Source organism: Agelaius tricolor, unplaced genomic scaffold (genome assembly GCF_023055355.1).
Source record: "Agelaius tricolor isolate 1412-34295 unplaced genomic scaffold, bAgeTri1.0.p SCAF_1, whole genome shotgun sequence".
Lineage (NCBI taxonomy): Eukaryota > Metazoa > Chordata > Aves > Passeriformes > Icteridae > Agelaius > Agelaius tricolor.
The window spans coordinates 21,415,696-21,669,864 of record NW_027269261.1 but is presented as its reverse complement, the minus strand read 5'-3'; the positions used below and the strand labels follow the sequence as shown (position 1 = coordinate 21,669,864).

Below are 254,169 nucleotides of genomic sequence, written 5' to 3'. Positions count from 1 at the left end.
GGCTACATCGTAATTTGGGGGAAGAACCAGGGGTGTCTGTCTCTTAAACAATGAAACCTTTTATTTTGTCCTCATATACATATTTCAGAATGACTTTTGGTTTCAAAGGCATTGCTGCAAGTTCACAAACCATATGTTTACACCTTTAAGCAAAATCTAAGGGCAGAGAATTTAATCAGGTTTTAGACCTTTATTGATGACACCTGAAAACCTGGCTGTTTCTTTCTGAGAGTGCACTTTCAACTGGCTCTGAAATTCAGGCCCCACACTGGGAGCTTAGTTTTTAACAAAATCACCTGTCTGGAATGGCCTTCTTAAAGATAAAAGGATGCAGGTAACAGAGAGCATTAGGCAGTGTTCTGAGAAAACAAAGGCTGGAAAGATTATGAGCACTGTTTTTTTTTCTTTTTTTTTTTTTCTTTTTTTTTTTTCTATCAGATTCTTTGCCACCTTAGACATAAAATAAAAATGCTATTAAATAAATGGGAGCAGAGTAAACTTAATTACTTTTCCTCTGTGCTCATATTTCTAATTGTCATGGGTCCCTAAGTTAATAAAATCATCAAAAGGTCAGGTTTTTTTTTTGTCTTTTGAAAACATCCTTCTGTAGTCACAACAGGATATGGGCAAAGGAAGTTACTGCTCTCAAATCCAAGGTAACACATCAAAATATTTGGGGTTTTAATGCTATTTATTTAGTTGTATTCCTTAAGTATTTTTAGTAATGTTTTGGAAAATAGTGGAACTTAATCATAGCTTCATATATACTCACTAAAGATTTAATACAAATTAGCCTAGCTACATCTCATATATTACTATGAATAATTTTGATTCTTTATTTTGAAATATAAATTATCTCTGGCTTAATCTTTACCTCTTTTGACTTTCTTTTTAATGTCAAACATCTTTGAAAAGCATGAAAGACAGAAGGATATTATATTGAAAAGAGGTCTTATCCATGTCCAACTTTAGAACAAAGAAATTCTTTATCTTCTTGTGTCCAATCCTACCACTTCAGCTCAACAATGACTCTACAATTATTTGAAGTAGAAAAACATCAGTGGGAAATGGCTCTGAGTGAGGACAGATAAAATGAAGAAGTATGTATCAAAAATTGTAACTCTTTGGCAAAAGTACATTAAATTTAATACGTGCATGCTACATGTAACCCATGATTCAGGCACTAAACAGATGTTGTGATGGAACAAAGTCACAGTAATGGCAGACCTTTAATTAACCAGTCCCTTACAGGAGCATTTTCAGCAGTTGACTCATAGTAGAATGTTACTGCTGTTGTTTGAACTCTGGTGACTTCCTGAAGTCTCAATCAGATCACTGTCCCAGGCTCTGTACAAACAGTCAGGCACTCATTAACAGACCCAAGAAGTTTATAACTGAAGTTTGCAAACAAGATAAATAGCAGTTAAGGGGAAGAAAAAGTATTGTCTTTGTTGTGGAGGCTGAAAAAGCTGGCTTTGTTCATTGGAACGAGATGAAAAGATTTAATGGCAAAGAAATGCAACTTGATTTTCTGAGTATCAGACCTGTGAATAAACCTCAGGACATCTACTTTTAACTTTGTTGAAATATGCAGAATTTTCATTCTAATGAGAAGAAGCTGCATAAATTTTGTAGCTGCAGCCATGTTTGACTTAGGGAGCCCTACAATCTCCAAGGAATGGTGTGTTTCCCAATAGAAAATCATGAAAAAAGGAAATTGTTTTGGCAAGAAGTATTTTGAAAACTGATCAGATGATAGTTCAGGTTTTGAAGATCCATTGGGATGATCAACACCACACACGGAGGCAGAGCGAAGACAAGGTGATGCCACTGGCAACATCCTCCAGTTAACTGCAAGACCAGGCCTCAGATGATGAACACCCTTTTCCAGAGCAAAATGTCTGATAGTGTAACAAGGGAACTGTCTGGTAGAGTTTCTGAATGTGGCAGGTTCAGTCTCTTGACAACAGTTATTTGTCAATGTTCCTTGGGGCTGTGGGCTTTACACACAGACTTTGTAAAACCATGCCTTAGCACTATCTTCAAAATAGCTCAGCACCTATTCAGATGCTATTATTTCTGCTTTTTCTTAGAATGAAAAGAAGTAGGGTGCAGCATTTGAAAAGATGGTGTTAATTTTTGTGAAGTTTTTAATTTGAGCCATAGCAGACTGAGAGAGAGCAAAGATCCTCCCTCAGCTCTGCTTAAAATCAGGTACAGCAACTGAAAATGTTGTGTTTTGGGATCGTTTCAGAATGGAGGAATTATATAATCCATCATGACCACCTCTGTTAAATCTGTGTAAGACACAGTAGGGAATCTATACCACACACTCAATACTTACTTACCCTACTATAAATTAAGCCCTGATCTTTGCAGTCATTGGGTGAAGGAACAAGACCCAGATATAGCAGGGGCTCATTTCTATTTAATGATTTGTTTTGTTGTCAACACAGTCTCTTCAATTTCTTTGTGTTTTCTGCATTTCTGTTGCACCTTAATCTGTCTCCCTACAGAAACACTGCAGCAGTAACTTTCATTTGTGCCAAACTGCTTTAATTTTACTGGATTATAATAAATCAGCGTAATTGGTTAGCATTATACTTTGCTATTTTACATCCATGCACAGCTCTTTCAAGAGGAAACACAGACTCAAAATTACATATGAGAAAAACTCAGGTCTTTTTTATAGCAGACAGATAGATGCTGGAATACTTTACCGATTGGTTTGTATTCTATAGCAATCATACCTATTGAATATAAACCACAGCACACCTAAAAAAGTGACAGTAAAAGTGCTGAATGGAAGTTACAAGAAAAGGAGATGCTTTTTTCCCCCCACATTTTCAATAATTACAATGCACAGATAAGAAATGACCTTGCTATTGGTATTCACAGAAAACATAAGACTAACTCTTTCTGAACATATTAAATAATCTACAATGAAATAAATTCAAACATACAGCTAAGCATTTGCTGTTGTGAGAGAATCATTCTCCAAAACCAAGGGATTTGATTCTGAAGCTTTGTACTTTCCTCCATTAAGCTGCTGAGCAGCATCAGCTCCCGGATTTGAGGGCTCTGTGTGTTGAAAAATTTGGCTCTCAGTACAAAAGTTCGTGACAAGTGCAGTTTTTAAGAAGGTTCCAAACATCAGTCTAGTCTCCTGTGCTATTATTCTCTATTGACAAAATATCTTTCACATAGTCATATTTTAAGATTCATCTCCACATACTACAGTGGGCTAGAAATTTGGGCATATATGAGGCCATTCCCATTGATGAGAATGTGCAAAGTTTAGAATAGTTCTGAAACAGAAACAGATTTGATCATACGTATTAAGCAATGGCAATTATGCTTGAAATCAGGGTTTTCTATTGATAGAGAAAGTTAGGGTAACAAGGAGTGGACCTTTATCCACAGGGATATACTCTCACCTGAGCCTATATCTCACAGCATCCAGATGAAAGAACTTGACAGCAAGGAGCCTATTCATTAATATATAAACTGCAGTTGATGAAGCACAAATTACATGATTGCCCGATGAGCTACAGAGCTACAATGTCTAAGATATTCATTTGGTATTCAGACCTGACTAACAGACATGCATTATTTTTCATCTTCCTAAAACCCACATGAATTTCCCAGTGGACTGGAATTACTCTGGGTCTATGTCTCAATACCTGCAGAAGCCTAGATCCCTTGTCAGGCACAGCTATGGAAGCAGCATTTACAAACTTTATCCAGAACATTAAAACAAACCCATCCTGACTATTGTTTGTGGAGGATTTAAAGCTGATCCAAAGATTACCAGAAAAACAGGATTTTTTGTGGCATTGTTTGTTGGTTTGTCAAAACAGAAATATTTTGCAGAGAAAGAACAGGGTTTCCCTAAATTCATAACTATGGTCTGCAAGGAATCCTGCCAGCTGCAGGAGAGCAGAGGCTCCCAGGACTCAGTCACACCACATGGTCTCCCCTCTGTTGGGTCCACAGCCAGTCCAACACTTGCTGTTTCCAGGCCCACCAGCTCTGTGGAAGTAGCTGGACTATCCTCTCTTATGAACCCCAAAACTACATTTGGCCTTCCTGCTGAGCAGCATGAAACCTGAGACCTTTGAGAGCTCAGCTTATGCCCAATCTCTGAGTCTTGAAGCCCCTAGAGACCCTCCCCTGGGCTTCTCGGGACTCACTCTGGTACAAATTGCTAAAAAATGTGAAAATTTGAAAGCTCTGGAACCTGGGAATTGAGACAGACCCTCCAGATTCAACCAATTAAAAAAGAAAAAAGAATGTAAAGGCACAAGCAGAGGGGTTCTAATATTTATTCTAATAATGCCCCATTTATTTTTCTTAGTTTTGGAACTTCCTGTGGAACAGTCCTGTCACTCAACTGCCTCTACTAATGCTTATCATACTTGTATGGGATGAACAGAGTGATATTTGTATTTTGTGGTATTTATTTATCTGATATCATAAACCACATGATTAACTGTTAAGAGCTGGAGGCACATTAAGCAACTGTCACAGTTACATAAGTGATACCCTAGTAAGCCCCTGTGAAGATATGGATGAACTCAAACCCAGGCCACCCTCCCACTGATCATGAGATCCAATTTTAGCAGTGTGCCTGTCAGCTGCAAGGCCCCTCAACAGAGCAAAGACACTCCTTTTCAAATGCCTTTGCTGTCACTGGGTGGTATGCACCCAGCTATAGAGAAAACATGGAGAAGCAATGAGAGACAGATGAAAGCAAGAAAGATCAAGGCAGTCCTTCATCAAATTTCTTTGATGTATGAGGGAGGTGCTACAGTTTGGGTGTCTATACAGCAGAAAAATAAGAACAGGAGACAAATAATAAGAAAACCATAAAAGCATGTGGAAAAAATTATTACTCTGCTCTTTCTTTTCTATCTCTTGTCATTAGCAAAACAGAACATGGTGATGTATATTAGGAGGATGTCTTTCTTTTTCTACTGCTCAGACATTGTCACCCCTGCATATCATTTCTGCATACAGATCAATTATTTCTTCTCATCCAGGACAGATACATAATTTCCTAGTAATGCTTTCAAGATTCTGAAATAAATAGAAAGAGCACTTTAATTGTATCAGTCCTTTTATCTCAATTAAACATCTGTGGGCTGTTCAAGTACTGATTAGCCTCTACTCTCACCCTGCAGGATAAAGAATGACTCCTATTGGGCTTCTCATGGGCCAGAGCTCATCTGCAAATTGTTATAATTTACACAGCATCCAAATGAAAGAACTTGACAGCAAGGAGCCTATTCATTAATATATAAACTGTAGCTGATGAAGCACAAATTACATGATTGCCCAAGAAAGTAACTGAGCTACCTCTCAAGTACACAGCCATGCTGTGGAAGCTCATGGATTTCAGTGCAACACAGTCAAGTGCTTATTTTAATAGAGGCAGGAACACTTTTTTTGGTTTCTAAAATAAGCACAATATAAGTGAAACACTTCATATTTATCAACAAGAAAAATGGCCCCTTCCTGGGCAGGTAAAATCAAGATATAAATAAATTTATGCTGTCTCTGCTGAGAGATATGAACTTGCAGCTGGCACTTTGCTTCAGTTATTTTAGACTCCTTTGAAAATTCAAGCCCTGAAATCACATCTACCCCCATCTCCCCATTTTTCCAAAAATCTGTTTTTCGTCTTAGCAGAGAGAACATTGACTTGAGAACATTGACTGCAATATAGTCTATCCCTTCTACCGATGCCCAAGACTCACCTTGGACATGGTCTAGACCTTGGAGAATCTCTTTCTCTACTGCCTGGGAGGTTTGTGGCAGCATACAGGCAAGGATGTGCAGCCTACTCCATCAGCATGCTCTGCTCTCCCCCAGAGCAAGCAAATGCTTTCTCTCTATTCCCTGTGAAGAAGGTCGAGTGCTGTGGCAATGGAAATTTCCTTGAGCTTCAAATTGCTATGAAGGGTTTTGCTGTCGTGACTGTGCAGCAATGTACTATCTGTCAGATTTTAGGAATATGTTTATAATTAGTGCCTAACTTCAAGAATCAAAGACCATGATGTGTGCCTTTTCGCCTTCCAATCTGTTTTGTCTAGTTAAACCAGAGGTTTAAAGTTTCCCAGTGCAATAGCTGTCCCTCACTCTGTGCAGACATGTGCCTCACAAAATGATCTTGATCTGCCACATGTAAGCCCTAGCCCAGCTCAGCCAGCAAGTCATGAGAAACAACTTAAGTACAAATAAGCACTGAAACATGAGATGGGTGCAGTTGGAAAACCCTGAGGTTTATGTGTACACCACACTGGTCAGCCAAAGATTGAAGGCCATTTTTCTCCAAAAGGCTGAGAAAGGAAAAAGAGAAAGTATTGTGTTCTTGTCGTGTTCTTAGCCTTTCCCAGACATCTACTTATGGCCAGTACTGGAGACATATCTGACCAAATGAACTTCTAGTCAGATGCAGGGCCACACTCTTGAAGTCTTTTGTCACTTTACAGCCTTCCCATATATGATATTATTTACAGTGTAAGTTATAAATGAGAAAAAGCTATTCAGACTTAGTTTCTTCTGTCATTATAACTTGGCTGATAACTCATCTTGATTGTTTTAACCAATATAAAGCCACAGGCTGCATCAGGGCCATTGAACTACAAGCAGAAGAAACCCCAACTCTAGTAGTCTTGTATGCTTTATTTACTGTTTGATCTCTTCCTGCCTATAAAAGCTGAAACTGGAAATAATGCCTAGTAGGAAAAAAACCTACCACAGAACAGAGCAAATTCACTGTTAATTAACAGGCTTTCACACAACTTATTCCATTAATTTTATCCTAGTGTTTACATGACAAGGTATGGCAGGACATGTGGGAACTACATTAATTTAGAATTAAGAATGTACCTTAAAAATGAAATTAAATCAAGAGATTGAAAGGGAGCACAGAAAGAAATACTTAACTAGAGCAGCTGGTAATTGCTGTCTTTTCTCCCTTGAGTTTTAGATTTTTTTCCATTACTTGACTGGATTTTCTCTGCTCATGCACATGCTTTGACTTTTTCTACATGACATGACATTGGAATGTTACTGCCTGACAAAGCAAGAAATTTTGAAGCCAACTTCTGTTCTATACAGTGACAAATTACTGAATTTTCCCTCTTTTTTTCAGGCATAAAGCATTGTAAGACAAAACCAGCGTTCAGAACAGTTGCTGAAACTACAATATTGCATGAATGAAATACATGAATAAGTCTATCATTTATTTTGTTAGGATTTCAACAAGAAAAATAATTTCATCCCTTTAAATCGTCATGCTGTTTAGTATTATAGTATTATTTCTATTTTCCATTTTTCAACCTCCAGAACTGTAAACCATCCCTGATGTGCCATGTGGTGGGTCAAAGGTGACCATCTTGAACATAAGATCTTCACAAGGAACTGCACTTCCCATTTGAAACCTGCTGGCTCACAGCAGTGAGCTACAAGTTTCTGCAGTTCACAGAGGTAGTACGGCCTCTTCCTGCAGCAGCTGCACCAGATACAAATAACAGACTGATGGCTGAAGAGGGGAAAGAAAAAACTGGGAACTCCTTATTTTCTTTATGTCACATCAGAGGCCTGCTGTGCACTTGGCAGGGTGGCCAGGAAGCTCAGTCCTGCACCTTTGGTGCTGGTGAGGCATAAGCAGTGTCAGGTGTCACAAAGCAAAATCACTATCAGCCACAAGTGTGGCCACAGCAGTGACTCGGGAGGGTGAAGCACTGGCAATTCCAGCAAACTGGAAATTTCTTCAGAATATGCAAAAAGCTCCTGGTGGCCAAAAGCCAATAAAACAGCTCTGCTCCATCGAGTCATAAAGCCTCTAGCACAAGGATAGCAGGAACAGTGATGCTTCTGTTCCTAAATGCCAAGGAAAAAACCCCAAATCAGGCTGCATGAAGCACGATTCAGGGGATAACTGCAGAGCCAGTACAAGGCACTGAGGGTACGAGCACTGCCCGTTCAAGAAGCTGAGCTTTCTGTGACATATGTCAATAAAATAATGTTCCTTTGTATCAGAACTGCAGTCCATCTAGTTCAGCATCCTACCACCAGGATACTGCCTTTGAAGTACCTGAAAAAACCCCTTCAGCAAGTGAATACATAACTCAATCTGTTCTTGTCCTCATACCACATTGTCTAACACCAAAAGTTACCTTCTGAATACAAGAAGAGATTAATTATTCTTCCCAGTAAGTCTATTAGAATTTGTTATGGAGTAGTTGATACATCAGTTTGTGTCATCTTTAAACACAATTAAAAGGATGAGAAACAAGATCTCAGTATTTATCAATACATTTTTTGTACTAGCAAACACTTCAGCAGCTGCCTTGAAAGAGTTTCAATTCCTCTGAAGTGGCAAGTAGTACTAACTCAGCATTTTAAAATTTTCCAAATACTCCTGTGAACTGTACATTGTGACACTTCAACTAATGAGGCCTAATTAACAACTCAAAGTTTTAAATTAAATAACTAAAGACAGCCACTGGTGTCTAAATGTGCTGAGATAAAATTAAACCTGTGATTTACAGACAAATTATCTAAAGATGCACTGTCACAAAGTTAATGTGGAATTGGAGGACAGGGGAAAATATGTTATCAGCTATTAATGATAAACTCAGCAAAGGCTGAGACCAGCAAAATTTTGGGAGAATTATAGGTGGTAAAGTTATCATCATATGTTTGTGAGATCTTGACTTAATCAGCTCTTGCAGGATGAAACTTTCAGTAGGAATTCACTTCCCATGCAGAATGGGGCCAAACAGTTGTAAATAACTAAAAGAGTTAAGACTTTTTCATTATCCTAATGGATCAGGCTGCCAGCATCAGCCAGATCTTGAAGTCTCTATTTGCCTAGTTATACCTGTATATTCCTAGGTGTCTCTTAAAAAAGATCTTTGGACTCTGCATTTTTGGGCAACTACAGCTCTTCATGTATGAATAAGCATGTCTCTACCACTTCATAACCATTTCATTTGTTTAGATTGGGACTTCTTTATATTGTTGCAATTTCTTGATATTTTCATACTATGCTAGTCCAGAAGAATCAGGACATCTTTTTTGCATATTTTTATTTCTTTATAATTCATTTAGAGAAAACAGTAGGGAGAAAAAACACCTCATAAAACCTGTTTCCCATTTTTATCCTTTACAACTGGCTCAATAAAGAACTTTAAAAATATATAATGATTGTAATGGACACGTGCATTTTACTTGTGATTTTTAATCACAGTTGTAAATTTGGTTCTTATACCAGCCCCCACTAAAGTCCACAATGATGTTGACATTGGCCTCAATAAAGTCACAATTTGATCCTCTAGAAGCACACTAGTGTTTCCAAGCAGAAGGTATGAAGAAATATGGGCAGGTATGTGCATGTTTGTGAAAGCAACAGAGAGGCCAAACCTCTATCTTGTATTCCAAAACTGTGTACTCAAGTAGTTTCTTCAAATAACATGAGGGCTTGGCTGTAGGGGCTTTGTTGACTGCTAAAGACTTAAGAAAATGAACTCTTCAAAATGTGCAGCTGTACTGGACCTTTGCAACTAAATTTATTTTCTGAAAAAAGGCACTTTCTGCTATCAGCTAATTAAAAAAAAAACCCCAAAACCAACTGAAGTATCTGATTACAATGAATCCCTACGAAGAAGGTCTGAGTATCTTCACATGCATGAACATTTGCAAGGTGGTACTAACTACTACAGCAAAACACTGGCAGGCTTCATCATGGAGATCAGCTCTTCTTGTCAGTAAATGACCTACAGTGGTGTGGGAAATTTTTCCTTTGTGCTCTCTTATCTTCTCAAATGGTGCAAGGCACAGGTTAGATCAGAAAGCAAGAGAGCATTCAGTAGGAGGGAACAACATTGATTAAAACTACAGCACTGTGAAGCTAACAGGCTTTACTGCCACGGGATTTTTATTTCTTTTTATTATTATTTTCACTGTGCAAGCAAGAGCATTCCTGTTACAAGGCGAAATTAGTTAACAGAGCAAGATCATACAGCGTAGTAGGGGAGCCCTGCTGTTCCTTGCAGAAAGAACGTCAGAAGTGAAAGGAGGAGGTATTAAATGCAATTCCCTGCTGCTCGCTCTCTCAAGGCACCGGCAGCTCTCCACTGGAGGCCTGCTGGCTGCAATCAAAGCTTGCCCTGAGAGACCTTCACCACAAAGCCAGAAGCACCAGCAACACACCAGACTAGAAAGCTCTTACAAAATTGTAGCACAGTCCTGGAAGCCTTACGTGAAGGAAAATCCTCAATTCTGCTTTTTCTGAGCGAGGCTCTATGGGATTTCACAGAGCACTGGAGGTGGGAAGGGACCTCTGGAGGTTTTTTGGTGCATCCCCTGCTCAGGCAGGGCCACCCAGAGCAGGAGGCCCAGAGCCGTGCCCGGGTGGCTTCCAGTGTCTCCTAGGGGCAAGGACAGCTCACCGGGCCGCCTGTGCCCGTGCTCTGTCAGCCTCACGGCGGGCAGGCATTCCCGGCGCTCGTTCGGGGAGTGCCCGCTGTGTCCCCGTGGTGCCCATGGTGTCACTGGGCTCCCCTTGGAAGGGCTCTGCTCCTGGCCCGCGCCCCTCGCTGCCCTCCCGCAGGCCAAGAGGGGCAGAGAAGGAGGGAAGGAAGGAGGGAAGGAGAGAGGAGTCCGCCGAGGTGCCGCTGCCCCGGCCCTGCACTGCAGCATCCGCGGATCCGCCCGGGGAGGAGCGATCGCTGTCCCGCTGCCATCCACGCCCTCCCATCCATCCATCCATCCATCCATCCATCCATCCATCCATCCATCCATCCATCCATCCATCCATCCATCCATCCATCCATCCATCCTCCCTGGCCTCCCTTCCCCTCGGGGCCCTTTCCGAGGCCGCTCCCCTTCCGCAGCAGCAGCAGCAGCAGCAGTAGTGGCGGCAGCGTTGGCGGGGGCACTCCGGAGCCGCTCCAGGCGCTGCTATTTATAGCTCAGCCGCGCTATTTTTAGAGGCGAGCGCGGTTCTGGCTCGGCAGCCGGGGCTGGCGAAGCGTGTGCGGCTGGGGCGGCGCGGCCCCGCAGCGCTCGCACACGGGCGGGCGGCCGGAGGGACACACGGAAGGGGCCGCCTGGCACAGGAAACATTTCGGGCTCCAGCGCGGGGTTCGGCCTCTGGGAGGCCCAGAGGGCACCTGCACCAAAATTCGGAGGTGTGAGCAAAGCCAAAGGGCCCAGAAGAGCAATGTTGGCGGTCAGCAGGCCCTGGGAGGGCTATGCCTCAGTGCCTTTCTGAACCAGGCATCTCTTTGAAGGTGGCACAAAACAACTAGGCCTGAAAGCAGGAATGCTGCCCACACATCTGATGTTCAGAGTGATGTTAATGATGTAAAGAGCTGTTGGTTGAGACAAACACTTGAAGCATAAGTATCAGTCATAAAAGTGCTTAGTTATCAATATTCTGTGCTTTTTCATGGTTCATCAAACATCTGTAGAGCAGACACTATGCCTTGAGCCTTCAAAAAAAACTACACAGCTGAATTCAGCACCATGAGAGAAGGCAGGATTTGGGAATGGTGCAAGAAGTCTATTCTCTCAGCCTGTTTGAAGGTAGACCATCAATACCTTCAGATTGGATTTTGTAGGTAGGGCTGGTTGATTCTACAGGTCCTGAAGTCATGGAGCTAATTAGTCATTACAGTGATGAAGTTCCTCAGCCTGGATGAACCCATCCACGAGCCATATGGAGCACTGCAGGAATTCTATGTCTGGAGTGACACTCAAGATAGAAATGTTCAGTCTGATAAAGGAGAGTGTCTTGAGGCCATGTGTCAAGTTAGGCTTGGAGTGGAGGAGTTAATCTCTTCACCTGAGACTCTGCTGAGTATTGCTTTTCTGTGTTTGCTGCAGAAGATGCATCTGCACAGTGAAAGGAAAGATGAACACAGATTCAGTCTGTTTAAAAAAAAAAATAAGATCAAATATAGGTTTGCAGACTGAGCTTCATTTTTCCAAAATAAAACTCATGATCCAGTGATTCCAAGCCCTTCACATTCAAAGGAAAAACAATATAAATGCTGATGGACGTGTATGAGATTTAATTTATGGTATTAGTAAGAATTCAAATTATTACTGTCGTTGTTAGTAATGAAATTATTTCATTAACAAGTTTAAAAATAAGTAGATGAATCTGTTTTGTAATATTTTTAACAGATCTCAATCTGGATGTAGATGGATGATCCTTGTTGAAATGCAGGGATATCTGCTGAAATATTTAATATTTGTTACAAGGGCACATTCCATGGCATTGCCATGTCATGTGTTACCTTGGCTGTAACATTATATTGCCTAAATCACTTTGAAAGCACTGTTCAATGCATTGTGCAAGAGACCTGGTGACTGCTTCCCAGCAATGATGAGAATGAGTTATGAGCCTCTCTGCTTCTTCCTAAAATAACAGGGAATGAATTTCATGTGGGCAAACACTTGACTCATTCTTCTTGGAACTGATAGCTTACCACACAGGACTTGGAGGCTGCTCAGTGAACCAGTCCACGGTTCACAGGAAGAAGAAGCCTCCAGAGGAGCTCAGACACTCAAAGAATAGCATTCTTGGCCAAAAATAACTCTGAGCACTGAAAACAAATTGAAAAAAAAGTGTGGGTCTACTTGTAAATCTGTTGCAGCAACATGTACCTCCAGTCATATTCGACAGATGAATGGTACATCCATCTTTGTCTCTTCGCTCTTCTGTTTCCAACCAAAGCTTCTTCCCAACCTGACCAGCACTACATAGGATACACATAGGCTTGTGACCATGAGTCACAGGATCTATGTCAGCTGCTGCTGGTGAGGACCCTGGTGCAAGATGTGAAGGTAAGAACGGCTGCCTTGGGGCAATTGCAATGATACGGAGATATCTGCTCAGGGGCTGAGAAAAGCAGGAGGGCTGAGGACAGGCTGGAACTGTAGTAATGGCAGTGTGAGAGAGGGACAGTCCCACATGGGATGCTGTGCAAGCAGGATGGATAGGCATCATTCTTGGAGTGTCCTGAATGAATGTGCAAAGGATGGAGTGCACCACATTGTGTTGGGGGTTTCAGCAATGTTTCGTATGGATATGTGTGAACGTGGGTGTTGGGGTGAGATGTACCCAGAATAGCAGAATCAATACATCTCTCCTATCTGTTCACACCTGCTGGTGAACTGGAGGTCACCTTTCCTCCTGTATCCTCCACAGATGCTGTCTGGCTTGCTCTCGGGTCTTTAGCAGACTGTGAGGAATGGCATGGCCAAGTTTTTGAGTCTATGTGTTTTGTCTTGACTGACAGACTTCTGCAGACACTTTGGCACTGAGTAGAAAATGGCTCACTGACAGCAGAAGGAATATGTCCTTCTTGGAGATGTGAATTCTTCCTTGGATGGAGGAGCTGCTGTGTACTGCCAGCCAGCATTCTTGCTGAATGTTAAGTTTCCAAATTAAAGAAATGATTTAACTGTACACAAGGCAATATGTGCTATGAAATGCTGCAGTGCCATTAATCTTTAGGGACTATTGTGTAGATAGGGCACCAAGCCCAAACCTACCTACATACCTTTTTTCCCTGCATTTGTGTTCACTTCTCTGTGAACACTTCTCTGTGAACACTTCTCTGTTCAATCCCTGTGTAACCACTCCTTCATGACAGTAATAAAACATTCATTCCTTACTCACGAGTTTAAATAGGGGGATAAAGAGAGTTATCAGCCTGACAAGAGCGGGGAAAAGGGTCTGGAAATGTTTGGTGATAGTAAGAAGGAGAAGAATTGGTAATTTACAAAGTGTGGTCATTCCTCATTCCCTTGCTTCTGAAAATATATAATTCCACTGGTGTCAGGGAAAGTGTAACCTTTGCTATCCCTGGGAAAATTTCAGGTATGCCTGTTCCAAGAAGTGTACTTGACATCCTTGTTTCTATGCTGACAAATCAGCCTTCATTCCAGAAATGGCACGCGTCTCCAAGGACAGAATAACTTTTCTCTTCCAGAGTACTCCTGGCCTGAGGCTGATCTCTGTAAGCTGTCTACAACTGAGGTTTATCTGCACTGGGAAATTATATTCATGTTGGAACAGGAATGCAGGAAATTAATGTGGTAACAAACACTGTGCTAAACACAACCATCTATATTTGGACACTCCTTTGTGCTAAATCCTGCCTACCTATACAGGAAGCTATAAAAGGATCTTGAAGTGGACAAAATTATTAGAATCACAGCTTTTAAACAATACATGGAATATACCAATTTGAAAGACATGTTTAAACACAACTTACTGGTGTAAAGAGAGCATAAAAAAGTAATCTAAAGGACACTTATCATCGTCTAAATTGGTCATAGCAGCTTCATGCTGGAGCTGCGTTTGTGCTTGATAACAGAGATAAGTAAAATAAAAACTGTGAATTATAAAATAAAATAATAAAAGCTGTGAATATCTTTATAGACTCAATGAGGATCATGTTTTTATTTTAGTATGCTAGAAAAAATATGATTGACATGGTTATGTTCTCCTGAAGACACACGTGTCAAAAAAACCTAGGAAGCATCCAACACCATTTGCTCATTCTTGCAGAGGGTTAAGAGGTACCATTTAAAAATGGCAGGCCCAGATTGACATGAAAATCCCATTTGTTAAATGTCTTTTAGGACCAAACTGCCTCTGTTCTATTCAGTTGCTGGTTTTGTTCAGACCTGTGCATCACTAGGAGTGCTCCCTGTTAAAATATGTTAGTTTTGAACAAAGATAGGTTTCGCTTGCCATACGTAAGTACATGTAATGGGTTTGAACAAATTATAATAAGACTGGAAACATTAGACAGTAACTACTTAATCCTGCAATGATTTTGTTAATCTTGTCTTTGTTACAAAGGTAGTACAAGTAATTGAAATATTAATCTAGAATGTTTACTAGGGCATTATGTCTAATCTATATTCAGTTCATGTTGCAGTGCTGTGGGTTAAAGACAGAATCACTATTAGAAAAAATATTAAATTCTTGGATCTCTGCACTTTTGACTTAAGGGATTGAGCTGCATTAATTGTACTTGTTTTCTGCCCACAGGGTGTGAAGTGATGATCAAACAGTTGGCAAGCCTTATATGGCTTTGATATTGTTGTATCCTAACAACAATGGATCTGCAAAAGTAGGAATTTCTCCAGAAGTCAGCCTATAGGGTAACTATTTTTGCAGGCCGTGTAGTGCAGGTGTAAAAAAGCTAGTGAGGGTGTGACCTTGGGGAGTTCTATACTTGGTGCGTTCAGATTCAGATCATGGGTTCTTTTTGTTGAGCTTGGATAGAGTTACATGAAATGTTTTTAAAATTAAAGGATATACATAGTACAAGGTGGAAAATGCTGGTGTTATTTTAAGTCTGTTTTCATGCAACATAGAAAGTGACACAGCGTTTTGGATATTGTCCTGAGAAGAAAAGCCAAGAAATTCTGTTTTTAAATCCTGATACTGACACTTACTCATAGCCAGAAAAAATGAGGTAGCTCCTGAGGCACAGTTACCCTACTTTTTCTGGAGGATCACTAATTCCCCTGCAGTTACTGTATTTTCAAAATGTAGAAACAATTCTTATATTATGAAGGTTAAACAGATTGTATATGACAAATTGCATTGAAGACTGAGTATTGAAGAAATTACATACTTTTAAATAGGGCTCAGTATTTAATAACCTATCAGATAGCTGGCTCCTGCTCCCTCTCCCTTGCAACAATTTTGCAATTTGTTTTAATGACAGTAGAATGACCTCCAGAGTTTCTACAGTTTTCATCCACATTGTATTTGAAGACTGCAAAGCATGTTCTAAATTACTCTTTGTGTTGTCTCCAATTCCAGCTCCATGTAGCACTTTTAGTCCTGTGATGATTCAGGAGACAAAACAGCTACTTAACCCACAAGATCCTTTAGCATTTGAGATATTTTATCATGTATCCAAATTCCAATATTTTGTCAGATGCAGATTTTCTCTACTTTCATTGCTCATTACCCACTATTCAAAAAGAAAGCCAGTGGTTCCATCAGCTGAGTACTTCAGTATATAGATGTGATCAAAGTGAAATCATGACAAATAAACACCATAAGAAAAGCATAATTGTACAATTGCAGGCAGAAGAATCAAGGCTGCACCCACTTACTCTATTTGGACTGGAGAGAACTATTGTTTTATAAGAATAATTTCCTGGCTATGGGAAAATAAAATTTCTGGCATATCTCTTAATCTGAAAAGGGGATTTTAGAGCTGCATGTGAAATTTTTGGTTAAGACCCAGCTCTGGGGAAAGAAGAAGTATTGATGAAGTAAGTCATGGTAAAATGATGACAGATAAGTCTGTGAGATAAAAGGTGTGATAAATCTGTGAGGGTCTGCCAAGTGAGATGATTTTTGTTTATGCTGTTCTGGTGATCTGTTCTGTGCCTATATGTGTGTCAATTCTCAGGCAGGTGCTCAGGTGCTGAGCTGACTGTCTCATTAGTCTGGGTGGAAATGGAGGTTATTGGAAGTTGCACCAGTTCCCCTCTGCTTATGGGAATAGGCAATGCTGTATGCCACTGTTCCACATCCTTGACCTGATGGCTTCACTTCAGGAGTGGGGAACAGCAGGGGTGGCCTCAGGTGCTTATAGCCTGGTCCTGAGCCCCTGGCCTTGTGCCATTGGCATTTTGGGGGATTTGTAGCTCTTGCTCATGCTTGTCTACTCCCCAGCTCATTCCAAAGGGCATGGTTGGATTCTGGCTTTACACACTTGCACAAGCTTTTCTCAAACCTCAGCTGTTGGGAGAATGAAGAGAGAACATGGTCCAGGTTTCTTAATGTGCCAGAGCCCCACACAAGAGGTAGGCAGAACATTATGTCACCATAGCCTTGCTGATGGACACAGTCTATGCAGGATATATCTCTCCTCCCAGTGCAGACATCCAGATACATTTTAGTGGGAATTCCTCACCATTGCCAGAGAAACTTATAGGGCTACGGTAGTACTTGAAAGTTCAGGGTTGCTCAAACCTCTGGAACAGAATTTGGTCTGTACTAAGTAAATAGTATTGAATTTAGAATCTGTTGTTGACTTCCAGTTAAATCAACAATTATGAATGAGAAACAATTAAATACATTGCTTGCTAACTGCGCAGAAGATGTATGTGTTCTATTACATCTCATTCTGTTATTTTTGTCCTTTGGTTAATAAATATAATAAACATGCCCAACCTAAATACATTACTGCAGGATGCTAATATACTGAGGATATTGAACATAATAGTTGTCCTGGAGAAATCGTCCAACAGAACAAATAAGAAAATACACAAACAATTTTATATGATTTGATGTGATTATTCTGTCTTAAATTTCTAAGGACAAAAATTATCACCATAATTACTTTCTCAGAAGTCCTAAATAGCAAGATAGAGGAACAAAGGATAACCACCAGAGTCATAGACCAGTAACAGACTTAGACCATCTATAGTGAATTTCACTCTAGTTTATTTTAAAGAGTCGATTGTGCAGAATATGCATACCTAAGGGAGTCTTACCTAAGAGAAGTAAAAATAGTAATGAATAACATATTTGTGCTTTATAAAGGTATATATTCATGAACATAATTTATCTGACCTTGGTCAAGCTTTGTTTATGTCAGAAGACTTCTCATCTTTTATGAAAAATGTATTTTCTGAGAAATAAATTATTTCAGAGCAAGCCAGCTACAGTTTTTCAGTGAAACAAACAAAATTCCCAGATTCAGAACTTTCAAGCACACAAGAATGTTGAACTAACCACTCAGTATTATTTTGTGTTCTTTTGTAAAGGTTTCAACACTGCAATTTAAATCAGCAGGCTACCTGTTCAACATGATTTTCAGAGAGATTCCAGCTGAGCCCTGATCTGTAAAAGTATATATTTTAAAAAGGTTCTCATTTTTGTAGTGCAAGTTCTCAAGGATTCAATGAAAGAGTGAAATCAAGGTGTGTGCGAAGGCCTATTTTTAGTTTTGCATTTTCCATAGCTGGGTTGGTTACAAATAGGATGTGTGAACTCTGGAGTAAGAATTGAAATGCAGAGCACAACCATGTATTTCTTGAAATAGCACATGGTTAAATGGATATTGATACTTTTACTTCTGCATGAACAATGCTCCATGGATATCTTCAATAAATAAATACCCCAGGAAATTGATGCTTTGAGCCTTCAGAGTCTTCACACATCCTTGCAAGACCAATGCAAGAAATCCACTTACTCTTTCTGTCATTTTTCTGTTATCAATCATGTAATTCATATCAAAGAAGTTGAATCAGAGCCTCTTATACATATACATGGAGCAGATAGCTCTGAAAGCAGCTGCCTTGAAATACAAAGTTGTTCTTTGCAGGGAACAGCTCTAGTCTTGTCTGTGTTGAAGATATTCCCACATAAGTAGTATTTCCTGAGTTTTCCAGTGGTTTTCCTTAAACTTGACAAGCTCGGTTGGTTTTGGGGTTTTGGGCTGTCATTGTGTTCCATTTCCAAAATGTGACTGAAAGAGGCCTGTGCTTTAATCTCCATGTGACTACTGGATTTTTATGTTCCAAACACCCACCATCCCAACTGCATATATCTAAAATATGTTCTATAGCTTCCTGCAAATCTCCATAGATGTTCACAAATATTAGTCATTTTGAGGAATGATGCTCTTTTTAATACCAACAACCATTCTGTGCCAAATAACTTTGTCACTCCTTACCTGTGCACTTGTATTGGTAAAAAATTGTTTGTATTATGCAGAATTGCAGAGCAGTGTGGATGAGTCCTTGTATGGCCTCATATCACTTTAAGTTTACTGCTTGAAGGCTGTGCATCAAAGCATTTTGTGCATCATTAGCTTGTTCCTTGCCAGATGACGTGGTACCCACACAAATATTACCATCTGGTAACTTCTGCTTAAAGCAGCTGTTGTCAGAATATTCCAGAATTTTAATCAGTTTCTAGATTTCTAAATGCCCAAGTCAAGATACCTTAGATCTCCCTGCAGGAAGAAGAGGTTCTTGGATGACAGAGCTGCACTATAACTGCTGATCTCCTCCTTGAGCTGTATCCATGCACAAAAGGGCCACGTTCCAGGTGTAAGTCCTTAGATGACAATTGACTTGCTCTAGGATAACTTCCTATGGGAACATCTTCCAGGTCATACTGAAAGAACTAAGGACTACAGAATGCATGAGAACAAGAGTTGTCCGCCAAATTGTGATGGTCTGAAAGTTGCTTTGTGTCTTGAATTTTAAGGTAGGATGCAACAGAAAGTGTGTTGTTTATTTTTTTGTGATGCTTCTTAATGACTGTGCATTGATAAAAACAGCTACTTTTAGGTTTTGGGATATTTGGGTCAGATAAAAATAAAACACTGAAAAAGCCTGGGCTAATAAGGAAAGGAATCTTCTATACAGCTTTGCAAATGGGAAAATCCTAAAGAGCAAATATTCAATGTGTTTTTTTTTTTTTTCACAGGGATTTATGTATAATTTCAGAAGGACACAGTAATGGAAAGATATTGATCAAAAAACTAGCAAAAATAGGTCTTGGATTGCTAACATATAACAGTTGTGAAAACTTATCCTCCATTTCCTTGAGTCACCATAAAGTTTACATTTTAAGACAAAGGAATTACTTGTAGACATTTCTGTGTAATATAGTAGCAAGGATTAGTATTGATTTAGCTATAGACAGTGGATGTAACTATTTCTTATCAACACAAAGGTGGGTTTTCGTCCAGTGAATTTTCAGTGGACTTTTGTCATTAAATCATCATGTAATTAGTATGAACCATAGTTGTAACTGTAGAAAACAATTATGTGTTGCTGAAAATTATGATTTCTTCTCAGAATTTTTGCAGGAAAGAAAACTGGGAGAATTATCACTATAACAGAGGGTAAAATGAAGTCCTCTGTAGAAGAATTTCATTGTGATGGGATTGCTATGAAATACCAGAATGTAGGTAAAAAGTCAGTGGGTACTTTATTTGAAAGTTTAGCATAAAAGAGTTCAAATATAAATTCTCCCTCATCTGATTTTACTAGTTACCAAGACCAACAAACAAACAAAACCCTGCTCCCCCCCCTCCCCATAATTCTGTAATATTTTATTTCCCTGGACCTTAAAAATCTGTGTACTGTTGTTTTTCACATCCCCTTCTTATACTGGTCAAAATTTGTGTTCATGTTTGCCATGCAGCCCTTAAAAAAAACCACCAGCTGCAAAGACTGGGCTACTCTTCTAGAAAGTGCAGATACTAATGTTATTCCCGGGGAATGCTGTTTGGAAGTGTTTTCCAGTCTAGACACTGGTGTATACAGATACTACAAATAGAGAGAAGTGTTTTACTGTGGTTCTTATGTTCTGCAGATTCTCAAAGCTCTCCTTTCCTGCTGAATTCTTATTAAATTTTTTCCACATTTGTGGCAGCTGAAGTAGTGTGGGATTGATGTCTGTCTGCCCCTGGAGTCTAGGAAAAGGTGGAGTACTTGCCTCAGCAATGCCACAGAGTTGCAGATAGGTGATTGGTGCCTTCTGCCATTGGCACTGCACGTTTTCTGCTATTTGTGGTGAACTCCCTGCTCAGTTCTGGCAGAGTGGCTGGATACCCTTTCACCTGACACTGTCACTTCTCAGGTGATTTAGGGACTGTATATCCCAGTTTTTCACAGTTATTGTCACTGGTTTGCTTCATGTCAGAGCACAAGTCAAGAGCAAGCCACATTTTTCTGTGTTAAATGGCTGCACAGAAATAGAACGGGAGATTAATTTGGATGAATATGCTGAAACCGAGTATATATGAGGACATATACTTCCTGCATTCCACTCACTCATGTTTAATGCATATTCTTTATTTTGTATGCATATCAGTCCAGGCAAGAGAGTGGGTTTCTGCAAAGCACTTTGTTTTTCCTTTTCCCTGGCTTCTCAGAAGGCAGAGACACGCTCGAGGCACCCACACTCTTTCATGCATATCTACTGCTGTTCATCAATCAGAGAGCCACAGTCAGATCATCAAGGCACTATGCAACCTTTGTCATGTGCGGTTGCTGGTGGCTTTTTTCCCCTTCCAGCATATAATTGTTCAGTCCCTACTTTATTATAGATTTAATAAGATGTTTTTCTCAACCATTCAAGTGTTGTAGTTAAAGTACAATTATAGCAATTATATTAAGGAAAGTTTTGAGCTGAAAAAATGTACAAAGACTTATTTTGAAATGAGGTAATATTAGCAACAAAAAATGACATGAAGCTTGGAATTTGACCAAGATAGAGCAGATTAAAGAAGACTAGCTTTTGTACTGTGATATTTTTTGAAGATCATAGATGTGTTGAAAGAACTGGGAGTATCACAACAATGCTGATTTGGAAAAAAAAAGGAATTAAATTGTTTTGTTCTCACACTTGACTAGATCAAGAGCAATTCCATTCAAGCAAATATAATTCTGCCAATAGAAAACCAAATGAAATAGGAGGAGAACTGACTTAGAGAATCCTTTGAAAGCATTATGCACATATCAATTCCGACATTTTCTAATTACTCTCTTGAAAAAATCAAGAAATCAAAACAAAAATGACTCGTCTTTGTTTCCTTTTGTGGCCTAAACAACACAGGAAAGTGTAGATGACAAATGTAATTTCAGTATGAATTACATATATGCATGCACTCTACTGGTACAGAAATCATGGCACTTTGTAGGGCATTCTGTTGCCTCCTACTCCTCCAGTTTGACAGATTAAACTTCAGAATAAATAGTCATCAGGAAAAAGAGAGCCTGCAAAGCCATAGCATTTCATCAGTACTTGGCTTCTCTTAACAAAACTCTCCATAGGCAGAACACAAACAGCAAGCTGTACATCTTGAGAACCATCTGATATGATTGAATTTCTGCTTGGTGCACCAGCAGTGGTCTGCCTTGTGCATTCAGATCAGACCATGACAGTAGTCTGATTTTATCAAGCCTCCTTGTGAAACACTCATATTTTTCTATGAGTTTTAGAGGATGTAGGGACATATGACTTCCTGAATAATTTTTGACTATTGACTGATCGGGTCAGATATTCTGCTTTCTACAATGGCCATGACCTAATACTTTACACTTGCAAATAGCCACTACTCAGATGTTGCCAGTTTAAAGACAGAAAGAAACTTCTGTCTGCTCCTGTCACAGCTTCAAGAATTTAAACTAATTATCCATTATTCCTTAATCAATAGCTAACATTCTTTTAAAGCCAGCTCCGTGTACTGCCTGATCTTATATACTTCTGTTATCACAACAAAATAATGTTATAGAAGAGTCCCTTCTTGTAAAGCAAAGAGGCATCTATTGTCTTTGAACTCCAAGTTAGAAAAATGTAAGTCCTCTTCTCCCCCTCTCTTATATAAGCATGATAATAAGATCTTAACTGCATGAATCTCAAAAATGAGAGAAGGAGAAACTGCAGCTTGCTCTGCAACACTACTGATGGAACTATTTCTGGTACGAAATTTTGTTCAGTTGTAAATCTGTGTTGGCTTGAGCCCTCAGCCACCAGCTATGGATTTAATCAATGTTTGGAGCTGGATGAATAATTCAGTATGATCTATTCTCTTTCAGCTTGTGAAATCCATCTTCAGGTTTCATCTCTCATGTATTTTTCCAGCTACTACCTGCATCCTTTGAAAGCTGTTCTTGTCTCCCTTTAGGATAATGGTTCAAATAACATGAGTCTCTCAAGTACTGCAAGGAGTTCTGCTTAAACAGCAACAAATAAAAAATGTTGTGCAAGATCAAACCTGCAAAATTCAGCCCTGATGTTTTAGTCTCTGAGTTAAATGGGAACATAGGTGATCTAACATGGGTGAAGTGAATGGCACAGTTCCCATGGACTTGTAAAAGAGACTAGTTTCAGATTAGGTCCCAGTTCCTGCACGCGAGAATGTGAAATTCAGAGCTGTGAACACAGTTTTGAAAGGTGTTTTCCATGTTCAGCTCTATGGAATATCTCTTGTTGGTTTAAAGAAAGATAATACAAAGATAACTGCATTTGTTGAATTGTAAAAATTTGTACAAATGCTTATTCAAATGCCTTTATATAAGTTTTATGCCAAAAAAATTCAGCTTGGCATGATTGAAATATGACATTCTTACATTAAAGAGGTCAGATTAAGTTTTCTATTTTGAATAACCTGGTGTAAAATAGTAACAGATGATTTATTCCCCCTTCCAAAAGCATGGCCTGACTTTGTAGATGCAATATAAACTTGGTGGAAAATGCTGAGATTTAGGAGTGGGGATAGTAATTTGCAAGTTTAGAATGTCTTTCCTGGAGAAGCTGTTCTATAGCAATCCTATGCCTGGACTAAATGACCATCCTGCATCTGGTTATATTTGTATTTTGGGCTTCTGGTTTTGCTAGACCTCCACAGCATTATCTGTTTGAGTTGATGTACTTCATGTCTTTCGTTACCCATTAGTAGAAGCCAAGGTGCAGTACTCAATTCAACTTATTTCTAACAGCTAAGTAATGTTTCCTTCTTTTTTTTTCCTGTTTCTATGTACATTCCACCCAGAACCCACTCTTTTCAGTAAACACTTTAGCTACTGACATCAAGAAAACAAAATCATACATTTTTGAAACAATCAAGGTGTGACAGTTAATGGTGTTATGTTGAAATAGGCATAATGTGGTGATATCATGGGCAGCAGTTTGATGTTCTTAATTATTCATTTTCATGCTTTTAGGTGCTTGGATTTTTAATGTAATGTAATTGGTATCATTTTATCACACTGTTACATTTAGTGCCTTCAGCTGGATTTAGGGATATGTGTGGTGATTTGTTTTTTTCTTCTGGTAACTGGCAACATTCAGATGAAATGCAGAAACAACATGTAAAATGACAGGTTGGTGAGAAGAAAGGTCACAGAGATATAATTCCCACATCACAGGGAAGATATAGGCTAAACAAGGTTGTCAAACAGTTTTTTTCTTGCCACTTGTGTTGTGACAGAGCTGCTGCAAAGATTTCCAGCAATGTGGGAAGGAAAATTTATTTCTGTTGCAAAAGTTAATGGTTGAGGCTAAGACTGGAATTGGGTTAACTGCTCCTTGTCATGATTATAAGTGGTGGCAAGGAAATTGAATTTGGTTACTTACATTGCCCTGTTGACTTATTCCTCAGCTTTCCCTGGAACAGTTGAAACCACCTTATCTTATAAAGGATTTGGGAGGAACAAAAGGTGTGAAAGCTTCTGCAGTTTCCCTGTTCCTGTCTTTGACTTGCTTTTCCAAGTTGCTACAGTCCACACAGCAGAGATGGAGTCCTCTCCTGTATTCATCCTAGCCTGTATTTTTTCCCCCATCTAGTATGATTGTTGCTGGCCTTGAAATGTAAATTTATTTGTCACAGGGATGGGAGAACACCTCTGTACCTCTGTAAGACTTTTTCTTGTCTGTGGAACTAATGCTACAGGAGGAAGTAGGAACAGGATCCATTTTTGGTATGACTCTTCCCTCACCTGGTGAACTGGCAAAGAGTAAATTCCCTTCCTCAAGCACACCAGTTAGCAGCATGTCCCTGTATTGCTGTAGGAGGAAATGCATGCTTTCAGCTATCTATTTATAGAACCCAAATATCTGTAAGTCCATGGAAGAACAATACAGTTTCTTGTTATGAAGTACAGCAACTTTGGAGTCCCCTGTCCTTTGGAATAGTTTGGGTACAGATTTAAACTGATTCACTTTTTAGCTGTGATTCTCTATACTTTCTATAGAAATGGCTGGAAATGTTTCTATTTACTCCTTTTGCCAGCTGGTCAGGAGATTATATTATGTTTCAGATCATGACCTGAAAATATCTAATGCCCTTTGTTTCAGTGCAATGGAGAACACTTTGATTTTCATGGATGCTAGTTTGGATTTAGCAGCTCAGTACTTATTCATCTTTCAGACCATTAAATCTGACATATGTACTCCATGGGAAATAGAAATCATTTTGTTCCTCGTGGTTATGAAATCATTAGAAAGGATGAGGTACATCTGTAATGGATGTCCATTAATATAATTATTGTATTTAATAGGCAACCTGCAGGCTTGGATTTTCTTAGCGCTGTTACTGAGAGAATTACTAATACTGACCTTTTCAAAGGACCATGGAGCTTTTGTCATCCTTCAGATGAAGGCAAAGGGAGATGTTCACAGCACCCCCACCATCTGGAATACACTGCCCAGCAGCACTGAAAGAGGAATATAGCTATTAGACAGGCTCTTGGTTCAACCCATTTATGTGTTGATGTTTCTCGGTAAGATTTTTCACCTCTCTACTATAGCAATGTAGATTTGAGACTTATACCAGAAGTTCTGAGTGGGTGGTGGGGATGTGAACAACTTAGGAAGCCAGTCTTGCTCCAGAGATGCTACTTGGATGGCAGTCAGACTCATCAGAAGGGCTCATTACAATTTCCTAATGTCACATTGCCATCATCCAACACAACAGCTTAATTGAATGCAAACGACATGTGTGAAATGTTTGACTGTCTGGCATCACCTATTTTATGTATAAATATTTAAATATTATCTTATGGGGTATTGTTTTTCTAACATGGAGCTCTGTTTTTCTAAGACAGAGCAGCCATCCATCTGCCTCAAATATACAAAAGGACCCATTTTTTCTATAACTGAAATCTACTCTTGTATAATTGAAATAAAGTTTTAGTCAGTTTCTGAAAAGCGACAGTAAATAACTCCATTTTCATGCTAGGGATATGGATTTATGCTGTCTCTTTCGAGTGATACAGTCTCACAGTCTTCAAATTAATCCTGGCTCCACAGATCTGTTGGGCATAGCAAGTTACTGCAGATCTAGCTGCAGACAGCATCCATCTGATTCTGTTCATCCAGCAGGAACAGAATCCAGCTTTCAAAATCCATCCTTGGCTGGGCTGAAATTGGGAGTTCGGGAGCATGTATGAAGAGATCATCTGCCTCAGGAAAGGCTGTTTCTCTCTTCTTTGGAGGAGGATGATCTTACAAGAAAAAAAGAATGCAGTAAATAGTTGAAAGCTGTGCCAGATTAAAACAGGACAGAATTGGATTGTTGGTTACCCAGATTTCTTTTTTTGTACTCCATTCTCTCCTCCAAATTGGCAGCCTTTTCATGAGCACTCATTCCTTCTCCTAACTGTTGGCTGAGGCCATATCTAAGGCTGCTGCAATATCATTCATGATGAGAGTGCTTTTCTTAGAAACAGAAGTTGTCATACTCCTATCCTTCCCCCTAAAAGCCAAATACATTCTCATGCCACACTGTTCTATCTAAAATGGCTGAAATAGTTCATTTTTCCTTCCCAGACTTTAATGGCCAAAGCATAAATATTAATTTACCAGCAATCTGGTGACTGCCATTAACTTACCTCACGGGTAGATAAATTTTTTCCATGGAGGCATGGGGTGTCTTATTCTTGGGGGGAACTCCAGCTTAGTAAGGTGAGTAGGATGATGTTAATTGTACAGTTTTCCTTATTTTGTTAGACTTCAACCTTTCTGAGTCATCTGTTGTTTCCTTTTTCCCTTGTGGAGTAATGAGTCTGTATTTTCCTTTGTTTTTCACTGAATTTTGAAGTATTAATTGAACCTCCCCTTGGTTGCTTTTTTTTTTCTACCAATCGTTGCTTTTATAACTCATTTTGCTTCTTAGTTTTTTTGATTCTGTTATTGTATTCTAATGCTATTTCCTCATATTCATTCTTGTGCTTTTTTTCCATATCCATCTTTTGACCTGTATCTTTCTTACATGTTTTGCGTGATTTATAACCTTAAATATTAATACATATTTAAATTAGGAAAGAGAAATTTTATTAAGATGATATTAATTTCTTCTGCACCTTTCATGACAAGTGTGTAATTCTGGATCTACTTCTACATAAAAAATAATCACATAAATACTTGCAGACATTTGGATCTTTTAAATTATTGTCACACTGAGTGAAAAGAAATTTCTCTTTAGTTTTGGGTTCATCACCTTTCACTGCAGCTGTGGTTTTGTGTCAGTATAATGTGTAATATGAAAACACAAATATTCCTATTGTTTAATAATACTTTTTTGTGCCAACAGGTGCATATAGATGTCTATGCCTTTAAAAATATGATTTTGCATCTAAAATTCACAATTTTGTTCCAGTGGATCTGTTCCTTATTCCTTAGATGAAAACAAAATCATCATTGCACATACTTTAATTATAACCGAAATAAATGGTGTTGATACTACAGTTTTACCTGGGGTGCTACTGAAGGTGCATAGGTTCAAACACTTATCCTCCAACGGTTTCTGTAGATCAGAATTTTGTAGGCATTGTATGACTTTTCTGTAATTGCAGTGTAATTGAGGGACTGAAGAATTGTGCAGGATCAGTTTTTAACCTTAATTCTTCCAGGTCTGGCACAGTCAAAGTACCTTATTTTGTCCAATGATTTGTATTTCTACAGTAGAATAGAATCAATATTGCCTCAGTAAAATGAGATTGTATACAGAAGCATTATTAGAGAACCTGTATATAGAGGACTGGTTATTTAGGGTCCATATGTCTTTGGCAGAGGACAAATTTTTATTTAGAAAATTAATTTACATTTCTAACTCTAAAGAGTTGTATGTGGGAATTTTCTAAAATGCTCTTTGTCATTGATTTCTAAAGGAATTCAATTCATCTGATAAGATTTAATAAGAAAAATACTTGCTTTGAATATTTTATTCATGACACAATAATATCACTCTTTCACTGGTGCAGTTTATCCCTATAAATGGCTTATTTGGTATGAATATATAAAACAATACACTTTTAGGAAAGTTGTATCTTCACAGGGCTGATGTCTTTATTTAAATAAGGAAAGCACTTGTCATTTCAATGAAGACAGTCACAGATTCAATAAAAGAGTGCACTCCTGGTTTATTTACCCACTCTTATTTAGGGCTTGCTTTCTGAAATGCTAAACTTGCACATTTCAAGGGTTAGCAGGTTTACAGCCTACCTGTGGGACAATTTTCAGGCATTGTGGCTGATGTGAGAAGTAATAGCTAGAAGCTAAGAGGCAGCAAACAACCGCTCACTAAAAGCTGATTACTGTAAGGCAGTATATGAGTCACACAAACAGTGAGTTTGGTTAAAATCAACACCTGCAAGTCCTGAAACTCAGCTGGTTTTGGCCAAGAAGAAAGGACATAACTTCAGGTACCAGAGAGAGAGGAAGGTGTTGATGTTTAGGAAGATGTTGAGGTCGGATTATTGGGTTTTCATCCCCTTGACAAGGACTAAATGTGTTTATGGGATGAAACTTTGAGGGAGCAACTTTCCTGTGTGCTCAGGTGTCTCTGTGCACTGGCTTTGATTCTGGGCTATGTTTGGAATTGGCCCATTTTCTCAGATACTAGGCACTGAGGCCAGTTACTCCAGATGATGAAGTGGATATCTTTAGCTTAGTACTTTTAGTAACTGGATGGTGTAAATTGTCTTGTGGGACATTCAAGTGTTTCCTCTGTCTTTTTTGGTAAGTTTTCCATATCTAGGTGTGAGGAAAGCATCTGAACTTTGCTGAACTTTGTCAGCAGTAAAGTCTTTTACTACCTTCTCCGGAGAAGGGCAATTTGAGCAATTGGTTTTATTTGTTACAATACATCAACAGGTTTCTACATCATGGTAGAAGGCAGAAACTTTGAATGCTTTCTGTCTTCTATTAGCTGATACAGCACAATAAAAATTTCTCTGGAACATCAGAGAAAATGGTTCTGGGGTCAATTCCAAGGTTGGGTGTAGGCACACAGTTTGTGGTCATTGGGAGTGGGACTGCAGCTGAACCTCTTTCCTGATGGGCTACAGCTGTGAGAAGCAGGTGAACAGCATTGAAAGCAATGAGACCTGGAGTGCCCAGATGTGCTGACCAATCACCAAAGGGAACAGAGGGCACACAGGTGTGATGCATGAGCATGAGGGGTGTAAAAGGCTGGGCTAAAGAACAAAGAGAGTGGATGCTTACAGCCTTCTGGTGTGGTATTATTTTGTAGGAAGGTGAAAAATTTTGTAATGTAGGGGTCTGAGGCCCTATATCATGCTGCAAATTGTAGGCTAGATAGAACAGTGCAGTGGGGAAGAAGATAAGGGAGTAGAAGTCTATTTTTAAGCTGATAGGGATTTTGAAGTTGATAATGAATTTTCATTCTCAGAAGGTGAGGCTTTCTGTTCCAGAATGGATGTAGATTGCTTTTGGGATTAGGCTGATTAAGAAGGAAGTTTTGACTGTGTTTGTAATTGTGTTGGGGGTGTTCTTGAGGTTGTTAGATAGAAGTAGAAATAGGATGGAGATGGTTACTAGGGTTAAGAGTATGAATGTGTTTAGGACTAGTGAGAGGTCCATTTCTTTCACTTGGACTCTGTATGGGTTGCTGCTTTATGAAATTGTATGGTAATGCTGTGTGTTATAGCAGCTGCCTTGGCTGTGACATACGCTGTGACAGTTAGGCGTACTCTGCCGCTGTGCTCCAAAGCCTGGATTGCCGCATGTATGCGCTATGTGTGCTTGTGGTCCACCAGTCAAAACTGTGTGTTTTCATGTGCTGAAATTCTGCCAAGAGGAACTTGGAATTCATTCATGGAGTTTTTGATGGAAAAAAAGAGATAGGTAAAGTGATTTTTGAGGGGTTAGCAATGTTCTTGAACTCTACTGAAATGCATAATTTGGACTGTAGGGGGAATATATTCACAGCTGCAAATTGCAATTTCCACTGGAAAAAAAATATAGATAAATGTACAAAATTACAGAACAAATACCAAAAAAAGGCAAAAACCTTTTTATAAAGCAGATAAACTTATGGAACTAATTTTTGTGTGTTTTCTAAACCTAATTTTCTCTGTCTGAGGTGAAAATCTTCTGGACCATCTAAGTGTATTCCACAGATGAGATTAAAGAGATCCTGAAAAGATGTTTTTGGTGACAGGGTTGGAGAGAAAAGAGTAGGGAAAAGAAAGGGAGGAAATAGACTGTAAGGACAAGATTGGAATAGTATAATATATAATAATATGTATAATATATATATATATAATATATATGATATTATATATATTAATAATAATATATAAAAAATAATATATATAACTAATATATAGTAATAGGATATATTACTATATATTACTAGCGGTAATATTTTTTTCTGTTTCTAGAAAATGCAAAGTACCAAAATTGAAGATCATGAAGAGACTTGATATCAGAGTCATGGCTGCATAGTCTTAGACTATGAATGAGATTTGCAATATTTAATCAAAGAAAAGATAATTTCATCTGCCCTAATTCTCAGTGGAAAACACAGCAGAGATCCCATTCCCTTAGGAATTCCAAGGATACTCATCAATTAGTCTCTTATTCATGGACTCTAACTCTTCTACTCTGGATTTACTTGTGAAGACTTTCATTAACTGTCTCATATGAAGTGAATGTAATTCATACTTTCCTAATTATTGTCAGTCCCCAAGTGCAGGTACACAAGATTTACAGGGAGTTGAGGCAGTTGCTCACAGAACTGAGATACACAATTTAGCAGAAATGACACCAGGCAATTTGTGTGCTTCTGTAATAACCAAATGATCAAAAATAGCTTCAGTAAAGAGAATTGATCATCTGAAAGCATTTTCATAAGCCTGCACCCCAGACAAATGAGTTTGCCTGTAGAAAAAAAAAGGCAAGCAATCAAAACAGAATCAGAGCAGAAACACATGTTATTTGGAAAATCTCTAATCATCATTTATGCTTTTAGGCTTGCTTTGACTGCCTTTAGTGGTTCTTGCAGTTCTAAGAATTTTGCATTTGTTTTTTTACCCAAAATTCCTTGGGCCTGGTTTTCTGTGCTATTGATTTTGGTTGGTTCTTAGGTGGTAGCTGATACAGGTTTATTTTCACAGAGAGCCTGAAGGGTGGATCAAAAGATCTGTATCACTTCAAATTAAATAGGAGCAGAGGAGCATTGTCCATCAGAACAGTTGAGTTACTTACAGAGCAACTGGGACCCTATCCTATAAATGCATAAAAGCAGAAAGTATTCTCTACTTTAAAGTTATTACCCTAGTGATTAGTAACAACACACAGGTAAGTCTTGCTGCAAGGCAGATTTTCCTTGAATTTGCATGTCCACCTCCACCATAGCTATCTGGCTCTTGGTAAGAACAAAGTTTCAAAGTCAATAAAAAATACCACTGTGTTCCTGTTTTGTTTGATCTTTGTCAACTACAACTCATACTTCCAACATTTAAATGCAAAAAAGATACAAGAAACAACCAAAGATAAAAAGCAAAACTCTGGTGTCTACAATGTTTGCCTGACTTCAGGGCTTTAAGCAAAATATTAGAGCTCCTAATAGGTGGAAAGTTGTAAAATTTAGGTGTGTGAAATGATTGCAGTATCTATCACAGGGACTCACACATGGTGCTTCTCCCCTATTAAGAAGTTCTATGAAAACCTTAAGGAATGACATCATATGACTGTGCATGAGCACAGTGTTTTAATTCTATTGCTTGTAGTTCTGTTTCTGGAATCTGGGTCCAGATTAGCAACCGGTGGAATTTATGAGAAAAAGTTCATTTTTCATTGAATAGGAGTGGGAATGAGTTCTCTGTGATGCAGCCTTCAGAAACAGGTGCTGTTTTTTTCTAAATGTATTGAGTTCATCTCTTGGGCAAAAAGACTTGGATATTAAAAAGTGGCTTGAAAATGAAGCATGCATATTTGTTTGGCTACATTTTAGAATCCCTGAGGTCAAGCTAGACTTTCTTTTGCTGATGAAGATATTCCTTTGCTTGTGCCTGCATATATTTACAAATGGATTATATGGAATATTTAAGAGAGAGAGGGAAAGGTGATTACAGTCATTCTCTTAATCCCTCATGACATCTTCAAGTATTTAAAATAATGTGTGAGAAGCTTAAGAATAAGGCTATATGAGTGCTGTATTATCATATTACTTAAAATGCTATTATTTGTCTACTTTGTTACGTGACTCTAGTGGCAATTATATTTTCACAAATATTGTGACTAACAGACCAGATTTTCTATGTAAGATTGCTCTGTGATATGATTTTCTGGAATATGGAATAATTGCAACACATTATTTTCTTTTAGGGAATTCAATGAAAATATAAGAAATATGCCTGAAATTAATGACATCTGAACTTGGCAAGTCTGTGGACAACTGAAGGTAAGGGCCTAAATGAATCAGGATCCTTTTTCAAAATGCTTCTCTGACATATTCATAATATTGCAGCACATGGGAGGGGATGGAGAAGACAAATTTAAAAAAAAACAAAAAAACAAATTCTAAAGATTGTTATTCCCTCTTTAAAACCACTAACTCATCATCTGTGTCCTGATCAGTAACTATTGATACAGTTGAGAAAAGATGCTTAACAGCCTATTTCATGACTGCTCCTTAGGAAAATCATAAATAAGAAAAGGAATTGTAGCAATGTCCATCTTCCTTCAATAAACGATGAAACAAATTTTCTACTTGGAGGCACACCTGACATCCTGGGGACCTTTAGCAACAATTAGACTGAATGCTGCATATGGTTCATGTGAATGATGCTTAAGAAAGTAAGAATTATTGGGAATGCTAGTTTTCATTTACAAATTTAAAGAAGGTATGTTCTTTCAAACCTTCTGGAACATTTCAGGTACAATTATTCAATTGTTTGAGACCCAAGTAATTTTGGTTCAGGTCTGTAGGCACTTCCATCATCAGTGACCATCTGTAAAGTACTGTTAAAATTTACAACATTATATAAATGCCATGTGTCCCAATTACTAACTTACCACTTTACCTTTATTTGTACATTTACTGTTTTGGACAGGAAATAGAGAGAGAGAGGAAATAACTGTGCTTCAAAAGAGAATATGTTATGAAGAGATGACTTTTTTAGAAGATTTCTTAAACACAGCAATAAGGAAAATGCTTTATCTTAGAACAAAAGCATGGTGACTCCAGAATATTGCATCACCAAATGAGGAACCCACAAGCAAGACATAACTTTTACTGTAAGTACTGCTACTGAAGACAAATACATTATTTAGTTAGCTTTAACAGTTTTAATCAGTCTCCATTACAGATTTTCTGGACACTTCACCTTCATTTTTTTAATGACCATACATTCTTTTTGGAGTGTTTTTGTTCAACTCTGTGCTCGATTTCAAGATTTCATTCTCTTACCTGAAAGGAAGAATTTCCTTTCAGGAAAGGGAATGAAATCCAGTAATTTCAATGAGAAAATGGGAATCAATTAGGCAAGCTTTGGTCCGTATTCCTTCACTTCAGGTCATCCCAGTTTGGGGATTTTCCAGTTTATCTGTCCTATCAGTATTTTTCTTTTTTTTTTTTTGAAGCTTCAATTCTTCTGTTTAACATCTGTCTTGTTGTTTCCATTCCTTCCCAGATTTTAGGGATTTCTCTTTGAGTGGTTTTGACAAGTTTTGGGCCTTCTCACTTCACCACATTTAATCTCTGTACCCTTAGTTGTAGTCACACCATTTCAATTTTCAGGGTGTTTCAATTTTATTTTTGAATGACCATATCACTTTTCTGAAGTGTTTATTCAACTCTGTCTTCTGATTTCAAGATTTCATTCCCTGAAAAGGAAACAAAATTCTTCCTTCCAGAAAAGGGAATGAAATCTTGTGATTTCAATGAGGATCAATTGCGCAAGCTTTGGTCCATACTTCTGCCTTTTAGGTCATCCCATTGGCTTTTCCTGTTTTTATGCCCTCTAAGCTTTCATTCTCTTTTTTATTTTCAAGTTTCAATTCTTCTGTTTTCTCTTCTTTCTCTTTATTTCCCTTTCTTCCCAGATTTTAGGGATTTCAATGGGAATAACTTTAGCAAGTTTTGGTCTTTCTCACTTCACCACATTTCCTCTCAGTACCATTGGTTGTAGTCACTCCATGTCAAATTTTCAGGATTTTTCAATTTCATTTTTGAATGACCATATCTCTTTTCTGGAGTGTTTGTTCAACCCTGTCTTTTGATTTCAAGATTTCATTCCCTGAAAAGGAAAGGAGAGGAAGAATTTTCCTTCAGGGGAGGGAATGAAATCTTGAAATCTCAATGAGGATCAATTGGGCAAGCTTTGGTCCGTATTCCTACACTTCAGGTCTTCCCATTGGCTTTTTCTGTTTATCTGTCCTATCGTTTTTTGTTGTTTTTTGTTTTTGTTTTTTTTTTTTTTAATGTCAATTCTTTTGTTTCGCATCTGTCTCTGTTTCCCTTTCTTTCCAGAATTTAGAGATTTCAGTTGGATTAATTTTGGCAAGTTTTGGTCCTTCTCACTGCACCACATTTCATCCTTGAACCATTGGTTGTAGTCACTCAGTTTCAAATTTTCTGTATTTTTCAGTTTCCTTTTTGAATGACACTATGTCCTTTTTGGAGCGTTTGTTCAACTCTGTCCTCTGATTTCAATGCGGATGAATTGGTCGAGCTTTGGTACATATTCTTGGCCTTCGTGTCATCCCTTTGGCTTTTCTTATTTTCATGTCATTTCTGTTTGGTTTTTTAAAATATTTCAATTCTTCTGTTGCCCTTCTGTCTCTTTCTTTGCTTTTCTTCCCTGATTTTAAGGATTTCAAATGGAAGAATTTTGCCATGTTTTTGGCTATTTCCCTGCACCCAATTTCATCTCAGTAATTGTTGAGTAGGTGTTGAACCATCTTTACATGGTGAGCTAGAATACAGGACTAGATAATTGACTAAGAATTAAATTTTAGGAAATGCTGGAATAACATACATAGCCATTTTAAATAGGTGTGTCCTATTTTTGTTGATGGGTTTCCTTCAAAATGTCAATTTTGTGGGAAGGTCTTTTTTGTCACAACCCTTGTGTATTTATTTTATGTTTCCTATATCTGCATGGTATTTAGGAAAAGTAGACCAGTTATCCAGTATATTGTTCTTGAGAGTGCTTATTTGGGAAGCTGGAGAGATCTGTAACTTCACCCTGATCACAAATATCACTTTTATACTGTGCATATGTTACATGTAGCAGATTAATTTGAAACTTGGAAATTAAGAAACTGATGAATAGAGTGATCTTTTTCTAGAAAATGACACTTTAAACCATGCTTTCATTTAAACGCCTTAACATTGAATAGTTACTATCGTAGTCAGATGTTGGAAGTCTGTGTTTTTATGTAGGAATAATCAGCAGGTATGTAAGTTTGGACTGCAAAGTTTTCTCAGGCCCTGAGGACATCACAGTTGAAATCTTAGAAAGAAAAAATTATTGCTTCAGTGTTTAGACCACATGAAACAGGAAAACCTGTTTGCACATTTGTCAGATAAGGGACAGTAATTTGTACTGTAGTTTCTGAATTAGAGATGAGTCTTATGAATTACTAGAAGAAGGAGGTGGGTTCAGAGTATTTCCCTTTTCTGAGGATTTTTTTGGCCTTTTTTTTCCTCCCCAGAAATTTAGAAAATGTCTGCTTCTTCCACTGTTATGTATGTAGTTTTTGTTTTTAAGCAGGAATTTTCTCCTGCTTGTCTTCAGTCCTCACATAAGGGTAAAGACCATCTTGAGTAACAAATAATCTTGGATTGGGCATGAAGAGCTTAGTACCTTCACAGTGGAACCTTTAGCGCTGTGCAACAGAACTCTATTCTCTGATGCAGTTCTGTTGATTGCAGAGTTTTGTGTCTTCTTTTGCATCACTGTAAAAATTTTTTGCATCACTGCTGTTCAAAATTTCTGCAAGTGAACTAGAATTTTTCTTTCTTTTGGATGTTTAATCATGCTGAAGTGATGCCTTCCAAAATACTTAACCCTCTTAACTGAAGGGTCACTTTTCCTTGAAATAATAGAACTGTAACCTTAGACTAATTTTACTGCATTAATGTGTGTACCATAGAGATGGATGTTCAGTTTGGAGTTACTGATTAAAAGGTCCCAGCCTGCTGGTGATTTCTCCTTATTATACTTCCTTTCCTCCTCTGTTGTCTCTGAGTTATCAGTGATTATGTACTTTTCTTTAGATTTAGTTTAACCCTGCTTTCTCAAGCAATGTCAGAGGCTTAAGATAACTCGTCAATCATGAACATTAAAGCTGAAGAATGAGCAGTTTTACTTCCTTAGGAAGATAATGCACTCAGTCATTCATTTTAAAATACTGGAAACAGTTGTTTTCTATCAGGTTTTTTTCTATGATCAGTTTTATTTTTCCCATGGTTCTAGAAAGTATGGAAAACAGCTGAGGTAAGGTATACTGAAGTAATAGATTGCTGTAGCATGCAAGTGTAGCTGTTCCACTGCTTGAGGCACCACTATAAAATCATGACAAATGAAGAATACATTTGCAAAGTCTAAAGGAGACCTCAGGCAGGTTGAATGTAATTATGTAGCTAGAATTCAAGTAAGGCCCCAGGACCACCTGCGAAGGAATGTGTTGCTCACTGTTAGTAGGGTGCCAGGCAGGAATTATGTTTATTTACTAGATAGAGTAACCTACAGTGCAGCCATAATTTAGAATGATAGAGTACTAAAGAGAAAAACATACTGTGTGAGTAATAAAGCATAATGGAATAGAGCCATCATGCTGTATTATGCAATCTGCATTTTATAGAATGTGAGAATATAAATTCACCTATTAGGAGAAATTGCACCAACTTAATGTTCAAAACCAAAAAGTATTTTTCAAAAGTAAAGGGAAGAAAGTAGCACCTCTGTCTTCTCTGAAATGGGAGTTTCATATAGGAGCTTGGATTAGTGGAACATAAGCCTTTTCTTTATCTTATCTTTGGCACTAAATCTATTGGAAAATATTGGAATATATCTCAAAAGAAAGTTGCTGCACCATAGGAATGTGGGGGTAAATACCATAAAACCCTTTAAATACAAAAATGAAAGCATAATGCAAAGAAGCCAACAGGATCAGATGGATTTGAAGGTTGTGTGTAATGAACATTTAATATGTACATCCTTAGGGTTATTGATGCTATTTTAGTATTTACATGATAGTTGTTTCCAAAAAAGACATATTCTAAAATGAGAAAGGTGAACCAAGAATAGAAATAAGGAAAAATCATAAACAGTCTAATAGCACAAAATGCAACTCAACATCTTTCTCTGAGGATGTTGGGGAAGCTGAGGTAAAAGTCTTTTATGAGAATGGAAGGAAAAAATATTTCTGGTACTTCTGAATGCCTTAGAAATAGGTATTATGTTGGAAAGTGAAGGAGAAAGAGTAAAAGACTGCCCCAGAACTGGCAGTCATTCTAATTTTTCACCTTGCAAATATTTTTTAGAACAATCTAGGTCATGCTCCAGCCAAATGAATAATGTTTTATTCCTATAGCCTCTGTTTCATTGGCCTTCAGCCCTTCTAGTTTTCTAGATTAGTTTAGGAGCTGCATCAATACATACAGCCATGCATTTGTCAGCCACCTACAGCTGTACTTAGTTTTCAAAGATTATTTAAATTTATGTATGCTTACTATGTGTGTTTGATGTTTCTCCTGGACCTTGGTGAGAATTCCACTTGGTCAAGATCTTGAATTTGGAAGTATACCAAGTGTAGGAACAAGGGAAAGTTGAAAAATGTCTGGAAGAAGATAATGTGTCAGAGTTTGGAAAAGATTGAGCAAAAAACCAGATGGAAATTAATTCCCAATACTTGTCAAGGATAAAGTCAAAAAGATCTGCGCTACTGACAAAGCATGTTTGAGGATTTGAGAGGCATCATGTTGAGATTAAGCAGACTTTTCATACTTTTATTTTAATATGATTGATTGACATAGACAAAATAGATGGTAGTTTAACTTTCTTGTTTGTATAACCACTTCCCATCTAAACTAATCTGCAATTAAAAGAGTGGATTTACTTCCTATACCCCTTTTGGAAGAGAAAGGAACCACTCTCTGCTGGCAGGCAAATTGACATAACATTCAACACAGTATAATGCTGAAGTCTTCAGTATGATGTGGTAAGCCACAAAATAACATGAAGACAAATACCCTTTTAGCTCCCTTCCCCTGTTTTATTTATTACATCCTTCTTTATTTTTCACTGGTGGAGAGGAAAAAGAAGTACATGATTTAAAGTAGTTATGACCACTTTTAAGCAGTTTCAAGTTTTGAGACAATACTTTCTACATGTAAATGCATAGAGTTGTCCATCTATAATTTTCTGACTTAAAGAGAGCCTATCTTTCTAAAGGGAGGTCAGAGTGAGGTGGGAGAGGGATATTTTTATTGCTGCAGTATTTCCTGTAAAGATAAAATGCATGTTCAGGATGCAATGTAGTAAACTCCACAGCACAATTTTGCTTGGTTTTTTTTCTGCTTCCTCTTTCATAGTCTCAAGAGTTTAGGCCAAGAGCTAGAACTTTTCCTAACTGTTGTGTTGGCTCATGTTGGCTAATAAAACCGAAGAGTTTGGGAAGGATCTGTTTCCTGTTGATATAAACAATCCAAAATCTTTGGGCAAAATTGTCCAATGTGATTTTTCAGAATAAGTACTGAGTAAAAATTGCCTGTAACTTTTGAATTTTGGCCTTCAAAAGCATTGCTGCATTATCACTCTCCTAAACCAAAATCAGTGGTAACAGTTGTGGGACACCAGCCTACCTTCAGTGCTCAGCTTCAGATCCAGTGCTTTGGAAGGAGATGGAGTTTGGCTTTATTTGGTCACTGTTTATTGTTTGAAATGGCATGAGCAGGACTGAGTGGACTAAGTGGATGCTCTATTCTCCATAAATGACTGTAACTGAGATAGACCAAGTGCTGCTGTGCAGGTGTGTGAGGATATAGTGTAAAGCAAGGGGTTCTGGTGGTGGGAACAAGGTGTCCCAATGCACCAGCAGTGGCTGTGATGTTCCTTATAAATTCTCCTCAGGCTGAACAAAGACATTGGATCACATGTCTGGGAGCTCTCGTATTTTGTTGTGCAGTTGCCATAACTCCAGCACCCTGCCCATGTGTAGACACCAAAGCTGTTGGTTCACTAGCTCTTAAATTCTACAGTAGACTTCCACAAGCCCTTGGATTTTTTACAGTACATTTTAATGAGCTCTCAAGTCCCACAGCAGCCTTCTCGAGGTCCTGGCTCACAAGCCACAACACCCTGCCACAATCTCCCTACCCCCACAATGAATTTCAGTTTGGAGCATGGGGTAGATCGTGACAGCCATGTGTGGCCCAGGCAAACCAAAGGAGGAGAGAAAAAAAGACAGAAAAGGGAGAAAGAACAAAGAATATCAGCAGTGCTTAGATCTGATGTTGACCCTGCCATGTGAATGGTCCAGAGCTGGGGGTGTGAGGCAGAAGTGAAGGAGAGCAAGGGGGCCTAATCCCCTTTCTTTTGCACACCTTGTATGCAGACCAGATAATGCATGCATTTTATTCACCTGTACAAAGCCAGCCCTTAGAGCCCTCCTCCAGGAAGTGAGTTGAGGGGGTTGGACTGAGCAAGGGTCTCAAGATGAGCAGTCTCAGGGCAGGGCTACACCACCTCTGTGGGACCCCCTCCTCCCATTACATCTTTCCTGCCACAGCAGTCAGAAGGTTTGACCCAAAACACACTTATTTCTGGTTCTTTTCACAAGGTGAGTGGCCCAGACCAGCGGTGACAAGGCTGTGACATTTAGTGCTCAGTCTGTATGGTCTGGGGAAAAAGAGAGAAGAATGGAGTACTTATCTAGGCAAACTAATCTGTGTTGTCAAAAAGAGACAGAGCTTTCTGCAGGGAGCTCTTCAACTCCTGCCTCTGTCAAACTACACCAAACTGACATTTGTACAACTCTCTAACTTTTGACACCTGTATACTTTCTGTGCTTAAAGTAAAGCAATCCCACTTCAGTAAAATAGGAGAAAATTCTGGCAGGAAAAGTCTGGATTTTTTACTTTAATATTTTTCTGGAGTTTTACTTTAATCTTTTTTGCTGAAATGCTGATAATTTACAGAGCATTGTTAACAGTAAGCTTTTTTTCTTTATTAAGGTTTAGTGAAACCAGCATTCCAAAAGGCAAACTGTATTTTAATTCTTGAAATAAATCCATTGCATTGCAGGGACACTGCAATCTAAGTAATCAATGGTTTTTATTTTATTTTTTTAAAAAAGACTCGTGTTCTATGTAACACTGAAAGAGGTTTTAATAATTGCAGTCTAAAATATGTTTTAACACACATCCTGCCAGAATCTGGACTCAGAACAATAAAGACAGGCTGTTCATACACATAAAAGCAAAATTCCTTTGCCAGTCAATAATGTTTCAAGCAGAAACCCATTTTCATGACTACATTTACTTTAGAAAAAATATGAAATTAAAAAGAGCACTCAGGATGTATGAAACAGAAAAAAACATTAAATTGCCAACTAGTGAGCTAGAAACATCAAATTTTGCAGATTTTAAGTTAAAATAAGTTTTAAAAAATCCCCGATATGTTTTTTAAAAGAAAAAGAACATCACTCCTTTGCTCCACAATGTCTAAAATGCTTTAACTAATGTTAAAGTTAAAAGGAAGATGTTTTTACCCCTACCTAGCATACATAATAAATACCAAGGTACATGGAGAACCTTTTTTTCCTTGAATTAAAGCTAAGACTGCAGAGTTCCTTTATTTTCCTGAAAGAATAGTCCTTTTTGTTGCAGACAACTTCATATTTTGTGGCCAGGGGCCACAAAGTTGAATTTCCAGGCAGCTTTCTTGTTTTAAGTATGGAGTCACATCTTCAATTCTGGCTTAGGAAATGGATTTACAAACAAGTGACAATGGCAGAAGTCTGCTTTGAAGTCTGCTTCCAGCAGGCAGGAAACTGTGCTCTGGAAATGTGTTCTCTGTGTAGGGCTGTGCTCTAGAAGTGTATTGTCTGTGTAGGGCTGTGTTCAAATGTGAGGCCACAGGGCTGGTAAATCTCTAGTGCCAGAGAGTGTTAACAGCAAAATGTGTCCATGTAAAGTTGGTTCATATGCTCTGCCTGTTTTCAGTAAAAAATAGGATATTTTAAGTTTTGATTAAAAAAAAAATATTTAATGCATTTATAGACCCACAAACATCACTTTCCAGCTAATGGAAACTCCTTTGAAATGTGTTAAAATTTGTCACAAAGAATCAAAGGTTGGTTTCATTGCTACAGGGAATTTGTTCTTTGAAACAATACCCAAAATAATTCTGATGCCTAGAAATTAGATATATGTTAATAAAATGTTATCAAAACCTGGAGGTTTGGGGTCTAATAAAAGGCTATTATAATCATTTGGAATGTCCTTGATAAAGGGATTTTCTGGGAGATCAGTAGATCCCACACAACTTGTTTAAACATTAACCTGACTCTGTTAGATGAAGAATGCCTATTGCTGGTTACATGTAACAAACCCCCATAATTTCCATTTAATTTTGACCATGGCTATGAAGCAATTTAAAAGCCCCAAATATATCCTAACATCTCTTTGCATCTTGATTAAGTTTTTGTCCTAATCTTGGACTCTTCACAAGTTAAAACAGTCACTTATTTAAAAGCTTGATGGCTAAACTAGGAAAGTATTTTATTTACTTTGGAATCAGAATTCAGATTAAAATATAATGTTTTTTACTGATGGCATGTGGTGAGAAGAGAAGCCCAGAGAAGAACAACATTTTTTCCACAAAATAAATTGGTAGTTTTAGTTGTTGTTGTTGTACTGGGACAATGTATTGGACACAAATAGATCAGCTGCAAAACAATTTAGGGAAGCTCATATGTTAATTTTGTGTGTTTATACTAAAAAAAAATGGTACGTGTAGGTTATTAAAGAGAAATATTATTTAGTCTCATTCTCTCCCTCACAGATTTGGAGTAATATATGCTGTATCATATTATAAACTGTCTGTTAATACCAGGAAAAAAAAATCTTTTTCTTAATCATTTGAATAATGGAGTGTTGCTAGCTAAACTGATCATTTGAAAATTCATTGAGTTGCACAGTAATCATTGAATCTCCAGTTTTATTATCCTTTATGTCACTGAAAAATGCTTGTTGTTGTGTTGTTCTCTTTTCATTTTCATGGTGTTCCAAACCAGAAATGTATCACTGTCTAAAAGGTTGTTGGTAGGTAATAGAGAAAGGCAAGTGAGAGGTCAAATCTCTTGCAAACTGGTAAAATGAATAACTTAAATTTAAATAGAAACCACATTGCGTGACCAGAGGTATAGACTATACGGGTTGTAGTATGATTTATAAAATTAAGAATGTTATCATTAAGGGTTCTTGGAACTATAGCATTCATGAATAAGGCAAAGTTCCCACTGACTTGCCTTTAGATGTGTGCTGGATTCTTGGTTGGTTGAGTTAAGGATGTCTGCTTGGATTTCCTCTGCTCTATCTAATATTTCCTTCATTTGTTCCCACTCTGAACAAAAATACATGCACAAAACAAAAACTCATTGGGAAACATGCCTAATAAAGATTTTGTCTTGCTAATATTGCCATTATTCCCTCAAATAGATCTTTCAATTTTCCCACCTCCCATTTGCTTTATATTTGTTCACAAAACAATCATATTGTGAGCACTCAGGTACACAAGGGAAAGTTGGTGGAATGGTGAAGCAAGTGTTGGCACCACATTTTGTTTCCTCAGGCTTGTAACTCTACCTCTAAAGAACTCTCTGGAGGCTGCTGCACGATCCCTTCAAAATCTTGTTCTGCCCCCATTCCTTGGTTGACAAGGATACATTCAGGGAAGGTAGAACCACCCTTGAAGTGGCAGGAGGGGTGGAGGTACTGTACCAGAGGTTGTGCAGGCTGATCTTTGTCACACAGAAGACAAGAGCTCAGATCGTATCCCCAGCCATAAACACACGGCTTGAGGTTGTGCAGCCTCAATAGCTCTGAGGGTTCAATCTCCCTTTGGGAGAGCTCTCACGGTGTGAGACAATGAGGCAGTGGCAGCTGCTTGTTGTACCTGTGAACCCATCCATGGGGCAGAACAGATCTGCCTTCACTCCAGTGTTCCTCTCATGTGAACAAGGCAGAGCCCTGAACTCGTGGTCACATATTTGTATGAGATTATATTTGGTTATTACATCACCACAGCTGCCCAAACTGCCTGTGGCCAGATCTCCAGAAGAAAGGCAGGCAGATCAGCAGGGTCCATCTGTAACATGCATGTTACTGGCTGAGCCTTGTGTATGTAGTCTGATCTCTCCCAGAATAAGTATTTGCTTCTGACAAAGTCTAGGCAGGCAGAAATGAAACACTGGAGCTGAGTGCAATATCTTGAAAATCACAATTAACTTATATTACAAAATTTTTGTAAAGATGTACTTCCACAGTAACTTTGGCTATTGCAAAGAACAAAATAGAATTTGCAGATTTAGAGAGGTGATTCTGGCCCTCTACTACTCTCAGCTGAGACCCCACCTGCAGTATTACACCCAGCTCTGGGGTCCCCAGCACAGGAAGGACATGGACCTGTTGGAGCAATTCCAGAGGCAGCCACCAAGGTGATAGGAGGGATGGGGCACCTGTCCTGCAAGGAAAGTCTGAGAGAACTTGGTTTTTTCATGCTGGAAAAGGCTTTGGAGTGGCCTGATTACAACCTGCACCTGAAAGGAACCCAAAAGAAAGATGGATAGAGAATTTTTACAGCCGTATGTAGAGACATGGCTTCAAACGGAGAGAATAGGTTTAGATTAGATGATAGGAAGAAATTCTTTACTATGAGGGTGGTGAGGCACTGGAACAGGTTGACCAGAGAAGCTGTGGATGTCCCATCCCAGGAAGTGTTCAAGGCCAGGCTGGGTGGAGCTCTCAGCAGCCTGGTCTAGTGGAAGGTGTCCTGCACATGGCAGGGGGGATGGAACTATGTGGTCTTTAAGGTCCCTTCCAATGCAAACCATTCTATGAATCTATGAAGTGATATCTACTACTACTAAACTTTCCTGAGGCCTTTTGTAGGATGCTCTGGTGCTTCAGATAAGACATTGACTACTTTCAAATGTCACTGTAATAATTTTAAGGAATTTTGAAAACCATCAGTCAAGAAGAGTATAAAACCCCCACAACTGCATATGTAATCTGAAGTGCAAAGGTGTATATACAGAAATAATGTGGTGAAAAATGATAAGCATTCTCACACTTTTGCCACAATTGTGTATCTTCAAACCATCAGCAAACAAGGGTGAGACACTCAGGACATATCACATGCTACTGCTTCCCTTGTTCTTTGTATGTGCTGCTTGTGGTTGAGTCCTTTTTGAGCCTGTGAAGTTGCTACCTGAAGGGAAAGCTGTGGCTTTACAGTGGTTCTGTGAGTTACTGAGAAAGGGCCACACTCAGCCTGTGAAAGAAGGGCCACAAAACCAAAGGAGAAAGTGACAATATATATCCTTTTCAAGGTGGGGCAGAATTATTTTGCCAAAGTGTATGGTACAATAGTAAAATTAATTGTAAAACTCAATTGAGATCAGTGCTGAAGCTTAGTGAAACCAGTATTTCCCTGCAGATGTTTAACAAGACAGTCCTGGGCTCTGCACATGAACTATGATGCCATTTGCCTGTACAGCAAGTGTTCTGGGAATATTGCTTACAACTACTGCAAGAGCATCGGTCCTTTTGCTGAATGAATACAGCCTGATATTAAAAATCCAAAAGAATGTGATATATAACCTCTGCCTTTCTGCCAAAGGTAATAAAAGATTAATTTAAGGAAAAAGGAATTTGTAGCAATTGGTATATTTCTGGTATTCATCAACAATACATAACATCTAAAAAAAATGCATCTGAAAATCCTATTCTTTATATGAATAAGAAGAAAAAACTGTTTTAGCATAAGTAAAATCCTCAGTGAGAAGAAACCATTTGTTGCCCACTTTGCATCTTTGGTCTTTTCTGTGCTTCATTCCATTAATCTTGCCTTTATGCAGCCTGTAAGGAGGCTGGGATACTTGTTCAAAAATCTAATTCAGGTTTCTATTCAACTGAGATGAGTATCCAGCTGAAGGGAACAGCCCCATGAAAAGCTCACCCAGACTGCTATTGTGTGGTAAAAAGAAGGCACACAGATGAGGAATGAAGTCCTGTATAGAAGTCTTCTATAAGTTACAGATGCCACTGCTTCCATAGAAAGCTGAACCCTTGTGCAAGGATGAGAACATCCTCTTCACAAGTCTAAAGGCATGGAGTAGGGTGGCTTAAAAAATTGTATTTAAAACAGGTGGATGTGAAATGTCTCTCAATAGAGATATAGTGACAGGAAAGGAAAATGCTTCTATATATGGGAAATATTCTTATCAACAAGCTTTGCTAAAGTATTTGGGATTCCTAGTAAAAACTCTCCAGAAATCCTGGGTTGAGGTGTGGGTGGAGAACAGCTTCTCCACAAAAACTCAAGTGTATTCAAAGGTATAGGCAGACAGAACTGTGGATGCCTCCAGCTGTATGACTGGAGAGTGTTGTAAAGCAGCCTCTATGACAGATCTCTAGGCAAAAAATCACCAGCTCTTCAGTAGAGAAGAGCTTAACCTTCCTTGCACAGGTTAAGAATGGGGGGAAAGTCTATTGCTTTCTTTGCTTAACTCTCAAATATTCTTTCAAAATACTACATCTAGGTAGGCTTTTATCTGGAAACCTCTGTTTTGGTTTCTCAAAAATGTATTTACTGATCTATTGGGTACTACTCATCTATTGGGCACTGTGTACTTTTAAGCTAACATTAAAATGGGCATCAGAAATCTGTTTCCTAAAATCTGTGGGAAAAACGATGGGATGGGAACTTTGCTTTTACTGAACTTATTCAACCTTTCAGAGAGCCTTAGCCATGCACAGTTTCTCTGCATGGATGTAATTATGCACTGTACTTTAGCTATGGGTGTCTATTTGCATCTCTGCAGAGAGAGCACCTAGGGATTTACAACATGCATGGAAGACCAATGCCCTCATCCAGGCTGGTGGCAGACAGAGTAAGGTATCAGGAATGCACATCTGGCAGAGTGAGAACTAGGCTCTGCTTCTATTCTTTGCTGCCTTGAGTTGGAGATGGTGAGAAGTTTTTTTGAGGTGTATTAAAATATCTTTGATGACAGAAGCCAGTTCTTCAAGGAAAAAAACTTTGCTCACAGAAAAGCACTGGTCTAATTGAAGCTTCCCATGGGATCCTACATTTCAGCTCCACCTTGGAGATAATAGGGCAACAACTTGATACTGCCAGGCTAGCTAAGGTGCTGGATCAAGCAGAGTAAAACTGTCTCCTGACTGCTCAATATTCCAGGTGAGGGCCCTGACCTGCAGTAATCCATCTTCTGACTACCTGATTGCCTGTGCAGTCAGTGCACACACTTCCTTCTTATTTTAGTGCCAGCAGTTGCCTTCCTTTTTTTCTCCTCTTCATCAGCATTGGCCGCTGATGCCCTTTGATGAAAGAAGAAAAGGGTATTATTTATCCAAAGTGAGAAAAATAACTCTTAACAGCCAAGAAAATGGAGATGGAAAAGTCCTGAAAAGAAAATATTTAGATAACCAAGCAACTTGCAGTCAGCCCATACCCACTTTCCTGATTCATTTTCCTTGCTCTGTCCATAAACATCTATTTTGTTCCCTGTGGCTGCCCCAGAAAGGGTTTTCCTTCTATTCCCAATGATTTTTTTTCCATTTTCACATAGGACAAAGCACAACCTCTTCTGTAGTTTACAAGCACATACTATAAACAGAAATATATTGTAGCAGAAAGTAACCTTGCTAACATATGCAAATAGCAGAGAAGAATGTGAGGATTAGATTAGAAAGGGTAAAAATGGTTTAGTAATATGAAGAAGTAGCAAAAGCAGAAAAAGGGTGTTCCCACTGCTTTTTAAATGTGTCTTTAAATTATTTACTTGGCACTTTGACAGCTCACAATTTAAATTATTTCATTCATCTTAATATTTAATCACAGTTTTTAATTATACTAGTAACTTGAGGCTACTTTTTAATTCAGCAATAGCTTCATCTTCTATTAATAAATGGCACATACCCTTGGCCTTGACACTTACTTGCTGTGAGTGTTTCAGCTTTGGTAGAACATGCAGTTCAGGACACTGTTATTGCATCTTAAAGCTCAAATCTTCTTAAATTATCAGTACAGCATTTAACCCTGATGATAATAATTTAGCATAAAAATGTTCAGTCTTCACTGTAGTTCTTAATGCTACTGTTGCTAAAATTGCAGAAGATCAGAGAACAAGTACTTATAAAAAAATCTTACTCTGAAAAATATTCTTCCAGATGATTTTTCTTCTCAGTCTGGAGAAGAGACAGTCTGGTACCTGTGAGCTGTGGGCTGGAAGAATGTTACATGTCTATGTGTGGCTGGCAGGGTTTGGGATGAAGGACTTGGGTTTTTTTGAGCTGCATGCCAGATGAACTCCCATGCTGGGGTTGCAGCTCTCGTGTGGCACTGGGCTGCATTGGTTTGGAGGCTGCTGGGGAACAGGGGCCATCCAGCCCAAACCCACCAGGGAACACTAAAAGATCTGGGGCTTGCTGAGCTATGTCTCCCCCCACAGCTCTCTGACGTCTGTGTGGTTCTGTGATGACTAGGGAATGTGATTTATGGGTTCAAGAAAGTTGACCATCTTTCCCCTGAGCCTCTGAGACGAAACTCCTGTTTTTGCAGGCAGCACGTCAGATAAATATTTTTCCTATAAATTGGCCACCCTCTATTTTACAATGTTAAATTTTTGTTCTAATCCTCCTTATTGAGAGATTGCTCCAAAAGTTGGCTCTTCTCTTGCTTTTTTGTGATTCCCAGCCAAAATTTATTCACAGAATAAATTCCAGTTTTGTTGCCAACATGGTTCCTTAGCTCAAAAAAGACTCTTTGATTGATCTATGCACAGCAATCAAAGCCTTCTTAGTGTTCATTTTGCCAGACTAACAGAGCTGAGCTCTTCCAGTTTCTTTTGACATGATTCATCTAGAAACCTTTACTGTTCCTCTTTGGATTAATTTTTGTGGATCACAAATGATTAGAATTAAGTGCATTTTCCCTCTGACACTTCACCAGGGTTGGCACACAGAACTCTGATAGCACTTGCTGGCCAAACCTCACCTCCTATGTACTGTTGATACTAACAGAAATAATCAGTATGAGCAAAATGGTGGATTTAACAGAACCTCTAATAAATTTGGTTAAATCAGATGACAAGGGCTGAGATTATTATGTGGCATATCTTTGTTTTTATACAGTGACAACACGAGGATCAGGAACCAGGACGCAATGGCCCACATGGGCAGTGCTATTTGTAGGTCATCTGAAAGGATCAGTATCACAAATGTGTGATGTTTGGTAGCTTTTTGCTCAAGGAGCTGGCCACTTTGGGTTCTAGTCACAATGTACTGAGTCTCCCCATCCACTTATTGGAGACTTACTGTGTGTAAAAATATCTTTCCTGTCACCTGTGGCCACAAAGATTATCTTAGACTCAGGCTGAAGCAAGAATTTAAGCTCAGCTAGACCCTGAATAGTCTAAGTCAGAAGTGTAACATTCCCTGTGCAATGTGTTGTTTTGAACCAGAACAGATCAACACCAAGAGGAAGAAGAGAAATATCAGCTTCCATTTCTTCCAAGCTTGAGTGTTAAATATCCTGCTAAATATTTGTTAGTTTACCTGTTAACCACTAGAAAGATTCATCAGGGTTATAAGATCCAACCCAGGCACTTGCAGTAATTACCACTGAGAGCACTCTATGGCATCTGAAGAAGAAGCAGGAAAAATAACATACATTTGGTGTCAGAACAGCAAAAGAACAGCAAAAGAAAATGTGAGGGATGAAGGAATTGGAATAGCAGGTAATGACTATAGCTATTGCCTCTGGGTTCCTTATGAAATTGATCAGACAGTGGTTTTTGCCCTTCAAAAAGAAAAGTTTCTAAAGAGTGAGGTGGGAAAAAGCTAGCTACTCTTCTTTTTCCATTAACCTCAGGGCAGAGGCAGTGGATCTAATTTAATAACCTACAATTAAAGAAAAGCAGTCTAATTACCAGTTTGTGATAAAAAAACATGTCAGGAGAATCAGACTCTTTGAAAGAATGAAACTCTGAGAGGATTAATTGCAAGTGAAATACCCCAAAGAGAAATTTATTTAATATTGCAAAAAAAACCCCCTGAATTTTGCTGTTTATGGGATCCTAATTTTGAGATCAGATTGTAGTAGAGAGATCAAAACTGAGAGAGAAATATGGAATGAGATTCTGACTCACATTTAGAAGCAGCTGTGTTAGTATGCCAGTCTGGAGAACACTTTTCCATGAGAATGCAAGTTTTGGAAAGAAAACAGGTGATGCTACAGAAGATTGGGCTGACAAATCTTAGTAAAAAAAAAAGGGTTGACAAAATAATTAAAAACCTCTTCAACGATTAACTTCTCATATGGAGCAAATTTCCAAGAAGTAATGTGAAAGTTTCAACTTGTCAGAACAAATGGGAACAAAGCAATGCCCAGCCTTTGATTGAGCTACTATTTTGCAAGAAACAAAGCTATCTATGGGAAGCTGTACCTAAAAGGAAAATAAGTAAAAGTATTCTGCACAGCAAAGAAGCTTTTCCCATGGAGATTGCTTAGACTGAGCTCTATATGAGATGACTGAAGTGTGCCCTTTAACATGAGTGGTATTGTTGCTTACAAACTGGATATTGATACTCAGATCAATATGAAACTTTAAATCAATTTGGATACAGAGAAAAAAGCCCAGGTTGTACAGTGACAAAGTCAGTTCAATAACAGCTGTATACAAACTAAATGTAATTTTAAGGCTATGAAAACAGAGTTTTACTTATTATTGAGAAAGATAGAAGCTGAAATATGTGTGGTGCTTCTTCTCCTAGGGAGAATGTATAAGCTAGAAAGCCAGAGGAATCTGGAGATAGAAAGAAAAACAGATTAGAAAACTCTAAAATAAATTACGATATAGGCAGCAAAGGAAAAATTAGGAGGGAAATTTCACATACACACACACAAAAAAGGAAATTAAAATTGTCATTATGGTTGCAAAAGAACACTGAGAAAAAATGTAGAATGGAAATTGTAAATATTTAAAGATGTACATGATGAAAGAAATTTTCTATCCATGATCATGATATCCTTTATATGTTTTGGAGATATTAGAAACGAATGTCTGTTACAAAGGAAAAAAATGGCTCAGTTCTCTCAGAGAACTGAAATGAGAGAACATTTACCACACAAAGAGATAAACCCCAACCTGTCAAAAGAAATTCCTTATATAGTGTTCTCAAGTCACTGTTTTCTAGATCCCCTTGATAAAAATTGACATAACAGTACTTTTTCATCTCAAAAAATTACTGAAACAGAGAGCACTTCATAATGTTTAGCATATATATGCTATTGTAATGAGGCCAGTGCATACATCTTACTACCTAAACTTGGTAGTCTGTACTAGGGAGAAAACTTATGTTAAGGAATAAATTAATAACTCATTTTGAATAATTGGCATTCTAAGTTAATATGTGACTGTGTTTTGGCTTGATTCATACACTGATTTTAAATATGAAGGGTAAATGGTTTCTGTTGTAGTTCTGCTTTATCCAAACTCAAGATGCATACACTTTTTTCAGGCACAGTTTATATTAGTGTTTGCTTTTTGTGCTTTCCAGCAGTGAGTATTTTCTAAGACCTGTGCTCTGCTGAACCCCCTTGGAAACTTCTTCAGTGGGCAGGATACTCCTGTGCCATGGTGTGTACGAGTGCTTCCCATTTCCTGGTGCTCAGAAGCAGGTGCAGGCTGACTGTCACTGCTGTACTGGGGCAAGACCCAGGTGTGCACAATCCTTTGTCCCTGAATCCTGCAGACCCAGCTCCCATGGCAAGGGAAGCCCAGGCCCAGCTGGAAGATGAGCCACAGCACGCTGCAGCTGGGCGTTGGTCTGCAGGATCCGTGCAGCAGGACCCTGGGGCGCGCCAAGGCATGCAGGGCAGCGTAAGCACAGACTCTGACACTCAGAATGTGAGAAACCACTGCTCCAAGTTTCCAGGCTTCCTTTGAAGTTGATGGGAACTTGCCTGAGTAAGGTACACATGAAAATGGAATAGAAGTGTATGGTTTTGGCCTGTTAGGACGTGGGTGTCAATAGAAAATGCTTCATTGCTGAAATCATAAGCAGCTTGCTAAATATTTGGGGCTTAAGAATACTCCACCCAATGGCTTGCTGATTAGAATGTTCACAGGGAGGTAGAAGATGTGAGCGTAGATCTCCTGTCTCCTCAGTGGATGTTTCAGCCACTGACTTGCACTAAGTGGTGTCTTTGTTCTCTCCCTTTTTCCTCCATTTCTTTCCATTTTTTACTCTATCCTTGTTAAGCACTTAAAAAAAGCCCACCAAAATAACACCTGGAATCTGAAGTGTGGACGCTTCCTCCCTTAAATCCCAGAGCCTGACAGGATTTAGTGCATTTCCTTTCCTTGGTATTGCTTGGTGCCTAGCTGCTAGCAGTTCCTGGAAGACCACTGTGAGTTCCTCTCGTGGGTGACTGACTTTCCCCACACAGAGAACACAGGAACTCAGGAACTTTGGTCTGCATCTGGTGCGTTTAACTAAAACTATATGCATCAGTGCAGAGCATGGTGACTCTTAAATTACTGTGTTGACTAAGCCCGAAGCCCAGAAGAGCTGAAGTGAAATCACAAGAGATAATGACCATAAGAGAGAGAGAATGATGGCTGATTTTATTTTAGTGATGTAAATAAAATGTGCTGCATCAATACACAGTAACTGATGAGATGTGAGTCTGGACTGGAAGAAAGACAGGGTCAGTTACCCTTGTCCTCCCTTATTGAAGGCAACTAGACCATGTAATTCCTTTTACAAGCTGGTGACCCTCCAGCCTGACATTATACATTCTCTATAAGTAATAACTAGAGCTTATAGCTCGGGTGTAAGTGCAGTTACATGTAGATAAATATGTAGGTAAAACAGATGTCTTGTATGTGCAAGTGGTATATTGAGCATGCATTGCAGTTAAGACATCAGTAGTTGTTACATGCAGCTTCAGTGTTACTTACTTTGAGAGAAACATGGCTGGCTGGGACTCTTGAAGTCTAAGTTGTGTTTTTCCATATATAGCTTCCTGTTAAATATTCTACACAGCAGCCACTATGCTTAGGTTCTTCCCTAAGTGGTCATTTTGAATGGCAAGCGGCTCAGCACTTATTGACAGGTTGCTTTCTTGTTTAAAAATAGAAGAATGTGTGGATCCTTGTACACAGCAGGTAGCCAAGCAATAACGAAAGTGATTGATGATAAAAAGCTTGCTTTCTACTCTCCTGTCATCAACAACCTATTGGGATCAAGAGAACACTAGGATAGAAATTAATCTTCCTTGAGTTATTCTAAACAGTCAACTGATAGGAGATTTCTTTGATCTCATTCAATTGAAATTGATTAATTCTGTTAATTACTCTGTTTGAACTGAGTTAGCAGGAATTTTCTGCATGTTGCAGCGTCCTTGATGGTTTGCCTTCTTGCATGCCAAACAAGAAAACTTGGTAAAGACTGTGAAAGCAGATGATGTCAACCTAGTGTTTGCTGACTTAGACTGATAATGACTCGCAGTGATAAATATCTGTAGAAATGATCAGATGTTTTGTTTCTGTACTTTGATTTTTTTACTGAAACTGTCATTGTTTAAAATATATAAACAATCCTTGGGGCAGGAACTCATGAATGCTTCTGCCAAGGAAATGCATAATCACTAAGGTAGGAATATTTTCTCTCTTTCTCCCTCTGTCCATTTCGTACCTCATGAATCTTTAATCCTATAGGAAGAACTAGGATTATATTAGAGTTCTTTAACACCTGCTGGACTATGGGATTGTTGTAAACCTAGGATGTTCCCCCAGGTTTTATGCCGTCTCCTTATTCCTGATACCTGCTTGGAAGGTTCAGATAACATTAATAGTGCAGGACTAACCTCCTACCTGGAATATTTTTTTTTCTGGTTAGCAAACTGAATCTTATGAGCTAGAGGAGATATTTGGAGTGCTTGGAAATGTACAAATAGACTGATATACACTGAAGGATTTGCCACATACCGAGGACACGGCTGCTTCAGGTTTGTCAGCCATCCTGACATATGTCTTTGCTCTATCTAGCCTTCAGTCAAAAAGAAAACTAATTTATTGTGCTAAAATGTTATTATTAAAAAAATTATCAGTGAGTATTTCTGGAGAGTGGTATGAGAAATGAAACAATAAAATATTTTGTAGGTACATCTTATTCTAGCTAAGCTTCAAAGTGGTTTGTCTTTCCCATGTAGCTAGTAGGGACTTGAGCCAAAATAATTTCCAAAATACTTGCCACAGCTCTCTGGTGCTGGGATCCAGTTCTCTTGCATCCTGCCTGATACAGGTTAGTCTCTGCTCTATAAAGATGCCTTTGGAGTGCCTTTCTGTGACACTGTAGCTCAGCTGGAAGTCAGCAGCTAATTGACACTGAAGAAACCCTTTATGAAATAGGAAGGCAAAACATCCTGACAAGCTCAGTACTTGCTCTGGGGGTAAACAGGTAATTTACCTGTTTTCAGGAAAATTCTTTCTGCTGATGGCAAGGGAGGTGAAACTTGCAAAGCACCCATGTGAGTGTATTGCTATTTATAAAACTCAAGTGTAAAACCTCTTGTGCACAAAAATATAAGTGAGAACAACAAATATAGCTCAGTAATATTTCCTAGAGATCAGATAAAATCACAGGGCAGTGCCCTGGAGTCCAATAAAGTGCTAGGATCAGTGATCTCTGAGTCTGACTTGCTTGAATTGGGCTTACTTGAACACAGGAATGATAGGCTCTGTCCAGGAAGGTTAAAGATGTGGATTTAAATGCCTTTATGCAGAAGAAATAATTAGAGTTCTTTTTGCTTATCCTGAGAAAGTCTTGCAATCACTGCACTATTATGTAAAATCTGGAGACTTTTTTTCTGTTTATGTTTTCAAAGAAAGCAGTAACCATATCTACTGTTTGCATAAAGTTTGTTCTGCTTGCCTTCCAAACAAGCCAAGTGAAGGGCTATTTTCTGGATCAATTGGGCATAAGAATTGGGCATAATGCTGAGCAGCACGGTGGGAAGTGTGTTTGTGTCCAGAAGCAGAAAGCTTGTTCAAGAACACCAGTGGTGAAAACTGAGCCACACAGAAATCAAAATAAATTGCTTTCTTCAGGGATCGCTATTTTGCTTCTAGACACCTCTGTCCATGTCAGATGTTACATCTTTCACCTGCAAAATGACATAAAACCTCCCAAAGTAGCTGACAAAAAGGTAACTCCAGAGCTGGAGGCAACACTTACATGACATGGAAATACCATAATTAAGGGAGTTTTACCATGCTGAGGGGTCAGGGTTCCCAGTTTGAGTGTGCTGCTGGGAAGATCATTCCTGCCCTGCCTTCAGAAGCTGGAAATACTTTTTTTGTTATGCTGCACAATTCTTTCCATGCAGCAACTGCCTCTGAATTCCCACACAGCTCCTTGTGTGGGGTTCTGCTCTGATGTACAGCAGATATATCTGAAATCCATCACGTCTGGATTGTATGTATTTTTGTGGATTTGCTAGCAGGATGAAGGACCCGCTGCCTGTGACCCTGCAAGTTAGGAATAAGGGATGGGTTTTTTTTCCCACAAATCTACTCTACTAGTTATAATATTGTGATCAGAGCTCACTTTTCAAAATATTCTAGGCAATTTTTATGAGTTAGTAAAATCACCAGATCTTCTCTCTAAAATAAAGAAATTGCCAATAAGTCCCCTAAAATAAAGAAATTGCCAATAAGACCCCGAGAATCTGGTGCAAATATTCAGCCTGAGGCTTCTTTACTCACTGCCTTTGTTGTATGTCTTTCATTGAGATACTCTTACTGGATAAAGCCTTAGGAAAATTTTTTGAGTCATAATCCCCTTAATATCCAAAGCTGTTATGAGAGAGAACATGAAAAGCTAAGAAAGCAATAATTGCAGAAATTGGTTTCTTTATGGATTTTCTATTAACTTTTTCCTGGCAATCATGCTCATTAATTTGGTATACTCCCCTTTTTAACACACAACACACACAAAATCACAGAAAGTTTACATAAATTGTAATAGGGGGTCACTTACGCTGTGTTTGTTGCCAATATAAATAATTTAGAAAAATAATTATTTTTATTGAAGAGTACCTTTTACACTAACTTAATGATTTTTTACAATTTTACTCACCCTTTTTTGTGATGGGGCAATTAATCTTTTTGAGCAAATGATTACAAAAATATTAATCTGCTGAGAATTTTAGAAATAGAACGGCTTTTATGTCCAGGCTGCTAAAATGTAATGGAAATTTCATAATATTAATTTTAGCTGTTTTATGTGAAGGGATCATACAAAATAACTCTCTCACCAGTCACAGCCCTAAGCGCATCTGGTTCTGTTTGGTGCCTGGGGTATTACATCTGGGGTATATTTATATTTGCTGCGCAAAGAGGAAAATACAGGCCAATCTCGCCCTGTATTTTCTACCTATATTTTCCTTGGAGCCGGAGTCCAGCTTTTAATGTTCCCTCTACCAAGAGAAAATAAAACATAAGACTGTACAAGCCCATGGCTCAGTTTCCTTGCATGCTTAACATCAGTGGCAGGACACAACAGAAACACCTATCTTCCGGCAAAAGTATGGGGATTAGAAGCCACTTCAAAGCTGAAGAGGTGAGCATGAGTAGCCTGTTCTCCTGCCAACACAGTCCATAACTGCCAGTCAAAGATTAAACCACTAAGCCCTCAATTTCAAGATCACACTTTAAAGAAAATAGAAGGAAGTGCCTTCAAGGATGGAAGTGCTGAGCAATGCCAATGCATGATGCATCTGAATGGCGGGAATTTATGTTTCTTGCTGCCCAAATACCTTATGAAAACTGGGCTCTGCTCACCCAGCTTTCTGCCTGTATGGTGTTAGTGACATCTTTGTCACAGCAGAAAGAACAAGCACTAGAACAATCTACTGAATTAAAAAAAAAAATGCTACCAAAGGTTATCTTTCTTTAAAAAACCTGTAGCATCCTTTCCAGACATACGTCTATGTAGCTAGAACATAGAGTTTGCCAAAAAATAGTCTCTTGTGCATATTTGAAAAGAATTCATAGATTTCATTACACTTTTATGCTTTTAGGGCTAAAGCCAGATAGAGTAGAGTCTGGTGGTTTTAAAACATAGATACCTAATGTTCTCCTTTTTCATCACCTCATTTGTATTCTTTATTTCTGCTAGCAAGTTCTTTCATTAGCCCTGCATGATACTTATTTAGTATTGCCAGGGCTATTTTCTCTTGTTTTCTCTTTGTCTGTTTTGTTTTGTTTCTTCCAAATTTGATTTGTGGATTACTCGAAAAGAAAAGCACTAATGCTATTTTAGGTGATTTCCAGTGTCCCCTGTCTGTATTTTATTTTATTTTATTTTATTTTCAGATTGCTGTGTCATAGGTCTGTGACACTAATTCCAGAGTTCCCTAAAATGTGGATATAGTACTTTACAAATACAAAAAGTCCTCAGCTCCTCAAGGCATGATTTAAAAGTAAGCTTACAGAAGAGTTTACAGGACTCAAGGAAAATCCCCTTTTGAATCAGCACAAACTTTGGCAATTCTCATCAGGCCTGAGGTGTGCAGTCATACATGTTTTTTTCTTTCAAAATATTCCCTGCTCTTTTCCAGTCTGCAAAGACAATATGGAGATTAGGTTTCCATCTCATCTCATCCAGTAGCACCATGAAAATCAGTTGCACGGTTGGTACTATTGGGTGTGGAGAGACAGATATGAAATCTAGATATTCCCATTGTCAGCCTCCTTATTTGTAGAGACCACAATGGCAAAAATGGAAAACAAATTACAAACCAGCAATTTTGCAGAACATTTTGGTGATTACAGAAAAGCATTTCATAATCATCCCAAAGCACTACTAGCTGTCCATCAAGGACATCAGTAATTCAAAGCAGTCGTAAGATTTTCTGTGCATAAATAATCCATAATAATGGTGACATACGGCAATTCACATCTATCATTGATGAAAATGGCACTGAAAGTTAGTTATAATCATTGCTTCTGAAGCACTCCAAGCATAATAGATTTGTGGAAACAAATCAGAAAAAAACAGTGGCAGAACATGTGATAAATAAATCCCATTAGGTCTGATAATACGACACAGGCAGGGAGGAAACCCACTGGGAGATTTGCAAGTCAGTAAAGAAAAATACACATTCCCAATATTAATTAGAACAGTCAGTGCTTTACAGGTTCTAAAACGACTTCCCTCTTGCCGCAAGTGGATAGATAGATAAGGCTTGCTAGCAATGGAAAGAATTAGAACATAATTAAGACTGACAACTGAGCTGTATAAAAATAGATGAGCACATGTAAACATTTTTTTCTAGTAATTGATGAGGTGAGAAACAATGGCTTTTCTGCTGAATAAATAATTTGTCACACTGTAGGACAGACGCTCCTGGTAGGTGTAATAACTTTCTAGTGAGGTAGAACTCATTAATATTGCGTGGTGCAATCGACGTGCTGGAGGGAAGGGATGCCATCCAGAGGGACCCTGACATGCTTGGGAGGTGTCACTCAACATGAGCTGGCAATGTGCACTCACAGCCCAGAAAGTCAACCAAATCCTGGGCATCCAAGGGAACATGGCCAGCAGGTCAAAGGAGGTGATTCTCCTCTGCTCCCCTCTGATCTGCTCTGCTCTGCTCTGGCGAGTCCTCACCTGCAGTGCTGCATCCGGATCTGGGGACCCCAACATAAGAAGGACCTGGAACTGTTGGAGCAAGTCCAGAGAGGTAATGAAGTTGATAACAGGACTGGAGAACCTGTCCTACAAAGACAGGCTGAAAAATTCGGGGCTGTTCAGCTCAGAGAAGAGAAGGCTGCATGGAGAACTCATAGCAACCTTCCAGTATCTGAAGGGGCCCTACAGGGAAGCAGGAGAGAGACTCTTTGTCAGGAACTGCAGTGATAGGACAAGAGGGAATGGGTATAACTTAGAAAGAGGGGAATTTTAATTTAGATATTAGGAAAAAAATCCTTTACTCTGGGGGTGGTGAGGCACTGGAACAGGTGGCCCAGAGAGGTTGTGGATGCCAAACCCTGGCAGTGTCCAAGGCCAGGTTGGATACAGCTTTGAGCAACCTGGTCTAGTAGGAGGTGTCCCTGCTCATGGCAGGTGGGTTGGGACCAGATGGTCTTTAGGGTTGCTGCCAACCCTTAACATTCTATGATTCTGTGATTCTGCAGTACATTTTCTAGTTGCCCTATGTATGCTTAACTAATTTCAAAATGTGAATTAGATGAGATCACATATTTTTCAATGTGTCTGTTTTAGGGCTTTACCATTTTCAGAGGCAGAGGAGGGCTGAGTACCACTCAGCTGCAAGTGTCTCCTGCCTGTTGCCTTCTCCCCAGTGCTGGGAGGATGTGTTTTCAGCATAGTCACTCAAAGCAGTCTGGCATCCTTGCTGCCTGTGAAGAACATGGTCTGTCTTCTCCTTTGCTCCACAGAGAAGCAGGCTCTGTGCCATTAGTCCCTCATTTAGTTTAAATTCCCATAGCAGGATACAACTCATGGTTTATGGTGGAATACAGTGACATGGCATGGCCTTAATGTCATAATTATCCATAAAGAACTGACAGAGATCTTTTAATGTCTCCAAAGAAGTCAAGAGAAAAGTAATTTGTAAGTTCTGCTGAATAAGTAAAATGAACCTTAAAATTAACTTCCTATGTAAGTCCAGTAATGTTTCTGCAAAGCTTTCTGGTAATAAAACCTAGCGGTAGCAGAGGTTTATCCTTGACTTTAACTGAGTGTACAGTTTGGCCAAATTCTGAAGAGAGGCAGAGGTTTCCTGCTATCATGTGACGAGGAAAAGGGGATGCTGTGTTCAGGAGGTGCCAAAGCCTATAGCAATACACTGTTTGATCAGGCACAGGTTCCCTGTGGTCAATCAAACAGGTGCCCACATGAATACGCTGCTGTTGAAGTCAGCCAGACAAATGCCCTCACTGGAACCCTTGTCATAGCAGTCCCTTGGGAGCATAGAAATTCTCAGCATTGAGAATTAAATAAGATTGAGGAAGGCTGGAACCTCTGGTGCCTCCCATTACACAGCTGCTTAAAGGAGAAGAGCATTTATTGCTCACAGAGGTGGGGGCTTAGCAGAAGCCTCTTGTTCTGGGTACAAAGCAAGTGTTCTTCATGACCTCCCAGGGAGGGGATGGCTCCTGAATTAGGAAGAGGAAAAGAAAGTGTTACTGACAGGTAAGAGTACCTTTTACTTGAGACTTTCAAATTGGTCTTTATAGGGTAATACTTCTCTGGAATAACTATTTCTCTGCAAGTGACCTTGTGTCCTATCAAAGCTATGTTTAGGTCATCTGCAGCTGTTATTTCCATGAATATGGGATTGCTGTGTTTATCATGCAACTTAACTTCCTCTGCATGCTGCATGCCTGTCTCTCTTGGCTGAGCCTACTTTTAACATTTCAAAGAGTTGAGCAGCTTCCAGCACCCACCGTCTGTGAGTATTGTGGTCATCCCAAACTCATGCCAGTACATTTTTAGACAGCATTTGACAGTCCTGTACGTTGTGAGTTTTTCTCATGTTAGCACGAAATACACAAACCTGCTTATACTTAATCTGAGAAAATGTTTTCCCAGTTTGTTCAGATAAATGTCCTTGGCTCAGCAGCAAATCCATTTGCTTACGAGGCTGGAGCTCTGTGTTTTAGCCTCTTTTATTACTTAATTTTGTCTGTGTTGTTTAGTGGGAAATTTTGTCAGCACTGCATTTAAGTGTGTTTGTTTAGCAAAGCTCAGGCCTGATGCGTCAAGCTGGTCGAATGTCAGTTCCAAATTTGAGGGCAAAGTGGTCACACACAATATTCAAACAATGTGTGGTGTACATTGCAAAAAAAAAATATTGGTGGGCACGACTCCATAGAGTAAAGGCTAGTGCTGTAAAAGGCCTCCAGAAAATAGGAGTTGCTGTACATAATGGTCTTTATTGTAGACTACAAAAAGAATTACTGGTTTTCTTGCTGAATTTGAAGATCAATGCTGTATGTGGAATGTTTATATCCCTGCTAGAAATGAGAATGCACAGCTCAAGTCCACGCAAAGTAAGTGGTAAGATGAGGATCCAACTGAGGATTGCATCTGGGATCACAATAGGTGGAAAATATCAGCCAACTGAAAGTAGACATTGGAGATGTTTACTATGTAATTAATGGAAATAACTGCTTCCCCAGAGATAGCTCTTCAGGTCTTAAGGTTAAGGCACCAATGCAGTCATTGCTGGAGCAGATCTCAAAATGGTTTCTTCCCATTGGGTGGAATCGCTAAATTTAAGGCCTGCTCCAAACCCTCCTGAAGCTATTGGAAGGCTTCCCATGGATTTCAATTTGTAGGCAATAAATATGAACCTTTTAAAGCTTTTAATAATAACTCCTTCACTCAAAGAAAAACAAAATCTCATTCCAAATATTTAGATTGCTAAAGAAAGGCATGTAGTATTTTCCACAGTATTTTATGGAGACACAGATCAGCATGGAGGAAAATGTTCACGCCTGTTTTTCCATAGGATGTTCAAAGAAATCCTGTGAAATTAATCTTTTCCATGAGATAGGAACAGCCAGTGTTTACATAGGCTAATGATTAAGAAATCTGTGGGAAAGAAAGGAGAAAATATGATATTTGGGGGGGGGACGGACAGTATTTTATATTAAAAATATTCAGGTGTGAGAATCTTACATCTTTGAGAATTCCTTGAATGAGGAAGTATCAACAATCAGAAGCAGACATTTCTCTTGTGTTTGAGTATTAGGTCTGTGTTGATGAAGCCAACCCTCTGACCAAAATCTGCTTGCAAGGGGTTGTTGGACTGGGCCCAGAGGCTCTCAGTACTTGACAAGTGCTCTGCTGGCTCCCAGGGATGGGCAGCAATGAACTACAGCTCACTCTGAAATAGCAGGGGCAGCTTCCTGCCCTGTGCTGCATCTTCTGGAGACTTGCGGACATGCAGGGTGAGAGTGGTGTGATTGATGTTGCTGAAATTGGAGTCCTGAGGAACTCAATATTACACTCATTTGTATTATGTCACACTGATATGGAGAAGCGTTAAAATAAGTGACTTCTAAAGTGTTTGCTGATGGTGCTGCTGATTTAAGTGGGATTATAGCCCATTAAACACCCGATGTATGACTGTCTTTGGCCATTTTACAGATACAGCCTCTGGCTTTAAATGCTTGAGACTTATACCCATTTGTTATGGTGAGTAATTTTTTAGACTTTTTAGAGAGTGGCTGTGGGAGCAGTTTTTGGTTTCTCTTGGTAAATCCTCTTCTAGGATTTGTCTTCATGCTCTTCACCTCAGTGTGAACAACTGACCCATGGATAGTGTCACAGGTGGCTGGGAAATAGGGGAGTTAGCCCACGGCAAAGATAGCAAGGATAATTTCAGGCTTTTTAGTGGCAGAAAGCACAGTTGAAGCAGCATTTCTGATGTATCTATCAGACAGAAATGGAAGAAGGCGGTGCGCAGGCGGCGCGTGCGATAGGAGAGCAGCTAGCATCCCTGCCTCCCAGATCCCACCTAGTTAACTCCTTGCAGCAGCACACCGGGCTGCCGAGCACCGGGTTAAAATCAGGCCGAGCCGGGAAGGACGGAACCGCCTGGCCCTTCAGCCCCGCGCCGTTCTCCGGCGAGGGCCGAGGTGTCCCCGCTTGTCCCCTCCTCTCCTGCTAATTCGGTGACATTTCGGACAGTTCAAAAGTTCACGGGGAGTCTCGGGCGAGGCAACCGGGTTGTGGGGCCGGAGCGGGGACCGCCGGCAGGTCCAGCCTCGCCGGCGGGGTTGGCCGGTGCCTTCTCCTCCTCCCTCTCTCCGTCCTCTCTCCTCGCTTTTTTCCAGGCGAGACCTTGCTCTCCGCAGGTACCGCTCTGCCTCCCCCCGGCTCCCCTTCCATCTCCCCCGGGCGCCCCAGCAGCGTCTGCCCAGGCGGGCAGCGGGCGCGGAGGGGCGCGCAGCCCCGGCGGGCCGGGAGCGGCGCGGAGCGGCCGCCCCCCCGCCGGCGGGGGGCGCGGAAGGGGGCGCGGAAGGGCGGGGGGGGCGAGCAGCGGTGCGGCTGCTCGCCGCCCCACAAAAGGCACCGCCGGGCTCGGGCTGCTCCGCACGCCCGGCGCACCGGAGCGCGCACGGACACGCACACACACACACACACACACACACGGGCGCTCAGGCACACACGGACACACGGACACACTCGCCCGCACTCACACACGCGGAGCGCCGCGATGTGCGATGCGCGATGCGCGACGTGAGGCACCTCGCACGCCGCGGGGCCGGGGAGAGCCGGCGGGATCCGCGTTGCCAGCCCGCCCGCCCCTGCCGCTCCCTCTCCTCCAGACCCATCCATCAGCCTCTTCCTATCGGTCTGCTCCTGCCTTTCTTTTCTTTTCCTTTTTTTTTTTTGAATTTTTTTTTTTTTTTTTGAATTTGCTCTAACTGTATCTATCCAAGCATAGAAAAAATGCCTGCCCGTGGAGCGAGGAGAGGGCACCGGGTCGGTAAATAAGAAGTGAGTACGAGCACAATGGCGTGCCTCCCCGCTCCCAGCCCTGCGGATGCTGCATGCGCCCCTGCTTCCCCCGCACCGGACACCGGGATGCTCCCCGCGGCGGCCCGGGGCTCCTTTGTACCTTGCCTGGCTCCTTTCCCCTCCCTTCCCGGCCCCGCTCCCGCCGCGCCCCGGCTCCGCCGCCGGCCGCCTCGCCCCCGCGCCGCTCCCCGCGGCGGAGCATCCCAGCTGGCGGCAGCTCCCGGGGGCTACCGGGGCTGCACCCCGCGGGGGCGGCGGCGGCCCCCGGCGCATTGCACCGGCCGCGGGGAGGGGGCGGCGGAGCGGCGGTGCCCGGTGCCCGCTCCTTTGTTCGCCGCCGGCGGCCGCGGCGGGTCGGCGCTGCTCCGGGCGGGCTCGGCGGCCCCGGCCGCGCCGAGAGCGCTCCCCGGCACCGGCCCTGGGGGATCGGGAGGGCTCGGGGGCTGCCGCAGGAGAGAAGGCGGCGGCGGGAAAGGGGCTCCCCCGGCAAGGTGCGGGACGGGGGGGCCGTGCCCGAGCCGCCGGTGCTCGTGGGGCGGGGGCCGGAGCTGTGGGAGGCGTGACCGCGGCGCGCCTGGAGCGCCCGGCGCCCACCCCGCGGGATGCCAGGGGTGCCCCGGGTCCCCGCCCGGCCCAGCCCGGGGCTTCCACTCTGCCCCCGACCCCTTCTCCCGGAGCAGCGGTGTGTGCTGGAGCCCGGCCGGTCCCCAGGCGGTGACTCTGCCAAGTACCACCGCCTTCCCTGCAGGGACGAATCCCATCTCCGCCGTCCTGTGGGAGACTTTCCTCTAGATTTAGATCTGAGTTTTTCCCACCAGCGGCTGGAAGAGCTGTCGTGGCCATTTAAAACGTACTGGTCATTCAAAACAATTTAAATATAGCTCGTGTGGTTACTGCTGTGACCATCTTCCTGCAGGAGACCTTTATCTGGACTTGATGTGGAGGATTTTTTTTTAGTGCCCATGTAGTTACTGGTAGTCACATGAGTTATCCAAGTACTTGATTAACACACTCAGCCACTCTTTTCCTAACCTGATGGGTTTTTTGTAGCTGTAAATACAAGTACCTGCTGTAACAAATGCACGACTCTTCCAGTAAGCACATATGTGTTGTGCCACTGTTTTCTGAAAGGTGTAATCAATAAACAATTAGCCTGTTAAGACCAGTATGATGAGCAATGTCTTATTTTTATGATTGTGTCTGGGGAGTTTAGAAATGATCACACAGCCGTTCTCCGAGAGCATTTGTTGGAGCATAGGACAAAATAGCTGAAAGAGATGAGGTTTTGTATTTTCCTGATACTTCTGTAATGCTCAGGTAGAACATAGCTGGAAGGCTGCTCAGCAGTGCTTGAGAGAACAGCGGGCATAAAAAATCTCTGCAGCAAAATACTACCTTAGAGTAATTTGATGAAATGCAAGGATGTAGGGGAAGTATGCTTTTGGAAATGATTCCATATCATATGGGGACAGACAGAGAAAATGTTCCAAATGTGCTTATACATGTAAGATAGACACTACTACTCAGGGCAACAGATCTGAATAAGATCTGAGTTGTAAGGTGTTATGGGATTAAAAGAAATATTAAACAGCTTAAGAGTTCCATTTAGAAACAACAGAATTTGTGTAATCTCTTGGCAAGAAGTTTAGTTAGTGAAATCTGAGTGGCACTGTAAACATTAATTTTCTTTTTCTATTTTTGCCAGTGGCGGCACCTGACTTGCTGGATCCCAAATCGGCCACTCAGAACTCCAAACCAAGATTATCATTTTCCACCAAGCCTACCGTGCTCGCTTCACGGGAGGAAAACGATTCAGCCATTAATGTTATGAAATGGAAGACAGTCTCAACAATTTTTCTGGTGGTAGTCGTGTATTTAATAATTGGAGCAACAGTATTTAAAGCCCTGGAGCAGCCTCATGAGACCTCCCAGAGAACCACCATTGTGATTCAGAAGCAGACGTTTGTATCTCAGCATTCCTGTGTGAATGCAACAGAGCTTGATGAACTGATTCAGGTAATCCATACCAAACCTCTCATCGCCTTGTCTTAGAGGAACAAATTATACATGGCAGTACTGCAGTGATAAGGGGCAAAACCTTTATAGGCAGAGCTCTGTATTGGCCAAGTGATGTAACAAGTGTTAGACCAGAAGCTGAGCATTTGCATTTTCATGCAAAGCGTCATGGTTGAAAAGCTATTGCTATTTTTAAGTCCAGTGTGCTTGGTAGAGGGCCTTTTCACTGAAGCCTCCCATTATGCTAATTAAATGATTATTCATCAGCAATATATATAATTAATAGTTCACAAAGGAATTGGTATATTGATTGTGCTTTACAAGTTCTGTCAATATTTGAAGTGCGTAATTCTGAGGAAGAAGCTACACCATCCATTGCCTTAAAGGACTCCTAATTTACTGTGATTTTATCAAGCTAGTGTTTCTTCCAGCTGTATGTTTCTTTATATTGATTTTGTTTTAAGTACAGGAAAGCACCGTGGACTTCCTACTTTGATCTTAAATCTCAATTTTCTCTGCTTCTTAAAGGCACATCCACAAATGATGTACATTGGTGTGTTCCTATTAACATGACTTTACCCTTGCAGGTCACCTGCCTCAGAACCATGGGAGATACTTATTTGCAGTAGCACAGAACTAGATCTGGAGCCTTATAAATCCCCTTCCAACTTAACTCCCATGTTCTTATGAATATCCAGTGGCACTGGAGGGAATAGCAGAGGGCTGCCAAATCACATCAGTTCTGGGCATGGGACAATGAAATGGGAGACTCAAGTGAACAGTCAAGAGTTGGCAAGGATTGACTCCTTCCTTAGCAGTGTCCATGGGGCTATCTCAGTCTACAGAGCCCAAGATGGGACAGGGAAAGCAGGAGAGGGTGTTGGGCACCCAGACTATGGCGAGCAGGAACTCTGGAGCATGCCAGATGCATGGGCAGAAAAAAATTCTGGAAGTGTTGTTTGTCAGCAGATATGGCTAGGAGTTTAGAAGCTGGTTTTACCTCTCTAGATCAATCTGCATTGAGCATCAGCATGGACATGTTTTCTTTTTTCAGTTTTAAATATAGAGTTCTGATGTGCTGAGTTATTTTTATGGTACACTACTTCTGAATTTTAAAGGTAAGCTGGGAAAATGTCTTGTATTTTGTGATTTCTCCCCTGCCTTGTTGCTAAAATATATTCCAAAACTGCTACCCTTAAAATGCCTGTCAGACAGTTCCTCTCTCCACGAGTCCAACCAGGCATGCCTGAGGAGATGCTGCTGATAGTGATTTAGATGCTGTGTAATAACTGTGTTCCAGTGGTTTGACCAGCAGAATGTGAGATAATCTTTCAGAGAAATACACAAGCACATTCTGATGAAAAATAACTCTTGTAGCTACTATAAATATCCTCCTATGAAATTTTTAGGTCAGATACTGTACTTGTGAAGATAAAAAAAGAAATTTTGAAGCAATATTATCTTACATCATCTATGAGATGGACCTTAAGGCAAAAACTGTTGAAGTTTGCTCTGGAATACTTAGATATTTTAGCATTTATGATTCTCTGCCCAGAAGCATAGATTGATAATAAAAAAGCACTTCATCAGCATTCAATGCCCATTTGAAGTTCTGTGTAAAATAAATGAGTTTCGGTACAACCATCAGAGAAGATAACCATACAGCATCAGCTTCCATCTCCACTAATGATCTTGCCACAACCAGAAAAACACAGGCGTGTGAAGCATGGGCAAGTGACACAGACTCCCACAGCACATGGATGAGAGAGAATTGTGGAAAGAGTTTGCTCTGCTTGCTGTTGGGGTAAATGGAAAACTTAATTTGCCCTTGATCCCCTCTGCTTCTCTGTAAAGAGCACCATGATGTGTAGGTAGGAATGTGCTGTTCCACTCCTTTCACAGGAGCAGAGCTGGGACACAGGGAGCCTCTTTGGGTGCCTTGCTTTATGCAGAGTAAGTGTTAGTCAATGGCATCAAGTCAGTGACATTAAGGGTTGGGAAATTCTGCTTTCCCAAAGTAAAATGGAAAAGCAATGGTAAAAGAGAGTCTCTAATTCATTTTTCCAGGTCTAGGCTACTATCTTACTCACTGGGGTTATATTTCTTCCCTAGTTGCCACTTTGCCACAAAAACTAAATTAGTGAAATACATTTTTTCTCCCTGGGATTATGTCTGACTGCTATTACAATATAATGCAGTGTTTCTCCAGTTTTTGTTAGATGTCTGTAAGAATAAAAATAAATAGTGCGTGCAAGGAAAAAGTAAATGTTATTTAAGAATTCACTGAAAGCTATAAAACCAAAAATTAATATGTACTAGAGTAGAAGGGAGCTGGAATGATTAGTTTGTGTGAAGAAAATTACAGAGCTTACAGACTGTAATGTCTTCTTTAATCAAGTATTTACCTTGAGTCAAACTATAATGAAATTCATTGCAACTTTTCTTTTTGAACTTTGTGTTCTGGGAATCCAGATACTGTTTTGGTTCTTTCATGCTAGTCAGTGCTGAAGGTGCTTGTCAGACCAGGCTTTTTCAATCTTCACAAACTTCTGCTCTGGAGTTTAATCCCTACTCTGAAGCAGGCTTGACTACCCAAAGACTGCCCACAGGCAGTGCAATATGTGGTAGCTTATTCAGGTGAGCACATCAGAGACACTCGTTCGAGACAACAAATTCAGCTAAAAAAAAAAAAAAAAAGCACAAGTGGAATGACAATGCAGTTTCCAGCACCCAGGAGCTGTGGAGTTTCCAGGACCTTGGAAACAGTGTTGTGTGTTTCTATATATACATACAGGATAGGGATTTTTCCCTTCCTGTTTACCCATCCTTATTTCATCTCACCAATCTCCAGAACCTGTCCTGCTACAACAATATATACTGTTGCCAACTCTTCAGCAGGCACAGGTTTATTCTCTGGGCTTTGAATTCCTGAAACTTTGTATTGTCACACTGATTGTGTGGCTCCTCTGGGTGTACTAGGTGAGAATTATACTTTTACAGACATCATATATTTTATATAGATGTAAAATATGGGGCAACAGAGAGCTGCTATGCAGCCTAGAAAATGTGCAAAGGTATTGGAATAGAGTGCTTTGAGGATGGCAGTGAGGTAAATTCAGCTGCCTCAGAAAAAGGACCTGTGTTTTCCTCATAACTTTTCAACCCCATCCAGCAGCTTTATTCCTGTGCTGAGAAAAAAAAAAAAAAAAAAAAAAAAAAAAAAAAAAAAAAAAGCATGTTCTTTATGACTTCTTCTGTCTCAGACTTCCATGGTCCAGCATTGCAAATCTTTCAGTCTAAAGCACTTCAGTTGTTGCCTCACTGTCACAGAATATACCTGAAATAAACAACAGCAATGCATGACCTTGAGAGGTATATCCAGGTACATAATTTGATATTTTGTGAGCACTTCCATTTAGTACCATATTAAAAATGTGCACAAGTCATGCAGAGCATATCTGTACACCCAAGAGACCAGTTTTTCCAGGCAATTCCAGCTCCTTTTGCTGTAGCCTGAAGCCAGCATTAAGTGGATCACTGGATGCTGTCCCCAATGGTGCTGAGGTGGGCAGTGCACAGCACTCAGTGGTGGTATATCTAAATTTACAACTAGAGAAATACCCCAGGAGGGAGGCCTGTAAAAGTACAAACACTACCTGGGTGAGTAATGAGAATACAACAGAGCACAGAGCAGCAAGCTGTGCATGGTCTGATGTTAAACTCCATTTTTAAAAAGTTTCAGTTGGAAGGTCTTGCAAGGATCTCATTTGGTAACAGAGGAGAAAACATTGATTTGGTTATTTGTGATATCTAATACATTCTAAAACTGCAGAAAGGAATGTGGCCAGGTTCTTTCCTACTTTTTCTTCTTTTGGAGAAGAGTTCTCTACAATTCATCATAAATGGTGGTTTGGTTTCTCTGTCTGTGCCTGCTTTCAACTTGGCCCTGCCATGCAATGCAAAGTGACAGGTGACAGAATAAAAGAGTAAATGTAGTTTAGACTGTGTGGATTTAATGAATGTATGACAAAGTATATAAACCTGATCTTCATTTACACTAAGGATTTTTTATGTCTCGTGTCCAACAATTTTTCTCTCTCCACTGAGCTTTTTGTTGATAGAAGCTGATAGAAACCTAGGAGTAATCCAGCTATACACACAAATAACAATAAGCATTAAAGAATGAAATAATTCTCTAGCTGGAGCTCTTGTATCTAATTATTTCAATCTAATTCTAATTTTCTTTTAGTTTGTTGACTGTTTCCTATAGCAAGCTTGCCACTAAGCATTTAAAATGTTAGAGACATCTCCAAACTCAGATGCACAAAATGTAATGCCAATAACTTTGAAAAAATTCCTGCTATGTTTATTCACCTGTGAATGGTAGCAAATGTAAAGACACCTTAGGTTACACTGCTGATGTTCTGGTGGCACTCATGTCCTCGTGCAGTGCTGGGAAGCCATGAGACCCTTGTGTCTTCCTTCATGGCATCTCCTGGGGTTGTCTCTGGGAACAGGTGAGCCTGACTGAATTTGATATTCAGCAATGTCATAGAATTGTCATTACTGTCATTTCATACACCTTGTTCCCTCTAGAGGATCCCAAAGATCCTATGGAGGAAATAAGGTGCATGAAAAACCAGTCAGTTTGCTTTCTCCTTGCCCAGAACTCAAGTTGTTCCTAGGACGTAGGGATGTGGCCAATATTTTGTGTTGTGGGATGTCTTGGCAACTAGAAGCAACTGTTTGTCCCCATGCCAAAGAAAAAGATTATTAGGAAAAAAAGAAGGAGAAGAACTTTTTATGTAAATACCACCTAATTATATATTGCTCAGTAGTTATTTGTTCACATTGACCTTTTTAAACCAAAACGGAAAAAGAAAATCCTTTTAATATCCAAGCAAGTTGTTGAATGCATTATTTGTGCATACAAAAAATAGAAATAAGAAAAATTTTAGTTTTATTATTTTATATTCTAAAATGTCCCAGCAAGCTGGTGTGAATTATTATAATTATTTTAGTGAGTTAATTCTGAAAATTAATAAAGTGTTTTCAAGTAAAGGTACAATGGAACATAAGTTAATAATAGAACATAGTTAATTTCCTGTTCCTTTAGCAGAAAGATCCTTCAAATATATTTATTCTGAAACCCTAACAAGTGGAAAAAATAGTCATACACTAAAAAGCACAATCTTTTAATGTGTTCCAAGTGCTATGTATGGTAATTCTTGTCTTATAAAACCTTCATTTTGAAATCTGAACAAGTTTGCAGGATTCTGCACCAAGCTGTCTCAGCAGTAATACTTTTGTAGAGTTTTAAATCCAGCCCCTTTCAGAGCATGTGGCTTCTTCTGAAAACTGAATGCCCACAAAAATGTGTTTGCATTTAAAATAAACAAACAAACCAAAAGAATTAGTGAGCCACCAGGATTGGCTGAACAAACGTGGATCCCACAAGTTGATCTCCTTGGGTTCTGTGCAGGCTGGAGTCTAACATGGGGAGCAGCTCTCTGTGCAGGGATCCAGAGTTGTGTGCCATTCCTGTTTTCATCTCACATTTGTGTCAGCTGCATTGCCCCTTTTCTTTCCATTCATCTCTTAGATTATGAATGAGACCAAGACGGGGATTTTTTTTAATCTCCCTTGAGGACAAATGCTTTTTTTTTCCCCTCTTTATCTCTCTCGAGGGAAGCCTGACATAATTATGAATGACATGGGAGCAGTATTTCTTTCTTCAAACTGGCATCACCAGAAAGCCATCATGGCTTCTTCTGGGATTAATTTATTGTAAAAATATTTTACTTTAAAGTATGCATTTGCTGTAGTTCCATTTTTATAGTTGAAGGTACGCAACTACATTAAGTTGCACCTCCATTAGTAACTGATTTTGTCTCTTTCACAGGCTTCTTTACAATTTGCAATGTAGCCATAAGAAAATTATATTTGCCTGAAAATTCAGGTATATATTTAATTTCAATTAGATAAGCTATTTGAGCCCTAATTATGTAGAGAACTGTTAAAATAAAGTGTAAAGGCTTTCTCTCCAAGAGATTATAAGGTATTTGAGTATGCTGTATCATTTTTTAAGATAGGAAAACACAGAGACACAAAGATCTCGTTTTCAGACAAATACTACATTTATTTAGACAAGATTAAAATTTATTAACTAAACCTATTAAGCTTGAAACAAATTTTATAATTCTTTGAATCACAGCATTTGTAGACGTTTTCAGTCCTGTGAGCTGTAGCTTACAGGTACTCTAAGCAGGAACTCTTTGAGATAATTTGAATGTATCAGTTTAAAACCTAAATATTCTTAGTCTCTCCTTTTGCAGTTCCTTCTAGACTCTCCAAAAGAAAGCAGAAACTATCCCCTGTCATGATCCTAGCCTGGAAGCAGCACTTATGCTTTGTAAAAACTTAAAGCCTTGAAAAGACTGATAGAGCAGCATAGAAGAAATTGAGGCTGCATTCTATTTTATTTATTTATCTGAGGATCCAAAATAAGATTGCATCAGTTTTTTTAATGTGCCATCTGCATTTCAGTTATGAAGCTTATCACAAATTGCAAATACCAGTAGCAGAGCTGCCTGTTGGTGTTTTCAAAGCAATGAAAGAAGAAATGAAGGACTTCCAAAGCAGTTAAAACACGGGGCACAGGAGCTGTAGTTTGGGTTGTTGGCCGTGCATGTGTCTGTCCTTGGTAAGATGTCTGCTCATCAGAGCACTTGGGCTTTATGTACTCTGAGTGTCCTGGCAGTCCTAACTTGTACAGTAACATCCTGTGTCTCTTTTTCTCTCCCTGTGTCTGTGTCTCCTTTCTGTTTCACTCTGTCAGAAATAAATGTTCAGATGTAGTTGTCTCCTTCCACAACCCCTCCCTGCCCACTTCTACCTGAATCCCCAGATCACAGAAATATTTATTAAAGATTTCTGTGAAAGACCTTTGGCCACACCGTTACCCAGACCTGTGCTTCACACAGACACCCACCTGCTGTGGTTGGGTGTGGATGGGTTGCAGCACCCCCTGGATTGTGTGCACTCCTTGCTTAGGCTCCTGCTGTTCTCCCTCTTCTGGCTCTGTACTCAGCTCCTGGAAGGAGGGATTGTTTTTTTTGCCAAACTTTCTTTTACCTGGGAGCATTTTCTCCAGGGACAGGACAGCTCCCTAAGCCAAAAGGATTTTTAAGCAGTTTTTATCCTTCACAAGCATTATTTGGGGGGAGAATAACAAATAAATTCTAACTGCCCTTGTCACTTTGTTCAAGCAGATTGGTCTCAAACTTTTATTGCTGCTTCCGGTGTTGCGACCCGTAAAGATTACATTTCCTTCAGATGAACAGTTTTATGGACCTAGAACTTAGCTTAGCCTGATTGCATCTGAATGCCAGCTTTTGTCTTAGAAAGGGTGGCAGATATGACTCATTAGTAAGTCAGTTCTGCAGAACAGCTGTTTGCATAATTCTTCCAGTCTGTAATATCTAGGAGCAAAGAAAAGCCTTCTTCCCTGAACGTGCATGTGTATATACATGTATATATATGTGTATGTACACACAGAGAATTTATACACATAGAAACCCATGGGGTTTGCAATGCATATTTAAAATAGAAATGTTGTTCATTATGTTTCTGCATGTTTTTAGTTTAAGTAGCTGTGAAAGAGGGTGAAAACAATCCTTCAGTTCTTCAGTATGTGGGGTACTAGTCTCCAGTGTAGAACAACTCATATGTTATACAAAATGAAAAGAAAAACAAGGAGTCACAGAATTATAATACAAATATTATTTCAATCTCTTCAACATCAAGGCCCAAACCCATGTGTTTTGAGGCTGAAGAGTTGTTTGTTAAGTGTTAAAAGCATCCTGGTGTGCCTTTGAACTGAGAACTAGGATTTCCATGCCTTGTAAACCAAAGCTGAAATAAAAACACAGGACTTGGGCAGTAGCTGGGCCATATGAGGTGAATCTTTACACTATAAAGAGAGAGTGCCCTTGTCAAAAGGCAGCAGAACTATAGCAGTGGAGGAAGAAATCCAGGCTGAGAAATGGTTTTCAGAAACTTTGAGGCACATCTGACTTTTTTGACACCACTTGTCAAATGACTGCCAGGAAGCACAAGCTAACCCCTGACAAGCTGGGTAACGAAAGAAAGCACACTCTGAATCTTATCAGAAGCATAATTTGAGGTGATTCTATTTTAATCTTAAGTAGGAGAGCTGAGAGTAATGAACTGTTGTGTTACATCATTTCATAGAAGTGAAGTGACTGGAAGATGGTACAAAAACATGTATTCAGAGCCTGGTGTGGAACAAGGAGATGAGCACTGGAGTGACTGGTTTGACACATACTTATTTCTGCCTGATTTCCATGTGAGACAACAGTTGACTACCAGAGGCCAGCCTTCATACTTTATAAACTCTCCCTATTTTCCTGTGTCTCTGCATCCACTTAGTGGATGTGGCTCTCTGGCCAGCAGGCTGCCTTTTCTCAGTCAATGCCATTGACTCCTTGCAGGGTCAGAGCACCAGAAGATGAAATCCCTGACCTAGAATTGTCTTCTTTTCTCAGAAAATTACTGTGCTGTTCAAAAGACTGCTTTATCTCCTGTTTTGACAGAAGAAAAGTCACAGTATTCTATGTCTTAATCTGCAAAGTAAAGTTCAGCATGGCCTCTACAGAGAGATGCCTGCATGACCACAGGAATAACACAAAACTGCACAATGTATTTATTAGAAAGTGTTTCTAAATTATATAGGAAATTAAATACTGACATTCAATTAAAATGTGATTTGTGTTCTCATGCTCCTTTTCCCTGAGTTCTGATTTCACGCAAAAAATGTGTGGTGTGAAAGCAATGCTTATGTGCTTTTGGAGCTCTGCTCATGCCTGGCCTGTCCACTCTGGGCTCAATCATCTCTACCTCTTCTCTCTGATACTGTGCTAAAGCTTGTTCCCAAATGTGGCTGCAAAGCCAACTAACTGGGATGTGTAGGTGTAGTGCAAGTGAGGACTTGATCTCAGACACACTTCATGCCTATCCTAAGATACAGTACAGGGGAAGCCTAAGAATTCACCTAACTCAAAATAGGAATTTTTTAAAATTTTAAAATATGTCAAAATTTTATCTCAACTCTCTTCACTATCAAAAAAAGGCCTGATTTTTTTCACCATTATAAAAATAATTAAAGAAGAAAAGCATATTACTGTAACTTATATACTATAATTTTAAAAATCATTGTGCATAGAGGCCTTGATTGGGTGCCATGTGCTGGGTGACCCACCCTCTGCTCAGTCCTCACTCACCTCATATGAAACAAGTACTAGACAAAAGACTCTGGAAGAAGGTGAGGCAAGTGAAATAGTCTGCATAATTTAAGAATTTAATCTGTCCACATTCCTGTTCTAATGCTGACCAATTCTGTAGTGTTGGAACAAAACTGATTTTTAAAACAATTTATTTTGTATATGGAAAAAATACTAGAAAAATTGCCACTGAGGAGGTCAGTTAACTTTAATAATGGAAAATAATTTTTAGAAGTCAAGAAGTTCCCATGTTAAAATCACACAAAGTGTTTAAAGGCTGCAGCATATCATGACTGTACAGATTATAGAGTTTCCATGATTCTGCTTTTAGATTCAAAATGCACAGAGTTACTGTCACTAGTGTTTCAGTTAGGAGAAACCAAAGGTCTCAAGAAATTAGGGATGGAGGGAGAGGAAGAAAAGGAAGGCAGGAAGGAAGGAAGGAAGGAAGGAAGGAAGGAAGTCAAATTCATGACAAATGAAGTTTGCAGTAGTAGTAAGACATCAGTCAAAAAATAGGCTGAAAGACCATGAGTTAAGGTGGCAGACAGCTCTGACAGTGAATAACAAGCCTGTTATTTGAAGGCTAAGGCTGAGATCCTGTCCCTTAGTGAAGTTAGTGGAGCCCAGGTTTTCATTCAGGGCTAGAGAAGTGTTAATATCCAGTGCCCCGGGTAAGTTTGTGTGGTGGACATGTCACAGAGATGCTGCCCTGAAATTCTTGCCCTGAAATGCACACGTGTTAGGAGTTATGCAATATATTACTTTCTTCTTAAATTTTTCTTGGGAATAGTCTTAGATGATGATCTTCTTATGATTGCTGACCAGACTAAGAAAAGTCATCCTCTGATCCAAAGAACTGAAAATGCAGCCATCCTTCCTGAAGAAGCTGCAGGCAACATTCAAGACTTTATGAGACAGAGTGTTGACCTCAGTACATCAGTAACCTTACCCACCTGTTGCCCCTGTTAGTCAGGAACACTCTCACAGATGACTCTGAAGGAATGAAATGCAGCAGCTTTGTTGGTATCCAGTCTAGCTTCTCCCAAACACGGTCACAGCCCAGAAGAAAGCATAACATCGTGTGTTTGGAAACAACAGCCCAGTGATGATGAAGGCATCATCTGGCCCTTTATGACTAAAACTATGCTGAAAACAATCGACAAATTTACAAATGTGAATCAGTAAATGTACAAAGAAAGTCAAGGAGAAATACTGGCAGTAAAAAAAAACTTATTTAAAAAACTTATATATATTATTTTCTTTTTAAATTATATATGATGTACAACAGGTTTGTTTAGATAGGTGAATATAGTATTTAATAAAAAAGAGTTTTCAGTTTGGAAAGAAAGAGGAAGCTGAGTGGTCTGTAAGATCATTAATTTCTTGAAGGAGACAAATCAGAAATTGCTATTCAAGTGTTCCTCATAACATAAGAACTTAAAAAATTATTTTGAAGTACATACAAACTCTCAAAAGGGAAATATGCTTTAAATGATCCACAAGTAATTTGAAGATCTTACTGCCACAGAACGACTTGGCTTCCAAAAAACAAGTGAGCTCCAAAAGTAATTAGATAAATAAATGGCAAAGCAATTCACCCAAGCCAATCTGAACACCACGATGCAGATGCAGCCTCCTACTCAGAAAGTCCCTAAAAGTGTGCATAGTCAGAACTTAGGAGGCTGTATGAAAAGGAAGCATCTCTGAAAGCAGCCCTGATTATTTTTCTGATTAGCAGTTGGATAAAATCAGAGACATAATAATAGTGGCTAATTGTCTTTTGTAGCCATCTGTTGTGCCTTGGGCAGTTTTGGGTTAAGCTGTATTTTTTTTTTTTCCAGGAAAAATGTAGGTGTGGTAGATGAAGTCAGGAAATGCATAGCTGTAGTGGGCTGTTGAGCAGTTTAGATTGGAACACCTTTCATATAAAAGGCCTTGAGGTACATAGGGCTTCAAAAATGTGCAGTGATGGTAAAAGCCCTGAATTTTACAAACCCATTTTACATCTGGATTTGTATAAAACTTGATCTTGCTGGACTGTCTGAACAATCTGAATTTTACAAATCCATTTTATATCTGGATTTGTATAAAACTTGGTCTTGCTGGACTTTCTGAACAGGTGCGTTGCTCTGGGAGCACCTTCATCCAGTACAAGAAATTGTAATGAAACAAGAACGGTTCCAAAAATTGCATTGATCCAGTGCTATATCATAGAACGTCCCCACTGGAGTGTGGTCCCATGAGCAGGTACCAGGATTTGTGATGGCAGCTCTTAGTGCCCTGAAATGTAACAGCACTTGGTGAGCCCTGTATAGCACAGCATGCTGATTCCCACTTCCTTGTAAATTACAGGAATATCTGTGTTGTGTAAATTATAAAATCAATTCAACTGGTGGTTTTCACATGCCTCTTAGTCTGGTGTGTCCCTTCCTACACGGATGGAAACACCTGTCAGTATCAGTGCTGCTGTATTTGCTCCTGCCAAGCTGGACATCATGTATAATGTAGAAGATTTATCCTTCCAGCAGAAAGGAAAATTAAACTCTCATTCCCCTCACTTTCCCCATCCTTACTCCTTCCTCAGTAGGATTGAAAATTCCACTTCTTTGGTGTCTGTCTCTGTGTTATTTAAAGAAGAAAAGTTTAAAAAAATAAGTTAAAAGTTTGTCTAAAGATACCCCAGCTGGTTTTCTGTTGACAACCCTGGATGGTGGTAATGGTTTAGGTTTGGCAGGAAGATCCTGTGGCTGCAGAGGTGCAGGAGTGGGATCAGAATGGTTCCTTTTGTGCATCTGAGCTTTGAAAGTGGCAAACTGGAAATGTTGGATTTAAGCTGGATTTCATGTTGGATTTAAGTTCCATAATAAAAATAGATGTCCTGGTTAATCCCACATTGTTACTTCATAATCTCTGTCCAGACCAAGTGACTTCTGTGGGGACAGTTGAGTAACAGAAATGTTTTAATTTCCAAATAATCAATGTATTTTGGAACTGAAAAAATTCTTACTACAACACTGTACAACACTGTTCCTCTGCAACAGACTGCCTAAAGGGAAGATGGCTCTGGTCTTTCCTATCACTGAATATATTTATGTACCTAATTATTGTTGTAAATCTTGCCAAGCAGGAACTACTAGTTGGTTGAAATGCTCATTTTCACTTTGTGGTATTGCTTCCTCTGTTTTTCTTTTGTTAGACACCAATTATCACAAGTATCATAATTAGAAATAAATCCTGTTTTAAAGTTTGAGAATTAAATGAAAACTGATACTTTTAAAATATTGATCACAAGTTTAAAAATACTTTTTCTTTAACTCAAATACCAGTATATATCTGCAATTGTGATATAACAAAACAGGAATACATTTTGTAATAAGAATTCACAGTAGTTGATACTGCTGAAAGAAGAAAAGTCCAATTTCTTGAGACTATGAAGATGTCACTGTGGCAAGCTTGTTGATTTTATTTGCTAGGACTGAATTTTTCAAGAACAACATTTCTGAAATATATAGTTGTATAGAGATACATGTTTGATATTTGACTGAATTTTTACTGCTATAGTGAAAGTTTTATAATTGTATGTGTAATTGCTTTAATTATTGAAATGTCTGTTTTATAAGAGTGTTTCATTCTTTGGAATTAATTTGATACAGAACAATGCATGGGCATTTTTTTCTTGGTGTTTTAAAATGACTGTTTTTAAGAAATCCATTTGCTTGCCTAACACAACACAGGAACATTGTGGGAAACTCTCATTATAAATTTTGTCTAATGCATGTTTTTCTTCACCAAATAGTTACAGCAGTAAAAATAATTGTGTTTGTCTTCTAACTAAGATAGAAATATCACAGATTTTGCATTCTCTCCAATGGTCTGGACTTTACAGCTCTTCTGAATTGCCTGGGGTGGTTGTTGAAGAATAAATTGTAGCCTGACGGAGTGAAAAAGCTCAAGTAAAGCAACACAGATCCTTTTCTGATTAGTGCTTGCATCAAATAAATTATTTAATCAATTTATTCTATAATATATATATATATATATATATATGAATACAATTGTTTCACCAATATTGACAAAATCTTTTTAAACTTGCAGCAAGTAGTGGCAGCAATAAATGCAGGAATCATACCTTTAGGAAACACATCTGCTCAGAACAGTCACTGGGACTTGGGAAGTTCCTTCTTCTTTGCTGGCACTGTTATTACCACCATAGGTAGGACACAGCTTTTTATCTTTTTATATTTAATGAGCTGAAACTCTTGATTTCCAGTGTGTGCATGTATCTGTTAATGGTAAATCTTCCAAATCTTCTGTTTTAAGTAGAGAGTTATTTTCTAGCTGCAGGGGCAGAAATAATAGCTGTCTGTAAAGGAGCCCTAGCTGAGTGATTTTTCTGTAGAAAAAAAATGTTGCTGTACATTTCTCTCAAGTAACTGAGAGAGGTTGTGGAAATATTTTCTGGGGAAAATTTGGTCAACTGTACAGTCACAAGTGTTAAATAGGGCATGATTTAAAGCACATGTGCATTAAACCATGACTGAGATGGATGGAATTAAAAGCCTGTGTTCTCCCATTTGATGTTTTTATTTTATCTAAATTCTGAAAGAGTCACTGTCCCTCTGAGCAGGTGTAAAAAAAACAGTGTTTGGTATCTCAGTTTCTTCCCTTTGATTATTGTTCACATGGTATGGAGTTAAAAAAATTAATGTAGCTCATAGCTCACAAAAGGGTATTCACAAAGGTAGATGGAAATTTGGAGATGAAATCATGAGAAAAAAAATCGAGAGTAATATATAAGGAATTGTAGCATCTTCACAATAATTATCACTACATAATATTTATATGCATATTGTGGTGGAAGAGGATGTTCTTTTCAAGTGTTGTCTGGACCTTTTTTCTTTCTTTATTTAGAAGTGCATCAATACCATATTTTTTGTGTGTTTGAGTATAAACATCATGTCTACATTTATTTGTATGAATATTGTGCCTATGTGATATTTTTCCACATCTAGAGTAACTGAAACACAGGTTTAGTGAAACCAGAGAAATTCTTACATCCTTGATTTGCAGCAAATTTACTGATTTTACAGTAGTACCTCCTCATGGTGATAAAAACCATCAAGTACTGAAAAATCTAATTAAAATTAAAGGATGTAACCAAAAAGAATAAGAACTTTGAAAGGACAGGTTTATGATCAGCTTATGTTATCCTCTTTGGGCAGCACTAAACTTTATGTTTAACTTATGTGAACATCCCTGGTCCTATAGAAAATGCAGAATAGTTGTTTCACTTCCTAATAAGGATAAAAGTTAACGTATGAAAGGTGTTCAAGGAATTAAAAGTTCAAAAATTATTTTAAAGCAGTGGAACATTTTGTCTCACCGTCTTTTTTTCTAAGTAAAACTAAGGCTTCTCTAAATCAAAATGTTTTCTGATTTAATTTACTGACCTGATTCTACCAAGCCATGTGTAAGTCCAGCTTGGAAGAGAGCAGAGATCTGCAAAGGCATCCAGGCCTGTGATCCACTGTTCCCAAGAGGAAAGATAACCCAATAGGAAATACATTTGAAAATTAATATTTCAGGTCGTTTCTGCAGACCAGAGTTGTCAGAAGCAGGTCAAACTGGGCAACAGTAAATACTTGTTTCAAGTTTTGTGATAGCAGCCTGAGAAAAAAAAAAATGGGGGTAAAAAGTCTCCCATAAAATATTTTGGCTTTGGAGTGGCTGGGTTTCTTTCATCAGGGACCCTTTCTGGTGGGAAGCTCCCAGCCAGTTGCACTTTTGAGCTTTTCTCAGGATCCAAGGGAAGCAAGATGATATGGAATCTGTAGTGTATTGGTGTTGTCTGAATGCTGTGACCCACCTCACCCCTGGCTCACAGGGCTTGTGGTGTGACAGAAGGTGCTTGGGTGAAAAGCACTTGGACGAGTGAATTACCTGGGAAAAGGGTGGTGAGCAGAACAGCTGGGTGTGCTTTCCCTTAATCTTTGGGTTATTATGTGCCAGCAAGTGATTTTGTGTTCAGAACAGTACCTTTGAGTATATGAGTAACTTTTTGAAAATGAAGGCATTCCTTCCAGCTAGAGGGCATATGGTAATAATGACTTGATTTCTCAAGAGAGTCAAAATGTGGTTTATGAGCATCTCCAGAGAGCTGCCATAGGTTTCAGAGAAACACTACAGATATTTTGTGGACAAAGACAGGTCTTTGTAAATTCATAGAAGTTACATAGAATAACTTTACAGAAATAATTTGTAAAAGACATTTGATAAATATGAATAAAATTTGTAAATATTACATCCTTTATTCTGTATACCTTAAGAAGTACTTGCAGATGAGAAAAATGATTACTAGCATTTAGAGACAATGATGGCTTTCCAGCAGGTTCTGTTGCAGCAGATTTTGCAGCTTTCCACACCACGTATTACTATTAATTTTACCATATCACTTATCCCACACTCTTCCTGGTGATATGTAAGAATGTAAGACATTCAAATGGAACCAGTAGTCTATGAATAGAATTTCTCAAACCTTCCTTTAATGAAAGCAAAGCCTTTTCTTACTGGCAGTAGCACTTGCATCCCACAAATATTTGGTTTCTGAGGAGAGGATAATAAATAAAGCCTTTATCATCTGCCTAAGCAATAAATAACTGCTTTGCAGTTACTGTTCTTGTTGTATCCCTGTAGTGAACACTGACATGAAAAATATTGCCTATCTGTGGCTGCTGGAGCAGACTAGAACCATCTTCTGGATCTGCTGTAGGTTTCTGAAAGGTTCCATTATGTCTCTAGAGTTCCAAAGCCAGCTCACACAAACAGAGCAACACTTCAGAAAACGTGGCTTAGTATTTATGTAGCATTTTTTGAAATCTGTTATAATCCTTCATGCAACTCAATAAATGTTACAGTGCCTAATATAAAATTAGCAAAATCAGGTTGAATAGAATAGGATGCGATACTGCTGCTAGATCTTTTCTAAAAAGTGGATTTAGTTAAGAATCATAATCAAACAGTTTCACAAGGCTTTCTTTAGAACAGGTCCTTGGTTTTAGCTTTGCATTTACTACTGTGATACAGCAGAGAACTTGTTTCGGGAAGGGTTGTAGCTTTGGCTGGCTTAGTTAGGTGTTTTTGCTTGTGAATATGTTTCCAGAGCAAATATACCTCATCTCAACAAAGAGATGTGAAATTGCATGATTATTAGTCTGTGCATATGGAATGGTTTCAGACAGTCTCTTAGAGGGAAAGGGGTAACAGAGGTAAATAGGAATATGAAATTATCTATAAAAAATATTGTTGCATTGTTCCCTGGGATACTGTGCATGCTGCAAAGTACAAAAGAACCTCTTTTTGTCTACCTGAAAATGTCATTACCCAGTCAGTCCAAGACCACATGACCAAAGAAAAGAAAAAGGAGGGCTGGGGAGAAAAGCAAGAAAAATGGTAACTTAATCATAAAGCTGGAGATAGTGCTGAGGAGGAAGGGAAAATAACCTGTATGCTTTTTTTTTTTTTTTGCCTGTCTTTTCGGTCTGAGTTCATTGCTGGTAGTGTGCATGGTTTGTAACCTCTGGTTCATTTCCTTCAATAGGTAGCTGAACTTAGAGATGGGCATCAGACACAACATGTACACACCCCAATTTGCCTCAGATTTATGTTTTGGTGGTGGGGAAAGTTTTATCTTGGTAGCAGGGTAAAAAAGCAGACCTGTCATTTTGAAGCTTGAGACCTGTGTCCAGTACAATGAAAAAACAAAGAAGACATGCCAAGGCCTTGAGCTCAGCAGGTTGTTTTCCCAAATGTCTGGTGTCTCAGCACATAAAAAATGCAGTGTCCTCTGTAATACAAGAAACTGCATGGTGAAACCTCTGCTAGCCTGCTATGGATCTTCATCTAAAAGAGCTGCATTATTTCCATTCTTATTTCAGACAGCCTTATTCCAGTCATGATTTTTTCAAGCACTGCAAGGTAGGCATATGGGAAGAGTGTTCATTCAGGCTCCTGGAAGATGGAGTGCCTTGGATGGCAGTTGAGAGCACGGTGGCAGTGCCAGCAGCCTCGCTGGTAGCTGTGGTTTGCCAGAGTGCATCCTTCCAAACAGAGCTCCTTTAGTGCCTTGCTGGAGCGCATCTTTCAAACAGAGCCTTAGCACTCAAGGATGCATCACAGCCCCATGGATGTCCAAATCCAACAGTTGCCAAAAACTGGGTCCAACAAATCCAAAAAGGAAGAACACATCATTTCTTCTTGTCCTTTTCAAATGTCCTGGCAACTTTCGTCGCCACCAGCCCTTGACTTTGAACCCAACATCTCATGTTCACTGAACAAGAAAACTGAAGAAACTCAACCTCTTGAGAAGTTTACTCATGACTAATGTCTTTAATTTAGGTTCATGAAGTTAGCTATGGAATATGGGGTTTTGGGGTCCAAAAGTGTAACAACACTTTTGTGTGCGAAAGAATGTGAATACAAAAAAAACCCAAAAAAACCAAAACCAAAAAAAAAACCCAAAAAACCCCCACCAAACCAAAAAACAAATAAACCAAAACAAACCACAAAAAGAAATAGAAAAAGAAAATAAATTTGTAAATATTTACATTTTAGGGAACAGATGTGAATAGCAAGCAGCTAAGATACTGAAAAATAGATTTATGTTTTTGACTAGAAATTTCAACCTGATTTGTCATTTTTAAAGCTGCAATTAGTTATGTAGCTTCAAATGCAATTTCACTTTAAGGAACCATTCCTTCTGTCATTTTCCCACTGGCTGGACAAACGATTTGCTTTTGAAGGCAGGGTATTTTAGAAAGTCGTATTACATTGCTTTTTGATTTGAAACAATAATAAAATCCTGCTGCTAAACTGTCCCTTCTGGCACCATTCCACTGCATTTTTGAAATACAAGGTAACAGAATAATGTTCTGACAACTAAAATATACAAAACACTTTTGACGTTACAAAAAGACAAATATTGTTCATAATGAGATGTGTTACCTATTATGTCAGTTAATCAGAAAGCTAAAAATGTGCAAATGACATTGAAAAATTTGTTCTCCTAGTTCAGAAAAGTAAGAAACATCACATGCTTATCTTAGAACATGTTACTTTTTTAATTTGTTTGTGCCACCAAAGAAGAAACAAGGATTTTGAGGATGAGCATAAAAGCTTCATTTTACAAGATTGCAGCTTATCAGAATGTAAATACTTGAATTTCTGTTAATGTAATTGTAAGGGAAGAGAGAAGAAGCAAGCTAAAGAAAGTGAAGTGCAAATGCTGAGGTAATTGAGGAGGGGGTTGGAGAAAAACTCCTGAAATTAAAAAACATAAATACATTTGCCTGAAAAATATTCCTATATGTGACTTTTCTCCATCTTTTCAGCAATTAAATCTGCATTTGTGTCCATTACTTAAATGAACTTAACTCTTGGTGGACATTTGAGTATAGGGCTTCCAAGGCCTGATTCTTTCAGGGCTCCTCTACTAGAAATAATCTTCATCAAGGCAAGAGCAAGGATCTCAGCCTCTACTGATAGCCTGGCTGCACGGGTCAAGGCTTCATAGAGCTTCTTGCAGGAGTTTGTGTGTGGCAAGGCTGAGTATAGCCAGCTGATAAGACCAACTGCAGAGCAGTGCAGAAAAAAAAAGTGGTTAAAATTTATGGTCTGTGAAAATGCGGTGGTAAGAGACATGCTACAGAGGTCACTGGGGAATGAAGTGGAAATGCTCCTTCCCTCTCTTGCTCTGCAGAGGACTCCATTGAAAACTCCTGCTGCTCTCCTGAGAGCCACATTGACTCTCAAAGTGTGTTAAACATGTATATCTCATCTGATAAGATGTCAACAGAAAGAATTTTTAGGTTTAAAAGAATCCCCCTGAGATCTCTTCAGAACTCATTCTTTCCTCCAGGTTAGTGTTGTGCTTACCTTCCCGTCCCTGTGCTGCTGTCCTTAATAGTTGTTGGAACTAAATTAGGGTTTTAGTCTCTCTTTGCTCCATTCTAATTTATTTCCGTTGCTTCTTTTGTTGCACTTTTGAAGAAGTGTCTGAATTTGACCCAGTTATTGGCTGTTGACAAATAGTGCTTCAATTGTGCTCTGGAGAGACCTGTTAGGATTTGGCAACACAATCCTCCAAATATTTCATCTGAACTGAGCATACTCTCTCCCAGGGCAGTAGTGACTAAACAAGATTTCCTCTGTAATTATTTCTCCCAGGAAGAGTGAGTTGAAAGTGTATTACCACTATGCCCTCAATTTTCTCCTGCATTTGCTCAGGCAGTGGGAAAGAGGGCTTATCTGACTTGAATGCCAAAGAAATAATACGTGGACTGTACAAGATACAGGAGCAATAATTAGGATAAGACTGCTGAGAGCTAGGGAACCTGGGACAGTGGTGGAGAAAGGGCGATGTTGAAGAGCTGAAAGGAAATTATATTAGATGAAGAGCTCAGTTAGAGACATTGAGGGCTTGTATATCAGAAAAATTGAATTAAATTGAATGAGCAAATCACAGAAAACAAATTGAGCCTCACTGACCAAAATGACTGGGACTAAGAAAATACTCAAAATCGCCAAGGGTAGCTCTGAAATTGAAAAAGTGCAAGTTTATGGAATGACACACAGCTTTAATTATACAGAGAAGTGATTTCCTCCCCCCCCCCATCGCCACCAGCTCTGTTTTGATACACAGGAATCTGATGTGCAGGCATATGGTAAATTGCAAGCACTTGCATGCTCTGTGGGCCATATTCAGGGTCTGATATTTCTGGTGATATTGTTACTTTAAGTTATCAGCTGCATTAGAACAGGTTAGGGTGATGTAGCCTTTTAGTTGTGAATGTACAAGGGAGGTTTTTTATCTGCTAAGTAATGAATTCAGGACAAGAAATTTGGCAATGGATGGTATGAAGGGGTGCTGTCTTTAGGGAAGGTGGTTGCATCAGTGACATTTCATTTATTTGTTGACCTGATCTTTCTCTTTACAAATTTTTATTCTTTCAGAATTTAGATTCAGAGCTCTGCTAACTACTTTCTTTGCTTGTAACACTGAGTTTCTGACTACATTTATGTTCTGGAATATTTTTTCTGACCACCTGGAATGTTCTTCTACACTGTTGTGACTTCATTAAAATAAGTTTTTCATAAAAAGCCTTTTAAATGCCTTTGATAAGCTTCCTGCTAGGCAGCACTGACAGTTTTGTTTTGGTGTGGTGTCTATTTATTGCTGGATCTTGCCAAGCAAGAAGGCAGACATACCATTTTTGCAGTTTGATGTACTTGCACTTTTTGAGCTTTTATCTTCTTTTTTTTTCCTCAAAACCTGAAAATACTTGTGTTAAAATAAATTTCCAGGTTTGCAGCTTTTTGTCACTCCATAGCCTTTGGTAATTTCCTAAACAGCAGGCTATGCTTAAAGCAGTTCTGCTTAGAACTTCAAGTCATGTTGTGGAGTGAAAATGTCAATTTGTCAGTTGTGACAATCCTCAGTTCACACTGCAAATGAGCAGTGAAGTTTTCACAGCTTGCTCTGTTAATTCCAGTGTGCTAATGAAATTGAATTTTGTTTCCTTTATTCAGATTTCTCTTCACTGGCTGGTTAGAAAAGGGTTTCTGAGCCTCCTGATCATGTCCATTTCCATTCCCAGGTTACAAAAGCTTGTTGCTATCAATGAAGGAAAGGATGCAAGGAAGATTTGCCAAGTAGGGTTACACTGTATGCAGAATGCTAGGATGAATGGCATTATTTCCTGCTCCCTTTTTGTTTATTTTTGTAATTGGATAAGGAGTGGTGCAACCGACCATGAGAACCTCAAATCCTATAAGCAAACAGTGGCACAGGATTTTGGAAAACACTGAAAAAGCCAGAATGCTTTGTGCTTTGACTCTACATCGGGGTCACTGAGTGGGTAAGGTTTAGAGGCCAAAATAAAAGCACCTGTTCACAGTGTGTATCCCCACAGGATGGTCTGTTGGTAAGTTTTGACCATGTTAGGATGTTTATCTTTATGTGCTGCTTCATTCTCAGCTGTTTCCAGTTTGTGTAGTTGAGCTGCTAAGCAGAAGTGGCTTTTAAAGAGGGAAAGGCAGCTGTAATCCATCACAGATTTGTTAGTTTGTTTTTTGGTCTGTTGGTTTTTTTGTTGTTGGGTTTTTTTTTTTGGGTGGGGAGTCATGATAAAAGACTAGCATGGGGGTATGTAAGTTGTCCTGAAAGCAAAGTTCACTATCAGCTGGAATTTCTGCCTACTGATCACCATAGAAAGTAGACACTTTTTAGGTACCTCTAGCATGGTTCTGACTGTTGAGCAATTTTTGCAGATGTGGCTGAATTGCATGTGCATTTTATACCGGGTGAGTACCTGCCTAATATAAATCATACTCTGTTTGCCTATTGTGTTAATCTGAGTGTAGGATGAGGTGGTTTATCTCCCTGGGAATTAAGATCTGAAGAAGGTTGCTTGTGTTGTGTTGAGGCCTTGGTTGATGTACACATCACCTGTACAATTCCCAAGTGCCAGGAATGTCCCTTGGCATTCTGGCTGGTCACAGCAGGGTAGGTACTGGTGCTCATGGGGCATAGCTGGGCCTGGATATTCCAGTGGTGTGCTGAATTGGAGAGCTAAGATGTGCTTAAGGAAGGGCTAGGTAGACCCTTTAACCCATATTCACCCAAATGTTTTCATGCAAACTTGGCTGTACCATTCCCAACAGCTGGTCAGGGTTACCAGCTGATTCTATTTCAATGATTCAGAAAGATAATCTTTTTTCCCCCCCTCCTAAGAATATAGAAAGGAGGTAGTAATGATAGTGTAAAAGACCTTAAAGATTTCTTGAACTGCCACTAGTATAAAATCTGCTGCCTTGTGCCAACAGCATTATGGAGTAAAATATCATTCAAGTATCACTACAGCAAATGGGAATATCCATTAGCATTTCATGAAAGTGTTTCCTTTTTATACAATGAGAGCTCTCTATACTTTATAGATTTCTCATTACTGCCAGCAGCTTGATTCCATTAAAAAAAACCCGTGAAAACCAGAAGGGAAGCTGGGCAGAAATACAGGCAAAGGGAAAATTAACAAAACCCATTAACATTTTTTAAGTGATTTTTGTCTGTGTTGAATTCTCTTGTGCTTTGGAGAATCTCCCCCTCTGGTGTGATCTTTTTGCAAGAGCTGTATGAGTTGGTATGACTGCAAGCAAAGTTGTAGTTTGCATCTCAGTGTGTGTTAAAAATCCATATTTTTCAAGAGTAAAAGTTGATTTCTACAGCAACAAGCATTGTATATGTAGATATATCAGAAGATCAAGAGGATAAAAATTGATACATTTTGATTTATCTGATTTGAACTGCTAGTGCAAATATAATTGTTCAGTATAACATTACAGTCTGATGACTCCAATTTTTCATTTGGCAGAAGCAGATGGTTACAGAAGGCATGTTAATTGCAAATTAAAAGTAAGCTAGGTAGCAAGGAAGACTTGAGGGATGCATAATTTAGGTGATGGTGTAGAAAAGTCCTGTATGTGCTTACATACCTTCTGGTCATGCTGAGTTTTACCAAGGTATAGATGCTTTTCCAGGTGTGAAAAAATGCGGTGTAAGCTAGAGGGAGGATAATTGTCTACTCCATACCAGCTAAAAGCAAATAAATTGTGTGGTAATACAGCTATTAGCCTGTAAAACATATGATGAGTTATTCTCTTGCTCAAGGTGTTCTTATATTGAGTATTACTGGTTAAAATTTTAGTCTGGGCTTGCACAGCAGGATTGGGGAGAACAACATCTTTGTCCTTCTAGATAATGTACTTTGTGAAAATCATCCTCTTCTAGGTGAGACGGTTTCTGAGGTGTTTTTTAAATTTGTTTTTGTTTGGTTGGTTTTTTTAAAATGCAGTTAGAAATGCTTTGTAAGAAATTAGTAGCTTAAGTGTTTCGATTTTTGGTTCTGTGGGGACAAATCTGCAGATTGTTGCTCCTTCATGGCTTCACTGGAGGTGTGATTTCCTCCCTTTCCTGCGCTTCTGTGGGATTCTGATGAGTTTTGCTGAACCAGTAAGCAGAGCAGGGAGAAAGTCAAGTGAATTAAAGACAAAGCACTACTTCATTTGAACATCTTTGCTGTGGTTGCTTCATAGCAACAACACAAACTGTGTAAGTTCAAGTCTCCCTGGACAGAAATTTGTTCATGTTTTCAGTTAGCCTACCTTACCTGCAGGGATCCTTACTCAAAACCAGTTGTCTATCTGAAATCAGTAATTAAATATGCTCAGATACAGTGGGTATGGGAGTATCACTAATATTTAGAGGGATTATAATGAAATTATTTAGCAGGAAAAAGAACTGCGACCTTGAAAACTTAAATGCTTTACAAAATCCAACTATGCTGAGGTAAAATTTAATGCTTTGAATGTAAGCATTGTTTCCATTCCACAGACCTTGGTATTCTTTACAAATTGTGTGTTTTAAGTTCTAGTATCCAGTTTTAAACCTGTATCTGATTAAAGATGATCTGATTGGAAAACACTGGTGATGTTTTGTACCTACTAGAATGTTGTGAGGATTTCTGAGGTTGTAACCAAAAAGAATAACTCAATATGTTGGCTCAGCTCTTCCTTGGTTCTGATAGCCAGGCTCCAACTGTGACTTCTGAATAATTGCTTCCTTGCTGTCATCCCATGTTGCTGTACAGATTTTTCATCTCATTTCCTTCCTCCAGGCTTATAATCTGAATTAAATACCTCTCCAGAATCGATAGACAGCACTTGCTACTTGTGGGCCTAACAAATAAAATCATCTGTCACTGGCATTAGTTGTGGAGTTTATTTTAGTTCAGGAAGGATTTTTCTTTTTGGTAAAGATAGATACTTGAAGGATCACGTTGGTTTTAGTATTTGTTAGCATTTTGTCAACCTGTGAAAACTTCTGCCTGAAGAGGCTGCATAGGAAGGAAATTCTCCTCTTTTCTACTTTTCCAAATTCAGAATATTTTAGTTGTCTTTTTTAACTTCTCAACCACCCTCATTAGCCATAGTTAGGATTATTCATTCACCTGTGAATTTTGCAGAGTTTGATTCTGAAATCATGTTATTGGATCATGTGTCAGTGAGGACTTGATCAGGTTAGCTGAATTCTTTGGAGAGTGTGGCACCAAACTCTTCTAGGGAAATCATGGATGGATGGATGACTTTGGCTCGCAGGTCCTTGAGGCTTTCTTGCTGTGTGATGCGTGGTGCTTGCCATCTGCTGTGCTGGTCTCTGTGCTGTTGTTTTCTGTCTTGCCTATTTTGATAACAAACTCTTGGAAGCAATTATTTTGGGTCATAAAGATAACAACAGAGCCAAGCATCCCAAGTGTCTGTGTTGCTTAGTTTAACTGATGATATGTTAGAGAGGTATCTTGGATTTTACAGTTACAACTGCTAATTTTTATCTCCTAGCTCTGCAAAAAAGTATTTTGGCATCAAAGTTTTCTCAGATCAAGGAGCTGTACTACTTTTAATTTACATAATCTATTTTTGTGATATTTGAATACTATTTTAAAAATTCCACAACAAACTAACTTAAAAAGACTGGAATTTTTTTTCTACTGTAGTGGCAAATCTTTCATTCTTACGCTATAATCTTTTAGTTAAATAAGATAAAGTAATGTCAGGGGCTATTAAAGCTTCTCATTTCAATTTTCAAGTAGGTAACATCCTCTATAGGCAAGAATTCCATTTATTTTAATTGCTTAAAAAGGTCTTTGATTATACATTTTTGGCACCCACTCTAAAGTTCTGTTGGCAGTCTGAATATAGTCTTAGGTTTGGACATAAATATAGAATCATATAATTATAGAGCAGTTAAGGTTGGAAGAAATGTAGTTCAACTGTTAACCAACTAAACCATGTCCTCAAGTGCCACATTTATGTGTTTTTTAAACAGTTCCAGGGACAGTAATTCCCCTGGGTAGCTTGTTCCAGTTCTTGACTGGAATATGCTGAAATCATTCAATGCTGATATCATCAAATGCTCTTAGAAATCTGCCAGCATCATTGCTGGCTTAAACTGTTTCTTCTCTTCAGACTGGCCTGCAGATACCAATTCATGCATTTATTGCACCACAGATTGATAAATTGCCTCTGGTCAGAAAAGCACAGATTACTTGCAAAAAGCCCAGCATTTCAGCTTGTTGAACAGCCATGGCTGCTGCTTGGAGAAATGGGTGCATGAAAATACATCTCCTGGAGTTTGGCATGTGTTAGGCACTAAGAGTCGTGGCAGTGAGCCTTGTGAAGGCCAAGAAACTTTTTTCTCTTTGTCTTGCTCTGGTTTTTCCCTGTTGGAAGAAAAGATGGTAGATATGAAAGAACATGTACTGGGGACTGTCAACTTTGCTCCATGCTTTGAACAGCACAATTGGAAAGTGAAATTCAACAGCCTGAGAAAGAACTTCTCTGACCATATATCTGTCTACTGTTAGTTAAAAACTGGCCAGAAAAAAATGTTCTTACCAGAACAGGAATCCATTATCTGATTCACTGCTCCATTATAGATCATCCAGACTGAGAAATTTTTAATTTTTGTCTCCTTATGGGATTTATTGAGCTTCATCTGAGCCCTGAAGTGATGTTTTCTTAGGCTACATAAAAATGTAATTTAGGTTTGCACTTGCCTAAAATGCCTTATTTTGCTATGAGATGGTTTGTAGATCATCTGTGTGAAGAGCCTTCTATAAATTTGTAATGACTTCTGATGAATATATTTTTCACCTTAGTCAATAGCTTTCAAATCTGTACTTGAGAGCATTTCATGCTCTTGTCTGAACTTTTGACTGCTAATTAGTCATTGTTGTTAAATTGTTCAGAATTTTCACATATACAGACAAATATGAACGGTAGATTTGATTGTTCAGCTAAACCCATAGACCCTTTGTCCACTCTAGGTCAGTGAAGACTTGGAGAGGTTATTATTTGGTACTTTTTGGTCTGTGGTTTTATCTTACAATTTTCAAGCTGTGCTATCGCTATGACTGGGGTAAGGAGCAGTAGCCAGTGTGGTTCTGCAGCAGTAATTAGAGAAGAAATGAGTCAGTGCTATCAGAAGTGCACACATGTTATAACTGAGCAATTGCTGCAAGTAGAATATTAAGATCAAGATAGTTGTCAGATGGGAGGGAAGATACAGAAATGCAAGAATTAAAGATTTTATTTCTAGGTGTCTTGTTAAACACATGGATTTGCAGGTAACTCTGAAGTTGCAGAGTGGTTTTGGTAGGTCTCACAGGAAAAAAATGCTGGCATCCCTGCTGGTTTTGGGTTAGTGTACAGGGTAAGATATCAACTTTTTTCTTCTTTATTTTACTTTTCTTTGAATTATTTTAGGAGGGAGCAATGTTTGCATAGAGTACCCCACTGCTATGGTGAGAAAGCTGAATTGCTTTTATGTCCAAGTGCACACTGTCAGTTTCTCTGGAGCTTGGTGCAGAAGGGTTTTGTTTGTCTAAAAGATCATCAGTATGCTGCAGAAACCAAGGATTGTGCTCTGTATTTTATGTTGTATTCTGCCACCCTTCAGGTTAACCAGCCCTGGCAGTTGCCCCAGTGGTAGTGAGCTTGATGAACCTGCATGATAATTTAATATGGAGAATATTCAATCCTATACAGAGAGATTTACAGATATTAAAACACCTTTGGAGATCAATGGCAACAATGCGAAGGAGAGATAGGCAGGAAAGAAATTGGTAATTTAAAACATTAATTTAAAATTAATTTTTTATATTATCTATAAAATTAAAAGTCTTCTCAGACGAGTCCAGTGAAGGTAGTTCATAAGTGTGGGAATGGTTGCATGCAGAAGTAGATTGCAGTAGGGTAAGATCACTATTACTCTGTGATGTATTAAGAGTTTGGAAGAATGTGTTTTTTAGGGATTTGTTCTTTTATGAGCAAGTCTCACTACATACTGATAAAAACCATAGCAAATTATGATTGAGAAAAATGGTGTAATATGACTTGAATTCACTAACAGGTGATTATTTTGTCAGAAGAGGTATGATTTGTAGAAAAGGACTATCTTTTACTACAGCCACTCAAAACAGCTGGAAGAAAAGTAAGCTTTTTGGGCTTGGCTGAGGAAGGCCTAATTTATACAAAATACTGTTGTTTTTCTAATTGTATCCAATGTTCTACTCAAAGACACTTTTCTCTCCTATCATTTTACCCCACTTATGTTCTTCTACCATCCTGATAATAAGAGGACTCCCTAAGAATTATTTTAACCATCTTGCAGGTATTGAGAGGCTTATGCTTCCACTCTTACAACAAAACATTTTAAAAGATGTATTGTTCTCGCTTAATTTTTAAAATCAGATTTCCATAATGACATGCTACTGCATCATCATAAAAATAGCAAGTACAGAACTGACAGTGGAACTGTAAAGACCCATCTGTGCTACTCATTTTTTTCTCCCACCATGTTTTATATTTAATATTTAGAGCACCTCAACCTTATATATTAATTGTCTAATACTTCTCTGAATGGTTACTCATGGACACTAATTAAAAGCAATCATCCTTTCTGTAATTTGCTGAAAAGAAGAGACCAGATTAAGAATAAATTAATTTGGAGATATGATGGGTAATGAAGCATTCATAATTACTTGTCAGTCAAGAACATATTTTGTAGTACTTTGGTTTCATTTGAGAGATATCCCCTGTCCAGTCTCCATCTGGCTGAACAAGTCCTGTCCTGTGCTCTGCAGCCTTGAGAGAGCAATAGAGGTGGGAATCAAAGAAATGCAGAGACATTCCCCTAGAACTAGAAATTAGATGTCGATGGCAGGATGAGAGCCATATTCAGCTCTCATTAGCATTGAGAAATTTTGTATCTGACTTTTAGAGAAACCAACCCCTCATGAGTTGGTGGGAGTGGGAGGCTTTACACTGCGGTGCTCTGTAAACCCTACGTTTGACAGACATCCGAACGCATGTGCATGGATATGGATATAAAAAGATATCCACCATGGAAAGGCCTGTCAGTCCCAGGCATGGTGTGCTCCCTGCCAGCAGAGGTGCTTGCAGCATGTCTCTGCTGAGGACATGTGCTGTGCTGTGTTTCAGAAGAGTGACAAATATGTCATAGCATCGTCCCTGTCTCTCACAACTCCTGCAGTTGTAAGATGGTTCATTCACTGGAAGCAAAGATTGAACTGCTTCATTCTCCCCCTCCAGTGAGTTCAAGGTTTTCCAAAAGATAATTTTTTGTGATCTACTTAAAGCACCTGTTTAATGATGGGCCAGAGGAAGGAAGTACTGAAAGCTGTTGGAAGACGTGAAAGATTGCCAGATGCCCGCTAGAACAGCGTGTTGCTAAGTAGTCACACAGAGAGATGATGGAAACTTCAACTGCAGCCCTCCCTGAAATGCTCCCACAGAGATCTGCTTATTAACTAACACCAAAAATTCATAACAAGGGAAGCTGAGAAAGCAGCTGGGATGGTGAATGCTTCATTGACAAGGGACCATTGGACACAGAGTAGTGCGAAGTGAGTTCTGTCTCTGGGGGTGCTGTGCCTCTGTCTGGCATACGGCTTCTGGAAAAATTGTAAAGGGGATACACATACAAAAGTGGGATGTTCCTCTGAGTTATCTGGAAGCCCAAATGGGTGTTCATCATCCTTTGTTGGCTTCTTATCCCAGCCTCTTTCCTCCTCTTCCCATCTTTTGACAACATCATTTTTGTGTTGGTTCAGCTACACCCACCTTGTCTCCTTTTCCATCTGCCCCCCCTCTGAACTTACCTGGACAAATGACCACAGAAGTAACAGAACCACCTTACCAGGGAAGGCTGCAGCCTACATCTGAATGAGGAGGGAACGAGGAGGGAACCTGGAGACAGCAGGGCCACCATCTGGGGATGCTTCATTTTATCACTTTTATCACCTACTTTTTGGGCTGGTCCAGTGGTAAGCGCCTCGTAGTAAATCTGTCACATAATACATTGAATTGCCACTATCATTAAATATAGCTAGATATTAAATCACAAAGAAATTTCTAGAGGAATTATAATCTAAACATTCCAGAGAGAAAAGCAAATTTAACATCTGACAGTATTGATACATGCAGCTAGTAAATCTAAACATGAGTCAGATAGAATCATAGCCAACCATGAAAATTTAAAAATAATGCCTGTGTGACATGTGGTGTAGTTAAAATGCTGGGTCCTGAGCCTACAAACATCTGTGTGTATGCCTGGTTTGAGAGGCATGAGGGAGTTCTCTGTGAGTCACAGCCTTGAAGGACTCCTGTGGAAAAGGGATGGTTTTGAGGCTAGAAGACAACATTTGCATGGAAATATACCTGGATTCAGTATTTATGAGTTCAGTGATGCCTAACCCCAGAGTTTTTCACTCTCCTGTTTTGATCTGTGGTAAAGACATATGCTTCTCAAGGCTTTCTGTAGTCATGACATTTTGTTCTTGCTGTGAGGCACTCTGGGAATATTAATACAAATTAATTCAAATAGGCTGGAAAAAATAGTATCATTTTTTTTCCTTCAATCTGGGGAATACCACCAGGGTTGAGAGTAAATGTACATTTACTGAAACTACTTCTTGGTTTCTTGGCTATATATATTCTTAATTTCTTCAAATCAATGCCATTCTAGCTTTCTGTTGTTTATACTTTAGATTTTCATTATTTTATTTTGATGCTGCTAAAGTATTCTCTGACAATATGTCCTTTCACGTAGAAAGATTTCAAGTCCAATGCAATGTCTCTGAGGGATTTTTCAAATCCAACCAAAAGCTTCCTCAGAGCTAATGAGGAATTGGAACAACTTAAATGGAACAGTGAAAGACCTTCAGAAAATGTCCTTGTATGTAAGAATATGAAGACTTCTGGTATCTGGCTACAATATGGCTCAGCTCTGCCATAGGGAGAACAGTAGGATGCAATCTGTGTACAACAAAATTCTTTATTTCCTGATGGCACAAATAATGTATATTTAAAGGTACAAACATATGTTTATACATATGTGTTTGCATTAAGGTATTTTAAATATATGTGTATCTTGGCATCTCTCCAAGAAATATATGGCTTTACCTTTTAATGGTCACTTACTGTAGCCACCTCCAGACAAATAAGTGTATGTTAACAGCTTCTGTTCAAACAGAAATTTCTCTTCAAATTGTTTGCTCTCCTGCAAACAGGAGAGAGGCTGAACAGTTGTGAAAAATCAGAGCTCTCTTATATGCATTTTGTGCCTAAGATCATGTTCTGGATGATGTTTTATGTGTTAGTTTACATGCACCTGATACACCTTGGTAGTTGCTGTATAAAGTCTCTTGAATGTATTTGTCTCTGGGATGTAAAGACAAAAATTATCCCCTCAGCTGGTGTATATATAAGTAGAGACTGATTTGAAATCTCTGGTACCTGAAGTTCCAGTCTGAACTGGGGTGACAGATGATTTCACAGCCAAATGGCTGCACCATTGCTGACCTGTTACTTGCAGTGTTGATGTGCTGACATTTTGGTCTTCTCTTTACCCTGCTATTTCCCTGAGTGGTGGGAGGGTGAAAGCACTTCATGCTCTGCAGTTTTGTCTGTAGCTCTTGGCTGACAGGTGAGCTTGAGTTTCTGATTTGTAGTTTGAGTGATAGCACATTGATCTTGGATGGATGTCATCAGTCCCTTTGAGAACAGTGAAGTGTTATGCAATGTCTCTGAGGGATTTTTCAAGCTTCTTGGGAGGCCTAGCCAGGATCTAGTTTATGCAGGTCTAATCTCTGGTAGAAAAACTAAATATATTCATCTTCTAAAAGATAATGTCTTAGCAACTTTGCTGAGGTGGTCAATGCCTTTGGCTGCTTTGGCTGAGCCCTGGATCCTGGTCTTGGTTTTGGTCAGAGAGGTTTTATTGGAGCTAAATTCTGTGGGGTTCAAGAGTTTGTCAGACTTCTCTTCAGGGGGTGTTACAAAAGAAGTGTGGGAGAAAAGAAAAGAAAATTAACTCGGCAACTGTAGGTGAAAAAAAGTTTACTGACTTTTTTTCCTGCTCTTCATGTTCTGAGGTTTCAAGGCTCTTCAGCTGGGACATCTCATGTCACTTCTATAAAAGATGCAATTCCTCATCCATTTTATAGAAGATAACAAGCAGCACAGGGGTAGCTGGTAGCTGATGCCAAAAACAGTTGTGGGGAGTAACATCTGAGGATAGTGAGCGAGCAGATGTAGCCTTTGTACCAGCTGCGAAATGCAGTGGGGCAGAAGGACATCACTCGTGGCTTCCCTGAGAAAGAGAAATCGAGTTAGCAACATGTCTGTCTTACTTTTTGTCACAAAGAACCTGGAGAAATATTGAATAGCTGATTTTGTTCATCAGGGAGCTCTTACAGGAAGAAGTTGTGTTATAATTTATATTCTTAATTTTATTACATGACAATCCAAAGGCCAGGGTATACATTCAGTTTCAAGGTCTGTATTTTTCATATGCATGACATTAACTTTGCAGGGTGATATTTGTTCTTGAATCAGCTTGAGAGTGGTAGGATTTTAAAATGAGTGATAGTAAAAGGGAAACATGAGCTGCCTAAAGAAGTGTGTAGCTTTTAGTTCCATCCTAAAAAATTGATTTGAAGTTCCTTCTCTCTAAAGCTGTTTGAGAGCAAAGTTTCTCCTAGTCTTGCACCATTGTTACAGGCAAGCCTGCATCTAAGAATATTGATGCCAAGTAAGAAATTAATTTTTTGTTGGCTAAATGCTGCCATATGCAAAGATTAGATACTGAATAGAGGAAACTTTGGGTTTGGGGATATTTTTATGTGGAAACCTGCATTTCCTAATCTAAATTGTGTGGTAATTTGTAGATTCTCAGTTGACCAAAATGATGGTTAACAGTGGGAAGCAGTAGGGAAGACTGGCAGTGCCCTGGATGTTTATTAGGACTCTGTAGTGTGTACCAAGGCTTTATGAGCAGAGGTCTGAGCCATGCAGCTGAGGCACACCATGGAGTTTTCAGCTGAAGAGGGCTCCATGGAAAGCTCAATTCCGGCCTCTGTATTTCTCCACTGCAGACATCACAGCATCACAGTTATGATATATATATTTTTTCCCTCCAGTTGTACTGATATATGAAAATGAGCATCTGGAGGCTATTGTTCAGGATAGAGGAGGTAGCATCAAGTGGCTTAGTCATATCCAGTAGCCTTTTTAAAGATGTGCAGGGAAATAATTTTGGTATATAGAGCCAGTTACTCCCTCTCTAGAATTGCATACACTTATTTTCAGGTCACTGTGTTCTTTGCTTGAATTGGAAGAAGCATTGCCTATTTAGAAAGTAATAAATATACAATTTAAATTTTTCTTTTTTTTTTTTTGTCAATACTTACCAGAAAATATATTTAACCTCAAAGGCAGATTATTTTTTGAGATATTTGAAAATGGTTATATTATTCTGGTAGCTGATTTACATTTTAATTGGCAAGAGTCTTCTCAAGATAAGGAAGATGGTTTGTGTTTCATCATCAACATATTGTGATGTCCAAGTTCTGAGGCATCTCATCAGTACAGGCAACCTGAAATTTCACTTTCAGAACAGTGTCCAGTACATGTTAGTGCTTTTTGGAAGGGTTTTATATACCATTGAAGATTGTGATCTTTAAATTTGATTCCTCTTTTTCACTACAACAGATAGGAGAGTGACTCTTTTTATGAAGACTCATGATTTGGTCTGTTTTCATTATAGTGTGCATGTATTTGTAACCTGTATAAGTGAATACTGAGGGCAAGAGTGCTCAAAGTCTTAGTGTCTTTTTGGAAGGAAATTCTTGTTTGCTTCAATAAATGCAGCAATATGAATTCATAAGAGCTACTGTTACTGTATTTCTGGAACACTTTGATTTAGCTTGAGCTAATTTCTGGAGCAATTTTCTTGACACAAGTAACAAGGAGAGGCACATCTGTTTCACCTAATTAATTTTTGTGTGTGGATGCTACATTAGTATAATTGAAGACATGAAAAGAATATGATACTATTATGTAGAATCTTTTTATGTCCTCTCTGTTTCCTGAGTGTGGTTGTATGCCAGTCCTATGTCTACTTGTTCTCATAATGGATATTTCAATTAGAGGCAGCTTTGGATCATTCAGCTTTACCTGCGTGCCTTCCTCTAGAAGGCATCCTTACCCATTTTATACTACTGAAGGATGAATTTGAGAATAGTATTTCTTTTGATAATAGGTTCCACCTGTAGGTATTTCATTAAGAATCTATTTAGGTTCCAAACTTTTTATCTATATTGATCCTTCTAAATCATAGAAATATGTATAAGTTAAAGTAGAATTGTTTAGAAAAAATATTTCTAGTCCGATTGTTCATAATTTTAATGTATGTAGTGCTCTAGGGTTCAGGTATCAAGGAACCCAAATTACCAGCACTCCCTTCTGGAAGAAATGTTATGGCCATTCATGCATTTATAATTCTTACAGTGTGGGATGTTATCCTCTTTGTTTTCTTTCTTTTTTTATGATCTGAATACAAAAACACTACTTTAGAATGATTTTAGAAACTACAGGTTTTTGGAAAACCTTTAGGTCCCAGGGATTCATCCTTTTGACTGGGGCTAGCATATGTTGGACCACAGATACAGAGGACAGTAGTTTTGCGGTCTTATTTTGGGGAGAAAAATTTGTTAAATTCTTAAATGCTTAAATTATTCTAACTTAAATACCTAGGATGCAGTAGGGGTTTGATTAATGTCTTGGTAGCCAGCTGAGAGGCTCAAGATATTTTGATTTTGGTGTGGCAAAATTTAAAATGTGAGATGATAAACACCATAATGTTTGTACATGATCACTTAAAGAAAGGAGTCAGAAGATTTACACTGTTGAATCCCACTTTGGAAATATGAATAGACATGTAATTTATAGACTCATAGAATGGCCTGGGTTGGAAAGGACCTTAGAGATCATCTGATTCCTTCTGATACCACCACCATGGGCAGGGACATGTTCCACTATCCCAGGTTGCTCATAGCCCCATCCACCCTGGCCTTGAACATTTCCAAGGATGGGTATCCACAGCTCCTCTGGACAACCTGTTCCAGTGCCTCACCACCCTCACAGCAAAAATCATCTTCCTAATATCCAATCTAAACCTGCCCTCTCTTATCTTAAGCCCATCCTCCCTTGTCCCATTCCTGCAAGCCCTTGTAAAAAGTCCCTCTCAGCTTTCTTGTAGCCCCCTTTAGGTTCCAGAAGGTGCTGTAAGGTCTCCTCAGGCCCTCTCTTCTCCAGGCTGAGCACTCCTAGTTCTCTCAGGCTGTTTACATGTTTGAGGTGCTCCAGCCCTCTGATCATGGCCTCCTTAGTCTTGCACCAGCACTTTCACATCCCCCTTTTGGCGACCCCTGAGCTGGATGCAGCACTCTAGGTGAGGTCTCACCAGAGCAGAGTAGAGCTGGAGGATCACTCTGGTGCTGGTCACACTTCTTTTGATGCAGCCCAGGATATGGTTGGCTTTCTGGGCTGCCAGCACATATTGCTTGGTCATTTAGCTTCCATCTGTTGGTGTGTAAGCATAAATAATTCATTTGATGGCTCTTTTCCTGCCAAGAGTCACAGAGCCATACTGAAAAAGCAAAATGGCAACAAACATCCCCCCCTCCCCCATTTTTGTGTTAACAGATTAAGCTGCAAGATATACCTAACTAACTGACAAAATGCTTTCTCAAATATTTCTGGTCCCCCAAAAAAGTCCTGGTTAAAGTGAGCTGAAAATTTTTAGGCTTCAGTTTGATATCTTAATTCATTGCTGGAAAATTAATTCTTATAAACTGAGGATTATGGTATTCTTTTGATGAATAGTCTCTAATAGAATCAGACAATTGCAGCATAAACAAATTAATGTAGGCATTGGGTGGGATATTTTTAAAGCAGTAACTCTTTTCCCAGTTATACCAGTTAGGTGCCATTCTGGCTGCTTGAGGAAAATGAGATCCCATAAGCAAAAACAGCTGGAGTTGCAAAATATTTTGAGTAATATTTTTCCATTTTAATTCTATTTAGGAGTCATATTTAAAATAGGAGACAATTTTGTTCTCAAATTTGGACACTAGATAGTAACTCCAACTTCATTGTTCAAGATGAGTATAAAGCAAGTAATATTGGGGAAGTATATATTGTATTGTTTTCTCTGTTTGCAGTTGTTAAGCAGGTTTCTGCAAAATCAACTGTTGCTATTTGCCAAAAAAATTGAAGAAACTAATTTGCAGCATTTGACTTCTTAGAAACCCTTTAGGATAGATTCTTGCTTACATTGGTTTGATTTTCAGGATCACATATTCCTAAATAATGGGAATCTTTAGAGGGAGAAAATGACATCTAATTTTTTTTTTCTGGCAAATAACTTCTGAGTGAAAATACAAATGCATTTAAAGAAAATGAGTGCAGATTTCTTTCTCTATATAGGTTTTTTTCTCTGAAATATATATTGGGAAATGTTAAATTCTATGCATTTTCTTTTCCAAACTGACCCTATATGGAATTCACAGTAGCTAAAATGTTGATGAAGCTTCTTCCCCTATAATTAAGGATGAGCCTGATCTACTATTTGCTTATTCTGGTAGTAATGGAGTAGTAGTGACCTTCAGTGGGTCTTATTGGCAGATGTTATTTTCTGAAACACATATCAGAGTATGATAATAACAATAAAAAAATTAATATCGATATATACTATCTGCTGAAAATGCTATTAATGCTCTTCTTATTAGAATATATATAAATGTTACTGTTCTTACCTCCCTTTTAAAATCCACCTTAAAAGACTGAAAAAGAGCACAGGGTATGCTTTAATTAATGTGTCTTCTCAGTGCAGGGACGATTCTATTTAAAAGTCATTAAGATTTATTGTCCTTAGCTTGAATAATTGCTGTTCTGTCTGTATTTCCATATGTACTTTCATGTTTTAGGGGAAGAGAAACAATATTATTTTATATTCAGGAAAATGTTTAACTTGTTTTTCAGTTCAAAGAGATATTGTGCTTTTGATGAAAAGGGAGCTGTGGCTTTCAGAACATGTACTGACACTTAAGGAGAGACAGAGAAAAAAGTAAATGGAGGCTTTTGTGATTTCAAATTGGCAGAACTATTTATTCAAAGTAGGAGCTAGATCAAACCTTCATCCATTAAACTTAAAACTTTTATACTGAACGACATCAATATGTACTCCTCAAAGGCCATTCCTTCTCCTTTTCTGCCTTCATTTTACTGTCTGGCAGTGGTGATGCAATCCAGGACTTCATTAGCTTCTGGTGTCTTTCCTGGGTCATCATTTGCTCTCAGGTGTGCTCTCAGACTCTGCACAAAATGCCCTCAAGCAATTTAGATTTAAGTAGGACAGAAGGCTGATAGTCTCCACTGTGATCTAAAGCTGGGGTTGGGGGAGTACCTGGGGGTCTTTTGGGAAGACCAGGGAAGAGGTAGATTGTACCTTGTGCCTCACAGCCATGAGGGTGAGAATCATTAAATATAAGAGCTGGTGATCTGAGGTCAGATGCTCCAGTTGTTTTCCTTTTGATTTTCCCTTTGCTTGATATTTATTTTTATTTTTTTTTACTCTAGGTTGGTGTGATTGGTCTGAGACCATATTCCACACTGGTCTAGAGGAGGGTGAATACATATCCCATAGTCCAAACAAGCCCCAAAGCTGTGTTTGTAGAGGCAGATGGCTCAGTCCACTCTAGCTTAGCTATTTATATTCCAGCTGAGGGCTTTGGAGGCTGGGAAAAGAAGTGGAATGATGCTTGAGAAGTATCTTTACATGTAGGCAACTTTTATATATTTTTGTTTTAGTGTTTCTTTCCTTCATAAACTGGAATATAAGATTTTATAAATATGAGATCTTTAGCTGAAAGCCTTCTTCTCTGTCTCATGAAGCATTCTATCCCCATTTGAACTACTTTCATATGTGCAGGTGAGGTGATTAGAGACTTCTAAAAGATTCCATTTGCTTTGTAAAAGAAAAATCACAGCCTATATACTTAAAAAAAAAGGTATGAAGGTAATAATTGCTCACAATTTTGCTATGTGCTGAGATTCCTGTAAATCTACTGTAAATCATACTGGCTTTTTTCAAAAGCAAGCAGGGAATATAAACAAAATACTTCAGTGTACTAAAAGCAAAAACATTTGGAATTTATTTTGCACTGCCTGACAATAATAATTTAAATGGCTTCACAACATGCACAGAGAAAATTTTACGTTCAATTGCTTCTCTGTTAGGAACTTCTGTTTAGAACCATAAACTTTTATAAGAAACTTCTTTTCTGTAGGTCCCCATCTTTAGACTGCTCTGTTTGCCAAAGAATCAGTGAGAATGTCTAGAGTGGCAGCTCACTAAGGGTCTTGCATGGAGGCATGGAAGAGGCATGGCAAGACCCTTCTCTCAGTGAAAAAGGCAGTGCTAGGTGCTGGTGAGGCACAGAGGGCTCATCCTCCACTGCCTTTTGCAGCACTCTCACTGCGGAGGAAAATCCCACACACCTGCATCGTTTAAAGTCACTGAAAACTGAAAGCTCTGGAAGCAGAAATTAATTCTTGTTCTTTGGAAAATTTCTGCAGTCTTGTAATTGCACTTTCTTGAATTGCTTGGATAATGACATTTTATCAAAAATCTTTTGTTACATGGTGTGGAATTCTGTGAAATTAAAGAGCTGGTGACAGTGTGATTTCTATCATGGCAGTGTTGAAAAATCAGTTGAAAACTTGCTAAAAATTTCCTTTGACAAACTATGTGCTTGTTCCTCTTTGCAGATGTATGTGCTAAAAGAATGAGTATGCTCATGCTCAGCTATTTAACCTCAATAGAGATAAATTTAAATATTTTTAAAGTTAAATATGTTACTTGCTTTGCTGAATCAGGCACGTAACATATAAGTAGTTGGAAGTCAAAGGGGAAATTCAGTGGAAGTTACTTATTCTGTATTAGTCTTAATTCCAAAGATTTTTGGAGGGGAAAAAAGAGAATAACAAGGAATAAGAGGCTACTTCACACCTTCATGCACCTGGTGAACCTCACTGGCAAAATATTAATTTTCTTTTTAAAGAAAATAATAATATGAATAAAAATCTTCAGAGCCTTTTATTTTTGTTAGTATTCCTTCTTTTTTAACCTTAACCTTTTTTGTTTTATAATATGCTGGTAGGACTGCATAAAGTAATGCAGTTATTTACTAGTAGTAATAAAATACTCAGCTATTTGACATTATGCACAAAATAATGTGTGTATATTTTCTCTTGAAGACATATTTTCTTTCTTATTATTTGTCTTATAAATATTAAGCAATATATTTGCACATATATTAAATATGTGCAAATGAGGAATTTTTCCATCCTGGTATAGCTACCTCTATAGGTATTTCTATCATTGCTGCCCATCTGCCCTGGACTGCTGTTTTTGCCAGGATTTCTCTGGATAAATGGGCTGTATATGTGTAGCTTACAAGGAAGGATAGATACAGGAAGAAAAAAACTGATGAGGCTAAATAATTGCATTTTTGAACATTGACCTGAGGAAAGGCCTCTTGAAGTGAAACAGGGTGTGTGAAAAGTTTAAAACCAGAAAGAGGATTGTAGTTTACCTAACAGGTCAGGGTACCTGCAGTCATTTTGACCACTTGTGTCAGCTTGCCATGGTCTGATCCAAGGCTGCTGAGTGCAGGATTATGGGATTTGCAGTTCTTGTTTTAAACCTGTGACTTCACTGACCCCAAGGTGTGTTTACAGTTTGTTGCTCTAAGTCTGGCAAAGTTTAATTTGTGAGTGCTTCTACCACATTTTATTTTTTGTAGGGAAGATAGAAACATGTGCAGGCAGGGTGGTTTTCTGTTCTGCAGGAAAGCATATGGATTGCCTTGTCCCTAGGATGGAGAGGCCAGCAAGAGCCTGTTTTACCCAACACCCACTGAGAATTGATTTATTTGTAAACAAAAATGCAAACTTGTTTCTAGGAAACAAAATGGTTGTAAGAAAGCCATCAAACACTAGAAAAAAGTTATTTCAGATTTCCATTAAAGTTGTAGCATCAGGTTGTTTTTGTCACTACATGTAAAATTCACTATTTTTAGTTTTTTTGTGGATCACCTGGAACAATGTATTTTATCTGCACATCAGTATATTGCTAATGAAGTTTTTTTGCAGAATGAATGTTGCTTTGTCATATTTGATATATGTTTACACTTGATAAGCATATGTGGCTAGGGAAAGTTCCATGCGAGGGTGGAATATAAACTTTTCACTTTAAAGTGCATCATGTTTTTGCTAGCTGTGTTAGCCTGGCATCTTGCTCCCATGAAGCTATCTCACTCAGAAGAAATAAGCAAGTGGGAATTTCTGGTTTTTGGAGCCGATTCAATTTTGTTAGAATAAGAATTAGAGGTAAAAATTAATGCAAACAATAACAACAACAACAAAAAGGAAATAATTGAAAAAGGCACAGAAGTTCTACTACTGATGAGATGTAGATACTGTTTACTGGGCAAAGTGACAGCTGAATGAAATGCAGAATCTGTGCTGGGAGGCAGAGCCATCTGAGTTGATGTTTAAGCTTCTAAGAATATTTTAATAATCATTACCCAGTTCCTTTAGAAATTGCCTTAGCAACTCAGTGTGAGCTATTGAATACTGCCAAATCCATACAGAGACCTTTCTTGGAATACTCCTTCACCTCTCCAGTACAGCATTTTGACTTGAAGGAAACTTACTTTCTATGAATATTTATAGCTTGTTCTTTTACAAGAAGTTTTATTGATTTGATTAGTGCTCCCACAGAACACAGATGAAAAGAAACCTCTGAAAGGAGATCAACCTCTGTCTTGTCAGTTCTTGAATATTGCACACTTTATTAATGTCAGTCTAGGCTTTCCTGTTATTATTCCTAGTTATAAGAGAAGTATTGGTAATGTCTTTTTTTCAGACAGATTAAAAATCAGGTTTTTTATGTATTTTATTTTTAAGACAGAACATCAGAACCTTCTAAATAATCTATTTGCAGTTTTGTGACACAGAATTATGGGCTAGTGCTAAAAATCAGAATCTTGTAGTTTGGGATCCAGAGAATACCAAACACTCAATAAACAGCAGGAATTTGTGACAACATGGTTCCCAAATCCCTGACTAAAACTGTGAGAATTGGCTTCTAGAAGCTGGAGTGGGTGAGTGAAGTGGTTGAGTCACCAACCCTGGAGGCATATAAATGATGTGTAGAAGTGGCACCTAGGGACATGGTTTAATGGTGGGCTTGGTGGTGTTAGGGTAATGGTTGGACTCAATCTTTAAAGTCTTTCCCACCCTAAACAATTCTATGAAGAAATTACACCAAACTTCTGTAAAGCAAAGATTTTTGGTTTCTTAGCAGACCATGGTCTAAAATAGAGAGAACTTCATCTCTGTTATTGCACAGGGCTCTTCCATCAGGAGGATTCATGCAGGAATTTCTTAAATTGAAAAGTTAAATTATTTTCTGTACATGCAATTGATGAATTAACTTGAAGGAGGAGCACTATCTGCATATTCATGATGGGATTCCACAGGCAGCAGCTTGTGAGCAAGGGCTGTAGCACACAGTATGTTCATAAGTGAAAAAATTCATGTGTATATATAGCACAGAAATGTACTTGCAAAGCAAAAGTATTTGTATTCAATTCATTTGAGGTTTAGATTTTCAAGTAATCCTTGTACTTGTTCAGCCTTCAGATTCTCTTGCTCTGTGTTCAGGAATGTATGTGCATGCACATGTGTTGGCCCTGACAGGAGGGGAGCCCAGAGCTTTTGGATATTGGCAGCACCTATCTCTGTGTATCTCTAGCTTGAGCAAGCCTGAGGGTCTTTGGGGGCTTCAGATGACAAACTTCCACTAATTAATGGTCAGTATAATGCATAGAGCTCAGCCACTTGTTTGGTGTGAGTTATCGACCTAAATGATAGAGAGAACTTTGGACTTTCCTTCCTTCTGTGCTTCAGTTACCTACCTGTAAAAAGGAGAATAGGAATTTTCTACCTACTTTGCAATGTTGGGAGGGAAGTCACACGGAGAACTGGAAAAGCCCTTGTACTTGTAGTATCCAAAGCCATAAAACCTCATGGAATATGTGTTTGTAGATATGCAAATATACAGAACAGGCATACACAAGCATGTCAAACTGGAAGTGTAGGAAAGAGTCAAGAGAAGGAAAGGAAAAGGGATCAGTGTAAAAATGGGGATTGTTTTCCACACAATGAGTACAAGTTTTGCTATTTCTGCAGTGTATGGAGGGATTTCCCCATAGTCAGTATGGGTACAAACATTGACTTTCTGTTTAATGATTATGTCTAGAGCATTATTTATGCTAAAAGGAATATCTTATTCATCTGTGATTAAGTGCATATCTCTGCTTTGACACTGTTGGGCAGGGATATATTTAATCCTAATCTCCTGAGCCCAAGTGCTGATCTCAAGGGAAAAATGCATTTTATCTTCTAGAAATTCAATGAGGTACCTTTTATAAAGATTTTACCAGATAGCTCCTTAGGGCCTGGAAAAAGCATCCTTTGATCTCTTAAAATCAATTTGACATTCAGTATCAAAACCCACGTGTGCCCTTTGAGAAGGGCAGTCACTGTAATTGAGTGGGGTGGTCAGGGTGGATGTGAACCACGGAAACGCCACTGACAGTGGCACACAGAGTTTGGTGGCTGAGGCCAAGGCCATGGCAGCTGCTTCCCCTGGCTCCAGCCTCCTGGGAGTCCGCAGCCAGGAGCTCTGCCTTTCCTCTGACTCTATGAAATCTCAGTATCAACTTTCTGTAATCCACTTTTGTGTAATTAGGAGTGTGCCTGTTCACCAAACCATTTATCCTCAGTATTGAGCTCTTCCATCAATGGACTGCATATCCAAACCTACTGCTGAGAGTAGTTTCTCATACCTTAAAATATACAGCATAAACTTGAGATAATTTAATTTCTTTTTGATATCTCACGAATGATGCCTTGTTTAATCTGAGGTTTGTCATAAACATGGAGAAAACATTTGCTCGTACTTGAATTTATCTTTCCTTGTATAGAAAGAAAATGTTTCATAACTTCCCCAGAACTTTCAATTCTACCTGAGGTACTTGAAATAAATGAATCATAGGTGGTAGCACTCTCTTCCAGTCAATTTAGCAAATAAAATCTAGTCTTAGAATTATCAAAAACACCTATAATCTCTCACATGGGAAAATACTTAATTGCAGCTAGGTAGTTTCAGTAGATGCCCTGCTTTGTCTAGGAATTTTATGTAAAAAACATGCTCATTTTGGAGTCTCTATATTTTTAACTCCACTTTGAAAATGTGTATCCATAAGAGTTTTCTGAAGATACTGGTTAACTAGAAAGCAAAGGAATTGCTCTCTCTAATTAAAACACACAAAAAATTTAAATTAGTTTTCAGTCTTCCTTTTTATGAAGGTTTGAATACAAGGATGCTTGCCATCTAAACAAAAGTATCATGTCAATTGTATGAGAATTCATAGCATTTCAAGCTTTTTCATATTTGCAATATAATCTATTGTTTGTCATGGGGGAAGACTCAACTAGAATTTGAAACTTCAAACATTGTTTTGCTCAAAAGCAGTAATATATAGTTATTAAAGTTACTTGTATCTGCTTAACAGCGAATCTGCTTCTCATGGGAAAGTTACAGATGCTTTCATTCTCCCAGAAATATGTCAAAAAGACTATATGAAAGTAATGAATCCTATAAAATATTTCTTTGTTTGGGGTTTTTTGGTGGTTTTTTTGGTTTTTTTAAAATCCTTTTCATTTTGCATACCCCTACTTCCACCTCTATAGCTGACCAAAGGGATACAGATTTCCTTTGAACGTGATTTGAATCTCGGGGACTCCTAGGAGTTTGGAGCTGAAACCCTGGAATATGTTACTTTTTTGAGTGGAGAAATTAGTTACAAACTACTTACAATAGGCTTTTATTCTTAATTCACACAGAATCAAAGAATCAGAATTCACTCAAGGGTTACTGGAAGCTCCTTGTAAAATGCATTTCTTGTCCACAGTTGCTTGTCAGAGACAAGTCCTTTGTTCATTAAAAGCATACTGAGAATTTAGCAGAACATGAAAGGGATTTGGTGAAATTAGGAGGCAAATCATCCTCCTGGTTATGAAAGCGAAGTGGGGAGGGTGCATCGGGGAAGGACAGTCTGAAATGATGCTGACAGTATTTTGGATGAAACAGATTCCATTTAGCAAGTTAAATTTTGTACTCTGTACTGCTCATGGCAGATAGCATTGATTAAAAGCTTTGAGAGAAGATTTCCGATGAATTTAGAAGTTTAAATCAAGAAACTTGTAAATTTCCACAATCAAACCCAAGTATATTGGGTTGAAGTGGGGAATGGACCAGTTCTAGGAATTTCCCCCTCAGAAACAGGGGAAGGTTTGAGCAGCACAGGACTGAAAATGTGAAGAATAAGCAGGGCACTGAGGCTGCCTGTGCAGTTGCAGTGAGCACATCCTGTCCCCATCCCATCCAAGCAAGGAGCTCTGAGGCAGGGAAGAGCCAGCAGACTGTGTTGTCATGTGGCTGATTCCCCAGGGTTTGTCTGTGAGCAAGGCAGCCTTTATGCTGCCTCTTGAGTGGAAAGGGGAACTCTGAAGTGAAAATATACCAGGGAGCTACTGCATTGCTACTGGGGCCAGATGTTCCTGCCCTCCACATGCAGGAGCTCTGTGGTACACAGGGATATGCAGCAGAATTCCTATGGCCATGTTCTCTTCTCCCAGCCAAAATTAAAGTTTCCTTGGTTTTTACCTAGCAACAGAATTCCTCTTTTTTGTCTTTATTATAATTATTTAAAGAAAGAAATAATACTTTTCTGACACCAACCTCTTGGGAATTACATCAACCATATGAAATATAAATACATTTTCTCTCCCGTTGTATAAATAATGGATTAGGTTTTCACTGGAGCAGTTGAGAGTAGGATTTAAGGACAACTTGTGTAACTCTCAAAGTAGGCTGTGGTGTACAGCAGCAGACTGTTATAAAACATGACACAGTAGGAAATGTGATTAATGTGTGATGGAAACCCCTTGGTAGATCAGGTCACTAAAGTATGTACCCTACCCATGGTTTGTGTAATGCTCAGTGAGCATCTGGACAGAAATGAACTGCTACCTGGTGGAGTGCTATTTTATCCAGTAATGTGTGATTGAATCATACAAATATCACAAAATACCTTTTCTGTGTTTATGGAAGAAAAGCACTTGGCAGTTTTTAGGATAAAAACCAAGAATTTGAGTGTAAAAATGAACTACCACCCTTCCTTCAAGGAAGACATAAGTCTGATTTCGGGAGAACACCCAGAGCTGAATGTGAACTTGGTGTCCTCATACCAATTAGCAGCAGATGAGAAGCATGCTGCAGAGCAACAGCCCCTGTAAGAGCTCTGGGATGCTCACAGAGTGCCTGCTTGTGTTATGGGGCCAGCCAAGCAAAACTGCCTGCTTGGCATGTGCTCCACTGGGCTGGTGTTTAGTCACCATTGCAAGACATTGCTTTTGTAGAGAAGTAAATAAAACGTGACTGCCAAATCCCCTAGCATGAGTTTTCTAAATCTGGTGTAGCCAGACCCCTGATTCTGAATTGCATTAAGACCTCCCAGGAATTATAACCTGGAACAATTCAAGCTTCTGTTGATCCATGAACAGGCATGCTTATGAAAACAGAGCAGCTTGGATCTGTTTGTCCCTTTTTATTGGTGATGAGCTAATTTTATTTTAAAACTTTACTCCTTGGTGCACGAAGGGACAGAGTGAACTCAGTGGAGCTGAAATTTCCTGAATTATAATTTTAACCCTGACTCTGGTTTAAGGAAGCATATTGGGTTGGTCTAAAGTTGCTGTGACATTTTCCCAGTTTTCTGATGCAGGCTTTCTTTCATATATTAGTGCAGGGAACATTTACAAGATTGTAGGACTCTGCAACCTGTAATTGGTATTTCCTGTGATTTTGTTCCTTTTCTTTTTTCTTTTTTTTCCTTTTTTTGACAAGGTTTGTGAGCTAAGATTTAGGGAAAATTTAAATATCAACTTTCTTTTCTCTGACTGAATTCTATCAATATTGCATTTGTTGTTTACAGAAGTGCAGTCTGATAACTCATTTCAGAGAGGATTATCTAGGAGTAAAATATATTCCCATTGTCATTTAATTTTATGGTAACGAATTATAAAATGGCCTGGGTTGGAAGGGATCTTAAAATATCATCTAGTTCTTACTTCCCTGCCATGGAAAAGGACATCTTACACTAAACCACATTGCTCAGGGCTCCATCCAACCTGGCCTTGAACACTTCCAGGGATGGGGCACCCACAGCTTCTCTGAGCAACCCATTCCAAGTTAAGTGAGGGACAGTTTTGTCTTGTGTGTTCTGAAAGGAAAAAGTAGTTTTAGCCACAGAGCTTTGGTGTAGCTTACCTACATGAGGGCAGAACCAGAAATTAAGTAAATAGGTTTCATAAAGAAAATCTACATTTTAAACCTTCATGCTCAGAATCTTTAGATACAAATGCTGATAAATAGCTAAGACATTCATTAAATGAACTCTATATTGCTGGAATTTTGTCAGGTTGTGAAAAAAATGTTAAGCTACTTTAAAAATAAAATTTCTTGGATTGTTTCCAGAAAAATAGATTTTCTTTGAGAGATTTGTGTGCATATAATGTTTTTCTTATGAAAAATTTAAGACACTAAGATGAATTTCTCAACTACATGCCAAACCACTTTGCTTTTTATTTGCAAGTTATTTTTCTAACAAGAAGGTAATGTTAAAAGAAGCTTTTGTCTGATTTCTAAAGGTAAGTCTTTTTAATGACAAGTTTTCCCTTTTGCCTCCTTTGAAGGGCATGTTGTTCTGCTAAAAAGTGAAATAATGTCAGAAATTCTGGGGTGTTACTGCTACTGCTCCCTCAAAACATGACTGATCCTTTGGAGGAGAAAAATGTTTGAATTAAAACCCAGGACTTAAGCTCATGAAACTTTTTTGTAGGGTTCTGCCTGTGTGACCTTGTCCAAATCATTAAATACTGATCCTGGGAGATGTACTGAGGGCATTCCACAGGTGCTGCACCCTGTGCTCTTTGTATTTCACTTTCTCTGTTCTGAGTGGACCAGCAGCAATCGAGCCATCACAGGAATTTGGGCTGCTCTTTTATACAAGCCTGTGAAGACAAAATGATTTCCACTTTCAAATGGACAGAGCCATGAGCTGTATCTCTAAGCTTTGTTTGAAGGAACCAAGGCCTTTAATAATGAAGAATCTAGGCAGTCCCATTTATGGTAGAAATCCCTGTTTTGCTCATCCAAGTGGTTTGGGCTTTTTTAAAGCCACTTCACTTTGAAGCTTGGCCCATGTGAAGGAAAATTGTGTTGCTTACAGGTGCTGTGTTGTGTTTACACCTGTGTAATTTACAGGTGCTGCAGCAGACACTGGCAGTCTAAGGCATAGATCAATCAATTGCTATTAACTACATGTAGCAGATGATAAGAGAGTGGCTCAGAGAGGATTGTACAACCTACATTTTCATTTAATTTCTCTGAATGTTTGTTGTGTCATATGGTTAACCTGGTTAGCCTGTTTTTAACTGTTCTGTTCCCACAGTTCTTTTAAAACTTAAAATGTATTATGTGTAACCTATTAAACATCCCAAGTTGTTTGTAATTTAGGCTTTGGAAACATCTCCCCACGCACACAAGGTGGAAAGATATTCTGTATCATCTATGCCTTATTGGGAATTCCTCTGTTTGGTTTTCTGTTGGCTGGTGTTGGAGATCAACTAGGGACAATCTTTGGAAAAGGAATTGCCAAAGTAGAAGATACCTTTGTTGTGAGTATGCTGACTGCCTCATTTTGTTCTTTTGCTGCTTGTTCTGAATCTCACAAGTGAAATGAAAAGCCCTGAAAAACAGGGTATAGTTCATTGTTGCAATCAGATGTACAGGAAAAGGTAGGAAGGACTTGGCACAGTCTGAACTTGCTAATGAACACCTCTGAGAATTGGGTTACTACTATTGTTATGGCTGGGAAGAGGAATAATTCCCAAATAATTTTGGTTTTGCTCTTTTCTTGTTACTCGTAAGCCTGCTGTGATGCTTACCCTTAAAGGTTTTTATCTAGATTGTGATAGGAAATGTATTCACTGGGGTTTTTGAAGCAATGAATGCTTAGTAACCAACTTTTTAGCTGTTTGCATCAGCACTGCAAGTGTTAGGACTGGTCTTCCACACCAAGCCCTACCCTTGCATGCAGGACACCTTTTCTTTATGGAAAAGGTCTGACATGGCTTTGTTTTTGATGCAAACTGGGCCTGTGCTAAGTAGTCTTATGTAACAGGCAAACACAAGCTTGAAAGCTTTTTAAGAAAAGGCATTTTTGGCTTTGAAACATCAGTTCGTGTCCAGACAAGGTACTAGTGAAGAACACAGATTTCCATTGAGATTTGTCTGAAAAAGGCAAGAACATTCCATAGGAACACTTTATAATTTCTGGGTTTTCATAGCTGATTTTTTTTTCTTAAAGGTATATAAGTTCTGAGATCAATTTCTGCCTCTCTTTTGCTTGTAGAGATAATGATTTTCCTTTTTTTTAATTCTGGGTGTATCCCTACAAGAAGAATGCCCCGAGATAAAAAGCAGTATCATCCCCTCTTTTGACAATATCTGAGTGAAAACATTGATCTTGATGTTGCAGTCTGGAACACTCTCTAATTCTGTTTATTAGCTTGCCTAAAGTACTGGGAGATGCTGATGGGTCAGAGCAGGTGTAACAGCTTGTGTTATTTTGCCATAACACAAGCTATTACTCTGTTTTGGGTTACAAAAGCTTGACCTTGATCATGCTGACTGTAAACACAGTTCCCACTGAAACTTAAAAACAAGAAAACATCCATTGTGAACAACACAATTTCATTTTCAGTTGATTTCTGTGCAAGTTTCTTGTATAATCCCTTCTTTTAGGTTGAACTGACATGCATTGGATGGATGAAAAATGTCAAATTCGCTGGGCATGCAAAATGGAATTTTGCAGGGGTCTGTTCTAGCTGTAGTGCAGTTTAGAAAAATGTTAATAGCATACACCACAGTTAAATGATGTGGTTCATTAAATCTGCAGATGGTCTCAAGCTGGGGAGACAACTAAAACTTGGAGGATCAAAATGATCTTAAAATTTTTGAAAAGCAGTCTGACTAGATAGGATTAAATTTAAGCAGGACAAATTCAAAGTAATGTATGAAGGAATAATAACTTATGCAGCTGCATGTCAGGAAACAGCTGTCTAGGTGCAATTTTATGGAAATGTTCTGTGGACTCTAGAAGTTTACATGCTAACATGGGTTAATGTCATACTGCCATGGAAAATAGGCAAAGCATAAGAAAGGCTCATTCCATTCCATTTTGTGCTATTTTTTTGATATCTACTTTTGAGTACAGCACTTAATGAAACATGGGCTAGTTTGCTGGTGCCAAGGGATTGCAAGAAAAATAGGAAGGGAAGGAAAAGGAAATAAATAAATTTGGTTTAAAGAACATGTAACTGAAAGAGAACACCTGTGAAAATTTGGTGGAAAGAGAAAATTAACAATTTCTGTATTTGTCTTGGATAAGACCATAAACAGTATACCTAAACAGAAGGAGTTGACATGTAGGTTAAGAATTAGGAAAATTATCAGATTACAAGAGTATGATCACAGGTTGCCTGGCCAATGGCTTAGGTGGGTTTATCTTGTCCTTGGACAGGTTTGGCTCTCTTACATCCCTTCCAGCTCTGCTTTGTAGGATATGGTTTAGCTGATTATTTGATTGCAGAGAACTTGATTAAAATTCACCTTATTTAGTTGATTATTTGTGGATGTACCAAATGAGAGAAATTGCAGATGCATGCACTACTTTTAACTCACTCAAATATCTAGACAGCCCTCAAAACTTTTACATCATCAGCTGTTGGTATTACTGAATGCTACACATCCTGCTCACCCATAAAGAATCCAGCCCTGCTCTGCATTTACTGCTGGCAAATGTTTCCTAGGATAGTCATGCTTGCTTTGAAACCCTTTTCAGAATAAAATCCTGCTTGAGTTTTCCTGTTTGTTTGAGAATTATAATGCAGTCCTCTAAAGCTATGTAGTGCGCACTGGGGGGTGATGGGTGCTGATGTGCATGGGTGCAGTTTTATTATCAATGGGTTTCCTCTCTTTCCCCTTTCCTTTCCAGAAATGGAATGTGAGTCAGACAAAGATTCGCATCATTTCAACAATAATATTCATTCTGTTTGGCTGCGTGCTGTTTGTTGCCCTTCCTGCAGTTATATTCAAGCACATAGAAGGCTGGAACACGTTAGATGCAATTTACTTTGTGGTCATCACTTTAACTACCATTGGATTTGGTGACTATGTGGCAGGTAAGATTTTTTTCATAACTCTGTCTTATAATGTTTTGCACAGTGATATTTATTCTGCATTTTTTTCTTGGTTTTGGGACAGAAGTATCTCTCTTGTGGTACCCCTCTCCCAGTTTTATCCTTCTTCATTCATGTGATGGGGCCTGTCCTTGTTTTGGTTGATGTGACAGCATAGAGACAGAAGGTGGGACAGTGAAATTCATGGTGCATTTCTCTGCCTACTGTTTTTTTCTGGTCCTATCCTATTAAAAATTAAGTGGAATATCATTCAGGTAAGGGTTTTGTTTTATTTTACTTACAGGTTACAAAGTGCAAGCACTAACAGAGCATTTTAATCTGAATACATTTTTCAGCTGGACTTGTTTGAAATTCCTCACCCTGTGAAGTGATATAAGTTTTGTGTGCATCCCTTACTTTCAAAATATTCCAGAGCTCTCTTTCTGCCATTGAAATGTCTGTATTCTGTAGGATCTGCTACACCCTACTCTGTGACTCTTTGTCAGTACACATTCGCCCATGTGTTTTTTGTAATGTCAGGAGAAGTTTTAGCACAACCCATAGATAACGTGTCCAATTCTTATGGTTCCATTAAGCTGAATTAGTTGTAAATAACTTTGATATACTGAGCTAAAAAAAAGTCTGGGCCAGTTCTCTGTGTTAACTTCTTTTTTGAAAAGATGTCAGTGGTGTTAGTTCACCTCTTAGATTTGTGTAATTGTATGCTGTTTGTGCTGAGAAAGCACATTGATCCAAGTCAGTGATGTGTAGAGGTGAGGATGAGGAACTCGGAGCTTTGTGCTCCAAACCTGCGGCTTGCTTTCCTTGGCCTGATCTGATGCTTCTGTTGATACAGAACCATAATTTCTCTCATGAAATGCCTCTCTCCCACCTCTGAACTCAGTGCAAGGCAGAGGTGGCTCACAAGGCCTTTTGTGCTGGTCTGCTCTCAGTGAGAGACTCTGCTGGAGGGAATTGTTTTTAGTAGACACTCCCAGGCTCTGGGCTCCTCCTGTGTGTTGTGTGAGTCCAAGTGTGCCAAGCCAAGGTTCTCAGGTTGGGTAACTCCTCTTACAGATGCGCCTGAAGTTTTGCCATGATGGCAGAAAAGGGTCTTGTCACTTGCAGAGGTTTTTCAGATTGGTGAGGTCCAACAAGGACCTCTAAAGTGTTGGAACTGCTTGACAATATTTATAAATGATGTGGGAAAAATGGGGGTAAAATTAGTTGCTTTTGAAGATACTAAGCTACTCAGGAAACCTTCATTTTTAGACTGCTTGCAAATTTGCCAAAGATTCTTGTAAATTATAGAACTGAACTGTAAAATAGCAAATCAAATTTCTTTTGACTTTTACATAGTTATTTGTGATGTTTCCAAATGTCTTTGTATATGTCTTGACTTCTGCCTTTCCATTTTCCTTCCTGTATTCTTTTTCTTATTTTCATTTTGTCTTCACAATTTGTGATTCTGGTCAGATAACAACTAGCATGAAATTAAATAAAAAATTTATGCCGTTTCTAAGTCAAGAATCTGGGTGGTTTAGACTTTCATTCCTAAAGGGTATGTGGATGACAGGGAATAAAAATGATAGTGTATAAAGGCCTGGTTATATTTACTGTAAAGCATTATGTGAAATGGCCCACTTGGCTCTAACTAGAACACTGAGTACATTCATCATTACTCCCATTATAAATTTCCATAGACTTTTCTATTTGTAGACCATTTGATATCATAATTTTTTTCCTACATTGTCTGCTTTTTAATTCTACCAGGAAACACTTTCTCTTTCTACAGAATGTCCTTGAATTATATTGTTCTATAGCTGATGGCCTTTTATGGTTCACTTGAAAGATGTTCTTTATTTAATTTCAAATCCTACTGTATTCATTATTTCAAAGCATAGAAATGTTGTCTAGTTTCTTTGAGCAACATGCATCGGACTTGTATTTGAACTGCAATATGTTATTGACTTAAAGGGGCAATGGGATTTGTACTTGCAGAGACAACGCTCAAGAGAGCAGGGTTAAGTGGCTGTCTCCATCACAACTGGGAGGTTAACATTCCTGTGGGACTATATTCTGACAGGGATGAAGTCAATAATATCTTTGGGTGAGCTAAAATACTCTGGTTTTGGCCGGTGACTTGATGGATTTTTCAAAAATTTGGTTTTTTTGCAGTACATAATTGGCCAGTTAAATAAAAATTTTGAAAAAGAGGGTAAGGTATTAATTGATTGAGCTTTGCATTGTGGAAGTTTTCAGTCATTGCTGTGTATATAAGTACAAAATTATTTGAAGGAAACTGACATTGCAATTCTCAATAGAGCTGATAGAATTTGTCCTAAGAGCTAGGCTTCCTTATTAATTTTGAGGAAGTATGCAGAATTTTTTATACCCCAACAAATTAGTACCTTTTCTTCGTGATTTTTTGGTTTGCTTGTTTCTCTTTTATGTAAGTCATAACTACAGAGTGGAGACTAAGGGCCGCTGATATTTTTGTGGTAGGCTTTGCCTGGAGAACTCTCATTGAAGTTTAGGAAAACTGGGTGTCGCAAACAAGGGAGAAACACAAAGAGTTAAGACCTGTAATTCTGTATAAGGCTGTAAAAGAGGTGGTCATGATAGAATATTGTGGTTCTAGAGCGTGCTGGTCTTGGTTCTGGTTTGCCATGGTGAGGCAAAAACCAGCAGACAAAATGATGCTTCAATCTGTTTGATGCCTAGATGCAGCACATTTTGAAAACCTCCTCACAATGACATTAATTTATTAGTTTTTCTGACTTTTTTTCCTTAAACAATACAGTGAAAATTACCTTCTTCCACTTAGCATTATAGTCAAACTTAAAGCATAATGGTGGCAGTGATGGTCTGCTTGACAATTATATCAGAGTGTACTTCTTGCAATAAAAGTCAAATTGATAATTCTTTTAGCGCTCTGGAGTCCCACATGATAATCCATATATGTGTGTCAGTTTTAGCCCATAAAATTCCCTCAAAATGCTCAAATTCCTATATATTTGAAAACTTTCAAATCTTTTTCTCTGGGAACTGCCATCTCAGAGAAAAAAGTCATAATTTTACAAGCCCCACGTAATCCTGTGGTTGTGTTAACATTTGTGTTGGTGTATGGGGAAAAATTTCTGAAATACCCATAATTTTTCACTAACATGAAGCTTTCTGCTTTCTGGTGCCACTGCAAGTAAGAGCTGTAAAAAAGCCCTGAAGAACTTTCTGGAGGTAAAGAACAGAGTGTTACTCAACAGCTGTACCAAGAGGGAACCAAGAGCTGAAGACAGGATTCAGGAATGTAATGGTATCATTGACTGTAGTACAGGCTGTCATATTAGAAATTCTTTTAGTTCTCCAGGATTTTTTTTAGAACTTTCTTTTTTGTCCTGCGGACCATGTACTCTACTCGCAGAAACCAGAATGAGGAAATGTTTCCTTTGTTAGTCAGAGTCTAAGGAGTTATTTGGAGCCTGTGGAAACTTCAGCTGGGGTTTCCATCAGCAAGAAAAGCCTTAAGGAAAACATAATAGACTGATCACTCCTGGTATATGCAAGGAAGGAAAAGATGAAAAGCCCTTGCAATTCATGTTCAAGAAAATATATGAACAATATTCCAAAAAAATGACTGCTTCTCTGTCTTATGAAATTAGTTGATTTTTCAAATTTTTAGAATTGTTTCATTTTTTTGGAGGGAGAGAAATACTTTTTTTAGCTAAAGAAATATTATTGTAGCTTTTTGCAAAAAAAGAAGAAAAACTGTACTACAGCCTGCACTGCCTTATGAATATCAGGACATAGTCAAACATCCCTTTTCTGGTTTTCAAGAGAAAACATTGACTTTAACATGACAGAAGAAAACCCAACCAAAATTATTAATATCTTGTGAAAGAGAAAAAGAAATCTTCTCATGTTGAATGTGTCATGATTTCAGTACAATGAAATATATTTCTGGGTACTAAGGTTTGCACTGAGGCACATGAATATATCTGTATAAATGGCAATATATTGTTCACATGCACAGATAAATTCTTTAACTTGCAGTGCAGTTTGGAAAGTATATTCAAATATTTCTAATGGCATTAATCTAACATGTTTCAAATTTAAATGAGGTGACATGTCCCAAACTTGGCTAAATTAAGTAGAAGGCAAAAATATAAATAACATATCAGTAGTCTGTTTCACAGTGGAGCATAATGATGATATAAGATTGTCCCAACTGGTTTGGTGAAACAGATCACAGAATTCTGAAAATGTTACTTTAAAAATGTATTCCAACTCTTGTTGCTTTTGTGGGAGTGGTTTTTTTCTTTTTTCCTGGCTTATTTTCCATGTTTAAACCCTGATTTTTAACTTACTGCTTTTTCACTGTTTCATTCTGTAATCAACTCTGCTGTATTTCCACTGTGATGCATACACCTGGCTCTGCGCTGTGTTTCTTGGCCTGAGACCCAGTTTGTAGAGAAATGAGATATTTCAGTCTCATTTAATGTCACCGAACTGGGGCACTTGACCCAGTGGTCACAGCAGCCCAGCTGATGTGCGGGCACTGTGTGGTACCATGCACCAGCAGAGAGCTGGTCATGCTGAGCCAGGGGTGGGGGTGTCTGGCAGCTGGAGGAGAGCTCTGTGCCCTCCCAGAGACTCCGAGGCCCTTTTTGGAATTTGGAGGAGCTCTTTGCCCCCTTGGGGCGCCGTGTCTGTAATAGGGGCTCTCTGCTGTGAGCTGTGCTTTAAGGTGAAGATGGAGCACTGACTTCTTGATGTCTGTGCAGGACAGCATGTCAGGAGTGTTTTAGAGCTGTGCTTTGTTTTCTGAAGTAGCTCTCCATTTTCCACTGAGTGGCATCAAGTGGCTTCTCTGGCCCACTTACATTCCATCTCTGACAGTGCAATACTGTCTTGGCCCCAGCCTTCTGCATTTCCACATTGCCACATGAGCTAGTCTGTCCCCACCTTTTTTTTTTTTGCAGTCCTCAGAGGTAATTCCTTTCAAGCTGCGGGGCTGAACCTCCATGTGTCTTTGGAGTGGGACAAATTGCATTTCTGGATTAAACATGTTTGTCAGGTTTGTCACAACAGGGATGGTAGACAGCTACTTGTTATTCTGCAATTAAAACTGGATTATATAATTTTTCTATATACAGAGTAATTTTTTCTGGTGATGAAAAATTATAGACATTTCCTTGTTTGCAGTGCCAACTTTTGAATAACCCAGAAATTTTTTGCTGATATGGAACTAAGATACTCAATATTGACAGCATTTTCTATTCTCTCCTTCTAATTTTGAAGTAAAAATGCAAAGCCAACCAACTTTATAGAAATAATTACATGTTTCTATTTTGAGCCAGTTACTTTAGAGAGAATGGGAAAAATGAGTAGCAACAATGAAGACAATTATTTACTTTCAAAGGGCTTGTTTTACATAAATAAGTAAAAAATTTATACTTATAACCCTGATCTCTTACCTGAGAACCAGAATCTGTTTTAAGGCTTGCCTGGGATATTCAGGAATGTCTTTCTTCACTGAAACAGAGTTCTTCACGTTTGTAAGGAATATGTTTGGGCCATAGAACAACTTATGTTTTCCAAAGTGTTGAAAATCCCATATAAAATTTTTTGGCAGATGTGAGAATGATGGCAGCAGCAATACAGTAGCCTGTGATGTTGATGGATGGGAAAAGTGGTTTTCTCATAATCTTCCAGCAACTTTAGATAAAATCTTTACCAGAAAACACCTTGGCAGTACAGTAAACTGTGGCTGCTCTTGGTAGCAGATTATGGCAGTGAGACTGCTGGATTTCTTCTTCATTGTGGTTTTAACCTATTTTGGGTAGAGGCTAAAGAAAGCTGGGAAAAGCTTTGTCCCTCAGCCCACAAAACTGGGTTTGCCAAATAAGCAACAAGCTTCATCTTCTGCCTTCTCAGCATTTTGCTTCCTAGAGGGCTGCATGAACCAATTTGCTTTGCAAAAGAAACATGATAGTGTATCATGTTGATGCTTTTTATGATGTTGCCCATAAAATCATTAGATTATCTCATATACTTCAGTAAAAGTACATTTAGCTATGCATACTCATACCCAAATGCATTCATATCCATTTAAGTGAATTTGGTAGTTAATGAATTCTTGTAGTTTAAATTCAGTACAGTTGAGTTGTGATCACATTTCTCTATGAAATCTGTTTAATGACATTCCCAGGTAACTTCATTATGGCAGTTTGAGCATCACAAGAGACAGTTATGTCAGGACAACCATCCTCAGGTATGTCTCTCTCTCTCCCTTAAGATTTGATTAAATTGCAAAATCTTCCAAGGAGTCCTTGAAATTCAGAAGCTCAACAGCTAACAAAGGTTCTACCTCCAAAGTCTTATCCTAGTGCATTTCTTTGGATACCTGTTGTCCCTTCAGCTTCAGGAGAGCTGAGCTTCTTTGGGCATGGCTAGACGGAGCCATCTCCTGGCCAGACAGCACAGAAAACTTGGTTGAACAGGAATTTCTCCTAACTCTTGCCCCAGTGATTAACTTTGCTGTAAATAAGATAATTATAAACTGTGAAGGAAGTGCTTCCTGCAGACTGGCAGAGTTAGGTTCCAGTTTCAGTTTATAAAAATAATATGCCAAAAATGAAAAAGCAGCCATAGGGGTGCTTTCTATGATACTTCCTTGTGCATTGTATGAACAGCTGAAGAAGGGGATGAACCACCAAGAGTGGCCCATTACTATAGCAAAGACAGTGGTAATCAACCATTTTTTTTTGAATTACAACGAATTTTGGGTGAATCATCTCTGAAATACTCTTTTACTACTTTTACTAGATTGATTTGAGATGGATGTTGTTAACAAATGATTTGGTGTTTTGTTTGTCTTGTGCTGTGACAAACTCAGCCCCTTTGGTGGCTGAACATCTGTTCTAAACAGAGCTCTGTCTTCTACCTCTGCTTGGGACTACAAAGGCATCGAAGGATATCTACCTTCACAATGTGGATTCATCTCTTGGATAGCTGAGCAAACCATTGCAGCTCGATGCTTTTTTATTTATTTTTTTTTTATGGAAAGGTATAATTGACATGAAAATAAAATTTCTGTCTGGGAGGGGTCCATACAAAGCTAGCCATCAGTAAAATTCTTTGTTATTTGCATGTAATCTCAGTCATAATAAAGTTAATAAAACCATTATTCTCTGAGAGTCAATCTCAGTACCATGACAAGGCGCTGGATATTCTGGGGGCAATTTTCCTTTGATTTGCTTCAGTATAGGCTGCAGATACATAAAACAAAGTACTATGTACCTGCACAGGCTACTTTAATGTGCCTGAGAAGGTTTTACTGCATCGTCTCCTCAATTATGGGCAGATACACACATCAAACTTCTTCCAGCAGCCCAAACTAAAGTCTGGTTTTATTTGTTGTAACACAGCTGAATTACAAGTGTATGGCTTCTGTTTTATTGCACGGGGAGATGTGAAATGTGAGTAATTTGGTGTTGTCAGGAGCCCTGGATGAACATAACTTATTTTTGTGTGGAAATAAGACATCTGTTCCTTATAGCTGTATTATACCTGAAAGCTCTATTACAGACACCTTTGAAATTTATACTTTTTCATACTTTAACACTGAAAAGAAGTGACTGGTGCTAATCCCACTGGCAGTGGGATTCAAAAAACTTGCCTTCAGCAGACTTCTTTTATCCACCCTTTTTTTTGGGGGGGGGCAAGGGGGGGCAGGGGTGGTATGATCAGTTCAACTCAAGTCCCTGCACTCTGGTTTCCTTCTGCAGAATAGAGAAGATAATGTTTGCCTACCCACCAGGGACACTCGTTAATGCAGGTGCTGCTCTTTCTTTACTGAGGCTAAAGGTTTTATATAAGTATTGAGATGTTTTAAAGTTCTTGCCAAAACAGATTTCTCAGGATATGAACACATTCCATTCTTTAGAACAATACTTCAAACTCTGGTACAGCATCATTTTTTGGAGCAGGTGGCAAGTCATTTCATTCAAGCTGTCTTCAGTGACCTCTGTCTTCAATGACAGTGTTTCAGAAGTTGAATCAGTTTGTGTTCATTCAATAGTTATTATGAATTGTTAACATTTTTTGTCTAAAATTTGCAAACTCCACATGTTACTGTTAAGAATGAGCTAATTTATATAATTTGTTCAAATTTTTAAAAATATTTTGCATGGGTAAAAATACAGAAGATGTAAGAAACTTAACTTCTTTTTTCTAGGAAAATTAATTTAAAAACATCTTTGCATCTATAGCTATTAAGTGTGAATTAATTTTTACTGTATTGTTTTTCAGGGGGTTCAGATATTGAATACCTAGATTTTTACAAACCAGTGGTGTGGTTCTGGATCCTTGTTGGGCTGGCTTACTTTGCAGCTGTCCTCAGCATGATTGGAGACTGGCTAAGGGTCATATCAAAAAAGACAAAGGAAGAGGTAAGAATATTTTGAAAAGGGAAGAAATATTCCTTTTTAAAAACTTTGAATAGAAGCCAGGTGAGCTTATAGTTGCTTTTGCTCTTAGGGTGCATAAGTCAAAGCTGTTTGTGCATGAACTGTAATGCTGCAGCTCAAACTGCAGGAAACTAGGTAGCAGTCAATTTAAGCATAGTGTTTTATTTTCATATATCTGCATAGAAAATGAGATTAAATGTATTATTAAATTAAATGTATATGATTAGTTGCACTTGATTTATGTGGAAAAAAATCCTAAACTACTGTTCTAGGTAGTAGAATGTAGGCCTTAATTTTTCAGGTAAAAACAATTCTGTTTTGTTTCTATAAGTGATGCAGGTATGTAAAGACAGTACTTAAGTGTTTATATTCGAGATACCATGCTCTATAGTGGTAAGAAAATAAATTTTTCATATCATGCAAGGTATTGGAATGAATTGTTTAACTATCCCTGGGTGTATTTTACCATAATACCTTCCACGTAATTATTCAGTATCTGTAGTCAATTATATTACTTTCAATTGAAATATGTTTTCACTTGTAAATTTCACTTGTTTTATCTTGTTTTCACTTGTATTTATAATCCCAATGATACAACTTTTTATGTTAAGTTTTGTCATTTAAGAAAATGTCCTTGTTTTGAAAATGTTTGAGTGTAAATAAAATTTCCTTCAATTGTAGCGTGCCTAGTTCAGGTTTTACTGGAAGTCTGAGAAATTAATTTTGTTTGAAGTAACATATTATTTCCCTCTAATTTAGCTTGAGTTCTTTTGCACGCTTCAGTTGATTTATGCTACTCAAACATAAAAACTCTAATTTGTTTTTGATGGAATGAATATGTTGGCTACTGTGCAGTGGCCTGCTACTTACATTGTTTTGAATAGTTTTCTTAGCTGCAGGGCATGGCATCAATGCCTGGATGTATTCCTGGCAATCCTGGAGTTCCCAAAGCCTTTGCTCTGAAGGGTGGCTTTCCCCTACTTGCTTTCACTGGCTGCAGTCCCTCAGGGTGCCTGCCACCTTCTGAGCAGGAGCAGGGCAGCAGGCAGGAGGGTGGCAGCTGGGATCTTGCCTTTGTAAGGAATGTGGGGTGGGGAGCCCTTTTCCCTTGCCCTTGCTGTGCTCGTGGTTAGAGACAGCACCGTGACAGGTCTGCTCTAAGTGCACTTTGAGCAGGCAATTCATAACCACTTAGCCCTGATGCAGAGGACAATATTTATTCAAACAGTTTCAGTTCAAGAGTGCCATCTTTTGCCACATGCTGTACATTTGAAAGGGTATTTATAGCTTCCCTTCCACAATGAGCTCTGCTATCGCCCTCCACATTTGGGGAGCTGCAGGTATCATCGGAGTGTTCTCAACAGCTGACAGGATCACAGTTCTGTTTTCTAGAAAAGCACTGAGGCTGCCTTTAACAGCCAGCCTTACATGGCTGACTCTGGCTGCAGGGAACCAGTGCATCCCCTCAAATGCCTGTAACCTGCGTGGTTGTATTTGGTTATTTTGAAATTCAGAATTAGGTTGGTCTCGCCCGTTTTCCCCTCTGCAATAGGAAGAAGTAGGAGAACACTGGCACAGGCTCCCCAGGGAAGAGGTCACAGCACCAAGCCTGCCAGAGTTCACAAAGCATTTGGACAATGCTCTCAGGCACACCTTGGAATTTTGTGCAGAACCAAGAGTTGGATTTCAATTATCCTTGTGGGTCCCTTTGAACTCAGGATATTCCATGACTCTAAGAGTGCTGTTTCCTCTGGGCAGTCTCCTGGTGTCTAACTCTTGTCAGCTTGGGGCATTTCCTAAGTTGTCTTTAGTTTCCCTGGGTTACTTGTGCCTGGATGTTTTGGAAAAAATGTGATGTGACTGAGACACTGTGACTTCAGACTATGCAAAAATATTCTCCAGGCTTGTTTTTGCTGTATTTTCTCAGACACTGATGACACATTTTAGTTCTTCACACTACTTCCTAGAATTAATCAGATCTTTAACCTCAGTTTTCTCATATTCTTTTCTGTTATCCAGACAGCATCTTACCCAGAGATCTTAGTATCTTGACTATATAGTTGAATATATAACACAAGGAGGCTTTAATCTTATTAATGCATTAAGAATGTTTGAAATTTGTAGCTCTTTGTGAAGCTATTTCAATATAGGCTAGTTCTGGAAAGGATTTAAAGACACATAAATTGAAGGAACTCAAGAATACCTCTAACACATCAAAAGCATTCCTATTTTTATCAGGGAAACCTCTTTGCCAGGTTATGCAGTGCAGTGCTGAGCTTTCTTTTCTCAGGCACTGGGAATGTGCAACCTAGTCCATCTTTTCATTCTTTCTCACCTTTATAGCCTAAACAAGCATATTCATTTTGTCTACAGCAAGGAAAGCTTCATTCTTCAGATATATCAGAGTTCTCTTGGCTGAAGCAGGTATTGGGAATTCAGCTGTATACAAGTCTCATGTGTGTGAGGTTAGATTAAAGACAGACATAACATAATTGGTGCCATTTGTTCAATTAATGATATCTCTGATGGTCAAAAATCTCCCTCCCTACTTCTTAAGCCATTGCCCAGGCATGTGTGAGAATTCATAGTAGGAATAAAATGCTTAGCAGTTTAAAATTCAATAGTTTTAACAATGGCAGAGACCAGTTTGAGAATTTAATTATTATATACCTTAAGTTGTGTGGTAGTTAGAAAATACAAAAAAATATTCCATCTTCTATCCTGAAGATACTTTGTAGGAAGAAAGTAATATAAATAAATTGTATTTTGTTATAAGATTGGCTATAAGCATTTTACAAATATTCACTTTTATACAGGTTTCATTTTATGATAAAAACTGCTTAGCCCATTCTTGCTATCTTCCTGGGAAAATCTGAGTGAAGATGCTGAAGGAGCTTAGTGGAAATGCAGTTATCAACTCTCTTCTGTGCCAGCAGAAGCCAGATGAGACTGAATGTCTTGTCTTTTTTCCAGTTAAACCTAAATTTACAGTGGGCTGTTCCAGCTTCTATGGATGCAGATTATAGCACAGGAACCTCTCTAGAGTTCCAATATCCATGTGTGCAATGAAAAAACCTAGTTCAAAGTATGGAGTGTATTTTCAAACTGTCAGTCCTTGGGGAAATAGCCCCTTATACCTAAAAGTAGCCTTTGAAGTGGGAAACAATGCTATATATTAAAACCTATTGAGATAGAGAGTCCATGAAAAAATCTACAGAACTGTGATAAGTGCACTCTGAAAGCTGAAGCAGTTTAATATATTTCCTAGGAAATAGGATGCTGAAAACTTTCCTGAAAATTATGGGGATTGTTATGGGTATAAACAAATAAACCAGGTTTTGTATAGGACTTATATTCTCTTTCCTAGAAAACAGTAACATGTTTTAGATACAGGAAGGAGCAGATCATTCAGTAGTGATCAATTGTGCTGGTTTCAGCAGTCTAAGTAGAAAAATCTAGAGAATGTTACCCGAGTCCAGAGTGAGACAGAGAGGTTGCAAGTGTTGTTCTTTACTTCCCCCCAACAACCAAAACTAGATATCATCAGAGGTATATTTCTTTTGGTAGGCAGACCTAATCTCTTTTTTGCCTTTTCCTTTAGTCTAAAGTAAAAAGTATCAATAAATACCAGGATATTTAGGGCATGATGGGAAGTCCTCCTTATTCCAGAGAGGAACCATGCTGTTAATGGATATCACCTAAAATCTGTAGTTCTAGTCATATATTTTAAGGTAGTGGTGTTGTTATTAGAAGCAGTTTACATAAGACTTTGAGGTAATAATGCATTTCACTGTTTCAACAAAATAAAACATCTATATTCTTTTCAGTACACTAGCAGGAAAGTTTGCCATATGCAAGTGGATCTGACACAAAAAAAAAAAAAATCTGATCAGAACTGCACTAATGCACAAAACTGCTATATTTTGTTATTAAGATCCAGATAACCAGTATGTCAGTCAGTTGCTCTGGTGGCTTTTGTCTCCTGAAACACTCTGGAGAACTTTGAATGCATCAAATGGGGAGGGAAGTGAAAGACAAGTAGAGACAGAAGTGGGAGTTTTAGAAGGATAGATCTGGAAGCAGCTCATGTAGTAAGATAGATGAAATGTCAGAAAGTCACTGGAACATGCTGTGAGCTGTAATCTTAAGTAGGCGATCTGTCTCTGAAGTTCAGCCTCAGCTATACTAGCTTGCCTTAAACTCCCTCCTCTTCATTATTCTCTACACTCTGATTACTCAGAGCACTTTTAAAGTCTTCTGATTTTAGTCTCTTTGAAAGGTAAATTTTCAGCAGGATTTTTTCCTTGTCATATTTTTTCTTTTACTTCTGTATGCCAAGCTTCTGAATTCCAGAATTTTCAGCAAAAAATGCCTACCCAGCCAACATTCTTAGGCATTTGGGCTTAGGATCCTGGAGGAGCCTGTTCCCTTTACTGTGTATCAGGAGTCCAGGTGACAGACTTATGTTAGATATCAGCTCAGTTTGGACAAATGATTTTTTCATGCTGCTGATCTGTCTTTAGAATTGAGCAACATGCAGCCAGCTTTAAAGACCAAGCCTAAAATTTTATGAGAAGTAGAACATTCACTTCTTGTGGAAATTCAAGAGGCAGCTGCTATATTTGATATTTATAAACAAATTCAACAAATTTGACTCATCTGAATCATCATTCAGTTTAATCTTCTTGGCACCAGTGACAGAGCTGTCACTCAAATATGTCAAAACAGAATTAGACTTGTCATGATGATGCTGTGGAGGTTATTGCACTCCCTGTATTATTTCTTGCCTTTTTATTAGCTTTAGGCTGAAGGTGCTCACCCAGCAAGAGGGACCCAGCAGAAAGAGAACTTGAGTTCATTTCTCATAGCCCCCAAAGAGAGACCCTAGGTGTAGGCTTGTATGAATAAAAAAATGAAAAAAATTAGTGGACTCAAGTGAGGAACAGTTTTGAAGGGTTTTCATCCTCCAGGCAAACAGACTGTCCTCAGATGATGAGTAGTGAGGGTGTATGACCAAAAAGGAGGAAGAAGTTGTTCAGTTGTTCAATGAACTCTTGACCTGGCTCTCCCTATTTCAAGAAACAAAATCTGTTCACTTAGAAATGAAGATGGTAGAGAATAACTCTTTAGCCTGGTGATCAGAGTCACTTGCTGGTCCATTTTACATTGTTTCAAGTGAGATGACTCAGCTTCTGTTGAAGAAAACAACTATTTAGACTTTTCATATATCCACTCCCCCCAACCAACCAACCCTCCCACCTCCTGGCAAAAGAAAACAGACAAACAATCCAAAACATAAAAGAAAAACAGACAAAACCATAAAAAAATCTCAAAACAAATCCCAACAAAACAAAAACCTAAAACCCTTACCAACCAAAACCGAAAAAACCAAACCAAACTGCAGCAGTTTTGCAAATTTTATATCCACAAGTTCACTGAACTGGTCAGGCTGATGTGATGGCAGTCTGTTCCTAGAAAGCACTGAATTGGAAATATTTATGGGAGACAAATACAGTGTCAAAGCCATGGTGTGCAAAGTAATTTTGCAATGCAGTGATTAATGAGGGTAACAATTCTAAGATGTGGAAGCAGGGATTAATCAAGTTTCTTTAGGAAAGTGGTGGTACTGCTGCAAATGTTGTTAAAAGGAATATACTGGAAATGGTATACGCTAATATACTGGAAAACAGCCACTAGATTTGTGGTCTAAACTTCAGGAAGAATGCAGAGAGCTACAAAAACAGCAAAGGAAGCATCTGAAGAGAAATCTGTCTTGCATTAAGAGTTTTTTTTTCCAGTACATCCAAGATGTGCAAAAAAGTCTATTTGGGAAGGAACAGCCATGTTTGAAAAGGTGATTGTTTTTAATGATTTCTATGAGATGGGGAGAAATATAAAAGCTTCCTACAACAAAACAACTGCATGTCTCTGTGTGAATTTGCCTAGCAACAGGACAAAAAATTCAACCAAAACAAGCCCAAAATAAAAGGTGGGAGTACAGTCTCTCTGCAGCCCAGAGTCTCAGGGATGTATAAAGAGTGGTTTTGGTGTAAGGAGGAGATGGAAATGACTGGCGTGGTTCTGAATGAGATTTGTTCTCCTCCTTTCTATGAGTTTAGGTTATCCTGGTGATGTTCCTGGACCTGCCCTAGCAACAGTCTGTAATACTGAGTTCCTATATTGATCAGTCTTTTAAAAGTCTGCTGTGGCAATGTGTGCAATAATGGATAGGAAAGAACATCTTGTTCTGGGAATTTCAGGAAAACTAAATAGCTGATGGCTTTTGACACTTTTTTGAGATCTTTCCTCATAGTTTTGTGTACTTTGGACATGTGATGCTTGCTTCACTTCAGATTCAGCACACACACAGATAACATCTCAACAGTTTTGCTGTGGTTATATCTATATTTGTATCATGCCTCTTAGCTGGGCATACCAGGCACTTAGAGACTGCTGTTTTGTTACTGCATATTGAGTACCAAGTCCTGCTGGGGTGCTGATTACAGGAGATGTGCTGCCAAGGACACTTCCATGAGGAGCAGCATGGCCCAGGGCATGGGGACACTGTCAGTGTCTCTCATGGCAGCCCCTGTGCCTGGCCCTGCTCTCCCACAGTGTTCAGGGAAGAATTACTACAGTGAAGGCTGCAGGCAGCAAGGGAGTAAAGGCAAGAGCTATTGAATTTGCAAAAATAAAACTAGAGCAAGAGACTTATACTTCATAATAAGGGAAATTGATTAAAGAGAGATCAGTTATAACAATGGCATTTTTTGGAGTTAATTACCCATGAAGATTCCCAGAATATATATTATGATGATCTACATTGAGAAATCTTAATTTTTGGAGATAAGATGTAATTGATCCTTTGTTACAGCAAAAAATGTATCTGTGGTTTACTTTATTGTGGGGCTGAAAATATTCCAGATTAAATATCACTGATATCTTCATGATTAATATTCCTGAAAACCTTACTTGTTTTTTTTTTTAGGATAATCTCAGTGCTTGGACATTGTTAGGAAAATACTCCAGAACGTTACTAATGCTGAGTGTATGAATCTGATAGCTGTCTTGAGGATGAGTTCCCAGACAAAGCAAGTTCAGCAGAATGCCCTTGCAAGTAGGTGTGGTGATGCTGAGGAAAATGCTCTGCAATTGCAGATAAAAGGGACCAAAAAAGCTAAAGAATACTGCCTTTCACAAGGAATAGGTGCAGTTGTAATACTAGTGTTGAACAGCCAAAGTGGAGCTTTAATATTTCACACAAATATCACTCCAGATATTGACACTAGAGAGTTAAGAAATAAACAGCTCTTTCTGGGACTTGACCAACTAGTTAATATAATCATTCCTTATTACCAAGTAGAAATTAAAAGTCCTTTTCTGTGTTTGTTCTTTTTTAGCATATGTTTATAAGCTAAAAAAAGTCCAGTGAGTTTATGAAACAATTGTCTCTTTCCTCTGGGAGAAAGTTTAGGCAGTCTTTCAACTGCCTGTGGCTTGGGTTTCATTATGCTTCTAGTACAGTTCTTAAAATGTTTGCTATTTCTGGCTGCAGCCAAGTCATTGGCTGTATAGCACAGGCAGAGGAGACACACTGTTCCCCTGCACCACCTCAGGCTCAGCTGGTAGAGCTTTATGCAAACCTAAGTAGTTTCTTGTGGCTAATACAGGTGCATGTCATTCACTCTCACCAGGTTGAAAGAGGGGTTGGATGGCTCTCTGAGGCAGCTGAAACCACTAAATAGAACTGATTTTTAAAGGAAAATTTCAACTTTTTTTTTTTTAATCTTTATCATTGGAAGTTAATAATAAAGGAGAACAATAGAGAGTGAGATAATCAGGCCCATAACTTGTCTACACTACTGAGACTACACACATGCAGATCTATAAAAAGACATATCTGATGGGCCATATTCAATAATAGCTTTGAGGAAATACCTAGCATAGCAGTCTTCATATTTATGGAAAAAACAAAAGGTGAAACAAAATAACTGTGGTGACTCTTACTATATCTGCTTTTGTTTTGTAGGCATGATTTTTAGGCTGTTTTTATTTTGTTGAATCAAACCATGATAGAGGAAAAGGCCATTTCTTGCATCTGCCATCTGTTACATCTCCATAAAACATATTCCCCCAGCTGCCACCATAAATGTTCCTCCACAAATAAAATAATCAAAATTCATAGGGTCTCTGCATTCCCATTGGAGAATGTGGTTTATTTCATCCAAGACATCAGATGTGTTCATGGAAGTTATGTGGGTGAAACCAAACAATCATTGCTCACCAGAATGAACTCACAATCATTGCTTATTATGGGACTCAACAATCCAGTTTCTATCAGGAGAGTTTTGTTCCCAAAAATTTCTGACCACCATGGCTACAAAAATACAATTGTCTTTGTAATTGAAGCCTTACCTCAGAAGATGACAATTTCACAAAAGAGAGTCTTTTCCCCTCTGATATTTATCTGAAAAACAGAGGGATATGTATACCAGTGAGTGGAACCAAAAAAGGCATCAGTTCCTGCTTCATGTGTGCCATTCATCTTGAAATTAAAGTCTGGTACCTTGAAGACCTGGTGAAGGAGAGCTGCCTGCCACAGAACCGAGGTCCTGACAGGATGGAGGCATAGAAGAGGGTGGTTCATCATAGAACATGGTGGACCTGGGAAAGCTCAGCACAGATATCTCATTAATGCCTGTGATATTTCTTGCTTTTTGTGGCTGTTTGCCTTTAAAGACAAGTAGAGCACACTCTTCTCTAAAACCTCTCCACAGGTATTTTGGGTATGTACTAATAACACTATAATAGCAGAAATACTGAAAGCCAGATCATGAGGTTGGGAATTTTAGGTGGAATATAAATGAGATTCCCTTCATATGCAGCAAATGCATAGGTTTCACTAAAAATTTTTGTGAAGCTTCTCTTTTTCTCTTCTGCACTCTGGTCTTCTCTAGCCTAAAGAAACTGCGGTGGTGAATAGAAATTTGTGTCAAGCAGCAACTTGCATGGGAGAAGGCAGCATATGCCGGCCCAGAACTGCAGAAAAGAGAGATGGCGGGTAGGAAACCCCTCTGATGCACTCAGGGATAAACCCACCCAGCAGCTGAGTTGTTAAACCCATCACCCCTCTCTGTACCCACATTTTTTAAAGGAGCTTTGTGAACAATTCCTGCAAACACTGGCTGAATTTCCTGAGAGCTAAGACGAAATGTTATGCTCTGTATTCTGCTGCCTGCATAATTTGACATGTAATGCACTTTCTAGTTTTGTCTGAGTAGCATATCATAGAGAGGTTAATTGGATGTGTTATTTTTAAGTTGCAGGATAAAATACACTGGAGAGGAAAAATGAAGCTATGAAAATTTGGAGAATGCATTAGGGAAAAATATGAGAAATTATAAAATTATATACTGGGCAACATCTAGATCATTAAGAATATCTGTAAGGAAGGGCACCTGTTTTTCACCCTAAAATGTTGTCAAATGGGTACCTCCAGCTCATCTACTTGCTTTTTAAATTCAGTTTTTTGCCTTGCACTAACATGCTCATCATAAAATGTATGAGCCCTGTATGCCAAAGGGAAACAACATAATGCTCAGCTGTGACAGAAAAAGCTGCACACATTACTTTGAAATATATGTTTTCATTTTCTTGCATGACATATATATAATGCTATTTTTTTCATATTTTCTACTCAGTGGTATACGTCCTCTAGAGTATGTCATAGCTTTCATGTCATATATCTGAGCTCCATCCAAGCAGGATATATTTCTTCCCCCTCTGTAAGTAGAAGTAGATTAACTGATTTTGCTGTGATGTTGGGGTTTTTCAAGAATATCCCTGTGACAGAGGAGGGAGCAGAACTAAGGCAAAGTTAAGTTAGGCAAATGCATTTGTCTTGGTCTATTTAAGGATGTCCTTAATTATGCTTTTGATTGTTTGTTTTCCTGCTAGAGCACAGATGTGGCTTAATTCAAAGTACAGATTACTTGTATATGGCTACATGGCTTGTGCTTTCCAGACACTTAATAGGATGAGTGGTTTTCCTGAATGGTGGGAAGTTTTGCATGCATTAAGTATTTGGATAATTTTGTGAGTGTCCAGAAAGATTCTCAAACTCTTGACAAGTATAAGGAACTAGAGCAAATGTACTGAAGCATGAAGTAGGTGCTTCAGTATGTTGAAATGTTTTTTTAGTTTCAACAGTAGCATCCCCTTGGATGTTTTTGCTTTCTGGTTTATGCTGTTGGCCTTTATCCAAGTGCAGAGCTCGGCTGGACAGAAAGCTAAAACACAGTAGCAATGAAACTGCATAGGAACTTTTGACCCTACTAGAGATATTGACTGAGAGCCAGTTCTAGGACATTATTAATTTAGATGGATTTTGGCAGGGGTAGGTGGAGTGGTGGCTTAATGTCCATGTTTTCTAGTTCTGTCAAATTCAGTATCTGTCTTGAAGTTATATTGGTGATTATGCAGCCTGGGAACTGTTTGGTCATTCAGGAAGTTCATGCAGTAGTTCAGTGATGTCTGCTTGTTTTTCACTACAAAGACCCCCCAGAAACCCAGTAATGACTTTAACAAGAATGAGTAGAACACTCTCCACAAATGGTTCAGAGATAGTTTCTCATTATATCCTGAACGAGTAAATGTGACATCTCCACCACAGGTAGACACATAAATTGGCACAGACATTTGGAGGTGTTACTGGAGATGACCTGTGGTATTTGAGATATCCTCATAGGGTTGTTGGATATGGTGCAGATCATATGGGATACCCTGGCAGTGGTAGCTGGAGGCCAGGTGACCTGGGCTGGGCAAGGAATTGGGTCAATACTGTTCATTTGTTGGAAAAGTTGTGGGTGTCGGTTTTTGGGGGTTGTTTTGGTTTTTTGATGCCTTTTTATTTTTAATTTTGTTTTGTTTTGTGGTGAAGTGTGCTGTGTGGAATACTTAGTTGTGTTACTATATACCATAATTCTCGAGAACTTGTTACTGAGACCTGTCTTCCCTGAAATCATAAGGCAGCAGGGTGCTGCTTCCTGCTTCTTAAATACATAATGCAGTTACTTGCTGTTGATGTTCAGCGTAGCTAGGTTGATACTCCTTGTGAAATATGTCTAACACCTTGCAGTCTAATTTGGATTTTGATGCGGAGAAAGTCAATTCAGGAGCTGGGATAGGGACCATGTCCCCATTACTAGTAGATTTCTCTTCCCTGAAGGTTAAAGTGAGAAGCATCACCAAATTAGTGCTGCTTCTTGTATGGCTGAGTCAGGTGCTATCACTGTGACATGTTTTTCCTATTGCTTCTGAAATATTCTGTGACATTCAGCCTTATGTTAAGTATGTAGTTGTCAATAATTTCTGTGACTAAGAGGCCTTGTCCTCATGTCACACTGCCCCCAACTATGACAGCTGCAGAGTCTACAGTGCTGTGCTGTAATGAGGCAAGAGATCTGGAGAAAAGTAAATTTTTGATACAGTATGTAGGTATGCCAAGAATTTAATTTCTTTTCAGCAGCACAGGCAACTGGCATTTCAGTTGCTCTGCATGAGACATGTTTTGGTTGTCAGAGCCCAGATGAAGAGGAGCTGTAATGCAGTGTGTTAAAATGTCATAACCTAAGGAAAGAAAGAACCTGAACATATGACAGATATGTCCCTATGGATCAAGGAGGGATCAAATTATATAAGCAAGTTACTAATGTGCACTGGTAGTTAAAATGGCACATTTCTTTTCTTATCATCCTTTTCCTCCAACCCCGCTTGAGTCTGAAAGTGCTATGGAATTAAGAGTTTTGTTTCAAAGAGGTAATATTTTTGAATGCATTTCAGTTCATATGAAAAGGAGGGGCCAAAAGCCCTCCTTTGGGGCATGCATAGCTCAAACAGCACTGAACTCCTGGTTCCTATTGTGTTCCAATTCTCTCTGTTTTTCTACTAATGCATCATGATTCCACTTAGCAATAGCATTAATAACAGCATGTTTCAATTTGTGTTTTCCTCCTACAATATTAATATAAACCAACATCACACCTTTGGTGTATGGGCAGGTAGAATTGTGTCCACCATGCTAGTGTTCCACACCACCTTAATTGGAATGAGCCCATGTCCAAAGGCGCATTTATTGATGGTCTTCAGCTGGCTGAATAAACTTGCTTCCCCAAAGAAATCTCAGATATCCCAACAACTGCAATTTTAAGATTCTCTTGAAAACCTTGAATGCCCAAGAACAGCTTGCCCTTTGCAAGACAGGCCATCACCAGGAACATTCTGAGCCTATCCTGTAGTTTATCACATAAACTTGCTTTCTTCAGAAGCAAGGCCAGTTGATTTTCTCTCCCAGACAAATATGAAATTACGTGGGGACTTAAAAAGAAAAAAGAAAAAACCTGAAATATTAATTTTAAATCCTGATAGCATCTCTTGAATGTGACCACATGCAATGCCAGATATGTGTGCCTGAGCAAAATACCTGGTCTGTTAAAGGCCTACACAACTGGTGAGGGGTATATATATTTTTATATATACAATAAAAAGGAAACCTGTGTTCAGGCTTTTTGCTCCCCTTGACAGAGCCATTCTCCAGGACCTGGGCAACCTGCATTTAGTAAGGCTTAGAAAAAGGAAAAAAAATGCCCCAGGGTTTGCACTGATAGTATTTATCATTTTTTTATTACTTGTTTGCTACAAGTAAAATATTGGAGCAGCTAAGATGTTTCAGCATTGCAGATTTCATTATTTTCAGATCTGAAGTTTAATGTGTCTGATCCTAGCTGCACAAATTAAATACTAATAATCATTCAGCTAGGTGAGTCCTCTGTGTATTGCAGATAAATACCCTTGTTTTAGAAAACAGACCTTTGTCCACATTTGTCATCTGTGTAATTCACTGAAGTAGAGATGAATGTAATAAAATGACCCTTGGGTAAAGAGATCATCTTGTTTTGTTTCTGGAGGGGGGAAAGTTTTCCTGAAACTCTGTCACTCCTGGATGAGCTTAATAATTTTTACCTTCATCATATTCCTGTTTTCCACTGCACTGCAAAGCATGAATAACCTTGTGGCTTTTTCTCTAATGGTTTGCCCCCTATATTTCTCTGTGTAAATTATTTTTTCATTTCTGTGTTCACCAAGTCAAAGTTTGCTTGCCAGTGATTGAAATTCTGGACTGGACAGTACCAATTAGACTATTTATGTGGGTTAAAGTCTCCTGGAATGCTCCACTTTTGGAGTTATGAGTAGTCTATGTTCCCTGCGCTGTACCTTCCCAATATTAAACTGTTGAGGGAGAAGAGATTTAAAGAGAAACAATCTATTTCCTTTTGAGTTACAATGAGATAATATCAACAAAGGTGCCTCCCTTAGTTACCTATGTAACTTATTTAATGTAACACTGGTTTGACTGAAATACAAGTGCCAAAATATAAATAATAAATAAATGACAGGCCACAGTTTACCTCAGACTAGATCTGCTTAGTCTACCTTATGCCATATCTGAGGACAAATAAGGATGATTTGGGATTCAGGCCGGGAAGCAGACATGCCACTGAGGTGACTTTTAACTGTTGCTGTGTTGGTGCTATCTGTGAGCAAGTACTGGAAAGAGGATGCAAACAGCCAATGGTTTCCTTTGAAAAGCTTTTCTGTCTAAATTTAGAAAATTCTTTGCTGAGTCTCCCAAGGATCTTTCCAGAGACAGTGAAAGTGCTCATAAATAACCCCTCACCCTAGTAACAATACATAACACAGCCTGGATTGCTGGGATTTCAGCATCCCCTGACCAGCTGGGTATTGTGCAGCTGTCAAGCCTCTGCAGCTTCCCTGTGTTCCTGACTGCCTATGATAACAATAATAATAAAAAAAAAATCAGCAGAGAAGACTTTTGTGGTTTTGGAACTGTTGTTAACTCTTACTAGTGCAACATTTCTTCTTTAGCTGCTGTCAATAAAAGAGTGAGTCTTTGGCATGAGAAATTTGTGCCAGTGGCAGCGACAGCTCTTTGGCAGCCCTGCACTCTCTCCATGCTCCTGAAGATAAACAGTGTCTGAAGTCCTTGGTGCCATAATGCTTCCTTTCTATTGCTGATTTTTGCTGCAGGTCGGGGAGTTCAGAGCCCACGCTGCTGAGTGGACAGCCAACGTCACCGCCGAGTTCAAGGAGACCCGGAGGCGCCTGAGCGTGGAGATCTACGACAAGTTCCAGCGTGCCACCTCCATCAAAAGGAAGCTCTCTGCAGAACTTGCTGTCAACCACAACCAAGACCTGACCCCCTGCAAGAGAACACTGTCAGTGAACCACCTGACCAGCGAGAAGGACCTCTTGCCAGCTCTGACAAAGACGGACAGCATTTACATGAATGGTTTGACGCCGCACTGTGCAGCAGAAGAGATAGCCGTGATCGAGAACATTAAGTAGCCATGACTTTGGATCCCAGCCCTTGGGAAGCTCTTGGCTTAGACTAGCCATACACCTTTTGTTTCCACCCTGTCGATGACCAGTGCTAGCAGCATTTTATATGTGTGCATGAGTTCCACAGAAAAACTCCAGTCCCGAGCTACCATCGCATCTCTTCAGAGACACATAGATGAATGGCACTGCTGTTTCCAAAAGATGCTGGAACAAGCAATGTTTTCTGCCTTTATCTGCCCAGACTGTTTTTCACTTCTAATGTGCCATATGGCCTCACGAATGAATCTCACTTGTTTATGATAACAATGTAGCTTTGAGGGATCAGTCCTTAAAATTTCAGGGTCTACCTTACTGAGCCTAGGAATGGACAATTTCTGGACTACAACACATTTGTAAATGGCAAGAAATTCTTATGCAGCCTTTTACCTAAGAAATTTTGGTCAGTGCCTTATCTTTTGAAGAACCAGAACCTCTACAGTTCCTGTACGGCTTTTGTTTGTTTGGGTTTTTTGCATGAGAAGTGTATTTCATTTAAGCCTTTTGTTCTTCTTGAAATGGTGGTGTTTCAAAGGTGTCTGTTGTGAAGATACCAACCAGCATGAATGAATGCCAAAACTCAACAATCATCAATTGATGTTGTTAGCTCCAAATTTAAAGGCACTGCAGTTTCAGAAGTTGCAAACCTGTCCCCCAGAAGCATTTTGTTTTACTCAGGTCCAGCTGATACTCGTTCATGCTGACTTGTAGGATTTGTAGACCCTTTTCAGGTCTTAGTTTTCCAAGCAGTGTTCAGCAGTTTTTCTCTGCATCAGATGTACCAAAAAATCTGCAGCTTATCTATCACTAAATCGTTTAGTAGATGACAAGAGCAAGTAAAAATTACTGTTTTGATGAGAGGCAGGGGGAGGCTTTAAATTGCTGTGTTCTAATAATCACATCCAAAAAAACAATGTAGAAGAATACAGCTATTTTTAATAAACATAAACCTTCTGCCAGATATTTGGTATGAAAAGGATTCTTAATTTCCTTTTTAAGCCAAGTCACCCCAGAGGCTCCATGATATTTTACCCAGGAATCCTGGTGGAGTGCTTTCCTGAATGTCACATGGGCTGCCTGTGCCAGAGCTGTGGCTAACGTGGGAATGCAATTGAAACTGGTATCACTGTGACTTTCTACATTTCAAATAGAAATGGCTCTGAATAGCAATGCAGGCATGAAGAAGAGCTGATAAATAGCACAATCTGAATACCGATGATTGTTCAGACAGGATAGGCTGACAAGAAGCAGCTCTAAACCAGACTGTGGGTTTTCTTTATTGGTTTTAAGAAAACACATTAATTTTGTACCTTCTGTTTTGCTTATAGGTTGTACATAAGATTCAGAAGAAATGCAGGATGGAATGGATAATTTTGCATTTTTTTCCTTATGTTTAGTCTATTGTAATCTGGCTGTACATAAAATGAATAGAACAGGCCTTAAAGAAAAATTTAGGCTCTGTAAATTAAAAAAGAATGGGACTTTGCTGATTGGGCATGATTCAAGTGGCAAATCTTACAGCATCTCTGACCATTAGATAACATACAAGATATGAATGTTCATGTTTTTTGGATGCTTAGCTTGTTTTCTAATAAATATAAGTTAATATGTACATTCAGTGTAAATATCTGTCAATTAACATTTACAGAGAGTACGCTTTTAAAACTAAGAAAGTTCCATGACACAGCACCGAGCAATGCTCTTATAACAAAGACCCTTGTCTCCCCAGCACAGTGTTCTGAATGTCCACATGGCAAGGGTTCCTTTTGCCATGTATAAACTGTGAATTGTAATGAAAAATAAAGTTTTTAATTAAAATAAATTTTCCTGAATCTCCTGCTTGCTACAACTGGAATGCTAAGGAATAATTTGTGAGACTGATTTTTATGCTTTCGTTGGTTACAGAGTATAGCAGTTTGCCACCTGCTTTAATTTAAGCTGGTTTAGCAATAAAGGCTTGACTTACCCAGCACAGAAATTACTATTTTTTTTTCCTTGATATTAAAAAATATGCTCTTTGGTTGCCATACCTTAAGTTGTGTTCCTTGCTATTTTGTTTCAACAACTCATCAGGATTCCCTTTCTTCCATCATGTGCTCCAGAGCTCCTGGCAGTTGCTCCATCCTTGCCCTGGGGAAGGTGCAGGGGCTCTGCCCCTCTGTGCTGCTGGCTCTCCTGTGGCTGCTGGTGCCTTTCTGCAGAGGGTGTGAACAAGCACCTCTAAGGACAGCAACCTTTCAACTGCAGCAGTTTTCTCTACAGTCAGTATTTTCCAGGGGCCTCTTTAATTAGGTCTTGTCCAAGGGAATGAGAGCCCACACCAGCCTGGTGGTAAGTGAGGAAGACTGGGGTTTTTGTATTGTTTCAATCTGATGTGTGTGGGGTGTGTTTTAATGCCTTTTGGAACTGATTTTTCAGAAAGGGACAGGCAATGTTCAAAGTTTGTCCTTGATTCCCTGAGATATCTTAGGTTAAAGCCTTGTTTCCTATTACCAACCTCTAACCAGCTTGTTTCCAGTTACCAGCCTGTGGAAGTGCTGGGCTTTGTAGTTTCTTTCATTTTAAAGAGTCTCAGGACCTGTTGAAAAGACTATATTTTTTGGAGGTCCTGTGGCAATGTTTGAGATACAAGCATGGATACTTAAACCCATTCAGGTTTTATTTGCTTTGACTTTTGAATAGATCTCTGGGAAAGGAATCCCTGTTAATTTATATATATTTATTGTTTCACTTTTGTAACAGATCTAAATTATCCTCCCTTATCAAAATTGATTTACCTGTAGGGAGCAAAGCATAAATAAATAAAATCCTTTATTTGGAAGTTTAATAATTGAAGGAGAGAAGATACCACAGTCCAGATGGTATAGGTAGGTAGAGTTATCATGATCCTAACATGTCCAGTGTCATTAAAGTTATTGGAAAATCTTTTCTTTTCTCTCCACATACAGTGATAGACCACAAAGTCTGAGGATGGCTCAGTTAATTTATAACACTTGATGAACTCAAAGGTTTTTCTCTTTATTCCCATAAGAGCAGATTTTTGTATTAAAAACTTTGTCTTTCTTGCCTCAGGAACTTTTGCAAAGCTCATTTTCCCTTCCAAATATGGAGCTACCTAAGCATGAACTAGGATCCATTTGTACCTTCTTTTCTGTCACCCATACATGGAAACATTTCAGACTGTTAATATGGTTGATACTTAATCAAGCTTGTGAAAATAGTAAGGGGCTGTTTTCTTTAATACTGAAAAGAACAAAAAAAGGCATTGAAAAATACCTTCTGGATGAGAGACAAATTGTGGCACATATGAATCTATAAAGACATGTGCCACCTAATAGAACAATTTATTTCTCAGTATTACAGTAAACACTTCATTAAAAAAAAACAATTTGAAATCTCTTGAAGTGGTAGCTAGAGGTGATCTGTATTGTTTACTGTTGGCTGCGGTAATCTTGTAAGTTTTTTTCTTTGTATTTTTTGGTGTGCTGTACCTGATAAAGTGTCTATGTTGATGAAACCCTCAATTTTTGGGTAGCCCTGCATGAGAGCCAAGGAGATCAAGCTGCAGAGAATTTGTGCCATGCCCCATTCTTGCTTGAGTGCCTGGCAAAAACTTTCTTCAGCATCCCCTCCGTGTGCTTTGTAGCCCCAAGCTGCCTCTCCCCCTTTTTCTGATATTGTGGGAGCCTTGAGGTGCCACTGTCAGAGCAGTGAAAAGCATGGAAGGATCAAGCCCAGAAGCTTGCAGAATCTCATGAGCATCCCAGCCATGGCTCCCTCTCTCTCTCTCCACCTCTTCCTGATTCCCTGGAAGGGAAGCTTGAGGGTAACAGAAATCCACAGAAAAGCTAAACCTCTAAAGTTCCCACCCTTGACATGAGGTGGACCTACCTTAGGTCACACTCTAAGACCCAGATGGCAGATGGCAGATCTGAACATTTGTTTGGAGTTCTTCCTCCTCCAGCATTATTCCTACACCAATGACCTCTAAAGAGGAGCACAACACACCCTGCAGAAGAACAAAGGAGGCTGCTCTACTTTCAAAAGCAAAGTCAAATCTACATGCCCATCAAAAGTGGATGTACATTTATAACTAATTCTTGGGAAGGAGATTTTCCTGACAGGGAAACTACCTGCAGTGTTGAAATACAGCAGAAATGCTTCTAATAAATTCCTGTCATACAGTACTGTGATAATTAACTTTTCTTTCCTACCCTGCAGTACTGTTTGAAAGGATTTTATACATATGGAGAAATACACATTTTGCAGGACTTCCACAGTTAATTATTTCATAACTAATTTTTTTTTTTTCTGTTGCCCTGCAGATTTAAATGAACAACATAACCTTATAGTGAATAAAGTACTCCTTTTGGGGAAAGTAGACAAGATGCTGATTTAGTGTTATTGGAAATAACAAGCTGTTGAGCTACATGGAAATTAAAAATGTCAGCTTTTTCATTTGAGCAAGCATTCTCTGCTTTGCCAAATTATTGTTACAATTGTAAAGAGCCTTTGTGAGAATCGATAGGTATAGTTTTATTGCACTTGGAAAACTTGAGTTTTTCAATTTTAGGCCATTGTTTATCATGCTTTTATGAACTTCCAGAGGAATATATTGAATAGGCTTGTAAACAAGTACATTACTTATTGTAGAACAAGAAGTCTCCTTCATACATAACAACTGATATAGGAGCATATGCAGCTTTATGTTCTGGACCCAGATATATTTGTGCCTTTAATATGTATTGACATTGTTGCATCTTAAATTGTCTAAAAAACCCATTTTGGTATAATGACTATAATTTCATGTAAACTCAGTGATTTGAAAATATAGCTCAATTTTCAGTCAGTATCTTAGAAAATCAATAAACTTCAAAACTTTTTATGAATTATAGCAGTCTATCAGCACTGGTGATATAATAAATAATATCTTATTGATTGCCTGTTTTAGTTATTTCTGAATATTAGCTGTTTTCCTACCACAGTTGCTGGAGACAGATAATCATGAAGAAAGCAACTCATCTCCACGGTTTGTGATCAATACACTATGACTGGGCTGCTGGTATGAGAATTCTTAGTGATTAAAAACTAAGATATTCTGTTCTGCCTGCACTGTTACTAATTATCAGTAGTAGCATTCATTAAATTCTCTGGCTGCACTGATTTTTCTGGGAATGTCACAAGAGTGTTTATACAGACCTCCCTAGTTTGACTTTGGCAAACAAATGTACTTAGTGAGAAACTGCTTTAGAAGACTGTGTCAATTCAATTGTTAATAATAGCTAATTCTCAAGACTAATTATATGCAGCCAGATCTTCATCCTCCAGAGAAAGGCATATAACACATCTATAATAGAGATCCTGATGGGAATATACTATTTGTCTTTAGCAATAAATAACAATATTCTTCAGAAGGTAATCAACAGCCTGAAATGAGTCCTTAAACAGCAGTTTAGTGTTGGCTCCATTTTTTTTTCTTTCACTATTAATTTGATCCTTCAAATTAAACAGGGTGTTCTGAGAAATTTTGCTGAAGCAATACACTTGCTGTGAAAGATGTATTTTAGTCTTGTTTGGCTCAGGGGATACTGAGACTAACCTTGCTGAGTGACTAGAAAAGTGAACATATATATTGAAAATTTTCTTATGGGAACATGAGAGAATTCCACACTGTACTGCCGATTTTGACTTTTATACCAGTGACAGGTCTGCTTCTGTTTTGTGTGGATTTTGCTTTTTCTGCAAAATTACAGTATTCAGTATTCAGGCATTCAAGCATGCAAAGCCCACTAGATCTGGAATGAAACGGGATAAAGAGAGGTTATGCTTTAACTATCCCAGCTGTAGTTAGCATATCCTTCTCTGTAATGTATTGGCATTCAGAACCATTTGTCATCTTGCTTGTTCTGTTACAGAAGAGAAGGAATTTACAGATTTGAAGGCATCATGTTGCACATTTGGACAGCATAATAGCCCAAGAGTTGCGGGCTGGGCCCTTCTGAACTGCAGACTGATAAGTCACAAAGTCTGAATGCTTTTTTAATAGAGAATACCACAGTGGCTTGTAGCAAAAAGAAGCATAAAAAATTAGGCTCTGCTGTGAGAAATGAAAGTGGGAGTAACGTGTCACATACCATTGTACTTCATAAAGTGGAGGTGGTACAGACACAAAGACCTTTTCACTTCTCAGTATCCTCAGGGACTGTCAGCAGAGAGTCAGAGTGTAGCCTGCATTATATCACTGTGCCTTTCCCCCTTGCAAGCTCTGAAGGTGCCCCAGCTGTAGAGGCACTGTACCCACTGTACCTTCCTGAGTGCCTCTTGGCTGGCAGTGGTGGGGCAGCTTCACTTTCTCTTGCTCGTGCAGCACAGGTGGAGTAAGAAGAGATGGGTTGGGCTGTTGTAGGAATAACTTCTTGTCCTTTGGAAAGAGGCAGGACACACCTGAACACTGGACCAATTTCACCTTCGCTAACATGAAGTCCTTAAAACTGTTTTATCTAGAGAAATGTTTTGGAAAAAATGGATTCCCATTTGCTCTATCAAGATCAGAGCAGAGGCTGCAGTTTTGTTTTATCACTGCAGCTGCATGCTGCTTTTGAGCTTGGCTTGTCTCTAAATGAGCAAGACTAGCACAGCATTAGCACTGGAAGTGGTTTCTGCTTGTGTAGGCAGAAACTACAAGAAAGTCATTCTTTAAGAGTTAGAAATTAAAACATTCCTCCAAATGCAAGCTGCTTGTTGATGATCATGGAATCAGGTTTAGAAAAGAAACTTTTATTGTCAGTATAGAAGGGCTGCATTTGCACATTGCTCCATACTTACTGTCCTTTAACAGAGCTGCCTGCTCCAAGAGTAAAGGACAATGGAGAATATGTAAAGCCTTTAACTACAGAGCACACCATAAACCTTTCATCTTTTCTGTTACAAATCCAAAGACAGTTTCCTGCCCAGAAAAAGGAGAGTGCAGAAACCTACCACTAGCTACAAAGATAAGGCAGACTCTTTTCCTTTTATTATTTTACTTGTTGTTTCTGTTTGTCTGTGGGCTAGAGTTAAAAGACTTCATAAATTTTAATGTGGCATCCAGCATATTAAATGTAACTCGTTGAAGCAAATTTCTGTTCTGTTTGCCTCTGGTTTGCACATTTTTGTACTATTAGAAGTTAAAAAAAATTCTCCAGGGTAGGTGAAAAAGGGCTATTTGTGTGAGAAATGCTTAGGAAGAAATAAGCATCTGACTAGTGTTTTCCCAATTAATGTGGCAGAAATTTAAAAAAAAAGTATGTTATTGTGGAGACCATGGCATGACATGATCATGTGCAGACCAGCATGGGGCTGCCATGCCCTGCAGTACCTCAGGGAGCTGTTGGAATTGCATGCAACAAGCATAAAGCTGCTCTCCTACCTCTTCCAGCTTGTCTGCCTGTCAGTTTAGTAATTTAGCAGCAAAAAAAAAACCCTTTTGAAGCCAGTTAGAAGAAGAGGAAGACAGGGGATACTAACCTGAACAATGGGGACAGCTGAGGTGATTATGTCAAGTTCTCAAGTGTCCTTTTCTCCACCTGAGCTATTTGGGAGCTGTGTGAGAGACATACCTTCACAACTGAAGTGCTGTCTCATCTCTGCAGATATATAGCTTGGGTTTGAAACTGTCTGTAAGCCTCCACTAACTCAGAAATAAAGAAACTAAAATTGATTTCAAAGAAGTAATAGCAATTTTTTGGAGACAGTTATTATCTTGGGGGCTTTGGATGGTCTGTCTGCATTTGAGCTATACCTGAGGCAAGGGATTATTACAAACTGGCATGAAAAATCAGGGTACTCTAAAGTCAGGTCCTTTACACCTGACTTTTTATTCCTTTGACATCTTAGAGATAATGATAAAAATTAGAATTAAAAATCACCAGCCTAAAAATTCCTTACAAAAATCCCTGAACAACAAAACCCAAAACCAAAACAGTCCAACAATGGCAAATTCATTCTTTCCTCAGTATTTTCCAGCAATATCCCCCCACCTTAATGTGACTTTTTCCATCTTCCCCTTTTCCCCATTTTATTTTACACTTTTTGTGTGGTTGAGCAGTCAGAGAGGAATTTGAGAGTTAGGTTTTTGTACTCTATTCCAGTTTGGAGCTTACTCAGGGAGCAGAAAGATTGACTTTTTTTAGCATAGGTAACAATTTCATTGGGATATCTCTTTAAAAACAAACAAAAACAAAACAAAAAACCCCCAACAAACCAAACAAAAAAACCTAATATGGAAAGCATTCTGGATTTGCTTTTTTGTTTTCTTTTTATTGTTGCAGATTATAGAATGACAGAATATTGTGAGTTTGAAGGGACTCACAAGCACTGTCAGGGTCATCTCTTAAGTGGGTGTTCCATCTGGGGATGGAACCCCCTACTGTGTGTGTTATTAGCAGCCTGGTCCAACCAACTGGACTGATCTCAGGGTCTGAGTTCCAGCACATTCTTCCCTTTGCGCTTGAGAAAAACTCTTTAGAAGCATTTTATCCCCTTTTCTTCAATCTCTAAAAATTTCCCTTTTACAGTGGTAAAGAGTCCTTTATGGCTGCTGGCATGCCCAGAGCAAATTTGTTGTGGTCACTCATTTTGTTTCTGTTTCTATTTTGCTGAGATATTCCATATCTCTCTGAATCCTTTTCTTGTCCTGGGATTTGGAGACAAGAGTCACCTCTTTGCTCTCTGCTCCACTCTCTGGCCTGCCCAAAGAGGTTCTTTGTTCATGGCTGGTGCATACTGTGGAAATGCAGATTCATGATGTGATCATACAGCTGTTATCTTTTCATAGATACCAAAGTGTCTCATTTCTCTCTTGTGGCAAGGCAAATGAGTCATCTTGAATATCCTCACCATGCAGACTCCCAGGAACTTCTCATATTCACTTGATTCCTTGGTTTATTTATTGCCTTGGACATCTAGTGAAATGCAGGGTGACTCTTAAAAAAGGAAAATTGTTGCTTATAGAAGAAATCTTTTTGAATGAGGATATTAAAAAAATTGTTGAGTGTTCATGGAATTAGGATGATGCTATAATTATTAACTAATGCAGTTTACTGGGAAAGATTTGTGCCTATGTAATAAATAAATAGTAGTGAGAAGTATGAGGACTATAGATAAGTATGTAAATTTTGTTTGTAAGCTTTATTTGAGAGCACTCTAAACATCTGTCTAGTCATCATGATGACAGGCATGTAAAATTAAAACCAACGCTTGGGGTTTGGACTTTTCCCCTGAGGAGAACTGCTGGCTCACTGCAACTTCCTAGCCTGGAAACCAGCACTCATTAAGTATCCCAATTTTTCTTCAGAATAGGCAAACCTTTGAGTACAGACTCCTGAAAAGTGCATGAAGGGGAATAGACTGTGGACCCATGCTTTAGGCTGGAGCAATGGTTACCTCTGTATTCCCTTTCATGGGAGATGACAGCAATTATTAATTTAGTAAAAAGCTGTGCTGCCAAATTTCAGCTAAATGCTGGACGTGAATCTACTTTGATACATGAGGTAGCCAGATTGGTGGAGTGCTTCAGGGGTGAAAAATCTGAGTCCATTGGCAGGTACATGAAATAAAAAAAAATGTACAAGAGAAAATATAAAAAGAGAGTCTTGCTTTGAGCATTGCCTCCAAGAATCAAAAGCCCAGGAGGCAGAGTCCTGTTTTTCATGTCAAATAAGCTGTCACTAAAGGCAACATGAGAGTCTTCTCACAGGAGCAATTATTTAAATGGATGTCTTTCCATCTGAGCTGAATATGAGGCCACACTCTCATTTCTATACCTCTGACTAACTCTGTTCCCCAGTCTCCTCCTGGGGTAGGGTAAAACAGGGTGGTTACTATCCACAGGAATGGAAGGATTGGGCAAAAAATAGGAACACAATGATTGTGGAGAGAACTTCAATGCTGTGTGCCTCTCCAGGGTTCTAAAATTTGGACGAAAAGTGTTGTTAAAATGTCTTTCCAACCATTTTCTTTGATCCTGTTTTTGAAATTATGCTATTGTGTAGTTTCTGAATAAGGGCAGTACCAACAAAAGTCTTTTCTTGCAGTTTCTTCTCACTTGTTTGTGCAGTTGAGCCTTGCATATAAATATCACAACTGCTTCTGCTCCAATAACCCACAGAGAGATATTGTCCTCAGAAAAAAAGTGGGAGAGTGAGGACATTGCAGGAAAGGCTTTGCTCTAAACCAACAACAAAGCTTAATAATTGCAAAAGCACAATTTATGCAGTGAGTGGGAGCTTAATACCAGTGCAATTAAGTGTAATGACATCACTAATCTGCCCAAATGTTCATTCAGCTTGGCAATCAAATCTACAAGCCCAAGTCACTTTCAGGTCAGTGGGGGACCTGCAGCCACCTCAGCTCACTGTTCCTGTGGCTGAGTGGCAGAAGGGCCCAAGTTGCTGTGGACAGCATCCCTGTGGTGATGAGGGGCACTGAACTGGGGCTGTCCTAAGCTGTGCAACCTCCTTTCCCTTCAGACCTCTTCTGCTGGCCCTGTACTGGAAAGATGCACCCTGTGTATCACAGTGACAAACATGAATTAAGGCTGGGAGCAGAAGAGTCACCTTCCTGTGGCACCTCCAATCACCTGAGCTTCTGGGAGATTGGCTGGTCCAACTGGCAGATTTCTGAATGAGTGACAGTGAGTGTCCTGAGCTGCCTCAATGTTCTTTTGAGGTTCTTCATCCTGCAGAGCAGCCAAACCACCTAAAGATGCTTTTTCCACCCAAGGGAGTGCTTGTCCTATCTTTGTCACTCGTGGTTTATTCCATATGTAGCAGCATAGATGGGCTGGCAGGTGCAGGTTTTGGTTTTTTTGTTGTTGGTTTGGTTTTTTTTTTTTAATAAATTAAGATAGGAAAAGGAAGTGGATGAAGGGGAGGAACTCAGCTTCATCTTCATCCTTCTCCAATGTCACTCCTCACACCACCTGAAAATGTTGTCAAAGACTTCAGGCCCATAGAGGGAATGAAAAGGTCATGGTATCACTTGACTAAAAGAAAAAAATAAAACACCACCCTGAGAAAACACTTTCTAAAGCAATCTTTATGTATGTAAGACTCATAAAGGAAAGGACACACTATGTCTAAATTTTGCTTTGCAAGTCACATGGAGATGATGAGCACAAGAGATGAGGCTGGAATATCATGTGGTGGGACTGATCTATTTAGTCTTGCCCCATTTTTGAGTGACCTCTGTGCAGCTGAATTCTTACAGTATGTAAGAGCACCTGTCAACGACTGGTTTGGGGTTTTTTGTGGAATAAAATATACAGTTAATTAGCATACATTAGAATAACTTTTAGCCCTCACTTTTATTATATTAAAGAACATTTTCATTACAATTCATAAGTCCTCAAGTTTAAAAGATCAAGCTTGACATAAATAAATCTGAAGTGACAGAGACAGAGACCTCTGATCAAATGAGGGAATGCTAAGCTTTTCAGCTAACATGAAAGACTAATTACTGAAGCGAGACTTAATAATTGATGCCTTCATTCAGTATAGCTCTGAGATTTAGGTCCAATAAAGAATTTATGTACCTAAAAATAGTAAATACAGAACCTAATTTTCCATCATTTGGTCCCCAGATAGGGACCCAGAACCCTGTGCATATAATTGAGGCCCTAGAGCAACAAAGCAGTCAAGAAAATGTCTCAGCTCATCAGATGGGGGCTAAGCTTGGTGCCCTCAGCCTGCCCACAATCAGCCAGGCTAGACGTGACTGGGTTGATGATGTGTGGGCATGTGGCAGTGAGGGGTGGCTGAGCAGCAACTCAGCTGTCCTGCCTTGGATAAGAAACATCAGGGCTTGCTAAATTGCCATCTTCTTTAGCTCCCCTTTTAATCCTCATGTCTAGAGCTGGTTTAAACAATAGAGATGCCAAAAAAGCAGAAGGAAGCCTTATATTCAAGATGTGTCTGAGGATGCTGGGACATGCTTCTTCACAGTCCTTGAACTAGGATGTTACTGAGGTTTTTGCCCCCTCAAAGCACTTGGCAGGACTTTTTACTGTGCAGCCAAAGAAGGCTGAAGTGGGTTTTGCTACTGTCTCTTTTTACACAATAGCTCTTACCCTGGAGCTCTCTGGGAGACTGAACTTCATTAGCTGGAGTGAATGATTTACTTCTCCTGCTTGAAACTGAAGTGGAAGATGGCAGAGGATGGAGCTGAGAGTGTGGAGCACCTGCAGCTCAGGTGCAAGAGTCCCTCACAGCTGAGCCCCATTGCTGACTCGCTGCCCGTGTAAAGTGAAGTGATGCAGAGTTAACCAGCTCCTGGGACAGAGATTGGCAGAGTCTCCAGCCAGGGAGACATCCCTGGGTACCAGCCTAAAGAGTCAGGCTGCATCTGGAAAACGGCCTAATCCCAAAAATACAGGGTTCTCCTGGATGGAAAGGATTGACCCAAGACTTCTGGTAAAATATGGTGGAATTGGGACCTGCAGCAAGACAGCCTCTGCTCTGGCAGCTGTGGTGGGGGAGGTGACACCAGCTGGTGCAGGTGTTCATGGTGCTGGAACTGATATCCAGGGATGAGGGTGGCTCTGGTGGTCTCTTGGTCACTGGGCTCCATGGAGAGCCTGAGCCTGCACAGAGAAGTGTGAGGATTTGAAATGCCCTTGGATCACCACTGGTGCATCCCAACAAAGTGTGGTGAGTGAGCTAAAATTAGGGGGAGGGTTGTGTGTGGTCACTTGCTCCTGTTTTGAGAGGGGACTGACTTCAGGCTGTGTTGGAGAAAGGGGAAGAAATCTGTCTTGAGTATTGGTGTTTTGCATTGGTTTTCCTGTTTGGTTTTTTTGCTTGCTTGCTTGCTTTTATTTTAAATAGATGGATGAGGGTTTGCTGCTGTTTTGCTTCCCACTAAGACTGCCTATGACTGGAGGGACTGTAGGTTTATGTGGCTGCCAAGTAGAGGGGCCTCTGCAGAGGTGAGCTGTATCCAGGCAGGGAATCAAGGGACAGGTGGTGTGGAGCTACACTGCTCCACAATTCAAGAAACTAATATTTTCTAACACACCATGTTGCTGCTTTTCTCCCAACCTAGAAGTGAGAATTTTGTTAAGTCTGATGTTGCTTTGTACTTGAGCCAAGTTAGTGATGCCTGCTGCAGAAAATATTATGACTGGTGGTGACAAGTTAATATTCTTCCTACAATTATGGCATTCCTGGAGAGCTATAGGAAATGTCCCAAAGATATTAAGTAAACTAGATGGTAGGGAATCCAGCAGCAACCCTGCTGCAGAGAGAGAAATTGAGCAGAAGCAGCACATTAATCAAATGCTTAGGGGAAAAGAAAATGTGCTGTGCAAAATCAGATGAGTTGCCTGTTACAGTTCTTCATGGTTTTTATGTTGATAGCTTGCTGAAAAAAATGCTTTTTCAAGTTTATTGCTGAAGGTTACTTAATGAATGTGGGGTTTTGCCAGATATAATTATAATAAAAAAGTAATTATCAGTGTGTGCTACTGCTTCTCAGAAGAGGAGTCAAGCAAGTCCACATTTTAGTCCGTTTTCCTAGAGGAAGAAGTCCGGTGCGAGTTGGCTTTTCTATAAGTTACCTCTATGGCCCTTTGTTTTATATTCTCTTTTGTCTTTGGTCCAAATTCATCAATCTGATGCAGTGTGAAGAATGATACCTAAAAATACATCATTATTCCCAGTCTTATTTTTGTGTCTCTGTTTGCATATTTTGGGTTTTCAGGGGAGATTTTTTTTTTATGGTTTTGTGTGTGTGTTTGTTTTCTAAAGAAATAAAAACTGTAGGGCTGTCAGGTGAATTTATCAAACTAGGAAAAGCTAAATGTGGTTCTGAAAAAAGTGACACTAGGTTTGGGTATACAGAAACAATACTGAGATAATTCAGGGAAAATCACTACAAACAACTGAAATGTTAGATGGCTTTGTTGCTCTGGCTCTCAAAAAAACCCACACTGCAAGCCTCCCTTTTTGGGCTGCGGTGGGCTGGCTCTGGCTGGGTGCCCAGTGCCTACCAAATTCACTCCATTGTGCTCCTCCTGAGTTGGAGAGAAAGAATGTTGAAAGCCTTGTGGGTCAAGATAAGGAAGGGCAGGGAGGGATCAGTCTGCAATTACTGTCCTAGACAAAACAGACTCAAGGGAAAATTAATGTAACTTACTGCCAATCAAATTGGAGCAGGATAATGAGAAATAAAAGATAAGTCTTAAAACACTTTCATCCCATGCCTCCCTTCTTACTGGCCTCAACCTTACTCCTGATTTTCTCTACCTTCTCCCCAGCAGGGTCTCTGGGGAATGGGGGTTGTGATCAGTTCATCACCAGTCTCTGTTGCACTTTCCTCCTCAGTGGGAGTACTGAGTGCTCCTCCCACCCTTCCCCTGCTCCACAAACTTCTCCAGCACGTGTCATTCCCACAGGGTACAGTTCTCTGTGAACTGCTCCAGTGTGGATCCCTTCCACAGGGTCCAGTCCTTCAGGAACAGGCTGTGCCTCTGTGGGTGTGCCACAGAGTCATAAGTCCTGCCAGAAAAACTGCTTTAAAACAGGCTTCCTACTGGGTTACAGCCTTCTTTCAGGCATCCACCTGCTCCAGAGTGGGACTTCTGCATGGGCAGGGTAGAGATCTCCTCCTCCATGGCCCTTCATGGGCTCAGGGCCACAGCTGCCTCACTGTGGTCTTCATCACCAGAATCTCTGCTCTGGTGCCTGGAGCACCTCCTCCGCTTCCTTCCCTGACCTCAGCGTTGGCAGGTCTGTTCCTCTCATGTATTCTCACTCCTCTCTCCAGCTGCAGTTGGTGTTGCACAGGTTTTTTCCCCTCCCTTCCTAAACACATAATCCCCAAGGTGCCACTGCCATTCCTGGTGGGCTCGGCCTTGGCCAGTGGTGTGTCCATCTTGGAGCTGGCTGGCTGTATGGAGTACAAGGCAAACTCTCAGAAACTTCTCACAGAAGCCACTCTGTTACCAAAACCCAGCCTTGAAAACCCAGTACCTGGTAGTAATAAACAAATATTTAGATTTAGTTTTGAAACTTCCCCCCCAAACGACTGTTGTTTATCACTTTGTCCTTCTGTGTTGGTCTAATCCCCTGGCTCTGCCCCACATCCCTCTGGGAAAGGCTGTGTTCCCTCCTCACTCAGAGCACTCCAGCTCTCACTTTCATGTTTGCATGAAGGTTCCAGTCCTGGCTTTGAATTGACTGTTTGTTGACACTGATGCCAAGCTATGGCAATAGGACACAGCCATGTGCAGGAGACCACAGTGTCTGGAATCAAGGGCTTTTGGATGGCCACACGGCAATGTCAGCTGAGATACTGTGGGCAAATAGAGTTAGAAATGTTTTGTTTGCTTTTCCTGCAGAGAAATGGATTAAAAAGCAAACATTGCTAGGTTCTGGTTTGCATCTGCCAGACGCGTGTGCTTGATTATAATATCTTCCTTTTTGCATTCGGCGGGGATAGACACTTCCTCCTCCCTTTATTCTATCCTGCCTCAGCCTGCTTCCACTCTGGTGCTCTCTTTGTACTGACTACACTGTAGTTTGGGGTTGCTTTGGGAGCTGCAAATGCTGTCCCCTGGCCCCAGGCAGATCTCTCCCTGAGAGCCTCCCTTTGTGCATGTGTATGACTGAGCTTATCCACCTTCATCCCTGGCACGAGCAGAGGGAGCCAGGAGTTGTGGGATTGCCCTTGGAGAGTCTGGGAATTTGTTTTCTGTGTGTCACCCACTGGCAACTTCACATTTATGTCAACCTGCAAAATATTGCTAGGGTCACAACTCCCCAGTTGTCTGACCATGTTCTAATCTCTGCCTGTAGAGGTTTGTAAGAAATTTTGCATTTTTGCATGAATGAAATAAGAATTGAAGCATGTCTCTGAAAGTGCTGAAAGAGGCATCAGACCAAGGACTAAAAGAATGGCTTGTGCCCATAAAGAAGGATGCTGCTGCCAGGTTGCTGTTTCCAAAAGTAAAATTGAGAAATGAGGTTTTCATGTTGTGACTGTGCTGGCAAGACGACAGCACAGATGACTCCTTGGTGAAAGATCCTAACAACAGGAGGCATGTGGCTTTCTTTTCCATGGCAGCTAAACAATAAAACAAGGACTTCCCCACCCTCACTGCCTTGGTTTTTTTTTTTTTCTCCACCTCTGTTTCTTTTTTTCTTTTTTTTTTCCCCTTTTTTCTTCTTTTTTATTTTTTTCTTTTTTTATTTTAATTCTTATTCATTTCTATATCCCTCTTTCCCCTAAGCAGGAAAACCTTTGAACAGTAAATTTTGCTGGATTTTGTGGCATGGTCCTTTCCTCTCATTCCAGAGAGGACCATTCCAGGGCAGATGTAAAATGCTTGACTGCAACACTGAGCCACTGTCAAATGCCAAAATCTCTTCTGCATTTCATCAAAAGCATCTTAAACTAGACTTCTCACCAGAAATATGCAAATATTTTTAAAATATTTATAAACTTAGCAGGTGTTTATGTGTTTCTCAGGTAAATTTTAGAAGATCTGAGGGTTTTTGTTATTGTTGATTTTGGCTAGTTGGTCTTAGTCTACAATACTCCTTCAGACAATTTTCTTGATCTTATATTATATATGTATTTATATTTCTTACTCCTCTGGTCTACTCCCAGCCAGCAACTAAGTGCCATGCAGCCACTTGCTCACTCTTGTGCCCCTGCTTTAATGGGAAGGAGAATCAGGGGGAAAAAAGGTAAAACTAATGGGTTGAAGTTAGAAAAGCTTAATGATTGAAATAAACTAAAATATGGTAATAATAAGGAAAAGGAGAAAAAGAGAGTAATAAAATTCAAGAGAAAAAAAGTGGGGCACAACCCAGTTGCTCACCACCCCCTGACTGATGCCTAGCCTGCCCCCAAACAGTAATCAATGGCTCCTGGCCAGCTCCCTCCAGTTTATATACTGGGACTGTCTCACAGATGAGTAGTTAGACTTTTCAAGAATTACCATCAAAAGTATTGGCAAAAAGCAGGTTCTAACAAGAATTTATGAATCCATGGCCAGGCTCACTCTATTACTTACTACATAGAGGAAGGACACATAAGAAAATTGAATTTCCATTGATTTGGAATGATTTAAATGAGGATCAGGGATGCAAGAAGGAAAGGGTGCAAAGAATATGGGTACAAAAAGATAAGGGTGCAAAAGGGCTTATCAGCACTTAATCATCAGCAAATTTAGCATTTAAAAAAGCAATTCTATAGGATTTGCTACAGTTATAACCATGACTTCATTACAGATTCACAATAAAAGCACTCATACCATAATCAAATCCTAGGCAGAGAGGTGTGTATACATCTATATAAAGATAAAGGCTCCTATCCAAAACTCCCCTAGGGCTCAGAGAGTACTCACATCCAATCCCTTGGTGTTTCTCACCAGGCATGAGCTGCACTTGGAGCAGTCTCTGTGTGGCAGGGGTATCAGCCTCTGCCTTGTTGTCAGTGGTGGTCCTTTGAGTGCGGCAGACTTGAGGGCTCCCGGGCTCTGAGAGGTGCTCCAGGCAGGGAGAGGGGCTGGCACAGCCAGCTGCAATCCAGGAGAGCTCCACGGGCCTCATTTGGGACTGCTGTTAATGAGATCTCGAGATGATTAGCTTCAGTCATCAGTAACTTTCCATCCTGCCATATCCCAAGTTGGGAACTACTGGAAGCAAGAGTCCTGTTCACTTGGGCTGTGATTTGGGTAGGGAATGTCCCAAGGCTGTCATGGGATGACTGATTATCCTTTGTTCCCCACCTTGGTCCGGCAGCTGATGCTCCTGTTATGGTCAGGGCTGCTTCCTGCACTATCTGTATCCTGCAGGAGCTCCTTGCAATGGGCAGGGATGCCTTGTTGCCCAGCTGCCCTGGTAAAGGGGCACTTCAGTGCCCAAATGGTTCAGTCAAGGCCTGCCAGGGCTCCTGTAGTGCTGTAGGCATGGGGAGAAGGCTGCACCACCTCAGTGTGACACTCTATGGAATGGAATATCCCCTTGGTGAGTTTGGGCTGCTGGCAGAGCATGGAGAACTGAAAAAGCTTTGATTTAGACTATTTCTACAAGTATTTTAGGAACTCTTTTTTAGCATTACTCAGTAGCAACTAAACCATCAGGGTCTTACCAGCATTATTCTCATCCTAAGTCCAAAACACTGCACTGCACCAGCTACTAAGGAGAAAATTAACTATCCCAGCAGAAAGCAGGACACATATATTAGGTTTAATATGTAGTCAAACTACTGGCAAACAGAACTTCAAAATTAAATCAAGATTGTTTAGAATAGGCTATGCAGAGCTGCACTCTGTAAAGAAATTAAACTGTATGTTGCCTCTGTCCTTCTGTAGCAATGACCTGAGGAAACCCCCACTTTCAGCTTTCTGGTATCCATAGGGCTGCTTTGCCCCCAACCCTGTATCAGGTAGTTAAATATTTTTAGACTGTGTGGTCATATAGAGCTTAGTTTTGGAATTAAGTGAATTTAATTTCTGCATATTACTTGTACAGCCTGATTGGCAAATCCTTCAACAGGGTCAGGTTAAACAATAAAACCTGAATTTTTGAATTTGGTGGCTCTGGCAGTTAATGATTTTGGGATACCAAGCAACAGGCTCTAGCACTAAAACGTGCATTTTAAAAAAGATTGTAGTTTATTTTCAAATTGTGCTGTAATCTTGATGCTAATGAAGAAAAAGAGGGGTGGATTTTGAACACCTGCACACTTTTCCCTTGGTTTTTGATTATGTATAAGTGTTAGCATTTCAGGATAAAAATACAGCAGTGTTCAGGCCAGCTCTGAAGGATGTTAGCACATTTAAAGATATAATATTTGTTGAGAGAAGAGAATAAAAGAGGAAACACGACCATCAAAATGGCCATATGGTCTCAATAACAGTACAGCTCCAAAAGGAGCTGCAGCTGTGTTAAGTGTATCTGCTTTGCACAGACTCTCACAGTAACTAGAATTCAGTGTTACTGAGCTACCTAAGAGGGTAATTGTACTCGGATTTTCAGCAGACAGCCTCCCTAAATGCAGCTTTATATAGTTCTATTTCTGCCAATAGCAAGGAGGGTATGAAGGACTGAAATACTGAAGCTTTTAGTAAACAACATCCTCTATGGTCTCTTCATTTTCTAAACTATATCCAACTAATTATTCATTTGTATAACCTGAAGCTTGGCAGAGTTTCATCCAAATCTCAGTGACACTCTTATGATCTGGAATAATTTTCCTGTTGAACTCCCTACAAGTAATGATGAAAACTGAAAACCTACTCTGCTTGCTGCTGTCCTGGCATGCTGAGTCTGGTTTCCAATTTTTGTCTTTATTAGTTTAGGCAGAAAAGTTGGTAGGAATTAAATGTGAGATCAGTTTCATAATGCATGTCTGGGTATTCAAAAGTGCTGATAAAATCTATTATGAATTATGTGGGTCAAATGTCAATAGGTGCCAGACATCTTTCAGGTCTGTGAGCTTTACATCAGCTTTTGGAAATCTGCAATGCCTTTGAGAAATCTGCACCCTCCTTTGGAGCTACTATTAGGTTAGCCAGTACCAGAAAAGGACTCTTGAAAAACAGCAGTCTATTTTCTTGCAAGTCATACCTTTATTCACCCACTTTCCTCCATCTGAAATGACAAATGCTAGGATGGAACACTAACTAGAGAGATATCTGATCATTTCATCCTAGCATGATAGATTAGATGAAGTGAAACCCAAACTAAGGTTATAAACAGTCACTCCTATCTTTACCTGGTCTTAATTTTGTTGTTTCTGAATGATGTGAAAATATCTATATACACTGTTTTTTGTTTGGTTTTTTTTTGTGGTGAAGGCTCTTGGCTCTACGAAATCTGCTTGGCCTCTGGATATCATTTACAGCTGTCAGAGGAGCTTTTGAAGCTAGATGAGAGAGCAAATCTGTTCATGGGACATCCACATCTGAAGCAAGTGACTAGAGAGACAGTCAAACCTTATCATGTCCTTTAGTGCTCTTGGAGATGCTTTCTAAAACAATGAAACATTTCTGAATACAGAAGTACTAGAATACAGAACACTGATTACAGACATTTAACTGTTATACTACTTTTCTCAGTCTTTCTTACCTGAAGACTTCTTAAAAATTAAGGACTATGCGGGAAATTCTTTAGGTTTAGTATAGCTGATCTGAGGATATCAAACATTTCAAGCAAAAATTTCATACCTCTGAAATCACCACCAAAATTTCACTTAATGATGTGATTGACCATAAAACCTGTGTCTGACCTTCTTAGTCCCTTACTAGGAAGAGATCTTTGAGACAGGAAACACAAAGACATTGGGGTTTGTGTTCTATGATCTACTGCTGTCTATAGTGCTTTGGAAATGGAGGATGCATTATGTTTATCATCATCATCATCATTTGGAATGTTATATTGGGCGCTCAAGATTCATTTGAGTGGGGAGAAGATGAAGTTGAAATACATTGGAATTAAAAAACAATGGGGATTTTTTTCAAATTTGTTTGCTGTTTCAGTGTTTTCTGAGGGGTAGGACAACACAGGAAGCTTCCAGCACCTGTCTGTGCTATTCTTGCCCTCTGGATAAAATGAGGCTTTTCATCTCTCTGAGTATCAGTATTCTGTCAGGGTTGAAAATAAAGGTATTCTTCAAACTTGCTTTTTATTCTTTGAATCTTCAACTCCTTCCAGGAGGGGATGGTAATATTAGTGTGTAGGCACCTGTTTGATCTGAAAGGGAGCCTGGGTAGTTTGATTCCCAGTGCTTCTGGGCATAGCCAGCCTAAAAACATATCCTTTCCTTGCAAAACCTGAGTTTTTGTGGAACATCACAAAAGATCGTGCAATAGAAAACAAATTCTGTTGTCAAACAACAAAAAATTAGGATTTTTTTGTTTCCTTTGTAATGACCAATACTCCTTAATATGTTTTCATACTTCTATCTTCAAAGTGGTAGCACCCCATCCCTTCGTAGCTGGGTTTGGTTTGATGTTGTAGTAGCAAAGAATCTCAATGTTCATCTTGTGCTGCACATAGAGGTGTCCTTCTACAGCTTGGTCTAAGCCAGCCAAACTTGTCTTATTTGAAAATCATGCTGAAGTGACAATGGGTTTTTGTTGTTGTTGACTGGTTATGCTTTTGCATTTCCCTGATTAATGTCAAGGTATTATCCTTTGAACCAAAGAGGTAGAAGTTCAGCTGAGAGTATGTACTTTTCTCTGTGGCACGGGTGGCATGTCTGTTTTAATCAAGAATAAAGCCCAGAACATGTGTGGTCATCTAGAAAGGTTAAGAGAGTTTTGATGCCTGCATTTTTTTTTCTTTTTGCTTTGGGTATTTTCCCTGACAATTAAATATAAGTTTGGAGAACATTTCTGTTGCTATTGAGATGGGAAATAATTTGGTGCCTCCTAATGATCATCTCTGACTAAACTTAGGGACTTTATGTCATTGGATTTACCAATTCAGTGTCTAATTCTGCTTTTAATTTAATTGTAGAGAAAAGCAGTACAATTTAAATTTGGGGTTTTGTTTTTATATTTATAGTTGGTAATGTTAAGAGCTGGATTCTCCAAGGATATGCAAGCCTTTTCTTCATCATTTGAAGTCTAAATTAAAGTGGGTGTTTACAATTTTATATGTGATTAATTTTTTCTATTGGCTTTCATAAGTAGCCAGTAGAATAATTTATATCTGTTAAAAAATTAGTCTGAATTCTAGAAGTGTGTGTCCTGGAGATAAATTTCAAGTCAACTGGGCATCTTCTCTTTTTTCTTCAAGTAAGTAAATATCCTATTTGCCTTTCAAAGAAATCCAATTCTTCCAGCCATTTTTTGGAGTGGTAGATGATCTAAACTTTCTAAATCAGTGCTATGGATCCTGAATACACGATTTAGTTCTTTCTAGAAATAATTTTAAGCAAGTGTACTTTTAGCTGTTTATTTCTGAAAGTTGAAGTTTAGTTAGCGAGGGTTTCATTTTGTGGGAATTGTATTTTCAATCACTGCTTGTGGTACAAAATTAAGAGAACAGATACATAATGTGAAGCAGTCTGCCCATGTGAGACTTGAGATGAAGATAGCAAGAGGAAGAGGCAAGTGTCCCCTTCTGTTAGGAATCAGAGGATTTTGGTACCTGAGCTGGATAAGGCCATTTGTGCTCTGTGGCCTCATTGAAGGATCTGTGACATAAAGAGGGCTTCACTTTTAGGTGTGCATATGGAGATAGAAGTTTTCCAGCAATTCTCTAAAATTAGATCGAGGTTTATCTAACAGTAAATGAGGCTACACTATTAATCTTATATGGAAGTACTATAAAAAATGATTTTTTTTGAGGATTTATTGTGTATTTTGAAGTAAGGACTTAAAGAAGTATTGTGCTCTTCTTCACAGAGGGAAAAGAATCTGAAAGAAAGCAGGGAAAAACTCTTCTCAGGAAGACAATGCCGTTTCTTTGGCCTGTATTTATTATATCAGGTAAAGTATACCTCTTAACTGTACTAATCTAAAGTTACATGGTTTTCTTTTTACAAGCTGGAGAGGAGAGGCTTATTTTGAATTAGCCATCAAATTGACTTGGGTGCAAATTTTACCTATACCATATGTTATAACAGTGATTTAGGGTTTTTTTAAATAGTGCAGTACATGAACAACATGCAATACATAGTTATAATACATAGTTATAATAAAGCATGTAATACTAATGTAATGTACATAGACATAAAACATAAGATGTTCTACTTTGCTCAAGAAGAGAAGAATTCTCTCCCCTTCACACAGTTAAAATTCCTATCCTTTACAGTTGCTCTGTGGGAAAAGGTCATGCTTGGTTTAGATAGATAACTTACCTGGATGTGTCTGGATTTAAATTTGAATTCTGCTGAATATTGAAACAATACAAATAGGAAAATGTGTTTCAGATCTAATTCTAGAGCTTTCCTTGAAATACAAAACATTTTTTAAAGGCTGAATAACTGCTTCTAATTAAAGCATTTCTAAGGGATGGCCTGGGTTGTTTCAGGCTGCTTTTTTGCTAAAGTAGAATTTCTCGAGGTCCTTCAGGGATGACCACTTAATCAAGTCGGTTATTTCCCTTGTTGAATTGCCAAAAACCCTCCAGGACAGTTTACTGACTTAGTTGCTGACTACTCATTGCAAACCAGTAAGCCTAGCTCTTCTGCAGTCAACCATAACTTCTCCTGATTGTCATCTGAGGAACTAAACACACCATGTTTAGATAGGAAAGATATTAATAAAACTGCAGATTTATATTTATATATTTTGTTTATATTACGTTGTTCTTCAGCAATTAAGGATTTACTAAAAAAGGCATTCATTGCCTTTTTTAGCATATGAACAGAGAATGTGCAGCTCTCCAGGGCTTCATGAACCTACTGTCTTCTATAATTTTCAGTTCTTGAAAATTTAATTTTTTTGAGCTTTGCTGACATTTAGTTGAGATCAAAACATAAGAATACCACCAGCATAACCCCATACCTTTGCTTGAGGGTAGCTAAAACATTTTCTTATTTTTTTGTCTTCTAACCCAGAAAAGAATGATGAAGGAGGGTTAATTATTTCTGAAAGCAGATTTATTTTTAAAACTCATTTACGGAATTTTACACCCACATATATGTAGATATGTTACAGATGGTGGTGATCTTATCCTTAGGGGTAAAAAATTAAGGCGTAATTTCAAGCAACTCACTTCAGAATTTTTCCTGGAATAGAGTGCCTAATAATTGTCCTCTTTTTCTGCCACACGCAGTGGTGAAAAGGGAGCAATAGAAGTGCTCCAGCTATTCTATCTGAGATTAAATTGAAAATTAAATGTTCTCTACTCAAAGAAAACTACCCTTAGGAGCAGGTTTCTTACCATTCAGTTCCTATTTTTTTTAATAAGCTAAAAGGCATTGTCAGTAGTCACTATACCAGTGTAGCTATTGGCCATCCCAAAAAGAACCATCAGACATCTTCAAAGCCGTGTCACGTTCAGCGCCGAAGTTGATGAGTTCGGGCGAAGCCGCCTCACGTTGGGCGCCAACTGCAGTCCCGTCCCGCAGCCACTGGAGCTGACGGGGCCGGCTAGCCGCTCCCGGAGTGACCGGTGGAGACCACGAATCCTGCCACTCCCAGGTCCTCTGTGAGAGCCCCTGGGTAGTGGCTCCGTCTGCGGCGTGGTGATGCAGGCCAGAGCAGGACTGCGAAGCACTGCGGCGACGGAAGGACGGAGTAGACACATGAGTGGACGCCAAGGCGCTTTATCGACCCAGGCAGGGCCAGTGACAGCATCAGGGAAAAACGTTGGGGAGGCACTGATAAAGGGGAGGGTGTGATGGGAGGAGACACAAGGGACCAATGAACGAAGCCCAGGGGAGGAGCGAGGGACACAACTGAACCAATGAGAATGGCCCAGAGGAGGGAAAAGGCTCAGGGGACAAATCATATGTTAGGTAAGGGAAGATTGACATAGAAAGTTCTTGAAATGAAAGGGGGTTGGTTACAATGATGGACAGGTAACTGGTGGAAGGAACTAACCATTATGAGGGAGAACATGGGGTGAACCGAGGGTCAAACCAAAATCTTAACCTATAAAAATAACCAACTTTACAATAAACCCATAGAGGACACACAATGCTACACAGTGGTGCCTATAAACTTTGAAATGTTTGATTGGAAACCCTCCACCTTTCTTATGCAAAAGAATAAAAAGCAAGGGATATGCACTGAAGGAGGTTGTTATTACTAATAGTGGTGTACTAACATTTCTGAAGTGGTGCTTCTTGAAATGAGTGGCTGTAATGCTAGAATTTCATGTTCACTTGTGAAAGTGCCAATCATAACAACTGATTTTTGCTGCAAGTGGTACAAAATGAGGGTCTGAGTTTTGTGGGCAAAAGGCTTTTTCCTCAAAGCCTTAGCAATTAAAAGTGCTGTAAATTGTGCCATTTGGGAGTCTGAGCTGCTGTGCTTACAATCCCTTCTGGATGGCACAGGGGAGGAGATGGAGATGAATAAATGTGCTTGGAAACCTGTGAGCTTGGAGATTTCCACAGAAGCATTTTTCCTATTTTTGTTTTTCATTGCACATCTACATGACAAGGCATGATGAAAGTTAATTTAAGAAGCCTGAAAACTGCACAAACATTTCACTGCTCTGGGAAGAGCACATGGAGGGGTTGTAAAGGTTAGGGCATGCTCAGCTTTGGTTTTGTCCTAATGAATGTGTGAGCTTTTCAACATGAAGGACTCTGCATGGGCGCTCTATGCTCAGCAAGGTTTATAAACATCGTAGCTGTCAAGGGCCAGCAAGTCTCTACTAATTACCTGCAAACAAATGATTATGCAAGGTACTATTAATAGGATCTAGGGAGCCTGCCTCCTTGACACAAAATCCATAGAGTGATTAGGGCTTTGCAAAGTGATAACTAACCAAAAGAAGGGTCTTAGGAAGGTTTTCTGACACTTTCCGTTATAACAGCTGGAGATATGCAATTCCATGAGCAATTTGGGTTAGGAGGCTTGTAAAAAAACCCTACAGTGCTAAAGATTGGAAAAAAATTGTTTGCAGAAGGTAAAATATATAATGCTCTGAGAAATTGTTTGTTTTATTATAGTTAAGTGTCAGTTGAGGAAATTGTTATTATTTTGCCTCATTAGTAATAATTTTTTGATCCCTCACTTCTGGTCGCCAGAGAAGACAGCAGCAGTGGTGGTGCTGGAGGGGAGCAAGGCCTTGCTGTAGGGCTGGGCTTGAAGCTATTGCCTTCCAAAAACCAGACCTGATTCATTCAAGACATATCTTTGAGAAACTCTCAAGGTAGGTGGGGATGGCTCAGTTTCCCACCTGGTATCAAATGATACCCTCCACTGATGTGTGAAATGCTGGCTGTGAGCTACTGTTTGAAGGTATCACTGTAGTCCGTACATTTTACGTTATATTTTAAGTAATAATAGTCTGTAAAAGTAACTGATACATTATTTACATTACAAGTAACTCTAAGCAAAACTGTGCCCAAGCAAATACACTATTTCTTCCCAGGTGTTGATGAAAGGAAAAGACTGCTTCTTGCACATGTAGAAGGACAATAGAACTGAATCCGGCACTCTCTCGTTAAATGTAGGACAAGTAATATCTTTTTACTGAAAGAGATTTGATTACTTGGGGCTACAGTAATAATCATTAAAAAACCCCACAAATATGCTCACATTCTTGGTCCTTTTCTGAGTTCCATTGTATAGTGGAGGGATATTTTCAAGGTATTTGCTGGAGACCAGAATATTTAGATGTTTCATAAGGAGCTTCAGTAGTCATTCATTGCATCAGCCTTGCTTTTAGGCCCTCCTATCCTGTGGATATGGATGCTGACCATCCCTAGATCCAAGCTGCCATGATCCTTGTTCGTTGTATTAACTCAGGAGTTAAAGCTGTTGTGGTATTAAAATCTGGTCTAAATGTATAAGGATCATTTAATATTCTTCCCAATTCTATAGCTTCTCTGATTGCTTGTTTGTTTGGTTTGATTTTGGTTTTAATGCTGATCTCCTCCTGCTCTTCAAACAATAAACTGAGTTATGTAAAAAAGCACCAAGTAAAGGCAGAGGTGCTTTACATAAACACCTGCACACACAACAAACTATGTTAAGCAGAATGAGGACTGAAACTGATGTTTAAACTCCCTCAACCATCTCCTCTCCAAAATTAATATTATCTCTCCAGGGAAAGCTTAGACAACTCTTCTCTGCTATTAAGGCATACTGGTCAGAATAACAGTGATTTCAGAGGTAGCTTGTTTGCTTCCTTGCTGTAATTTGCAAATTAGAGGAGAAGGGGGAAAAAATGAAGGAACCGGTACTTTCTTTCTTAGCTGATTTGTATTTTTCTGAAGTGCTAAAAAGATGAGAGGAAAACATTAAAAACTTAGAAAAGGGACAGATTTAGCTTCATTCTGAAGGAGCCAGGCAGTAAAGGAAAAAGGTGTAAAATGTGTTTGTGAGCTACCCTGACTTATGATATTTAGATGTATGTGATTGCTCTATTGACGTCAGCTGGCAGGATGGGGTGGTGTTCTTCCAGAGCACTTATTTTTTTTTCCTCATTAGCAAGGAAGAGCTATTAACCTTTTTTTTTGGTATTATGTCTAATTGAAGCCACAGCTTCTGCACCATGTTTTCATTTCCAGCTACTTGAAAGGATCAAGGACAAGCTAAAGAGCCTCCTGTGACCTGCAGAACATTAAAGCTTATAACCTCTGGGAGTGATCTGAGAACAGCATAGGGTTTGGTGGAGATTTTTTTTTTTCTCCAAATATCTTAATGCTTTACAGAAAAGTGTTTCAGGATCCAAGCTGATGAGCCCTGTCTCTTTTCTTTCCTATTTATTTTTTTTGTGGTTCATTTTTTTTCCAGATCAAAGCATCTCAGCAGAGTTTCTTTGATGTCTCCCTAGCTCTAGCTGTATCATAAGCAGTTTGACACAGTAAAAAGGAAAAAAGCTTTTGTGAAAAAATAATTTTCCAGACAAGGCAATTTTTCACTCAACCAAGTAAGAAGCTAACAGAAGCAAAGGTTTATACAATTGATGTTGTTTTGATTCTATGCTTAGCCTTCAAGAAATGGAGCACTTATCCAAGATAATTTTTTATACTCCTGCTGGTTTTTCTTCTGGAGGTTCTTGTATGGCACCTCTCGGGCTCTTCCCTAGCACTGACCACAGAAAGCCTCCTTGTTCCATCCCAACTGGGACCTAAACAAGCATGAAGCCTTTTGTGTGGGAGAGGAAAACCAGGCCAAGTGTGTTTATATTGTAAGTTGTTAATAACAACAACAGCTCTTGGCTTTTGTGAAGCACACATCAGGCAAGGAAGGTAAAATGCTTTTAAAACAGGCATTAATTAATGTTGACAAGCTTCACCTCCCCTCTTCCCTTGCCATGAAATTAGTAATGAGCCAGGAATGCGGATTGTCTTTAAATCTCCTTCCCCAGATGGTGACCTGCCCCTTGCCTGGCATGGTGGCTGTGCCAGGGCAAGGTGAGGGAGGAGATGGAACTTTTCCCTCTGTTGCTCCGGTGTAGCAAACACAGGCCCTGCCCTCTTTTCCCCTACCCAGAGGGGCTTCTGGCACCCAAAAAGTCTTGCACAACCTGAGACACAAAGTGGCTTTGAGGAAAAGGTGTCTGAGGTGTGTTTTGGACTGTCTGTAGAAATGGCTGAAATGGCTGCTGTTCCTTAAATCAGTTTGCCCTTGCTCAGCTACCCGTAGTGGGAAACAACAGGTTGTTCATGTGGTAATGGGAATGGTGAGGAAAACTGGTTGAGCAGCTGCTCTTCCCTAATGGATTCCACCATCCTGTCATTTCATTTAGTGATAAAAATCTTCAAGCCAAGTTGGAATCACAAAAAAATCCAACCAAAACTGCCACAAACTACAACCAAACACTTCCCCTTCCCCAAACCCCCAAATCATACACCCCCACCAAACCAGTCACAAAACCTCCCACCCTTTTGGACTTGCAGTGCTAGAATGTAAAAATACTAATATAGGGGAGTTAAAACCCATTCAAACTATTTATTGCTTCCCCTTTCTGTAACTGCAGAGGGAATTTTGTACATGTACACCTAGAGAAATGTAGAGTGACTACTTTGCAAGTTATCTGTTGATGCTCTGTGAATATGTTGCTCTAATCTTACATATAAAATTATGACAAAGTTGTCTGTAGACTTCAGCAGCCTTTGAATTAGACTGAGATTTCACAAACTGACCTCAGAACAGTTCTCCCTATGCACAACCCATGTGCTTTTCTGTGGACCTGAGCTTTCCCTAAAGCTGCTTGGACAAGTTGAACCAGGTAACAAATCCAGCAGAAAACTGTGCTGCGTTGGTCTAATTCTTTTTCTGCTGAAACTTTGACCTGAAATGACTTGAGCAGGATCTAGAGAAACTATATTTTGATGCATAAATAACAAAGAGAGGATGTACCCATTTGTTTACAAACAAATGAGTCCCTTGAGGTATGGTGGCATTCACAAAAGTGTCTGTAGTTTTACATGCTGCCAGTTTTCCCACATTTTCACATTGTTTCTGTTACTCATTCTTCTCTTTACTCAACAGCTGTTCGTTCATAAAAATCAGCTTGTTGAAAAATATGTAATTTAAAAGCTGTTTTGAAAGTCTGCTCAGTGAAACATCAGCACATGGGGGTGTTAAGTGTCTCTCAACCAGATAATATTTTGAAAGGCCATTTGTCACAGGGTTTCAGTTTTGAACACAAAATAAAAAGTTACCTTCTAATAAGTAGCTAAAAATACATACTCACACAGAAATACAAATCCCTGGATATATTGTCTTAAATCCCTCAGTAGAAAGTCTTACTGAATTGAGAAAATCTGTGAAGTGTGGTAATGGAATGCAAAATATATTAAATTACATTCCACCTTAATCAAGAGGTTCTTTGCTAAATAGTCTGTAAATATTTTAGCTGGAGAGCAGGAGCAGTCCATTACAGCAGAAATGGCTTTTTTTTTCTTCCTGTGCCATGAACATAAACAATAGTATGCTGCAATTCCTGGCTCCAAGTCTAAAATATGATTCTATATCTCTACTAATTTCATCTAGCTCAGAGGGAGTCTTATTTAATAATATCAAAGTTATAATTGATAGACTAAATGTCTCTATCATTTTATGATAGAAAATTATCTCAAATATCATTTTAGCATCTTTTGTTCTAAAAGGTCTTTGAAAATATCTTTTAACAGCCTAATGTAAAATTAGTAGTATATAAACTTCCAGATGAATTCAAATTTTCTAATATGGTAATTATTTTAACATAGTTATGAATAATATACAAGAGTGTATAATTGTTAATCTTCCAAGCAGCTGAGGATCCAAAGTGTGGCTTATAAATTAATGACTTCCTTGGGAAAAGAAAATATAGTGTTCAGTGGGCAAGAACATTAGACCACTACTTTATTAAACAGAAAGGACAAGGAATTAGTAAGAACTATATTTGACAAAACTAGACTGATGTGAAAACATAAGGCATGGATATTTAGCACTGCTGGGCACGTCCTGGTCTTCTCTTATAATTGTGTTCATGTTGCAATCTTTTGCTTATATGTAATTTTGTAGCCAGAATACTCAAGATCTGTTTTGTCCTGCATCCTACCCCTGTGGTGGGCCATTGCTTCTTACTTCCAAGCAGAGTGTTCCAGTATAGAAAAGGATATAATGATCTCTCACATCATTACAATCCATAGCTATCCTGAGGCTTGGCGTTCCAAGCTTTAGTAGATATGATTGATCTACCTTTAAGTAAAAGCAGTTGATTCCTTCTACTGCAACTGAATTATAGATACAGTGTTTGTGAAGTATTTTTTTTATTGCTAATTATCTGCATTGCCACATTACCTATATGAACCAGTTCTGGACCAGATCTTTGCTGCATTAGGAGCTTTGTAAACATTGAATAAAGAGGGTTTTTCTGCCCCAGAAAGCTTGATATTTATATAAAAGATAGGCAGGAGATTCTGACTGACAGGTGTAAGTTGCAGTGGTATGTGGGGACACACACACAACACACAAAACTACAGCTTGGAAAAGAGCACTTAAAACACAAAGGATTCCTATATGAGCAGTGCAGGAATATAATGAAGATTGGGAAGGCGTGACTCCTGGAGTAGACTTTCACTGACTTGACTTATTTTCATTAAGTTCTTTTCTCCAAAGTAACTTTAGTGTGCAACTGGCTACTCTGGAGTTACTCTGTTGAGCAGCCTCCCCATTTCATATTTCCTATGTGTGGTACCTGAGAAAACAAAATTTTTATTGAATTGTCAAAAATAGCAAACATGCTAACAGTGAAGGATGAAGTCCCCGTGGCTTATTTTCTGTCATTTACTGAGTAGCAAACAACAATTCACAAACCCATTTCTCTGCTCTCAGTGCACAGTGCCCCATGTTACTAAAATCATTTGGTTTCTCAAATCTGATTATGTTCATACTATTTCTGAAACAAGACATTTCCCTTTCTGTTATCTTGGTTAATATAATTTCCAGCACGCATTTAGAAGATCAGAGAACATCAATGACTACAGATGCTCCTATTTTTATGGCACATATTGGTCATGGCTCTCCACAGCCAGAGATGACTTAGTTATGGGCTTCTGATTATTAAACCTTATAATAACATAAGGCATGCTATACAATCAATTACAATAAATGTCTTAATTGCCAATATCTACCAATTTCCTGTTATTCTTATCTCAATTATTTCCAAAAGAACAAGTTGCCTAAGGGCGATTATGGGTGTTTTATGAGCAGAGCTGCATGACTTGAAGGCTGCAGGGGCAATGCATGAAAAGGGGCAGAGGGACCCTTGAGGATCCTCAATCATACTCACTTATCATTGTATCTCACTATGGGAAGTGTGAAAGGTCCCCACCTTGGCTGTGCACGTCATGGTCCTGAGCCCCTCTGTTTCTGTGCTGGCTGATTGGCAGCCTCTGGTGGTCAAGGAGAGAAGATGATGATGGTGGTGACAGTAGTGTCTACCTGCTAAACACCTTTGGGTTGACTCATAAATCATTAAATGAAAAAAACATTCAATATTCAGTCTTTCTTTTTTAGCTTTCTGATCCATTGGTTGTTCCTCCATAGCAATGCAAGCTAGAACAGTCTTTGAGAGAGAACTGAGATTCCTCTGCAAACCCTCTGTGAAACAGCAAGTACAAAAGATCACAGGGATGACAGTGAAATTAAGCTAACACTTGGCAACATCTCATGCATTGCTGGCTCTGAAGAAACAGGCCAAAGTCACAGAAGCATGCTGTGAAAGATCATCTTGTATATGCAGGGAGAATATGTAATCTGAACTGAGACCGACAAACTATGACATTCATTCCATGAAAGAAATTAAAAAGCAATGGAAAAAAAATTGGTCCAAATCTTTTATGCAGCAGGAATTAGGGCCCAAAACATCCTTATTTCATTTCAGGGAATTAACTAAAAAAAATTTTTGTTTTGTTTTTGGCATGTGCTCAAGAACATGGAGAACATAGATATAGGGATCTTCCTGGCACTCACAAATCCACCCCTGTTTGTGACTTCCACATGTTTTCTCTGCTTGTGTCCCCCTATTTCCCGTGTTCATGTGTTGCTGTTGTGATCTTCACCAATTCAAGGTGTTTTCTCCCTCCTCCATATTATCAGCTTCCACTGGTATGGGATGTAGCTACTGAGTTTAGTTGATAAACAGTCTTTGCATGAGATATCAAACAAGTCAGAGGTCCAGAAATAATTGAATTCAGACCAGATTCTCAGATGCATATCCAAAGTAAATAACACTTGCTACTCTCCATAAGGAACAACACTGTCCTCAGTAGATTATTCACAAAAAAAAAGGAGTATTTGGGGAAAAAAAATTATTGGACAAGGATTAGCATATCATTCACTATGGAGAAAAATATAATAAAACCACCAAGGATATCTCTGAAGCTACTCAGCTTTCTATTTGTTGTCAAAAACCAGGACACTTATTTCAATGAATTGTAACTACAAGGAAGAGATACTCAAGCTTTCCTGCTCATTATTAGAATACTTCAACTGGTTCTTGTGCCATAGAAAATTAATTAATTAATCAATTAGTGTGACAGGTCTAATTGTGGGAACTTGCAAGGTTTTTATAGAGTGATAATTGAGGATTGAAAATACAGTACAAAGTGTGTTTGGGCAGGTTTGAACAGGTTTGGAAAATATGCCACAAGAATTTAGGACAAGCTGACTAGAAAGGGCAAGGAAAATTATTTGTTATTCTTCTAGAAAGAATAAGAAATTATGTTTCCATTGGTAAAAAGTGGAGGGATAAAATTATTAAACGAAGCAGGAGACAGTAATGGAGTTTGAAAGTAAGCAATTTTGGTGACAGAAGGAAAATTATTGTTTGCTTTCAGTTTTATGATGCATTTTTTAAAATTGAATCAAAAGTCCATTCATAGGAAGCTTTTCCTCAATAAGGAGCTATAAATTATTAAGTTCATATTTAAGTTCAAAGGGTGTTTTTTGAGTTGTTGTGGGTTTTCTTTTTTTTAATGTTATTTCTTTACATGGATAAAGTTTCTGTCATAGAGGAGCATTTAGTGTTCTGAAAACTGAAGCAGAGAGCAAGCAGGCATTTAATTTTTTTTTTTTGGCAGAATAAATCATAATGAAAAAGTATTGAAATATTATTTGCCAGCTAGAAGGCTGCAGAAGTCAGGAATCACATCCTGGCTTGTGTATTTTGTTAAAAGTTTGTTCTACTGTCCCAGGTTCTTTGGGCTGTGATTGCCAGAGAGATGCTGGGTGGGGTAAGTGGCGCTGAGCAAGCTCTTCCCATTGGCACTGGAAGCTATCTGAGCAGATGGGTCTTAGGCAACAGGGGCCTGAGCCATGGGCTTCAGAGACCAAGGACCAACTCTGAGAAGGCCTGATTCTCCCACATTATCTTTAAATGAGCAACTTCAGTGATTTAAAATTTGAAAATAACTTTTAAATTTATGGTATTCAAACATAAAAGTGTCAGTCTTGCTTCAAGTTGGAATTATTTTCTGAGGCTGTGGCTTCATGGAAGTCTTAGGCTTGTTCTGCTCTTCCATACAGATGGCAAGTTAATAAAGTGCTTGTGATAAAGAGTTTCTAAGACTTTCTCCTTTTCCCTTAGGGGTTTCTATATTCAGACTGATCTGGTGAGTGGAAGTCCTTGCCCTTGATTAACAACAGGACTTCTTTATTCATCCATGTAGGTCTCTTGCCCCCTTTACGCAATTTCTTGCTCATCAGGATGCATCCTTCTTGATTCTGAAGGAATTGGTCCTTGAATGTCAACCAACTCTTTTGGGCCTTTCTTCCATGAAGGACTTTTTCCCATGGGATTACTCCACAAAGATTCCTGAAGAGGCTAAAGTTAGCTCTCCTGAAATCCATGGTTACAGTCTCGTTACCCTCCTTCCTCCTCACCCAATACTGATCTCCATGACCTCATGGTCACTAGAGCCAAGGACTCCCCCAACCTCCACATCTCCAACAACGCCCTCAGTGTTGTTAATATGAAGTCAAGGAGCCCACCATTCCTTGTGGGATCCTTCCATCAGTGCTTTCCACGAATGCCCCGGACTGTTTATGCTTTTCCAGTGGATGTCAGGGTAATGGAATTTCCCCACAAGAACCAGAGTCTGTGACTGTGAGGCTGCTTCTAGTTGCCTGTAGAAGTTCTGACCCACTTCCTCCATGTGCTTGGGTGCCCTGGAGTAAATACCCACACCAGTGTTACCCTTCCTCTTTTGTCCTGACCCCTAAGCTCTCACCTTGCTCATCACCCACCCTGGTGCAGGGCTCAGCACACTCCAAGTGTTGCCTCATGTAAAAGGCAAATCCACCTCTGTGTGTTCCTGGTCTGTCCCTCCTCAGGGATGTGTGACAGCATTCCAGTCACAGGAGCTGTCCCACCACATCTCCGTAATCGCCCTGAGGTCAAAGCCCTGTGACTGCTAACAGATCTCCTGTTCCTCCTGTTTGCTCCACATACCATATGTGCTGGTGTACAGGAACTTCACAGAAGCATTTGACTCTTTCTGTTTCCCAGTAGGGTTGCAAAGGGGTGTCCCATGGTCCTGTCATGTGGCTACATCTTTGGGTGCTTGTACTCAGTGAAGGTGTCCCCTCCAAAGGCTCCTTTTGCTGCTTGGGTGGTCACTATGATTCTCCCCTTTGCACAATTTATCTCTGTCAGGTCTGGTTACCTGTCTCTGTCATAGTTACATCCCCAACCCCCTTCAAATCTAGTTTAATGCTCTCTCAATGAGCCCTGCTAAGAATTTTTCCAAGAAGCAAATCTCTTTATACAGCTCCTGACCTTTTTGTCTTGAAGGCAATAATAATAATAATAAAAAAATCCAACTTGCCAGGAGCTCTCTCAGAGGTCAAAGAAAAAGGGAAAGGGGATTGCTAACAATAGACCATCCCCTAGCTAAACAGGTTCAAATTTTGATTAGGTATAAGATGGGGACATATTTTTGACACATGGTTCTATGCCAGACCTTGAGCATTTTGAAGGACCAAGAGTCCTTGAAAGTATTTCTGTGTATGAATAGGAAGGAAGTTTTGTCTCACTCAAAATCATGTTATTTAATCCTGCATTAATATTGAAAAAACTCTGAAACAGCAAAAGTATGAATCTATTGATTGCTCAAAACATATGGATGCAACAATGAACGTAAGCACTTGCTTAATACTAAATGTTGAATGAGGCTTCTTTCTTTGCTTAAAATTAACTCCTTTCCAAATATTTTGTTTATTTTGGGCCTAAAATTTTCTTTTATTCTTGAATATAGGGTAAGCCTGATTAGGGAAATACTAATTTCATAGTCTCCTGATGTAACCTGTTTGAAATATGTTTCCTATGTGCTATTTTTGAGAGCTATTGCCTAGCTATTTCATCAGTTCTTTTCTTCAAGTGTGCTGGATAATGCCAATACATTACACGTTGACAATGTAGATGGATCAGTGTAGATGCACCTGCTGTGGAATCCTGTGGGACTCAGTCTGCCACATTTGTATGTGACAATCTCCAAGAGGACCCCAGGAAAACTTTTTAACTGCACCCCATCATTAAACTGCCTGCTTGCCTCAATACTTTTATGGCCTAAAACTGCTGTTACTGCTTGTGGGAGAGCTCAGTGGAAAATGTGTTTTTCCAACACTTACTTTACTGGGAGGAAATGTAATTCATGACACTCAGCACTTTAGCTTGTAGGGTCCAGGATATGAATGCTTTATCAGAAATTTTCCAAACAGGAAGGGACTTGACCATTATCAAGCTCCTCAGTGATAAAGTAGAAAAATGTGGGAGTATTTCACTCTAAGCTTTGCACCTGGACATTGAGAGCTCATAAACAGATGGGGTTTTTTCCCATTTTGTAATTGGCAGTCCTTATTAATCCAGTTTAGACATCCGGAACACCTGTTATGGGAACAGCAGAAGTGCCAGTGGGTCAGCTTGGATATATCAGGAAAATTACATTCCCTGTTGGCAAGTTGGGCTTTTTTGGTGTTGGCTATCTGGTGTTTATTAATGCCTCATGCTGCTGTCTTTAAAAGCAGTAAGAAAAGCTCACAGGTGATCAAGCAATTTTGCATTCCTGGGAAAGTGGTGTATCCAGTGTTAATTTAATTGGACATCTGCAATGCAGAATTGAAGCTGCATAGGACATAAGAGCAATGAAAATACATTCATGCAAGTTCAGAACCTTTTTAGTCACTTCCTTTTTAACTCAGTGATCTCACTGAGCCTTAGGAGAGAGAACCCACCCAGGTTTTCTTGAGTTAAAATCCACCTAGACCTTGAGTATTCTATTTTGGCACTGTTTTTGTTTTATAACCATATAATTGTGGTTTTTTGTAGTCATGATATGCAGGCACCTTTTCATAACACTTAAGAAACCTGGGGCTTAACTCTGGTAGGAAACAAACGCAGCTATGGTAAAGCATGCTTTGTGTAGTCTTTGTAGCAATAAATAATGAATCTTATAATTAAAGGATGCTCAGCACCCCTCTAAGAGTAGTCAGCTGACAATACTGTAGCTGATAAAATTATGGTGTGGGTATATTGGTAATAACATAATAAACTTGATTACTTCTCAACTTCTAATTTTTCATGTGGGTTCCAGCACAAATCTCATTTTCTAAACTACTCTCCTTGCACCAATATATGCATCACTTAATACTTGGCCACAGTTGTGTTGGCAGTTCTTTACAATTAATAAAATGTAAATCATAACAATTGTTGGATGAGTTCTGTGGCTGAGGATAGCTTGCATTACACTTATTAAATATTAAACATGACCTATGGTCGTGCATAATAACATCCATTGATGGATTAATAGCATCTATCCTTGGCCCACAAGGTGGCCATTTCTAACTTCCACAGTAAATGTCCCAGAATGGGGACAGTGTCCCCAGATGACACCTTGCAATCCCATCTGTTCTTGAGATACTGTGCATGTATTGTTACCATGAAAACAGCACAGTTCTACTTTCTGATTAGCAAACCCTGAGAACTACTTGGGCTTAGCTGTTTAACTTTCAAGTGTTTTCATATTTCATATTGTGCTAAGGGAACAGAATTGGTGCCAACAATCAAGTATAAAGGGGGCTATCAGCACAGACAAGGCCCCCAGCTCCACATGAGACCTTTTCCTTAGAAATATCTGAAATAATGAACTCTGCTCTAAGTCAGCAGCAGAATTTCTACTTTTACATGCATAAAAGAGTGTAATCACATGGAATTTAAATATATTTAAATTCTTACCCCGCAAATCAAAGTTCTGATCCAGTTTCTATCAGTTTAGGAAGGAGTTACCAGAAGAGAAATCAGTCTTTCAGTGTGATAACCAGCAGTGATACACAGGCCATGAAAGTGTCCCCAAGTGTACCACAGAATAATCAAGAATATTCCATTCACTTGCAGCATATCAAGTGAAATCCTCACCTTTCTGAGGCTATTGCAGGTTTTGCAGTCAATCACAGTTATTCATCCACCAGACTGCCTCAAACCCAATAATGAAATACGTTACATTAATAACTGCGGGGTAGAGAACTATATTCAAAGGCCACACACTGCAGTTTTTAAAATTAAGTTATTCAACAGGAACAAGTACATTTCTGTTGGAAGAATCTCAGAGAAGAAAGTGGTTTCTTTGGATTTTATATGCACTCTATGAGCCAAAATTTTGTGCTAATTTTCAGTAAGCAGCCTGACTTTCACATTATAACTAGAAACCATTGAGTTCTTTTAAAATGGTGTTGCAAGGCAGTCTGAAGATCTCATCTGGTTTACATCCCTGGAGGCTGAAAGCAGGAAACTTTGGAGCCTCTGAAGGATATCTGGAGAATTGATAATCTGTAGACAAAATTTACAGAGAATTCCTGTTTCAGGAAAATTTCGAAAATACCTTTTTCTTCAGTAAAAAAAGGTTTCTGGAGGCAGGAAGGCGTTTATGTATATTCCCAGGTTCTTAATGTGGAAAGTAAAAGGAGGCTTGTGCAGCTGAGTTGGTATGCAGTTTTAAAAAGGGAAACTGAAACCCTAGGTGAAATACTAGACTTCCCATTCTTATGTAGGAGAAAAATTCATGAGTCAGTCACTAGTAGATTGTAAACTTCCATAACCCATCAGTAAGGCTTTGTATTCCTCACATTTCACTCTGGATGGCTTAAAAACACACATTAGAGCCTGAAGTTAAGGCAGTAGTATTATAAATATGTATCATCTTCCCCCCATATTTCAGTGGCAAACATTCATCTTTTGAGTCATCATGTGGTTTTGCACATTTTCCTGGCTTGATATCAGCCTCCAGGGTGTGATGGGAGGACCCACTGCTGTTCTGCTGCCTTGTGTGGTGAGGTGTGTTGCTCCATCTCCATCTCAACCACACACAACCTGTGTTGGGAAAGGAGAGAGATGGGAAGTCTAACCCAGGAAACACCACTCTATTCTGATCTTGAAGGTGGCACTAAAATCTACCAAATATTATGCAGTTTCAGGGCACCATTGCATCCCTCAGTGACCCCTGATGAATTCAGGGCAAAGGCTTACTTTTTTGAGAGGGCAAAGAGTACAAACTCTGTGATGTTGTCGTGCACCAGCAGGACAAGACAAATCAAATGCAAAGCAGAGATTGTATCCGGAGGGCAGTTTTAAACCAATTCTGTATTAACGTGTCCACCAGAAAACCCTGGTGAATAATGATGGCAAATGTGGGCAGATTAAAATGTACAGACATTCTTCAGGAAAAATCCTCCTCACATTAAACATGAAGGAGAATAAAAACATAATGAAATTTTTGAAATTTGGATGAGAATAAAATAAAATTATGTTGCTTTTGTAATCCTTGAAATCAAATCCAGAACACTCCAAGACAAAACTAAGGAAACAGGTCAGAGCAGAAGTAATTTGGGCAAAAATGGGATGTTACTGTTAATAATGTGTGTTATTTCTGATTTGGCGTTCACTCTTAACTGAAGTAGGATTTTTTACTTTGTTATATGCTGTGGTATTTGTGGATTGTTGCTCTTAAGTTCCATATACTGATTAAGAAGCTGTGGATCCAACAACAGATGTTGGATCTTCATGTTACAGATGGAACGCAGAAGGAACTTCTGTTTATTTAAACTTTTATTCTGTGTTTACAGATGTGTAATTAGGATAGTATTGGGACTTCCTACTGTACAGGTACATAGGAAACAAGCTGATATTTAGCCAGTTTTTAGTGAGTGACTGTACCTTTGACAAATAACAGAATGGTTTTAACAGTTCTCTTAGCAGGGAGGCTGAATAAAATCAAACTGGGAGAAGCCTGTACCAGGCATGGCTGAGGCACAAGGTGAAAAGTATATTTCACTTGTTCTTTAATTCTTTCCTGGAGATTAAAACGACTTTTCTATCCACAGTGATTAATTAGTCTTCTTTCTCACAGGTTTAAAAGAAAAAGGAGTAAGATCTTTAGAGGCAAGTGTGTCCATAAATTGTCAGCAGCAATTTGCATTGTTGATGTATTTTGTCTCACAGAAAATGATGTGTGAGAGGCTGACCATGTCCTCGAAGGAACTTCAAGACATAATGATAATTTATTTGAAGGGAGGAGAATAACTATAATTAAAATACAACCAAAAAACCCCCAAACCCCTACAACCTGAAAATAGCTGTAATGACAGCACAAGAGGTAATAGAACATGCAGTATGTGAGAGTTTTAATGCAATAAATCCAGGACCCTTAGCCATGTCCTTAAATGTGCTGCTTTCAAGTTGAAATCCTCCTGATTGCTGAGAGAACCTTGAAGCATAGAATATGAATGAGTGGTGTCTTTTCGGTTTAGCTATTCCAAATGGAAGACAAAAGAAGAGCAATACAATTTCAAGTACCGATCAAGTTGCAATCTCAGTAAAAGGAAGAATTAGCCCCTTTTCTGAGCCTTAGGCTAGCTGCTATTCTATGTTTAGAGGGCCAAAATCTGATTAATCCTGGCAGAGGTACTGTAGGAGGGAAGGGATGTTCTGAATACCTCATTTGGCCTTTTCTGGCCTTCTGTACCAGTGTGTATCAAAAATGTATAAATTCCAACTCTTAATGCTTGATCATCTTTATTTGTGAGTGAAATAAAAATGGGGTCCAAGTGTAAATGAGGATCAGTCCTGTCAACACTCACAGTTCAGATTTTTAAGCATAACAGTGATATAAATGTTTTTATTGTCTCATTCCCATGGACTGTTGAAAAAGCGAAGAGCACTTTCCATCAGCACAGAAAGATAACACCACCCTAAAGGGAGTCAGACAGACTCTACTTGAATGTCTCTTGACATCAATCTCCTTCAAAATCCCAGTGTTTCATTTGTTCAGTTTGCAAATGGATGCTTCTATCTCTCCCCAGATAACAGGGGATAATTTAGAGTGAAATTCCATTTGGATGTGATAGTGCCCCTTGAAGGTTTATGCAGGTCCAGGTTCAAGAATGCAGTATCTCAGAGCTGAGGGAAAGATGTAGCAGACAACAATACTGTCCATAAAATGGTCCTCAAGAGACAACCATAAACTTTAAATGGTTGTCTGCAGGGATGGGCATTCTCAGTCTCTAAGGCACTTTGTTTCAAGGCTGAACCAAAACCTTTTCTTCTTATGTCCACCTGGAATTTCTCTTGCTGCACTGTTCAAAAATTGCCTCTCATTCTTTCTCTTTGTGCCACCAAGAGGAATTCTGCCTTCTTGATAGCTTCCATTCAGCAGCAGATTGCTCCTAAACCTCTCTACATCTAAGGCAAAGTCCAAATTATGCAATGATTTAGACACTTAGCGTTTCTTTATCTCCACAAACATTTTAATTAATTTATAAAGTAATTACGCACAAATTTTGTGTATTGTTAAGCAGGCTAGTAAAAACTGGGAACAAAGAATAGTTGTGCCAAATTACCTGTTCAGAGTGATTTTCATTATTTTCATCTTTAAAGTCTAAAATCACAAGGGTCTCCAAGAAAGATATATTATTCATACAAAGTACTAGTATCTTTTGAAAATGTAGTGTTTGCACTCCATTGAGATGAAAGTCTGGAATAAATATAAGTGGTAAAAATTAGCAGTAAAATCGCTCCATGCTCTATCACTCCAATTTTGGATAGATTCTGACCTCTGTGTAATCTGTGATTGCAGTTGTTTTTAGTCATCTAGAGCTTAAGATTTCCATCAAAAATATAAGTTCCAAATTGTGAAGAAATCATATCAAAATGAGAGAAAAAATCATCTTTCCTTTCACTCAAAATGAAATATTATCTAAAGCTACACTTCAAGCCCATATTTCATTGAAGTTGTTTGGGCTTCTTGGGCAGCACTGGCAAACAGAGGCAGGGGCTGTGCTGTTCCCTGTGCTTTATGGGGCCCTGTGATTTAGTGAGCAGGCTGCTGCAGCCAGTCAGCAGAACTCTGCTGGAGGATGCCCAACGCCACAATATTATTTGCTTATATTGACATGCCTGATCATCTGGGGCATGTGAAACTGCTCTGTATGGGTGGCCCTGCTGCTGGATCACATGGGAGACATAAAAGGGGACAAAAAGGATCCTCCCTGCTTTTGTCAGTACCCTGTACCCTTTGCCCAGGGGCAGTGTTGGGTGAGGGATGCAGGACAGGAAGGTCAGGCAGGGAGCACTGAGGCAGTGGCCATGCTCAGTGCCATGGGAGCAGGCAGAATGCACAAGTGGGGAAATGCCCATGGGAAATGAGCAACGTCACTGTGAGGCCACTGCCATTGTCCTAGAGGGGTTGTAGCAGTCAGGAGAGGTTTCCCATTGCTGGAAAAGAACAACCATGTTCAAAAAAAGAGGAAGAAGGAGAAACAGTGAACTATCAGCTGATCCCTGGGAAGATCACAGAGCGAACTCTCCCTTCTTTAAGGGAGAACAAGTCTGGGAGCAGCCTGTGTGGATTTGCTAAGGAACATGTTGCTTGTCAAACCTCATTGCCTTCTATCACGAAGTGTCTGTTCCAGTGGATGAGGTGGGAGCAGTGGACAAAGCTCCACTTTAATCCAGCTTCCAGCATGACCTCCCGTGGTTTCAGTGTACTCAGACTGGATGGGTGAACAACCAGGCCAGTGACAAATCAGCTGGATTGCTGGGCTTCAGAAGGAATGGTCTGCAGCTGTTGCCTGGATACTAGTGGTACTCTAGGTTTTAGCAGAAGCAGCAGTAATGTGCATTGTCTTTGTTTCTAGGTGGTGGGACAGAGCCAACCTTTACAAGCTCACCAATGACACTAAGCTGGGGAGTAGGGCAAGGAGACTCAGAACCTGGACATGCTCAGAACTTGTGTGTTTGAGGATCTAAGCAACCTAATCAAACTCTGGAGGAAGCCCTGGGGAGCAGGGGTTGGACCAGATGATTTACAGAAGACCCTTTATTATCCCACATTTCTATATATTCTGTGAAAGAAGCACATGTAGTATATACACACACAATATATCAGGGTGTTTTAGTTAAGGAATGTTCAGCTTTATTGTAGGGACAGAGCTGCAGAAAGCCCTTCATTGACTGAAACTGTGCTCCTATGTGAGCAGATGTATAAGATTTATCATTTTAAACAGGCTTATTCTATGTGTGCAGAATCTTCTTGTCTTTAAATTACAAAGTAATTTTGTTCCTTGCAGAAGTAATGAACCACAAGAGATGTCATTTATAATGCCCCCTTTCAGATGTCCTAGATTAGAAACAGTATGCTAAAACAATATTTTTACCTATCGATCATCCTGGAGGCAAGAATTTGTCATACTTTTACAAATAGTCCCCTTTGGCATTGCAGCTCTGTCTAATACAAAATCTAAGATAAATTTGCCACTTCTGTCAGCTTCTACCTTCTCTATGGTAAAATTTACTTTTATTTTAATTACTTTTACTTTAATTTGGGCCATGGACTTTGTAGACAGAAGTTCAAAGTGGTTAGATACAGCTTGTGCTTGCCTAGGAAACTGAAAACTCTAGTGGGGAAACTTTGCCCAAACAAGCGCAAGACAAATTGGTGGAGATTTAAATCAGGTGTGACCAAATCTAGCACTTTGTCACCAAGGCAAACAGCTCTGCAAAAGAAAAAAAATAGAAGAAAAAACTAATATAGTAACAAACCTCCCAAAGAAGTTTCCCTCAGCTGGTTACTGAGCACTGTTGGTCAAAAGTGGATGAAAACTGGGAAAAAAGAGTTCCTGAGAGATGTGTGGAAAGTGTCCAGGGAAAAATCCAACCTTTAGTACTGTGAGTTCCTGAAACCATGATGGTAACATGTAAATGGATGTAATGGCCTTGATGTAAAAATGACTCGATGTAAATGGAGAAATGAGGTTTTGTTTGGTCACTTTTTTGGGTAAGGTGAGGTTTTCTTTGGTTGCTGCGTTTCCTGCTCCAAAAGGTAAAAGCTGAATGAGTCTACCCTATTTCATATTTAAGAAGGGTGGAAGGGCAGCAGTCAGGAGCCTGCCTACATGCCTGGCAGCACCTTTTAGTGACCACAGCTGCAGACCAGGACTTCTTGGTGGGCTGGGAATGGCAGAGGCAGAAGAAGGTGAGGGTAGGACATGGGACCTGCTGCAGAGTCTCCTCACAGAACGAGCAGCCCCAGGCTGCTAAGGCAGTTTCCACTGATGATTTGCAGCACAGGGGAGAGTCAGAGGGCTCTCACCCCCTTCCTTTCTGCTCAGTCCAGAGAGCTGGCAGCTCTACATTTGTGTTAGATGCTGTTTCCTGTGTGCAGGGGATGAGAAAAGGACCAGAAACAGACAGGTGGTGAAGCTGCCTTGCATGGCTTTGATGGATGTGAGCTGTGAGCACCTTGTGTGCTACCAGGAGGCCTCACACTCTTGGTTACTGACAAAGAAGTACTGGATAATCTGCTGAACTTCGATTACTGCTAATTAGGTATCCATACTCTGATTCATTTGGAAGCATTTCTGTTCCTTAATTCCTACAAAAATAAAACGAGAAGCTCTAAACCAAATTATTTTGTTCATAATCCAGTTACCACTAATGAACAGCTGCCAAAAAGCCAATTTTGTCTAAATAGTGTAATAACAATTTGCCAATGGGCAGCAATGTAAATGAGCTGTCCATCATGCAGCACTATCTTAAATTGAAAACAAAAGAAAGAGATCTCTTCCTTCTCCTGATTTTGTTCTTACATAGACTGAATTTGACAGGTTGTGGAAAAAAATCACTGCAAGCTTATACAAAATATTGTGACTGATACATGTCTTGGGAAAGGAGCCAGAGATCAGAGTCTGTAACTACTCAAAATTGTCTAGGTGCTTTATGCTACCAACTTGCTTACAACTCACAGTAAAGGAGGTGACAAACAGCTCTCCCCAGCAATGATTGTACAGAGTTTGAAGCTTGGACAGCTTCTCAAAAATGCTTGTAAGCCTGTGCCAGAGGAAAGAACCAGAACCCTGCAAGCAGACACAGGGCTGTTGTTTAGTGCTATAAGCCAGTTCCCAGCTAGTCCTCTTGACCCTGAAACAAAATGCCTGAATTCTTATCCCTAAACCCAAGCATAGGAGGCAGGTAATTGGCTGGAAAAAACACACTACATTTCAGATATTTGTTACGTAATTACTTTAGAATTGATTTAATCTGGAAAAAAAAAAAAAATCTTCTCTATGAGTAGATCTGTTGCAGGGCTGATTTCACATTTTCTACATATTTCTTTTCTCCCTCAAATGTATCAGCTGTGTTGCTAGAATGCTTGTCTGCATATTCTGCTGGTGGCATATGTTTGAGAAAGTCTCAATAACAATCCATAAACAACCTGAGAAGAAATTGGCTCTTTGGAAGATCCTTCTGTGCTACTGTTCTGCTGTCGTTTGGCAAAGGGGAGATGACAGAACTTCAAGGTGGTATAGAGTGGAGAGAAGTTGAGGTGCTAGATCAAAGTACTTTAAAAAAGAAAAAAAAACTAAGAGCAAGTGAACAAAAATCCCCACAAAACAAAACAATCCCTCTGAGTTATTTGAACTCCATTATTTTGACTCAGGAATTTGTGTGTGTGGGTGTTTCTGATCACAGTGAACATTTGGAGAGGTGGTGCTTTCCTACATGCTGGCAGCAGCTGTGCCAGGTCTCTCCAATGCTGGGGTGCCCCTCCAGCTTGCTGCTGATGCCCCTTGCACTGCAGAGCTTGCCAGGGCACATCCCGAGGGCAGCTGCCAGCCTGTCCTTCATTATTTTAGGTGGGATGAGACAGAAACAGTGAGTGTGCATTAGCTCATCCCTGTGTCTGCTGCTCCAGCATGGTGTCAAAATAAACATTGCTGTCCCTGCAGGAGTCTGGCCCCTGGCTTGCTCTGTCCTTCCCTCGGAGAGCAAGAAATCCAGAATGTCTTTCCCAGGCTAAGCAGAGGCAGATATACTGTAGCAGTGCAAGGAGATGGATTTATGTGATTGCAAAGGACAAAAGACAAAGAAAGCAGTACCTTTAAAATAAAATGTAGGGGAATGTGTGTATGTTTCTTGTCTCTGTGATTTCTGCCATGGTTAGAGCAAGCAGTGTGGCAGGAGGCAGGGACAGCAGAAGGAGGTTGAGTGGAGACGCCTGCTTGCAAAAAAGTGCTGCTTGCTGGTACAGGGCTAATGCCAGTTCATAGGGCTGTTTAATTCATCATATTAGCTGAAGGACTCTTCTTTGCAAGAAGATCCTTTTAATAATGTCCAGTATATGACAATTTAAACTTTCTAATAGAGTCCAGACAGTGCTCTACATATACCTTCTGCTGTTATAATGTAATAACATTTTGCACTTATTGATTTACCATGCTATCTTTTAAAGAAGACAAAATGCTTATCTGTGTAAAAATGCTTAGTTCAAATAATCTACTTAGCAAATGCTTAGGCTTGATAGCTCATATTGCCACCAGATCCAAATTGTCATATGATCTTAGGGAATCCTGCACTGAAGTCCCCCTGGGTATAGCCAGGGGCAGAAGCAAAGGGGTGTGAAGTTGGACACAGGACAGAAGAGGATGTCTGTGCATTTAAAAATTTCTGGGTGCTTTTCTACATGATATGATGAGGATGACCTAATTCATTTGATGTTGTGTTATTTTTATTCTACCAGTCTGGAGGGTTTTTTCTTTGCTTTCCTTTTTCTTTTTTATCTTCCCCACTCTGAGAGGTAGGAGGCTTATCTATGACTTACCCATGCTGTGCAGGACTGATAGGCTTCTCTGTGCCTCCATTCCTTTCTGAGAAGCTTTTTTAGCTTCTTTCAGTACAATTCAGTTGCAATTTCAGTACATCAGTTACTTTCAGTACAATTTAATAGCGAGGTTTCTCTAAGGCCCATGAAAACAGGTAGGCAGATAAAGATGCAGACTAACTGTGGTTCTCTCACTGCTTAGTTGGAGCTCCTGCTTCATTAGGGAGTCCAGACAGGAGAGACCTCACAAAAACCCCCTGGTAGTGATAGGTTCAGTCAGAACTTGTAGCTAAGACAGCAAGCAGGAGGCAGAAATCAATAAGAAAGCTGCCTTCATTAGCTCCCCTGCTCTGCAGCCCTTTGTTTTCCCTTGACATGTTGCACGTAGGCATATTTACACCACTGTTTCCTAGCAAGTCTTGACTTCTCATTGACCTCATTTTGTCTCCCTTTTTTTTCTTTTATTTATTTATTTTTATTTTGGATAAAGGGTCCTTTCTCCTCCATCATTCACTCCAAGTTATTTTCTAGTCTCCTGGAGTATTTTCTACCTTGCCTCATGTTGTAGAGCCAATTCTGATTATGATTTGGTGCACATAAACAACTTATTTTCTGTGTAAATTAGTTAAACTGGTTTCTAGAGCCTAAAGAAAAGTTCCTTCTAAGAGGCTGGTGGAAGGAGGCAAAGAGCCTTGAAAAGCAGGCAGACACGAGAGACAAGCAAGACAAATGGCCCTGATTTTGTTCACAAGCTGTATGGGATTCGAGGGAAGGCAAATTAACTCTCTCCTCATTTAGTTAAGGGTTCTCAGCGATGGCAACAGGAGTGTTTTTCTCATCAAATGAGGAATGAGTGAAAACATAAGATGATTTGGAACTGAACATATTTGCAGTTGTTTATGTTTTTGTCTAGCCAGATACTTCAACATTCACTATCATTTGCCCTACAAGCTTAAATTATGAATTATTTAAGGTAGAGAAAATATTTTTCATTCCATTAGTGCAGTTCATAGTACAGTGTGATGCTGATCATGGCTGTGGCTTGTACATTGCACAGATGCAAAATAAGAGAAGAAAGCAGAAATTTTGGGGTTTTCTTCTTCTTTTCTTTTTTCTTCAAAAAATAAATTCTGTATTGGGAAGTACATGCACACGCACAAGAGTCTGGGTGCTGAAAGACATTAGCTTGCAAAACAGAAAGTTTCCAAGTGGCTTTGTGAGCTAAGAACTGCTTTTCATATTTGCTATTTCTTTAGAAATTGGAATTTCCAGCTTAACATGTGCTAAACTCTACAACATGCAAAATACATCTTGTGTCAGCCAGGAAATAAGTCCCCAGGTAGTTGTTAATATAGGAACCATGAAAAAAGGGGAGCTTTTTGATCTTATATTTGGCCTGGAAAGGCTTTTCACATGTGAATTGCCCTAGCACTACCTTCTGCATGACTGTTCATCCTGTAGAAGATTTTAAGAGGGTTCAAGAAAATTATGCAAACCCCTGCTTTGTGGGTTACTTGTAGATAAACCAATCCCAAAGCTAGTGTTAGATGAAATTATTTTGGAAGTAGCAACAACACAGGAGTATGGTGTCCAAAAAATTAGCTTTTCTCATTGGAAGGACACTAGATTATGCTGTTTTAACTATATTTTATTATTCTAATCCTCTGTTTACAGCCGTTTGGAGGTAGGGGGAGAATGGTTGTGCATGAGGAACATTCTCCTCTTGATCCAACATTCAGCTCACTTTTTGTGAGCTACTGCAGACCCACCATAGATAAAACAAGAAAAGGTGTTCCCACATTCTTGTGGCACCACATGCTAGATTTTTGCTTATATGTTCATGGTTAAACTGATTTAGGGCCAAGATCAAACTGTCTCCCCAGACACCCCTAAGAGCCGAGCAAAGATTGTGAGAAGGTTTTTGCTTGTTTTTAACACTTCTTTAGATGCCATGGAGCCATCTGTTCCCAAGGTCCTCCTGGAGCTCTGCTTAGGAAATCTGAGGGGGTCTGAAGTGTGGCAGTGCCCTTGACATGGTTGTAGCAGATGACTTTCTGCAGTTAAAGCATTTGGTAAAATGTGCTGGGAAGGTGCTGTATATTGAGAAAAGCTCCAAGGCACAAACTGTGCTACTTTCAGCTCTGCTACTTTTGAGGAGGCTGCAGCAGCTCTGTGTGACAGTATGGTCGTGTATGTAAGTGTGTAAGCTTGTTTAGATCTAGATCCAGGATATTTAAAACAGCATTTTGTTCCATTCTGTGAACAGACCCTGAGTTTAGCACTGTTTTAGTTGGGGCCTTTTGTTTGTTTGGTTTGGTTTTTTAATTGATTTATATTTTAACTGAAGTGGAAACAGTTTAGCAAACCCAGACCCTTGCAAACAGATTGTGCTGACTATGAGGATAAGTTTGTGGGCTGAGTTTTGTATCTGCTGAAACTATAGAAAAATCTTAGCGTGAACTGCAAGCTAAGACGATGTTGTTGCTCAATTTGCTTCAACTGAAAGTGTCTGCAAAAGATCAGACTAATTAAGGCTGTCTCTGAGGGCCTTAAAAATGCACATTCTTATTAAAATACCCTTGAGCTTTTAATTATTTTCAGGTGGAAATGCAATAAAGGGTTGTGCCTGGATTTTCTATCTGAAGCCAGGTGGGTGCCTCAGAGACCTGGCTGGCAAAAGTGCGGCTGGTTCTAGAGGACAGAGACAAGAGTTTAGGCAGAAGCTGGGGCACAGCATGAACATCCAAGCATACACTGTCTCTCTTCTTGTAGGAGATGCTTCAATTTGTATAAATAAAACCCAACTCCTGCAGACTCTTCTGGAGCCCCAGAGGCCCCAGCCTGTCTTGGTTGCCCTTTCTCTTGCCCTCCATCCACTGTCCTGGGGAACCCACAGATGGACAAGCACACAAGGTAAATCTGTTGCTTTCTCTTTCCAATGAATATTTAAATTCTTACGGCAAAGACTTTATTTCTGTCACCCCTCTGCATTGTTATTTCGTTTGTGTCCATATAATGTGGTTTGAAGTATTTTTTTTTTTCAGCCTTGAAGTATAGATTTATTAGGAATACAAACAAAACTATTTGTCAACACTTATTTGGGTTCAATGCCTGAGAAAAGAAACAAAAATCTGCTCTTCTTTGGTCTTTGTGATCAAATATGATTTGGGCACAAACAATTCCTGTGAGGGAATGCTATGCTGATTCTTCAAGAGTCATTTCCAGCTGGAAATAACAACAATCATGAATAGCTGTCAATGCACAATGTGTGTTTTTCCTCTGTGATTCAGTTCCCAGCCTCTCACTAGTATGGAATCTATGCAGCTCTAATCACCTTATTTTATATATTTGGGTAATTCAGAAAACATACATGTCATCTTTTTGAGGTGATAAAACATAGTTTGCATAAACCCCCCATAATCTTTAATAATAATCTTGATTATTCTGACAATTTGCAAATATCTTGGTTTTTTGGCACTTCAGAGATATCAAAGTGATATTGAACTAATGAAAATTTATTGAAATTCTAATAAAACATGAGGAAATGGACTTCTATTTTGATGGACTCTGATCCCTTCTAAAACATAAAAGAAAATCTCTAGACTTTTAATGTTGCTTTACATACATTCTCACAGAAAGTGTATAAATATGAAAAGGAAGAATTAGCAGAATTCCAGTCAGCTGGGGAGATCTGATTTTGGTGGTGTTTAGCCTGAAAAACAAATCTGAGGTGGTCAATGATGGGAATCTGACATGGCAGGGAATGCTGTGAGCCTGGGGTGCCCCAGAGCTGGGCAGCTCAAACACCTGCCTGGAGAGCAGCTCTGCTTCTCCAGTGCTACAAAGTTCTGTCAAAATTCAACACTTCTCTTTCATGAAGCCTCAAAGGGCTGATACTTCTGATCTGAGATGAATTCCTCTGTGATATTACCTGGTCTTGATGATGCAAGAACTGGAATACCTCTCCTATGGAGACAGGCTGAGACTCCTGGGGTTGTTCAGCCTGGAGAAGAGAATGTTCTGGGGACACCTTACAGCACCTTCCAGTGCCTAAAGGGGGCTACAACTGAGCTGGAGAGGGACTTTCTGTAAGGGCATGCAGTGATAGGACCAGGGGGAATGGCTTCAAACTGGACTAGAGTAGGTTTAGATGTAGAGAAGGATGGTGAGGCACTGGAACAGGTTGCCCATAGAAATGATGGATGCCCTGTCCATGGTTCAAGACCAGGCTGGATGAAGCTTTGGGTCTAGTGAAAAGTGCTCCTGCCCATGCCAGGGGGCTTGGATCTAGATGATCTTTAAGGTTCCTCCCAACACAAACCATTCTATGATTCAATCATTTAGAGGGCTGAAGATTAAACATAATTGGTATTTTCAGGCCTCTAGAAACTGAGGCTGTATTACTTTGCCTGTCTTAGCTGATCTCAGCTGATGAAGTACAAAGATAAAACAACCAATGAAAATAACTTGTTCAACATGGATTATTCTTGAAAATAACTTTCATGCATGCTAGTTGTATATGAAAGTTTTATAGCATCTGCTAAGAGCTGACATTCAGAAACTAGCCTAAATTATGACTAATCATAAGGATTTAATGGTGGGGCTTCTGTGCTTGTCTCAAGTGAGATGAAACCTGTGTCTTATGGCAGATTTGCCAGCTCTTCAGCTCTAGAAGGTTTTTCTAATTTTTGTGTGATAATGTAAAGAAAATTCTTTGTTCTTTTCAAGTAAGAATCCAGCTTTAGTCCTTCAGGACTACCAGAAAAGTACTCCAGTACTCCAGGCCAGAGTGCTTGTCCTGCATGTAAAATCCAGTTTGATGCTTGTAGCATCAAATCTGTGTCTCCTGAGCATGAGATGCTCCAAAGTCCATCAGGCAATCTGCCCTGTTTTTACTACCAGATGAGTGGTACATGCAAACATTTTATCTCAAGAATTACTACACTACTATGTGAATCTGACAAAGTTGGCCAAAAAAAAAATCCAGATAATTGTAGCTTCCATAGACTTTCTTGAGTGCCTGTTGGTGCTGCAGGTAGACATCAGTGTTAAAATTCAGGACCTTGTAGTGCTCTCTGAGTGCAAATTTCTGCCAGGATTAGCAAATTATTGTGATCTTTTGGACATTCTGGGAAATGGTTTTAGGAATAGCCAAGAATAAATATGCATGGCGGTCTGAAACTCTGCAAAAAAAGGCCTGCATGGAGGTGTATGCTTGAACTGAATGCAGATGGATGTTTCCTGATGGCTCTGCAGACATACCTGGGTTATGGTTCATACATGATTTTGTCTCTCAGAGGCTGCTGAAACTGAGACTTATTTGTAATAAGGCTGCTTAATTTCACATATAAGTGGACTCTCAGCATAAATAAAACCATTGAGGTAGGACAGAATCAGAGAAAGACCAGATTTAGAATTGCACTAAACTAGGTATCCTGATTTTTAGCTGGGACAATTTTGCTCTTAGAGCTTGGTACATTGCTGTGTTTTGATTTAGTATGAGAATAATGGTGATAACACCCTGATGTTTTGGTTCTTGCTGAGTAGTGCTTGCTTTGTGTCAAGGGCTTTTCAGTTTCCCATGCTCTGCCAGTGCAGAGGTGCACAAGAAGCTGGGAGGGAACACAGCCAGGACAGCTGATCTGAATCTGTTTGATCTGAACAAAGGGATATTCCAAACCACAGAACATCATGCCCAGTATCTAAACTGGGGGGAGTTGTGTGCACAACTGTGCTGTGCATCACTTGTTTGTCTTGGGGGTGAATTCTCTCCCTCTCTCTGTCTCCTGTCATTGCAATTATTCATGTTGTTGTTGTTATGAGTAGGAGTTTATTTTACTTTATTTCCATAATTTAGTTGTTCTTTTACCTTGTTTACCTTTTTTTCCCCCCAGTTCTCCTTCACATCCTACATGGGGGTGAGGGGAGGTGAGAGAGCAGCTGTGTGGTAGTTAGTTGCCATCTGTGCTTACACTACAACACAAAGTTACAGAAGAATAGAAGAATCCCATTCTTTCAGTCAGGAACTTCAGACAGCTCATGCCTCTGATCTTCAGAGAAGTTGAATAACGATTATTATATTTTTGGTCTTTGATTTATTGCATAACTTTAGCATTTCAAGGTAGGATGTTGCCTTTTTAATCTAGCAGAGAAATAAATAAAATCATTCTGGCCTACCTGTTGATCTAGAGATTACAGTGATGAAATACATTAAGATGTTTTAGTTTATGTTGCTGGCCTCTGAAGAAAATGGCAAGTAGAATTTTAAAAAATCAATAAAACTAGAAACTACCATTTTTTATGGCTTCTTTTTTTTTTTAGTGAGAAAAACATTTAAATAATAATATACAGTAAATCAACAGTCTGCGGTTTTTTTCCCAAGTCTGTAGGAAAAAAATGGGTGCTGTTAGGCCTTATCAGAGTACAAAATAGTGCTGACAGTAGACTTGTGTGGGTGAAATCAGAGCTGAGGCTGAGAAGTCAGATATAAAAACTGCAGATTTTGTCTGTTGTTTTATCTTCTACTGCTTTGTTATGCCAATAAAAGAAGCACCCTGTATTGGGAGGGGAGGAGGATGATATCAGTGTTTTCTCAGAAACACGGCCTTTAAGGTTAAATATCAGCAGAACACTAATCCAAGACACTATTATTCCTTGCAGACTTGAAATAATTCAACAGCCCTGACTGTACGGAATGCCACAGGAACAGAGAGCTAAAGCAGGAATTTGGCCTATAAAAATGCAGAACATAAAAACATCAGCATTCTGAGTAAGCAATTCACAGGGTTATTAGGAAGTCTTTAGTTCCCCTCCTGTAAGGGAAAATAGCTAAGTTTTTAAGAGGAAATTGAGGCAAATGTATTTTTGAATTAATTATTTAACTAAAAAAATTTGCTGTAAGTCGGGAGAGATATGTCTTCATACTTTTATAATCGTTTATATTCAATTGGTTTTAGTAAAGCATTTTTTGACTACAGTCTGTTGTCTTCAAGCCTTCTGGCTAACTAGGTAATACTTACTAAGAGGAAAATAGTTAAACATGAGATATGTGCAAATAAAATCCATTACTAATGTGCTAAATGACATTTAGCATCAGAGAGACTATTCTTCAGATTAGAGAAAAAAATGGTATATTTTAGATTAAAGAAGAAATATTGTTTGCACCCTTGGGAAGGCTTCACTGAAAAACCTGATAATTAAGAGTGCAGAATTTTTGATTTCTGTTTGATAGTCATTTTAACCTCTCTGCTCACTTCAAAGTAAATCTGCAAGCAGGTGTCAATAGGTGAGCGTGGACTGACAGCCAGCAGTTGCTGAAATGCCACCAGCAACTCTCTAAAGCTATCTGAGCCTGTCACATCTTGACTGTGAACTGAAGTGAAAATGGCTGAACAGGGAAAATATTTTTCATCAGAGTGAGCATTTTCCAGTAACCTTCGTGATTAGACCTCCAAAGAAATAAATACTAAAGCCCTGCATGAAGGACAGGCGCTCCTGTTTGCTTCGTGATGTGAGATCTGCTGCCTGGGCAATGTGAGCAGGCTGCTCCTCCCAGCGAAACAGGGTCTTTAAAGCTCTCTTTGAAAGCTCTGCTGTGCAGCCAGGGAAGCGACGTGCCATGGATTATAATAAACCTGCCCCCACCCCCCTCCACCCAGAACATGGTCAGCACAACAGATTTTTTTTAAAAAAAATTAAATCAATCTGGATAGTTCAGGCACTTGAACTATGTATTTGCTAGATAAACATTTGTGGTAGATTAGAACACAAAGTATTTTATTTCTTGTTATTTCTCGCGGCGCTGTTTGTTGTTTTACTGCTCTGACAAAAAAGTGTGCTCCGTGGGAAGGCATGCCTTGCATTTATGCTGACTTCACCCAGGAACCCTCCCTGGCTCCAGTGTTTACCTCGTGCCCAAATAAAGCACATCCAGATTTGAACTCTTGTCACTTGGATTCAGCTGAAAAGGAAAAAACAAGGGGCTTGGGCCTGCTCGTGCCCAGAGCTGTGGCTTATTTAGGCTCTTGAGCTGTGTGCAGTGTATTTTCTGGAAGGTGTTGTCAGGTTGTCTCAGATATAAAAAGTGGAAGAGGACACACATTATGCTGTTTGTCTACTTTGCAGCTTGAGAATTGTCACCTGTGCTTGCTCCTCCTTTTTCCCCCTTGATCTGCTTTGCCTTGAGTTTTCTTGAGGCTTTGAGTTTTGCTTTCTGATCTGCTGGTGCAAGAAGCAGAAATTATCCATGCAGTGGGCTTGCCATGAAGGGATCCACTTTTCCACACGATGGACAATGTCATAGTGGCACTCATTACGGTGGGATGTTGTAGAGGTCTAACATCTAAATGGATTCAAAAGGTTACAGAGGGTATGTCCATTTGGGGTGATTATATGCAGAAACTTGATGTCTCCTTGTCTCAGATGTTTCTATATCTATATACTTGCAGAAAAAAAAGAGAATCTTTTGATATGTGTTGGTTTTGGAATGCTTTTCTGAACGTCTATTGGTTTATCACTGAAGGAGACAAAATAATGGGCTGGGATGACTCTCTGATCTGTCCCAGTTTGCCTCTTAGATGGCATAAGCAGTAAGAACTACAGGAGTACCTACCTGTTTTCTAGGTCTCTTTTGCTAATAATTCCCTGGGGTCTGCATGGGATAGCTTCTACCCAAACATGCTGCCCTCTGTAAATGCTCTCCATTGAGTGCTCAGTTCTTGGGTCAAAGCTCAAGATTTATATGTCAGCAAGAGCTTCAAGATGATCTGGGAGCCAAGGGTGGCACAAGAGGGCAGTCCGAAAAGATCTGGGGACATGGATGGGTTGCTCTTAGGGTCTATTAAGAGTTCCAGTCATGGTGAGCAAAATAAATCCAGTGTCCATTGATGGAAGTTAATCAGGGGCAACAGGAGATGGGGCTGGACACACAGCATGGGGCTTGAGGTTAATCCAGGAAATCCAGACAGCAAGTCAGGACAGCGAAGGCCAAGGCCAGTGTGGGTGCACCTCCAGCACAGTTCTGGGTCCTGAGCTGAAATAAACCATGAGAAGCTGGCTGGGAGGAAGATCAAGGTGAAGGTGGTCATAATAAAGGTCAACTGGTGGCCTAAGGCTGTTCACGGATTTGGTTCTCAGTGTCAGGTGCTGTATTGGGGTTTGGGTTTATTTGGGTTTGGGTGAGAGTTTACTATATTTTCTAATTGTCAGTAGGTTATTAATATAAGTAGAGGTGACACATGAATCTCTGGTAAGATTTAGTGAAATAGATCACAAACTGAGTAAAAATTTCAGGGGGTGTGCAACACTTTGGAAAGAGAAACAGGAGAATCCAAGCTCCCTGTGCTATTTTAGCAGACCAAGTTACTGGTGTCTCACTAATCAATAAAAGTTAACAGACATTGTTAGGATAACAGGCAGAAGGAAGTCTATAGTAAACAAATAATTTTACTCTCTGGGACTTTGAAGTCAACAACTGTAGCAATACACTATTTAAAAAATGGAAGAAACAAACCAATGAAAACTGTAATCAATGCAGAGAGAATGTGCTTACCCAAGTTCTAGCCTTATTTGCAGTCAATGCATTTTCAGGAATGTGCATTAGTTTAAATCAGAGTAAATTTGGCTTGTGTTTCAAAGATAGAACACTGCTGCATATTTTGACATAAATTTTAACACCCCACTTACCACCTAATAGAATAAGATGAACTTCTTTGTAATGAGCAGTATGGTTTATACATCTGCTGTAAAGCAAAAATAAGCTTCTGTCAGGTCCACTAGATGATTATTGATTTTTAAAATTTGTTTTAAAAAACTCATTTGCAAATTTCTGCCAGTTTCAGAGTCATGGTAACTGTGTAACTGCTTGGATTTAAATCTTGATTGATTATGTCATCTTCACTGTATGCAGACCCTCTAAAATTCTTGTTTATTTATAAATATGAATTTGGCTCTGTAAGATGTAGGATTGTCCTGCAGAGGGAGATTGTGGTTTAGGGGATTTAGATACAAGACTGGGACCATTCTCTGGACCAGGCTGGCCTAAAATCAGGCTGCTGCTTCACCAATACCTCAGCAAAAATGCATTGAATAAAGTAGAGCTGTAGAAACACAGAACTGTGTTTCTGACATTTATCCAGAAAATCTAAAATTCTTCTGAAACGGAAATGCTGCAAATCTTGAGTTAATATTTTTTTCAAATGGACTGTTTATTTTTATAGGAATTGATATTATGCTTTTCAGTCAAGTAGGAATGTTGTATTTACTATGCAAGGGTATAATAGCAACCCTTTAGACAAAATGAGTTCTGAGAACGGGCTAAGAATGAGGCATCTTTCTGGCAGAGAAACTGATCTTCTCCTGAATAATACTAAGCAGCATCCTTTCTTGAGTGCTTTAAAGTTCATTTACAAATTTTCTGTTATTTTTCTCTTTATAATGTGCAATTTAAGCCTGACTTTTCATGATGCTCTGGCAAAAATGCAGATACCATAGCACCAGTATAATGAAGGAAACCAGAAAAAATAACAGTTTAATCATGATAGGCATCTCTCACATGATATATAGAATAATAGGAAACCAACCATAAATTGACTTAAAGAGTAGGAATTAACTTTCAATTTAAAATCCCTGCCCCAATGCAGACATGAGGGCTAGCTCCATTACTGCAGGCTGAGGAGAGAGGATGAAAAAGCAGATAGAAGCTGTGAATTCTTTATTTTTGGAGGGGCTGATGGAGGAAATGGGAATATAAATTAGTTTTATCAGTATTAGTGTATCAAAATTTGTATCTCTGTCTTAAATATATGGCATATCCAATAGTATTGGAGAGGGCCAGTTAGATTGTCTTGCTTGCTCAATCTTGTTTCTCAGAAGATATGAGTAATGGCTCAAATATATAGTTTATGAAGATCCCCTGATGCAATTTTCTTGTTTCACATAAGCATCCTTCAATTTCCTGTGCCACTTTAGTTCTAAAACATTATATTTCAAAGAATTTTCATATATTTTTGATAATATCATGATCAAGATTGGCGTAACAAATGAGATGTATTGACTGGCTACGTATGGAAAAAAATCCCACATCTGGTATCATACACCAACTCTATTGCAGACTTTTCATCTTGCATGAATAATAACAATTAATGATTATCTATACCAAGAGAAAGCATATATTGTCAGTTTATGTAACAATCCAAATTCCTGATGATTTACATGACTCCAAATTTTTGCATCTATAGCTATTCTCTCTTCCCCTTTGTTATCCTCATACAAGACAGTTTCTCTTTTCCTCCATCATTCTAATATGCCCAAGTAAATTATTCAGATGGAAAGTGACACTTTTTGTCTAATAGAAAAATAGGCATTCAAAGTTTCTTTGAGAATTTATATGCTAAAAATTGAATACTAACATTTTATTGGAGAAAGGAAGAAAAAACTATTTCATAAGGCATGCATTTTATGATAAAATTGAAAATTTTCAGAGAATTTTTCTGGTGGGTGAAGAAAAGGAGAAAGGGGGTTCTTTTTTTCAATGCCAAGTTGTGGTTACCTCTGAATTTTCCCTACGCCAAAATTTTTTTGTGTAGTTTCTTTAGCTTCATTCCAAAACCACAGCCCCCAGTGATGCTGTGGGTGGGATGGAATAACAATTTAGATGCACCTACAGCACACTAAGCTCCTCCCCCACCTTCACAACCAGGACACTGAGTGATTTAGAACTCAACATATAAAAATACATAATAGGCATCAACATTCTCACTAGATTTCTTTGGGACCATGTGCTGAAATATCTCTGGAGACCTGTCCTCCATTACCAATTCCTGCAAGGGTTTGAAATGAGCTAAAGCTGTGAACACCTGATTCCCTCACCCTCAGGTTGAGCCAGCACCTTTGAGCTCAGTATTTGGGTCCCTGCATGGTTCATTAAGAAAAGAAGGCAACAAAACCATTATTTTTTAAAAGTCAGGATGCTCAATAACCACCTAAACTAATCAAAAGAAACTGCTTAAATAAAATATATCTTCCATCACTTAAAATACCACTTGCCTACCAGGAAATGACTGGTCCTTCTGCTTTTCATTACTGACTTCTTTTGCTAATACTGCCTTCCTTTTTGTTTCATATATGCAGATCCATTATTGACCCTTCTTTTCTGCTTCATTTGCTGTTTTTGTCACCACAACCTCCCTTCTCCAGAAAGGACTAAAACTAAGGGGAGCACCCAGTCACAGGTCTGACCTGCATTGTGGTTTGACATTTCATCAATGATTTGGCTGAGTGTAGTGATCCTTACAAAGCTTAGTGGCTGCTGGTTTTATCTCTCCTGGGTCAAAAGGCTGCATGTGGGCTCACCAGCAGTAATGTTTTAGTCCTAAAGAAAGTTCCCTGATGCCACCAAATGAAGCATGTTCCTTGTGGGCACCATGTTTTGGGAGATTTTATAGCTGATTAAGCGAAGCAAGTTACTCACTTAATGGGGAAATTTTGACTGCAACTAAACAATGCCAGATAGAGTTTTATTCAGAAATGTTCATTTTAACAGTTTCTATAACAATTTTTTTTCTTTCAAACAAGCAAATAGTTTGTTTCAAGCTCTGTGTATTATTTTAAACTCCAAACACATTGAACTGTCAGATCCTATTTTGTGCATCTTCTACTTCATGGCAGAATAACCAAGCCTTGCCAAGAACTCACAAGCAGAACTGAGATCTGAGCAGAGAGCTGGGGGTTTGGATGGCTTTGACCCTGACCACAAGGGCATCAAAAGCAGCACTAGCGAACAAGAGGATAGAAACAGAGCACTGATAATTTAATCTGGAGAAATATGTCTTTTATATTAGGTATGTCAGTCTTTGTGTTAAAAAAAGAAGAAAAAAGAATCAGAACTGAGGGAGTAATATTTTCTTTAACAAATGTGTCCTCAAGGTGGGAAAGAGAAGAGCAGAAGACTGTCAGCTCCTTGTTTGCCTTGATGCCTGCTACAAAGAACTTGTCTATTGTCTCCTACACAAATTTAGAAAGAAGAAACCCTTCTCAAGAATATATTTTTATAGTCTCAATTCTCTAACTTCACTAAAAACCTTTTAGATCTGTGTACAGCTTCATCCCAAACTTTCTTTCTCCAACAATTCTTTTCCAAACATGTAACAATGAGACATCTGTGGCATTTTCTGCTGACAATAATTACAGCAAATCACACAAAAACTTCTGCATAAAACCTTTGTTTCTGAAGGCGATCAAATGTTGGCAGCTCAACCTCAGAATTGTGTATTTAAATCAGCCTTGAAAGAGTAATTTCATTACTAACATCAAGCCTTGGAACAGATTTGAAAGAAGAATAGCACTTCAGTGTGTGGAAGATGCCAGCAATTCAATTCTGTTCTATTATCCATGGGATAGAGTAAAAGAGTGGTCCTTTGAGTAGGGCCAAATGCCTAATGAATGACCAGATGGGAGCTTGAAGGCTGTTTTCTTCATGAGGGGTTTCTACTTTCTGTGCCTTGATTTAATATGCAGTGATCATCCAGCACCACAGGACTCTTAAAAGTATGATCCTTCTTTGTGTGTCTGAAAGTAAAACTTTTTAGGTGTTTAGGATATTTTAAGACCAGATATCTGCAACAACAGGATCAGAATGATTCTAGGTTAGATATCCAGATGGATGAGAGACTGCAGGACAGTAACTCCAACTTTGTCTAATATCTGCTTCAGGCCCTGTTTAGACACCTACCTCTCCTACCTCTCCTTTTTTAAGCTCTGATTTTCATATTTTTTGCTTACTTTCCACACCAGTGAAATAAGTGTAACAGAGATCCTTTTCTACATCTATTTCATAGTGTAAATTCTTTGATGTAATTTTGTATTTGTACGACTTTAGATTTCAGTAGTAGGCTGTGGATGTACTCCTGGTATATTAATATGCTATAAAGCAACAGCACATAAAATGAGAATAATTAACATTTTCCACCAATTATTAAATTTAATCTAAATTAAATACAGTTTTAACAATGAAATACTATTTCACCTTATCCATATTTTAATATAAGTATGAAATATTAGCATCCCCAAGGCAAAGCAGCTCCTGTAATTTAAGCCACTCCAGGAAAAAAAAAAAAACCTGGTATAATATTCTTCCAGGGTAATTTCCTAGATTAAAAATATACAGTATAACTTATCTATAGCACTGTGCTTTAAATGAAATATATTGTTAATGAAAACAAACGCTACTGCTTTCACAAGCACCACTTCTGCTCCTGTTAGAACTTGCTCCTGTGGGCCATGGAGGAGTATTTCAGGGAGACACTGTTGAAGCACAGGGTCAGGGTTAAGGCTGGGAGAGAGAGCAAACCTACAGCTCCAAGTGGTGCTGGATTACACAGGGGCGTCAAAGGATGCTGTGGACTGCAAAAACAATGCTCCTCAGACAGCTTGTTGGTGCAGACCACAATGCTGTTCCTTGGCTAAGGCTTGGTCAAAGCCTAGCCCTTGTTTTTGAGGAAATAATTGGGTAGGTGCAAAGTCAAGAGCTTCAGGTGGTGTAGGGCTGGAAGGAGCCTGGCAAAGGAGAGCACAGGCTCCTGTAAGAGCTCTTCCCTGACTCTGTCCTGCTTGTCACTGCTGTGGGTCTTGGGGAAGGCTGTCCAAGAGACACTGAGCACTGGGAGCAGCTGGGAGCAGCTGGGAGCTGCTGAAAGACAGAGAAAGCTGCAAGGTTTGCTCACTGATGACTTGTTTGTGCCCTAAGTGTGGCCTTGGCAAAGCCTCTGACACAGCCTGGAGCTTGGGCTGTGTTGTGGGTGGGGTGCAGGGATGGCCCAGGCTGCTGGGGGAGCTGGGCTGCAATAGGGGCTGCCAAAGAATGCTTAGGTGACAGAAGGATTCCCCCCCAGGAGGTGTTCATGTGGACCATGGCTGGGTGTTCTGAGATAAGGCAAGGCCAAGGGTGTTTATTAGGGTTTAGAGTCAGAACAAGGACAAAGCTGAGTGTTTCAGGTAGTGTGGGGATGCCAGAGCTCTCCCCATAATTCCAGTGCACCACTGCTGGGCTATAGTAATGTGTCTGTAATATGTACCTACCAGGAGAGTGCTTAAAATAAGAATTATTTATAGCTGGTGGGGAAAGGTAGAAATTTACTATTATATAAGGTGTTGGTTAGTTGGTATTTTGTTGGGTTTTTATCTTTTCTGTTTTGGTTAGGTTTGGTTTCCTGGGGTTAGGTTTTTTGTTGTGGTTTCTTTTGTGTGTTTGGGGTTGTGGCGTTTTGTTTTGTTTTGTTTTGTTTTGTTTTTTGGTTTGTTTTTTTGTTTTTTGGGGTTTTTTGTTTTTGTTTTTTTTTGTTATTGTTGTTGTTGTGTTTTTTCTTTGGTTTGGTTTTTTGGTTTTTTTTTTTGTTGTTGTTTGTTTATTTGTTTTGTTTGGGTTTGGGTTTTTTTGAAAATAACATGAGTACTCCAATAGTTGAAAACAAATTCCTGCTTTTATTGAGGTAGAAGACTCTAGAGGAGGGAAAAAAATATGGATATCACAAAATAGTATCTTTCTTTCTGGAACTGAAATACTAAATAATGAAACCCATAGTAAAAAGTGACCAAAGGCCCTTTGATTTTCATAACTTAGGTACATGGTATTCTGTAGTATTCAGCATCTATATAGTTGAAAAATTTATAAAAATATTTTCAATAAAATATAAAGTGTTAAGTTGCACCAGTCTAGTTCTGTGTCTGGAGTCGGGGGAAGAAAAGTGATAGTAAATAAGAACTTCAGAAGTTATTGAAGGGCCTGTCACTTCTCAATTTGTATAAATTGGTCTACAGAGAAACACTCACCACAGTAATATTCCTTAATTTCATCCTTTTCCATCTTGTCTAAAGCCAGGTCAATTGCTGGAAATTATAGAGAGGGACTTAGCAAAGTGAGTACTGATGATGCATTTTGTAGGTCTGGAAGTGGATTTCTGTCTTTAAATCTCCTATCCAAAGCAAGTATATTATTAGGAATTGGGTCCCCTGTAAGAGGATCAAAACCATCAGTTCACCTGTCTGCATTTCTTGTGACAATACTTGATTTCTAATGTGTGAAATAAGAGTTTGGCCTTTAGTATGGGCTTGGCCACCGGAGGCACAGAAAGGCTATGGAGTGGCTGTTGTATCTAATTTACCCTGTGGGACAAGAGGCAGCACAGCCATAGCCAGAGATACAATTTTTTGAGTCTCTATCTTTTCCCAAGTGTAACCCCTCCCTCCCCACCCAGGGTAAATAGACAAGGATTCCAGTTGACCCTAAGTGAACAGTTCATGGACAAGTCCTTAATCTCTGTTCTTGTGTCTAAACATAAAGTCTTGTTTTGACATTCTGAAACTACTGGGCAAGACATGAAGACCAAAATTAGCTTCAGTTCATGTGCTTTTCCTGAATGTCAAGAAAGAAAGGTGAAGGAAAGAGGAAGCACAGGCAGGATTAATTACATTTTTTCTTTTTTTTTTTTTTTTTAATTGTAATTCCTTGCCTAGGAGAAACTTATCAAGCAAAGTATTTAATGCATTTTTCAGAGACAACAAAGCTTGCAAACATCATGTCCTCTTGGCTACAATTCCGTCTCAGTTCCCCTTCTCCTTCCTGAAGACCAGAGGCAAGTAAAAGTAAAAATACTTGTAAATAACGAATTCCCACAGTGTGAATCCACCCTCTGCAGTAATGCCAGCAATCCTTCATTATTTTCTAAGGATGTATCTTATCAAAATAGCTGGTATATGTTTAAATTCTACCAGAATTTTTACAGACCAGCACACTGTGGAGAGAAAAGTGGGAGCACTTTTTTGCACACTGACAGCGTGTGTTGTCAGCTGACATTTGGGCAGTTTAACCCGTGACCAGCTATGGATACAGACATAAATTGCTTTATCCCCAAGCCAAAACAGACTCTGTCTTCAATTACTAAAAGGCATGTCTGTGTAGACATAGCAAGCAGATTTAAAAGGAATATAGGCTAAAGCCAAGGAGATTCCCAGGCTTGTGCTGCTATCTGGTGGAGTTGTCTACCCCAGGGTAGCAGATTGGAAGCAAGGGCTTCTTACCCTGCCCAGTGCAGTAGGCATGCTCATTCCTGCTATCCCAAAGGCAGAATCCATCACAATAGTTATAATGTCATGTTAGATGACATCTGATCCTTGGTCATGTGTATAGTCATCAGCAGCCTCAAGAGTGAGATGTGAACTTTCAATCAGAAGCACAGATTTTGTTCTTGCCTTCGTGTGATGTTGTGAGAAAAAAATTCCTGAAGCATTCAGGTAATCTTTGGTGAGTAGAGGACTCCAAAGCCACACCAGAAATGTAATCTTTCCTGCCTTCTTCCAGTGCTCTAAATCTAGCACCTATCTCCCTGTGCAGCTGTGCACTGATCCCTGCTCCTCAGTGGCCAGCACAGATGTGATTGTTGTGTGTGTGGTGGCTCTTAGGTGTGCTGCTCATGGCAATGCCTGGCCTGGCTGGGTGTAAATCCCTGCTGTGCCCCCAGGTTTGGTGTTTCCTCTCCTCAGGCTTTTTCATTTCAAAGTGTAAGAGACATCTGTTGTAGCAGGTGTCCCTTCACTAGAGCTGTGAGAGAGAAGAAGGAAATACAGAGCTTTGAAAGATAATTTCTGTGCCAGTGTACTCAAAAACACTAAGAATCACTTGGAACTGGGAAGGGGAGGATTGAAGAGTCAGAATCTAAAATAACATCAAGCAGATACCCTGAGAAGCAAGAAGGACATGGGCTGTCACTCAGAAGATCAGGCAGTAAAAAGGCATCCTGCCTTGATGTTACAAAAGCCAGATGGCTTCTCATGAATGTCATGCATATTACTTAAACTCAGCTTCTTCAACTGATGAACTGCTTTAATACAGAGTAGCTAGTATAATGATATTTTTGAGGATGGAAGTGTGATAAAAATTATGAGCGTGCAAACTCCTAGATTGGTTCAAATTATTTATAACTTTTCACAGTCTAAGCTTCTGTCAAGTTTAGTTTCATTGCTTCTAAAAATTATATTCTAGACTGGAGTGCTAAAATGGGGAAAGCTGTCAGGGAAGGAGAGATTTCTGCTATTCAGTTCCCTATTATTTTCTAAACAAGTTTTATTTATTCTGCTGGAGCTCAGGTCATTTCATTTTGAGGGTCTAGGGCATGCATTTGTAATGACACTGAAAACACCTCATAGATAATGAAAGACTCCCTCTAGATTCCCCAAATATCTTGAATAATGTTTTTTTGTTGTTGTTATGAATCTTCACTCACGCTGAAAAGCTCATGGTAAATTCATAAAGAACTGTTTTCCATTTTCCAAATTTATGTAGATATAAATCTAATAAGAGCCACAATAAAAAAGAAACATTACTTTAATTTTATTAATTGTGATATTTAGAGAGTATTTTCTCTGGTTTTGAGTTATGAATTCACCATTTATGCTACATTGCATGAGATCTTTTGGTGGAATGGCTACTTTAACAGGAAAAAGCTCAGACAGAAATTCAAGACCCAGCAATGAGAGAGAAATTGTTAAAAATAGTCAATGATTGACAACTACTGACAGTCTTGTAGGCTCAAGCAGATGTTTCAGAATATCTTCTTGTAAAAATATTGCCTTTTTGGATGGACAGATGAATACATGAAAATAAGAGCTCTTTCTGAAAGTGCTAAAGTCACCAAAAACAGCAGTCCCATGCCTTCAGTATCTGCTGAAGCAGCCCATGGTTGAGGCATTTCAGAAGAGACACAGCATTTCATTCTTCTACTGCAAAGAGACATTTGTACCTCTTCTTTCTCCTTCCTTTGCATTCTGTAGCTGCCTTATTGCAACAGTGGTTTCATCTTGCTGGAAAATAATTACTAAATGTATCAAAGTTAGATCAAATATTAATGTATGCTCTTCATTGTATTTATAGGCATATTCTTACTTTGCTCCAAGTGAATACATGTTTAAGTTTTACTCGTCATCCCCTTTTGAATGAAAATTTTATAATGTAACTTGTTGAGGAATCTGGCTACAAAATATGTATGAATTCATGTATGTTTGACATGGGGATTTGAACCATTTAGGAGTTAACTCATTTAGGAGTTAAATGGTTCAAGGTTTTGAATGTAAAAATAAAATCTCAGGTGTTTTTAAACTACATCTATTATTTTTATTAGAGCTTTTATTTATATACTTCTATAGAAATATTGCTTATGCTTTTATGCAATGGATATTCCTTTAAGAGGTAATCTTTCATTTGCCTATGTAATTGGAAAGGAAAATGTTTGCTAGCAAAAGAGTCATTACTTTGGTTCTTAATTTCCTGTTTATGTTTGAATTGATAGGTGTTTCCTCATTACCATCAAGAAAGAAGAAGTTGGTCATGTATGAATAACTCATTTATACTGTAATCACAAAGCTGCAGCAGATTGCAACTCATGATTCAAAAATCAAAAGGTACCCATAGGTCTCAGCAAACTGGATGGCCCAAATCTTGCCCATAAACTCAAGCCAGAATGAACCAAAGAGCACCCCATCAATCTGTGTGGGATAATCAAGACTTTGCTGGGTATTCAATACAGGGTAAGTTATTTATTACTGTAGCATTATTGTTTCATTTTTTAATCTCATTATTTCCTACCAGAATTCACTGACAGAAGTCTTTAAGAATGTAGTCAGCTTTATGTGATGTTGCATCTAAATAGAATCTTGACTTTCATTTAAATATTCATGTTTCAAGTGTCATTCTCTTTTGCTTTAATTTGCTTTAATTTTTATTTGCTTTTACACTTGTTTTCCCAAAGACAGTACTTTAAATGAAAGGTATTTGAGCACCTCATTCTCATTGATTTGTAAGGAAGAAAGTAGGCAGGGATGTTGGGGAATCTGGCCAGAAGCCCTTTACATGTTTACAGAAGACTTAGAAAAGCATTGACGAGAAATTCAGTTCTTGTCATAGCTGTGCTGTGGCAGCAAGTCTGTATTGAGCAGACCATGTCTTAAAAGGCAGTTTCATCTACATGCTAATTTTGTATTTAGCTTTTAATTATTGTTTTGCATTGGTGTCACAAGTAAGAACCAAGATTTCTTTGATGAGTCAAAAGACCATTCATTAGCAATCAGATTCAACCACATTCAGTAAATCCTGTACTCCAGTCATCAAGACTGATACAGCTTTCAGGATAGAGTTGAAGCTTTTCATAATTTTTTAAAACCTCTTTTTTTTTTTTTTTTTACAGGAGGATAAACCTGATAGTTTAACAGATCAGCAGTTCTCTGAGAATCTTCAACCCAAAAGGCAACTTCGAAAAAACGTGACATCTAGTTAGTACAAAGTGTCACCTGAATCATTTATGTAACATTCCTCCCACCATACTGCTCATAATATCTTCAAAAAAGTGGGTGAAGAGCTACAACAAAAGTGATAATGGAAGAGAAAAGCCTGAGATGTGAAATGACAGCACAAGAGGTACAATTTATACTTCACCTTGTCTAAAGGATAAAGCCAAGGCATTTTCAGGTCGTAAGCAAGTCAGAAATTTTTATGTAAGACAAAGAGCATCACTGTGTTTTATAATGTAGAAATTATGCATTTACACTGTTGTACACATATATGCATTAGTCAAATAACCATGGTGTTTACTTACAAATAGTATTGGACAAAACCAAATTAGGTTCATGTTGATGAGAAATTTTTTGGTCATCATGTTTAGTAGGAAAATGATGGCATTTGGAAAAGGCAAATTTGTTCTATTTGTCAGCTTCACAGAGGAGGAAATAGACATTAGTGATTGGTTCTCTGTTAGTGTTATGGTCACCATATTAATGGGAGCTGGAGTGTCACTGGATCTTATAAAAAGCTCAAATGCTGTTCTGTGTTAGTTTTTACTCTGCCAAAGAAGCTTTCACTATGCCCTGCATAATTAATTACATGTGTTTGTGCAATACTGGGCTTACTTAGATTGAAACAGGTATTAATCATAAGTAATCTCAAGACAACTGAAAATTAAATTTAAGGACCTAAATCTTATCTGTCTTCATATTCGTATGAATTGAGATTAATACCTTGAAAGTCAACATACACAAGGAAAGAATGTACCTTTTAGAGGTCTGCACAAGAGCAAACTGAGAGTTGATTTTGCACTTTGGAAATGCCTGTGCTGCAATATCCATGTAATTGAAGGCACAGATTTTGAACAAAAAAGGCATCAGACTTCTCTGCACTGTTTTCAGTGAGTATTGTTGCTATACCTTCTCCATCCCAGTGGAGATAGCTTTTTCCATTCTTAGAACAAATCTCTAAGACCTCCACCACAGGACTGGTGCTCTCACTCTGCACATTCAGCATGGAGTATCTTTTCAGAGACCTCACCTGTCACACACCACAGGTCAGCCAATCTAGGATGTCCTGAAGGAATTTGCCACACTGAGTTGGGGACACATTTAATCTAGAGCAATACTTCAATAAAAGCTATTTTGCTCAGCAAGAGTCTGAAGCGTCAGGGCCTCTCCATTATGCCACTCATGACTGCATGTTTGGTTGATGCTTATTTTGATGCCTATGGGCATTTATTGTTAGGGACCCTTCAATCCTGGAGCCCATGGGCTCCAGCACCTCTGCCTGAGCCCAGCCCTGAGCTGCTGACCTGTCTCTTGGTCAAGGTGTTTGCTACACTTATTTTTAGGCCTGCTCCCTCTGGCTGGCAGAGTTCTAGGGTGCCTGGGCTCCCTGAATGATCCCTGGACTTGATTCATTCCTGGATGTGCCTGGGTCTGCTGCACATGGCTTTGTTTGTCCAGCTGAGCCTACCGTGGTTGGTGAGGTTGCTGAGGTCACCCTCAGCTCCTGCCTCATCCCCCATCATAGAGCAGCCCTGCTTCTGCTGCTCCTTGGAAGAAGAAATGTATGTTATAAGTTTCTCCCCTCTTTCCACAATAAGCTCTCTTCCGAAAGAGATGGTAGAAGCCAGAATGTTTTAAACTTATTCCTTTGATATATGGCTGCATTACAATGCCGTTGTGATGTACGTTTTAAATTACATGAAGGGATGGAAAACAAAATAATAAAACATAGCTGGCATGTTTTAGTGTGTACTACTGTGATCCATGGTTTGTTGGCGAAATAAGACCTCAGGGTGAGGTGTTTATATTAATTTAGCTTTAATACCCTTTTGTGCTTTGCCGTTTTGCTTTATTTTCCTCAGTTAAGTTTTGTGCTTTGTCACAATGTTCCTTGTCTTCCTCCATGAGCTGTAGTCAGGAGTTTATAACCAGCAGGTTGTTCTCCTGCAATTTTGCTGTTCTGCTCCAGCCTTGTAAAACTAGGAAATAACTTGAAGCAAAACAGCATTTTTCTGTATGCCACATACTAATTCAGTCTACAATTAACAGAGGAATGGATTTCCATGGTCTACCCCATAAATAAGAGCTATTCACCCCAGTAAGGATTTTCAAGACATTCCCTATTTATGTACATATAAAAATATTTTTCACAAACTTCCACCACCAATTAGAGGATCCAGAATGTCTGGACAAGATTGAATGTCAGAGTAAATATACCTGACCTGCTGAACAACATGGATGTAGGGGCATTCCACTTTTTCAGCACTGAAGAGACAACTGTTTGTCATCAAGAGGCATTGGCCACCCTCCTGCACCTGCCACAACTTGCTTCACAGCTGGCATGACACTTGCAATGGTGTGTTTTCTAGCTACTGATATACCAGCTATTGAAAATAATATATTTACTTCAAAGCAATCATTCAGTGCAAAGTATGCAGGCAGGGTAGTATCTGTTCTGACAATGATACCTTATCCTGTCACAGAACAGGAATCTGTTTTTGTCTTATGATTTGTAATGCAGTATGATGTACTCAATAAAACTACTCGTTGTTACATCCTTGTTTTCCTAACAGATGAATCATTAATATCTATCTATACTGATCTATAAATCTAACATTTTATGTGACAAACATCATTAATAGTGAGCACTCAGTATAAAGAAGAACTGCATTATATATCAGAAAGGTCTGAGCTTCAGATATTAAAGCAACAGTCAATTCAAGCATGTTTTCATAGTTTAACAACAATTTAAAAAAAAAACAAACTCCACTTTTCCTTACTGTGAATTTGTATCTTGGTGATCAATCTGTTTTAATAGATGTTGGTTACAATCTCAAATTTAGAAACTGTTATGAAGTACAAACTTTGGCTGCTCTGTGTTCAATAAAATTCTTTCTTTGATTGTGTAATAGAATATTCTTGACTGGGATATGGACAGTTGGCATTTCTGGTGAAGGATTTTTGCTAATTAAGAAAAATTTGATCTGGTACCTTATGGCTTGGATTTACAGACGCCATGCAGAAGTCTCACTCTTGTCAGCTCTTTCCTGATAACAACTCTGAAGTAAGAAGTAGATTACAAGAGATTCTCCATCTGCTTTCTATTGTTTATTGGGATTTTCCAATCTTTTACTTACTTCACCTTTTAATAAATCTGACACAGTAAAAGACAATGTGCAGTGCATTCAAATGTCACTGTCATCTTGCTCTTTTCAAGCCTGTGTTGTAAAAAGCCTTGAGGAAAACTTATTGCTTGCTTATAAAATTATCTCACAGATTTTTCTTTTAAATACACTTGTATATTTACCTCAGAAATTTTTTAACTATGGAAAACTGATATTATTTCAATATTTTAATGATCAAAGTCATGAATCCCTTTGGATTAGAGAATGGCTATTCTCTTATCATAATCTATACCATGCTGGTGTGCTTTCCTTTTTCTTTTCACATTTTTGTCCTTAACTTTCAGCTTAGTTTAAGCTGCAGCACTGACAGGTATAATGTTGATTGCTAGAATTTTATACTGCTTCAAGACCAAGAGCTGTGCAGCTGCACTTTATTTTGGGGTCTGCTCTGCATGGACTGCTTTTTTCTCCTATTTTAATTAAAAATATAAATATATTATAATACTACACTAAGGTCCTTGTGAAAGTTAGGAACATAGAAAAGTGAAGAAATTATTCTAAGCATACATTAGAAATAAATACATATTTTTACTAAAAAAGACCCCAAATTATTTAGCATTAGAGTGGTTGTTTTTTCCCCTGATATTACTTGCCTCTTTGCTCTTTCAGATATCAAGGCTGGGCCAAAACACTTTTCGTACAGATATTCCTGAAGTAACAGGATTTATCTTACAGATGTATCACTAATTTTGGCTATGGTGGATTTGACATTTGATTCTGCATTTTCGAATTTATTGTAAGTAATGTACACTCTAGTTAGAAGTGCATAGATGTGTGATTAATGCTTTCAAAAGGGGTATGTTTTGTTTAAATGGTTATTCAACTATGTGAGAAGGCAGTATATGAATTGCCTGCGTTTGATCAGAACAGATGGTGTTTCCTGTTCTATCTTTCCAAGGAGAGCACTAAACAAAAGTTTGCCGAAATTATTTCCATAAGCCAAGGATACAAATGTTTAAGAGACCTTAGGCTCCAGTTACCTGGGACCACAATATTGCTTTTGAAGTTATTAATCTAAAGTCGATATTTAACTGTTACAGTACTTATGTGAGTAATCAAGTATCACTGCCTTAATTTATTTCTTTGCTATAGGCAAATTTTATTAAATATTCTAAAGTTGAACAGACAATCTAAGAAAGTTTCTACAAGTTGCAAGTTCCTGCAACCAAAGTATAATTATCCAACTTCATAAAAATACATGTCTAACATTGAGAACAATAGCACAGAAGCTAAACTAATTCTGGGTTTTTAGCAACACTTGACTCTCACAAACAAGGGAATGGTAATTTTGTGCAGGAAAAACTGTAAAACAGAACTTGTCAAACTTCGGGAACAGGTAAGACACTTCTGGGAGATCTTTTTGTAGAATCATTTAGGTTGGAAAAGACCTTTAGGATCATCATGTCCAACCATTAACCTAACACTCAAGTCCACCCCTAAACCATGTCTCTAAGTACAACACCTGCATATCTTTTAAACACATCCAGGGATGGTGACTCAACAACTTCTGCCAGTTCCAGTACTTGCTAACACTTTATCCAATCTAAACCTCCCTTGGTGCAGCTTGAGGCCATTCCCTGCTGCTTGTTTCTTGGGAGAAGAGAAAGATCCCCATCTGGATACACCCTCCTTTCAGGGAGTTGTAGGGAGTGATCAATCAGAGGTCACCCCTGAGCCTCCTTTTCTCCAGGCTGAACCCCCCCAGCTCCCTCTGTCATTCCTCACAGAACTTGTACTCCAGACTCTTCAACAGCTTCATTGCCTTCTCTGGACATTTTCCAGCCTCTCCTAGACAAAAAGATGTCGTACAACACTTCCATTTTCTATAGTGATTCTGCTCTTTAATGACCTCTCTTCCTACATAGGTTTCTTCCTGATCTTTACCCATGTAGCATGGCTTGGATAGCCCAGAATGAAAAGCAAGGTATGGTCCAGCTGGGACTTTATTATTTCGAGACAATAATCAAATCAGTTTTTACAAACTAAACAATATCAGACCTCATCATGTGGCTAGAAGAGTGCCAAGAAACACACAACATTACAGCAGTGGTTTTAGTGACTCAGTAGCTGGGACCCCTCCCTTCCATGTCAGCAGAAACCTGCTGATGGGGCTAGGCAGTACAGCTATTTTATACCATTTTGTTTCAAAAGGTCTGTCTGTACTCTGTCTCTGTTAGCATCTTTTATAATGCCCCTGACCAGCAGATATGACTTGAAAGGATTTATTTCTTCATAAAATTGTTCCCAGAATCAAAAATATTTTGCTTTCATATTTTTTTCCTTTGTTTGTGTGCTCATCTGAAAAGAACAAAACCCCAAAACTATTAGTGAGTTTAAAACAAGCAACTTTTCGTCTTATAGTAATGAAAAAAAAAGATATTTTTGTTCATGTGGATTTTCATGCAGGGCACTAAAATTTAGCAAACACAGACGTTTTCTACTGAATTTTATGTTACATAAAAGAGGTTTTAAATTAATCATTATGGCCATAAGAACTCAGAGTAGGTGTCTATATGGAGGAATAAAATTGATTGTGCTTCCAAAGAGTAACAGTCTAAATCAAAAATGCTTTAGCTTCAGGGCCTTTTCTCAAGGCTGTTAATATAAATGCTGATGGAGCTGTGACTATTGAGAATAAAGGACATCCTGCCTCTAGACGGTGGGTCAGTAAATCCAAATAGAACTTTGATGTGTAAGATCATTATAGGCTACCATTTCCTTCTCAGTGTTTCAGAATACGTGTCTCTGTTTCTCTTGAGGTTACCCCATTGCTTAATACATGTTCTCATGAAGCCTGGTTATGGTTTTATTAATCTTTTTGTGTTATTGTTTGTCCTGCTTAGGATCAACATTATGGAGCACAGACAGTAATACTTCTAAAAGCAAAGAATGGTAGGAAAGAGCCATGCTTTTAACTCATTTAAAAACCCCCGAAGAGATCTGAAAACTCAATCAATTGTTGGACAAGTAAAAGAGTCTGTTTTAAAACCCAAGGGGGTACTCTCAGAGGTATGTGTTCAGCATCACTTTCCGTAATACTAATATTCAGGTGACTCAGAGGTAAAAGATTCAGATATTTTATCCTAAGTGGCATGAAATTCAAAGTTTGAAGTTATGGTTTACTTGAAGCAATGGTAGGGAATAGGGACCAACACTTCTAAAACACAAGGTTATTTTTATACAGTGCTTTAAATATTATTATCTCTGAATCCATATAGAAATACTACTGTCTTTTTGTCCATGTTTTGCTTCCTATCTTCATTGAGCTTGAAGAGTTGTTCTAACAGAAATCAAATACTGTGACCCTTGCTCAGTTTACAGTGGCAGTTTTTTGGACCTTTAAAAGGTAACCACAATCCATGCTGGGTAGATAGTAATGGGGAAAGTTTTCCCTGTGAATAGATACCTTAATCTGATCCTGGAGAGCTCAATCCTACAAGCTGACTTTTTTTTTTCTTTTAAGAAACATCATGTTTTATGTTTTTGCTTTCAAAGAGCACTTTCTGGGGAAACACATCTTTGAATATTCCAAATTTATTAATATTCTAAACCAGTGAAATAGAATGCAGCGTTTCTTCCCTGTTTTTTAGTTGGAATACCTTACACTGCTTGCTTCTCCTTCAATTTGAGACTGATGGCCCAAAGTTCTAATTATTGCTAGTATAAGAATATAAACTTCGGCAATATTTGGAAGTCAAAGCAAATAATTTTTCTCCAGTGGTGAATAAACTGAAAGAGGAGATTTGTTTCTCTACTCCTCCTCACAGAGGGGCATTTCACTGCTTGTTGGCTGCCAGAACTAAGAAAGGGAGGCTTCTCTAAGACTGTCCTAACATTTTATAAAGAATCACATCTGATTATCACTACAAGAGAAAGAGAAGGAGGAAACACAAGAGGAGTGAATTAGAACTGTCTAGTTCTATGATTTGCCCTAATCTCCAGGACAAGCACAGTTGAGTATCACTTATTTTAAAATGCGTTCTCATTTACTCTGGATTGTGATCAGGAAAGGATCTCACTTTCTGGTGAACTTTGAAGAAAGGTTTTTAAATGAAAGGTGCCCCCTTGGTTAACTGTAAATTGGAATCTCTGTGGATTTGCATTTGAAGGGCATCAGAGATGCCCTTGCCCTAAAAAAGCAAGTATGATCATCCCTTTAGGATTACACATACCTTAAAAAAGCATTTCAGATTATAGGCTAAATAATAAGGAAACTCCCTGAATTTCACACTTATTGTATTCTTATCAGTCTCTGGGGTTTGGTTGTGGGGGGCTTTTTTCCTGTTTGAATACATACAAATACATTACAAATACATTACAATTCTGTAATATCTCTTGCTACCTGCAATATGTTTACATACATGCTACAGGCACCTGATGAAGACTTAGATAAGGAGCAGTGTTACAAATCTGGAAATATTCATCTATATATAGGAAAAGAATGAGAAGCTATCTTTTCCTTCAGATACTCCTATAGTGAGTACGTTTCCATGGTCTCAGGATATTAAAGTACCAATTCTCAAGCAATTTAATTAATTTTTTTTAAGGGAGAATGATATGAAATGCCATGTAAACAGTAGCAAAATAGCCCTTTTTAAACTTTGAAAACAGCTTTATGATTTGTCAGTTTTATGACAGAATAATAGGGTAAATGCCTGAAAAGAAATAGAAAAACCAATTTAAATAGAATGTATGCAGTTTTTTTGGAAACCCAACAAACAATAATTTTGTTTACAGTCTTATACAAGGTCTTAATGAGGACATTTTCTCCTTTTTAAAAGAAGGAAAGAACAGTATTAATATTTTATTATTTAGAGTGAAGTACATTAAAAACATTACAGTTAATGTTATAGCCAAATATTCAAAGCCCCTGAAAATCACCGAATTTAAGCAAAACTGTCATTCAGTTTTTGACTAGTATCAATATAACTAATGAGATAGAAGAAAAGTGCACTCAACTCCCCATATCCTCTTTTATCACCCTCTTGACTTAAACACTTTTGTTTTCCAGGTTTCCAAAAAGTGCACTCAAAGCGTGTAGAGCTTTTACTTTCCATTAGATTTAATTTTTTTCCTAGGGACTGAAAAGAAAACCTGCCTCAATGTCAGATGGCTCTCAGATGAATATTTAATAATTCTCTCCATATCCATTTACATGGATCATAAATGCTGCCTATTTTCATGTTACAGCCGGTCCATTAAAATGGGTTTATCTTTTGACTGGTTTAAGTTGATCATCCTTTTTGCTTCTATGTATATATCCTTTTTAATTTGAACAGAGTAGCTCTTACATAGCAATATATTGGCCATGGTATAAAAAAATTCAACTATGAATTCGGAAGATTTGGTTTAAGGAATGTCAGTATTCAGTAAGTATGCAGCATTTCAATATTGTTAGGTAACGTTCACTTTTTTTGCTATATTTTCAATAAAGAAAAATATTATTATAAATATATAAAAATTTAAATACATTATAAATTTCTTTTTTTCACATTTACTAATTCTGTAAATGCTTTAATGTACTGTGGTTTAAACAATTTCCAATTTTAAGTTTCTTTTCAATTTTAAGAGTCTTTAGCACAATAAGAAATAGCTGTGAGTTTTCTGTAAGATGATTCATCACCACAAAATGTTGTTAATGAAATTTTTAAAAATGTATTTTAAGTAGGCATCAAGTTCAGATCTTTATTAAAAACCTAACAATATCTTAGACTTTATATTGCTTCTATCGTGAAGCAATTTATCACACATTTACCACACACAGGATGAAGAATTTTATGTCTTCCCTTAATAATTGGCATTTCATTGGGCTTGACTGAAAAAGAGAAAAAAACCTCCTGAAGCCACTAAATTATGTAACTCATAGAAAAGGAAGCTCCACAGGAATTAGACATGAAGGGAAAAAACCCAAACCAACACATTTATTTTCCATAGGATACAGTATGGTTGTGCTTCCAGGCATAAGATATCCAGTCAGTGACAAGCTTTAGGAGGACACATTTTTGTTGTTTAATTGTGGTCACTACAGCCTGAATATAAAGAAGGACCATGACAGTGACCATTGTCATCAGCAGGGTGACAAGGACATATTGTGGTCTTTAAGGAGGACTGAAAATTATTAAAGCACATGCACTGTGCTGTTAGCAAACCCACTATAACCATGACATTAAGTCCAGATCAGACTCAAGTATCCCTTTTCTCCAGTTTGGGCTCCCAGATCAGCTCTGTGATCCTGAATAGGAAAGAAATTATTATTTTATTGGTTGGAAACTGGATTCTTTCTCTGGAACACAACCTGGTGGCCGAGGGAAACAGTAACTTGAATGTTTGTGTGTGGCATATGGCAGTAAGAGGTTTGGAGTAGTTGCTGACTGCCTTCTGAGAGGGGAGCCTGTGCTGGATGGGTGGCTGGAGAAAAGAGGTGGTCTGATAAATAGGCTAGCATGGGGTAAATGGAGAGGTGCAAGCCTGGAGAAATGCAATGAACTTTTTTTGTTGTCATTTAAAACATAGTGTTTCTGATATTAGAAATATGGTAATATATTAAGGGCTTAATTGATCAGTTTGAAGATTTACAAACCAGAAATGTCATCCCCAGCTGTTTGAAAACAAAAGTACATTTCATAATCCTCTGAATTAAGAATGAAATAAAATAGACACAAATACAGATAATATTAGGTGAAGATATAGTTTATGTATTATTTATTTATATATGATTACATGAAAGCATTTTAAATTTAAATATTTTCCATATCAGGTGTGAATTTAATTTAAACAGGAATAGATTAGTGAATGGCACTAAGGAACACAGTTCTATGAAGAAGTTTGGAGTGAAACCACACTGCTGCAATTACCCCAGTGAGCTGCTACTGGCATTTTATCTGATATAGTGTTGACTGTCTTTTCACATCTTGTGTTATTAAACTGAGAATTTAACAAAAATCAGAAAAGCCCATGATTCATAAACTGGCATGTATATTGTAGTATGTGAAGCATTTTTCTGGAAATGTAGAAAATCAGAGATATAAAGCTCAAGTATGCATTTAAATGAGAAACGAATAAGTAGAAACATTACTCATTAAATGCATTTTATAAAAGAAATGTCTCATTATCCTTTTGTGTGACTCATGAAGTCACCATCAACCAGCTTGTAACCTGTAATTATATAGCATTTCTCTGCCAACCTGGGGGTGAAAAATCCATAGTGGGAATTTTATTAACTCTGACTTGGGGCACTGATGAAGATATTGGACTTTATGGTCATGATTTTGAAAATAATGTACCAATTTGCATAACTAAATATTTGGATTTTCATATGGGGATATTTTTAAGCCAAATTTAAAAACAACAAGGTTCCCACCTGTTGAAAGTGAGTCCCTTTCAAGCCAGTTCAATTATTTCCAATGTCTAAAAGTAAATCTACCATAGAACAATTCAGAAATCCTGTATCAGAAATCTATTGAACAGAATTAGGCATTTCTTTACCACCATGAAGTGACATTTTGCTTATAATAAACATGTAGTGTAACTATTGGCATTTTCATCATGCAGATGCATGGCTAATTTTTTTAAAGCAGGATATATTAATCTAACATTAAAAAGAATGATGTATTTTTTGTTATATTTCAGATGCATTTTCTTCTGTTTACTTGGGTCACTGACTGCAAATGAGAACAGTCATCTTTTCTTCTATTTGCTAATTTATGTCTTTGTATTCTTGTTGCTATCACCAAAGTTTGAGAGATCCCCTCAGTTGGTTTTTTTTTTAATACTGACTTGAACCAAGGAGCTTTCAATATTAGCTGTTATACTTTCTCTCAAATGTGGCTTCCACTCTTTCACAACTCATTCCCTCAAACATCTTCTCTAAATTACTTTCTCTGCCTCCCTAAACCATACCCCCAAGGAAATCTTCCACATTTCTATTTCAATATCTGATGACAAGTTGAAAAGCAGTGTGCAAGGTAAGGATAGAACACTAATTGATATAAATGTGAAATGACAGTAATGGTCTCTGTCTGAGCCATGGCTGGAGACTTCTGTGTAATGAAAAACCTTCCACAGTTAATATTTTTTGTCCCTCTAGTAATATTAGCTAAGATAATGTTTTAATAGATTTTTGAACAGAAGTCTTAGTTCTGCTGTGCAAAGTTGAAATATGCTATGGAAGACTCTTTTTATCTTTGCAGCATTTCTAGGGATTTATTTTTTACGGAAACATGAAAAGAAAAAAATATTGGCAATCTTCATTGTGATGAGTCCATTTCAAGAAGCGCTGAATGGTTTCTTTATTATTCATTTCTAGCTTCTCAAGAGATTTCAGAAGTTTTATTCAAAATTAGAATTTTTTTTCCATGAATACGACTTCATGTGTGTATGTAATGCTAACACAGAAAATGGAAAATTACCTTTCCTGAGTCAAGCACTGTGACTATAATATGAAAAGAAAGATGATGCAACACTAATTGCTTCTGTGGTAAGAAAAAATTGTTCTGGCAAGGTGCGAAAATAATGCAGTTTTGCCTTTTATTTTATATATTGTTAGAAGTGGATTTTGTATTTTACATTCTTGTTGTTTGACATACTGCTAATGAACCATTCCAAAATAACAGAGGTTTCTGCCATGCAGCTCTGAGATATGAGAAACAAAGGAAATCACATCACACAACAAAATAACCCCACCATCTGAAATCATCATCAGTGAAGATGAGAATAGGGAGAATACATAAAGGAAAGGTAAAATTGTCAATAGTCTTCCAGGTGACCTGCAAAAGTTTGGCTTTCCCCTACTCTTTACTCTGGGTGTTTCTACTTATGGACCACCCAGGCCAGTTTGGAAGAAGCAGCTGTGTTGCTCAGCAGCTGGGGATCAAGGTTCTCTCTACCTGCATGTATAGGCCTAATCACGGCTTCCCATATCCTCCCTGGAAGACTCTTAATTATATTTTATTTCAGGAGGAAGAAAGGGATAGCATAAATGAAAATTTGTTTAAAATGCATTGAAATATGTATTGGTCCAATAATAATGTGCAAAGGACCTTTTTAAATTTGACAAGACTTTCCAAGTGATGTTTCTCAGAGTATGCTTTAAAAGTTTAGGTTGGTTTTTGAACAGCTTGGATTTAGGTTTTTACCTTGGTCAAATTTCAGTGGCCCTTAATTAGATTATATTCCCCCATATTAAAAGAAGATTATCTTGCCAAATTTGAAGTCATGCTCAAATATTTCAAGTAAACCCAAGAATTGTTAGCCTCTCTAAAAGGAGATCTTGCTTCCCTATTTTTGATATCCAGAAAAATTTCCAGTGTTCTTAGTTTCCAAGTAAAGACCATGGAAGAAACATAACCTGGAAAATTTCAGCCTAAATGCCTGAAGACCAGCAATATGATAAGCAACCAGAGAACATCATCCTGCAAGGAACAGAATCTGGTAAGGTGAAATTAGGGATGCTGCACCTGCGCTGGCTACTACAGAAAAAGTCACATCCTCTTTTTAATTGCATAGAAGGTTTTATTAGTTTCAACATTACCTAAACCTCATTATTTAAGATAAATGATTTAAAAATGTGTGTTAGGAAGATGCATTGTCATAAAGAATGGTAAGGAAGTCCACTAGCCACCAAAGGAAGCTCAGAAGCCATGCTTCACTGTGGTTTGAAAAGCCAAAGCCATTCTTAAAATACACAGCCATATTCAGAGAATCACAGAGTGGTTGAGGTTTGGAAGCGACCTCTTGAGATCATCTGGTCCAGCCTCCCTGTTCAGGGCCAACTATGGCTGGTTGCCCTGGGACATATCCAAATATCTTTTGAATTGGTCTTCAATCAGACTTCATGCCACTGATACCATACCCTGGGCTTGGCTGTTCAGCCACTTGTCAGTCCACCTCCCTGTGTGCTCATGCAGCAACAGCAAGGATGGTCTTGCTGTGTGAGCTCATTGATGTGCTCCAGCTCCACTGCTCTGCTCAAATGACAAACTCTTTTTGGTACAACAGCCATAAGCATGGCTTAATTTGCTTTTTTTCAGAGGTTTATTCTGCTTGTGATGTAAATCAAAGAACCTATCACTGAACACACCTTTGAAAAAGGATATTAAGTTATATTTGTTCACTCACTCAAGGGAAAGCAGAATATGCAGGTGGCAGCCAACATAATTAAAAAGTTCTCATGAAAAGATGTACAGGGAGTACAGACAATTCTCCTCCTCCAACAATTTTGGGCAGAGCAAGCAAGAGCAGTGTTCTACTCTAGAGACAAAAAATCCACACACTAACTTAGCTATTAAAATTATTGTAAATAAAATATTTAGTAAAATTACTTTTTCTTACCCATCTAGAAAGAAGCATGAAGTGCATACACATATACATACACTCACATATGTTTTGCTAAGCGTTGGTTGACAGTCACTTAGACAAGGTGCTGACATTATAGGTGTTACCATTTAAAATATTAACAGAGATGAAGAATAGATTGGTATTGATGTTTAAATTTGTATTTTGAACCTCCAAAAGCTTCACCAAGGTGTTCACACAGATATGTGTAATTTCAAAAAAGCAGTGAGTAAAAATGGAAGCAGCACAGTTTTGAACTCTTTGCAGTCAATGAGGCAAGGTAAGTTCAGGGCACCTTGCTCACAGGTGAGCTTTCTGGATATCAGGGTGTAAGTATCCATCGATTCAATGAGTATCCAGAGGATCAAGCTGGAAGAACTTCTAGGAATTAGCAGGTGTCTCTTCTTTCACGCAAAGCCAGCAATGAAAACCAAATAACAAGAAAATATTTTGAAAACCCTTGCCCCCTTGTGCTGTTGTATGGTATGACACTTTGGTTTTCAAATGGCAGTGAGTAGATCAGCCCACAAATACCCAGCTGAACACCCACTTCAACATTTCTTCATTAGGAGGCAGTCTGATGGCTGTAAAATGAACGTGGACAAGAAGGTATTGCAGAGATGGCATGAATTTCACATGGAGAGGTAATTAAATGCTAGACAGGTCACCTGCTGATGCAGTGGCTTGCATTCCAATGGCTGCCATCAGCCTGTCAGAAAGACACCCAGATTTATTACCAACATAGGGTAAGAGTCACACTGAGGAAGAAGGTGTTACATAGAGTTATTTTGCTGGTAGTTTAGACCAAATGACAGCAGTTCTTTTTGCTCAGAGGAGGCAAAAAGCTTTTTGGTGTTCCAGTATCAACTTCACATACAGAATATGAAGTGTCTGTCTCTAACACTTCAACTGTTGCAATTGAAACAAGGAACCACAAAACAAGTGTTAAAATACTTGAGCATGATCGACCTTGATGGGCTGAAAAATGACAGAGGAAGCATAAAGAGAACAACATAACTGAGTTTATAAAAGTTTTTCACAGATACATATGATATATTTATATTCAACATTTGTGTTTTGCTCTTTAGAAAGTCTCATGTTGTTCAGTCCTCTCTGTGGCTCTTACAAACTCAGACTGAAGAACCAGGACGCTTAATGCACAGCAGTCCAACATAAATGAAGCTCTGCTCCTTTACTACAATCTAACCCTGTTTGTGTAGGATAGACTGCAGTCTTGGGGAAGATATTTGATTACTAGCTACATCCAGATCATAAACAGAATACAACTCCATACAGGAATGTAGAAAACTTAAGCTGAATGACTTAAATGATGAACACAAATGCATCCATTGCACACAAACTTCAAGGGGTTTTCAAATCAAACCAGAGTCTGCAGCAGAGGTGTTCTTCCACTGCCCTGAAAGCAAAAAAGCCTGGACTTCCACAATAGACATGTACTAGCAAACAGCCCCACACTGTGGACACTGCATGTATTAGCAAAATCACTTGTAAATTTAATGTACTTGAAATGTCTCAGCTCACCCAGCCCCACCAGAATATACTAAAAATTACTAGGGTGTGATTAATTTAACACTTACTTGCATAATGAATTTGTGTAGACTACTATAAAGAAGAGGAACTTTTCAAAAAGATGGTAGACTTGAATTTTATTTTTTATTTTTTAATTTAGCAGAGGAACATATCAAATACAAAAAAGCTGTTGAGTGGCATGTGGTCCTGGCAGTCAGATGGGGAGCAGAACTCAGTAGTGCTCTGTAGCAGGAGTATTGGACATCCCACACTTGGTAACTGAGAACAAATGCTGTGTGGGGCCAAAATAAAAATCTCCCCGAGAATTGCTGAACACAAAGATATTGTCTTTTTTTTTTTTTTTCTGAAAATGAAGGTTTTAATAATTTTCCAGGGATTCGGCACACTCAGATACATAGTTCTTTACCAAACATTGATGAATCTTTCTTCCCCTTCTAGGAAGCTGCTTCTGACCTGATTCTGGATCATCTCCTTCCTTTCATTCTATTTTAGGATGGGAAAAAGAGGCCTTTATAGACATTTCTGCTAACATCCCTTTTATTCAGCTGTGGGGTGGAGCTGCTCTGGGCAAAGGGAACGTCCTTGGTAGCCACCCACTGAGCAGCACTGCATCTGCACGCTGAAAATAAAGGTTGTTTCCTAATTTGTAACAACAACCATATGTTCAGGAATGAAGAAATGCATACTCCGCCTAATCCCATGAGCTTCCTCTCTCCCCTGTGGCCTATTTAAAGTTATTCTAACACTCTTTACTGGATGCAGCTACTAAGTGAATTCCCTCCAAACTTTAGGCCCTCCAAGCAAAGTGATTGTAAGCAAAGCTGAGGAAAAACTGAGCATGCATGAACCATTGTTCCTAGTGACTCATGGCATCATTTTCCAGAGTGACTCTGCTAGGGAGGTTCCAAGGCTCCTCCCTTTAGAGCAGATGGTAGAAATGTTTTTATTTGGCATTGTTATTGTGTAACACCAGCAATCAAGACTGACCTTTTACAGGAAGCTATAGAGACAAGATCCCTGTCACAATGGTCTCAGGTTTCATGAGAAAATCTCCCAGTCTATGGACCTACTTAGGAGGCAGAGAAGGAATTTACTACCAAATTTCTCTTGGTTTTCTGGGGAGCCGCACTGCTTCTCAGTTAATAACTAAGCAAAACAGGTCCTTGTCCTTGCCAAAGAGTATCAATTCCTCCCTAGCCTTTAATTTTAAAGGGCTTCAAGGGTACCACTGGGGGAATTGTGTCTTAATCCAATTGATACATCAGAATTTGCCTTCCTTTGAAGAAAATAACTAGCTTCTTAGCCAGGATACAGGATGTTCCACAAGAAAACTGCACTAACACCCAAGTGAAAAAAAGAGTGTACGAAGTCTTTCCTTGTACTCTTAGCTTGAATAATTGCAATTAAAGAAATTGAATTTCAGTGTGCACCACCATAGAGCCAATAACCCATTGCACAGGCCTCCTTAGCTCCAAAACTGAACAATCATTACTCAGAAGTACGTATATTCCATTCTGATGTCTTCTTTTTGCATATGGGTCCATGTGTGACCCTTCTATGTCTGGTTGCTGGGAGAGGGTTATGAATTAATTAGAAGGTCACAGTTGCTTTGTATATTAATATTGTATAAAGCTGATGTGATGTGTGCTTTAAAATAGGCTTGAGGATTTTTTAGTGATTGCAAATCATGTACTTGAGCTGCAATATCAAGAGAAAAGGTCTTGATAACATGCCTTGAATGGTTAGACTAAACAGGAATTACATTTTGGAAGTTTAATAACAATAGAGGCATCTAGTGGAAGCACTGGAGGACTGCAGCTGTAGGAGAATGCATCAATGCACAGCTGATTTTCTTGCATTACTTCTTCCCAGATGGACTTTCGTTTATTGAGTGACAAATGTCAGTGATGGTCAAGTTTTATTTAAGAATAAGCAAAACTAAAATTTCATGGTATTTAGACACTCTGAGGCAAACATGGTTTAGGAGCCAAGCTGAGGCTTGAAGTAGGGAGTGTCAGTCTTCCTCTCAACAAGAAGAAAAGAAATATCCCATCCCAGTCTTTTATCCAGTATTTTAATGGTTAGAGGATTCCACCAGGACATAAGAGAAGTTCAATCTCCTTCTGTGCCTGATAGCACACCAGAACATTTATTACTTCCTATTATTATAATTTCCATGAAAGAAGAGGACAACTCAGCAGAAATCTGAAAGCATGTCTCTTCTTGAGCTCAAGAAGAAATGCAAGCTACAGCCAGACTCTAAAGCATACAGAAATCATGAAGGCCTAGGGCTTAGTGACATGTTCAGCTGCTTTTTAATTTTCCTTTTCTCTTGGGCTGTAGGGCAAAACATACCACAGAAGCAGCTGTGCTAACATATTCAGAACACTTTACAGAAATATTTGACTTTTACACACCATGCTGGTTAGACACTTAGCTCCAGACAGCCAGCACAGCTCGTTTCACTGTGAGAGCATAGGGTCTTGTGAAAGAGAAGTCATTCCTCCAAAAAACTTCAGGGTCTGACCATGGCATCTTCATAGCCTTTGTCAATTTGGCTCTACAATATGACTAGAGGAACAAACCTTTAATTTCCAAGGTATGCAAGTGAGGAAGTAGCCAGGTAACTTCAAGCAGTTTACTCCTAAGCTCACAATGTTTTCAAAACACAGTTTTTGAGCATGCTTGAAGTCTATCTGTTCAGTCCCATGGAAAAACATTAGGTTTAAACAGAGCCTGGATCCTCCCTGTGGGTTTTCAATGTCTAGGGCAAATATCACTGAAAATTTAGGCTCATGTTTGCTTATTTTTTTCCTTGTTTGAGTGTAGGAATTGATCATAAAGCCTGCCCTCAAAAATATAAACCATGATTTTATGACTTCCTTTACTAACCACACTATCATTTATTTCCACCTCAATTTTTCTTTATGGAGTGATGTGATGAATTTTTTTTTTCCCCGAAAAGCCTGCATTGTGGGCTTGGATATGTCATGTCTAGTATTTTTGTCCTGTAATTGGTGAATTTGATTGATGATTGCAGGCTGCAACCAGGCTCTAAACTCCACAGCACTGCTCACTGCCTTCTCATTTAGTTTTCAAGGAACTTTCATTTTCCATGCCTCTCTCATACAGAATTGACATTTACCAGGGGCCTGAGCTCCTAAGCCTGGGGTGCCTGTGGGTGGGAGGATGCAAGGCCGAGTAAGACCTCACTCTAGTCATGGCTTTCAGAGAATTAGGTCGGAAAAGACCTCTCAAATCAAACTCATGACTGAGCACCACCCTGTCAACTAAAGCAAGGCACCAAGTGCCACATCCAGTCTTTCCTTAAACACCTTTGGGGATGATGACTCCACCACTTCCCTGAACAGTCCATTCCAATGTCTGATCACCATTTCTGTGATGGAATTCATCCTAAGGTCCAACCTTAACCTCCCCTGCTGCAGCCTGAGGCTGTGGCCTCTTGTCCTGTCACTCGTTGCGACACCGACCCGCACCTGGCTGCACTCTCCTTTCAGGGACTTGCACAGAGCCATAAGGTCACCCCTGAGCCTCCTTTTCTCCAGGCTAAAACCCCCTCTCCCTCAGCTGCTCCTCACAGGACTTGCGCTTCCAGATCCTTCACCAGCCCCGTTGCCCTTCTCTTTATTTAAAGGCGGGGGTCGCGGCGGCTCCCCGTTCCTTTCAAACCGCCCCAGACGGCAGCGCCGGTGCCGCGGCTCCCGTGCCCCAGGCGTGACGCGGCTCCCGGGGCGGGAGGGCCCCGCCGGCCCCTTCCGGGCGCGTCTCTGCCCGCGGGCGCTGCCGGCTCCTCCCGCCGCCGCCGGGCCGGCCCCGCCTCCCGCACCGGCCGCGTTCCGACACCGCTCGGCGGCCTGTCGGCCCGCGCCGGCCCCGCTCCTCCCGCCGCTGCTGCCATGGCCTCTTCCGCCCCCGGCCGGGCCTGAGCGCCGGGAGCCCGTGAGGCCTCAGCCCGCCCGGCCGCCGACCCTGCCCCGGCCGCCGCTGGGCGATCCCCCGCCGCCTCCTTCCCCGCCGCCTTCGCCGGGCTCCGCCGCTGCTTCCCCCGACCGCGAGGTCCCGGCGGGAGGCGGCGGCGGGCGCCGGCTGGAGCAGGCGGCGGGGAAGATGGCGGGGAACGGCGGCGGCTTCGCCGGAGCCGGGAGCGGGGAGATCATCCAGCTCAACGTGGGCGGCACCAGGTGAGCGGCCGGGCCGGGCCGGCGGCGGCGGGCGAGGGGCGAGCAAGGGGCAGCGCCCAGCGGCCCTGCCGAGCCCGCCGGGCCGTGGCGGGGGTTCGTGCCTGGGGCTGCCCCGCCGGGCACGGCCGGGATGAGCCTTCCCCCAGCACTCTGCGGGGCCGGGGGTACCCCGGGCAGACATGGGGCGGGTTGGCAGCTCCGCGTGGTGTCTGCCCGTGGTGCCAGGGCAGCCTGCTCTACATACACCTTAGAGACTACGGGAATCCGGCTTCCTCAGGGATAGAAGCTTTGCCCTGCTGTCATATGCGTAGGCTGCTAGTGAACAGTCTGTGTAGCAGCCTCAGAGACTAAAATATTAAAATCGCTGATACGATACCGCTGGTATCAACGAGAATAAAGAACTGTATTGTTTTCAAATGTACGCTGGAAGTGTGGAAGCTGGCAGATGTAGAGGTTTTGGCAGGCTGAGGCAGAGAATTGTGGGACAGCTGTAGTCAGAATCTGCGTGATAAACAGTGCAAACATTCCTGTCAAAATGCTCAGGCATGAAATCATTCAGATCATTGTAGCTCGAGGAAACTGAAGTAATGTGTTTTCCCAAGTAATGTGCACAACGTGGAGACAGCTATAAGTAGTAAGAACTACTACTGCTATTTTAAGAATTTTCTTGCATTACTCAGAGCATGGACTCGATCTTTTCACTAAATTGTGTGCTGCAGCCTTTCTTAAACTGGAGTGCCGTAGAAATCAATGCAGAATTCCTTTGCTTTAGTAAGACATTAGAACCTGGTTCAACCCAGAGAAACTGTTTGTAACTTGCGTAGGCGAAACTCACCTGTAATGATACTTTCAGGATAACTTTGATGTAGGCTTGGACCAGATTTCATGTTATGCTGCATAAGATTCTTCAGTGAACTCTGTATCTGAAATTACAGGCCAGTTTAGCTTTTAGGATTTTATTACCTGTGGAATCTTAAAGCTGCTTTCCTTATTAAATGCCTCTGCAGAGAAGAATTATGGAAAGGTGGTAATCAGGGAAGAAATACACACCCTCAGAGGGCTTGCCTACACCGAGAGGTGGGAAGAATGAGGCAAATTAGTCAACATTTGGATGTAAGCCGTAGGAAATGTGTGCATGGATATTTCCCCTTTAATAGAGAGACTGTACTGTAGTACTCCTGTGTGAGAAGTTTTGGTCTTTTGCAAGCTCAGCTTCCCTTGTAGTGCCCATGTCCTTTGGAAACTATACCTGAGCCATGTTTTTCAGTTTGCAAGGGCAGGTGACTCTTAGCTGATAGTGGAGTGGAAGATGTGCACAGCAAGTGGGTGAGAGTAGGGTACTGTACACGTTTCCTCCTCTTCAGTAGTTCTCATTACTCTCACTAGAAACCTGAAACTATTAGTGTTGTTTGTAGAATTGTATGAGAGGAGGAAATGAGCACTCCCCTCTATTTCTGACACAAGTTATACTGTGGAGCACGTACTAGAGAGACCCAGCTTTTCCATGCTCAGACACGAGGTCCCCACTGCTCCCTGGGATGGTCAGGTCTTCTCTCCTGTGTGTGATGGCTCTGTCACTTCTGGTCACAACTTCAGTGAATTCCTTTACGGTGAACAAAAGTCTATTGCAAGTTAATGTTCACAGAAATTACTGTATCAATTTGGGTAAATTCTTTTGACTCTGTATCTCCCTCTAGTTATAATGTAACTCTGCACGGAAAATAGACTTTGAAAATGGTTGTTTTGTAGCTTTCACTTGTCACATCTGTTTCCAATTACCTATATTTTCTTTCAAATAACTTTAAGCTGTCATATGCTTTAGGGTCTTGTGAGGATTTTGCCCTGGATTTGCCTAGTTTTCCTTATAAGAGGCCTGTCTGACCACTGCATGGAGCTGCAGATACACCGATGCATGTAAATGTTGCTGGCTGAGCTTCTTTCTGCATCTGGAAAGGAGGACTCTGGCTGTTTACATAGATTAATGCCTATGGATTAAAAGTTCTAAAGTATATGTTAGTATGAGCTATTGCTTACTAAACTAGTACCATAGTACTAAATTATAGACAGGAAATCCTGGGGCTGTCTGAACACACTGATAAAATTGAAAGAGGATGATGGTGATGCTGCATCAATCCTTATAGTAACGAGCAGTATCTGGATTAATTCTGGATCAAATTAATGTAATTCATTGTTTTCACATGCTATTATATCGTTAAATGTATCATCCCTTACTCTTAGACAGAGGTAGTGACCTGTATTACTGATAAGAAAAGCTGAGCAAAAGTACTTAGAAGTAGATTAGAGAAGTGGTTTTTATTTTTTTTCAGGAAAGGCTTTGTGCATGCTTGTGCTTAGAACACTGACACTGTAGCTTTTCTGTTAAGAACAGATTTGCCATTGTTATGTTTGCAGTGAGCAAATGCGCAATCCATGTTTTATATAGTTCCACATAGCCTCTGTGTTTCTGCCTCTTAGGGGGCATAAAGTAATGAGGATGGGGTTTGTTTACTTGCCCCCCCCTTCCCCCCCAAACCTGGAAAATACTAGCAGTGAAAATTATATAAATTATGACTAAGTATTTTCATTCAAAAATATTTTGTATTTTGTAATCCTGTACTACATGGCAAGTTGCAATGGAATTTTACTTTTGCATATCCTTTTTGTTTTCCATTAATGAAGAGGTCGCCAGAGGTTTCTTAGTCATGGCACTAGTAAGAGGATATGTACAGCCAGAGAGTGATGCAGAGCATGAGCTCATTGTCCAAGCTGCCAGTTCAGTTGTCTTCCTTCATGTTAAATCAGAACCAGAAGTAGTATAAAATAATCCATAGTTATTTATTATGTAAAGTACTGTCTGGCATCATAAGTAATATTATCATTTGTATTATTTCACAATATGATTCAGAGTCAAAAATGTTTTTTTCTTTTAACTGTTATTGTTATTGCCCCTCCCTCCTCCCCAAGAGGGGCCCAAATACCAAAATGGCAAATAATTCATGTTCCTATAAAATATTAACTTGAAGCTCACTGTAGTCTTTTGCAGTGCATAATGTAGCACCCTTTCAGTCCTAACTAAGAGCAGCAAAATAGCGTGCAGTTATTGACAAATAAACCACACTGATGATAAATATATATTTTACTGTTAGGGTTTTGTGTGTGGAGCAGTGTTTGGGTTTTGTGGAAGGTTTTTTGCAAGCATTAATGTTGAAGTGTGGGAACCAGGAAATACAGGATGTTTGGGACAGTGTGTTACAAACATATGAGGAATGTTACTTTTGTGGTCTCCAGATGGTCCTGCTTCATGCTTAAGGACAATCTGTGCAAAGAATCTGCAACTTCTGACTTGTTGCAGGTATTTTAAACATTTCAAACTTCCCAAACCTGTATGATATTAGCTTTGTAGGACAAACCAAGGAATTTTAGATAAAGCAGCCTTGCTTCCAATTTTGCAGTTGATTCTGAACTTGTAACTTTGTTTTCATAGGTTCAGCACATCAAGACAAACACTGATGTGGATTCCAGACTCATTTTTTTCCAGGTATTTGTAATATATCATCACATTCAACAAACACAAATTAACAGTCTTTAAAAAAAAAATGTTCTCAGTTCTTAATTTATGTTGTAAATCATATTAGTGCTTTTCCCCCCATCTCAAGCAATGGGACAGATTAATTTGAAGTAAGCTGTTACCAAGAGGCATCTTCTTGCTTGAATGTATCCATGGCATCTCCTCATATGTGCTGAGGAGCTGTCATTTTTAGATGGAGTATTGTGGAAATAACTTCCAGTTCTGCAGGAAAGGGACATGCCACAGGCTGTGACTCTGTTTCCACTTGTGATATTACTGGCCATATGCATTAGCAGTGCCTTTAACATTTTTGGTTTGGTTTAGAGTTTTTTTGAGTTATTGCTCTACTCTGAGTTACCTCAAAGTTTTGAGGGTTTTAACTTGTGATGCAGAAGCTGTTGAATTATTGAACATCCTCTGTTTACATCAGTGCCATTACTAGTTCTGCAGGTTTGTATTTTGTTCTGCAGCTGCTGTACCTCTATCACTCCATTTAATCCTAAAGCCACAGAGGAAGACCTAAATGCTGGCAATTTTTCTTCCTTACATTTAATTTTTATATTCTAGATGTCTTTCCCAATAAAAGCCTAGCAACTGACATATGCAGCATTTCCTGTTCCTATTTTACTGAAATGTTCAGATAAATGGAATGCCAGGGAAATGTCACCTTCTTTGAGGCATGCAAGGAATGGAACAAGGAGGAATTTCATGCTACTCCCCAGTCTCAACACAAAATATGCTAAGGAGGTTGTTCTGAAAGTTATCCAATACTGAAAAATCTCAGATAATTGTCATCCAGAATCAAATGAAAGTTGTTGGTGTTGGTGCCCATCTTACCTGTAAAATGAGATTTTGACATTGTGTTTTATATGGGTCTGGAGAAAAAATACTTTAATCTGATGGGAGAAGAACTTTGAAGTAGAATGGTGTAAAAATGAACTCATGCCACTTTTGTCCAGTGAGTCCTTACACACTGGGTTGTTTACTCATCATTTTTGCTTCAGCAGCTTTTACCAATTTAACTAGATTTTAACAAACTACACAGCCCTCTAAGGGCCTGGGAAAACTTTTTCATCCTTTCAGGCTATTTTCTTTGGAGATCTGAAGGTCATTATGATGCAGCTTTGAGACTTTCCTTAGGTGTGCATATACTTCTCCTTGGTCCAGGAGAGATATTTCACTCCTCCAGCATTCTGGCTGCTTTGTTTGCTCTGATAAACTGTGTTACCAAAAAGTAACCAAGGAGAGCTAACTGACCCAGAGAGTGTTCCTACCCTGTGTTTGTGTCAATACATTTCTGGGGGACATCTAATGAAGATTTCCTGTTTTTCAGTTTGCTGAGCGGAAGAATTTCAACACTAAAGGATGAAACTGGTGCTGTGAGTAATGAACGTGCTGTAACTCATTAATTCAGTGTTATGCTTTTGGTTAGGTTCTCTCCTAAAGCATTTTCACTGTGGGTGCTAATGGAATTACAGTGCCTGAGTCAGGCTAAACTTTCATTGAAAATGAGTGACACCTCTGGCTTTCTTGCTTATCACCTTTGTTTCAAGCTAAGGGAAACTGAACAATGTTCGTACTTCTATGCTAATTATGCATTATACAGGTAATGCAGAAACAGCAACTCTACTTGTCTTAAACAGAGCAAATGCCAATTGCTCTGTATTGCAGTGAGGTGTGATTTTCATTAGACAGGCATTGCATGTGTAGTTGAGTAAAGCAACATGGAAATGTCACTTTTTTTTTTTGGCAAAAACATATAGCCATTTCGGTCTGTGGTATGATATTCCTAAAGAGGAAACTGTAATTACAGTAATCTTGTTGAGCAATAGTAAGGCACCCAAGTACTTTGCTAAAATTGTAGAGTTTTGATGGTAATTTAATTTAAAAAAGCCAAAACCTATCTTGAGATCTTATTACAGTTACTGCATATTGAACACATGCTAGAAAGTGAAAGCATCCATTGTCCTTTCTGGAGACTAGAACCTAAAGAGCAGATTTATTAAGTGGCATCTATTCGCAACAGTGTTTGTATATATGTCCTATAGGAATTCATTAGTGGACAGTAGACTAATGAGAACAAAGAAGAGGCTCAAAAACTTTGAGTTTTGTTTATCTGCTCACTTCCTCATCTTCAACTCCTCTTTCCCACATTGAGCATAAAATAGTACTTTAGCTGATGGTTGCTCCATAACAGTACTCAAGGACAGAAATTTTTCTTTGCAGATATTTATTGATCGAGATCCAGCAGCATTTGCACCCATTTTAAATTTTCTTCGCACAAAGGAGTTAGACTTACGGTAAGAAGTTCATTTCAATCCAAAATGTGTCTTCAAGTGATGAATATTTTATCTTACTCATCTAGTTGGGTGCCTGGTATGTGGCTCAGCTCCCTCACAGATGTTGGACCAGGCCTAGAGTATATGTATGTTGTGGTGGAAACAGAAATGGTGGCATTCTGTTTTGTTAGTAGATTCTTGTAATGTAGACCACTTCTTGCAGTGTATTTCTTTATTGTTTCTCTATCTTTAATTTAATGAAAATTGAGTCAAATTAAGATCACTTTAAAATCTCAAACATCAGCATGTTGAATGCATTTTGTGGTAATTCTATAAAGAGTTAGGTAGCTTGATATTTAGATTTGTAATATCCAGTTGTATGCAAGCATTTATATTCAAAGTATTGGCTCACTTTGTTCTTGTTGGTTTATGTTTTTTTCCTATTTCTGTAGGGGAGTGAGTATTAATGTTCTCAGGCACAAAGCTGAAGTATTGGCTCACTTTGTTCTTGTTGGTTTATGTTTTTTCCTATTTCTGTAGGGGAGTGAGTATTAATGTTCTCAGGCATGAAGCTGAATTCTATGGAATCACTCCTTTAGGTAACATTTTTTTTCCTTTATGTGAGCTCATCTTATAATTATTATTGTAGTAATGGTCTACTGACAAATCCTGGGCAGTTGTGACCCTGAAGATTTTCAAAGTAAAAGGTTTTAAAAATGGAAGGATATTTGAGATAATGTAATGTTTTCAAGGAAGTGAAAGCTGAGGTCATATCTGGGTTTCCTCCTTAGTGAGAAGATTGCTACTATGTGAAGAACTGGAACGCTCGTCATGTGGCAGTGTCCTTTTTCATGGCTACCTACCTCCTCCAGGTATTGTAGTCATGGTTGCTGTCACTTGTGATCTCTGTGCTGTAACAAACAGCATGTTTAGAATACTGGGCAGGGGGATGTGGCATGTTAGTACTAAGCAGGCTATGTTTGGTTGTAGACTAGAGCAGAGGTTCTTCAGGAGCCTTTCAGTTTAATGTCATCAGCATGGGGTGCTTTCTTCTTTCTGAATGTAAAGTACCTTGGGTGTCCTATTGCCTAGTGACAAATCACCACTAATGAGCTTTCCTTTACCAACATGAGTACCTGTTAGACCTTTAAAATTCTCTGTAGAGATGAACGCATTTCATGTATTAATCAGAAGTCTAAAGGATATCTTGACAGTTACTGACAAGTTTTCTGAAGATAATTCCTTAGATGGTGAATGTCAACCTAGAGAGCAAAAGCATTTCCTGTTTCAGTGTTACAGTATTGCCTGTTTCTTGTAGCAGATAAATTAAATTTTCATCAAAATGCACAAGTGTTAAAGTATTTCTAAAGTGAACTAACATCTGTTATATTGCTGAAGTTTAAGGAGGGACACAAACCATTTTTTTTTTTAAATAGGCATTCCCAGCCGTAAGATAAATAATACTACTGGGCCACCGACTGACATCAGAACGGGTCAGAATGAGAGTGAGATGCATGGAGGTGGTGTCCAGCCTACACTTGCTGGTACGGGGGAAGGTACAGTCCGACTAGGTGAGGAGTGTCAGCTTTAAAACCAAAGCAAATTGCAAAGATGCTTGTCTCTGGGAAAGAAGAGCTGTGTGGCTGTAGCTGGTTTAAATATGCTATTCTGTGATTGCCTGGTTAAAATTGCTGAATGCTTAGTTAAAGATTACTCCCTATACAGTATTGAAGGCTCACTACTTCACAGTCCAGGTCCGAGGCTTGAGAGAAAGGCAAATCAAAGTTCTTCATGCAGTCTTAGCATGGCCCCTTAGACAAATGCCTTATACTGTACTAAAACCATAATCAAAACCAGAGTGGCCACTGTCTCTTTGGTCTTTTTTCAGGGCCTAATTCTTGCTCTTCTACCTCTTCCTTGTTCTTGGTGCCTCACTTGCCCTGAAAGAGTCAAGTTTTTAGAGTAAAGGTAGTCTGCACAGAAAAACTGTAAGTGAGATAGACCTGAATTCTGTCATTTTTCAGCTTTTGACTTTGCAAGCAAAATGATGCTGTTACAAGTGTTGTATTTCTGTCATAATCCTGTAAATCATAGCAGTGTTAGGAAAATCTAGACTATGTTAAAGGGAAATCTACGTAATATGAAAGAAGGGTATGAATTGCTGATTCTTAGTGAGTTTGGAAACAGGCAGCCCTGGGTAAAAGGAGGTAAAAGGTGCATTCCTCAAGCATTAGTTCTGTAGCATACCAAAGCTGTGAGGAGCAATACTGTGAACTACAATCTTGCTGAAAATGATTCTTAAAAACTTAATTATCAAAGTTTCTGTTGCACATCCTAGCAGAGAGCTCTATCCTGTTATAGATGTCTCTGCTCTTCTAATACTTGTCACTTGCCTAACTTCAGCTTTGTTGTTTTCAGGATTTCCTGTGGACCCACGCAAAGTGCTAATAGTAGCTGGCCACCACAATTGGATAGTAGCTGCCTATGCCCATTTTGCTGTTTGCTACAGGTAGGAATAGAGTTGCCTGTCAGTTTACAGGAAGCTAAAAAAATCATTATTATTGGCTAAGAGCAAAGCAAAATTCTTACTCTGAAATAGCAGTAGATAAATGCATTCAGTCTCATCCTACAAATATGAGTTGCTGCTTTTTTTTTTTGGTGAAAATAAAAAGCTTGATAGGAACTCAAATTTTGCTTTGATGTCAGTATTGATACTGTTAGAAAAGTTGCAAATTGATACAACTATTTTAAAGCAGGCCTTTCAGTTGAAAATTAATTTAAAAAGTTTTCCTGCCGTGAGTTTGGAAACAGTCTGTGATGTTACACTGTCAAGGAAACTGAAACAGTTAATGAATTTTTTTGCTACATAATTTTGCTACCTTGTCTTCATGTTTTTTTAGCTGAGCAGATCTGTTAAACACTTGCTACTTCACTTGGATGGCTGAAAAATGTCGTCAATGTCTAGAAAACAAACTGGGTTTTTTTTAAGATCAGGTGAAGATAAGCAACACCTCCACATTACAGAAGCTGTCTTTAGTTCACATCTCATAGTCTTAATTTAATTGGTGGCTGTCTTTCAGATAGAAAGTAATGTTTTAACAACAGCTGTTGCCCAGACCAATCTAACATGGTTGTCATACTGTGGTTCAGAAAAAGAGGGGAGAAGATTGTAATGTGAGCAGCTTCTTTCTGCTTACTGCCAAGCTAAAGCCATATTTGCTGCTTATTCACTCTCTAAAATATTAACTCAGTTCCTTAAACTTTGTAACTTTAATCACATCTAACTTACATGCACCACTGCAAATTTTTTTGGCTTTGATTTGTATTAAATGTGTATTCCCTTGCTCTGCTTAATGTTTTTGTCTGACAGAGAAAGAGGCAATGATTGGCAATTGGTTTTGTGCTAATTGTCCCCTTTTTAGGATTTTATCTCTGACTGTTTTCCTTGGTTGCTAGCTCACTTTTGAAAGATTCTGCCTCTTTCCTGCTTGGTAAACTACTTAACAAGACTTTTTGCCAATGAAATTATGTCATTAGTGATGCTTTTGATGAATCATGTCAGACTTGAATGGCTGGTGAGAGAGGGTGCAGGTCAACATGCCAGTTTAAAGTGCTGCTTTTCTTCTCAGAGACTCAAGGTAGCAGTCTTGTATTCTTTTTTCTTCCAAAACTTGAAGGAGCTCTAGGAATACAATGGTGGAATTTTCCCTCCTTCCTTCTTCTAGATCAAAGTACAGGGCATCTTAAAGATAATTTATTTGTTTTTAATTTTGAAGTATGACAAAAGTCTTTAAAAATTTGATTATAAGGTTTGCGATAATGTCTTTGTTGCATTCAAAGTCTTGCTACTGCAATTGTGCTCTTAAATCTATTCATTACAACTTCTGTATGGTGCTTCAGCTCCAGGCAGGATGCAACACTGAAGTGAAATAATGGCAGCAATGCTAAAAAGTACACATATCTTTTTGCTTTTAATTTTCTATAACTTGACTGCAGAGATCTAGTCTGCTTTAGCTCCATTGCAAAGTATCTAAATTATTGCCTGAATTTAAGTAAGATAAATTGTGCCTACACTATTTAAGTCTTAAAAATGCACAGGAAAGTTATTCTCTAAAAATAAAGCTTGCAGTCAATTCAGTATTATCTGCTTACAGTACACCATAAATAGAAAATGTGTCTGGAGAGGAGAGTTTTATGCTAAAGCATTATTTGATTTCTTGCATGATATATAAGCAGATTAACAGAGTTTTCCTCTAAAGTCTTACACTGAATGTCATTATCTAGTGTTTGTTAGCCCAAGCTTTTGGCTTCATCTTGTAACTTTCATATCAGATGTGCTTATATTAAGAAAAAGCCCAGTAGCTGCAAAGCACTGAAATAATATGCAATATCAGACTTCAAAATGGGGAAAAATGCAGCTCTTGTAGACTGTAGTTCTTCACTAGAATTTGAAGTTTGTGGCTTAGACTGTAAGACTGAATCATCCACACTGGTTCAGGATCAGCCTGGGCTATCTGTTCCTGAGTCTCTGACATCTGCTCCCTGTTCTCCCCTTTGCCCTTCCAGAATCAAAGAGTCATCTGGGTGGCAGCAGGTGTTCACCAGTCCCTATCTGGACTGGACCATTGAGCGGGTGGCTCTCAATGCCAAGGTGGTTGGAGGACCTCATGGAGACAAGGACAAGATGGTTGCAGTTGCCTCGGAGAGTAGCATTATCTTGTGGAGCATTCAAGATGGTGGTAGTGGCAGTGAAATTGGTACATATCATTACATGTTTATTTTTTTTTTTTCTTTTGTGTGTGTGTCTAACTAGAAGGAAGTCTGAGACCTTGTTTTGAGGTATGTGTGATTTCTGGTGTTCAGTATTCACTTTCATGGATTGACAAAACAAGCTATAGTGCAGCAACCTGTTAAATTGTTTTAACTTCCTTCAGTTCTGCACCAGGAATCCTGTCTCAAAGTCAGAGATGGAGAATAAAAGAGCACTGAGTAACCAATACTTACTGTTCAGTTTGAGGATTTGTGTATAAATTCAAATTAAGAGTTTAAGTTTTCCCTAGACTTGCATTTGAACTAAGCCATTACACAAAAGAACTAAGCTTTGGAGGTGGAAATCTACAGATACAAAGTGATTCTGCTCTTTCCTTTCCTTTGTGTTATTAAAGCCACATTTTTACTTAGAGATGACAAAAATACTTCAGTTCTCTGTCGAATGTGGTTCATAAATGGAGTGTGGAAGATGAAAATTTCTTGAGTTTATATCTTGGGTGTCAAGATAGGAAAAAAGCCCACACTATTCCTTTAAGCATACAGGAATTACTGCTTATACACCTTGGCACTGAAGGACACACAATTGTACGCTTTAGAAACAGCAAGAAGACATTTCCTGAAGTAAATATTCCCTGGTACTGCCTGATGGCTTGTCTGAGTCATTGCTGTTCAAATATAGGGCAAATTTGGGAGGCACTGAAGGGAACAGGATTTACAACTTCCTCTAGCCTAATCTCTGGTGTTTGAATAGCCACTGCTATACCAGTAATGTCTGTTTCCTCTGGCACTGGATACTGCTAACAAAGTGTGACAGCAGTCTGGTTATGTGAGCACTTTTCTCTGAAACTTAATGCTGAGGTAATTTATTATTAGATGTATTTCCAGAATTGAAGCCTTGAGAATTATAGTAGCCATAAATTAAAGTCAAAATTACCAATTTCAAGTTTTGACCCATGTGCCTTTAAAGAAGAGCTTATTTGACAGATTCTCAGGCAATTTCTAGCTATATTAATGGATGTTGCATTTTTTTTCCCTGCATGAATGTGTGAAAACACTAAGTCATATTTGAAGATGGGGAAAGGCAAAGGTCTTGTATGAGCTGTGTACTGCTCTTTTACTTGTGGCTCTTAGAGTTCTTATATATAATCATGGTCAGCAAAATGGAAAAGGAGATTCCATTGTATTTTTAAAAAAATACAAAAGGTGTGTCTAAGAGTTGAATATGAAATTATCTCCATTAAATGCAGTGAGTAATTATCAGATCTGAGAAGCCTTTTCTTCTCCTTTGCTTATGTTGACTGAATCTTAAAGACAGGGAAGAGTTGGTGTGACAGCTGTACTCCTGTAACAGGCATTGCTTTAAGCACTCTGCCATTACATTCCTCCTGCATTTTCTGGTTTCATTAGCTGCTTGTGGTACCTTGGGATTTGCAGTAAGATACAAGAAGCAGCATCTTGGATTTTTTTAAAATCAAGTGCAAGGAGACACAAAAAACCATAAGTGGACTTTTAGTTCAAATAAAAACTCTAAAATATGCCAGTATCGCAAAGTTCTGATAGCTTAGCCTATGACTGAAAATGGCAACAAAGCTGAAGCAAGGACTTTTGCTAACCAGGCTGTACTGCATTCAAGTGACACTGTGAAACAGAGTAATTCCACTTGGGGCTGGAGGAGGGGGGAAGCAGACAGAAAGTGCCTGCGGGATGAAATTCTCAGTCAGACTGACATTGACCAAAATGTACTGCTGTTCTTTTGGATAATAGGTCATGCTGATTGGTTTAAAAAATGCTTGTGTTTAATAGTTGTAACTTGAACGTAGCCGTTTTGTTTCCTTGTGGAGACAAATGCTCACAGTGCTGCTTTGTGTTAGAGATACAGTACATTGCTGTCATCTTGTGAAAGAAACTACTTGTTCCAAACAGTTGCTGGAGCCTGGCAACACCATCCCCAGCAAATTGTGTGGGCTGGCATCTCTGTGATAGAGCTCTCCCAGAGCGCTTTCTTCCCTTTCCATATTACTTACATAAGACACTGCTGCCGGCTTGCTGCTGTAAGCACTATTTTACTGAGAGGGACCCTTAGGACAAGAGCCTGTCATTACATATAGTGTTGTCTCCCCTGTGGACAAGTCTCAAGATTGTTGAGCCTAAGCAGGACTGACACTTCAAATTCCTCCAGACCATTCAGGCTGTCTTCCTTGATTTCCTTGAACCTTGTCCTTCTCTGGAGTAATCAATTCTAGTTGTTTCTGTGGATTTTTTATTACTGCCTTTTTCGTGTGCCCTGTACTGCTGAATCTTATCTGCATTGAATGATTGTACTGTGCCCTGGAAAATGGTTTAGCACCATAATTAAAACAACTTCCTCAGATTCCTTCTTGGATATTACAGAGGGCTGACTCTTGTGTGGGAATGACAGTCTGTTCATTTGAATTTGTCCTAAACAATGTTGAGGAATTTTCCAGCTGTTGGATACTCTTGTTTGGACAACATCTATCTGCTACAGTTAAGGTATATTAGTGAGAAGTAATATAAATATATAGAGTGAGCAGGATGCAATAGGAAATTTGTGAGTGAAGCTTACACTTTGGTGTTGTAATGTATCCCCAGAATTTTTGTACTTACCAGGCAGAAAAACATAGCCGAGAAGTATTTACAAACCAAGTTAATTACAGGGCTGGTTTGCTGGACTTCATAGCTGGCAAACTTGAAAATTACCTCAGACCTTTTGAGTATGCTGTAACTGTTAAATGCATGGCCAATAAGTAGTACAAAATGTAGTATGCTATCCAAGTTCACAGTTCAGTTAAAGTTATTCATGTGGGATCTATGATGAGACTTGGAAGCTCTAAAGAAAGGATCAATTTTGTGGAAGGCCTCAGATGTCAGGGTCAACTACAACCACAGCCATCAATGCCTGTCAAGAGCTGCACTGTGCTGATTTTTATTAAGTGAAATGTTCTTGATGACACATTTCTCTCACTTGGAAGGCCAGCATTTATTTGCTGGTAAGTTTTATCTTCCAAATTTGAATAGTATGTGATGATTGGAAACTACTTCCCTGTATAGCTTCAAGTTTTAAGAGCCTGTTAGCCTGTACTCTCTGCTTATGGACTGCAACCAAATAATGGATCTGGGAATGGAAAGAAAGTAGGCTTTTGCAGGCTGCTTATTTGTCTGAGTTCAAGTGTTTCTACTAAAAGAGAAATTAGAATGTATTCAAATATGGTCACATTTGAGTTGTTCAGTCTTTTCCAAAGAATAAGGCTGAAGCCTTGTAGTCATATTTAATTCCTGAAATCCATTTTCAAAATATTTTTACTTGACTGGACTTACCAAAAAACCATCATCAAGAATTTGTAATATTTTAACAGGTAATTGCAAACTAGTATGTCACAAATTTGCAAAACCCGTGAAATTACTGCTTCTTAAATGATGCTTCATAGTCACAGCTAAATTAAAACCCACAAAACAACAAAAATTTCTGTTTGCTGTAATATAGTTTATTTATTTTAAAGCCATTGGAGAACTTGATGGCTGTAGAAAAATATTTGTATATTTCATAAGAGCTTTTAAGCTTCTCTTGCCTCTTTTCTCCTTTCCAAACAATGATGGTATTAGCAGAGATGACATCACAATGCCATTCATTGGAACCCAGTTTACTGCGTGCATGGTGCCTCACCGAGCACACTGCAAACCCAGTTTTGGCTGTTCTTTACTTGCTACTGGAATAAATGTGATTTGATAATAATGGAAAGATTCCATTGTTACTGTGCTTTTCTCTTTATTTTAGATGAGCTTCACAGCCTCTTCATTTTTTGCAGGAGTGTTCAGTCTGGGAGTGCCTGTAGATGCTCTCTTCTTCATTGGCAACCAGTTGGTGGCTACAAGCCATACAGGGAAAGTTGGAGTGTGGAATGCTGTGACTCAGCACTGGCAGGTCTGTTCAATGTTCCACATCACTTTTTACAAGCTGGAATGCCTCTCTAGTAAAAAGAGAATAAAATCATTTAAAAGCATGTGGGAAATGCTAATCACAAGGTTTTCAGCCCGAACTTGTGTTATGAAGTTTATCACCTGGGTATTGTGCCTGTGAACAGAATGTTGACTTGTTTGGTGTTGCTAAGTATGCTTTTTAGGCTTTCAAATGAAAGGATGTTGTGTGTTTTGGGGTAATAAATGTCAAGTACCAGTGTATTTAAACTTCTTTATGGATTACTAACTTTGTAAAAAGTTCATTAGCATCATAGGAAAAAAAATCATGGGGAATATGTGACAGCAATTTCCGGACCATCTGAAAGAAAACAAGGCAGTTTGGTATCTGGGGATCTTCAAAGATGCTTTACAATAGGAGACTCTTTGTCAACAGAAATACATGACTGTACTTAATGATGCCTGTCTTGTGTGTGGATGCTTCTGGCTGCACTGATTCTTGTTGTCCGAATGCACACTAAATAGAGAGATCCATGGAGTCAATATGAGTCTGAGAAACAGTCCAGCATTCAAATAACAAAGCTTGTGATGCAGCTGGATGTATACGTTTGTGGCACAAAACCTGGATGCACTGAAAATCCCAAAAATGTCTTGCAAATCTCAAGAGGCAGCACTGACCTGAGGCTGCTGCACTGTTTGCTGACTGAGTTCTGATTTGACCTTTAAGTGACAGTACTGGTAACAAATAACATAGATAATAGGTGTGGGATAACTCTGCTTCTGCATCAGAGACAGGTTAGTATGGCCTTGAATCAAACAAAACATTGTTTAAAATTCTACTGATGGCTTTCAAAATCTTCTGTTAAGGAACAACTTAATGCTATGTGGCAAGCTGGTGTTTAACAGTATTTTCTAAAGGAACAAGTAGTAAGAAAAAAAACCTGCTGTCCCATTCATCATCTTTGTTTTGGGGGGAGCCACAGAAATCTTTCTGATCACCTGAATATTTGACTTGGAATAGTCAGCTTGACTGACTATTCCTTTGGTGAAAGCATTTCTTGTTGAAGAGTAGGAAATCTTTGAGAGGCTTATATACCAGTCTATATTGTCTACATATATACCAGTTTATATTGTCTATAAAACATTTTGGATGGTTTTTTTCAAGAGGGTGAGAATAGCTCCTTTTATAAACAAACGAAGTCAACCAAACACAAAACTAACAAAACCCACCCACATAAAACCAAACCAACAAACAAAAAACCCAAAACAATACCATTTCAAGGTGCTTTCTGTATCTTGGGCTCTGTTGCTAGTAAAAAAAACCCAACCCACAAATGTCTTCCTGTAGATTTTAATATCCCTTTAGAACACATTTTTTCTTGAAGAACCCCATAAAGATGTAAAGTGGCAGGGTTAATCTTGAAATTCTTAATGAGAATATCTGATATGTAACTGACTGCTTTCTATGAGTTGTCCACAGCTCTGGACTTAGGATGCAATCATACTTCCTTCAGTGAGAGAGGTTTTTGTAGAACAGTGTGCTGATGCTCCATTTCAGAACAACAACTTCATCTTCTTTCAGGCTGATGTCTTTCTAAGTTCTACTTTTATTTGTGCAAATCTATTCTTCCTTATGTGGTGATCTCTGATGTATTACACCCTGAAGATGTAATTCTGATCTCTGCATCTTATTAGTTTTTGCATCTTCTTCCCTTCTTGGAGATTTTAGCAGACTACTGGGGTGGTTTCCCTAATACTTATTCCTCTGGCAATGTTCAGTTGCATGCTAAAAGGAGGAGAAGGAGGGTGTGGGTGCTAGATACATTAGTAATGGAATTCTTAGCAAAGGAGAGCTTAAAGGAAGCAGAATATGAAGTGCTATAGAGTAAAAGGTAGCATAAAGTAGAGTGGGACAGAAAATCCTACTAGGCAAAGTGAGGACTCTCACTGGCCACGCTTTACTGTTATACAGGGTTGCTCTAATGTTGTTTCCTAATGAAAGTTCACATCTTGGCAGATGCAGCTGCTGAATCATCTCTAGTGTTCCTATCTAGGAACACTAAGCAATTCTCCCTACTGCAGAAAGAAGGAAGATAAAATGTTTTAGGGGCTTACAGACCATCCTTAAGTTAGGAAGGGGTACTGGTTTAGGGTCCAATCTCTTTGGGATGTGGGGAGGTTTCTTTGGTTGGTTTGTTTGCTTTTATCCGGCTGATTCATTGTAAGTATTTTGCATTTTTCAAGTCTCTGTAGCAATTGGAAGGATGATGCTGGTCAGAGAGAAATGAGAACTTAGGCTGAAATGTCCATTAATTAGTATTCAAGGTCTATTAAGTTAACTGACTGAAACATAGAGTACAGGACAGATACCATGACACTGTGCATGTTTGAGTGCTCTGGATAAAATGGGTTTTGGCTTTTTCCTCCTCAGCACTGAAGCAAAAAATAATTGTTTGAAATAGGACATTTTACCTAGGAGAAGCTAAACTTTTTCTTTGCTTGAAATCTCTGTCCCACTTGGAGGAATAAGCATTCCTTTTAATCCTAGAGGGTAAAGAATGGGCACATGTAATCTCTCACCTTGAGTTGTAGACCAGTAAGTAAAATATGACAGGGCTGTCTTCCAGTTTGCTTGGTGTCATTGTGTGTTGGAAATGAGAAACTGTAATGGAACAAGAATTTTTATCCTTCATTATATATCTGCTAGAGGCAGAGATTTCTGTAGTTTGGCAGAGTGATAAAACATAGAATAAAAGAAGGCATAGATTGGTAACATCTAGTTCCTTGGTCCAGAAATCTCTTAAGGACTTGTCAGAAATGGAAGAAGGGAGAGGACAGAAAGAGTGAAACACACTCACTGGCAAATGGGAAAAAAAAATCTACTTTTGAAGACATGGTGTAGGTGCAACTCTCGAAGCTGTGTTCCTTCACACAGAGAAGGATCTCCCAGAGCAGTTATGCTGATTTGTCTGCTGAACTCCAGGACTTCAGATCCAGTTTGGTAGAGGAATACTTCAAGAATGCCATTGTACATGCAAGTGTGTGCACAATGGCTTCAGTCCAGTTCCAAATTCAAATGATGTTCAACAAAACACACCAAAAATGTCTGAAAACTGAGGAAGTAACAACTTAAAGTCCTGATTTATTATTTCTTCCTTTCTATTTGTGTTAGGTTCAGGATGTTGTTCCTATCACAAGCTATGATACTGCTGGGTCTTTCCTGCTGCTGGGCTGTAACAATGGTTCTATCTACTATATAGGTAAGAAATGGGAGCAAGGTGGAATAAAAAGGAGGTGCTACTGTTTTTTTGTTACACTCTTTAGTTGACTTAAGTTGCATCAGAACAACTCTGTCTAATGAGAGTAAATATCTCCTCCCCACAGACATGCAGAAGTTCCCACTTCGAATGAAAGACAATGATCTTCTTGTGACAGAATTGTACCATGATCCCTCCAATGATGCTATAACAGCTCTCAGTGTCTACCTCACACCTAAAACAAGTCAGTATTCTACCACTGTCTCTTCACTGAGAGTTTGTTAGAAATGTGCTTTTCTGTTTTCTAAATGGACATTTCCTATTTCCTTTTCCTTTTCTGTGATGCTTAGCAGGGTTAAAGGTAGGCCTTGATGTAAACAAAGAATTTTTCTTCATTTATCATCTTCAAATGAATGATGAACACTAGGCACAGCTGTTTTCCCTTACACCTGTAATCTGTATAAATAGGTACATATACTTACATGTATTCCTATATTAATGCTTGTGTCTAATGTATCTTGGTAGGTTTTAAGCTTTTTGCACCAGAGAGGTGCTTGGGTTATGAATTGTATTTGCTGAAATAGTTTGTGCTGGACTGGGCAAGGGGGAGACACAACCCTGCTGCTGTGTCTGACTTGATAACCAATAAGCTAAGAAACATTTCCATATGCAGCTTGATGATGCTTTTTTAAATTATGGTGCAGTTATCTTTTAAATTAAAAAGAGAAACAATAGCAACAACAAAAACCCAAAGCAAAGTAAAATTCAAAAGAGCCCAGACTGGGAGAAAGTTGTTACTTTCACATAATAATATGGATACCACAGTGACTTTTAAAATTGTAATTCTTTCTTTGCTTTGCTTTCCTATTTGCCTCCAACTAAAGCAGAAAAATAAATGTTACATGGCACCTATAGACCATATCACTGTGAGGAGTGCCAAAATATCTGACTATATGACTTCCTCCATTTCTTCTTTGAGGAGGGAGGAGAAAATGGGAAAAGAGGCTTTTGTTAAGACACTGTTGAAGCGTGTAGTATGGAATCAAACAAACCTGGGGTCATTTTAGTGGCAAAGTGTTTATGGGAAAATAATGAGTGTTTAAAAAACATAACTTTCTTACTGTGGAAGCTTGGAAATACTGCTTTCTGCTGTCTCCTTCCCTGGCCCCCAATAAGCCTAGCTTTTATTCCTGGGGGAACAACTGTGCTCTTGCTTGTTGTAGGTGTAAGTGGCAATTGGATTGAGATTGCATATGGCACCAGCTCTGGAGCAGTGAGGGTGATTGTGCAGCACCCTGAGACAGTTGGGTCTGGCCCTCAGCTCTTTCAGACCTTCACGGTTCATCGAAGCCCTGTCACAAAGATCATGCTCTCAGAGAAACACCTTGTGTCAGGTAATGTGTGCACAGATGGGTACTGGTGGTTCTCCCTCCTCCTGAGCAATGCAGTATTTGTATGCTATGCTCTATAACTTGCATCATTCCCACATTTTATAGAAATGAGTTGGACAGATGTGGGGATAAGAGAAGGGCTAGATTTGCTTGGATCCTCTTTCTTAAAGTAAGCTTCCTTCAAAGCCTTTAGCAGTTGATAGGCCCAAGTTTTATTTGACCACATACTAGAACAACTCACTCTTTCATTTGTGTCTTATTTGAAGGTTGCCATTTGTTGAAATAAAAGGGCTTGTAAACAAATGTATCTATGTGAAGTTTTATTGTTGTGTGCAGGTCCTTCCGCACTAGTTTTCTTTTAACAGCCTTTAAGGAGCTTTCTGGGCTGCAGCAAAATGTGTACCATCTCCTCCTGGGCCCTAGAAAAAGCCTTCCTATGACTTCAAAGGGCTGTCTCTGTTTCTTTTCTCTGCAGTCTCCCAGTGTCTGTTGTGCTATTCTTATGCTTAGGAACGTGTCTTACTTGCAGAGAAGATGCAGTCACTCCTTCCTCTGTAAAAATCTATTTCATCTAGAATCCAGCAGCCAGGGCATGGCAGAGAACTGGTCTACATCTTGCTGCTGTCCTGTTATTTAAAAAAAAGGAACAGGAACATGATACCGGATTATACTGCAAATAAAGAGCCCAGAGGTCATCTGTTCCCCTGCAAGTTGCTGCTAAACCCTCAGTACCAGGAGAGGGCACATCTCTATGTACAAAACTGAGTTCATGAATGAATTCAATGGAATAGGGCTGTTGTGTGAGGAGGGTTCTGCTGCCAGGCTGCTCTCATGACATCTTGTCCTAGCATCTGCACACAGGGGACTGAAAGGGGCTGTAGGCTATTAGTGCTAGACCAGACCTTAGTCTGGTGCACCTATCTCAGTTTTTTGAATTTCTGAATGAAGAAACAAAACTATTAGAAAACAGGACATCAGCAAGAATTTGTAGACTGTTAGAAAATTGTCTGGAGATGCTGTGTGACCTCACATTGACTAAATTGTTGATCACTCAGTCTTGAAATACTATCCATACACATGATCATTAGAGAAGTTTATCTGAATGTTTTGTAATCCCTTGTAAATGCCTATCTTTTCTTTTCTAGTTTGTGCTGATAACAACCATGTCCGGACATGGACTGTGACTCGGTTCCGGGGTATGATTTCCACTCAGCCAGGCTCAACCCCTCTTGCATCATTCAAAATCTTATCCCTGGAGGAAGCAGAGAGTCATGGCAGTTACTGCTCTGGAAATGACATTGGTAGGATGTCTCTGGTTTGTGCTGTGCCTGTACCTTCACTAGTCATATAATGGTTTAACAGACCTTCAGCCCTATAACATGCAAGATAATGGGTGTAAACTCTTATGCACTGCTCTCCCTTTGAAACGATGGCAAGGATCTGTAAGATTCACTTGGAGTTATTATTTAGGCTATAGAGAGTGAGTACACTTAAAGGACTTACTCTGAATGACAGAAAAAGAGACAAAAAAGTCTTTGGAACACAGATACCGTACCTCTCCCTTGAACAAACTGATGTAGCATTTCAGTTCTGATTTAACTAGAAAATGAGAGAAAGCACAGGAGACTGTATTGAGCAGATGAGCATAGCAAACATTTGGTCTACTGCAAATTCTAGTTCACTGTTCAGCTGGAGTTAAACAAAGCATGGAAAAAAATTCTTAAATGACTTTGAAGTGGTGACAAAGTTCACTGAAGCCCTGCAACTGCAGAGGCAAAGGGTGCTAGCACATTGCTGTAACAAGGTATACTGAAGGAACGTGTGTTGGTAAATATGGGTAGACAGGTAGTTTAGATTCCTTGGTGGTCTGAGCCTCACAAATGAACCTTTGATGAATAAGGTGCCCTGTGAACACAGGGTGGGGTCAGTTGCAAGAAATCTGATTAAGCCTTTAGACATGTAGGAGCTGCAAAATAACAAATTACTTACTCTTATTATAGAGACCTAATGTAGGGTTTGTGCTGACATAGTAATTCCTCCAGGAACACACAGCAAACTTAAGAATGTGTGTCCCTTAGAAGAACAAAAGCTGATTTAGATCTGTAGAGACTGCTAACCATTGGATGGCTTTTGCTAGCTACTGGTCATCTTTGGCTTCCTGCTCTTGATACTTTAAAATTGCAGCGGTCATACTCATATGAGTCTGGGTCTTCAGAACTGTTTGGGGGAAAAGTTGAGAGGATTGAAACAAACAAACAAGTGATCTTTCCTTTTTTTCCTCTAGGACCCTTTGGTGAACGTGATGACCAGCAGGTGTTTATCCAAAAAGTTGTTCCCATTACGAATAAGCTGTTTGTTAGGCTGTCTTCAACTGGGAAAAGGTACATCCATGTTTTAAGTGGGAAAGAGTCAAGACTAGGCCTGTTCAGGTGGTGATGTCTCCCTGCTCCATGCTGAGTGCATGCAGTTGCACATAACAGCCTTCTATTATGCTCGACACCTCTGGCTGAACTCTGCACGCCAGTAACAGACCTGTTACTTAATGATTACTACAACCTCAAAGGCTTTTTGAGAAGCCTGATATCAGAGACTCACTTCATGATGGAGCTCACAAAACAAACATTTCTGTGCCTCTACAGAATATGTGACTCTCAACCATGGTACCATACTAACATTTAATTTCAAAACTCATGCTGGATTTGCTGGTGGGAGGGATTATGCTTCTCACAAACAGGCTTCTCTCTTTTTTTGCTTTGGCCTTGAAGATATTAGAACCTTTACAATGGGGGTCCTGTTTTCTAGGTCATCTATTCAATTATCTTCTTAGGCTTGAATTCATAATATTCTACTAACATTGCTGCCAACATAGTAAAAAAAATGTTGTCAAATCCACAGCTGCTTTTCTTCCTTTTAGGCTAGGAAGATGACAAGAGATCAGAAAATGACAATGCATCTCAGTTCTATGCTTCATTTTTGCAAATCTTGCCTAATAATTTTTAATCTGGATGAAAACATTAATGCCTCAACACTATGACTTATTTTGGCACTGCTTGGGTGAAAAGTTCACTACAAACGGCCAGTAAAACAAACTACCCAGAGCATGAGCAGCTTAGTTTTGGGAGTCCTTTTCTTCTCATCACTCCTCATAAGCTGCTCAAATAAAGGGGAAAAAAGTAATGGAGGTCTGCCATGACAAGTGAAATTGCAATTGTGATATGACAAGTTATCTTTATAGATAACATCTACATTATAGATATATCATCTTTGTTTTTTTTGTATATCTTTTTTTATAACTTTTGTGGTTAAATGTGCTGTTTCTGCAGGTTAGTTTCCTAGAGTGTCTAGCATGTGAAGGGGCTGGTTTCTGTCATTGTTGTGAGAGCCTTAGCTTTCTTATCATTGCAAATAGCAAACGGATATAGAACCATGTGGGGGCTGCCTAATAAACAAGCAATAAGAGTGCAGATGGACTGGGGGTGGGAAGGGATTGTCCGCAGCTGAGCAGTGAGCCAGTCATACAGGGGAAGGGAAGGAATTTCATCTGGAGAAAAGGTCTTTTTTCTGATGGCAAGTTTGGCGCCTTCTCAGAAAATGAATGAACCAGTACTGACTTCAGTCGCCAAATTCTGCCAGGTGCAATTGTTCAGGTAATTTGGGATTTCTCTTCCTGTAGGATCTGTGAGATCCAGGCAGTTGACTGCACTACCATCTCGTCATTTACTGTGCGAGAATGTGAAGGATCCAGCAGGATGGGCTCCCGGCCACGCCGCTACCTCTTCACTGGACATTCTAATGGCAGCATCCAGATGTGGGACCTGACCACAGCTATGGACATGGTTAATAAGAGTGAAGACAAAGGTAAGTTGTGTTATGCCAGGACTGTGGTCTGGTTGTTGTTCGTGTCCTCAGAGGTGCCTGACTGCAGTAAATGGAGTTGGCCTCCTTGACCTGCTCTCTCTCTTGCAGATGTTGGCGGCCCCACAGAGGAAGAGCTGCTCAAGCTGCTTGACCAGTGTGACTTGAGTACATCTCGCTGTGCCACACCCAACATCAGTCCTGCCACCTCAGTTGTTCAGCCAAACCGGCTTCGGGAATCTAATTCCAGGTAAGTCACCAAGGGTGGCACCGGCCACAGACACCAAAGGTTTTTCAGGTAGGCAAACGGGTTTGGTGAATTGAAGGCTGTAGCTAAGCCTCTGAATTCATGCCCTAAGTGGCTTAAACTACACACACATACTCCTTGATTTCTACTGGTTTGTATGCATGCAGACTGAAGTATTCTCAGAGAATCTGAAGTGATCTGGAAGCCTTTGTGTGGTGGCTGTGATGAGTGTATTGCTATTTTTTTTGTAGTGGTAATTGCAGTGGTAGGTGGGAGCAATGGTGTGCAGAAGAACTGGCTGCTATTCTCAGCCTAACATCTGCTCTTCTTGTATTTTCTGAAGCCTCCAATTGCAGCACCATGAAACAATCCACGAAACTGCCACGTATGGCTCTGTGAGGCCATACAGAGAAAGCCCCCTCTTGGCAAGAGCAAGGCGGACAGAGAGCTTTCACAGCTACCGGGACTTCCAGGCTTTTAACTTACCCAGCAAAAGCCCAACAGAAAAGGCAGCTGCTGCAAATGGGAATTCAAGCCAGACAGAGGCCAGGAAGGCAACAGCTGAGGGCGGTGCAGCCGAGAGGAAGGCAGTCCAATCAACAGCACTTGAAGTGCGAGGCACAGGTGTGACAGATGCAGGTGGGTGTTGCAGTACAGAGGTTCACCGCCTGCCAGAGAATTCTCTGGATCTCAAAAGAAGAGGACCAGAAGAAGAGAATGAAACCAAAGCAGAAAGCAAAAAGAAAATGGGATTTGAAGGAGCTGGTTTCCTGGGAAGAAAGAAAGTGCCTCTCCTGGCCTCGGCACCAGTCCTTGCTGAAGGTGGGCCTGAATTACCTGGTGCAGCTTCTCCATCACCTACAAAAACAGCTGCTTCACCACGACACCGGAAGAATGACTCATCCTGCCAAGACTATGGCTTGTGAAAATGTGTCTGGTGGCTAAAACAAGGTGCAGGTGCCCTCTGGCTGGTAGTAGGCATGATGTTACATGGTGTGGGTTGTTTCTTGAGTGAGATTTTGTTCTCATATAAATATTCTGTTTTATTCTGTTCAGAATAAAACTTGTAAGGTTATGAGAAAGTTCCTAGCTGCTGCCAAAGCTTTGAAGGGTTGTCCACATCAATGTGTGGCTTTATGTAATGCTCCAAAATGTAGTACGGTACTTGGTCCAAAATTTTGTTGTGCATTCTTGCGTAAATGTGGTCAGGCATGTGATATGTTGTCATTATTTTTGTTTTGGGGAAAGGGACAGTGCTAAAGGAAAACTTGGTTGCTGAGCAGAGGATGCCCTTTAGATGCAGCTGCACATTGCTCAACAGCACTGCTGCTGTCTTGGGTGGATTTTGCCTATTCACAGAGCTGCCTCTGTAGTCTTGTCTAATGAATGGGATCCTTGCTCTTTATGCTGCTGTCTGATATCTGAAATGTTTTGTGCAGGTTAAGGAGGAAGCTATCCAAAATAGCATATGATTTTGCCTCTTAGTCCAAATAAATTGCCAGAGGAGTGTTGCTTGTACTTTCTGAAAATGTGTGGTATCAGATGATGGATTTTGCTGATTGTGACTGAGAGAATGCATAAAAATATGCTTGGCAGAATACACACAACTCTTGAGGGCTTCCTTGTCACTTTCTCTGGAAAAAGGACAGAGATGAATATGGGAGTAGGTTTACTGTCATGGTGTAATAATTCTCAATTACAAGTGCCTTGACATGGTATTTCATACCTGTGTCACACTGGCTGCTTGCTGTTTGCACCTAGTTTACTGTGGATGGTGAACAAGTTTTATTGCCTGTGGATTAGTAATACATAAGGAGAAAGGAAGGATGTGACAGCAAGTGAAAAAGCGTGCTTGGAGTTCAGCATTTATTAATGACCTGTTTTGTTGGGTTTTTTAACTTGAACTGAGAGGGAGGAGAAGAGGGAGTGAGAGAACACAAAGGCTACAACAACTTCATAAGAATTCCTTCAGTGCTGTTTATTCACCTGTACATGAACACAATTTTGTGGTGGAGCTCTGTCAGGCCAGGAGAAAACATGGACATCTGGCCATGCAGGCCCCTTTTAGCCACATGCTGGTTTTTGGTCATGTAAAAGACTTTTCCATACCAAACATGCTGCCCTGCCCCCCTCCCTCCCTCCCTCCCCTGCCCCTACAACCCTCCTCAGCTGGGAAAGTTGGATGAGAGACAAAGATGGGAGCCTCTACCTTCAGTCTTTTACTACTGTATGACTGAGGGATTGTCAAACTATTCTCTTACCTTTCTGAGGTGTCAGTGCTAGCTCACAGTTTTTACTACACAGTGAAAGGGATGTTGAAAAAAAGGCCAACTTACCCTCCCTCCCCAGTCCCCTCCCAAAAACCAGTTTTATCTATGAACTCCAGGGCAAGGGGTGGGGAAACAGCAGCCCTATCTCTGCCTGCGAAGGCCATGCAGGCTGCTTTTGGCAAGTTACCCACTTCCACTTTCTAGAAAAGCTGGTTTTGTTCTTCAGAGGTGGGTGTCAGTGAATGTGGTGTGCTCTTTGGTGACAGTGCTGAAGCCTTTGATGACATTGACAAGATCTTCTTCATCTACGTACTTTAAGAAAGGGAAAAAAGAAGAATATCAGCCAAAGCTGTACCAGACTAAAGGTGATTTCTTCATTTCTCTTTCCTCCTACCCACTAAAACTGGTTCTAAAATAGATAAATAAGTGCATTTCTAATGTCTTACTTTTCCTCCCAGGATAAGATAAGAACCTAAAGCATTCAAGCACTTGAATCCAAGGCAATTAGGTTTTCACAATAAGCAGTAAGTTAAAAAAACCACAATCAATCCCTTAATTACTCTATATATCTGACGAATGGTCAATAATATAGTGTTTGTTACAGTGTACTGGGGAACTTGGAGCCATGAAAAGAAAAAATACATGTTTACATTTTTATTTTGTGTAACAACCTCCTCACGCATGATTTAGGTAAAATTTTGTTCTTCAAGCTTCCACTGCAGCCATTCACTAGATTGATTTTCAGGCTAGACAAGGGGTGAACCAAACTTGAAACCACCATTCCTAAGCTACTGTGTGTAATAAAAAGAACTGACTCAAAAACATTGCAGGAGGTTTTTTTGCAAGAGAGTAGCTGAGCAACACAGGAGCAGAGTCTTGTCTTGGGTTTGTTCAGGGCAATGTAAAACAATGCACTGATATGACTAACTAAAAATGAATAAAAGAAACACCATATTGTAACTAGCCCAGAAGCCCCATGCATTTTAGGCATGGACTTCCTCCAAAGTAAGTATTTCAAAAACCTAAAAAACCTCAAGTAAGTGTTTGAGATAGTGGCTATAAAAACAAAGAGCATTAAGTAATTAAACACCTTACCTAAACTATCAAAAAACCCATCTACAAAAAAACTCCTAAAAATAAAAAACCAACAAATAACAGTTGCCACCTCGACAGTGCACTGCCAACAGTACAAAATGGCTCAAAATGCCATAATCCCCATCCACAAAATAATCCATAAACTAAAAGCCAAAAAAATACTCAATAAAACCCCCTCACTCTTCAACAACCCCATTTAACATAGACAAATCTAAAAAACTAAAAATTAACTATAGACTATCATTCCTTAAATAAAGTAACTCCACCACTAAGCACTACCATACCACACATACTAAAAACTCCAATACAAACAATCCAAAACAACAAAGTAATATATCACTATTAACATCGCCAGGACATTTTTTAACATCCAACACATAATCAAAAAAAATAAAAAAACCTATACTAATTACGTTTTAATTATACTTACTCAATAATAAAAAAAAGCAATCAATAACCTTATTACTTAAAATCATGATCTCTCAAAACAAAAACCTTCATATATTTCTAATCCCTAAACTTTTAAAACATTTTAATGCCTTTTTTAATCCCTAAACTTATTCTCTTATCCAAAAATAACTAAAATTTTATCCCTAACACAGAATTTTTACAATAAAAAATATACAATACACCTAAAACTAACTACCCCAAAAATAAAAACGCAATCCCACCATCTACCTTAAACTAATCCAAACTATACAAAAAAAATTAAAACTCCCAAACATCTACATCAATAAGATCATTATATAAAAAATACAGCAACAAAAATATTTTAAAAATCATCCAAGTTTTCCAAAAAAACCAATTTCACCATCAAAAAATAAACATTTAAAAACTTCAAAAAATCAAGTTCCTAAAAATAAAAAACAAAATAAAAACCATCAAATTCCCACCAACATCATCATCAAACTCACATTTCCACCAACCAACAAAAACAACACACAAACTTTTCTAAACACTATAAACTTTTAAAAAATACTTATTCCTAAATACAATCAAATTATAAACCCTCTCTACCTAATCACCCACAAAAAAACTACTTTCCAATTAAACCCTAAAAAACAACAAACCTTTACCCAAATCAAACAAAAAAATCACTCATACAGTAACCCTTAACCCAATCAAATCAAAACCAAATATAAAAAACATGCTCTACTTTACAAACAAAACCCATAATCTAACCTGAAGCCTTTACCAAAAAATACCTAATAAAACTCAAAATCAACCAATAAAATTCCAAAACCAAAATTACAAAAAATGTAAAACCAACTACATTCCAAAAAAAAAAAAAAATTAACAACCTATAAAAAGATCCAGGCTACCTCAAAAATAATCAACATCAAAATACAACTCCTCCTAACATCCCAACTGCCAATACTAAAATAAATATTCAAAACAAAAATTCCCTCTACCCACCATATCACCAATACCACATAAAACAAATAAATTACACTCATCACACAACACACCCATATTAAAAAATCTAAATCACTCTAAACTTTTAAAAATAATTACAAGTTAACCTTAATATAAAAACTTTAATCTCATAAACAAAAAAACTGAAAAAGAAATAACACAAAAGTGTTATTAAACTATTAAACTATTTTAGTTTTAGTTTTAAAACTAAAAAACTCCACCATCCAACCGACCACCAACAAAAAAATTACTTTACACTCTTTTTACTAAAAGAACGTAAATAATTCCTATCACATTATAAAAATAATGGATTCTTATTGACATAATAATTCTTATCACGTTATAAAAATAAAATTAATAATTCTAATCACATTATAAAAATAAAACAAAAATTGAAACCAAGCATGTAAAACTCCACATAAGAACTTGCAACAGCTACTAAAAAAAACAAATCAACCAACTTACTAAACTCAAAAACTTTCAACTAAGCCTAAATATTATCAAAAAACTCCAAAACATTACCTCTACACTAACTCATAAGTAATAACCAATACTCTATAAAAATAACTGAAGAAACCCTAATTGACATTAAAAAAACCCAATTTAAACTACTAAAAACCAAAAAAAATCACTACCGAAATAAAAAAACTATCTTTAAAAATCCACCATAAAAAGACCCATATTCCCCAAAAATCAAACTAATAAAAAACACCAAAACAACAAATAAACTACAAAAAAATCAAAAACTTAAATTAACAACACAAATAATTATTCTTAACTCAATAAACCCATAATACCTCAAATCCTAAAAAAATACCACCTATAAATAAATAGAAACCCAAAAAATAAATTTAATCATAAACAATATTTCTCAAATTATCTATAACTATAAAACATACAGTACCATCAAACAAACCAAACAAATAAAACCCCTGTAATATAAACAATAATCCAAATATAAATATAAAAAACCTAACAAATTAACTACATCACACTACCCCAAACACTCCATAATAAACACTATATACTAACAATAATAAAAACCACCACAAAAACACTAAAGACCTACCCTATACCTCACATTGCAACCCATAACACTATCCTAAACCATAACAATAAGTAATTTAAAAATATAATACCCCTAAAAAAATTATATTAAACAACAAAACTGATTTCAAAAACAGTCTTATCAACACCTAAACTAAAAACCATAACATTAAATTAATATACCATATCCCCTACCATATACCAACTACAAACAAAATTTAAAAAATACATTAAACTGTTAAAAACCATCTAAAAAACATTAAATAAAAATAATTTAAAAATATTAACAAAAACCACCTAATTAACACCCAAAATTCCACCAACAAAACAAACCCTACCCAATCTAAATCCCTATGTACAATAAACAAAACCGAAATCCAATAACACATATAAAAATTTATTAAAAAAAAGTTTAAATCAATTCTACCTCAAATACAAACAGACCCATTAATAAAATTATCATTACTCAAAAACCAAATTACACATTATACCTAATACAAAAAAATAAAACTACACCATATATATCCAAAAAAAATCTAATTATTAAACAAAAACTATATATAAATATCACTGTTTACTAAATATGACTACCATTATCTATCTATATATTCTGTATGGTATATATAATATATATTTATAAAATTTTCAATATATTTTTTAATAACTAACAGTATAAAAATAAAAAAATATTCTAAAATAAGTTTATAATAGTAAATTACATCCCATTCATGTATTTAACCCAAAAATAAATTTTACACCTTTTAAACTAATTCTAAAAACAAAAAAAACCCCAAAAATACCCCACACAATTTATTTTCAAAAACTGCACTCACTCCTCCACATTCCAACTCCTAAATTATATTATCTACAGCACAAAAAACAAAACAAAACTCTCCTTTACTTTTAACTACTTTTTAACTAAGTAAACAAAAAAAATTCCTAAACTATAATTTTTTCCTTTTCTTAAAACTATTTAAACCTACTCTCAACTAAACACCCAAAAAACAACTCACCCAACTAAACCTAAACCACATTTCCAAAACAAAAAAACTGATAAAAAACTAAATAAACCAAACTACAAACCATAAAAAACTTTCAAAATTTATCATCTCTTTTAAAGCGACAAAAAAAAGAATTATTATTATTCTTCATTTTTTATACTAATAAATACTTTTTCTATTTAATAAACAATTTTTCCACTTTTCTCCAAAATATCTTTTCCCAAACTAATTTAAAAAAACAAAAACTTAAATCTACTTTCTAAAAAATCCCCTTTAAATTTTTTCACTCAAATTTCCCCTAAACCAAAACAAATACATTTTTTGTATTTGTTTTGTACACATGTCTAATGTGAGGTTGATAGACAGAAGAGCTGCTGACTTGATAAAGCAGCTGAGCTGATGCTGTGAGGGTTGTCTGCCACCAAAAAGAAGTAAAAATTTTTGTTGTCTGGCTTCTGCCACTCCTGAAACTCACTGGAGTATTTTTAAACTCATTCTAATGTGCACATGGGGGGTTTTGCAACCTCAACTAAGTCATGGTGTCAGCCCGAGGTAAGTGGCTGGAGCAAGAGCTCCCTCTGAGCAGCAGGAGCTGTTCTTTTGGCTAATGGGAGCACAGAAAGGGGCACCCTGGTGAGTTGTTATTCCCCAGGGAATTAAATCACAAGGATTTGATAGCTCTGAGAAAATGGGAAGGCTGACTCATGATAACACTGGATTGGGAAGTCCATGAGCTGCAGAGTGCAGGCTGGAAGTTAAACTGTCCCTAGAGGGGTTTTGCTTAGAGT

The 254,169-nt window shown here is 39.0% G+C and overlaps 3 protein-coding genes across 9 annotated transcripts in view; 2 read left to right on the top strand and 1 right to left on the bottom strand.

Moving 5' to 3' along the window:
- The first annotated feature begins 12,550 nt into the window (after positions 1 to 12,550).
- Positions 12,551 to 142,274, top strand: KCNK2 (potassium two pore domain channel subfamily K member 2). Of its 3 annotated transcripts, none has more exons than XM_071426131.1 (9): positions 12,551 to 12,867; positions 32,168 to 32,243; positions 32,896 to 33,079; positions 64,372 to 64,682; positions 78,083 to 78,200; positions 111,735 to 111,895; positions 114,277 to 114,463; positions 122,771 to 122,910; positions 137,035 to 142,274. In XM_071426131.1, exons 3-9 carry the CDS (start codon positions 33,046 to 33,048, stop codon positions 137,350 to 137,352), a joined length of 1,269 nt encoding a protein of 422 aa, XP_071282232.1. In that variant the 5' UTR covers positions 12,551 to 12,867; positions 32,168 to 32,243; positions 32,896 to 33,045; the 3' UTR covers positions 137,353 to 142,274. The 3 variants fall into 3 exon arrangements, with proteins under 3 accessions (XP_071282232.1, XP_071282242.1, XP_071282252.1); XM_071426141.1 differs by lacking the exon at positions 12,551 to 12,867 and adding an exon at positions 26,328 to 26,497; XM_071426151.1 differs by lacking the exons at positions 12,551 to 12,867; positions 32,168 to 32,243; positions 32,896 to 33,079 and adding an exon at positions 62,503 to 62,645.
- An 80,560-nt stretch (positions 142,275 to 222,834) lies between these two features.
- On the top strand, positions 222,835 to 248,159 carry KCTD3 (potassium channel tetramerization domain containing 3). The gene is made up of 18 exons (XM_071426121.1): positions 222,835 to 223,252; positions 226,737 to 226,790; positions 228,154 to 228,199; positions 229,047 to 229,120; positions 229,640 to 229,698; positions 229,891 to 229,971; positions 230,536 to 230,670; positions 231,518 to 231,608; positions 233,666 to 233,856; positions 237,694 to 237,809; positions 240,975 to 241,062; positions 241,187 to 241,303; positions 242,283 to 242,453; positions 243,596 to 243,751; positions 244,735 to 244,831; positions 246,124 to 246,308; positions 246,417 to 246,555; positions 246,896 to 248,159. Exons 1-18 carry the CDS (start codon positions 223,179 to 223,181, stop codon positions 247,476 to 247,478), a joined length of 2,457 nt encoding a protein of 818 aa, XP_071282222.1. The 5' UTR covers positions 222,835 to 223,178; the 3' UTR covers positions 247,479 to 248,159.
- Positions 248,160 to 248,509: 350 nt separating this feature from the next.
- The window catches only part of USH2A (usherin), a 373,983-nt gene continuing 368,323 nt past the window's right edge, over positions 248,510 to 254,169 (bottom strand). For all 5 annotated transcript variants that reach the window (XM_071426043.1, XM_071426058.1, XM_071426050.1 and 2 more), the window contains one exon: positions 248,510 to 249,134. In XM_071426043.1, the coding sequence (XP_071282144.1) occupies positions 249,045 to 249,134 (90 nt within the window). In that variant the 3' untranslated portion in view covers positions 248,510 to 249,044. The remainder of the gene's footprint in view (positions 249,135 to 254,169) is intronic.

Excerpts from the sequence above, each read along its gene's own strand:
- KCNK2 (XM_071426131.1), top strand. The coding sequence starts at position 33,046 with ATGAGGAACCCACAAGCAAGACATAACTTTTACT. Across the intron at positions 64,683-78,082 it reads AGCTTGATGAACTGATTCAG|CAAGTAGTGGCAGCAATAAA; the intron begins GTAATCCATACC and ends TTAAACTTGCAG. Across the intron at positions 114,464-122,770 it reads ATTTGGTGACTATGTGGCAG|GGGGTTCAGATATTGAATAC; the intron begins GTAAGATTTTTT and ends ATTGTTTTTCAG.
- KCTD3 (XM_071426121.1), top strand. The coding sequence starts at position 223,179 with ATGGCGGGGAACGGCGGCGGCTTCGCCGGAGCCGGGAGCGGGGAGATC. Across the intron at positions 223,253-226,736 it reads CTCAACGTGGGCGGCACCAG|GTTCAGCACATCAAGACAAA; the intron begins GTGAGCGGCCGG and ends TTGTTTTCATAG. Across the intron at positions 246,309-246,416 it reads TAATAAGAGTGAAGACAAAG|ATGTTGGCGGCCCCACAGAG; the intron begins GTAAGTTGTGTT and ends TCTCTCTTGCAG.